Source organism: Mytilus galloprovincialis, chromosome 3 (assembly GCF_965363235.1).
Source record: "Mytilus galloprovincialis chromosome 3, xbMytGall1.hap1.1, whole genome shotgun sequence".
Lineage (NCBI taxonomy): Eukaryota > Metazoa > Mollusca > Bivalvia > Mytilida > Mytilidae > Mytilus > Mytilus galloprovincialis.
Genome location: NC_134840.1, coordinates 107,514,459 through 107,753,693, shown reverse-complemented (window position 1 = coordinate 107,753,693; position 239,235 = coordinate 107,514,459). Strand labels below are relative to the sequence as shown.

At 32.2% G+C, this 239,235-nt stretch overlaps 5 protein-coding genes and 2 long non-coding RNA genes across 8 annotated transcripts; 6 read left to right on the top strand and 1 right to left on the bottom strand.

Annotated features, from left to right (window-relative positions):
* The first annotated feature begins 38,080 nt into the window (after positions 1 to 38,080).
* On the top strand, positions 38,081 to 39,446 carry LOC143069731 (uncharacterized). The gene is made up of 3 exons (XR_012976470.1): positions 38,081 to 38,389; positions 38,839 to 38,913; positions 39,340 to 39,446. It is a non-coding gene; the product is annotated as an uncharacterized LOC143069731 (long non-coding RNA).
* A 7-nt stretch (positions 39,447 to 39,453) lies between these two features.
* On the top strand, positions 39,454 to 40,928 carry LOC143066699 (uncharacterized). The gene is made up of 3 exons (XR_012975751.1): positions 39,454 to 39,865; positions 40,315 to 40,389; positions 40,816 to 40,928. It is a non-coding gene; the product is annotated as an uncharacterized LOC143066699 (long non-coding RNA).
* A 537-nt stretch (positions 40,929 to 41,465) lies between these two features.
* On the top strand, positions 41,466 to 76,633 carry LOC143069734 (NAD-dependent protein deacetylase sirtuin-2-like). Of its 2 annotated transcripts, none has more exons than XM_076244502.1 (15): positions 41,466 to 41,621; positions 44,560 to 44,699; positions 45,662 to 45,680; positions 46,504 to 46,659; positions 48,008 to 48,114; positions 53,422 to 53,478; positions 54,737 to 54,805; positions 55,885 to 56,008; positions 56,655 to 56,720; positions 65,671 to 65,726; positions 66,445 to 66,521; positions 67,370 to 67,424; positions 72,189 to 72,256; positions 73,850 to 73,916; positions 74,809 to 76,633. In XM_076244502.1, the coding sequence occupies exons 1-15, from the start codon at positions 41,612 to 41,614 to the stop codon at positions 75,058 to 75,060; spliced, it is 1,323 nt and encodes a 440-aa protein (XP_076100617.1). In that variant the 5' UTR covers positions 41,466 to 41,611; the 3' UTR covers positions 75,061 to 76,633. The 2 variants fall into 2 exon arrangements, with proteins under 2 accessions (XP_076100617.1, XP_076100618.1); XM_076244503.1 differs by lacking the exon at positions 72,189 to 72,256 and adding an exon at positions 71,792 to 71,832.
* A 1,316-nt stretch (positions 76,634 to 77,949) lies between these two features.
* LOC143069729 (general transcription and DNA repair factor IIH helicase subunit XPD-like) lies at positions 77,950 to 132,094 on the bottom strand. Its single transcript, XM_076244500.1, has 25 exons — positions 132,009 to 132,094; positions 124,363 to 124,462; positions 123,606 to 123,683; positions 122,781 to 122,843; positions 122,491 to 122,601; positions 121,572 to 121,688; positions 120,853 to 120,906; positions 119,124 to 119,186; positions 118,345 to 118,468; positions 117,802 to 117,898; positions 116,964 to 117,073; positions 115,599 to 115,622; positions 114,296 to 114,464; positions 112,935 to 113,053; positions 110,904 to 111,043; positions 105,128 to 105,229; positions 103,427 to 103,490; positions 102,332 to 102,423; positions 98,479 to 98,508; positions 85,379 to 85,471; positions 84,791 to 84,863; positions 84,057 to 84,127; positions 83,404 to 83,547; positions 79,140 to 79,283; positions 77,950 to 78,240 (listed from the first exon to the last, which is right to left on the bottom strand). Exons 1-25 carry the CDS (start codon positions 132,011 to 132,013, stop codon positions 78,148 to 78,150), a joined length of 2,280 nt encoding a protein of 759 aa, XP_076100615.1. The 5' UTR covers positions 132,014 to 132,094; the 3' UTR covers positions 77,950 to 78,147.
* Positions 89,345 to 92,578, top strand: LOC143069726 (uncharacterized). Its single transcript, XM_076244497.1, has 2 exons — positions 89,345 to 89,612; positions 91,003 to 92,578. Exons 1-2 carry the CDS (start codon positions 89,441 to 89,443, stop codon positions 92,232 to 92,234), a joined length of 1,404 nt encoding a protein of 467 aa, XP_076100612.1. The 5' UTR covers positions 89,345 to 89,440; the 3' UTR covers positions 92,235 to 92,578.
* Positions 132,095 to 151,697: 19,603 nt separating the features above from the next.
* Positions 151,698 to 225,974, top strand: LOC143066872 (uncharacterized). The gene is made up of 6 exons (XM_076239683.1): positions 151,698 to 151,794; positions 171,189 to 172,168; positions 174,193 to 174,493; positions 216,312 to 216,338; positions 221,397 to 224,545; positions 225,963 to 225,974. Exons 2-6 carry the CDS (start codon positions 171,491 to 171,493, stop codon positions 225,972 to 225,974), a joined length of 4,167 nt encoding a protein of 1,388 aa, XP_076095798.1. The 5' UTR covers positions 151,698 to 151,794; positions 171,189 to 171,490.
* On the top strand, positions 180,259 to 195,847 carry LOC143069843 (uncharacterized). The gene is made up of 2 exons (XM_076244647.1): positions 180,259 to 183,827; positions 195,839 to 195,847. The coding sequence occupies exons 1-2, from the start codon at positions 180,291 to 180,293 to the stop codon at positions 195,845 to 195,847; spliced, it is 3,546 nt and encodes a 1,181-aa protein (XP_076100762.1). The 5' UTR covers positions 180,259 to 180,290.
* Positions 225,975 to 239,235: the final 13,261 nt, after the last annotated feature.

Below are 239,235 nucleotides of genomic sequence, written 5' to 3'. Positions count from 1 at the left end.
TACCAATCATGGGCCCTTAATTGTCGGGCAAGATACAAAAACATCATAATACAATGATTATTATGATAAACATTAGTGAAATACACAATAAGTAATACACACATAATTAAAAACCAATTGTTCAAAGAACAATTGAAGGTCTTTCAACTAATAAAGATCTATTTTGATATTAAAATATTAAAATTCAGTTAAAAATGTCAGTTCCTATGGCTTAATGATGTATAAATATGAATTTAAAGCAAAGGTCAAAATCTAGAACGTCCAATTAACCTTTGACCTTGACCTCAATTTCAAGGTCATAGACTAAACATCTCGAATCAAAAGACACTAGTTCCTTAATATGTATGGTTCATGAGTAATATCACTTTACGCATAATTCTAAATATAAGAGAGGCAAAAACTCCCATGTATTGTCTACGCACCCTTCCAATCAAAATTTATGAGTTACGACATGTCGCAACTAACAATTTAGTAAAAATAATTTGTCGAAATCTTATAAAGTTAGTGAAGTAAGTGAAAATAAGCCGAAATCAAAATTTAAAATTTGACCTTGACCTTTGACCTTGACCTAATTTTCATTTTTTTGGACCAAGGATCTTAAATCAAAAGACCCTAGGTCTCTATCACTTATGGTTTACCAGTTAGAAATGCAAATCACTTATATCATATATAAAAGGGGGGATATCTCTCATATGGAGTCTCCGGATAGCTTCAGTCCAAATGAAACAGAACATCCTGAGGATATAACGAGCAATTTGGAAAAATAAATTTGTCGGTTTCTTATACGGTTGCGAAGGAGTAGTGGCCACATGAAAAACAGTGTTCGGGGAGATAACTCTTACAAGGTAAAGTTTTTTGTTACGCAGTGTCAGTTTCAGAAGCGTATTAACTGTTTGATATCATTTACCTTATATCTAAGCGATATCTTGTGAAACAAAAAAACAGCGAAGGAAAAAAAAGTTGGCGGAAGAAAAAAAAAAAAAAAAATAATAATAATTAAAAACCAATTGTTCAAAGAACAATTGAAGGTCTTTCAACCAATAAGGATCTATTTTGATATGAAAATATTAGGATTCAGTTGAAAATGTCAGTTGCTATGGCTTTATGATATGAAAATATGAATTTCGAGCAAAGGTCAAAATCTAGAACGTCCAATTAACCTATTACCTTGACCCCAATTTCAAGATCATCAACCAAGGATCCCAAATCAAAAGACCCTAGGTCAGTAGAATGTATGGTTCATGAGTAATATCACTTTACGCATATTTCTAAATATAAGAGGGGCAAAAACTCCCGTTTATTGTCTACGCACCCTTCCAATCAAAAATTTTAAGTTACGACATGTCGCAACTAACAATTTAGTAAAAAGAATTTGTCGAAATCTTATAAAGTTAATGAGAATAAGTGAAAATAAGCCAAAATCAAAATTTAGAATTTGACCTTGACCTTTGACCTTGACCTAATTTTCATTTTTTTGGACCAAGGATCTTAAATCAAAAGACCCTAGGTCTCTATCACTTATAGTTTACCAGTTAGAAATGCATATCACTGATATCATATATAAAAGGGGGGATAACTCTCATATGGAGTCTCCGGATAGCTTCGGTTGAAATGAAACAGAACATCCTAAGGATATAACGAGCAATTTGGAAATAAAAATTTGTCGGTTTCTTATACGGTTGCGAAGGAGTAGTGGCCACAAGAAAAACAGTGTTCGGGGAGATAACTCTTACAAGGTCAAGTTTTTTGTTACGCGGTGTCAGTTTCAGAAGCGTATTAACTGTTCGATATCATTTACCTTATATCTAAGCGATATCTTGTGAAACAAAAAAACAGCGAAGGAAAAAAAAGTTGGCGGAAGAAAAAAAAAAAAAATAATAATAATAATAATTAAAAACCAATTGTTCAAAGAACAATTGAAGGTCTTTCAACCAATAAGGATCTATTTTGATATGAAAATATTAAGATTCAGTTGAAAATGTCAGTTGCTATGGCTTTATGATATGAAAATATGAATTTCGAGCAAAGGTCAAAATCTAGAACGTCCAATTAACCTATGACCTTGACCCTAATTTCAAGGTCATAAACCAAGGATCCCAAATCAAAAGACCCTAGGTCAGTAGTATGTATGGTTCATGAGTAATATCACTTTATGCATAATTCTACATATAAGAGGGGCAAAAACTCCCGTTTATTGTCTACGCACCCTTCCAATCAAAAATTTTAAGTTACGACATGTCGCAACTAACAATTTAGTAAAAAGAATTTGTCGAAATCTTATAAAGTTAATGAGAATAAGTGAAAATAAGCCAAAATCAAAATTTAGAATTTGACCTTGACCTTTGACCTTGACCTAATTTTCATTTTTTTGGACCAAGGATCTTAAATCAAAAGACCCTAGGTCTCTATCACTTATAGTTTACCAGTCAGAAATGCATATCACTGATATCATATATAAAAGGGGGGATAACTCTCATATGGAGTCTCCGGATAGCTTCGGTTGAAATGAAACAGAACATCCTAAGGATATAACGAGCAATTTGGAAAAATGAATTTGTCGGTTTCTTATACGGTTGCGAAGGAGTAGTGGCCACAAGAAAAACAGTGTTCGGGGAGATAACTCTTACAAGGTAAAGTTTTTTGTTACGCGGTGTCAGTTTCAGAAGCGTATTAACTGTTCGATATCATTTACCTTATATCTAAGCGATATCTTGTGAAACAAAAAAACAGCGAAGGAAAAAAAAGTTGGCGGAAGAAAAAAAAAAAAAATAATAATAATAATAATAATCAGAACAAACCCTATAGGTCTTTCACCTGAAAGGTTGAAAGACCTAATAATCAGAACAAACCCTATAGGTCTTTCACCTGAAAGGTTGAAAGACCTAATTAAAAACCAATTGTTCAAAGAACAATTGAAGGTCTTTCAACTAATACAGATCTATTTTGATATGAAAATATTAAAATTCAGTTAAAAATGTCAGTTCCTATGGCTTTATGATGTATAAATATGAATTTAAAGCAAAGGTCAAAATCTAGAACGTCCAATTAACCTTTGACCTTGACCTCAATTTCAAGGTCATAGACTAAACATCTCGAATCAAAAGACACTAGTTCCTTAATATGTATGGTTCATGAGTAATATCACTTTACGCATAATTCTAAATATAAGAGGGGCAAAAACTCCCATTTATGGTCTACGCACCCTTCCAATCAAAATTTATAAGTTACAACATGTCGCAACTAACAATTTGGTAGAAATAATTTGTTGAAATCTTATAAAGTTAATGAAAATAAGTGAAAATAAGCCAAAATCAAAATTTTTAATTTGACCTTGACCTTTGACCTTGACCTAATTTTCATTTTTTGGATCAAGGATCTTAAATCTAAAGACCCTAGGTCTCCATCACTTATGGTTTACCAGTTAGAAATGCATATCACTTATATCATATATAAAAGGGGGGATAACTCTCATATGGAGTCTCCGGATAGCTTCGGTCAAAATAAAACAGATCATCCTGAGGATATAACGAGCAATTTGGAAAAATAAATTTGTCGGTTTCTTTTACGGTTGCGAAGCCTTAGTGGCCACAAGAAAAACAGTGTTCGGGGAGATAACTCTTACAAGGTAAAGGTTTTTGTTACGCAGTGTCAGTTTCAGAAGCGCATTAACTGTTCGATATAATATACCAAATATCTAAGCGACATCTTGTGAAACAAAAAAACAGCGAAGGAAAAAAAAGTTGGCGGAAGAAAAAAAATAAAAATTAAAAACCAATTGTTCAAAGAACAATTGAAGGTCTTTCAACCAATAAGGATCTATTTAGATATGAAAATATTAAAATTCAGTTGAAAATGTCAGTTCCTATGGCTTAATGATGTATAAATATGAATTTTAAGCAAAGGTCAAAATCTAGAACGTCCAATTAACCTATGACCTTGACCTCAATTTCAAGGTCATAGACTAAACATATCAAATAAAAAGACACTAGTTCCTTAATATGTATGGTTCATGAATAAAATCACTTTACGCATAATTCTTAATATAAGAGGGGCGAAAACTCCCTTTTCTTGTTTACGCACCCTCGCAACCAAAATTTATAAGTTACGACATGTCGCAACTAACAATTTAGTAAAAAAAAATTGTCGATATCTTATAAGGTTAATGAAAAAAGGTGAAAATAAGCCAAAATCAAAATTAAGAATTTGACCTTGACCTTTGACCTTGACCTAATTTTCATTTTTTTGGACCAAGGATCTTAAATCAAAAGACCCTAGGTCTCTTTCACTTATAGTTTACCAGTTAGAAATGCATATCACTGATATCATATATAAAAGGGGGGATAACTCTCATATGGAGTCTCTGGATAGCTTCCAATGAAATGAAACAGAACATCCTAAGGATATAACAAGCAATTTGGAAAAATAAATTTGTCGGTTTCTTATACGGTTGCGAAGTAGTAGTGGCCACAAGAAAAACAGTGTTTGGGGAGATAACTCTTACAAGGTAAAGGTTTTTGTTACGCGGTGTCAGTTTCAGAAGCGCATTAACTGTTCGATATCATATACCAAATATCTAAGCGACATCTTGTGAAACAAAAAAACAGTGAAGGAAAAAAAAGTTGGCGGAAGAAAAAAAAAAAAAAATAATAATAATTAAAAACCAATTGTTCAAAGAACAATTGAAGGTCTTTCAACCAATAAGGATGTATTTTGATATGAAAATATAAAGAATCAGTTGAAAATGTCAGTTCCTATGGCTTTATGATGTATAAAAATGAATTTCGACCAAAGGTCAAAATCTAGAACGTCCAATTTACCTATGACCTTGACCTCAATTTCAAGGTCATAAACATAGGATCCCAAATCAAAAGACCCTAGGTCTGTATTATGTATGGTTAATGAGTAATATCACTTTACGCATAATTCTAAATATAAAAGGGGCGAAAACTCCCATTTAATGTCTACGCACCCTTGTAACCAAAATTTATAAGTAACGACATGTCGCAACTAACAATTTCGTAAAAATAATTTGTCGAAATCTTATTAAGTAATTGAAAATAAGTGAAAATAAGCAAAAATCAAAATTTAAAATTTGACCTTGACCTTTGACCTTGACCTAATTTTCATTTTTTTGGACCAAGGATCTAAAATCAAAAGACCCTAGGTCTCTATCACTTATGGTTTACCAGTTAGAAATGCATATCACTTATATCATATATAAAAGGGGGGATAACTCTCATATGGAGTCTCCGGATAGCTTCGGTCAAAATGAAACAGAACATCCTGAGGATATAACGAGCAATTTGGAAAAATAAATTTGTCGTTTTCTTATACGGTTGCGAAGCCTTAGTGGCCACAAGAAAAACAGTGTTCGGGGAGATAACTCTTACAAGGTAAAGGTTTTTGTTACGCGGTGTCAGTTTCAGAAGCGCATTAACTGTTCGATATAATATACCAAATATCTAAGCGACATCTTGTGAAACAAAAAAACAGCGAAGGAAAAAAAAGTTGGCGGAAGAAAAAAAATAAAAATAATAATAATAATAATAATAATTAAAAACCAATTGTTCAAAGAACAATTGAAGGTCTTTCAACCAATAAGGATCTATTTTGATATGAAAATATTAAGATTCAGTTGAAAATGTCAGTTGCTATGGCTTTATGATATAAAAATATGAATTTGGAGCAAAGGTCAAAATCTAGAACGTCCAATTAACCTATGACCTTGACCTCAATTTCAAGGTCATCAACCAAGATCCCAAAACAACAGACTCTAGGTTTGTATTATGTATGGTTCATGAGTAATATCACTTTACGCATAATTCTAAATATAAGAGGGGCAAAAACTCCCATTTTTTGTCTATGCACCCTTCCAATCAAAATTTTTAAGTTACGACATGTCGCAACTAACAATTTAGTAAAAATAATTTGTCGAAATCTTATAAAGTTAATGAAAATAAGTGAAAATAAGCCAAAATCAAAATTTAGAATTTGACCTTGACCTTTGACCTTGACCTTATTTTCATTTTTTTGGACCAAGGATCTTAAATCAAAAGACCCTAGGTCTCTATCACTTATGGTTTACCAGCTAGAAATGCATATCACTTATATCATATATAAAAGGGGGGATAACTCTCATATGGAGTCTCCGGATAGCTTCGGTCAAAATGAAACAGAACATCCTGAGGATATAACGAGCAATTTTGAAAAATAAATTTGTCGGTTTCTTATACGGTTGCGAAGCCTTAGAGGACACAAGAAAAACAGTGTTCGGGGAGATAACTCTTACAAGGTAAAGTTTTTTGTTACGCGGTGTCAGTTTCAGAAGCGTATTAACTGTTCGATATCATATACCTTATATATAAGCGACATCTTGTGAAACAAAAAAACAGCGAAGGAAAAAAAAGTTGGCGGAAGAAAAAAAATAAAAATAATAATAATAATAATAATAATAATCAGAACGAATACAATAGGTCTTTCACCTGAAAGGTTGAAAGACCTAATAATCAGAACGAATACAATAGGTCTTTCAACAGAAAGGTTGAAAGACCTAATAATAATAATTAAAAACCAATTGTTCAAAGAACAATTGAAGGTCTTTCAACCAATAAGGATCTATTTAGATATGAAAATATTAAAATTCAGTTGAAAATGTCAGTTCCTATGGCTTAATGATGTATAAATATGAATTTGGAGCAAAGGTCAAAATCTAGAACGTCCAATTAACCTATGACCTTGACCTCAATTTCAAGGTCATAGACTAAACATCTCAAATAAAAAGACACTAGTTCCTTAATATGTATGGTTGATGAGTAAAATCACTTTACGCATAATTCTTAATATGAGAGGGGCGAAAACTCCCTTTTATTGTTTACGCACCCTTGCAACCAAAATTTATAAGTTACGACATGTCGCAACTAACAATTTAGTAAAAAAAAATTGTCGATATCTTATAAGGTTAATGAAAAAAGGTGAAAATAAGCCAAAATCAAAATTTAGAATTTGACCTTGACCTTTGACCTTGACCTAATTTTCATTTTTTTGGACCAAGGATCTTAAATCAAAAGACCCTAGGTCTCTATCACTTATAGTTTACCAGTTAGAAATGCATATCACTGATATCATATATAAAAGGGGGGATAACTCTCATATGGAGTCTCTGGATAGCTTCGGTTGAAATGAAACAGAACATCCTAAGGATATAACGAGCAATTTGGAAAAATAAATTTGTCGGTTTCTTATACGGTTGCGAGGGAGTAGTGGCCACAAGAAAAACAGTGTTCGGGGAGATAACTCTTACAAGGTACAGTTTTTTGTTACGCGGTGTCAGTTTCAGAAGCGTATTAACTGTTCGATATCATTTACCTTAAATCTAAGCGATATCTTGTGAAACAAAAAAACAGTGAAGGAAAAAAAAGTTGGCGGAAGAAAAAAAAAAAAAATAATAATAATAATAATTAAAAACCAATTGTTCAGAGAACAATTGTAGGTCTTTCCACTAGAAAAGATCTTTTTTGATATTGAAATATTAAAAATCAGTTTAAAATGTTAGTTCCTATGGCTGTATGATGTATTATATGAATTTAAAGCAAAGGTCAAAATCTAGAACGTCATATTAACCTATGACCTTGACCTCAATTTCAAGTTCACAAACCAAGGACCTTAAATCAAAAGACCCAAGGTCTTTAATATGTTTGGTTTATTAGTAATATCACTTTACGCGTAATTCTAAATGTAAGATGGGCAAAAACTCCTATTTATTGTCTGCGCACCCTTTCAATCAAAATATACAAATAAGGACATGTCGCAACTAACAATTTATGAAAAATTATTTGTCGATATGTCATAAGGTATTTGAAAATAAATGAAAATAAGCCAAAATCAAAATTTAGAATATGACCTTGACCTTTGACCTTGACCTCATTTTTATTATTTTCGACCAAGGACCCCAAATCTAAAGACCCTATGTCTTTATCACTTATGGTTTACCATTTAGAAATGCATATCACTTAATTTAAGGGAAAAGTGGGAATAACTCTCATATGGAGTCTCCGTAAAGCTTCGGTCCAAATGAATATCCTAATCCTGAAGATGTAACGAGCAATTTGGTAAAATAAATTTGTCGTAATCTTTAACGGTTGCGAAGGAGTAGTGGCCACAAGAAAAACAGTGTTTGGGGAGATAACTCTTACAACGTAAAGTATTTTGTTACACAGTTGTAAATTTTTAAAGCGTATAAACTATACGATACCATATTCCAAATATCTAAGCGACATCTTTTGAAACATCAATAATACGCAAGAAAAAAAATTAGGCGGAAGAAAAAAAAAAAAAAAAATAATAATAATAATAATAATAATCAGAACAAATTCAATAGGTCTTTCCACGGAAAGGTGGAAAGACCTAATAATAATCAGAACAAACCCTATAGGTCTTTCAACTGAAAGGTTGAAAGACCTAATTAATTAAAAACCAATTGTTCAGAGAACAATTGAAGGTCTTTCAACCAATAAGGATCTATTTAGATATGAAAATATTAAAATTCAGTTGAAAATGTCAGTTCCTATGGCTTAATGATGTATAAATATGAATTTCAAGCAAAGGTCAAAATCTAGAACGTCCAATTAACCTATGACCTTGACCTCAATTTCAAGGTCATAGACTAAACATCTCAAATAAAAAGACACTAGTTCCTTAATATGTATGGTTCATGAGTAAAATCACTTTACGCATAATTCTTAATATAAGAGGGGCGAAAACTCCCTTTTATTGTTTACGCACCCTCGCAACCAAAATTTATAAGTTACGACATGTCGCAACTAACAATTGTGTAAAAAAAAATTGTCGATATCTTATAAGGTTAATGAAAAAAGGTGAAAATAAGCCAAAATCAAAATTAAGAATTTTACCTTGACCTTTGACCTTGACCTAATTTTCATTTTTTTGGACCAAGGATCTTAAATCAAAAGACCCTAGGTCTCTATCACTTATAGTTTACCAGTTAGAAATGCATATCACTGATATCATATATAAAAGGGGGGATAACTCTCATATGGAGTCTCCAGATAGCTTCCGTTGAAATGAAACAGAACATCCTAAGGATATAACGAACAATTTGGAAAAATAAATTTGTCGGTTTCTTATAAGGTTGCGAAGTAGTAGTGGCCACAAGAAAAACAGTGTTTGGGGAGATAACTCTTACAAGGTAAAGTTTTTTGTTACGCGGTGTCAGTTTCAGAAGCGCATTAACTGTTCGATATCATATACCTTATATCTAAGCGACATCTTGTGAAACAAAAAAACAGCGAAGGAAAAAAAAGTTGGCGGAAGAAAAAAAAAAAAAAAATAATAATAATAATCAGAACAAACCCTATAGGTCTTTCAACTGAAAGGTTGAAAGACCTAATAATCAGAACAAACCCTATAGGTCTTTCAACTGAAAGGTTGAAAGACCTAATAATAATAATAATAATTAAAAACCAATTGTTCAAAGAACAAACTGACATTTTCAACTGAATCTTAATATTTTCATATCAAAATACATCCTTATTGGTTGAAAGACCTTCAATTGTTCAAAGAACAATTGAAGGTCTTTCAACCAATAAGGATGTATTTTGATATGAAAATATTAAGATTCAGTTGAAAATGTCAGTTCCTATAGCTTTATGATGTATAAATATGAATTTCGAGCAAAGGCCAAAATCTAGAACGTCCAAATAACCTATGACCTTGACCTCAATTTCAAGGTCATAAACATAGAATCCCAAATCAAAAGACCCCAGATCTGTATTATGTATGGTTCATGAGTAATATCACTTTACGCATAATTCTAAATATAAGAGGGGCAAAAACTCCCATTTATTGTCTACGCACCCTTCCAATCAAAATTTATAAGTTACGTCATGTCGCAACTAACAATTTAGTAAAAATATTTTGTCGAAATCTTATAAAGTAATTGAAAATAAGTAAAAATAAGCCAAAATCAAAATTTAGAATTTGACCTTGACCTTTGACCTTGACCTAATTTTCATTTTTTTGGACCAAGGATCTTAAATCTAAAGACCCTAGGTCTCTATCACTAATGGTTTACCAGTTAGAAATGCAAATCACTTATATCATATATAAAAGGGGGGATAACTCTCATATGGAGTCTCCAGATAGCTTCGGTCAAAATAAAACAGATCATCCTGAGGATATAACGAGCAATTTGGAAAAATAAATTTGTCGCTTTCTTTTACGGTTGCGAAGCCTTAGTGGCCATAAGAAAAACAGTGTTCGGGGAGATAACTCTTACAAGGTAAAGGTTTTTGTTACGCGGTGTCAGTTTCAGAAGCGCATTAACTGTTCGATATCATATACCATATATCTAAGTGACATCTTGTGAAACAAAAAAACAGCGAAGGAAAAAAAAGTTGGCGGAAGAAAAAAAATAAAAATAATAATAATAATAATAATAATAATAATTAAAAACCAATTGTTCAAAGAACAATTGAAGGTCTTTCAACTAATAAAGATCTATTTTGATATTAAAATATTAAAATTCAGTTGAAAATGTCAGTTCCTATAGCTTTATGATGTATAAATATGAATTTAAAGCAAAGGTCAAAATCTAGAACGTCCAATTAACCTTTGACCTTGACCTCAATTTCAAGGTTATATACTAAACATCTCAAATCAAAAGACACTAGTTCCTTAATATGTATGGTTCAGGAGTAATATCACTTTACGCATAATTATAAATATAAGAGGGGCGAAAACTCCCATTTATTGTCTACGCACCCTTGCAATCAAAAATTTATAAGTTACAACATGTCGCAACTAACAATTTAGTAAAAAAAAATGTCGATGTCTTATAAGGTTAATGAAAAAAGGTGAATATAAGCCAAAATCAAAATTTAGAATTTGACCTTGACCTTTGACCTTGACCTAATTTTCATTTTTTTGGACCAAGGATCTTAAATCAAAAGACCCTAGGTCTCTATCACTTATAGTTTACCAGTTAGAAATGCATATCACTGATATCATATATAAAAGGGGGGATAACTCTCATATGGAGTCTCCAGATAGCTTCGGTTGAAATGAAACAGAACATCCTAAGGATATAACGAGCAATTTGGAAAAATAAATTTGTCGGTTTCTTATACGGTTGCGAAGGAGTAGTGGCCACAAGAAAAACAGTGTTTGGGGAGATAACTCTTACAAGGTACAGTTTTTTGTTACGCGGTGTCAGTTTCAGAAGCGTATTAACTGTTCGATATCATCTACCTTATATCTAAGCGATATCTTGTGAAAGAAAAAAACAGCGAAGGAAAAAAAAGTTGGCGGAAGAAAAAAAAAAAAAATAATAATAATAATAATCAGAACAAACCCTATAGGTCTTTCAACTGAAAGGTTGAAAGACCTAATAATCAGAACGAATACAATAGGTCTTTCACCTGAAAGGTTGAAAGACCTAATAATCAGAACAAACCCTATAGGTCTTTCAACTGAAAGGTTGAAAGACCTAATAATAATAATAATCAGAACAAACCCTATAGGTCTTTCACCTGAAAGGTTGAAAGACCTAATAATAATAATAATAATAATTAAAAACCAATTGTTCAAAGAACAATTGAAGGTCTTTCAACCAATAAGGATCTTTTTTGATATGAAAATATTAAGATTCAGTTGAAAATGTCAGTTCCTATGTCTTTATGATATAAAAATATGAATTTGGAGCAAAGGTCAAAATCTAGAACGTCCAATTAACCTATGACCTTGACCTCAATTTCAAGGTCATAAACCAAGGATCCCAAAACAACAGACCCTAGGTTTGTATTATGTATGGTTCATGAGTAATATCACTTTACGCATAATTCTAAATATAAGAGGGGCAAAAACTCCCATTTATGGTCTACGCACCCTTCCAATCAAAATGTATAAGTTACGACATGTCGCAACTAACAATTTGGTAAAATAAATTTGTCGAAATCTTATAAAGTTAATGAAAATAAGTGAAAATAAGCCAAAATCAAAATTTAGAATTTGACCTTGACCTTTGACCTTGACCTAATTTTCATTTTTTTGGACCAAGGATCTTAAATCTAAAGACCCTAGGTCTCTATCACTTATGGTTTACCAGTTAGAAATGCATATCACTTATATCATATATAAAAGGGGGGATAACTCTCATATGGAGTCTCCTGATAGCTTCGGTCAAAATAAAACAGATCATCCTGAGGATATAACGAGCAATTTGGAAAAATAAATTTGTCGGTTTCTTTTACGGTTGCGAAGCCTTAGTGGCCACAAGAAAAACAGTGTTCGGGGAGATAACTCTTACAAGGTAAAGGTTTTTGTTACGCGGTGTCAGTTTCAGAAGCGCATAAACTGTTCGATATCATATACCAAATATCTAAGCGACATCTTGTGTCACAAAAAAACAGCGAAGGAAAAAAAAGTTGGCGGAAGAAAAAAAATAAAAATAATAATAATAATAATAATAATTAAAAACCAATTGTTCAAAGAACAATTGAAGGTCTTTCAACCAATAAGGATCTATTTTGATATGAAAATATTAAGATTCAGTTGAAAATGTCAGTTGCTATGGCTTTGTGATATGAAAATATGAATTTCGAGCAAAGGTCAAAATCTAGAACGTCCAATTAACCTATGACCTTGACCCCAATTTCAAGGTCATAAACCAAGGATCCCAAATCAAAAGACCCTAGGTCAGTAGTATGTATGGTTCATGAGTAATATCACTTTATGCATAATTCTAAATATAAGAGGGGCAAAACCTCCCGTTTATTGTCTACGCACCCTTCCAATCAAAAATTATAAGTTACGACATGTCGCAACTAACAATTTAGTAAAAAGAATTTGTCGAAATCTTATAAAGTTAATGAGAATAAGTGAAAATAAGCCAAAATCAAAATTTAGAATTTGACCTTGACCTTTGACCTTGACCTAATTTTCATTTTTTTGGACCAAGGATCTTAAATCAAAAGACCCTAGGTCTCTATCACTTAAAGTTTACCAGTTAGAAATGCATATCACTGATATCATATATAAAAGGGGGGATAACTCTCATATGGAGTCTCCGGATAGCTTCGGTTGAAATGAAACAGAACATCCTAAGGATATAACGAGCAATTTGGAAAAAATTTTTTGTCGGTTTCTTATACGGTTGCGAAGGAGTAGTGGCCACAAGAAAAACAGTGTTCGGGGAGATAACTCTTACAAGGTCAAGTTTTTTGTTACGCGGTGTCAGTTTCAGAAGCGTATTAACTGTTCGATATCATTTACCTTATATCTAAGCGATATCTTGTGAAACAAAAAAACAGCGAAGGAAAAAAAAGTTGGCGGAAGAAAAAAAAAAAAAATAATAATAATAATAATAATCAGAACAAACCCTATAGGTCTTTCACCTGAAAGGTTGAAAGACCTAATTAAAAACCAATTGTTCAAAGAACAATTGAAGGTCTTTCAACCAATACGATACCATATGAGGATCTATTTTGATATGAAAATATTAAAATTCAGTTGAAAATGTCAGTTCCTATGGCTTAATGATGTATAAATATGAATTTTAAGCAAAGGTCAAAATCTAGAACGTCCAATTAACCTATGACCTTGACCTCAATTTCAAGGTCATAGACTAAACATCTCAAATAAAAAGACACTAGTTACTTAATATGTATGGTTCATGAGTAAAATCACTTTACGCATAATTCTTAATATAAGAGGGGCGAAAACTCCCTTTTATTGTTTACGCACCCTCGCAACCAAAATTTATAAGTTACGACATGTCGCAACTAACAATTTAGTAAAAAAAAATTGTCGATATCTTATAAGGTTAATGAAAAAAGGTGAAAATAAGCCAAAATCAAAATTAAGAATTTGACCTTGACCTTTGACCTTGACCTAATTTTCATTTTTTTGGACCAAGGATCTAAAATCAAAAGACCCTAGGTCTCTATCACTTATAGTTTACCAGTTAGAAATGCATATCACTGATATCATATATAAAAGGGGGGATAACTCTCATATGGAGTCTCCGGATAGCTTCCGTTGAAATGAAACAGAACATCCTTAGGATATAACGAGCAATTTGGAAAAATAAATTTGTCGGTTTCTTATACGGTTGCGAAGTAGTAGTGGCCACAAGAAAAACAGTGTTTGGGGAGATAACTCTTACAAGGTAAAGGTTTTTGTTACGCGGTGTCAGTTTCAGAAGCGCATTAACTGTTCGATATCATATACCAAATATCTAAGCGACATCTTGTGAAACAAAAAAACAGCGAAGGAAAAAAAAGTTGGCGGAAGAAAAAAAAAAAAAAAAATAATAATAATAATAATTAAAAACCAATTGTTCAAAGAACAATTGAAGGTCTTTCAACTAATAAGGGTCTATTTAGATATGAAAATATTAAAATTCAGTTGAAAATGTCAGTTCCTATGGCTTAATGATGTATAAATATGAATTTTAAGCAAAGGTCAAAATCTAGAACGTCCAATTTACCTATGACCTTGACCTCAATTTCAAGGTCATAGACTAAACATCTCAAAAAAAAAAGACACTAGTTCCTTAATATGTATGGTTCATGAGTAAAATCACTTTACGCATAATTCTTAATATAAGAGGGGCGAACACTCCCTTTTATTGTTTACACACCCTCGCAACCAAAATTTATAAGTTACGACATGTCGCAACTAACAATTTAGTAAAAAGAAATTGTCGATATCTTATAAGGTTAATGAAAAAAGGTGAAAATAAGCCAAAATCAAAATTAAGAATTTGACCTTGACCTTTGACCTTGACCTAATTTTCATTTTTTTGGACCATGGATCTTAAATCAAAAGACCCTAGGTCTCTATCACTTATAGTTTACCAGTTAGAAATGCATATCACTGATATCATATATAAAAGGGGGGATAACTCTCATATGGAGTCTCCGGATAGCTTCCGTTGAAATGAAACAGAACATCCTAAGGATATAATGAGCAATTTGGAAAAATAAATTTGTCGGTTTCTTATACGGTTGCGAAGTAGTAGTGGCCACAAGAAAAACAGTGTTTGGGGAGATAACTCTTACAAGGTAAAGGTTTTTGTTACGCGGTGTCAGTTTCAGAAGCGCATTAACTGTTCGATATCATATACCAAAAATCTAAGCGACATCTTGTGAAACAAAAAAACAGCGAAGGAAAAAAAAGTTGGCGGAAGAAAAAAAAAAAAAAAAATAATAATAAATATAAAGCAATTGTTTTGAAAACAATTGTTAGGCAGTCTTTCCCCTCTGATGAATGGATAATTGATTTTTTTTTTATTGATTGATTTGGAAAAAGGGGGGGGGGTATTTGTTTATTTGTTTGTTTGTTTGCTTTGGTATGGGGTCTATATTATTATGTTACCGGAGAAGTGTCATGTTTAGTTTGGAAAGTTTTTCTTTTATTTTAGATACAGCGCGCGCGCAAGATTGAGGAGACATCACGTGACGCGGGTTTATATTAAGAAAAACTTAGTCTTTTAATTTCTTTTTAGGTCGGGACCTTGAACAGACAACAAGTCTAGAGATGGAATGTACACAATGTAATTTCTTTTGTCATTGTAGGAAATTGACATTTTGATCACAGTTCACCAGCAGTGCATGTTTTGGATTTAATTGTTCCGGTGTAACTTTAATACACATTTAATGATTATTTTTTGATAATGTCCATTTTTCAGCACCTGTTTGTAACACAGATTAGTATTTCAATCTCGGAGCGGACATTTTATTGTAGGTTTTTACTGAGATTGACGGACCTAGCAAGCGATTTTTACGGCATTGCGATTTCTTTTTTCTAGGAAAAGTCTTGAGAGATATCTGCAAAAGGTTTTTTTATGAACCTTCAGTACATGTATGCCCTGCTGACTGCAAATTTTCAGGTCGATTGGACTTGTAGTTTCAGAGAATATGTGGATTTTTTTTCAGAAGAGACGTAAGAACAATAATAAAATAAAAATTTTCTTGAATAATTGAGAGTTTGTTCCTTCAATAAACTGTCATAAATAAACAGTCATACATATTGATTGATTGATTAGTTGGTTGATTGATTGGTTGGTTGGTTGGTTGGTTTGTTGGTTGGTTGATTAAACACGTTTGATAGGGTCACTTAGAACAAGGGGAAAAAGACCTCAAGAGACCTTGCATCCCGTATTAAACGCATGACACGGAAACATACATTAAGTGATTGATTGGTTGGTTGGTTGGTTGGTTGGTTAAATACATTGGTTAAACATGTTGGTTTAACACGTTGGTTAAACACGTTGGCTGGTTAAACACGTTTGATGGGCTCAATTTAAACAAGCGAAAAAAAAACATCTTGGATCCCGTATTTAACACATGAAACGGAAACATGCATTGATTGATTGATTGGTTGGTTGGTTGGTTAAACACGTTGGTTAAACACGTTGGTTAAACATATTGGTTTAACACCTTGGTTAAACATATTGGTTAAACACGTTGGCTGGTTAAACACGTTGGATAGGCTCAATTTAAACAAGCGAAAAAAAACATCTTGGATCCCGTATTTAACACATGAAACGGAAACATGCATTGATTGATTGATTGATTGATTGATTGGTTGGTTGGTTGGTTGGTTAAACACGTTGGTTAAACATGTCGGTTAAATACGTAGTTTAAACACGTTGGCTGGTTAAACACGTTTGATAGGCTCAATTTTAACAAACGAAAAAAAACCATCTCGGATCCCGTATTTAACACATGAAACGAAAACATGCATTGATTGATTGATTGGTTGGTTGGTTGGTTAAACACGTTGGTTAAACACGTTGGTTAAACATATTGGTTTAACACCTTGGTTAAACATATTGGTTAAACACGTTGGCTGGTTAAACACGTTGGATAGGCTCAATTTAAACAAGCGAAAAAAAACATCTTGGATCCCGTATTTAACACATGAAACGGAAACATGCATTGATTGATTGATTGATTGATTGATTGGTTGGTTGGTTGGTTAAACACGTTGGTTAAACATGTCGGTTAAACACGTAGTTTAAACACGTTGGCTGGTTAAACACGTTTGATAGGCTCAATTTTAACAAACGAAAAAAAAACATCTCGGATCCCGTATTTAACACATGAAACGGAAACATGCATTGATTGATTGATTGGTTGGTTGGTTGGTTAAACACGTTGGTTAAACACGTTGGTTAAACATATTGGTTTAACACCTTGGTTAAACACGTTGGTTAAACACGTTGGCTGGTTAAACACGTTAGATAGGCTCAATTTAAACGAGCGAAAAAAACCATCTTGGATCCCGTATTTAACACATGAAACGGAAACATGCATTGATTGATTGATTGATTGGTTGGGTGGTTGGTTGGTTAAACACGTTGGTTAAACACGTTGGTTAAACACGTTGGCTGGTTAAACACGTTAGATAGGCTCAATTTAAACGAGCGAAACAAAAACATCTTGGATCCCGTATTTAACACATGAAACGGAAACATGCATTGATTGATTGATTGATTGATTGGTTGGTTGGTTGGTTGGTTGGTTAAACACGTTGGTTAAACACCTTAGTTAAACATATTTGTTAAACATGTTGGTTAAACACGTTTGATAGGCTCAATTAAAACAAGCGAAAAAAAAAGAGACGTTGAATCCCGTATCAAACACATGAAACGGAAACATTGATTGATTGATTGATTGATTGGTTGGTTGGTTGGTTGGTTGGTTGGTTGGTTGGTTGGTTGGTTGGTTGGTTGGTTGGTTGGTTGGTTGGTTGGTTGGTTGGTTGATTGATTGGTTGGTTGGTTGGTTGAAATTCAAACACACATAAAACTGTTTAAATAGTGCCAAAACCACATAATTTGATGACCTTGACCTTTGACCTTGTGACCTTCGTCAAGGTCATTGCTCCACAAGGTCATTGCAAAAGACCCTATGGGTCAAGGACCTTTGTTTAAGAGTTTTGCCTAAATATGGCTTTTTAAAAACCATCGATGGGAGTTATGTCCCTTACATGATGGTAAAATCAATAGAGTCATAATGTAAAAAAGTTGCCCCTTGAAGTACTTAACATTTTTCACTGCTTAAATTTTCTGTATCTATAACCATTCAAGAATTATAGGGAAATCAAAGACATATGAAAATCTAAAATATGACCTTGACCTTTGACCTTGACCTAATTTTCTAAGTTAGGAATCAGGGGACTCAAATAAAAACATTCCAGGGTTATACGGTTAACGGTTTATGAGTTAAAAAAACATACCGACAAATTTATTCCGTAAAGATAGATAACTCCTATAAAATTTCATCGAATCGCTTCGATCCAAATTAGCCAAAATTTTCTGAGGATGTAACGAACAATTTGTAAAAAGAATTTTGTCGCTATCTTTTTTTGTTACGAAGGAGATGCACACACATGATAAACAGTGAATAGGGAGATAACTCTTACAGAGAAAATTGTTCGTCTTAGCAGGGTGAAATTTAAAAGCGCATAAACTATACGATACAATATGAGAAATATCTAAGCGACATATTGCGAAACAAACATTTATCGCAAGAACAAAAGTTGGCGGAAAAAAAAAAAAAATAATAATAATAATAATAATCAGAACAAATACAATAAGTCTTTCCACAGAAAAGTGGAAAGACTTAATAATAATCAGAACAAATACAATAGGTCTTTCAACAGAAAGGTTGAAAGACCTAATAATAATAATAATAATAATAATAATAATCAGAACAAACCCTATAGGTCTTTCACCTGAAAGGTTGAAAGACCTAATAATCAGAACAAATACAATAGGTCTTTCAACAGAAAGGTTGAAAGACCTAATAATCAGAACGAATACAATAGGTCTTTCAACAGAAAGGTTGAAAGACCTAATAAGTGAAAATAAGCCAAAATCAAAATTTAGAATTTGACCTTGACCTTTGACCTTGACCTAATTTTAATTTTTTTGGACCAAGGATCTTAAATCAAAAGACCCTAGGTCTCTATCACTTATAGTTTACCAGTTAGAAATGCATATCACTGATATCATATATAAAAGGGGGGATAACTCTCATATGGAGTCTCCGGATAGCTTTGGTTGAAATGAAACAGAACATCCTAAGGATATAACGAGGAATTTGGAAAAATAAATTTGTCGGTTTCTTATACGGTTGCGAAGGAGTAGTGGCCACAAGAAAAACAGTGTTCGGGGAGATAACTCTTACAAGGTAAAGTTTTTTGTTACGCGGTGTCAGTTTCAGAAGCGTATTAACTGTTTGATATCATTTACCTTATATCTAAGCGATATCTTGTGAAACAAAAAAACAGCGAAGGAAAAAAAAGTTGGCGGAAGAAAAAAAAAAAAAATAATAATAATTAAAAACCAATTGTTCAAAGAACAATTGAAGGTCTTTCAACCAATAAGGATCTATTTAGATATGAAAATATTAAAATTCAGTTGAAAATGTCAGTTCCTATGGCTTAATGATGTATAACTATGAATTTTAAGCAAAGGTCAAAATCTAGAACGTCCAATTAACCTATGACCTTGACCTCAATTTCAAGGTCATAGACTAAACATCTCAAATAAAAAGACACTAGTTCCTTAATATGTATGGTTCATGAGTAAAATCACTTTACGCATAATTCTTAATATAAGAGGGGCGAAAACTCCCTTTTATTGTTTACGCACCTTTGCAACCAAACTTTGTAAGTTACGGCATGTCACAACTAACAATTTAGTAAAAAAAAATTGTCGATATCTTATAAGGTTAATGAAAAAAGGTGAAAATAAGCCAAAATCAAAATTTAGAATTTGACCTTGACCTTTGACCTTGACCTAATTTTAATTTTTTTGGACCAAGGATCTTAAATCAAAAGACCCTAGGTCTCTATCACTTATAGTTTACCAGTTAGAAATGCATATCACTGATATCATATATAAAAGGGGGGATAACTCTCATATGGAGTCTCCGGATAGCTTCGGTTGAAATGAAACAGAACATCCTAAGGATATAACGAGCAATTTGGAAAAAAAAATTTGTCGGTTTCTTATACGGTTGCGAAGGAGTAGTGGCCACAAGAAAAACAGTGTTCGGGGAGATAACTCTTACAAGGTACAGTTTTTTGTTACGCGGTGTCAGTTTCAGAAGCGTATTAACTGTTCGATATCATTTACCTTATATCTAAGCGATATCTTGTGAAACAAAAAAACAGCGAAGGAAAAAAAAGTTGGCGGAAGAAAAAAAAAAAAAATAATAATAATAATAATCAGAACAAACCCTATAGGTCTTTCAACTGAAAGGTTGAAAGACCTAATAATCAGAACAAACCCTATAGGTCTTTCACCTGAAAGGTTGAAAGACCTAATAATCAGAACAAATACAATAGGTCTTTCAACAGAAAGGTTGAAAGACCTAATAATCAGAACAAACCCTATAGGTCTTTCAACTGAAAAGTTGAAAGACCTAATAAATTGATAATACATGTGTATGAGCAATGTAGGATATAATTATCGTAAGAGGCATTGAGTGTAATGAGGCCGATTTAATATTAAAAGAATATGATATAAAGTTCATTAACGGAAACAAAAAAAAGTAAAAATAGAACCAGGAATATAGTATCTCATTCTGCAGTAGTTCTCCTCATGACCAGTGCACAGCAGTGAGGGACTTTTACATCACAACAATGCAAAGGTCATCAAGGGGAGATCCTTCAGAACTACCTACAGATACATGAGATTACTCCAATAGTGATTCTTCTCATGATTAATGCACAGCAGCAAGGGTTGACATTGCTACTGGGCAATATTCATCAAGGGATGGTGCTCTAGAACTCACTATAGAGAAAATATAAAGTTCAAATTACAAGTTGTAGAGGGAGATAGATCCCATTAAAACTTTTCATATTTCTTAATGAACATGCATAATTCTGATTATAAATTCTCATCTTCATTATTCATTAACCATATCAGTTTTTGGTTAGGGTCAAGAATTTTAATATAAAGAAGATGTGGTATGATTGCCAATGAGACAGCTGTCCACAAGAGACCAAAATGACACATACATTAACAACTATAGGTCACCGTACGGCCTTCAAAATTGGGTAAAGCCCATACCGCATAGTCAGCTATAAAAGCCTCTGATTAAATGGTTATTACCTTAATAAATTAGGAAATAGTATTTGTATGCCTCCACTGTTAGGCAAAAGTGGCATTATGTGTTACCCTTGGCCGTCTGTCCTTCCATATATATATCAGTATTGCCCTACTCACCCAGTCTAATTATTTGCATTTATATAAGCTAGAAGCTAGCAATAAGTTCTGAATTTACAATACATTCTTATCAACAAGATGTATCTTTTGAAATCTAAGAGTATCATGTTCTTGTTAATGAATTTAAAACACCACCAGTCTACAATCCGAATTATCAAACTCCTAATAAACTTATAATCACAAAGCAAAAAATGGGTCTTACGCTTTGTCTGACCATGCTCTTGGGAAATGGCCCCCTTTTTTTCAATGTATATAAATAATTATCTTTTTTTTTAATTTGTAGACAGAAATGAAGGACATCAATTATGCATTACTGTTATTGAAAAATTGTATGGATACAAAACAGATATCCGATAACAAAGTAAAAAAAGTAAAATATATCAAAATGTTTACCAAAAAAAATAAAACATAAACAAATGATATATAGAGAAAGAGTATTCATTTCCTCAAGTGTCTGTATTTGTTTGCACTATTCCTTGCAAAAAAAACTTCCAGTTTTTAGAGAAAATGTGTCCCCATTTCAGACCCCATAATTAAAGATTGCTTGTTAACTGTCCAGTTGCAAATGTTTCATATATTCCCCATTTTCATTCTCAATTTTATGTTCAGAACGACCAGAAAAAAGAAAAAAAATATTACATATAATCATGATAATAGGAAAAAAAGTTAGTTTCTCATTGTCCAGTCATTTTGTTATCTAACAAATTTACATATATGGATTAAAAGCTTACTCTTTCTTAGTCCAAATAATAATGACGTCTTGAAAGGCTATTATATTTTTTTTCTTTGACGCCTTACATCGACGTAAGGCGTCAAAATAAAAAAAATATAATAAAATAAAATAATTTAATAATAAATACTTTATTTAAAGAGAGTAAAATCAGTTAGTACAATACTAATCTCCCCTGATGCCCTCTGAATAATTCAAAATATACAATAATATAATATATATACATTTACATACATACTTTTTATGCAAAACAAAAGGCTTAAATTAAAAATATGCGCAACAGATTCATAAATTATTGGAGCACTTATTTTTAGAATTTTAGGACCAACATCATCTAAACCTGTAGATTTATCAATTTTAACTTTTAATAGTTCATTAGAGACTTCTATTGGAGACAAACAGTAAAATTTAAAAAAGTTGTATCAACTTTTTCTTTAATAAACTCTTTTAACTTTAATAGGGATTTGAAATTTGATTTGGGGTTTAATAGGAATAATTGATTATGCCCCAGTACCAAAATGCTCATTGAAGTGTTCACAAACTTTTTCGGGTTCATTTAATTGACATTAGATCCTTGAAATGTTACACTTGTTATTGGGCATTTTGATTCTGTATTTTTAAAATCTTTTAGATGTTTCCAGATTTCGCTCGTTTTTGAATTTTCAAAACGTCATAATTATTTGAACTAACTCTTCCTCATCCATTTTCATCACATTTCATTAAAAAATTATTTGCAATTTTGAAACTCGGCTCTGGAACAATAAATGAATAATACGGCTATATACTGACCAACATACCATACATAGCAGAATCTCCAACTTGTTCATTTGTTGAATGAAACAAAGTAAGCCAGCTCTCTTTCAAATTCAATGGTAATAGTTTTGTTATTTTACTTTTACATGTTTTACTTTCACTTTCATTTTCGCTTTCACGTTTGAATAGTTCTCGTAAGTTCAAAATCAAATAAATATCAAAGGAAAGTATGAAATTTACTTATTCTATCAGATTTATATACAATTCGTACGGTTATGTATTAAAAGTACGTTGTTGGGTCACACCATGTGCAGCACGCATCTGAAAGTTTAGCATTTAGAAAAGCTTGTACTCTCTATGGCTATGGCAAGGTTTCATGTTAATTGTAAAGCTTCTTATAGGCACCAGTCTCACCAAATTATTTGACAAATATATATTTGTAATAAACTAACTAACTAACTAATGTTATTCAGTATAAAATCCCACAGGCGCTTGGGTGAATGATACAGATTTTTTTTTTTTGGATTTTTTTTTTTTTGCTGATTAAAATCAGAGACATATATACATATAAAACCAAGTTCAGGGGAGATGACTCTGTTATCCTATGCGACAATAGCAACTTGGCATACAAAGGACAAGTGATGAATAGATATATAGCTCAGGACCAATTTCATCTTACTCCTGATGGAACTGCTGTACTAGCTGCAAATATCCGTGACTGTATCGATAAAGCCCTTAATTTGCCTCCACGCAGTACACAGGGAAGAACTGGATATGGAAGAGGACGACCCTATAGAGGTAGAGGAGGCAGAGGCGGCAGACGTGGCTATGGACGTGGCCGTAGAGGATACCGATAGACTGTTAAAATTACCTATAGTATAAACCTCATTGATATCTTCTTTTTTAAACAAATTGTACTGAGCTGTGTTGTTATTTTGAATATTATATCAGCTAAATAATCCTCAGGTAGAGAGATTATTTCAATAAACATTTTTTAGTACTATTTTTTTTTTATATAACACATCGAGTAAATTCAATTTTTTGTGTACAACTAAAAATAGATCTAGATATACAACGTAATAGATATTCAAATATATTGTATAACCAAATACAGATATAAGAGATTTAAAAAAAAAAAGGCTAGTGTAGTGTGTACACATAAATATACATATACATATATACGTTATTATAAGATACAATATGAAAACTAGTCTAAATATATGCAGCTGGAATGTTGGGGGGTTGCTGTCAGAACATCATGATAAGTCAAATGATAAGAATTTTTTATCAGAATTAGCACAAAATGATTTAGTTTTATTAACTGAGACCCATGTTGGTTATGAAAATCATTTGAAATTTGATAACTTTTTGTACTATCCATTCTGCAGACCAAAATCTAAAAATAACAGATATTTTGGTGGTCTAGGGATTCTCATACGTAAAGAAATTCGTAAAGGTGTAAATTTTTTGAATAACGGGACCTCAGAATACCAATGGCTAAAATTGAAGAGAGAATTTTTCAATTTAAACAAAGATATATATTTGTGCTTGATATACTATGCTCCCAAAAGCCAAACAGACCTACTGGAGATAATAGAAAAGGATATAACTGATAGTTATGGGTCTATGGGGGACATCCTGTTAGTAGGGGATCTTAATGCCAGAACTGGGTCAGAAAAAGACTATATTGATGGTGACAGCACCTCCCATGTTCCTTTATTTGATGAAAATTATGATGTAGACTGTTTCACAGAGGAAAGGGTCAGTAAAGATTTAATAACTGATTCCAGAGGGAAAAACTTGCTAGAATTTTGTATAGGTAATCAGTTACGTATCTTGAATGGGCGTATGTGTGGTGATAGCACGGGTAAATTTACATGTTTCAAACCTAATGGATGCAGTGTAGTTGATTATGCTTTAGTTTCTCAAAGCCTACTCCAGCAAATTTTATATTTTAATGTATCAGATTTTAAGGCAAATTTTTCTGATTGCCATTGCAAAATCACTTTTAAGATTTTAGCATCTTTCCAATTGGAGAAAAATAAAAGTCATATGAAAGACTTTCCTTTGAGGTATAAATGGGACACAGAAAGTATTCAAAATTTCCAGGAATCATTTACACATCCTGTCATACAAAGTGAGCTAAAATATTTTTTAAATAACAAAATTATCTTAGACAAAAAGAATGTGAATGATGCCACATATAGTATTCATTCAATATACGAAAAAGTGTGCTGAGTATCACTAAAAAAGAAGAAGAAAAGGGTAAAAACATGTAATCATAAAAAATGGTTTGACCAAGATTTAAAAAGTTTGAAAAAACATGTTAATGATAAAGCTATATTAATGTCAAAATTTCCGAAAGATCCGATAGTGCGTGGCTCTTTTTTTAAACTTAATAAACAATTTGCCAAACTAAGGAGGAAAAAGAAAAGAGAATTTAGAGAAAATATTTTGGACCGTTTAAGCAATCTAGAATCAGAAAATCCAAAGGATTATTGGAACCTTGTCAATCAACTCCGTCTTGAAAATAATTCAGAAACTAAAAACAACATAGATGGTGACATTTGGTATAAATATTTCTCTGACTTGTCATCCATTCCTGAAAATGAACACATAAAGTCCAAGATAAAAGAGATAAAGAGTAAACTTGAACTATTAGAAAAGAAAAACTTTGGATTCAGTGAGATTGACTTTAAAATCACCCCTGGTGAACTCCAAAAAGCCCTGAGGCAATTAAAATCTGGGAAAAGTCCAGGTCTAGACACTATTACAAATGAAATGTTAAAAGTTTCACAGAGTTATATGCAAGATTGCTTACTAAAACTTTTTAATGCCATTCTTCTATCTGGCATTTATCCCAGTAATTGGTCTGAGAGCTACATTACTCCTATATTCAAATCTGATAACCCGCAGAACCCTGAAAATTACAGAGGTATTGCCATCAATAATAGTCTTGGCAAACTTTTCAATACCATTCTGTATAACAGACTTGATAAATTTTTATCTGATAATAATATCATAAACAAAACTCAAATTGGTTTTTCTAAGAAAGCTCGCACTTCGGATCACATTTTTGTACTAAAATGTCTCATAGAAAAATATGTTAAAAGAGGCAAAGGTAAATTGTATGTATGTTTTGTAGATTTTCGCAAGGCCTTTGACAAGGTTATTCATATTGGTATATTATACAAATTATTACAGCATACAAATAATGGTATTTTTTATAACATTTTGAAATCTATGTATAGTAACGACAAAGTGTGTGTTAAAGTAGAAGACAAAATAACTGATTTTTTTAGATATAATGTTGGTGTACGACAAGGTGACGTTTTGAGTCCCACATTGTTTAAACTGTTTATTAATGATTTGCCAGATATATTATCTAACAATTATGATGATGTCAATTTAAATGATGAAAAGATACCATGTCTACTTTATGCTGATGATCTTGTATTAATATCTGACTCAAAAGAAGGGCTTCAGAAGAGACTTGATACTTTGTGCACATTCTGCAAAGATTGGTGTATGGAAATAAATGTGAAGAAAACCAAGATTATAATATTCAATAGGAGTGGTAGACTCCTTAATGAAAATTTTAATGTAGGAAATAATTCTATTGAATGTGTTAAACAATACAAATATCTTGGCATAGTCATCCAAAATACTGGAAACTTTAATGAAGCCAGGAAACAATTATTCCAAAAAGGTCAAAAGGCCAGTTTTAAACTTTATAAAGATTTGAAATCATCTAATCCTCCTATTAAAACTCTTTTGCATTTATTTGATCACTGTATACAGCCAATTGTAACTTATGGTTGTGAAAATTGGGGTGTTATTAACATTACTTCTAAAAGGAAAAATTTGTCCCTTTATGACATATTTAAAGATTGGGAGTTTGAGAAGCTAAATTTAAAATTTTGTAAGTATATTATTGGTGTTACAAAGATGTGCACAAATGTAGCAGTCCTGTCTGAATTGGGTAGATATCCTCTTTATATAAATTTGCTAACACATATGTTTATGTATTGGCATAGACTAGAGAATTCTCCATCTGATTTATTGAAAAATGCTTATGCTGAGTTAAAAATGATAGAAAGTAAAGGTCAAACCAGTTCCAATAATTCATGGCTCTCTAATATCATTTTCTACAGTGAAAAATTGGGTATTGACCTAAATATATGTAAAAATCTAGGAAAAAATAAATTTAAAAACTTATTGAAAAAACAGCTCAAATCAAATTTTCAAAATGATTGGGAGAAAATGCGAGATTTTTATTTACAGAATCAAGGCAAATTGGACACTTATTTTTCATTCAAAAAGTCATTTGACTATGAAAATTATTTAGATTTAAAGCACCCACAAAAACATTTATTAACAAAATACAGACTTAGCAATCACTGTTTAAGAATAGAAACTGGCAGACATGAACGAATTACCAATGTATGTGGTAAATATGAAATATTACCTCGACATGAGAGGATATGTTTATATTGTAATACAAATTGTATTGAAAATGAAATGCACTTTCTTCTGGAATGCCCTATTTACAATAACCTCAGAAGAGATATCACTGATTATATAAAAAAATACCCCAGTTTAGATAGTTTAAATATAAATGATCTTTTTTCATGGATCATGATTAATGAAGATAGCAGATTTCTATCTATTTTATGTGCATACCTGGATAAAGGCCTGCAACTAAGAAAATCAGAAAATTAGTTAGATACTCTAAAATATATCAAAATTATCTCCACTTGACCACTGATCCTTTCTTCATGCATTTGAATTTCAATTATTATTTTATGTTTCTTCAATCACTCTGTAATGTTTATGTCATGTTGTAATTAATGTTATGCTCTTAATGGGCCCTTTAATTTGGAAAATAAAAATATTGTATTGTATTGTATTGTATTGTATATGTCTCTGTTAAAATATTCAATTTTCTATATTTATAATACATATCTATCACTTCTGTGCATGTGTCACCTAGTTTCGAGTGATTTAAACGACCCAGAGAAAATACCCAATTTTACTATCCATACTAAGAAACAAAAAGGCAACTAGTATGGATAGTAAAATTGGGTATTTTCTCTGGGTCGTTTAAATCACTCGAAACTAGGTGACACATGCACAGAAGTGATAGATATGTATTATAAATATAGAAAATTGAATATTTTAATCAGCAAAAAAAAAAAATCAAAAAAAAAAAAAAAAATATGTATCATTCACCCAAGCGCCTGTGTAAAATCCAGTACAAAAGGATCATCGCTGAAACACATGAACACATATAAAAACATATACAAAACAAAACAACAATAAAACATAACAGCCAACAATTTTTACACGTATAACAAGCAAGAGACAAAACTCACACTTCAATATTATGCAATTATTCCCACTAATGAATGTCTAATCAAAATACATTTGTCTATATATATGTAACACTCCCAAACGTGTCCTTCCCCCTAAACGTGTCCGATTCCCCCAAACGTGTCCTAAATATTCAATATTGCCCAAACGTGTCCAATTTCATAACCCCCAAACGTGCCCGATAATTGTTATTCGCCCAAACATGTCCACTTTTAAACGCCATAACGTCTCGCGTCTTTTCGCGCTAATACATGTGTGTCCCAAATTGACATCAATAACGTTCACGGCATTTCTGTTATCGGAGACATAGTTGATGAAGTGGTCATTAATTAGCATTAGTTTATTCAATGCTTGTTGTTACTGATTACCATAACTGAAAATTTAATCTGTAACATATAAATTAACTTTTGACTGAAATCGCTTGTTGTCCAGTTGCAAGTATTTCATTCTGATTTAGAGGGAACATACAAATAGTTCTAGTACAGATGAATTAATCGTTTACTATGTAAATTATATGTTATCAATAAACTCCGATCATTCCTTTTATTCAATTCAAATATTGCACGTCGGGCTTTCAGCAAAATTGAAAGCCGTACGGTGACCTATAGTTGTTAATGTTTGTCATTTTGGTCTCTTGTGGACAGTTGTCTCATTGGCAATCATACCACATCTTCTTTTTTATATTCACTTTTTTCAACAGGTCTGATATAGTAAAAGCTCTCCAAATCATTAACTGCGTAGAAATCAGGTTTTTGAATAATTTTTAGGTTTCCAGCATCAATAAAGACACGCGAACAAGAGACATACATCCAGTGACAAATATTTCATGCATTATTTGAACGACATCAGTAAATACTGATAGGTCATATTATCATATTATCATATTAAAATATACGTAATTTGGAATTGTGCCTAAATTTTTACGGTTACTCGGGATAAATACTAGTTGGGATTTTCATTTAAAAAATTGAACAGCGAGTAAAACGACCCGGCTTTTTAATGACTTCAGTAAGAAACTATTTAAGAAACTCCAATATGTAATCGACGCCGTTTTATATGAAAGTTGCGGAAATTTAAAACTAGCCGAACGGACGCCCCAACTTTACCAAGGTTATTCTGCCAGTTTAAAAAAAAATATATTTCTATTGTTTAATGAAATAGTAAAATGAGTATACGTTAATAAAAAAGTAATACCTAAATAACCAACGTATTTATGATATGATATGGACAAGAATGATAATTCCAGTAAAGAAAAAAATAAGCTTGATATAGACACGTTTGGGGAATTGGAATTATATAGAGGCCGTTTCAAATAAAAGTTGCGGGAAAAAATGTTGCCTTCCAAAATACAACTTATGGGACATTATAAAGACTGCAATGCTAAAAAATTTAAATGTGCAGAGAAAAAGAATTTAAGTAAATTATCTTTATCTTTTAATGAAAAAGTAAAAGATCGTAAAATCAAGGGGTACAATCAAAATCACGTGATGGATATACACACACCGGAAGTTACAGTCGAACTCGCCGCTTGAAAGGTTAGTAGTTGCATTTTCTTGTTTATATCTATTAAATTTTGATTAATAAGTTGGCACACCGAATGTCGGATAATATGTAGTTTTAAAATACACAATTGTTTTTGCTAGAAAGCGTGCAGTTATTGCAAACACTTCGACACAGTTATCTGGTGAAATTTTTGAACTGTGTCTAAGTGTTATCATTAACTGCACGCTTTCCAGCAAGGATAATTGTGTATTTCAAAACTAGATAGTATCCGACATACGGTGCACTACCTTATTTATCAAATTTTATTGATATAAACAAGTAAATACGACTACTTACCTTTCAAGCGGTGTGCTCGACTGTTACTTCCGGTGTGTGTATATCCATCACGTGATTTTGATTGTACCCCTTGAAAATGAGTATACAATAATAAAAAAAACCAAGAACCACAAATAACCTACGTTTTTATAAATGAACAAAAAGCTTGATATGGACATGTTTGGGGGATTGGACACGTTTGGGAGTTTATTTAAAATGGACACGTTTGGGCGTTTATACAAATGACACGCTTTGGCGCCCTTTTACAACTAGAGATGTTTTGCAGTTCAGTGACGTCGATGTGGACACGTTTGGGGAGATCAGACACGTTTGGGGGGAAGGACACGTTTCTGAGTGTTACATATATAAGAAATCTGGTGAGAACATCAGTCTCCGAACAGTTCATTAAATATTTAAATTTATCAAAATTATCTAAATTACAAAAACATGGTATAATATTAACAATGTCATCATAAAACGTTTCCCTCTCGTCTTGATAGAGGTTGCATTCATATATAAAATGAAACTCATCTTCAATTTTGTTATCAATACAATGTTTACATATTCTTTGATCCAAAGGCGTATTATTATATCTGCCCTTTTCAATGTGTAAATTGTGGTTAGAAATTCTTAATTTACATAATTGTCTAATATATTGTTTTGAGATATTTAACTTTTTATTTATAAGTCTCAGGTTTATATTCCTTTTTTACTTGTAATATGTGCATAGTTTGTTTTGCTTTTCACCTGACAAACATGAGAAAAAATAATTTCCATATCTTTCTTGTAACATCTTTTTCACGGCCGAGATATATAGATTCTTACACTGCAACAAGTGTATTACGATATTTCTCCACTCGAGACAGTTAAATTTTATTATTTAAAGCGCGAGGCTTGCCGAGCCCTTTAAATAATAAAATTTAACTGTCGAGAGTGGAGAAATATCGTAATACACGAGTTATAGTGTCGGAATCTGTTTCTCTAATGCTTTTTATCGGTCTTTTTCAAAGATTTTCAGAAAATTGTGCTCTTTATATGCGACGTCATCAGGCAAGGTCGCCTTTTTTCATGACGTCACAATAGGAAAATTGAGAAGAAAACAAAACATTTTGACGTCATAATCAAATTTCGACTAATCATTTGCCGAGAACAGATTTTTCACTAGTGAGGAGAAATATTTTTCTCACACCGGTCAGGAAATGTGAAAATAGCGCAAAAATTAGAGAAATGAGTTTTCCGTCTGACCAGGAACATATATATTAACTAGATATACTGTTCCCAGTTCTGACATAGTTCCTTTATTATTCCAAACATGGTTAAAACAAATGAATTTTAGAAACTGAAAAATGTGTTCATTGAAGGTACATGGAAAGGTACAATCAACATCTTCGATTGACTTATATGCTAATTTTGAAAAATGGGTCTTTATACAAATATAACCAGTATTTAAGAGACTGCAAAATAACAAATATAGATATTGGATAACAACCAAGTTCTGCCATACTGGCAATATTAGAAGCACATATTTACAATATCGAATGTGAACCTTTTCAGGTGCAAAATTTACAAAAAGTTTTTCTAAATCATCATTTGAACCTTGTGTTAATCGTTTGTCCAGGTTAAGAATGTACGAACCCCACAATTCACTACCATAGAGAAGGACTGGTTTAACACAGGAGTCAAAAAGTTTTAAAAGCAAAGGTGTATTATTATGTGTACAATGAAATTTACGTTTAATCACGAAAATTACTTTAAGTGCTTTCTTACTAAGATCTTCAACTGCAGTACGGAAAGAACCAGATGCTCTCATTACAATACCTAGGTATTCATACTCTTGAACACTTTTGATCAGATTTTGCTCAAAATAAAAATTACAGTCTTTCAATAATTAACCTGATTTGTTAAATACTATTATTTGAGTTTTTTCTATATTCAATGATAATTGCCATTTTTGACAATAAAGTTCCAATGAGGATAAACAATTTTGTAGCCCTTTTTTGGTTGGAGACATTAAGATTATGTCATCTGCATACATTAAACAATTTAAGCTTGTATTCCTATATCTACTGGATCACACTTCTTATCAAGATATCCTGGAAAGTGATCATTCATAAATAAATTGAAAAGAATGAAACGTGTATTCAATGGGATAGAATAGAAATAGATGGTTTCAAACATTAATATATTGGCACCTAATATACTATACTTGTCACGAATTCGCTTATTTCTTAGTCCCAAGAGGCGGATTTAGGCCCCCTCTTTTTTCAGGGAAAAATTTGGTTGCTTAAATAGGGAATCACTGAAGCATAGCCAGCGCGGGGCCTTCTCTTTGGCAGTCAGTGGGCCCCCTCTTATGGAGATTTCTGGGTCCGCCACTGGTCCCCATTCACCTTTGAAGAAGGAAGATAAATGCAAAGACATCAAATCATTTTTAAACTTGATCCCTTATGATAGACAGAAACTTCGTAACATAACCTTATGATAAAAATCTTGATTTATTTGCCACAAAGTCCTCTTTTTCTATTAAATGCAATGGAACAGTAAAAAATAATGCTTTGCATCAAGTTTCCCCTTGGAATATGTACAAAATGGCCTATCTCTATTATTCATAGTATCTGTAGTTTTGATACAATTGAAGTTTGAAAAGTTCGTGCAAAAATGGCTACAGAAGGGTACATAAACCTTAAGCCATTTCAATTTGATATACTATAGTGTGTCTTTCTTTGTTGTGATTTTACACTATTGTTTCAGGTAAGGGTAAATGTTGGTACCTGTTTTTAAAAACGTTTAAACCAGCTGCATTTTTTTTGCACCTGTCCCAAGTCAGGAACCTGATGCTCATTGGTTGTCATTTGTTGATGTGGTTCATAAGTGTTTCTCGTTTCTAGTTTATATAGAGATTTGACCGCGTTGGGTTTCCCGTTTGAATGGTTTTTATACACTATTAATTTTTTGATGTCCTTTATAGCTTCTTGTTCTGTGTGAGCCAAGGCTTCGTGTTGTAGACCGTACTTTGACCTATAATGGTTTACTTTTACAAATTTAGACTTGGATGGAGAGTTGTCTCATTGGCACTCATACCACATCGAAAATTCTTATATCTAACAACATGAGCAACACAAACATAATAAAACACATCGAGAGGTGAATGTTTGGTCTACAACAATAGACAGGTATTAAACAATGTACTCGTTCATGCAGATATGTGTTTAGCTGTAAATTGTTCCAGCAATTAGAATAATTTCACATAGACTATCAAAGACCTGCCATCAACGCAAACTCCTCCTCACGACAAACCCTCTCCGTTTATTTGATGAAACAAAAAAAAAAGTCATAAAAAATCAAAACGGACATCTTTAAGTGCAAGCAATATATAGAGTATGAAGTAAAAATATATTTTTCGGATTATGAATTTATAAGCACATTGAATAGGATATTGATTATGTTCAACCATATTCCAAGATAGTTCAGACGTTATGTATACTTTCAAGTAGCTAATCAGGCATTGGACCAAGCTCTGATTAATTAAACAGAAGAGCTGTTTAACCGACATTCATGATATATGATATCCAGTGTGTGCAGCCATAGTCGAATTTATTCTACAAGGCTTCAACAAGAAACTTAAATGAGCGCAACTGATTTGACCACAAAAAAGGAAAGAACATATTGAAAACACTAAACAAAAAACACAAAAGACACAGATCTGAGAGTACTCGCAGTTACCAAAAGTATAAAGACAATAACAGCTAATTAAAATAATCATATGTCGAAGACTAAAATATCAATCAGTATATATCTAACAGGTCATTAGATTAAGGAACTATCCCAAGTGTTCAATATTTCGTCTGCTTTTTAAGTTAGTCATGGTTTGTTGTTAAGTTGAATGATAAATACAAATACATTATACACGGCCGACACTCGGCTAACCGAGAGATTGGTCGGTTAATCTATATTGAGTATGCGGCTATATCGGCGGTTGGTCTGTTAATCGGGTTGGCTAAAGTCTGTTAATCAGGTGTTATCGAGAAAATCATTGAAAACTCAGCATATTTCATTGTATAACCTTTTAAATATATGTTTATCATAAAAAATATTTATGTCTAACAAAACTATTCAATGTACTGAATCCAGTGGTGTAATTATTATTTTTCTAGCTGCTATGTACGATCTATAAATTGAAAAGACAAGTTACTCCTCAATAAATTTATACACATTTTACACACACAAAATGTACACAAAATGACACTTGGGTTGAATTTACTTGCATGCAATATTTTGAATATCGAAAAAAGACAGGCATTATGTGTGTTAACCAAATTGATATCATTGTGTGAAAAATCTACACGAAAATCTGTATTTTGGTGACATAAATCAATTTATTTTATATAAAAGCTGGTCGGTTAATGGGTCGGATGTATAAAACCCGGTCTGTTAATTGGTCTGTTAAGAGTTATGAATGACAATAAAAGTATAATTTTATTACTTTACGGTGTGTTAATTTGGTAGGCTCAAGACGAGCGGCTAAAATATACGGAAACAACACTTGAGCAATGGAACATAAAATATATACGGAAACAAAACATGAGCAATGGAATATAAAATATACGTAAACAAAACACATGAACAATTAACAATTTAGGCAATGGATATTGAAAATTGTTAAAAATGGTTTCAAAAAGTGTTAAATTAAAGTGAAATTGATTTTATCCGAGAATGGTCGCATATGTCATGTGGATTCTGTTTAATTGGCATGAAGGACACCAATTTGTCATCTACATTGGTAACCAGTATATAAATCAGAGATTAACGTCGTAATGTAACTAAACATCAGAAAGTCAAATATATTGGGATGCCTAAATATAAAGAATAGAGAAAGAATAATGAGTAAGATAAATAAAATGTAGAGAAAAGTAACATAACAATTTAAAGAATATAGAACAAAACAACACCCCCAATCCGGACCCTCATGGTATACACGAGAATCTGGATGGAGTTACAGAATATAAATAAAAGATAAGGACAGTAGAGAGTGATGCATTGCTAAAAAAAGAGAGGGGAAAAACAATAATTGTTTAAGAATAAAGACATAATACTCCCCTGGGTGTTGAAACAGTAACGGATTGCGATGTACTCGTATTGGTGACAAATGCTTGAAGTTTACATGTGGACAACTGAAGTTCTCCTCTGACCATATGTAGAAAGGGAACTAAACGGAATAAAATGAATTAAAACTTAATACAACCAGATGTAGCTGCATTCGCTCCTTTCCATTTACTTTTTTTAGAATGATGTGTAAACATTAGATGATTAAGTAATAGAAGAAAAGAACCAATTGGATGATGCTAACGAATTAGTGTTAAACGTCCAGTGACAAATATCATGTGCATATGAGAACGACAACACGTTATATGTACCCTGTGTTGTATTAGAAAGACACGTTCAGTCGGATTTGAGAACATGCTACTTTGAGCAGACACAAAAATTAAGGCTGATTTAAATCGTTTATAAATGCATGCGTATTCCAGCGGCCAACCCGGATCACGCTATATTGAAGTGACAAATTTTCAATAAAATGCAAAGAAAGTCAAAATAAAAATGCTTTTACTGGAAGGATAGTGTTGCACCGTATTATCATTTTTTTTACTCAAGAACATCTCATTCTTAACTTTTTCAATGGGAACATATAAAGGTGGCAAAACTATTTTCGTGGCTAAATAACTCTTAACTGACACAATTTCAATTGTCCAACCCATTAACAGACTTTATTCCCATAATTTTCACTAAAACGTGGTATTACTCACGTTATATTACAATTATGAAATATTTACTAATGTCAATTTATATTTAAGAACCAAAGTAGTATTTTGTGTCTTTTAAATGATATCTAAAATTGTTTGTTCCGCCTTTTATTAAAAAAAATTGCTATGCGTGTAATCATAAATACTACATACTTACGCGACGCCTTTTACTTTTACTGAAAACTGCGCAGACTATGAAATGTTTTTAAAGGTGGAAAATGTTCTATGATAGATATCATTTTGTCAGACACTTCTTTTTTTGATTTGATTCTTATAATATGCCAAAAATCTGTATATTTGATAGAGTTTAACATTAAATTGTGCGTTTTACTCTTAACAGACGTATAGCCAACCCGATTAACAGACTAATCGCCCATATAGCCGCATACTCAATATAGATTAACCGACCAATCTATCGGTTAGCCGAGTGTCGGCCGTGTTATAAATGCAATTGGAGTATTGTAGAAATTATACAATTGGTGGCGATAGAACTTCAACTCGATGTTTTATTAGAATTATATAATTACTCGCCCCCCCCCCCACTTTCTCAAAGTGAAACTCTATGGTTAGACAGACCAGTAGCTTGGCCCGTATTGCCAGGGAATCTTTAAAGAGAGAGTCAATGCCTCTGTGATAATCCAAAGACAGTTATTCCGCTTGAGAGCGAATGGTTGAAGGCCGAAACCAGCGTCGCAATTTGGTTTTATGAATTTAAAAGATGAAAAATTTCACATTTTATTCATGTTTGATTAATTAATTGTTGTTTACTTCACTTCCAGTGGTAAACAAATTCTTCAGGCCTATATATGTATAGAAGCATGGCAGTAGTGTATTGGCAATATGTTGCATGAATTGCTTATAGCTGTATGAATGAGATGACATGATGTCTGCGTCAGAAGAATAAACGGGATGTGACATATTGGTGAATACAGGAGAATAATTGGTTTCCATAAGAATCACATCTGGCTGACTCGATCGCTAAAAAAACCCGCCATTTCATCAATATGCAAATTAAAGTGAAACATATTGTATGACGTTAGTATTAATTCTATACAAATCCTAGATGTTACTGATCATTTCAAGATATAATCAAAGTACTGAAGTACTGAAGATCGGATGACCGCAAGTTCTTGTGGATGGTCCAATTTAACAAGCACTTGTCTCAGAAAAAAAATCACATCTCTATACCTGAAAGTGAGGTTAATGTACAGATATCATTTTTTTCTGGGACAAGTTCGCATATCCAGAAATCAACGCCACTTTGCTTATTTGAATATTATACTAAAGAAATCGGATACGGGTCACGGAAATTACATTAAAATGATAGGGAATTTTGAAAAAATATCTGTTTTAATTTTAATTTAAGTGATAGACAGGTTGCCGGGGCGGAAAATGAATATACACAACAATATACACCATTTAAACGAAACATAATGACTGTTGTTGCAAAAATACAGGTTCCTGAGCTATTTTAAAAACCGAAGCGAGAGGCTTTTAACATTGCAGTGTAAAATAAAATGGCTGAAACGTCAAATTTGCAAACTTCGTGTTGAAAATTGGCTTACAAGGTCATTACAAAAACAGGTTGCCGGGGTGAAATATGAAACTTGAATTTCCAAAGAATAAGCATGTCCAAACCTTGTATGTGTAGTCGTTGAACTCTAGGTTCCCACGTAAAATTAAAATGTCACTATTTCAAGAAGAATAAACTCACGAAAGCACGAAAAATTCACTAAATTCGCGTTCATTGTTTTGATTTTGACCACCTGACAACTTTACGGAAATATCAAAGTGATTGTAAATAAGGAATGACGGGCAACTTATAATATCCGTGTTTTAAAGATTTTAATGATATCAAGCCTATCAAGCCAGACCAGTTCAAAGTACTATCACGTGGTACAATTCTCATTTACATATTATGAATATTAATTAGCAAAACCACTACTAATTTCTGGCTATGGTGCGTGGATGATAAATTAATGACAGGGAATTCAACCCCACCGTAATGACTATTATCATTGTGGTGATACAAATCAGTATACTCTGGTTTATTGTTATATATTGTATTAATACTTGTATATTACAGTTACATGTACATGTATATATAATTTTCATGCATTGTATATAATAGTGCAGTGCAAGTGAATGGTGGACACTCTTTTGTTATAATTCGATTTTTTTTTCTAATAGAATCGATTTGAGTAGGCATTCGTATTTTTCCGCATAAAATGTTTAATCATCCATGCAGAGTTATCGTTCCCTGAGATTGCAAAAGTTCTTGATATATTCTTCCGCATGCGTGTGCATAGATATTAATGATTTTTTTTTTAAATCATATGTGGTAGAGCTATATTTTTATGTTTTATGTTATTTAAGATTTTATGTTATTAGAATATATACTGGATATATTCTATTTACAGTTATTATAATTTGTAATATGCTAGTTTACTCAGGTAGAACATTTCTTATTGTTTATATCTTTTCTATTGGTCAGTATGATTTAGGCGGGAATCTTTTGTTTAACTATTCTTTGTTCTAGTCACTTGGCTAAAATATTTAGATGAAGTGGTAGCCATTTTCTTCAGCTCTATTGGAAGTTGTTATATCTTTAATTTGATATTGAAATAGTCTAGGACTTTCATATTCTTTTATAAGGTCAGTTTATTACTAATATATTCATTACAATAACATTCCAGTTTTAATGTCCAAGAGTGAGTGATATACAAGTGTATAATTGTATGAATAGGTGACCGTATTATGAAAGGTGTGTGCGATTGATTAAATAGTAAAGTTATGTGTAAACTATTCATAACTCATAAAGTAATAAAGATAAACTTGATAATATAGTTTTATTTGTAAGATTTAATAAACTATATAAATTCTACATAAAACTGGTAAAAGTATGATTTATACTTTAATTTCTAGTAACATTAATATATAATCTATTTTAACAGTTTGTATGAGTGAGCGTTAAATGATTTTATACTTCTTTAACGTTAATACAAGTAAATATTTGATTTACCAGATTTAAGGATAGATAACTCTGATTATTCTAATCTAGCAGTATAAATAAGGTTTCTATGATTTTAATATTTTGTCTTCAGGTTATATTATTGAAACAGAATGTAAACTGATTCAAATCAATCAGTTGGTGAAAAGACCTTTGCACTACATGTGAGGTACGTTTATATGTATACAGTTTGTATTGTTCATGTTACTTTTATGTTGCTTTGCTTAAATGTATTGTCTGCTTTGTGTAGCTGTTGCAAAACGGAATATCTTGTTTGCACTTACAATTGCGTGTTATAATTATGTTAAGCTAACTATTTTTGGTATGATACTACAAGCATAGCTAAGTATTAGCTGTGAACTTAGTCTGTCGTTGCATATTTCACAATGCACTAAATACAGAGAAATATAGAATGTACTTATTTAATACAGAATTCGGAATGGTGTAATATCGTTTTGTGTAGCTTGTACAAATATTATTTTAAAGAGCAAAGGAAATCTACAGTTTCTTCTATGCATATAGATATATTGATTTTATAGTAATTGATAATTACTACTTATTGAATTGTATAAGAAATATATTGTTATTATTTCAGGGTCATTTTTGTTAGAATATTAACATCAATTCTGATGAAATAAAGAACCTAAGACCTATCAACGTGTTTGTGTTTATTTAAATACATGGGAAGCACGACTACATTTTTCTCAGGATTACAACGAGAAGCAGCCTTAGCCATTCTAGATATAGTGAACCACCATTAGTTTGAGGAATGACGGGACGTCATTTTATAGCTGGGGGGAATGTGTGGTAGAGCTATATTTTTATGTTTTATGTTATTTAAGATTTTATGTTATTAGAATATATACTGGATATATTCTATTTACAGTTATTATAATTTGTAATATGCTAGTTTACTCAGGTAGAACATTTCTTATTGTTTATATCTTTTCTATTGGTCAGTATGATTTAGGCGGGAATCTTTTGTTTAACTATTCTTTGTTCTAGTCACTTGGCTAAAATATTTAGATGAAGTGGTAGCCATTTTCTTCAGCTCTATTGGAAGTTGTTATATCTTTAATTTGATATTGAAATAGTCTAGGACTTTCATATTCTTTTATAAGGTCAGTTTATTACTAATATATTCATTACAATAACATTCCAGTTTTAATGTCCAAGAGTGAGTGATATACAAGTGTATAATTGTATGAATAGGTGACCGTATTATGAAAGGTGTGTGCGATTGATTAAATAGTAAAGTTATGTGTAAACTATTCATAACTCATAAAGTAATAAAGATAAACTTGATAATATAGTTTTATTTGTAAGATTTAATAAACTATATAAATTCTACATAAAACTGGTAAAAGTATGATTTATACTTTAATTTCTAGTAACATTAATATATAATCTATTTTAACAGTTTGTATGAGTGAGCGTTAAATGATTTTATACTTCTTTAACGTTAATACAAGTAAATATTTGATTTACCAGATTTAAGGATAGATAACTCTGATTATTCTAATCTAGCAGTATAAATAAGGTTTCTATGATTTTAATATTTTGTCTTCAGGTTATATTATTGAAACAGAATGTAAACTGATTCAAATCAATCAGTTGGTGAAAAGACCTTTGCACTACATGTGAGGTACGTTTATATGTATACAGTTTGTATTGTTCATGTTACTTTTATGTTGCTTTGCTTAAATGTATTGTCTGCTTTGTGTAGCTGTTGCAAAACGGAATATCTTGTTTGCACTTACAATTGCGTGTTATAATTATGTTAAGCTAACTATTTTTGGTATGATACTACAAGCATAGCTAAGTATTAGCTGTGAACTTAGTCTGTCGTTGCATATTTCACAATGCACTAAATACAGAGAAATATAGAATGTACTTATTTAATACAGAATTCGGAATGGTGTAATATCGTTTTGTGTAGCTTGTACAAATATTATTTTAAAGAGCAAAGGAAATCTACAGTTTCTTCTATGCATATAGATATATTGATTTTATAGTAATTGATAATTACTACTTATTGAATTGTATAAGAAATATATTGTTATTATTTCAGGGTCATTTTTGTTAGAATATTAACATCAATTCTGATGAAATAAAGAACCTAAGACCTATCAACGTGTTTGTGTTTATTTAAATACATGGGAAGCACGACTACACATATGTATATACATACAACAAATTATTAATTTATCTTCTTTAAAAAGTATTTGATGAGTATTCATTGAAGAAATGAATGTAAAAGCGATACTGAAGGAATGTTAGTTTGCACTTGATCATGCGGATGTCTATGTATTCATCATGTTTATAGATCGGTTAAAAACCCAAAACGAAAGTTACGTAATGGAAATCTAGGCAATATAGCCTGGGGTCCTGGCTAATCTTGTCAGTCGACGCGCAGCTAGATGGGATGCCAGGCTAATAGCAATAAACCGGAATCCCCTCACGGTCATCCGTTGTAAAAAGTTTTTTTCCCTTCTTAAACTCGTTTTCTGTTATAATGATCCATTGACAGTTTCTTCGTTGTCTAATTTTTAAGGAAACTTATCATGTCGGTTTATATTAACCACCACTAAACTTCTTGGTACAACCAAAATACTTTTTAATTTTAATAAAAAATACACTGTTTAGCCCTTGTTTGCTTACTATTGATTTAAACTAATGTTTGGTTTTTAGTTTTATCAAACATTATAAAACCAAGACCGGTTCCGTGTGTGTAAACAAACAAACGTCAACAAATAGAAAATAATTTATGGTTGTATGACATGTGAAACTGAGTCGATTTGTCATTTACCAAAATATCATATGACCCAGAAGTAAATTACACGGTCAGAAAACTTCCCTTTGAAATCATGTCGTCAGGTAAAGAGTCGAAATGAGCCTTGTTTTAGCATGTAAATGTTTACAACACAATATTTATTGATGGAAAAGAAAAATCTGTGCACATGGAAATGTCTGTGGTCGTGATAGGAACTAAAATTGGTCCTCATTATACCCCAAAATCTGCTTTGAGTAGCCTACAATTTTTTTTAATTATCATTCTGACCTTCACTATCTGTATCATTAAAGGTGTAATACATGTACCAATATGTAAGAGATGTTGTAGTAATGAGGTCGAAGATGAACACATTTTCTTTTCAACTGTGATAGTTTATCAGACCAAAGGAAAGACATGATAACAATGAAAAATAATTGCTGCAAGAATTTTAAAAATCTTGACCCTAACCAAAAACTGATATGGTTAATGAATAATGAAGATGAGAATTTATTATCAGAATTATGCATGTTCATTAAGAAATATGAAAAGTTTTATGGGATTTATCTCCCTCTACTACTTGTAATTTAAACCTTATATTTTCTCTATAGTGAGTTTTAGAGCACCGTCCCTTGATGAATATTGCCCAGTAGCAATGTCAACCCTTGCTGCTGTGCATTAGTCATGAGGAGAATCACTATTGGAGTAATCTCATGTATCTGTAGCTAGTTCTGAAGGATCTCCCCTTGATGACCTTTGCATTGTTGTGATGTAAAAGTCCCTCACTGCTGTGCACTGGTCATGAGGAGAACTAAGTACTGCAGAATGAGATACTATATTCCCGGTTCTAATTTTACTTTTTTTACTTTTTTGTTTCCGTATTAATAAACTTTATATCATATTCTTTTAATATTAAATCGGCCTCATTACACTCAATGCCTCTTACCATAATTATATCCTTCATTGGTCATATTATCAATTTACATACCTGCCAACTTTTGAAAATGGCCATGGGGGTTTTTGTGCGCGGCCCCATTTTTGAGGGTAGAATTTTTCGCGGCATTTTGTCGTGTGATGATTTGGCTCCTAAAAGTGTCTGACATACTTCTTTTTTGAGGGGTGATAGTTGAAGATGCTATTATAACCTATCTTTTTTTTAAATTGTTTGATTGTTGTAATCTTTTTGTTGAGATAAACACCAGTCAGATGACTTTATGTTTGTCTGATACATTGTCAAGAAATAAAAAAAAAAGTCGTAATTTTAATAATTTAATAACATGAAAAACAACAATATATGAGGGTCTGGAAATGGGGGGGGGGGGGGGGGGGGGGGGGGGTCTGCTGTTCTGTAAACATTTAATTTTCACCACTTTTTCTCTAATCTTCAAAAAATTAACCTCTTTTTTCTCTAATCTTCAAAAAATTTGACCACGCATTTCTCCAATTTTCATTTTTTTTTTTTGCCCATTATTCTCTAATCTTCATTTTTTAAGGGCATTATATTCTTTAATCATTTAACCCCATCCAAACCCTCATATATTATATAGATCAATATCACAAGCAGTACTAGAATGTTTGGAGACCTCATTAAGGCCACCGTGGTCAACTTTAAAGTCTCTGTTGCAAACTTTACAAAAGGCATGTGACAATCCTAACGTTGATTTAACAACCAGCCCCAGTACTTGACATCATTCTCCCATTTCTCTAAGTATTTGCACGAAGCAACACGCTTTTTTTTCTTAGGCGGTGACAGAACTATTTTGCAAGTGATAACTCGCCCATCATGATTCCAATTTTTATAAATTTAACACTCAAGCTAAAAAAAACAACTCAAAATTTCGATTCTTTGATTGTTTACTATGCTGACATTAATCAACTGGTCAATGCGTGATCACTAAATTTTGATTGGATGAAATTTGTCAGACACGAATTGTCTCCCTTGGGAAAACTTTCAAAAGTTCAAAATCGGGAACAAAAATATTTTTCGTGTAAATTTTACTAAAATCGTGTTTTTTGGCTATTTTCACGATCACGATCGTGTAATCGGGACAGAGGGTCAAAATCGTGTAGTACACGCCTAAATCGTGAAAGTTGGCAGGTATGAATTTATTATTTGTGTATTACTTATTGTGTATTTCACTAATGTTTATATAATCATTGTATTATGATGTTTTTGTATCTTGCCCGACAAGGGCCCATGATTGGTATAATAAAATAATGTCTAATGTCTAATGTCTAAAATGTACCACGTACATGTACCATTGATTTTCTCATATTACAAAAATGTAGTCTATTATTTATTTTCACTTTTCAAAAAAATGTGTAGAATTTATCTTAGTTTCAAATAAAGAAATACTTGGCATGAGTAAAGTTTTATCCTGTCCAGTACTATAGAAAACAATTCACATAATGTTTCATTGCATATAAGAAAATAACCATCACTGGAAGTTAACCAATCAAATTTTCACCTTTCTTCCTGCGTACAAGCTTTAGTAACCATGTAACCTCAAGTTTCTAAAATATTCTATAGAAACACCAAATAAGAAAAAAATGGTGCTGTGAAACACCCAAGATTTATGTCTATGAAACAGATTTTTTTTACTGCAATGAAATGTAGGATATATTTCCTACAACTGTCAAATTAAAGGGAATATTTTCATCAACCTTTTTTTGTATGCACTGGATGTGACTATTATTAGGTGGTATTAACCTTCGCAAAAGTGGTGTGTCCGTAACCAAAGACATCTAGACAACACACACTATTTAACAATGTTTAAATGTAACTTGTCTACAATAAGTCAAGACTGAGATTACTGTGTTATAGTAATCTCAGGTCAAGATCATAAAATACCTCTAGTCTAGCTTAAGTTTAATTATACATTAAAAACTACATGTATCATATCTGCAATTATTGCCTAATATACTCTATATAAACAACAAAAAGCATTTTGATATGACTTGTCATGAAAAAAAAATGATACCCACTAAAATATATGAATCAACATGTACATGTGTGCTTTACAACTTTGTCTTTCATTTCTACAGGACAGGACACTAAAGGAGCTGAAGGGGGAGATAACTCCACTGATAAGAAAGAAGAAGGGTCAAGTAATATTCAAGGTGCTGCAGGGGGAGACAATCCAGATTCTAAAGAAGGAGGAGAAAATAAAAATACAGAGCAAAAAGTAAGTGGTTGGTCATGATTTATAAAGATATGAAGATATCTATTTTCAATGCAATGGTTCTTGGTTTACAGTAATACTGATTTTCATTTAGAATTTATTGTTTATTTTGCCAACAAATAGCTTCATGTATTCCAAGTCATAATTAGAATAACTCAGTACTTTTATTATTAAGGATGGATCAATTTTGATAAGATATCTATTCGTACATGTCATAAGGAAAAAAGATCATGCAAGAATTTGGATTGTTTCTAAGTGCATGTTAAACATATTACTTCCCTTTGTTCAGAAACAAAAAATTGAAAAGTATAATTTTTGCCAATACAAATGTAGTTTTACTGGACAATTATTATTTTTTTGAACTGTGGCGCCCCGTTCTGTTGGTAGGTAAAAAATAATTTTGTAAATCTAGGTACGACCATGCAAGATCATGGATGACATGGATGTATCATTTTTAAGTAATAGTCTCCAAATACAGCATATTTCAGAACGTTACATTGTCTACACAGGCAAATTTCACTCACATCAATTTCACGTGAATTTAAATTCATGTGAATCTCACGTGAAATTCACATCAATTTCACCTCAAACGAGCTTATACGTGAAACTCATGTGAAAACAATTTTTGTGAGTTTCATGTGATTCTTGTGTGAAACTCATGTGAATTTCACATGGAAATCACGTAAAATTTTTCATGTGAAATTGACATGAATTTTTAAAATAGAGTAATTCAAATAACATCTAAATTTTTAAATTTAATTAAAATCATGAAAAATATCAAATTTTTTTGTTGTAAATTTCACGTGAAATTCACATGAAAATTTTCACGTGAGTTTCATGTATAAACTCGATTGAGGTGAATCTTACGTGAGTTTCACGTGAGATCGATGTGAAATTCATGTGAGCAAATTTTGCCTGTGTAAGGGTAACACAGAATTCTGACATTTTTTTTATAATTATTTTAGGAAGAAGAGAAGAAATCTGGTATGTGTTTTTCTGTATATATGAGCTGATGTATATATCTTTAATGTAAAAAAAAATGGCTCATTATTTGTTGTTCAGTTGCCAATTGGTGGCATTGCTACTTTAACTTGTTTTTCATATAAAAGAAATGACATCAAGTTGATGTTTTTATTCTGCTCTTTGATTTTATAATTATTGCAGCACATAAATTTATACCACGGCTAATGAATATAACTTCAAACAAACAAAACCAATTTCAATATTTGGAAAGAACACCATATTGAATACATATCATGCAAAAATCATAAGAAAAACAGATTAATTTAAATAGAAATAAGAAGATGTGGTATGATTACCAATGAGACAACTCTCCACAAGAGACCAAATGACATAAAAATTAACAACAGTAGGTATTTTTTTTTTTTAAAGGAACACCAAACCCTCAGAGTTATCTGATTATGATTTTATTACTTTAGGTTATGGACAGTGTACGCATATCAGTGCTCAATGTAAGATGAATTATCGCTATTTTACAAAATTTTCCTTTGATCTTACTGCCTGATAATTTCCTTTCTCAGCGGAGTAGAGTGATATGAAAAATTATCGCTAGAAACTAAGGGCACACATGCCCGTTGTCAAATTAACAACATCGTCAGAGGTAAATAGCGATAAACTGATCATCATTGGTCATCTCAGTGTGATTGCTTTTCTCACTTTCCCTCTTCGGCTCAAGCGAGTAAATCAATCCTATTGAGATGATCAACCATGATTTATAAATATAGTACTGCTCAGATAGATGATAATAGATTACAGAATCGTCATTATTGAATTTCTTATTTTTCAGCTCTTTTTGATGCCTTTGCTGTTTCCCTTGGATTAAAGGATGAACCCAAGATAGAATCATTGTTAGATACAGTAGACTTTAATGGCATTGTCAAGTACATAAAAGATGGCAAAGCTAAAAACATCATCACAATGGCAGGAGCTGGCATCTCTACATGTGAGTTTAAAGAATGGAATTCCATAAGAAACCTGTAATAAGTTAACTTTTTCTCTTGCGGTTAATTCTAAATTGATTTTTGTTTTTTCGCCTCTCCCAAGTCAGGAGCCTCTGACCTTTGTAAGTCTTGTATGATTTTTATACGACTGCAAAATTTTGTTGTAGTCGTCCTGTAGTCCGCATTGTCCGAAGACAGTTGTTTTCCGAAGACAGTTGTTTTCCAAAAATAACTTTAGTATAAGTAAATAGAAATCCATGAACATACACAAGGTTTATAACCCCAAAAGGAAGGTTGGGATTGATTATGGGCGTTATGGTCCCAACAGTTTAGGCATAAGGGAGCCAAATAAGCAATCCAGACAATAACTTGTGTTTAAGTGTATGAATCTCGCTGAAATTATACCACAAGTTTCCATACCACAAAGGGATGGTTAGGATTAACTTTGGAGGGTTATGGCTCAAATCATTTAGGAATTTGGGGCAAAAAAGGGGGAAAACAAGGGTTTCCTGGTTATTGGACAATTTAGACAATTTTAAAGCAGTCTAAGGGAGGTAATCCAATCACATTTAAAGTACAATGGGTAATTATGGTTGCAAAGTCCATTATGAATTGAGATTATGACCATTTCTTGAGGGAAATAATTTTTTGCAGGAAAAGTTACTCCATTTCTATTCTCAATTTTATTAACAAGATTTGTCAAATAAAAAAGATCTGGTAAAACTGACCTGAATCGAGCTGTTTCAGATTAACAGTATTGCTTTGGTCTATCAGTTGTTTGAACTGATACAATGGATAGTTTTCAATATGATTTAATTAAGTTGGAGTTATTTCCCTTTGTCACCATGTTTGTGGTGAAACTAATTTTCTTGCTTAACCAAATTAGAACATGTGGTACAAGAAAGGTTGAAAAGAGATCCTTACTTGTGATACATTTTACAAGGCTTTAATATTTCAAGTCTAGTTGTCAGTATAACAAGTTGAATTTAGTTAAAGTATGAAGGAATTTATGCATGTTGACCTCAATCATTGCTGCAAAGGGAAATTCCTCATGCTCTAACATTGAAATTCACCTTCCCCTTCCCCTTAGAAAATATAGTCGCTTAGTGTCTGTGCTTTTAGAATATTATATACTTATTGTAGCTAAATAGTTCCTACAAAAGTTGTTATTCTAAGCCATTTATTGGATCCGAAATATCTTTGCAAAATAAGATTTAAAAAAAAAAATGATACAAAATGAATTCTATTTCAACAATAAAATAAGTACCTTGGGTAAATACTATAATTTCCTTGACTTCAACTTATTGTATTTTATTTTTGATTTAAGATTCAGGTAATTTCTTTTTTTAGCTGCAGGAATTCCAGATTTCAGATCCCCAGAGACAGGCTTGTATGATAATTTACAGAAGTATAATTTGCCAGAACCAACTGCAGTATTTTCAATTGATTATTTCAAAGTAAGTTGTATACTGTTTTAGGGGCCTTGGTATTGCAGGAGCCTTAGAAGTTCTGTTCATCTACAGTTATAACAAGCCTGTCAACAAAGAGATTTGGAGTTTGGATCCTATGCATGGAAAATGCCTTTGACTCCATTTAATTAACAATTTTCCTGCTGATCTCTGGTCAATGTCTTTCTCATCAATAAAAACTGGGCAAGTGTGCTGAAAATGGAGTTAAAACACCAACAATCAATCAGATATTGTTTTTATATCTTTATAAATAAGATGGATGGGCCAGGGAGACAACTCTCCATCCAAATCACAATGTATAAAAAATAAGCTATTAATAAATGTTAGGTATTCATTGATGAGTCAGCAAACATGTGACACAAACACCAAGTGACATCTAGAGGTCAATTTAAGGGGGTAGACCTTGGTTCAGGGAGATAACTCTTTAAATCAGTTAAGTGTTTGTAAAAGTCAAGTTCATCAATGTATTTTAAGCATTTACCTGAAGCAGATTGAAAATAATCTATGTAACCTAAAAGCTTAGAATATATTTTTGAAAATGGTTGACACAATCGTACTAATGATTTTAAGAGTTATTTCCCTTAACCTAGGTCTACCTCCTTAAGATGTCAGGCTATAAAACTGTGGATTCACTTGCTTTTTATACGACCGCAAAATTTTTTAATTTTTTGGTCGTATTGCTATCACGTTGGCGTCGTCGTCCTGCGTCGTCGTCGTTGTTGTCCGAATACAAAAGGTTGGGATTGATTTTGGGAGTTTTGGTCCCAATATTTTAGGAATTAGGGGCCAAAAAGGGCCCAAATAAGCATTTTCTTGGTTTTCGCACTATAACTTTAGTTTAAGTGAATAGAAATCTATGAAATTTTGACACAAGGTTTATGACCACAAAAGGACGGTTGGAATTGATTTTGGGAGTTTTGGTTCCAACAGTTTAGGAATTAAGGGCCAAAAAAGGGCCCAAATAAGCATTATTCTTGGTTTTCGCACAATAACTTTAGTATAAGTAAATAGAAATCAATGAAATTTAAACACAAGGTTTATGACCACAAAAGGAAGGTTGGGATTGATTTTTGGAGTTGAGGTCACAACAGTTTATGAATTAGGGGCCAAAAAGGGGCCCAAATAAGCATTATTTTTGGTTTTTGCACCATAACTTTAGTATAAGTAATAGAAATCTATGAAATTTAAACACAAGGTTTATGACCATAAAAGGAAGGTTGGGTTTGATTTTGGGAGTTTTGGTCCCAACAGTTTAGGAATAAGGGGCCCAAAGGGTCCAAAATTGAACTTTGTGTGATTTCATCAAAAATTGAATAATTGGGGTTCTTTGATATGCCGAATCTAACTATGTATGTATATTCTTAATTTTTGGTCCCGTTTTCAAATTGGTCTACATTAAGGTCCAAAGGGTCCAAAATTAAACTTAGTTTGATTTTAACAAAAATTGAATCTTTGGGGTTCTTTGATATGCCAAATCTAACTGTGTATGTAGATTCTTAATTTTTGGTCCAGTTTTCAAATTGGTCTACATTAAGGTCCAAAGGGTCCAAAATTAAACTAAGTTTGAATTTTACAAAATTAAATTCTTGGGCTTATTTGATATGCTTTATCTAAACATGTACTTTGATTTTTGATTATGGGCCCAGTTTTCAAGTTGGTCCAAATCAGGATTCCATATCAAGTATTGTGCAATAGCAAGAAATTTTCAATTGCACAGTATTGCACAATAGCAAGAAATATCTAATTGCACAATATTGTGCAATAGCAATTAATTTTCAATTGGAGTTATCTTTCTTTGTATAGAATAGTAGTTGATTATATATGTTGGAAATTTGCCAGACATGACTATGATGTCATTTTCTATTTTTATTTGCCAATAACTTTATGTAAATAACTTCATTGGAAATTTGCCAATATAAAATGTTGCTGATGAAGCTTTTTAGCTCACCTGGCCCAAAGGGCCAAGTGAGCTTTTCTCACCACTTGGCGTCCGTCGTCCGTCGTCGTCGTCCGTCGTCGTCTGTCGTCGTCGTTAACAATTTACATTTTGAACTTCTTCTAGAGAACCACTGAATGGAATGGAACCAAACATGGCATGAATGTTCCTTATGAGGTGCTGACCAAGTGTTGTTACTTTGTAGCCGATCCATCATCCAAGATGGCCGCCAGCGGGGGACTTAGTTTAACATAGGACCCTATGGGAAATGCATACAAATGACTTCTTTTAGAGAACCACTGAATGGAATGAAACCAAACATGGCATGAATGTTCCTTATGAGGTACTGACCAAGTGTTGTTACTTTGTTGCCGATCCATCATCCAAGATGGCTGCTAGCCGGGGACTTAGTTTAACATAGGACCCTATGGGAAATGCATACAAATGACTTCTTTTAGAGAACCACTGAATTGAATGAAACCAAACATGGCATGAATGTTCCTTATGAGGTGCTGACCAAGTGTTGTTACTTTGTTGCCGATCCATCATCCAAGATGGCCGCCAGCGGGGGACTTAGTTTAACATAGGACCCTATGGGAAATGCATACAAATGACTTCCTCTAGAGAACCACTGAATGGAATGAAACCAAACATGGCATGAATGTTCCTTATGAGGTGCTGACCAAGTGTTGTTACTTTGTTGCCGATCCATCATCCAAGATGGCCGCCAGCCGGGAACTTAGTTTAACATAGGACCGTAAGGGAAATGCATACAAATGACTTCTTTTAGAGAACCACTGAATGGAATAAAACCAAACATAGCATGAATGTTCCTTATGGGGTGCTGACCAAGTGTTGTTACTTTGTAGCCGATCCATCATCCAAGATGGCCGCCAGCGGGGGACTTAGTTTAACATAGGACCCTATGGGAAATGCATACAAATGACTTCTTCTAGAGAACCACTAAATGGAATGAAACCAAACATAGCATGAATGTTCCTTATGGAGTGCTGACCAAGTGTTGTTACTTTGTTGCCGATCCATCATCCAAGATGGCCACCAGCGGGGGACTTAGTTTAACATAGGACCCTATGGGAAATGCATACAAATGACTTCTTCTAGAGAACCACTAAATGGAATGAAACCAAACATAGCATGAATGTTCCTTATGGAGTGCTGACCAAGTGTTATTACTTTGTAGCCAATCCATCATCAAAGATGGCCGCCAGCGGGGGACTTAGTTTAACATAGGACCCTATGGGAAATGCATACAAATGACTTCTTTTAGAGAACCACTGAATGGAATGAAATCAAACATGGCATGAATGTTCCTAATGTGGTGCTGACCAAGTGTTGTTACTTTGTAGCCGATCCATTATCCAAGATGGACGCCAGCGGGGGACTTAGTTTAACATAGGACCCTATGGGAAATGCATACAAATGACTTCTTTTAGAGAACAACTGAATGGAATGAAACCAAACATTGCATGAATGTTCCTTATGCCGTGCTGACCATGTGTTGTTACTTTGTAGCCAATCCATCATCCAAGATGGCCGCCAGCATGGGACTTAGTTTAACATAGGACCCTATGGGAAATGCATACAAATGACTTCTTTTAGAGAACCACTGAATGGAATGAAATCAAACATGGCATGAATGTTCCTAATGTGGTGCTGACCAAGTGTTGTTACTTTGTAGCCGATCCATTATCCAAGATGGCCGCCAGCAGGGACTTAGTTTAACATAGGACCCTATTGGAAATGCATACAAATGACTTCTTTTAGAGAACCACTGAATGGAATAAAACTAAACATTGCATGAATGTTCCTTATGAGGTGCTGACCAAGTGTTGTTACTTGGTAGCAGATCCATCATCCAAGATGGCCGCCAGCAGGGGACTTAGTTTAACATAGGACCCTATGGGAAATGCATACAAATGACTTCTTTTAGAGAACCACTGAATGGAATAAAACCAAACATGGCATGAATGTTCCTTATGAGGTGCTGACCAAGTGTTGTTACTTTGTAGCCGATCCGCAATCCAAGATGGCCGCCAGTGGGGGACTTTTGAATGAAATTAAACATGTTCCTTTCCTTATCAAAGAGGTTGTGTTGTCACTTTTAGCCAAATTTTATATTTTTTCATATGATTTCAAAAACCCAAGTAGAATCAGGTGAGCGATACAGGCTCTTGAGAGCCTCTAGTTTTCCTTATCTTATCTAAAATGTTTTTAGATAATGTATGTTGGACATTTGCCAGACATGACTATGATGTCATTTTCTATTTTTATTTGCCAATAACTTTATGTAAATAATTTCATTGGAAATTTGCCAATATTAAATGTTGCTGATGAAGTTTTTTTTATTGTTTTATACAATAAACAATGTATATTCACTTTTACTACCAACCAATCTTTACCATTCAGTGATAACAAGCACTTTATTTTACATTTTAATATTTTATGATGTATTTAAAAGAGTAGTTATTGTTGCAAACTCCATTAGAAATTTGAATTGATATCAGTTTTGGAAAAAGGGAAACGGGGATGTGAAAAAAATGGGGGGCGGGGGGGTTTAAATTTTTCTCATTTCAGATTTCATAAATAAAAAGAAAATTTCTTCAAACAGTTTTTTTAGAGGATTAATATTCAACAGCATAGTGAATTGCTCAAAGGCAAAAAAAATTTGTTAAGTTCATTAGACCACATTCATTCTGTGTCAGAAACCTATGCTGTGTCAACTATTTAATTTTAGATTTAAATAAGTTTGAAGAAGAAATCTTTAATTGATTTGTAAAATCTTGACATTTGTTTTGTGTAAAAAAACCCATGTAATGTCAAAAATTTGATCACAATCCAAATTCAGAGCTGTATCACGCTTGAATGTTTTGTCCATACTTGCCCCAACTGTTCAGGGTTCGACCTCTGCGGTCGTATAAAGCTGTGCCCTGCGGAGCACCTGGTTGGATTGAATGTTTAAATTTGTTGTTGATGTATACCCACAAAATCCATAAAGATTGGTATCCCAAGAATAATTATGAATCTACAGTAGTCTAAAGTACAAAACATACCCAGCTGTATGGTTTGATTTTAAGGGTATCTCATGAGATAATATATTTACCAATAGAGGAAACTCAGAAGATTCTTTTGTGATGGACTGCTTGGATTGCAAAATTTTCATATTCACCCTATACAATTATTTGTAAACATATAACACATCCAATAAGTAAGATGTTATAAGAGATCTAAGTCAATACATATAAATACATTTAGTCTCTGTAAGAACTTAGGCTAATGTCATTTAATATGGGAGATTTCCTGTGCAAAACGATGTACTCAAACTCACGATTTCTTTACAGGAAAATCCAGAACCATTTTTTATGTTGGCAAGAGAATTATGGCCAGGTGTATTTAAGGTACCGTAATTTAAATTTACTGTGATCACTTTTTTATTAGCAGCAAATGTTTTTTATGTATGTGTTATTATTTTTTTAGCCGGAAATTTGATGTACAATCAAAGGAGTAGGTCCGGTAAGGACCGATTTTGGCCTCAAATTTCAGGTTCATCTGACGAAAGATTTTGACCACTTTTTAAACACTTAAGTGTCTATTTTATTTGAATTAATTAGTTTATGTAAAAGATTTTAACATATTTAGTCATTAAAAACGATCCGATTCAAGCTCAAATATGTAAAATCTACCTAATATGCAGAAAAATGTCACTTTTCAGATGGTTTTTGGTAAAAATGAAAGTGGCCGCATCCGTGTTTATCCTCAACCTTTATATATGTTATGTATTATCATAAAATACAACTTACATTTCAATATTAAGGATGAACACGAATGCGGCCACTTTCGTTTTACACGAAAACCATCTAAAATTTAACTAAAATGCTAGAATTATGAGGATTTCAGTAATTTAGCATGACTTAATGGTGCTAGTACCGGATATATGTGCATTGTATTGTCAAAAACAGCCCATATTTATGTAGCAGAAGCATTCTACTGTCCAATAAATAACTAAAGGTTTACATTTTAACAATTTTGTAAAACTGCTATATTTTGGGGCCAAAAAGGGGTCTTACTGAACCTACTCCTTACCCATAATACTTTTGTTTATGAAATTACAAATTGCTTATGTGACACATATGAATAGAATAGAATAGAATATTTTTATTCACCAAATTAGGGCCCAGGAGGGCATATAGCATATAAACAATAACATATATGCAATGCAATCTAGACAATAAATTTGTAATATGTGCAATATGATAATTACAAAATAAAAAAATGTTAAGGTTTTAAAACTTTTAAAAATACATGTTCATATTTATACAGCACAGGAACTTGTATGCCTTGAACAAAACATGTTATGATAAAAATCAGTTGATAGCTTTGAACATTAGCTGAAAATGACTTTTTGATACTTGACAGTAAAGGGCATTCCTACCCTGAAAATGGACATGTTTGAAATTTTGAATCAGTGCTTTCTGTGAAATACAGTGTCATACATTTTTACATCAATTACTTCCTGTTTATCAAATACTAGAAGCAGTCATCATTAGTAAACAATCGCCCACATTTCAATTAGTTTTTAATTTTTTGCGTACTTAACTTGCCACTATTTTGTCAGACATGTATGAATCTACAGTATATAAACATATTCTTTTTTAGCCTACAACTTGCCACTATTTTATCAGAATGCTTCAAGAAAAAGGACTTCTTTTGAGACACTTCACTCAGGTAAATCTACTTATTCAAGGCTGTGTGTACATGTACATGTATGATTGTAATAAAAAAACGAAGGACAGTGGTGTATTAATTCATGACATAATCCCTTAAACACACACACACACACATGACAAAACCAAACGAATTTTACAGCTATTCTTCATTTCAATGTCACATATGTGTGTGTCTGACTGCTACATGATATGAGGCAATACACCTAGTGAGGTAGCATACTGTTTGATTCCTTACTAAATGTGGGATTCCAATTTGTGTGTATTTCATAGGTACAGATGGACCACAAATTTAAATGTTTAACAAATTACAAATTTTCTATAGGCTTGAATGCAGACTTTTATAAAACCATGAAATGAAATTCTATGATATTGCAATATTTACGAAAATTGGTACCAATTAAAATAAGTTAATCCACAGAAGTAAGTCTGTTAACTATAAGCATATTGTTCAGATTTTATTCAACACATCACAAGTTTTCTAGAAAACCTCATTAGATTTTTTATCATTTTGAAAAAGGGGATAACTAGGGTGTAATCAAAAGCCATTATTGAAAAAGATAACAACATGGCTAAAACACACAATGGCCAAAAGAGGACCATCACAAAAAAATTTAGCTGCAGACCGCTGGTCTTTGCGATTCACCCAGGCAAATAATACTATACAGAAAAAACTGAAAATTGGATAACAGACACCCTTCGAAAAACCATGGTTATACCCATGTGCTTTGTAAGGGTTAGCAGGTTCTGCTCCAAAAGTGGTGACTGTCATGTTGACACATTTTATGTCATAAAAGAGCATGGAGTCTGGATTTTTGGCAACATAGAACATATTACTGGTAATCTATGACAAAATAGATATTCAAAAACAAAACACCATATCAAGCTATAAACAAAATATATGTATTAGAAAGGGCAGGGAAAAGGTTTTGATGGTTGAAAAAGACCGTAATGTGTTTCATATTTAAAACTCGAGGGATTAGATCCTTTATATAATTTTTTGATTTTTAAGATTCTTTGTACTAGGTCTTATAATTTCATAATGGAACATATTTTAAATGTTGTTTTAATCTATTGCAGAATATAGACACATTAGAGTCTGTTGCTGGTTTGGACCCTGAGGTGTGTGTTGAGGCCCATGGTCATTTCAGGACAGGGCATTGCATACAGTGTAGGGCAGAGTATACACAGGACTGGATGAAAGGTAATATATTTGCTGGTGCCACATTTACCTTGATATCATATCGGGTACAAGTAACCTGTAAATAAAACTAAATTAATAAACTAGTTGTACTGCAGATTTCTTTATTTTTGAAGGTACATGTACAAATTTTCATGGATTGAAAAAAAAAAGAATTTCATGGAAATTTAATTCTGTGGTTTTAACTGAACCATCCATACAAGCCTATACAAAGACGGTACTTTTCTAAACGGTAAAACTCTGGATAACCTTTGACTTTCAAAAAATCAGCAAATATATGTACCTAATCAATGATAAATCATCATAGGTAGCTAAAAATGAAAATTACTTCCCTTTTATTTTGATTCTGTCACCAGTAGGACCATTTGTATATAGTCTTATGTACCATACTACAATGCTTTCATATATAACTAGAAAGACTTGTGGAAATTAAGGAATCAGACATTACTTTAGTCTGTGAGTCAATAACAACCTCTAAATCACTGAAATGATCTCAGTTGAACCTAGTTTAAAAGGTAGCATATTGATATATGAATAGCAACATTATAACAAAAAGGGGAAAAGAACAATCACACGCACATACACACAAACTGTCTTACAAACAATGAAATGGTGAAAATTGAGCATTTATTTGATCTTTTAATTTTAGAGAGGATTATGAAACCAAGTATACCTAAATGTGAAGCAGAAGGGTGCGAGGGCGTTGTTAAACCTGGTGAGTTATCTCCCTTGTGGACCAAGAGGAAAATGTTTTGTTTTCAGTTAATTGAACGACCCTCATATTTCAAACTATTTTATTATGTTTTTTTGTCCTCCCTTCAACATGTTGCTGGGACATAGAAATACTGGCCATTAATCTAATCTTGTAAGGACAGTTCTTGTCACATTTTTTTTGGAAAGTTTGCTATAGCTTGCTATAGCAATACACTTTCTTAAGTCATCGGCCTCTAACCGGAAGTGACAGGTTTCTTACTTTAGGAAGTGTGTCCTACTTTTAGATAATGTAGTACTGGTGTTTGAAAACTAATAATAAAAAAAAGCTTTTGAAATTTAGAGCTTTCCTATTTTGATAGCTTGAATTAAAACCTGAATTTTTATCGATAAATCAAATAATTCAACTTCATTTTGAAAATGGCGAACAAACTATAGGGATAGCAAGGTATCAAAATTTTCTTAGACAAGTCATTTTTCTCCATTTCATAATAATAAAAAACAAGTATTTTCTTATTGTTTTGTTCATTTTTACTAGTTAAATTTAGAATATAAAGAAAGATTATGAATAGCAGATTTAAATTCTGTATAACATGATTCATATTATTTGTTGTAAAGCAATAAAATTTCTTCCTAATAAAACATGAGCCGGAAGAAATAGCGCAAATGACGTTTATTTTGACTGCCGACGTCGCCAGTATTTTTATCATGTCTGGAAAGAATGCAAAACTGGGATAGGTGGTAGGGTACTAGGTATTTCAACAAAGTATGAAAACGAAAGTAGAGATTCAAAATTTTCATGTTATATAGGTTTCCAGAAATAGATCGTATTAAAAGTGTATTTTATTCAAAATCAAACTTTTCAAACAAAATTTTACTAATTTTTTCTTGAAGCTCTTAAATTGAAACCGGCATCATCGTAAAATTCAAAACATTTACCTAATAGCACTATCATGTCTTAATCTCTCTTTCGTCTACCACCTACCCCGAAAACATCACAAAGATTGCAAAGAAGACATCAAAAGGGATTTTCGAAAACGTTGAGAACGTCGCCGGCTGGAGTATCAGTGTCATTGACACTTTGCTTCTTTGCAACACGCTTCCTGGTAATTATTATAAATTATATGCATATTCCGCACATTTAAACAATAACCAATTAATCTTTGCACAATATTCGCGTAGAATACTGAGTTGAAAAAATGTTTGAAATAATATTTTTTAAAAAGTAGCACGTACACCTGGGGTTAATTTCTAGAACGTAAAGTGCGATAAAAATAGATTAGTTAGATTTTCTAAAAATCAACAGATGCTCTAAAATTAAATCATCTGAAATAAAAGCATGGAAAATAACAAACAGATATAACTTACACGGTAACATAATAGTTGTCGACAAGAGAAGAATATACGGCAAAACAATGATAAAATTTACAATAAACCATGAACATATTCTTACGTTACATCGTTCAGATGGGTTTTACAGAATAAAGAATAATGTTAGATGGGTTTTGGTAATAATATGGTGTTGAAATATAAAGAATACTGGGCAAAACTTATAAAGTCATTTAAAGAATTGAAAAAAAAACGCTAAACAAATTAAGAAAAGGAAATTTAAGTCCACCCCCTCATCGAGACCCTTGTGATAGACACGTCAAAAAAAAAAAAAAAAAAAAAAACAAAAAACAAGAAAGAAGAAGAAGTCACACGTGGCAGAAATCCAACACACAATAACATTTTTAAAATCAATATTCATGATGAGAAAGTTCTCTAATTTCAATGATGAAAAAGAATATATACTATAATATATGAACTAAATCGAATCTAAGACATGTCAATTTCCATATGAATAAAAAATAATATCCAAAGAGCAACACATTACATGAGGGGGTAAGAGGGATCCTTATCCCGAAATCCCTGGCTTAAAAACACGATATCCCGAGGTCCGGAATTTAAATAAATTTAAATCCCGACATCCCGAAATTCGAAAAAAGAATTCCCGGATCCCGAAATCCCGAGCTTAAAAACACCCGATCCCGGAGTCCCGATAAAGGTCCTTACCCCCCCCCTCATTACAACTATCCAGCAAAACAAAATTATAGAAATAATAAAAAAAATAACGTGTCCTATCAGTATGTCCTTGTCAATATTCAAATATTCAGGCATCCTAGAAATCTGAAAACCTAGATGAGTTGTTATATAGCGATTTTTATGCTAGCAACTCGATCCCCACACTTTGATTTATTTTTAGCTACAAATCTGAAGGCTATTCAAATGCATGGTAAAAAAAGTGGAACCAGTTTCATTCTATGTTAAATCTAGGGAAAAAAATGAAACTTCTGCACGCACCTTCTTAATGGCGAAATAAAATATTCTGCGATAGAATACAGTAAAATCTACTTTGTAAATAATGAATACCGTATTACACAATTATTAACTAAGTAAAAATGAAAAACCTGTTCACGCTATTTATAGTAAATAATCAGAGGCATTATTGCTTGTAGTCATACAGAAATAAAAAAAATCAAAAAAAAATCAGTGTTAATAATAAATGGCAGTAATCCAAGACCAAAAGAGTGAGACATCTACTATATTTGATCATTGACGATCAAAGTAACTAGAACATTGTAATTTTTTTCTTAGGTCTATTGGTATATTGTGCATACATGTACAAATACTCAATGACATACTACAAACAAAAATGTGTACATAGTACATGGATGCCCCTTCCGCACAATCATTTTCTATGCTTAGCAGACCGTGAAATTAGGGTTAAATCTCTAATTTGACATAAAAATAAGAGAGATCATATCAGAGGAAACATGTGTACTAAGTTTCAAGTTGATTGAACTTCAACTTCATCGAAAACTACAAGGACGAGAAACTTTCAACTTGAAGACAAAAAAAACTGTAACCTAAAGTAGGACAGACGAACAGAGAGACGGACCGACAGACTAACAGATTCACAGACTGAAAAAACATTATGTCCTAAGTGGGACTTTCTTGTCCATGTTCATGTTATGTCCAAGCACTATACTATAATGGAATTTTACAAGCACATTTTACCTCACTTCAAACTTGAGTTTCCCCCTTTACAAGCACATTTGACCTCACTTCAAACTTGAAGATTTAGAATTAGCCTAGGATTGGAAATACAAAATATAGACTCACAATCTGATAAAAAATATTTTTCTGCACTTACTCTTGTGGTTTATATATCACAAACCACATATAAATTTTAAAGAACGAGTAGCAAGTGCGGAGAACTAATTTTAATAAGATTTATGGTATCAGGATTTGGAAATTTAAACTCATGAAATCATGCGCGACATATAAACAAAATGACTCGAAACAATATCAACTGATATACCCACTAAAAAGTTTCCGCTAGAAAAAGGAACATTGCTTGTTTGACAGAACAGGTATTTTTTTTTCTTGGTGAAAAATTTCAATTGATAAATTTTCGGATGTGAAGTATCTTCCAGCTGTCCGTCAAATTGTTCAAGACTTGCATTCTTTTGTGTAAGAGTTAAGAATATCGGTCAAACTATTCACTCAGTACTAAAGCATTTCTGATGAATTAAAATTATTTCTGATTTCGAAAAATTATTTTGAATTATAACTTACTCTCAAAATGCAAATTTGATAAATATTGTTACACAGTCAAACATCAAACACACTACATTTGGATGCAACACTTTCTGGGTTTTCAAATTTCAACTTACTATGAAAACTTCTCATTATCTTTGAATGAAATCATACGAGGTGACACAGTTAAGGACAATTTTATGAAGATAGTGAAATTTAGTTTCACAATCATATATAGATCTCAACTAAAATTAGGCCAAATTAATGATCAGTATTAAAAAATTGAAATTGGATCTACAGATTGTTTAAACACTAAATCATGAAAACAATATGCTATTAGCTTGTAATGCTAACAATGAACTTAGTATCCAATGAAAGAAGTATACAATTTCTTATAGAGAAGCAAGAAAATATGTTTTTGATCAAAAGAAAACTGTTGAGAGTTGAAAGTGGTTTTGAAGAAGAATATCTTTTAAATGATTAAATGCGTCTCTCTGCCAAACTTATATGAATGAATCTTTATTTGCAAAACAGACAAAAACCAATTTTGGTTATGGCAAATACATTGACAAAACAAACATGATCAAACATAATGAAAACTCGACAATATTATAAGAGATATGATAAAAACAGTTAATGTTCTTCTTTCCTCAGTTCTAACGACTCTTTAATAAAAGAAACAACTGCTTTTACATCATTTGGTGTTGATGGATTTAGTATAATCACCAGTTTATCAGTAAAATTAAGTGTATTAAAATTTACATATTTTTGTATATAATATTTTAGAAAGATTTCTCTTTTATTTTTATTTATTTTACAGTTAAAGAAAAAATGGAATTCATCGTCTAAGATATTACATATTTTACATATATAATACATTTATTTTCTGTAACCTATAAAATAAGGAGATGTGGTAGTTTTCCCAATGAGAAAGATTACAAGAAACTTAAGGAGCATGTCAGATTTATATTATAGGTGTTATCAACATTCATAGATACTAGTATCGACTGCTTATATAAAGCCATAACATCTTTATCTATTGTAACAAACTCAATAATAAATTATTGCATTTTCATGCCCCTGTGAAAAATGTATGTCCCTGTGACAAAATGTCTCTGTGCATATCAATTTACCCCTGTCTGTCCGTCCGTCCGTCTGTCCATATTTAGATACATAGATTTCCTCTTCCTACAGTTTTGGAAGTACAACTTTAATATTTTGTAGGATGATCATACACATCATGAAGGTGTGCAAGATCACAGGATTTTGTTTTCTTTCAAATATTCTAAATAAGACAGGCAGCTTTTTTTGTACAAGATGTATAAAGAGATCGTTGATTTTCCGGCTATCTCATCCTACAGTGTTTGACATACAGCTTAAACATTTTGCAGGATGTTCAAACACATAGTTGAGGTGTGCATGGCCTGGTGTTTGGACTTTGACATTTTTAGTTTGTTAGACGGGGCATCATGTGTGTCTCACAGACAGCTTAAGGTGTTACCTAACACTTTCACTAAAATCAATTGGGCTCGTTTAATTTTCATAAAATTTTTACAAAGTATTTACTTTGACCCTTTGACAAAAATATAAAAACCAACCATTTTATCAGAAAAAATACACTGGTTATATAGCAGTTTGACAAACACTAGTTTTGATCATTGAGAAGCTTAATATTCTCTTAACAACGCAACGTAATTAAAACGTTTAGCTGATTTTACAGAGTTATCTCCCTGTAGTGTTAGGTACCACCTTAACAATTTCAATTTGTATGCCAACATCACTGTTTGTCAAATCTAAAACATGTGTAACTATACTCATGTAATGGCAGAACAGAAAAAAGGTGCATTGTCCTTATCTATAGTTTTTCACTGGTATTTCTGTTTTCTTTAATAAGTTTTTATTGGCTTATTGAAAGACAATTATATCAACTTCCATCGTGATTCCTGCTACTATTGATACCCTTGTAACCTGCTTTGTTCTTTCTTTCTGAATTTGAGTCACCCAATACAGCCGAGTCAACGTGTCATATGTATCTTAATACTTGTAGAACATTAATAAACAAATATGGTTTGTTCCGGGAAAATATGCATTTTCAATTATTATTTTAAAATTTTGCATTAAATTGGTTGCCATGGTAACACAAAAACATGATTTTAATAATTTTTTTCAATTCTATATTCATTTAGTATTCACAACATATTGGAAATAATATCATATGAAACATTAATTACTAAAAAAAAAAATTTGAAAAAAAAAAAAAAAAATTTTTCTGTAAAAATGGCAATTTTTATACAATTTTTAGTGATAAATCACAAAAAAAAAAAAAATTTTCAATAATATTTTGGAATCGAGACTAAATTTTTCACTTCAAATAAAAGCAATACTTGAAATGATGCCGGTTTTATATACTTTGATGCAAAAGAAATCATGTACTAAAGGGTTGTATGCCAAAAAATGGCAATTTCGCATGTCTAAAAGTGCATATTTTTGGCAAAAAAACAGAAAAGTTCAACTTTTGAGACTTCAGATTTAATTCACCATAAATCTTTCATCCAAGAAACTTCAGAATATCGGTTATCTATCTAACTAGTTGCAAAAACAGTAAAAATTTCCTATATTTGACCTATGATTGAAGAATGGCATACTAGTAAAATGTCCTAAAATTGGATATCTGTAAAATTGCCCATATGATCCCAAAATACCTTTACTTTTATCATCTAAAAATAACTGTGTATTTTTTATTTTTTGTCCGAATTGAACAATCTAAAGTGATTTTTTTATGGAAAAGTAATCTCTCTAACTAAATGCCGATAATCTATTGTTTTAACTGTATATAATTATTTCCTTACTATCCCTACAAACTATACTACGCAGATCTGCGCTTCGTGGAAAGTCAAATCAATACACACTCGAGACAGCAGTTTCTACGTTATGCTTTTATCGGTATTCTCCAGACATGCCTCAGATCCATATATGTGTGCCTCCAGACGGGAGTACTATTATTCCGGTTTCAAAGGTTTCCTACCTTCCTCCGGTTGAAGAGAAAATTAATACCGTGTTTAAAATATTTCATGAATGTACATTTTTCGACGCCGACTACGATTTTTACAAATGTTTATTCAATATGTATAAGCCCGAGAGTATCAAAAGTATCATGGTATCTTATTTAATCTCGGCCCACAACAAACTCGGACTATAATAAACTCTGCCTTTTACATATTCGGCATTAGAAAATCGGACTATAACAAATTTTGTAATTATACTACTTGCTATTAAGGCTCATAAACAAAGTTGTTGCTGAGTTCTTATTATTGTTCTTCTTGGGGTCTATTTATGTGTATTTTGAGGGGCCAACAGAAGGTAGTAAATTACTATAGAATCCTATGGGATTTAAAAAAAAAAATTCAAATGACTATAACTTGAAAACAGTAAGTGATGGACACACATGGTTTTCAGTAATGATCACAGAACCATAAAATAAATCAAATTAAATTCGGTTGAGTCCATGGGGTCACCAAACCCAACCCCTCATGTTTGAGACCTTAAAAACAGTCAAGATCCCCACCCCTAAACCATATATATTCTTATACGGTACAATAAAACAAATCAAATGAAATAAAAGGAGAGTCCCCTGGGGTCACCCCCACCCCCTTGTTGTTTGAGAACTTGTAAACGGTTGAGATCCCCTCCCATAAACCATAAATATTTTTGTATGTGGCAACAAAACAAATCAAATGTTATTTTTGGGTCAGCCCCACCCCCTCATGTTTGAGAACTTGGAAACTGTCCAGATCCCCACCCCTAAACCATATATATTTTTGTATGGGGCATCAAAACAAATCAATTCAAATAAAGTGGGAGTCCCTTTGGGTCAGCCCCACCCCCTCTTATTTGAGAACTTGGAAATGGTCAAGATCCCCATCCCTTAACCATATATATTCTTGTTCTGGACAATAAAACAAATCATATGAAATAGAAGGCAAGTCCCCAGGGGTCACCCCCACCCCCTTGTTGTTTGAAAACTTGTAAATGGTTGAGATCCCCACCCATAAACCATATATATTTTTGTATGGGATAATAAAATAAATCAAATGAAATATAGAAGAAGTCCACAGTGGTGACCCCACCCCCTTCTTTTTGAAAACTTGTAAACGGTCGAAATCCCCACCCCTAAACCATATATATTCTTTTATGGGGCAACAAAACAAATCAAATGAAATATAGTGGGAGTCTGTCTGGGTCATCCCCACCCCTCATGTTTTAGAACTTTTAAACGGTTGAGATCCCCACCCCTTCACCATATATATTCTTGCATTGGACAATAAAACGAATAAAATGAAATATAAGGAGAGTCCCTCAGTGTCATCCCACCCAATCCTGTTTTGAGAACTTGTAAACAGTCCAGATCCACCCCCTTCTTTTTCGAAAACTAAAAATTGTCAAAATCCCCACACGGAAACCACATATATTCTTGTACGGAATAATAAAACAAATCAGATGAAATAAAAGTCTAGTCCCTTAGGGTCACTCTTATCCCTACCTCCTGCCTCTTTGAGAACTTGTTAACTGTCTAGATCCCTAAATCATGAATATTACTGTACATGATTTCAAGAAGATTTGAATGACATCCGTCCGTCTTCAACATGTACAGAACTAAAAAATGCTTTAACTAATTTGCATGAAACTTTAGTAAATTATTTATATCTATTGACGTGTGCTCCCTTTCGTTTTTTTTATAAAATTTAGATTTTAAGTTTCCAAGTTATGGGGGTTTTGTCTCGCCTTGATGCAGTCAAAAAGCAAGAAATAGGTATGCTGTTTTCGGCGTCAGCAGCGACTGCGACAACAGCATCAACAATGTATTAGTTTGTGATTAGGTCTAGTTGATGGTGAACCACTAGTGGTAGGTCAATGATATTTGGTATGCAGTTATATAATTAAGCATTGGCACATCTCATTACCATGGAGATTATTTGGCCCCGCCCCCTCAGTCAAGGTCTATTGACTTTGAAACTTTTCATAGTTTACATGTATTAGTTTGTGATTAGATCAGTTTATGGGGAACCACTTGTGGTAGGTCAATGATATTTGGTATGCAGTTGTATAAGCATATTATTATTCATTGGATACCAATTTTCGTGGATTTCGTGGGTACAGGGAAATCACAAATTTAAATGTTCAACATTTTGCAAAATTGCTTTATGATTATATGCAATCTTTTGGAAAACTACGAAATCAGATATGAGAAAATGCAAGTTTTCCTCAATCCACGAAAATTGGTACCCACGAAAATAAATGAATACACAGAACTTTGATTATGATAAATAATTGTGATGATGTGACCTACTTTTATCTTTTGATGTTTATTGCAGATATTGTTTTCTTTGGTGAAAGTCTTCCACATCGTTTTCTGCAATGTATGTCAGAGGTAAGAATTAATTCTATTTTTAGGTTTTTATGATAATTTGAAGTACCGGTAATTACAGATAACACTTTAATAATGGAAATATAGATTTTTTTTGTCAAATCTAAGTAACACAGTCCTGCATGACATTTCACACATTAAAAGTGAGAGATTTCCTTTTTTTTTTAACATTTTTCTGAAATTTCATAATATTTCATTGTACATTTTCAAATGGATCCAATTGTAAAATAAAATTCTTAATTAAATAAATAACTAAACATCATGTCATTAGTTAGAAAACTTTGTTTATGTTGAAAGGTATGATACCACACATTATTGTTTGTAAAATCAAGCATTTTAAAAAGAATTATTACCGGTTTACCTTTATTTCAAACTAAGTCACATGCTGTTTGCAAGAACTCCAACCCATTCTTATACCCCTGTTAAAGATTAACACAACAATTAATGCAAATGTAGTAATTTTAGGTTTATTGTTAATTAACTTCATTCCGATGAAACTGCTTATGCTGGCATTATTTTTGGGGTATAACTCTTGAATAAACCTTGTTTTATCATAATTTATTAATTTTTAACATATTTGTAAAACATATTTATTTGGTTAAAAAGGGGAGAAATTAAGATTTAGGATGTCCTTAGAAAAAGAATAAGAAAAAAATAAAAATACCAAGTTCTCATTCATTGTCATTTGCACAGTTGACAAATTGTTTTTTGTTTTTTTCAGGATTTTGGTAAATGTGATTTGCTAATTATAATGGGAACATCGTTATTGGTTCAGCCATTTGCTTCATTAGTCAACAGGTAATTAATGTATAAACATTATACTTAACATTACATACATTTTAAACTTGAATGTACTTTAAGATTATCCATGATATTTCGATTGAGACAAGTTTAAAAGACCATTGAGTATTTGTTCATGATTGCTGTTTTGAAGACTCTTAAAGTCATGAATTTTCTTTCTTCTAGACTTGAAAAAACATATTGTATGAGTAGCTTGATATGGAAAATTATCGTAAAAGAAAATCAATGGAAAATTAGAGAAACTAGGGATAAAGTAACTTCACATCTAGTGGCTGTACTGCAACTAGTCTTAGTTTGATGCCATTTGACTTAGTGATCCTTATGTTTTGTGTTGTTCATCTACAATGATTACTGTAAACCAACTTATTTTCAGGAATACTTTATATCCCAATTCAAAGCAATTTAATTTCGTGATTTTCAAATTTAATTGATATAGTTAGACAAGGAATGATTAAAGTTTTTCTCAGCAATTTATATTCACGTTATTATTCTTCTGGCTAAAGTAAAGAAAATAAGTTGGTTCAAAGTATTAGCCTTTTTTTCTGCTCTCGGTATGTGTGTTTGAATTTTACAAGTGACTGGTATTCATAAGTGTATGCTGTACAATTCATGTATTCTATGAATTGGATATATTTTTAGAAAAAAATCTATTTTACTCTACTCTTAGTATATGTTTAAGAACATGAGAAATGAAAACAATGACAGGGCCAAGTGGTTGTATAAAAATTTGCACATGCAACTTCTTTTCAATTACCCTTAAGCAATATCCACAGAGATGTTACTTGAAATATGCAAAAAATGAAATGAACTTTAAAGTATGATGAATATTAGTTTATTATTTGCAGAACAAAGGAAAATGTACCAAGAATGTATATCAACTTAGAAAACAGTTGTCCTCCTGTAAGTTAAACAAAATCTGCACACTTCATGTCTATGGTTTTTTAAAGCAATTGCTTTTATGCTATCGCGTATGGCCATCTTTGTGACCCAGATCAGAGACTCCGCCCATATCAAGCCATAGTATTTTGTTAAACAGGCTCCTGGTCTGTCATTCTTTAACACCTATGTATGTTTTCTAATGCAATACATAGCTTGAAACTTTAAAAAAACGTTAGTGGATTTAAGAAGTTTCAGAATATGTTTTTGTAGATGTATTTTTGTATTTAAAGGGTCAACCGTTTGACTATCAAATAACATAGAAGTCCGAGTGAAAAAAAGTACATTTTTATAACTGCGATTCCGTTTTCCGCCGTTCGTACGATGTTTCAACAAAATATGGATTCATTTCAGTTGTTGATTTAGTATTGAAAATTTAACTGAATTATCTCCTATTAAATACGGTTTTATATGTTTAATTTGTGTTTCTTTAAGAGGTCAGGTGCTCTTGTTCATTCATAAAATTATCGTCCATTCATACATTTATCGTAAAATCAAAATCACTACACAGGTTAATGCGTAGTGTCAAATGATTACCTGTAATCTAAAAATAGACAAACTTTGTTTGCGCAAATAATTTAGCGGAACGAAACCCTTGTTGAAAACACATAACAATAAGTTCGTTTTCCTTTTCTGTCAAACTCCGTAATATTTATCGATCACCTTACTAATGAAATGGACCCGTCCAAACGTAGTAGATGCCAAGTCGGTCCAGATGAAGAGATATTTCCTCCGATATTTCAATTTGGATTTTCTAGTTACATAGATTGAAAAAAAGTACGTCTTTTTAAATATCATGATCAAAACTGGGAATGCATAACAAATGTCAGATGAAACCATTATCCTCGTCTTTTCAGTGAACAAGTCTACTACGTTTGTTGACACTCGACGGTCCACCGTGTTAGCAATTTTATTTCACATGTTTTCGAAATATTGAAATCATTTTTCGCAATGTTTCCTGAAAATTGATAAATGTCAAAGCAACGTAGAGCTGTTTGTTCTTGTTCGTATAATAAAATTGAGAATGGAAATGGGGAATGTGTCAAAGAGACAACAACCCGACCATAGAAAAACATACAACAGCAGAAGGTCACCAACAGGTCTTCAATGCAGCGAAAAATTCCCGCACCCGGAGGCGTCCTTCAACTGGCCCTAAACAATACATCAGTGATAACGATTTAATGTCATGTTTGTCTGTGATGAACCCCCCCCCCCTTTTCGGGATTGCATGAGAATTATAGTTATCTCGTACCCACATGCACTTGTTTCTATCCATAGGAAGGTTGGCTATCCATATAAAACTATTTTGGATAGAAACAAGTGCCTGTGCTCGTACCGCATCAGAAGGACATACATGTATATCAACTGAGCAATAATGTTTGGAACTTAGTTTTAAAAATGATGACAAAGTACCATTATGAAAATATTTTTATTAAGCTGAAATATATATTTATTCTTTACATGTTTATGTCTTGTAAGATATTTTATTTCTTTCCCGTTTTTTAACATTTGCGTCTGGAAAGTTGAAATGTTTTAACTTAATCATTTGTGTTAATGGTTAAATATAAATTAATAATGAAAATTGTTAAAATTAAATCAATAAAGGAAATTATTGCCCAGTTACAAACACTACCAGGGGATAATCCATGATGATTTCTTTTTGAGTTATATGTTTCAGCACATGTATATTTGACCCCAACTTTAGCCTGGTAAACGTGTTGTCTCCTTGTGAAATATAAAACATAATAAAAATGACTTTCTGCTAAAGTCTTTTATTTATATAAAGTTAAAACCTTCTTACTTCTAACTAGACAACACTCATGTCAGGTTTAATTATTATATATATGTGGATGAAAAATAAAAGTCCCCAAACATTAACATGACAGCAATTGCTTTTACAGCCTTTAAGGCTTTGATTTTTATGCCCCACCTACGATAGTAGAGGGGCATTATGTTTTCTGGTCTGTGCCTCAATTCGTCCTTCCATTCGTTCGTTCGTCCCGTTTCAGGTTAAAGTTTTTGGTCAAGGTAGTTTTTGATGAAGCTGAAGTCCAATCAACTTCAAACTTAGTACACATGTTCCCTATGATATGATCTTTCTAATTTAATTGCCAAATTAGAGTTTTGACCCCAATTTCACTGTCTACAGTACTGAACATAGAAAATGATAATGCGAGTGGGGCATCCGTGTACTATGGACACATTCTTGGTTTTTTTTATAAATGACTATATGGTATTGGGTTTGCTCATTATTGAAGGTTGTATTGTGACCTATAATTGCTTGCAATCTTAAGTGATTAAGTGTTGCATTTGCAAGCATACCCCATCTTTTAATTTTATATTGATTTTTTTTTAAACGTCTATCATCTGTACTTTGTCTTTAAAATATATTTAAAAATAAGCAAAGCAATGATATTCACTATTTGGTCAAGGTCTCTGCATTGCGATGACATAAAAAAATGAAAACTGCAGACTTGAAATGTGACAATGTATGGTTAGCAGCAATTACAAAATTTTGTACAGGACAAAAGATCCAACAACCCACTAACAATCCACTCCTCCAGAAAAAAAATATTAGAGAATACAGAAGATCAGAACCAACCACCAACAATCAACATCCTCCATAGAAAAAGTATTGGAAATACCAAAGATCACACAAGCAACAAAAGCCTGACTACTCAGAAAAAAAAATAATATTCAATTAAGGAAAAATAAACAACACATGGTCCAGACAGCCTGACTTGGTACACACAATTTGGACAGATTTAGCCTGCTTAACATGTGCACATATTCTTTGCAATTCAGAGTTACATGTTGTCAAAGTAAAACAAAGTAAAAAAAAAAAGCATGGTGCAGCAACCAAAAGGGGGACCACTTATTTGAACAAGGGAAAAAGAGATGGCACATAATTTGGAAAGGAGGGTCATTTTGATTCCTGCTACAACAAAGATCTAGTTAGAATGTTAATCTTATATTTATTTTTACATTTTTACAGTGACTTGACTGTTAGTGTTGCTATCCACCACTTGCAACTCATTCAAAATTTTGACCAAATTGCAATTTGTTTTATAAAATCAAATTGTTCAACTGGTCAGAATATTGAACAAATTGTTCAGTCAAAATGTGAAAGTGCAAGGTGATAAAATAAAATATACTTACAATCCTATAAGACTTTAACTCCACTTTATTGATGGTATTACTAAATCAGTGTATCAATCTGTATAGTTATATTATAGCCATTACCATACTAAAGGTGGACTGTTTTATTTTTAATTGCTATAAAAATGTCCAAACTAAGCTTTTATATAGTTTTTCTTTCGAAAAGTATTCTATATTCATAAGAATCACACATTATGTGAATAAAAACATTTCATATTCAGTAAAATATTTGTGAAATTGCAATATGTTTGTAGGAAGGGGAGATAATCTTTTTTGGTTTCAAAAAATCTTTATTCAAAAGAATAGTATTTTAGGTTATCTCCACAAGGAAACTTATCAATAGCATATTGTTATTTCACACATATTTTACTGAATATATGATGTATTATTTTAAATGATATATGATTCTTATAAATATAAAATCCTTTTCAAAAGAAAAACTATATAAAAGCTTAGTTTGGACATTTTTATAGCAATTAAAAATAAAAAGGATTTTATATTTATAAGAATCATATATCATTTAACATATTGCAATTTCACAAATATTTTACTGAATATGAAATGTTTTTATTCACATAATGTGTGATTCTTATGAATATAGAATACTTTTCGAAAGAAAAACTATATAAAAGCTTAGTTTGGACATTTTTATAGCAATTAAAAATAAAACAGTTCACCTTTAGTATGGTAATGGCTATAATATAGCTATACAGATTGATAGACTGATTTAAAAATACCATCAATAAAGTGGAGTTAAAGTCTTATAGGATTGTAAGTATATTTTATTTTATCACCTTGCACTTTCAGTCTTGACTGTGGTTTTCTACAGCAGTTGGTTCAAATTTCTGACCAGTTGAACAATTTGGTTTCATAAAACAAATTGCAATTTGGTCAAAATTTTGAATGAATTGAAATTGGTGGATAGCAACACTTACAGTCAAGTCACTGTAAAATAATTTATGAATATAGCCTTTTCAAATATTTAGTCATGAGCATTCCTGATCATGGTAAATCCAGAAAAGGGCTTGAGACTCATGAAATTTGTAGTGTTGTTTTAATTTTTAAAAAGGTTGAGTTTAAGCTTTTCTTTAACTTTCATACATGTTATTAGAGTAACTAAAAGATTTGAAATATCCCTTTTGAATATATTCTTTGTCATTTTAATGCTACAGAGGAAGGATAAAACTGGACCATATTCCAAGGCCAATAACAGGTAAAGTAAAGGGACCGTCTGATAGTTAGGCCATTCCAAATTGTTTAGATGTTCTTTGGACACTGGCTACTAGCAAATTTCATTGAAAAATGACACTTTTGGAATATAAAATTTGGCTTTATTTGAATAGTGAGGGAAAAGATAATACAAAAAAAATGAAACATCTTTCAAAGAGAAAAAACAAAGAGATGATAAAAAACTGCATTCTGATCCAAAGAGCAGTCTATCAATATGGAATGGCAATCTGAGAAATCCTTATTTTGAATTTGGTGTACAATATGCTTGTTTTTATTTTAAAATTTAGACCCAGTCACTGCTGTTTTGCTTTTTTATCATTTTTGTTTTTATTTATTCAGAAACTGGATCCAATTATGACTGTGATATTTGGCAGTGGTTTTGATTTTGACGGTGAAAATAATTACAGGTTGGTTTGATGTATGACATGTAAAGAAGACCAAGTGCCTGTCTGGTGTACAAAATTATTGCTTCGCATCAAGTTGCAAAGCTTTTATTATGCCCCACCTATGATAGTAGAGGGGCATTATGTTTTCTGGTCTGTGCCTCCGTTCGTCCGTCCGTCTGTGCGTCCGTCCGTTCGCTTCAGGTTAAAGTTTTTGGTCAAGGTAGTTTTTGAAGAAGTTGAAGTCCAATCAACTTGAAACTTAGTACACATGTTCCCCATGATATGATCTTTCTAATTTTAATTCCGTATTATAGTTTTGACCCCAATTTCATGGTCCACTGAACATAGAAAATGATAGTGCGAAGTTCAGGTTAAAGTTTTTGGTCAAGGTAGTTTTTGATGAAGTTAAAGTTACATCAACTTGAAACTTAGTACACATGTTCCCTGTGATATGATCTTTCTAATTATAATTCCAAATTATAATTTTGACCCCAATTTCACAGTCCACTGAACATAGAAAATGATAGTGCGAGTGGGGCATCCATGTACTATGTTTTCATTCTATTGTCATGCCATTTACATACTGTGGATTAATTTATTTTTGTGGATAAAGGAAAGCATGCCTTTTCGTGGATATTTGATTTCATTGTTTTGCAAAAGTCTGCACACATCCTTACTTACAGAAAATTTGTTATTTGCTGAACACTTAACCTATACCAATGAAATTCACAAAAACTTGGTATTTAATGAATGAGGGGGATAGGACCTTTATCAGGACTTCCGGGATCGGGTCTTTTTAAGCCCAGGATTTCGGGATTGACTCTTTCGTGATCCGGGAATCCTTTTTTTCGGATTTTGGGACCTCAGGATTTACTTTATTTAAATTGGGACCTAGGGATTCGTTTTTTTAAGTTCAGGATTTCGGGATCAGGACCCCTTCTATCCCCTCTCATGAATAATAATGAATCCATAGTAACAAATATATGGATTGTGGTTGGTTGCTCTATGATGTTGCTATGGTACTATTGGCTAAAATGAGATATAGAATTAGGAACATGTCCCAGGCGTTGAGAAGATATCAAATAAGAATGACAGTATGGATATTCAAAGAAAATATCAATAATAATTGCTTTATGTTGACGTAATTTATGATCTTCGCCATGATACTGCGATGCATCAAGTATCTTTTTAGAAAGGTTAAATTTGTAAGTGGTATCTTTGGTTTATTTTTATGACTACTTGGTTGATGTCACTGCTAGTGAAGGTTTTGTCCTCAAGGGTATGACCAGCCCAATGGTCAGCATTTCTTTGTCAACTTGAAATCTTACTGATATGTTTTTTTTTTGTTAATAAAACTTCAAAATTCTTGCCAATTTCAAGAAGAAACTATCAAGTAATGTGAATGAAAGATTGTGAATGGAAATAGGTCAGAATTGATACTGCAACAATGAATAAATGTTTATTAATCTAGAAATCTAAAGCTGTAAGCTCAATTTTGTAAGTTCGATTAATTTTTCCAAAAAAATGACTTTTCAAGGAAACTGGAATTCTTTTTTAATGTTAACTGAGAATGATTAATTTTGTTTGTTAAATTCTGAATTTGATTTTTTTCAGAGATATATTTTGGCAGGGAACCTGTGATGATGGTTGTATGGCATTAGCTGAAGCATTAGGATGGGGTGTAAGTTTAGTGATTTGTTTTTCCTTCTTCCAAAATGCATTTGGTTTGAGTAGTGCAATTTCAGAAATTATTGCAATTTTTGAAGAATTAACAAAAAAGAGCAAGTTTAGTCATTGTAATTTTTGGAAAAGCTACTTAAGGATGTTTGCTTGTTATGTTTTGGAATTTTTGTCAGATTTTCAAAATCCTCTGGTTTTATCCATTTGAATGCCTTAAGAAATAATTGCCCATGAACCCCCATTTTTCTTTCTATAAATCTTTTACATGTATAATTATAAGCCATTTGCAAAAGTCTTATAAAATCTTATTTATTTTTTAATAGTTTTTGAGAACTTTATCTGGTCAATGATAAAGCTATAAAAAGTCAAGAGAGAACATTTTCCCGCCAAAATTCCAATGGCTAATATCTCGAAAAAAAGCACATTGACCCCATTTTTTTTTTGCTTTTATGATTCCTCAGTTAATCCCCTTTCAATATATACTAGTTTTATGGAAATTTATTTATTTTGAAACTGAGCAGCAAACATCCTTAAGGATGTATATGTATTTGATATCAGAATGTGAGTTCTTATTATTGCGATACTCAAGTTGTAGCATTATTCACATTATTAAAATCCTTGCAATCATTTCTGTATTTACAGTATTTAAATTAGGTTTATGAATTTGAAGTAGGATTAATTTTGAAACATCTTACTAGTAAGTCATATAAAAAATTAGAATATGATTATGAAAAAGAAATTATGGTATTGAATTCATTTCAATAGATTTAATTAAAAGTCAGGTTATCATTTAAAAAAAAAAAATGTTTTCATACCATAGTAAATGCTACCAACATAAAAATGTGAACTAATTTGATGATTTGGCAGTACAAAAAATTGCTTGTTTTTTTCAGGACGAACTGAAAAATTTGGTCACAACAGAGCATGCAAAGATAGATGCTGCAAATCCTAATAAAAGTACAACATCTACAAAGACAGCTGACAAAACACCAAAGAAAGCTGACGCTACACCCAAGAAAACTGAAAATAAACCAAAGAAATGTGAGACTCCCAAAACTTCAGATAAAACTCCCCTAAAACCAGAAGCAGCTACTCCAAAGGTGACTCCTGGAAGTGGGTCAAAGAAGACACCTCCAAAAAAGTGAAAAAGCAACTTAACAAAATAATTCCTTGCAGTTTGAAGACAAACCAACAAACAGTCATTCCTCTGAAGAAAATCGATCTTTTCCCAGCCCATATGTCATATGTATGTGTCTGTCCCAAGTCAGGAGCCTGTAATTCAGTGGTTGTCATTTGTTTATGTGTTACATATTTGTTTTTCGTTCTTTTTGGTCTTTTGTGGAAAGTTGTCTCATTGGCAATCATATCACATCTTTTTTATATACATACTGGTAATTAACATTTCAGACTGTACCAGAATTAAGCACATTGACTGTGAAAGAATACGTGTAATGTAATTCAGAAATTTTGAAGGCATTTATGTATTTACATCTATTGGTGTACAATGGACAAAAATACAAAAATAGTTATCATGATTTCAGGAAATACTGCATTCATTTAATGCTATCAAAATTCAAATTGGTTATTGTCTTTTTTGGTCAATTTTCACAATTAATAATAAAAGCAAACATTTCTGAAACTAATTTATTATATTGCGCATATTGTAAAGATGTAGGTAACATTTTGAAATAGAATAGTGATCGAGTCTTATGTCTTATGCGTTATAAATATATTTCTTCAGATATTCTATGCTGTTTAAAACTTACAGCCATTAAAAAAATTAAGAATCTGAAACCAATTTGAAATTTATATGAATGGTAGGGAATAAATATTTTTGTGTCTTCCACATTTATGGACATCATTTATAGTCTTTAAGAAATTAAGAATTTAATGCAGCTACTGTGGCCATAATTTCAAAAGACATTTAATATATATTAGAGATTATATCTTTTGATCTTGTTGTTCATATTTTTGTTTTTGTTGTGTGTATGAAAGTATTATATTTAAACTGTTATATAACTGCTTGACTGTGATAAAAAAAATTTGCTTTACTAATATTTTCTATTCTTTTGTTCCATTTTAATTATGTTAATTATTTGCAATATATGAATAAACATTTTATTTATTTTGGACGTCTAAATGTTGTGATTGGTTGTTTGTGTATTTTTAAAAAAAAATATTATCCAATGAATTTATTTGATTATGAAAAATATTTTAAGACTAGTGTTCAAATTATGATGTTTAGTGTTAGTCATGAAAAAGTGCATTCTGTTTAAGCTACACCCTGCCTTCCCAACTGAAACCCTATCTATACTTTAATCTCGTAACTTTCCTATAATTGGCCCCGCCTTAAATGAAAATCTTTATTTTCTGAATCTTGCCTTAACTGAACACATATCTAGTAATAGGAAATACTATTTTTATCTGTAATTTATGTGTAGCATACATTCTATTGAAAATATTACTTTGAATTTATCAGCAAAAATTCCTAACTTTAAATTCATTATATATATACTCATTTTATTTTATTTATGGGTCTATAAAGGTTTCACTGCATTTTCATCATTTTAAAAGTTTGATCAACTAGATCTTCACATTTTACATTTAAATGATGTGTTCCTAATTGTATAACTATGTTTAATTTATTTACACAACTTAACTTATTGACGTGTAAAATCTGTATAATTTTAATTTAAAATAAAGAAATCTATAAAGCTGTTTTATTTTATTGACTCACCTCGATGGCAGCACGTATGTATCAATTTACAATGTCTAAAGCGGAGATTTAGTGTTTTCATTGGTTTAGATAAATAATGTTAGTTTTTTCATAGATTTTGTTGTTTTAATTATTCCTTTAGTTTTCTCTATATGAATTGTTTCACATTTTTCTTGTCAGGGCCTTCAGTAGCAGACTATATGGCATGGGTTTGGGTCATTGTTGAAGGTTTTGCAATTACCTACAATTGCTTAGATCCACTTTAGTTGAAGTCTGGTAGATAGTTAGTCTCATTGGCAATCAAACTTCATCTCCTTATTTTCACATTAACAACCAACCATGTACTTTTATATAATATGAGGGTACATGATGACCTTTATTGATTTTTGATATTGGACTATAATAGGTAAATTTATAATTTTTTTTAATTTCATTAGACCACATTTATTCTGTGTCCAAAACCTATGCTGTGTCAACTATTTAATCGCAATCCAAATTCAGAGCTTTATCAAGCTTGAATGTTGTGTCCATACTGGTCCCAATTGTACAGACTTCGACCTCTGCTGTTGTATCAGGCTGTGCCTTGCAGAGCATTTTATTAATTCTTGTACCCTATTTATGAATTATTCCATAACTTAAACTAGTGTATCAAATAATTAATTTACAATAAACTGTTAACACAGATATATGTCTCATCTGTATGTAATTTTGTTACCATAGTAGAATGCAAATTTTGAAATTAAAACAAGAATGTGTCCCTAGTACACGGATGCCCCATCCGCACTATCATTTCTATGTTCAGTGGACCGTGAAAATGGGATAAAATCTCTTATTTGGCATTAAAATTAGAAAGATCATATCAAAGGGAACATGTTTACTAAGTTTCAGTTTAATTGGACTACCTCGACCAAAAATTTTAACCTGAACTGGGACGAAAGGATGAACGGAGTAATGGACAAACAGACAGATGGACGGATGGACCAACGGACGCACAGACCAGAAAACATGATGCCCATAAATGGGGCATAACTACAATAATTAAACATTTAACCTAGGCAAAGCTTTTAAAATCAATGAAACATGACTGGCAGTGCAGAGCAAAATAATCTCCATTGAAATGATATATACCAATGCTGATTCAACTGCATACTAAATTTCCTTAATCTAATCACAAGGGTTCCCATGAAATTCTCTTCATCACAAACTTTTAACATTTCAATTAAGCAACATTTAAAGCAAATAGTGAATGAGTGAGTAGGACCAAATCTGGGAAGTTAAATAACAATAATTGATCCTGTGAAAATAAATACATCTAAAGTAATACAAAAAACTTTTATTTCAAAAATAGAGGTAACTTTTATTTTTTTCTTCAAATTCCCAAAATCTTGACAGTCATAGTCAAGGCAACTTGCAATTCCTAGTGTTATACAACAAAGTCACAATCATTTATACAAAAATCCAAGATTTCCTATCCTTTGTCCATCTTCCTGAACTAGTTATTGATTTTCCTCAGATCTCAGACATGCTGCATTTTTTGTTCTAATTTTTTCTTTGTTTCCTCAGACTGTAGTTGTTCAACTGTGAGTAATGAAACTCCTAACTGATCTTCCTAAAAATACAGAAAGATACTTTCAAATGAAATACCAATAAAATTCATAAGTTTCTTTTAAATATAAGCAGCAAATCAGACTTTTAATTTATTGTATGTTACTTAACGTGAAATAGCAAATAGTGGAAAGCATGTTCAAATTACATGTAAATAAGTTTTGAAAATATCGAAAAGACTCACATGTGACCTTAATTATTCATTTATATGTTTTGGAGTTTAGCATGACATCCATTTTCACACATTTTTATTTAGGGTCCAGCTGAGGCCCACCTCTGAGTGAGTGATTTTTTTTGATGTGTTGAAAACCTATTGGTGGCCTTCAGTTGTTATCTCCTCATTGGTCAGGTTATTGTCTCTTTGCCATATTCCATATTTCCTTCTCAATTTAATAAATGATAACCAAGTCAAACATGTCAAATTTATACTTCATCTACTCCTACCTCCAAGATTGGCACTCGTCATGTTTCTAAAAGCAGATAATGATCTAATAGTAAGTCTTTTTCAATTATGGTTCAAAATTAGTCACATCAAAAAGCAATCCTCTTAATGCTTCTTAAAATCCTATTCAATAGGTAAAGGAAGATGTGGTATGAGTGCCAATGAGACAACTCTCCATCCAAATAACAATTTATAAAAGTAAACAATTATAGGTCAAGATACGACCTTCAACACGGAGCCTTGGCTCACAACAAACAACAAGCTATAAAGGGCCCCAAAATTACAAGTGTTAAACCATTTAAACGGGAAAACCAACGGTCTAATCTGTATAAAAAAAGGAGAAAGCCAGAATATCTCCTGTTGTTAAAACGTCAGGAACGTCACACATTTCTGATATTGTAACGTAACATGCATCATTTTCTTACTTAATTCATGTATTCCTGACATCTCCCCTAACTTACCCTTGTAAAAGGCTGTGCCATCCTCCTCAGAAACCTCTTGGACACTTGTATAGCCTCATCCACAGAAAGATTACATAGTTCATCTTTCAGATGTTCCTGTATCCATCTTGGAAGTTTTCCACGTTTATCTGCCCTGGCAAATCTCTATAAAAGAAATCACAGGAAAGTTTAGATTTATGCTGCAACACCCAATCTATTACTCGTGGAAAAAGAGGAGAAAATAAAACAATCTTATTCTACATCAGTGTAAATACAACTACATTTTGTACTAGCCTTTGCTGATATATTTTGTATATATCTTTACAAGGAAATCATCAATATAGCAGTTTGACAAACATTGATTTTAATCATTGAGAAGCTTAGTTTTAGAACATGAGTATAGGTTGCACTTTGTAAATACAGCTGTTTCTGAAACATAGAATATTCATAGATAATTAATTTTGTTCACAAACTGGTTCCCAGTTATGATCTCTATGTTTCATCTCATAGAGACATAACTTGGGAATGTTGCCAGTCAATATACATAATCATATTGTTTATATTGAAATCTGTGGTAATCCTACAGTTAAGGTTGGGGCAGTTAAGAAATTTAGTGTAATTTAAACTCTTAGAAGTTTGGGGCATATACAAATTGAAAATATACCACACAGCTCTATATTTTGACCTTTGAAAAAAAGTAGTGCATATGAACTTTCCATTCTAGGATAATATTGTTTTCCAAACCTTCATAGTAAAAATTGAAGTTTTAGCCGTAAAAGGAGTTCCTAAGGGAAATTGCATTGTCAATATTTACAGAAATGCAACCTAAAACATTCAGCTGATTTTTACACAGTTATCTCCCTGTAGTGTTATAAACCACCTTAACTAAAAAACTTTAATAGACAACTATCAACTAGAGACTCTCAAGAGCCTGTGTTGCTCATCTTGGTCTATGTGCATATTAACAATGGACACAGATGAATTCATGACAAAATTGTGTTTTGGTGATAGTGATGTGTTTGTAGATCTTACTTTACTGAACATTCTTGTTGCCACAATTACTCTATCTATAATGAACTTGGCCCAGTAATAACAGTGGAAAATATTTTGTAAAAATTTACAAATAATTTATGACAAGAGTGCACACACTGAAATGTCTCGCCTTCTTTACTAATCATTGATATTATGTTGATAGTCCTAAGTATAAAGCTTTATTACAACTGTCACATAAACTTAACATTAACCAGGATAGCTAAACAAAAACCAATGAACCATGAAAATGAGGTCAAGGTCAGATGAACCATGCCAGGCAGACATGTACAGCTAACAAAGCTTCCATACAACAAATATAGTTGACCTATTACTTATAGTTTAAGAAAAATAGACCAAAACACAAAAACTTAACACTGTGCAATGAACCGTGCAATTGAGGTCATGGTCAAATAAACCTGCGGGACTGACATATAGATCATAATATATTTCCATACACCAAATATAGATGACCTTTGGCATATAAAATTAGATAAAAAGACCAAAACTTAAAAACTTAACTTTGACCACTGAACCATGAAAATGAGGTCAAGGTCAGATGACATCTGCCCGCTAGACATGTACACCTTACAATCATTCCATACAACAAATATAGTAGACCTATTGCATAAAGTATGAGAAAAACTGACCAAAACACAAAAACTTAACTATAACCACTGAACCATGAAAATGAGGTCAAGGTCAGATGACACCTGCCAGTTGGACATGTACACCTTCCAGTCCTTCCATACACCAAATATACTAGCCCTATTGCTTATAGTATCTGAGATATGGACTTGACCACCAAAACTTAACCTTGTTCACTGATCCATGAAATGAGGTCGAGGTCAAGTGAAAACTGTCTGACGGGCATGAGGACCTTGCAAGGTACGCACATACCAAATATAGTTATCCTATTACTTATAATAGGAGAGAATTCAACATTACAAACTTTCTGAACTTTTTTTTCAAGTGGTCACTGAACCATGAAAATGAGGTCAAGGACATTGGACATGTGACTGACGGAAACTTCGTAACATCCCTATGTCGAGCTTTCTGCAACAAAAGTTGCAGGCTCGACAAAAATTGTTAAAAATTGACTATAAAGGGCAATACCCCTTAAGGGGTCAATTGACAATTTTGGTCTTACTTTGCTGAACATTATTGCTGTTTATAGTTTATTGTCGAGCCTGCAACTTTTGTTGCAGAAAGCTCGACATAGGGATAGTGATCCGGCGGCGGCGGCGGCGTTAGCTAACTTCTTAAAAAGGTTTATATTTTAGAAGGTGAAAGATTGGGATGCTTCATACTTTGTATATAGATGCCTCATGTTACGAAGTTTCCTTCAGTCACATGTCCAATGTCCTTGACCTCATTTTCATGGTTCAGTGACCACTTGAAAAAAAAGTTCAGAATTTTTGTAATGTTGAATTCTCTCTTATTATAAGTAATATGATAACTATATTTGGTATGTGCGTACCTTGCAAGGTCCTCATGCCCGTCAGACAGTTTTCACTTGACCTCGACCTCATTTCATGGATCAGTGAACAAGGTTAAGTTTTGGTGGTCAAGTCCATATCTCAGATACTCTAAGCAATAGGGCTAGTATATTTGGTGTATGGAAGGACTGGAAGGTGTACATGTCCAACTGGCAGGTGTCATCTGACCTTGACCTCATTTTCATGGTTCAGTGGTTATAGTTAAGTTTTTGTGTTTTGGTCTGTTTTTCTCATACTTTATGCAATAGGTCTACTATATTTGTTGTATGGAATGATTGTAAGGTGTACATGTCTAGCGGGCAGATGTCATCTGACCTTGACCTCATTTTCATGGTTCAGTGGTCAAAGTTAAGTTTTTAAGTTTTGGTCTTTTTATCTAATTTTATATGCCAAAGGTCAGCTATATTTGGTGTATGGAAATATATTATGATCTATATGTCAGTCCCGCAGGTTTATTTGACCATGACCTCAATTGCACGGTTCATTGCACAGTGTTAAGTTTTTGTGTTTTGGTCTATTTTTCTTAAACTATAAGTAATAGGTCAACTATATTTGTTGTATGGAACTTTTGTTAGCTGTACATGTCTGCCTGGCATGGTTCATCTGACCTTGACCTCATTTTCATGGTTCATTGGTCTTTGTTTAGCTATCTTGGTTAATGTTAAGTTTATGTGACAGTTGTAATAAAGCTTTATACTTAGGACTATCAACATAATATCAATGACTAGTAAAGAAGGCGAGACATTTCAGTGTGTGCACTCTTGTCTCTATCTATAATAATATTCAAGATAATAACCAAAATCTGCAAAAAATCCTTAAATTACTAATTCGGGGGATGCAACCCAACAACTGGTTGTCCGATTTGTCTTAAAATTTCAGGGCAGATAGATCTTCACCTGATAAACAATTTTACCCCACATCAGATTTGCTCTCAATAGTTTGGTTTCAGAAAATTGAATATAAAGGGCAATAACTCCTTAAGGGGTCATTTGACAGTTTTGGTTATGTTGAACAATTTGTAGATCTTACTTTGCTGAACATTATTGCTGTTTACAGTTAATCTCTATTTATAATAATATTCAAGATAATAACCAAAAACTGCAAAATTTCCTTAAAATTACTAATTCAGGGGCAGCAACCAAACAGCAGGTTGTCCGATTTGTCTAGGAGTTTCAGGGCAGACAGATCTTGACCTAATAAACAATTCTACCCCTTGTCAGATTTGCTATAAATGCTTTGGTTTCAGAGAATATAAGCCAAATTCTACATTTTACCCCTATGTTTTATTTTTAGTCATGGCGGCCATCTTGGTTGGTAGGCTCGGTCATCAGACACATTTTTTTAAACTAGATACCCGAATGATGATTGTGGCCAAGTTTTGTTAATTTGGCCAAGTCGTTTCAGAGGAGAAGATTTTTGTAAAAGATTAAGGACGACGGACGCCAAGTGATGAGAAAAGCTCACTTGACCTTTCAGGTCAGGTGTGCTAAAAATCACTTAAATATCCCAAATTTACCTCACCACACAACAACAACTTCAGGGTGTTGGTTTACTTTACACATTAAAACTTTTAATAATGACACATTATAGGAACAAGAATGTTAATCTCAAGTTTCCGTCATTTTATTATTTCTGTTTACCTGTAGGTCTGTTTAAAAATGATTTCTTTTGTTTCGTTTTTTGCACTTGTATACCATGTTAAAAAATTTAGTTTCACAGTTATCTATGCTGTCTGTTAAATTGGAATTGTTATCTACCTTATCAGCAAATGCCATAATACCATAGTCTGTTTTCCCCCTGATAGCTCTTCCTACACACTGAGCTGCATGTCTCATGGCGTCGAATGTGAGAAAATCATTCTCTCTGATCTGGAACTGGTCTCTTAGGTACTCTAATCGGGCCTGAAATTAGAGAATAAGTACTTGAGTTAACTTTGAATCATATTTTTAGACTTCTCACAATGTTTTGGCATAAAATAATTTGTGTGTGGTAAGCATAAGGTAAAATGAACTGAATCCATGCTAATAAAAGTTAAGCATTTGGTAAAATACACTAATAATTATGTTGAAAAGAAATGATCATATGCTTAAAACTTAGTCTACATTAAATAAGTTGAGTATATGCTAAAAAAGCTCAGAATATGCATAAAAATACATTTATTGAGCCAATGCTTAAATAGATTGAGCAAAACGTAAAATATATTGAGCATATGCTGAAACAAAACTGTTGATGCTTAAATAGACTCGGAGCATTTTCAACTTAATCTATGCATACATGTACATAAACTGAGAATATTCCACAATATACTTAGTTCTACAACAAAGTTCTATCAAGTAAAAATATCATTTGGTTCGGCATTAAAAGAATTCAGTATACAGGTACTAGTTTGTATTTCATTAATTGTCCCTACCTTCAGTATCCTGCTCTGTGTATAAACATAGGGTATACCCAACATGAGTACTGCTCTCCCAAAGTGGTGATCTATGTAATAATAAAGATGAATAAATGAAACACATATCCATATTCAATCATTGTTATTATGTATATGTGCAACCCAACTTGAAATAAAGATTTACTTTACTTTACTTTATGATGTATCTACGTATTTATGTATTTAACAAGAGTTATCTCCCATATCACAATTACAAAAAAAACTCAAATCAGAATTCTTATCACTTTTCCTAAGTTATCTAAACAGCTTGGTTAATTTGAATGTATTCTTATGTCAGTTTTTTCAAGGTTAATATTTTATAATAACAATTGCTGTCACACTCAGCTAAAACTATCTTATTTGAGCTGAACACACTGTGAAAACAGGAGTTGTCTCACATGACAGCAGACAACAAAACTATAATCTAAAGTACCCCAAAAAATTAATAAAGTTATTTTTCATTGGTGTTCAATCTAACTAATTTTTACAAGGATTTTCTGATAAATTTTTGTTTTGAAAAAGCTATATACTTTGTTTTTAAATCGAAGTGTATCTGGTACAAACAAGACAAACATATTCAAAGTGTATTTTCCATTACAAAATAACATCATAAAATTCATTTTAACTTTGACTTTGTACATCAGCTACTTAACCTACAAGCTGCAATCTTTTAATGTTTTGTTTAAAATATATCAGTCCTCAAACAGACTCACCAAAATCTATTCCCTCTGATACTTTCCCTCTTGCTACTGACAACAGCACTGCCCCTCTGCCATTCTCACATGCCTTTAATAGTAAAATGAAATAAACTGTGACATTCAGGTCATTTCAGCAGATGAGAAAAGCTACATATATAGTAATGCATAGACTCTATACAAGTATCACTGATAATGTTGCCTATGTGGTCCCCCTTTTTTAAAATCCTGGTTCAACATCTGTAAATAACCGTAAATGAGACTTATTTCCAACAGATCTAAAAAGATTTGGTATGAGTGCCAATCAGACAACTCTCCATCCAAGTCGCAATGCATTAAAAACTCATTCAATATTCCAAATCTTTATATGAGAATAACTCAATTTTGGTATAACATGTCTTTCTAAAAATTTCCAAAAGATGGTAAAATAATACTCCAATAATCATTGAAAATAACTTGAAAGGTAATATATGGGAAATATGAGGATCTTTTTTCTTATCAACAAGACGACATCAACCAATTAAATTAGAATTATTCATGTAAAGATTTCTCATTTAAATAATAAATTTGCAGGATGACAAGCAAAATCATGATTACATAACATACCTTCTGATAATTATACAAAGCCAGTGTTGTTTCTGCACCATCTTGTGTCTCAATGAACAATAATTTGTGCTTCAATATTTGGTCAATAATACCCTGGAATGAGAAAATTTTAAGTTTAAAAAAAGTATAATGAAATGATTTATTTTTAAACGATTGATTGCTTGTTGTTGTTAATTACCATTTTAAGCATGTTGGTTCAGTTGTCTGTCAAATTTGTTTTTTGTAAATTATAAAGTTATAAACATCACTTTTGTTTGATCTCTGGTGGATGGTTGTCTTGGCAATCATACCACATCTCATTATTATCAGCTACATCATGGTGGCCAGTTTTAATTGTTGGAGGAAGCTGTGACCGAGGAGAGAATCATGACCTTTGACAGGAAATCTAGTTGAGCAAGATTGGGATCAAAAGCATCTCACCACAAGCCAAGTTCAAACTTAAAAATTTTATGGAACAAAATTTATGTAAAATAAAGATGGTTCAAATCAATTGCAGAATTCTCAAAATCCTGTTACAGTTTCATTGAAATGAATATTAATTATAATAAAAATAAAATAATAAATTGAAGTATTTATATAAGTTGTTTCCAGATTGAGAAAGTAAATTTTTTTATAGGTTGTTTTGTTAGGCTTTTGATTCATGTATACTGTCTGTTCAAGAATTAAGTAAAATTAAAAATTTAGTGAAAAATTCTGCTTTTTTATAGATATATCATATTTAATAATCACATTTTAAAATTCTGCAAAAAAAAAACATATCAACAAAAAATAAACCCATGCAAAATGACTTCACAAACTGGAAACCACTTAAAAAAATCCTAATAATTATAAAAAAAAAACATTGTTGTCTGACACTGGAATATGTCAATAGAAACTCACACTTACTGCTTAATCAAACGAAACAAAAAGTACATATAAATACTTCAAAAATCCTTGTTTTAATTGTTGTTGTTTTTTTAAAATTTCAGTAGACAGTTTAATATTAAAATAAGAATTTTTTCCCTAGTACATGGATGACCACATCACACTATCATTTTCTATGTTAAGTGGAGAATGAAATTGGCATCATAACTCTGATTTGGCATTAAAATCAAAATTAGAAAAATAATATCATAGAGAACATGCGTACTAAGTTTCAAGATGATTGGCTTTCAACTTCATAAAAACCTATCTCACACAAAAACTTCAACCTCGAGTGGGAAAGATGGACAAACTGAAGAATGGACAAATGGACAGACGTAGGGACGGATGAACAAACTAACGAACGAATGAACACACAGACTACAAAACATAATGCCCCTTGGTGGAGCATAAAAAAAATAATGAATAGTAATAAAAAAAGTAAATGTTGTCTAGATAAGTCTATACATTTAGATCTTCGATAACATTTCTCCGTATCATAGAACTTGGTTAGTAAATATGATATCAATTAAAACTCACACTTATTGCCAAATTAAAAACAAAAATTGCACAAACATTCAAAAAAATCTGTTTTATTTTCTTTTATTTGAAGCTTACAATTTGATATCCTCCCAAAGATATCTGACTCCATTGTTAAATGGGGATAAATTCAAATCACGACAAGATTATGATTAACTCAATCCCCTTACTCATTCTGTTGATTAATTGTCAACAGTGATCAACATCAAGCTGAGATTTTACTCTTTTCTTGACTGATTATTTTGTTAAACTTTGATTAATTCCAAGCTGGGATTTTACTCTTTTTTGACTGATTATTTTGTTAAACTTTGATTAACTCCAAGTTGAGATTTGACTCTTTTTTGACTGATTATTTTGTTAAACTTTGATTAATTCCAAGCTGAGATTTGTAAATAGCTTGGTCATTATCTATCAATTGATCAATTTGAAAACTAACTATTTATGAATTATTTCTTTGAGTCATACAAAAAATGCTGATATATTCTATTTTTAGCAAAATAAATCTTGCATTCTATACAATTAAAAAAAAAGTCAAACCGTGTGTGTGTTTTTGCAAATTTCATCTTCTGGTAAAAAATGGTGACAGCATTAGCATCACGTTAATTTAATCCTGCATTATAAGTTTTGATTGTATTATTGGCTTGCAGTACCTTGTAGTAATTTTTAAAAGAAGACAGAGTTATCTCCCTTAGAAAATTGAGAAATTAATTTAGGACAATTTTGTGATTGACTCATCATCGTTTCAGTTTCTATTGATTGGTCTGTCAAACACTGGAATTTCACTCTTTTTAACTGAACGATTTGTTTAACTTTGATTAACTTGATCTAAGTTTAGGCTTGACTAGCTTAAGATTAATCAGATTAATCAAGACTTGGATTAAGTGATTAATCAATTTATAATCAAGTAACTGATTTTATTTCTGACACCTTTTCTATGATTCCTAGCATGATGTTAATTTTATTTCTCATGTGTATAAGAATTTTGGGTAAATAAGTATGTTTCCTTTGGCAAACTAAATATATTTGTGTGGCAAATTTTTTTGATATGTATATGAATTATGCAAAAAAATGAAGAAAGAGGTTATGTGCAAATGAACCAACACAACACAAAATAAAACATCATAAATAGCACTGTTTTAAAACAATCCTATTTCAGCATAACCTGTAAAGAAAGATATTAATTTTAATGTTCAAATTACTTCCCCTTAATTCTGAGTGCTATTTTAGAATTTAAAAATTCATGAAAAAAAACAGCAATAGTTTTATAATTGAAATAAAAAAGGTTTGATTTTTTTTTTTATGAAAATGAAAACAAAATCTAATTATTAAAAATTCCTATTTTACCTAAAATAATTACATGCATTTTCAAGATTGTGATTTAAAAAAAAAAGAAATCAAAATGTAGAATTATGCATACTAAATTGATAAGTATTTTTTTAAGCACAATTTAATAGTTATATCAAGGATTTGTACAATCAAATCCTTGGTTATATCTTTTTTTAATTGAAACAAAATAAGATGCAATTTCTTTAAATAACACAACAATAACTTCTATGCTCACCTCTACAATTACTGCGGTTAATTTTTTAAAATGTTTTTTGGAATCTTTACACTTTACAAACCATTTGTCAGCATACCATTGTCATAGGTTGTATTTATACTTGAATGCTGGAACATCTACATGTATGTCACTACTTCAGAATTTATAATTACCCATCCCCTGTTTTTCATGGACATAATCCACTTCCCACCAGGAACATATATATTGACACTAAGATTGGCATCACCTGACTGCATGCATCCCATTATTGACATAAAGACCAAGATCAAAATCATGCTTAACATGTTACATAGAATTGAAATCTGTAACATCCCATTTAAATGTTACATCTATAAAAATTTATATTTCTACAATTGAAAAAAAACAGTCTTTTTTAATCAATTTTAAAAAGATTTTAGTTTTTTTCTTGATTAAATTTCTTTCTAAATAATTAGCAATACTTTTCTTATGAAATGAATTCAGTTTCCGTTCAATTTTGTTTTAAATGATATAAATATCTTTAAATACATTATCAAATTCCTTCTTGTCTTAGCCAAATTAATTAAAGTACACAAAACTTTTTACTTGCTAAACTTTTTTTTTCTTCTTTGGAATGGCTAGTGGATTTTTTTTTAATTTAGATTATTTCAATTTTCAATTTTATTGTTTTTCAATATTTCTTAAACGATTCTATTATAAAAGTCCATTTTCCCTGCTGATAAACTATTGAAACTGAAATGAATTATCAAATCAAAACAATCAATTTCAGTGACACAATCCAATCATTTCCAAACAAACTTTGACAGTTGTGCACTCTTAGCTTGTGATGCATGAGTAAACATTGTCATTACACACACGCTTCCTTGTAAAACTCAATCAAAACATGGGCTTGGGAGTACCTCAGACCCAATATGCAAATGACATCTGACATTTATCCAATCAGAATAGCGTATTCCCGAAAATGAACTTTTCACCTGGAAGTGTATATATACCCACCTGTAACATTTTGCCACCATTCCTTTGAAAAAACCCGACAAGAAAAAATCAGTTCTGTGGTTCAGATTATTTTTGAGAATTCTAAAATGGAGGATGAAAAAGAATTTCAACAACCAAGAGAGTGCAGCAAGACACAAGAAATTGATGATCTATATCAATCAGTTGCTGAATTGTACAGTGAAACCCCAGAAAGTTCACCTGAACCACAGAAATCTACATCTTTACCTTCATGGAGCTTCTCACCTATACCAAATACAGGTAACTATTTGTTTATAATCCTAACAGTATCATCTATTTAATGCAGTATTTGCATAAACTTTATGCAAAGCGTATTAAAAATGAAATTATATTTTTTTTGGTCAAGCACTTAGTTCAGGTGCACCCTCTCATCAAAGGACATTGACCTTTAATAATCTAACTGGTACATATTGAGTACGCTTGTAAATACACAAAACTTTATATAAACAATGCCCATTTATTTAGGGTGACAGTTTCCAATGTGAAGCAAGCATCTTGGCAAATCATTTGGTAAAATATTGACAGATAGGTACAAATCAAGTGCACCTCATTTGTTGACAGTTTGCACAATATTGAACATTTGGAATATTACCTGTCTGGAATAAAGGGTCCAGATATTGAATTAGTGAAATTTGAATTATGGATCAGAAAAACAGCAAAACAATCAAAAGTATAAATTAACAAAATAAAGTAACAGATTTAGAAAAAAAGGGGGAAGGCAAAACAAAAATTGTCTTGTTCCAAGTACCATTAATATAATCATTTATAGGATTTATTCATCTATGAAAGATTTAACACATCACCAGCAACCAAATAAGGAAAAGTTTTCTAAATTTCAGTTAGCTTGTACTTATTGCTTGAAATCACAAGCACAAGAGTCTTATTTCTTTTTTAACACATTTAACATCTCCTTATTTGATAAATAAATATTAATTTAAAGAGCTATTTGGGCTCTAAATAAATAATTCAGTTCTTGAATGTCTCACCGCCATACAGCCTTTTGCACTAAGGGGAAGTTTTTTTTTGTAAATATCAACCTGTTTTAATCATCATTTTCAAGGAGAACTCAGAAAGTCATTAATTAAATACTGCTGATTAAGTAACTATTGCAATAATCTCAAAAATATTAAGTGATACAAATAAATATGCTTACAAATAACAATATTGCTATCTGAATGTTGAATTAGTTTTGCTATGGGGAAAAACAAAATTTGGTGTAAGGCAATAATACTACATACAAATAACACTATTTTAAAGGAATGTAAAATAAACATATCATGTATCTTCTATCACAGTACTTGCATTAGATACATCTACAAAATTTCTTAACAGGATTATTCAAAATAATTATTTCCCTTAAAAAAAGGAAATATGTGGTATACGGCAGTGAGACAGCAATCCAACAACCACAATAACTAAAACTATGCATGTTTAGGGTGTTTTGATAAACTTAGGAAGGAAATCAATTATTTAAGCTGAACAAGAATAGGATAAAAATGGTAAACTCATCATTCTTCCGATTTTTAAGCCTTGCAGGAAGAGAGTTAATACTCAAAGACTATGTAGTTTATCCATAGTATTATACAAAATGTCTACAATTTTTTTTAAATATTTGGTTTCAATTTTACAGGAATCCATCTCTGTCAGCCAAGATCTACAACCCCTAACGAGTACAGCTACAATTACTCCGATATCAGTAACCATAGCAATGCTGAATCATGGCCGTATCCCATGTATAACTGGTATTATGCTGCTAACTACATGCACAGCAGAAGTGTGGCTGAACAACAACAGCAGCAGCAACAACAACAGCCACAACCAGAAAGTGTCAAACCAGAACCAGGAGCGGTTGCAGTGTATAACATGCCTACATATAACGTAGAACTCTCCCGATGCTCCACACCAGAACTTATCTCTGTGCTAGCCAATTTACCAGCCGACAAACAAGATCATAGATCCACTTCTACTAGCTCGTCGGAAAAAGTACCATCAAATTCTCGCCATCATTATTATTATTCTCAAAGTTCATCGATGTGTGCGTCCCAGAATTCTTCACACATGTATCTACAAATGGCTGGTGGTTACCAAGACAGTGGTTATAACTCTGATTTAAACATGTCCCCTGTGTATCCATATCAACAAAAATCTGGTAACAATTCTCAGTACTATAATGTTAAATCAACCGAGAGTGCAGTTAAAAGTGCTGAAAGTTCCGATGAAGATAACAAAGAAAACGATATTCCGCAAATAAATGAAATTCCGTATGATCAATACGACAGAAATGATATGACACCAGAAATGACAAGTTCAGTGCTAAATCTTGCCAACTATTCCAATGAGTTATCAACGTTAGAAAGACAGATTCAATCTAGTGACATTTCTTCCAGTGAATATCCTGCAACATGTCTCACAAGATTGCCAAAACTGCCAGAAAGTAGTTTACGTATTCCATGCAAAATGCCGTCTAGTGCCGTCGCTAAGCGTAAACTGTCCGAGACCACAACTAATATCAACTTATCAAGCAAGAGACAGCGACATAATCAGCCACTCAATAATGATGCAATCAAGGTCATGATGACATGGTACGAGACACATCGAGACAGCCCATATCCAAACAAAGCTGAAAAAGATCAAATGGCCAAAGACGGAGGTATCAGTGTCACTCAAGTCAAGTCCTGGTTCGCAAATAAACGTAATCGTAATAATAACACTCGACCAAAGGTACAGAAAAGACAAATGGAGGAACGTTTAATGGATATTTGTCACCAGCTAGCTCGAGATGCTAAACATCCGTCCATGAACAATGCCGATCTCATTCAACAGTTGTCGTCAATTATTACCATCCCAAGCAATGACATTTAAACTCTTTGAATGGATTATATGGGTGTTAAGTCATGTGATCTCTAAACGGAGAACTGTTATTGTTGTGAAAAGCAAAAAGTATTGCATTGTGGCTGTGAATTGATAATGTGAATTGTGTTTTGACAATCTGTGTATTCTGTTGTTTTAAAATGTTGCACAGTATAGTGCTTGTATGTATTTGTGCTGAACCTTTAGTGTTCTATAAAACTGTGATTATTTGACAATGTGTTGCCAAACTATTTATTTTCCGTCCCCTTTAAGACAAAAGATTTTTAACCTAAGTAGGGCTTTCCGTATAAATATGTTCTGTTTTGTTACAAATAAATCAAATTGCATGTGTTGTATTTTTCTGAGTTGATAAATCATCTTCCTTCAATTACATCATGAGTGATATTACTAATTTCACTATAGCAGTTTAGTTTTCATCTGTCAACTCAAACATGCCTGCGTCGCAATAGCTCTGTCTGTGCAAAGACTTGGAAATGTGGTAAATGCTGCTTTTCTTCAGAACACGTCATTAGAAGCAAGAGCGAAGTCTGGTTAGCTCAATGTGAGATTGGTGTGTACATGTCTTTTTGCGGACAATTGTCTTGTGTATAAGCACATTTAAAATGAGGCTCAGTACATTGTATAGTACAAAGCAGGGTTCATATTCATATCAGATGTTCTTGTCCTGATTATGAAGGTTAATTGTAAAAAAATACATACCAAGAGAAATCCTAAAACAATGCACAATTAAAACATTTGGTTTATTACTTGTGAATTATTAAGTCAAATCCCCAACAGTAGTAAGAGTTATTAAAAAGATGCTGATACTCTATGAAGAAATTTGATTCCGATTGTCATGTGATTAGCATTAAATGCACATTTAACCAGTTAAAAAAAGGAAGATTAAAAATTAGTCCCGCCACTTTTTTTTTGTGCCTGTCACAAGTCTGGAACCTTGTCAGTGGTTTTCTTGATGTATCTTGTCAATTGGGGAAATGTGTCAACAACAAATCTGTAGTCTCCATTTATTTATTTTATTGTTGGAAAATTTACAGCTTGATTTTCGTGCAGATACTGTTTATTGTTGTAGACTGTACATTTGTATGTTGATCTTTGTGTTTTTTGGTTGCCATCTCTTTAACCAATCACAAATCAACTCTTTGATTCAAATTATTCACCCAAATTATTCACCCAAATTATTCACCCACACTTATTCACCCACACTTATTTTACAAGTCATTACATTTGTTTTGTTCTTGTAATCAACTATATCCAACTGACTTTTGTGCTTTGTTCATGTGTTGTGATTTTAAACTACTGTCCTAGGTTAAGTGTTGAGCGCACACATTAATTTATCCTAGATACATTCTTTATGTGCAACGTTAAGTTTTCTGATTAGTATGAAGTTAAGAAATTTTGGTATGATAGCCAATGAGATATACAGAGGCAGATTTGGAGGGTTTTTTAGGGGACCTGGGCCCTCCCTTTTCTGGGAGAAAATTGGTTGATTATAAAGGGAATCACTGAAGCATGACAGAAGCAGGTCCCCTCTTAGGCAGCCAGTGCCCATTTATGAAAATGTCTGGATCTGCCACTGATATATATTCACCAGAGTCAAACTTTCACTCAAAGTAATGTGGATTTAACAACTATTTATAAAAATAAGATGTGGTATAATTGCCAATGATATAACTCTCCACCAGATAGGTCACTACAGCCTTCAGTAATGAGCAACAACTATACTGGATAGTAAGCTAGAAAAGGACAACAGGCCTTGAATGCATAAAACTTTGCTCAGTGGTCAGAGCACAAAAATCATGCTCAAAGCATGAAATGCAGCATTTTGATTGGTTAATTTTTTATGAGTACTAAAAACAAACTTAAAATTTTTATGACTTCAAGACCTGGAATTACCAAATGTATTTGGCAGCATATAGGACCAAACCAACACCAGAATTTCTTAAAAGCAAACATACATGAATAAACAGTATACACTCAACATAACCTGAACTGTTACAGGCACAAAATCTTTGGTGGGATTTAACCATTTCCAGGTGGACACCTCTTAAGTTTAGTGTGTGAATAACGTTAATCTTGAATACATTTCAAAGATCTTAATTGGAAAAGAAATTACACAAGATAAAAATCTGGTAAAAGACTATCCATTTCTCATTTTTGTGTCTGGTCTACTGTAAAGCTGTATTTCTGCCCCTGTCCTATTTATCCTCTTCAAGTAGCAATTAAAATAATCCTTCCTTTAGCCAAACTATCCACTTTGCAGAAATTATTTACTTGAATGTGAAGCAATCAAAATTACACGAAATACTAGAAAAAAAACATCAATATCAATATCTCAGTACTTTTATTGCTGTTCTTCATCTAATCAGTCACCAAAGATTGATGTTGTTCCATCTATATATATATTATAAACTTTCATAAATACATTTGCAGTTTTTGGTAAAACTATGTAGTTGTCAATTTGGCGGTTTTTGATTTTTTTCTTTTGACAACTTTGCAAACCATCAGTTTCCATTTACAAACACTGGACCAACACAAATTGTTGTAGGCATTGGTTCCAGTCGGTATATATAAAATGTAAAGTGTACAAAACTATTCAGACGCACACAGATCTCCACGACTTGTTTTATGATGGTTCACCACCAAATGATCTTCCACCATTGTCAATTGGTATCAGCCATTGCTTAATCTTCCGCCATTGTCAAATGATTCCAGCCATTGCTTAATCTTCCGCCGTCGTCAAATGTTATACAGCTCAATAATAAATTGATATAGTTTACACTGGGTACCTTTTTTCACTAGTCATGTTTTAGTTCTGTTCCAATGTCAGAGATACTTATATCATGAAACATGCTTTTTTCTGTATGTTGATCTCAATAACAAAACATGCAAATCTATTTTATACAAATGTAATTGATCCCAGAAAAATTAAATTTTGGGGCAAAAAATTAAAAGCCAACCATGACTGAACATTTGTTTTGCTCATCTCCAAATGAGAAATTCATACAAACAACTTTAACTGTTTCACCTCAAATGAATATTATGAATAAATGATTAAACCTTGGAGTATCATATTTTTAAAAATGCCTTGTTGGTCTTGGGGTAGTGCTAGCCTTGAAGATGATCTCTTTCTGAGTAAAACACAAAGACTTAAATTTTGAATTTGATGCTAAGCACATGGCATTTATGAATAAAAGCAAGGATTGGTTGGCTTGAAGTCAATGTCTATCTTTGTGCTAGCATGCTAAAAATAAAACTCTGTATGTCAATCCAAATAAGGAGATAAGGTATGATTGAGGGTAGTAATGCCCTTTACTGTCAGGCGTCATACGACCATTTTCGTCTACTGTTGGCGGTAAATTGATTAAAATGTTACTGTGATTCGTCAAAATATCCTTATTGTGATTTGTCAGAGCTCTCAAATGATTATCGTTACTGTTATTTTTGGAAAAACATTCGTGATTCGTCAAAATCAATCGGGTTTTTTTATCGTATAAAAGAAAGTGCACATTTTATCGTCATGCACCAAAAATTACTGTTAATGTCATTTGGCAAGAATTTTTACTGTTATTTGTCATGAAGGTACCCCCATTACCACCCTCATGATTGCCAATAAGACAACAATCCAACAGAGTCCAAATAAAAAATAAGTCAAAGAATCGTTTTCAACAATAAGCAGCACCTATACCAAATAATCAGCTTAAAATTCGAAATGACAAATTGTGAGACAATTTACACAAAATAACAACTTAGTATAGTTCAAAGCATTCCAATATGGATAAATGTATATTACATTTACCGTATGAGATATTATCTTAAATATGCATGTAATACTTGTATTTAAGTTTTTAAAAGCAGTCATGAATTAAATATCAATTTCTCCTCCATAAAACACTTAACAGTTATTCTTTAAACTTGTGATACCCTTCATTATGTTTACAGGATTAAAGATCATTGTTTTGCAAGATTTTCTAAATCTTTAACATTCTTCTTCTGTTCTTATGTACTGTCAACGTATCCACCTCCTATTGCTGTTCTGTTCATGTTGTTTGCCAAACAAGATTCCTGTGAGAATCTATGTAAGTTGTTCTGTTTAACATCAACCATCATGAGAAAGGGTGTACATGTATCAACCACTTAATTACATCTGCAGTTATGTTTCAAATCTCTTCAGCATTTTCATTCTATTATCAATATAAATGGATCCAATAAGACATCAACCCAACATACCAAAGGAAAACACAATCTAAAAGTTATGGCAAACAATGAGTCTTGTCTAGGCAGCTACTAAGTACAGTGGCGATAAAAGAACAACTTTTTATCTTCCACCATCTTGCTTTTTGAAGTAGCAGATCACAATTGGTCTAGATATTTAATTAAATGTGCACATTTTGAGAGTAGTATGTAATTCATGCGTAAGATTTTTCAATAATAACCAAATTATGTATTTTATCATATTTATGGCTGTGTTTTTGTTTGATTCATTTCGTAATTTGAAAAAAAAAAAGTTAAAAAAACAGGAGGTCTGCCTATCTAAATGTCTGTACAGGGTTCATTTTCTGTACAAGTATAAAATATAAAAAAGATGTGGTATGATTGCCAATGAGACAACTGTCCACAAGAGACCAAAATAACAAAGAAAATATAGGTCACTGTACGGCCTTCAACAATGAGCAAAGCCCATACCGCATAGTCAGCTATAAAAGGCCCTGATATGACAATGTAAAACAATTCAAACGAGAAAAATAATGGCCTTATTTGTACAAGGTTCATTTTCTGTACAGGTTATCCGCATAAAAATCAAATCTGGTTACAAATAGTTTTATTTACTGGAATAACTTGCACATAAATTTTCATAAATTCAGGATTCACCTCAAACTTTTTTTTTTTAATATTTACAATTCATGTAATATTTAAAACATGTATGATTACAAAAATGTAGGTTTTTTAAAACTTTTAACTGATTTTATTATTTTGGGATGTTTCTGGGCCGCCAGCTGCCAAACAGTGTCCTGCAGGGCGTAGCTTTATACGACTGCAGAGGTCGAACCCTGAACAGTTGTGGCAAGTATGGACACAACATTTAAGCTAGATACAGCTCTGAATTTTGATTGTGATTAAATAGTTGACACAACATAGGTTTCTGACACAGAATGAATGTGGTCTAAGAACTTAAACTTAAAAACTTTTAAATTGGACATTTACCTATTATGGTCCAATATCCAAAATCTAAATACATGGTTAGATTCAGCATATCATAGAACCTCAAGAATTCAATTTTTGATGAAATCAAATAATGTTAAATTTTAGACCCTTAAGACCTCAATGTGGACCAATTTGATAACCGGGCACAAATATTAAAAATCTAAATACCTGGTTTAGATTCAGCATATTGAAGAACCCCATGTGTTCAATTCTTGTTGAAATCAAACAAAGTTTTATTTTGGACCCTTTGGACCTTAATGTAGACCAATTTGAAAACAGAACCAAAAATTAAGAATCTAAATACACGGTTAGATTTGGCATATAAAAGAACCCCTATAATTTATTTTTTGATGAAATCAAACAAAGTTTAATTTTGGACCTTTTTTTGGCCCCTTATTCCTAAACTGTTGGGACCAAAACTCTCAAAATCAATCCCAACCTTCCTTTAATGGTCATAAACCTTGTGTTTAAATTTCATAGATTTCTGTTTACTTATACTAAAGTCATTGTGCAAAAACCAAGAAAAATGCTTATTTGGGCCCTTTTTGGCCCCTAATTCCTAAACTGTTGGGACCAAAACTCCAAAAATCATTCCCAACCTTCCTTTAATGGTCATAAACCTTGTGTTTAAATTTCATAGATTTATTTTATCTTATACTAAAGTTATAGTGCAAAAATCAAATGTCTTCGAACGACGACGACGAGGCTAACGCCAATGTCATACTAGTATACGACCAAAAAATTTTCCATTTTTGCGGTCGTATAAAAATGAATCCACAGTAAACTGCTCTAGCTTGTGCTAGGGGGTGGGGTAGTCAGGAGATAAATGAACTTGTAATGAGTAGAGATCCTAGGCATAACAGTGAATTTGAGTTAAAGAACAGAAATTAATGAAGCCAAACATTCAATTTTCTTTAACTCAAACATTAAATTTACCCTTCCCCTTAAAAAGGTGAAAGGGAATGCCTCTGTGGTGGCTTTTATAAAAATATTAGCCAATTTTATAAGCCTAAAGGTTTTGATTTTTACCTACCTGTTCGTACCAACTGGCTATTGTTGTTTCCTGAAAATTATAAAGAAAATTAGTAATACTGTGGTTTCATTATTAATCGTTGGATACCAATTTTCGTGGGGAACCACAAATTTAAATGTTCAGCGAAATACAGATTTTCTAAAGGAATGTATGCAGAATTTGCCAAAACAACGAATTTATATCAATCCACAAAAATTGGTATCCTTGATATAAATGAATCTACAGTAATCAGTAAAATTCTATAATGACCTTTTGTTCATTCATATTGTGAATCAGGTTAACATCAACCATAATATTAAAATAATTGCAGAATATAAAAAGCATTGTGAACAATCAAATCCTAATTAAGAATGTACTTAGGTGATCTAAGGTAAAATTCAATAAATCAAGAATTCAAAATTGGTATTTTAAACTGGAAGAATATTAGTTAAGGATCAAAATAAGCTAAAATTTTAGATAGGTCATGGAGCTCCTTTTCGAGATATTTGATTTATAAAATATGGCGGGAAAAGGCTGACTCAGACTTTTACCTTATATTTGCATTGGTACTATTTGGGTCTCAAATCAAAAGGAAGAAAATCAAGAATCTGCTTAAATTTTGTCAAATGATCTTTTATGAGCTATTCAGTCTTATGTTAAAAGATAAATAGTTGTTATGGGGCAAAGTATTATACTTTGTACTGTATGGAAAAACACCAAGGAGTCCGAACATTTTACACTTATTCCAAAACCTCAACTTAGTACATCCTTAAGAATCAATGAAACCAGAAAATTTCTAAAAGACATATATAATCAAAGTGCTTGAAAGCACTAAACGGTAAAGATTGCTTCAATTTATCAGTCGGAAGTAATTATTAAATATGGCATTGGTTGTAGTTGATATAACAGCTATTCTCGACAAAGGAAGATAACTCCTATTTAATAATGACATAATTTATATTTTGAGATTAGATATTAGATTCCTGCACCTTGCAAAAGTTATGTAATTTTCTCACCAAGTCTAACATCATTTTGTGCCTTGAATATCTGAGCATATATTACATGGATAAATTTCTGGAAATGTTCATGGATAGGATGTATAGAATATTATGATCAATGCACTATATTTTGTGTATCAAAAAAGGTAGTAATAAGCCTTGGAACATTTAGATATCAAGTCAGTCCCATAAGGTTTTGATTGGCTTACATTTTATACAATCTTTACCTAAAAACTAAATCTAACCAAAAGTTTCAATATTAATATGCAGAAAGTTAACATCACAGTATTTCTGTATTCCATAGTAATTTACTGAAATATGAGTTTATTTTCATTAAAATTTCTCATGTTAAATACAGTGTAGTTGTTATTCCACCAATAAAGGGAACACTAGATGGAAACACAAACTTGATCTGTTATAATTGCCATCATCATACACTTATGATCCAAAAATCAAATCAATATGTGCAGACTGTGATGTCAAGGTCCCAACATCAATTTGATTCCAAATTACAGATCAAAGAACATGGTTAATATTTATACATGCATCAAAATGGCGGAATCTAGTATTTAAATTTAAGGAAAATAAAAGCAAAAATTTTCTGTAGTCAAGATTTGGTGATACAAATCCTTATGTTGAAATAATGAAAATTTCTCTCCTTTATCTATACAAAAAAAGTAAAATCACAAAAATACTGAACTCAGAGGAAAATCAATTCGGAAAGTCCATAATCACATGGCAAAATCAAATAACAAAACGCATCAAAAATGAATGGACAAGAACTGTCATATTCCTGACTTGGTACAGGCATTTTCAAATGTAGAAAATGGTGGATTGAACCTGGTTTTATAGCTAGCTAAACCTCTCACTTGTATGACAGTCGCATCAAATTCCATTATATTGTAACCGATGCGTGAACAAAACAAACAGACACAATAGGTAAAAATGTCAAAAATAGGGGTACAGCAGTCAACATTGTGTTATCATCTTAATCACTATAAAAACAACAAATGTAACGAAGAAGCACAAAAAGGCATACATCAAATTAACATCCTCATTTTGATTATATTATACGATTTTATTTGTCTATGTAAAATGCACCCATCAAGGAAGGAGGGTTTTGAGTACTGGTGAAAATTGCGCGTTTGAAATTCGCACAGGTAGACATGAAATAATTTTGTAGTTCAAAGTATGACGGGATGCATAAATACAGTCACGCAAAATAGATATAACAAAAACTGGCTTAACAGTTAAAGTAATAATAATAAATAAAATAATAGTGCGGTTCAAAGTATGACGGGATACATAAGTACAGAGGCACGTCAAATGTATATCACAAAAACAGTGGGTTAACAGTAAAAGTAATATTAATAAATAAAATAATTTTGTCATTCAAGGTATGACAAGATACATAGGTACAGAGTCACATCATGAAATAATTTTGTCGTTCAAAGTATGATGGGATACATCAGCACAGAGTTACGTCAAAAGGATATCTAAAAAAACAGACTTAACAGTAAAAGTTATATTAATAAAGACAAATAAAAGAATAATATAACACGTTATTAAGATGATAAACAACGTCAGTACGCAAAATCTATACTTCAAGACCATCGTGTATTATTTGTGAAGTTGATACGGAATATTTATCAACAAGTTCTGGGTACCTTCCGATGAACTTTTTTAGAAAAAGGACGAGACGTTCTTTGACATACCCCTGGTTCATCAACTTTCTGCTCAGACACTGGTGACGTTTTACAAAGTCTGAGTAGGAGCTGCAAGCTCTAGAATACCGAATAAGTTGGGAAATGTATATTCCATATGCAGGTGAAGTTGGTATATTGCTACTAAGGTGGGGGAAATTGATAATTTCAAAATCAAAATCGTCTCGTTTGTCATAGATTCTGGTACTAAGATGACTGTGTATGTCAAATTCGAGGTATAAGTCTAAAAATGAGGCGGAGGAAGCCGTGTCTGTTGTCTCTTTAATTTCTAGTTCTGGTGGATATATTAATGGAACCCAATCAGAAAAGTTCGGATTGTTAATGGAAAGAACATCATCAATATATCTGAAAGTGAAATTAAATAACCTGGCTTCTTTGATCTTCTTGTTTTTGACAAGTGTCTGAAGGAACTCAGATTCATATGAAAACAAGAAGAGGTCAGCAAGGAGAGGCGCGCAGTTCGTTCCCATAGGAATGCCGACAATTTGTTGAAAAAGTCTACCTCCAAACTCAACAAATATGTTGTCGATAAGAAACTCCAGCATACTGACCACTTGTTCTTTTGTGTAGCATGTTTTACCTTTTTGTTTGTCACTATTAACGAAATATGCCTTATGAAATCCCAAAGTAATAAATTTATAGCGTATGCTACCATTTTTATGTTGAAAGGCATTGTGGATAATTTCTTTTAGGCGATTTTTCAATTTCACATGGGGAATGGTGGTATACAGGGTTGAAAAATCAAAAGTTTTGATAGAACTAATTTCAGAAATAGACCGAGATTTAAAATTGTCTAGAAGTTCTTTAGAATTTTTAAGAATCCACATATGGTTAATACCACTACGCGAGTAAACAGTTTCACAGTATTTCTGAAGACCCTCTTTCACTGCGGATAAAATTTTAGTCAATCTAATGGACAATTCTTTAGTGGAACATGAAGATGAGCCAGCAATATACCGTTGTTTGTACGGAATTTTATGAAGCTTTGGTATCCAATACAAACAAGGTAAGTCCTCCGATTTGGTGTTCAATGTAATGTTTATTGAAGCCATGAAGGACTTATGATTTGCTAAAATCTCATCCTTGTCAAATGATATGTCTTTGTATGTGGGATTACCTGAGTGCTCATTTATACCCAATTCTTTTACATACCATATAAACATAACTTGTAAAGAAACAAACTACTCCATCTGGAACAATGGTGGCCATCTCTACTAACAGGTTACCATAGTTACGTACTACAGCTGAAAAGGTAACAATAGAATGGTTATTTCGTAGTGCATTTCTTTTAGACAATAAATTCAAATTAAAAAAATCGCACCTGCTCTTTCTCAAAAAGATTTTTTTACAGTGTAGTGTACTACCAGTGAAACAAATAATATCAAAATTATAGAAACTTCTACCAGCTCTAACTCAAAATATTGTCAATTCTGTGTTAAGGGGGTGTAAAATTCAGTTTGACAGCTTGAACCATGATAAAATTTGACCTTTTTGAACTGGACCAAATCACTACTTAACATAAAGATTCAGCACCCAAATTTTGTTGACATGTAATTACATCCTCCTACTTAATATTTCATGCATTTGATATCAAGAAATAAATTGGGAAAGTGTATCAAATAAAACATGCAAGTTATACACTGTTTACACTAGGGACTATATTCGTAGACAACGAAAACCAAAGGACGATAACTGTGTCCTTGGACCAACAGGTAAACATAGTTACGTACAACAGCTGAAATTCAAATAAGTAACAATGCACAATTTTAACCATATTTGGAATCCTCCCACATTCTAAATTGTCACATACTTGCAGATTCACACTGTAAATAGTTCACTCCAAAATCATGCAAAAAGGGAGATAATTATCAAAAAATATAAATCAAATTAACTTCTTGTATAACACATAGCTGATGAAGGTTATTTTATATTCCAAAGCATCTTTCATACCAATAGAATCAGTATCATTTTATTGATTTGTGTTACACTTTGCCTGGTTATGACCTGTTAAGTATTACCTCCCCTTAGACCTTTAACATAACAGAAAACCATTTTTAAGCTTTGGGCATTTGTTCGTCTGCTTTTTTTCTATAAAAGGAAACATTTGAATTTTTATATGTCAATTCATATTTAACTGTTAACAAAAGCAGGAGGGATGACAAAAAAAATATAATATTGTTTTCAGTTTTAAAACATAAATACTAAAAGATTATTTTTACTATATTGTTTTTTTGTAGATCTACATACCTACATCTTCCCTGGAATCAAATCTGGATGTCATGGCAACCTGGTCATTACCTTTGCTTATAATCTACAATATGTGTATGATTTGAGTTAAACTATTATACAAAGCAAATGTTTCTTAAACATACCAAAGGACATCAATTTTCTGCTTAAGAATCTAATTGATAGTAAATAATTCACTGTTTTAACAAGTATGCAAATAAGATTAGCATGTCATGGTTTTAGTCGATTAAAGGGTGTACATTTAAAGTTATTACTAACTACAATCCATTTAATAAAACAGAACTGAATCTTTTTAAACTATAAATCACAATTCATTAGTTGAAGTAGTAAATTTGTGTCCAACATTCAAAATTAATTTATAAACTTTTGTTTATAATACATTATTTTTTTCTAAAAAACAAATTAGTTCCTTATACTTCCTAATAATATTTTATCTTTTTCACTAGAATTTTTTTCTTCTTCAAAACAGAAAAAATAGGCCCTAGAAAAATTTCTGCTAGATCAAAGTTTAGATATCTGTTAGTTTCAGAAGAGGGCATATCATATAGGTAGTTAAAAAGTAACAACTATAAATAATAGCAAGGTCTTATTAAACCATGGTTAGGCCAGTTAAAATTAATTGATAAATTTTCCTCCCCGCCCGCCCCTATGAAATTGGCCCGCCCCGAATTTTTTATTTTATAAAATTTACAATTTCTGGATTTTGTTCATTTTCGTTACCGGTAACCGTTTAAATTTCGTTTCATTCGAAGCTTCCTGTTTCAAATTTCGGTTTTGTACCTCGAGTAAATCTAACCAAAATGATTAAGTCGACATATTCTGCTGCTCTCATGATGACAACATCATCTTCCGAGAGTAAATATTGATTACAAGAATGACGTGAAATATTCGTGTTACGAGAAACATTCTGTTTCCAAGACCGCAAATCGGGGTATGTCACAAATTTCTGTGATTAGAAAACTGTGGATTTTTTTATTTATGCAATGACTTTGTGTCAGGAAATCTAAACTGTGAATGATATCCAAAGGAAACCATTGATACACAAAACATGACTGGATAAAAGATATTGAAACACAAGCATGAACTTGTTAGATTTATGACAGTATTTTGAATTTAAAAAGTCGACAAACATATGCATTTTATTTTTATGTTGACAAACAGCAAATGTCCCAATACACACAAAAGAGTCATTAAACAATACCTTTTTTTTTTTATTAAGTTCATGTTTTACATGATAATTATAATTTCAGCTTGCATAAGTACCAACCCTATTATTTCAACACTATTCGAGTTTTCATTTTATTATGTACTTATAATAGATAATAAATGTATTGCATACCATTGCATTTGCTTCATTTTAAGGGAATACAAACCATCGTTTAGAAACCCAAAAACATTTTGTGAAGGTAGTCCAACTGAAGAGAGCATTTCTCACACATTTTTGTTGTTTAGTTTTTAAAGCCGCAATTAGATAGTATAATTTATTTATGGATTTGAAAAATTATGTAAGATTCCTCATACTTGAGTATACGTGATATTAGCTTATCATTACACTTGCATATATAAATAACTCGTCACAAAAGGGTTTCATATGAAATGAAATTTAAAAAATAAAATCCTCCCACCCGCCCATTATTTTTTTAAAAATTGGATGAAAATCTACTAATTAATTTTAGTTGGCCTTAGATAATTTCAGCTTACCATTGGGCATAAACATGTCCTTGCCAAGGTCATTGTGAAGGTTGCCATGGTTACTGGTCTAAAATCTAATATCTTAGGATACATGTCTAAAGGTGAGAGTGTCTAAAAAATAAAGCAAACACGATTAATTGATAAAATTTTCTTTAATATATTGCTTTGGTGTTTATTTCAATCTCAAGCTACTGGAACGAGACATTTTTCTCAGTCCAGTCGACTAGGAACACAATGACATCATAAGCCACGGTTCTTGATGTTACTTATGAAAATCGCAATAAAACGATTATCTAGGGTCTTTCACTTCAAGAAATTAGAACGTTTTCTTACAGTCTACAAGAGTGAGAAGACAGTAACATCAAAATTCAAGGTCATTTGCATTTCCTAGAAACAATAATATAAACAGATTATTCAGGGTCTTTCAGATAAAGGAATTTTCAAGGCTTCATCTCATTTCACTGTTCTATTATTTATAAATAATAATTGTTTGATAGTTTTGTAGATATACACTAGTATGGGAATAGGGAAGTAACTTGTAATAAATAGTAAATCTAGCAAAGAACAAGTAATAGTTAATAGGATCCATCTTAATTGTAATTATTAGTGTTTTGTCATACAACTCAATTGTAATTATTGATGTACAGTCATACAACTTATTTGTAATTATTGGTGTACAGTCATACAACTCAATTGTAATTATTGGTGTAGTCATACAACTCAATTGTAATTATTGGTGTACAGTCATACAACTTGGTGTACAGTCATACAACTTATTTGTAATTATTGGTGTAGTCATACAACTCAATTGTAATTATTGGTGTACAGTCATACAACTTATTTGTAATTATTGGTGTAGTCATACAACTCAATTGTAATTATTGGTGTACAGTCATACAACTTATTTGTAATTATTGGTGTACAGTCATACAACTTATTTGTAATTATTGGTGTAGTCATACAACTCAATTGTAATTATTGGTGTACAGTCATACAACTTATTTGTAATTATTGGTGTACAGTCATACAACTCAATTGTAATTATTGGTGTAGTCATACAACTCAATTGTAATTATTGGTGTACAGTCATACAACTTAATTGTAATTATTGGTGTACAGTCATACAACTCAATTGTAATTATTGGCGTACAGTCATACAACTTATTTGTAATTATTGGTGTAGTCATACAACTTATTTGTAATTATTGGTGTACAGTCATACAACTTATTTGTAATTATTGGTGTAGTCATACAACTCAATTGTAATTATTGGTGTACAGTCATACAACTCAATTGTAATTATTGGTGTAGTCATACAACTCAATTGTAATCATTGATGTACAGTCATACAACTCAATTGTAATTATTGGTGTAGTCATACAACTCAATTGTAATTATTGGTGTACAGTCATACAACTTATTTGTAATTATTGGTGTACAGTCATACAACTTATTTGTAATTATTGGTGTAGTCATACAACTCAATTGTAATTATTGGTGTAGTCATACAACTCAATTGTTATTATTGGTGTACAGTCATACAACTCAATTGTAATTATTGGTGTACAGTCATACAACTTATTTGTAATTATTGGTGTAGTCATACAACTCAATTGTAATTATTGGTGTAGTCATACAACTCAATTGTTATTATTGGTGTACAGTCATACAACTCAATTGTAATTATTGGTGTAGTCATACAACTCAATTGTTATTATTGGTGTACAGTCATACAACTCAATTGTAATTATTGGTGTAGTCATACAACTCAATTGTAATCATTGATGTACAGTCATACAACTCAATTGTAATTATTGGTGTAGTCATACAACTCAATTGTAATTATTGGTGTACAGTCATACAACTTATTTGTAATTATTAGTGTACAGTCATACAACTTATTTGTAATTATTGGTCTAGTCATACAACTCAATTGTAATTATTGGTGTAGTCATACAACTCAATTGTTATTATTGGTGTACAGTCATACAACTCAATTGTAATTATTGGTGTAGTCATACAACTCAATTGTAATTATTGGTGTACAGTCATACAACTTATTTGTAATTATTGGTGTAGTCATACAACTCAATTGTAATTATTGGTGTACAGTCATACAACTCAATTGTAATTATTGGCGTACAGTCATACAACTTATTTGTAATTATTGGTGTAGTCATACAACTCAATTGTAATTATTGGTGTACAGTCATACAACTTATTTGTAATTATTGGTGTAGTCATACAACTCAATTGTAATTATTGGTGTAGTCATACAACTCAATTGTAATTATTGGTGTACAGTCATACAACTCAATTGTATTTATTGGTGTACAGTCATACAACTTATTTGTAATTATTGGTGTAGTCATACAACTCAATTGTTATTATTGGTGTAGACATACAACTCAATTGTAATTATTGGTGTAGTCATACAACTCAATTGTTATTATTGGTGTAGTCTTACAACTTAATTTTAATTATTGGTGTTTTGTCATACAACTTAATTGTAATCATTGGTGTACCATCATTTAAGAGGTTAAAAATTAGAACAAATGTCACATGACTTACCCCTGATGTTATGACAACCGACTGGAATCTATTAAAGACAGGTTTTATAGCAATAGAAATGTATTTTATTTCGTTTGAAATAGGGTTTTTCCCGTTTGCTATTTGTAGTTAATATTTACAGATGGGAACTAGTATAACTAGTTTGGATACTGGTTTTGTAACAGTATGTACTATTTATAAGTTTGATGTTAGGTGCAGGAGGCACGAGGAAAGTTTTGGCGGTTTTTATGGGTGGGGTTTAAAGGTACTATATAAAGTTTGGGATTTAAATGTATTAGTATCGAAGGTGCTCGCAGTTACGTCGGATTGAAGTTGGTCACATAGGTATATGTGCAGTTGCTGCTATGTTTATTGTACGTACAGGCGTTGGAGGCATTAGCCGGGGGAAAAGAAACGATGCGAAAGAGGAACATGTTTTCACATGACGGAGTTGAGTATAATGTTGACTTTATTTACATTCTGAAATCATGCCTGGAACGTATTATTAAGTTAGAAGCGAAAATCAATATATTTGTGTTCTTTTAAAAACCGTTTTACAGGTTTATGATTTTATTTTAAAATACTACAGAATTTGGTTATATATTTCCATTCAATACTGAACCATGTGAACCATGTTGAGTTCATTAATATGAAAAACAAATCAGCTTTTAAGCATGCAACTTTTATTTAAAAGTTGATAGATGAAATGCTCACTAAATATTACAGTGTCCACCTTTTGTATAAATCTGATTACTGTTTCAGTACAAAGTTCAGGTAAAGAATTTGTAAGACTTGTACTAGATTTGAGACATGGAAACAACATATGTTTAAATCTTCTCGCAGTGAGATGATTTTGTCATACGAGTTACAGATGAGTTTGAAATGGTATGTATGAAATTTATTTTATTAGATCGCTGGGAGCGATGTGATTGGTTGCACAGTGTAGTGCACCATGGAATGTTGTCGCTGGGAGCGATGTGATTGGTTGCACAGTGTAGTGCACCATGGAATGTTGTCGCTGGGAGTGATGTGATTGGTTGCACAATGCACCATGGGATGTTGTATAGTTTAATTAATATACAGAAAACAAAAGATTAAATATGAAGGCATTAACTTTTTGTACATTATTAAATATATGTATACAATTGATTTGAAGATGAGACTTGTAATAATCATCATGTGAACCATGTTGAGTTCATTAATATGAAAAACAAATCAGCTTTTAAGCATGCAACTTTTATTTAAAAGTTGATAGATGAAATGCTCACTAAATATTACAGTGTCCACCTTTTGTATAAAATCTGATTACTGTTTCAGTACAAAGTTCAGGTAAAGACTTTGTAAGACTAGTACTAGATGAGACTTGTAATAATCATCAATTTTATATGTTTTTTCATTAAATACCACAATTTTGATTTTATTTTATCAGCAGGTCACATTTATTATAAAATAATCAGAGTTTTAGTACCATATTGGAGACCTTATGTATGTGCTAATTATTTCCTGGATGCCACAAATATGCAGGTGTAGGTATAAAAAGTAGCCCGTTTTTATGTGAGATAAATCGGACAGTACCAAGAGTTCAACTTGAAGAGATTTTAAAACGGTAAGCAGTAATATTTTACAGTCAGTTCACATGGTACATAACATATTGAGTGGAAAACTTTTTTAATTTAAAATCGATAATAAAAATATAACAAAGATAATAAGAAACCTTGTACAAAGTCAGAGCTTCAGACATAGCTGTAGACTTTGTTTTTTGTTGTTGATATAATAGATATATATATATATATATATATGTTTAGATTTTTATGAATGTAACAATAGGATCACACAGTGTGATATGAAGTTGATGTGTGTAGATCTGAGATGCATATATGTTTAGACTTTCATGAGCTATGTTGCGCAGTGTGACATAAAGGATCACAGTGTGATTAGAAGTTGATGTATGTAGATCTGAGTTGCATATATGTTTAGACTTTCATGAGCTATGTTGCGCAGTGTGACATAAAGGATCACAGTGTGATTAGAAGTTGATGTATGTAGATCTGAGTTGCATATATGTTTAGACTTTCATGAGCTATGTTGCAGTGTGTAACATAAAGAATCACATAGTATGATTAGAAGTTGATGTATATAGATATGAAATATGTATATATCTATAGAGTTTAATATTTATCTGATTAAGATACAAGTACATGTATGTATGAAGTTTTGATTGTGTTCTTCTTTTTACAGAATCAAGGAAAACAGTTTGAGAAATTATCCATCGATTCAAGATTTGCAAAACATTTGTCTGCATAACCATCTATTGCGGAAGCTTCCGGTTCAATATGTCGTATTTGACGTTCCGATTGTCGACTTGAAACTGATATTGGTCCAGTTTAGTGGTTGAAGATTTATCTTCAATTAGCAATATCTCAAAAGACTTTTTATATCAGCATCTTATTCTGAACTGTTTCATTTCCTTTGTTTCGATGTTACTGCGAGCAACTAATCCTATATCTGTGTTTGTCTTGTTTATAGCCTATTGAATTAGTAATTAAATGCTTTAAATTCGGTCGAGCAGGGCGAGGGAGAATTTAAATTTATTTTATTTCGTTTGAAATAGGGTTTTTCCCGTTTGCTATTTGTAGTTAATATTTACAGATGGGAACTAGTATAACTAGTTTGGATACTGGTTTTGTAACAGTATGTACTATTTATAAGTTTGATGTTAGGTGCAGGAGGCACGAGGAAAGTTTTGGCGGTTTTTATGGGTGGGGTTTAAAGGTACTATATAAAGTTTGGGATTTAAATGTATTAGTATCGAAGGTGCTCGCAGTTACGTCGGATTGAAGTTGGTCACATAGGTATATGTGCAGTTGCTGCTATGTTTATTGTACGTACAGGCGTTGGAGGCATTAGCCGGGGGAAAAGAAACGATGCGAAAGAGGAACAATGTTATATGTCATGTGTTTATATAATGTTTCGATTGAAGAAATATGTACAATTCAGTAAAATAAAATATTGTATCGCAAGAGAAAATAAGATGTTACTGCGAGCAACTAATCCTATATCTGTGTTTGTCTTGTTTATAGCCTATTGAATTAGTAATTAAATGCTTTAAATTCGGACAAGCAGGGCGAGGGAGAATTTAAGCATCCATACAACTGAAGTGTAGCACAGGGTTAGATATAGTTGGTGTTCTGTCATCAAAGGGTTCAATAACTAGGACAAATGTCACATGACTTACCCCTGATGTTATAACAACTGACTGGAATCTATTAAAGACAGGTTTTATAGCAATGGAAGCATCCATACAACTGAAGTGTAGCACAGGGTTAGATATAGTTGGAGTTCTGTCGTCAAAGGGTTCAATAATTATGACAAAACCTGAAAATAAAGGACCAAATCACTATTGTAAATTCAGAAATAGTTGTGTGCATTTATTATTGTGATTTGGTCATTTTTAGACTAAACTGTGTTATTAATTTTTGCATTATTGATAATAATCCTGTTTAATTCATATAAAAAATTTCAGTATGCATGTTTTATTATTGCGTTTATAACCCTGTCACATTTTTTTCCGCAATAATTTCTGAATTTACAGTATATCAATTTTCAAGGAAATGAAAGAATTGCTGTTTCATTGATGTAACCCAATTGCCCCTTCAAACTATATGCTTCAATGTTTTCTGTGATTTGTAGTGATAGAGATCTTTGATGGCAGCATAATTTTATACATGATTTTATTGTTTGTGCAATAATGCAGAGCATAAAAAGAAAAAAATCTTACAAAAAGAAATTGTTTTGCAATCTTCATTAGGTCAGATAGTGCAAAACCATAAGATCAACAAAAAATCATGGATCTCAAATTCGAATACATCATGTCAAAGACTAATTAGTTGTTTTAGAATCTAATGCATTCTGAGTAATGTTTTCAACAGCGTTCACCAAAACTATCTGTTCAAAACATCCAAAACAATTGAATTTCAACCAATGATGTAAAGTTTATTTTCCTTTTTGGAGTACCATCAATAAAATTACCCATGGTCCTTAAGACTCTGAAACAGCAACTTGAGAACATTTTTCTTTCAAAAAACATTTTCCTATTTCACATGAAATTGTTCTGTATATCATTCATTGAATGCATATGAATAGAAAGGATAATTCAATATTTCTTACAATGCCATTATGATTTTGCCAGAGAATATTAAAACCCTGCAACAAGGCTTCCAAAAAATATTTGAGCCAGCCGGACATTTCATATCTGATCCCAATCCCTTAAGACTTAGTCACAAAAGGCAATAGTATGGTAATCAGACGGCCATTCCAATGATTGACATTATATTAAAAAAAAAAAATTTAAACTTTACTTTGATATGATATGAATTTGATGTTCGGATGTAACTGTTAAATTGGCAGTGCATCATTCAAAGTGTGCACATCAGCGTTCTCCTATCTGCCTTAGACTTTTTATTTGTGCAAAATGACATTGTCAAAAACTTTACTTTCGTTTCAACCGGATGTTGACTTGACAATGGTAAAACATGGACCATAAACGGATACGTAAAATCCGTGTACGTTTACAAAGCACGACTGAGAGAAGAAGCTCTTTCCACATTGTTTCTCAACAAAATACTTGAATTGAACGTTAGATACAGATATCAATGATAATTTTAGCATTTTTAAAGAAATGTAGGATGCATTATTGAATTTCCCACCTGTGCACATGCACACACGTGTTCTAGTTCATACGACGTAGTTCTGACGATTTTTTATTTAAAACCTTTTTATAAAATCATGTTGATAAACTAATTTCTAATAATTTTAATCTTTTGGACTAAATCAATTAGATACAAACCGCTGAAATGTAAGAAAATAATTGTGAATAAACCGATCAATTTATACGATGTCCGGTACTGAACATAGTTCACCTGTCACCTGAACAGGTAGATTCCAGCTGTCCTACTACTAATTAGCCTTGCATAAATTAGAAGGTATTGAAGTAGGTGTTGTTTTGATAGTAATTAATCATCATGTCACATTTTTGACCGGAAATGTGTTGATGTTAAAGGCAAAAAGTTGGGTCAAAAAGATCGTGAATTATGTAAAAATGACCGAAAAAGCCTTGAAAACTAAAAAGTATATGACCGTTTCATGCTTTGCCCAGCCGGACTTTTACCGGACATTATACAAATGACCGGAATATATGACCGTTTTGGAAGCCTTGCCCTGCAAACTATATCATTAATGTGTATACACACTTATGTACATAATTTACCTTTTGTATATGTACTGACTAGTGTGGCAAAGTTTGATATGAGTGTGAGTGCTGAAAAGTCATGAATATCTGTTAATTCTAGTGTCCTCATTAATGAACTCAATCTTTCTGCACAAAATCTGAAAATAACAAACATACCATAAACTATCTTTAATAAAATTATATAGAGTATATCTAAATAATCTAAATAAAAAGATTGTAAGGAGGATGATAAAATGCTCAACAATTACAAAAAATCAGAAAGGTATGGACCAAAGAACATGAAAAACAAGTCAATCAGAAATCTGAAATTTATGTGCACTGGTTTATAACATATTTTTTTCAATTCTCAATAATAAAAAAGAGTAGATCAGACAGAAATATATTTATATTTTATTTCAGTTTTTTTTATGAACATAACGTTCTTCCCATCACACCATTTGAAAACTTTATGATCTCTGATGATAATTACTTAGTCATGTATTCCTTCCAGATAAAGTCATGAAGTTTTCCAAATGCGTCTTAAATCAGAAAGTTTTAGAACTGACGAATAGATTTTTGACAAACTTGGTTATATATATTAGATAATTTAAACAAGTATCAATTATTCTTTTTTGATAAAATATTTGTGAATATAAATAATCATATTACATGCATCAATACTTTTCATTGGCTGACAACAACCAAGATGCATTATATTTACTAGACAATATTTCATTACCCAATAAAATGCAACCTTGATGATAGCATGTGCTTCCTGTGTAACAATGCATCATGGGAAAACAAAAGAAAAAAATGATATAACTCGTATTTTCATCTTTGTAGCATGAAAATGTAATACTGAAAATCGAACGCATCTTTTTGTAATCTAATTGGATTATTCAATCCTTGATTGTGTACAGCGTTTTAATATGAAGGGAATGAGTATTGGTAAACGTTTTATCTCTCAACATAATTATAAGCAATTACATTCAATTCTTTTATAAATGCAGATCCTAGAGGTTAAACAGTAGAAAATGTACATCTACAGTTAAGACCAGTTGAAGCCAGCCTCCTTGTGCAGATTTTCTCTCTGTGTTGAAGACCCTATTGGTGGCTTTGGGCTGTTTTCTGCTCTTTTGTACAGTTGTTGTCTCTTTGACATATTCCCCATTTCCATTCTGAATTTAATCATATTCAACAATAGGCAATTGCCTGCACATTATCACAAACACTAAATCACCCAGAGTTTAAAACAGATTTTTCATTGATGGTTAATCAGACTTTATCAGTATAAGATATACGTTAAAGGTTTTCTTTCAATGCATACTTTTTACCTTAAAGGTTTTCTTTCAATGCAGACTTTTTACCTTAAAGGTTTTCTTTCAATGCAGACTTTTTACCTTAAAGGTTTTCTTTCAATGCAGACTTTTTGGACACAGTCTTTGAGGAAGGAGGGAGGACTTTCTGACACAACATGTTGTACTCTAAATCTAATTTTTAAATATTCTAAAAATCTTTTCATAAATGCTGCAAAATGTTCCGCTGTTCTTATATTACCAGGTACATTCTCTAAAATATAACGTTCAAAATATCATTTACTTGGTACATTCTCTAAAATATAATGTTCAAGATTACAATCACTAGGTATTTTCTCAGAAATATAATATTCAAGATTATAATTGCTTGGTACATTCTCTAAAATATAATGTTAAAGATTACAATTACTTGGTACATTCTATAAAATATAATGTTCAAGATTACAATTACTAGGTATTTTCTCAGAAATATAATATTCAAGATTATAATTGCTTGAGACATTCTCTAAAATATAATGTTAAAGATTACAATTACTTGGTACATTCTATAAAATATAATGTTCAAGATTACAATTTCTAGGTATTTTCTCAGAAATATAACATTAAAGATAACAATAACTAGTTACATTCTCTGAAATATAATGTTCAAGATTACAATTATTAGGTATTTTCTAGAAATATAACATTCGAGATAACAATTACTAGGTACATTCTCTAAAATACAATGTTCAAGATTACAATTTCTAGGTATTTACTCAAAAATATAATGTTCAAGATCACAATTAATTAATACATTCTCTAAATTATTAAGTTCAAGATTACGATTGATTGTAGTTTACAAATTTTTATAATATGATATAATCACAACCTAACAATAGCAAAGGGAAATGAAGGGTATACTTTAATTAGAAAGCACCCAAATGACCAAAAAGACCGAAAAATAAATGTTATCAGCATACCATATTCAACTATTGACAAGTGTCAATGTAATATTCCAAGTTCTGAATTGTCCACTGTATAGGGAATTGTGAAAACACTGTCTTCTTAGTGTTGTGTATAGCCTTTTTAATAAATATTCGTGCAGAACATTCTGTACAACCTAAATAATTAGTACACTTGGAAAGACATGTAATCAGCATACATTTATATATCTATCATAAGTATTGGACAGCATAATAGACAATAAATACTATAACTGCTAAAACATACAGTAAAAGAGGTATTTCTAAACTCAAAAATATGTGAATGAAGCTATGCAGAATCAATTCTTCATAGCAAACTTCAAATACTTGAATTTGTGAATGGAAATGGGGAATGTGTTAAAGAGACAAAAACCTGACCAAAGAGGAGAAAACAGTCTAAGGCCCCCAATGAGCAAAGCACTTACCTTGAAGTACTTCATCCGGTAAAACTGAAATGAAAATAAACAATATCAAACTGCAGTTGAGATTGGTTTTTAGTTGACTGTTTTCAAACAAAATGATAATCCATAAGTACAAGACCTTCCACACACATTTATAAACCAATAGGCCAAAACAATTATTGATCCAATGACTGAATTACCGTAGAAAGGTGTGTATAGTCCGTGGTTTTTTACCCTGGGAATGAAATTGATGGAAGGGGTGCAGACTATGAAGTACTATAGGATTTCAAGTAGATTGTGTTTTTTTCAAAAATACAATTTTTGGGGTAAAAAAAGTATATATTATACACAACAAAATATGGTAGCTTACATATCTTTCAATTTATGTCAACTCCTTTCATACACAAGTTCTATATACTGTTAGGACACTAGTCAACTTTGTAAATGAGGGAGGAAAGATACCAGAGGGACAATCAAACTGATAGATCGAAAATAAACTGACAACGCCATGGCTAAAAATGAAAAAGACAAACAGACAAACAATAGTACACATGACACAACATAGAAAACTAAAGAATAAACAACACTAACCCCATAACATGAAGATGTATATAAATGTCTAAAGTTATAAAAAAAAAATAACAACTTTTGTTGCACAGATGCTTTAGTAGCTGTTTTTTTAATTCAAACAAACTAAATTTTATATCTTCTTGAGTTTGTGGAGTCGAATAAAAGAGAAGAAGTAAAATTTGTAATCGCAATCTGGATTCTAAGTAATCAATTTTAAAAGCAATAAGAACAAAAATTTCCAAAAGGAAGATTTTTATTTAGCAGTTTGAACTTTGCGATTGCTTTTTGATTTTGTTTCTTTTTAGATGTTTTGAAATAAACAAGGGATAACTTAAAAAAAATACAATTCTTGAAAAATTACTTGAAATTATTAATTCATATTTGTATAAAATAACCATGTCAATTTCATGTAAACCATTAAAAGATATACTTAGGTGAAATAAAAAAATCAAGAATTTAAAATTGATACTATAAGTCAGAAGAGCATTATAGTTGAAGAACAAAATAAGCTCAAAATATTGATGGGTTATGGAACTCTTTTTCAAGATATTTATTTTTTATTAAAATGGCAGGAAAAGGCTGACTCATGGTCAGACATTTACCTTATATTTGCATTGGTATTATTTTGGTCTCAAATCAAAAGAAATGAAATCTAGAATCCGCTTAAATTTTGGTAGACCTTTTATGAGCTATTGAAGTCTTATATGAAAAGCAAAATGGGTGTTAAGGGTATTTCTTTTAACCTGTATCGTAGGAAAAGACCAAATCTGACCAAAATTCTTAAACCTGACCTAGGTACATCCTAAATATATAGAATACCTGGATTAGCAAGTACTTGGTCTGTTTCCCTGGCTAAATTTTTATCCCTAAGTCCTTGTACCAGTTTTAAATATTCATCATTTAACCTTTCAGCATTTGATTCTTTTATCCTGAAAATTAAATCTCCATACATTAATAACACAATACATAAACAAGAATGTGTCATAGTACACAGATGCCCCACTCTCACTTTTATTTTCTATGTTCAGTGGACCGTGAAATTGGGGTCAAAACTCTAATTTGGCATTTAAATTAGAAAGATTATATCATAGGGAACATGTGTACTATGTTTCAAGTTGATTGAATTTTAACTTCATCAAAAACTACCTTGTCCAAAAACTTTAACCTGAAGCGGGACAGACGGACGAACGGATGGACATTTGAACGGACGGATCTACTAATGTAGGTGGGGCATAAAAATGTGCAAAACAAACTAAAACTTGGTAAATCCTCACAACATATGTCCTCTTACATTGCCAGTTAATGATTTTACTTTTCAATTTAAAACTATATTTTTTAGATATATCTTGTACAGTTCATAACATATAAAAAGAAAAGAATTATGTATGGAAATTATCATTTTCATCTTTTGCATTTGTAATGAAAGTAACTTACGTGACTTAAGTGTACACAATTGCAAGATTCATTAATGCCATTTTAAAATAAGATCTAAATGTAAATTATGAGGTCTAGTAGATGCCATAGTCCTATTGAATAATTAGATCATTACAAACTTTTCTTAATTTTCATCAATAAATTACAAATGCTTGTTTTGCTTTATCTGATTTAAAAAAAAGATGATTTAAAAATAAAAAAATGATTTTTATGCATTTTTTACCTTCTAATATGTTCACTTAGTTTTTCTAGATTCTGTTGACATTTTTCTAGGGTCCGTTTAGAGATTTTTACACTCATAGATTCTATACATACGTTGTCTGAAAATAAACATACCATGTATATGTAAATTTAACATGCTGATGAAAACAAATATACATGTATATATAAATTTAACATGCTAATGAAAATAAATATACATGTATATATAAATTTAACATGACAATAAATAAAATAAATATAAATCTATCGCTTAACTTTGTGTGACTTTCTTTTGAATTTTTGGGATAATTTTACTTAACATGCTACTAGCTTGAGAAAACAAATATTGCTTTTGTGTCATTATTTATGCATATGTGTAATTGTAAATGTAAATATCAACACCGTCTTAAGCAAAATAGTTGAAATCAGATTTCTTAGGTCTTTCAAACTCAAGGATGTTTCTTGGCCACATCACATTATTAAGCAATTCCCATACACAACTTGTGAGATGTTTTGGAAAATAGAAAAAAAAATGCTTTCTGCATATAATGTAATCAATGCATACCTATGTTATGGGCCTCATCAAATACAACGACAGCTTTTTTAGAAAGTTCACTGGATACAAGTTCTGAGATTTTAGGATCTAATAAATAATAATAACTGTACACAACTATATTGGCATGATTTATCTGAAATGTAAAATAAACAAATAATTATGGAATCCTATCTAAAAATCCTGTGCATACTGACTGCATGTAAGACTTCAAAACATATCTAACCATTGACTGCCTGATGGCTGATTAACATCCCAACATCATATGTATGTGCCTGTTCAATGTCTGAAACTTCTTCAGGGATGATGTATGTCATACATTATGCAGAGTTCACACATAGCCTATTACAGCTCCTTTTTGAGATCAGACAGTGCTACAACCAGAAAAAGTCGAATAACTACCGGTATCCTCAATAATCTGTAATGTCCTTTCATTGTCTGAAGAAGAGAGTCTTATATTAATGGATTAGGATTGGTCTGAAGAGGTTGTCCAAGCACTCCCCACAGAAAGTGCGGCCAGTAACATTCAGAAAACTCAGCTGATTTTGTCTAGTCGTATTACATGAAACCACTGAGACAGTGTTGTTTCTATTAAAGTATCATTTTAAAATGTCATAAAATCAATTTCACAATTAAGGGGAACTTAAATAAAACAAAACTGGTATCATAAGGACAATCAAACATGTTTATTAAGGTCTCCTTGGGGCAGGGGAAAACTGACCTATAAACTTTGTAGAATTTTGCATATTGCTTCTAAACATCTAATTTTTATCAAATCAATATCAACTTACGGCATATCTTGCTAAAAAATAGGGACAAAATCCTCGATCTTTTCCATAGTCTTTTAATTCATCCTGAAATACAAACATTCAGATCCGTCAGAATTCCGTTAAAATCTACATAGACATAGGAAGATGTGGTATGAGTGCCAATTAGACAACTCTCCATCCAAGTAACAATCTATTAAAGTAAACCATTATAAGTAAAGGTACATCCTTCAACACGGAATCATGGCTCACACTGAACAGCAAGCTATAATATAAGGGCACAATAAATTGCTAGTGTAAAACCATTCAAACGGTCTAATCTATATAAAAACTAAAAATGAGAAGTATGTTTATTTAAGGTGTTTTGGGAGTCTAAAATAAAAATGATAGAATTTGTTCATACTTTGCCAAAATGTAGTATCTATTGATACATGTTCAAAAATATTATAAAAATGATAGGTCACCGCGCATTTTCTCAAGTTACAGGTTGTGACAAAATGACACATTTTGTATGGATTATACAGGAAAAAACACAATTTTGTGAATAGAAACATAACAAAATGATAGAATTGTAAAATAAATTAGGAAAAGATTGCTTTCAGACAATGCTTTGAAAATATCAAAAGAAAAGTTAGGGTCACCATACGTTTTTTCCGGCTTAAAGAAATAGGAAAATTCCATGTATATTCCTTCAGGAAATGCACTGTTTTAGAGTAACCTCCCCTTAAAATGCAAATTTGAAAATATTTTAAAACAACTAAATATAATCAATATTTGTAAAATTATTAATATAATATAAGTTACATTCTTATAAATTTGTACTTTTAAATGAAAATTCACATTAAATAACTGCATTCCTACATCAAATTTTGCTAACTTGATAGAAAATATGGACCTTAGATTCTCTGTTTTTTACAATCCAAGATGGCGAAAGACACCCATACCACTTTAAGTAAAATTGTGATACAAATTGGGGTTTTTATACTAAATCATTAACATTTACTCAATATGGTTAAAATTTCATACTCAAAATGTTGAACCTTTGTTATGGCAGACTAAACAAAGTCTAAACGATTATTTTTCCAAAATTAGACTTCACGATACAAAATTAATCTATAAAGTGATGTAAATCCCTAGTTTTAATGATTTTGTGCAAAACATGTTTACTTTTTTTTTTATACATTTGAATAAACAACTGAAATAATGTACTTCCACACATCCTTTTTGTACCTGTAACAACTCACCAAACCTATAATCTAGTGGTTGTCTTTGATTGCTGTCTTGTCATTTCATATTGTTTTAGTACAGGTCAGACTGCTGATCCTCTCATTTGAATGTCATGTTTTGTTGATGATGTAATAAAATGGCCTATGATAGTTTACTGTACAATATTGCTTTTGCTCATTGTTGAAATCTGTACAATGACTACAAATGTTTACAGCCTTGTCCTCTGGTGTATGGTCACTTGGGTGGGAAGTTGTTTTTATGGCAATTATACCAAATCTGATTATTTTATTTATGGCAATCATACCATATCTTATTATTTTAAGTATTTTTTTCACTTTAGTTTTTAGTACCAATATATAATTCTGTAAACATCTATCTGAATCAACACTTGAAAAATTTATTTCATGTAGTTATTATTCAAATTGCATCAGGAAAGTGGTTTTAATTTCTATTTCCTCAAAACACCTGTTCTATGTTTGTCTGCAATATATTAAAAGAAATAACTAATTTCAAAATAAGTACTTACTAAACCATATATTCCTGTTGGTAGAGGAGTTTGCCTTCCTACTTTATCAAATTTCTGGAAAAGAAAAGATATACTTATTAGAATTAGAAGTGCATTGTAATAATGTACAGTAAAATTCAGACATCTTTTTGAATTTTTATTCTTTTGACAACTATGAAGGAGATAGATTTAAAAAAAAAACGGGAATTTCAAATTCTGATACCATTGATTCATGAAGTATTTTTTTCTGAAGTTCTCTAATATTTGTATCCATAGAAGTTTAACAATTGTAGTTGTAAATGTACTAACAAATTTCTGAATTTACAGTACATGGTTACAATCAATTTGGCAGCATGATAAAACATTTCTGTTTTATTCAGCATAATTTGTGGATATCAGAAATGTGCAGTATGCATTTTTCTTGGACGCTAGATAATTACATTTGATACAATTTTCTTTGAAAATTTGTAGAAAACTGCTCAATGGAGGATATATAAAAATATCTGTACAAAATTTATGAAAACATATTTGGTCTTGTAAAAAAAAGTATGGCTACTAAACCTTGGCATCAGGGAAGTAAACTTATTCTCATGACAAAGGAGAGACCCAGACTAACAAAGAGTTACTTTTAATTTGATTTTATTGAATTTCTTAGCAAGCAACACCAACATAAATATCCATTTTGATCTCAACAGTGTTTAAATAAATAATCATATTTTTTTATTTTAGTGCAAACTTACTTCGTAGAAATCACAAACTGGAACTGTAGGATCACTCTTGCGTTTGACCCTGATGAAAGATGACGTCATTTTATGACAAAGTCCATCCATACTTTTCCCTTCTCTCTCCTGGCTCACCTGTTTATGAAAATAAGAGTATAGTTCAATCTCACAACACTAACAGTAACAAAACAAAATTGTAAACTGCATAAATAAATGTAAGTGTAAAAAGATAGATTTGTTGTGTTTCAATATTGTAAAAGCATTTGTAATTAATGAATTCAAGGAACACTTGCATTACATTAGGTAAAAGTTTAAAATACAGGCAAAGGCATTTTTAGTCATCAATATTGTTTAAAATATAATTTCACTAATTTGATATTTTGAGAACTATGTTATCAACTACAAACATGAAAATCTTGAATTCACAGAATATCTGTGTATTAAATGTAAAATGCAGCTCAATCTTAAGTTCTTCTATGCTTAGTTGAGTAGACTTTTGTTTGATGCTTCTTTTTTGCAGGTCGTAATGTTGGCTTTATTTCAGAAAAAAAATAAATAAAAAGCATAAAAAGATTTATTTAAAGTCAGTTATACATATACATGTAGCTTATGTTGTATTGTTATATGTATAACCGACTTTAAATAAATCTTTTTATTTTCAACTAAACATTTCTTGAAATATGATTGGATTATCTCCCTTGGCATTATATCCTACTTTTTAACAAATTGACTGAGTGCTAGCTTTAATACATAAAACTTCAATGAATGTTTATAACTTTGTGAAATGATCTATATTTATTAAAATTCTTCAATAATCTAAAATCATCGTGTTTACATAATGTTTAATCAATAATTAGATTTAATAAATTTAATTTTGATTTCTGTTCTCAACAAAATTTCTTAGAATTTTATGTCATTCTTTGACATTTTAACAAACCTCAGGATGAATACACAGATTTTTCCTGGAGCTTAGAGCTAATCCTACGATTTGTAGTTTCTCTTCAGATTCTTCATAAAACTTTACCAAGTTCTTTAATTCTTCAACAACCTGTAATATATAAATGAAAATATCAATGAAACAGGAGCACTTTCTGTGACAAAAATTAGATAATATTTGTACTGTAAATGGTGGTGATTTTTAAACATTCACTCTGAAATACATCTGGCAGTTGTCTATTAAATTTACTCATATGTATCATTAAAATGTAAGATAAACTTCCACATTACCTTCTCTAACTCAGAGACTGTTCTAGAACAATATATCAACTTTGTTACTTCTAAAGGGTTGGCCTATAACATAAAATAGTAAAAGTCGTAATCCAAACACACATCAATAAAAGTCACAATCCAAACACACAATATCAAAAGTCATAATCCAAACATGCAATAAATATCTTATTTACCAGTTTATTTCAGGTTTAAGGTGGTACCTAACACTACAGGGAGATAACTCTGTAAAGTCAGCTAAACGTTTTAATTACGTTGTGTTGTAAAAGGAATATTAAGTTTCTCAATGATCAAAATTGGGGGTTGTCAAATTGCTATATAACCAGTGTAATTTTTCTGACAAAATAGTTGATTCAATTTTTAATTTTTTTTTATATTTTTGTTTTAAAAAGTGTCAAAGTAAATACTTTCACAAAATTTTATGAAAATTAAACGCGCCAAATTAATTTTAGTGAAAGTGTTGGGTACCACCTTAAACAATAATAACAGAAAACCTTGAACAGTCTATAGGGGAAATGTCTTACTTGATTGACAAATGAACAGAAGATTTTTTATTCAATATTTTCACATTTTTGCATGCAAAATGTTTTATCAGTACATGTACTTAATTTCTATTTCAAAATTTCAGCTTATTTTTCTGTGAAATTAATTTAAACATGTTTTCCTTAAATTTTGTATTGATACATTCAGAAATTATTTAGTAAATGCAAAACCCCATAGGTTAAGTTACACTTGAATGATGATTCAGGTTTACTGAAATTATTTTCAAATAGGCTATAATTATATGTACTTCTTTAAAAGTCGGGAATCTATTACTATTATTACCTGCATATAAGCAACAATAAGAGATAGAAGTGATACTGTCTTCCCTGTACCCGAGGGCATCTCCAATGCACAGTGTCCCTGTCAATAATGAATGACAAATATTAAGCATTTACCCAAAAAACGTTTGTACAATCCTCCTTTTCGTGCTCACGATCATAGGATTAGCCAAAAAATTACAAAACTTGATTGACCAGTTAATTAATTATTTGTGGCTCTCATGCAAAACAAATCTAAGGAAATGTTCCTTTATCTAAAAGTTTATTTTCTGTGCAGCAAGTTGCTATGAAGATACTTTTATTGCACTAAAACTAGAGGATTTTGAATATCTGATAAAAAAAAAGTCAAAAACAAGAGTAGCCAAGATTCTTATCATATGATCAAAATCTTTACTTTGAATTCATTTATTTTCATAGATCATGGCAGGCAATTTTCATGTGGCTTGAGGTAAACCTACAAGTCTATTTTATGATATTTCATTTGGTTGATTTGCCAAAGTCTGTAAACAATTCATTAAAATGTGTACATTAATTAACATTGAAATTCATTGTTTACCTATACCCATGAAATCTAAAAAAAAAGATATCCCTTGAAAAATTGGTATCCTACGAAAAAATAATAAATCCATAGTATAAAGGTCATTGTAGGTTAATCACAAACGAGTTGTAAATAAGACAAGATTTCAATTTTCTTTTATATCCAGGATTTGCAGAGTTACATATCGATTAGTCAAGACTGATAAGTCAAAAGTAATAAATACCTTTGCATCTAGTGTTCTTTTTAGCTCTACCATGTACATATACTGCTCTGGGTAGATGTAGTCATAAGGGAAGAGAACAAGCAAGCCATCTACATTTATCCTGTTAAAACAACAAAACAAAATATTATTATGTGCACTGTGAAATTTGTTAAATAAGACACAGGTTTTTTCCTACATGTATGTCTTTGTTCCTGCGTCTTATACTCAGGTGTGCTTTATGTTAGTATTTTTTCGGTGCTTCAGGGCATGTGTGAAAAAAAATATGTGGATTTTCTATGGAAACTCATTTTTATACAGGTAAAAATGATGATCAACATATTTTTTAACATATGAAATCAAATAGACCTAGAAAAATCTTGTTGCATGTGTATGCTATCTATTTATATCTATATATATGTTTATATTGCATTATATGACTATGATGACTGTCTGAAGTCATTGTAGGAAGTCATCATATAATCCTTGATGGTAAATTCGATGGCGTCTAGACTAAAATACTGACAAAATGCTGATACATATTATCCATGTATCGTGAGTTGTTTATTTTAGTCTATCTATAATTAGGAAATAAGAATTTTGGTATGTCAAACAGAAATATGTAAGAATTTACAGTTTGTGAGTCAAATCATTGAACATGAATTTGACAGCTAATGCCCCTTCAAAAATCATAATATCAAAAAGACACAGTCATGACAGTCACACATACTACATCTTTGTAAAATAAATAAAACAAATTTGATATCTAAGAAGTCAAGTTGAAAAAAAAGTTCCTTTCATGTCTTTGTACATTATTTTTTCACTCATTCCAAGATAAAATTGAGAAAGGAAAGGAGGAATGTGTCAAAGCAACAAACAACTCCACCAAAGAGCAGACAACAGCTGATTAGATGACTAGTTTCAAAAAAATTTGTTTTTATAAATCCATCCAAATAAATAGACAATTTATAAAACAATTTTTACCATCAAGATCAAAGACATCATTATTATACCTGATCAACTTTTTAAATTACAATCAACACTCATCAACAATTGTCAACAGTAATTCTAATTTCTAAACAAAATGAATTCGGAAAGTGTCCATGGAACACAGATGATGTCCCCACTTTCATATAGCTTTATAAAGGGACATAATTAAAGAACTGTAAAAGTGATGCTACCTAAATTTAAACTTGATTTGAGTTTTGTGGTAATAAACATGGTTTATATATAAGTTTCGTAACATTTGGTTGAGGCAAACTAAAGTTAGAGAAAGGAAACTGAAAATTCAGCAATTTTTTCTTTTGTAAAAGGCATGTTTAACCCTGCCACATTATTTATGTATGTTCCTGTCCCAAGTCAGGAGCCTGTAATTCAGTGGTTGTCATTTGTTTATGTGTTACATATTTGTTTTTTGTTAATTTTTTATATAAATAAGGCCGTTAGTTTTCTCGTTTGAATTGTTTTACGATTGTTATATCGGGGCCTTTTATAGCCGACTATGCCGTATGGGCTTTGCTCATTGTTGAAGGATGTACAGTGACCTATAGTTGTTAATATTTGTGTCATTTTGGTCTCTTGTGGACAGTTGTCTCATTGGCAATCAAACCACATCTCATTTTTTATAACTCCAGACCAGTTAAAGTGACACCACCACAGGGGCTGATCTTGCTTCCAGAAAAATCGCCAGCTCCTATATTTTGTTGCCAGTTTTGAAAACTTGGAGCAAACTTTAGAATCAGCTAGAGTCCTTATTTCTTCTACTAAAATTTAAACGATGTTCAATTTACATTTCTCATGCACTCAGCCTGCACTTTACATCATTTAACATGTAATACTGAGTAAGTTATTGCATAGGGTTTTATATGCATACATCAAAACAACATGTGTAGTTTATTTTCTTAGAAGAATATAAATGAGCTTATGGTCTGTATATTCTACAGAATAGAGAAAATGTCTTCAAAATCAATATAAAGTATTTTAAACTAGAGGCTCTAAAGAGCCTGTGTCGCTCACCTTGGTCTATGTGAATATTAAACAAAGGAAGCAGATTGAAAATTGACTACAAAGGTCAATAACTCCTACAGGGGTCAATTGACCATTTCGTTCATGTTGACTTATTTGTAGATCTTACTTTGCTGAAAATTATTGCTGTTTATAGTTTACCTATATCTATAATAATATTCAATATAATAACCAAAAACAGCAAAATGTCCTTAAAATTACCAATTCAGGGGCCGCAACCCAAAAACAGGTTGTTCAATTCATCTGAAAATTTCAGGGCAGATAGATCTTGACCTGATTAACAATTTTACTTCATGTCAAATTTTCTCTAAATTATTTGGTTTTTGAGTTATAAGCCAAAAACTGCATTTTACCCCTATGTTCTATTTTTAGCCGTGGCGGCCATCTTGGTTTGATGGCCAGGTCACCGGACACATTTTTTAAACAAGAAACCCCAAAGATGATTGTGGCCAAGTTTGGATCAATTTGGCACAGCAGTTTCAGAGAAGAAGATTTTAGTAAAAGATATATAAAATTTACGAAAAATGGTTAAAAATTGACTTTAAAGGGCAATAACTCCAAAAGAGGTCAACTGACCATTTTGGTCATGTTGACTTATTTGTAAATCTGACCTTGCTGAACATTATTGCTGTTTACAGTTTACCTATATCTATAATAATATTCAATATAATAACCAAAAACAGCAAAATTTCCTTAAAATTACCAATTCAGGGGCCGCAACCCAAAAACAGGTTGTTCAATTCATCTGAAAATTTCAGGGCAGATAGATCTTGACCTGATTAACAATTCTACTTCATGTCAAATTTTCTCTAAATTATTTGGTTTTTGAGTTATAAGCCAAAAACTGCATTTTACCCCTATGTTCTATTTTTAGCCGTGGCGGCCATCTTGGTTTGATGGCCAGGTCACCGGACACATTTTTTAAACAAGAAACCCCAAAGATGATTGTGGCCAAGTTTGGATCAATTTGGCACAGCAGTTTCAGAGAAGAAGATTTTAGTAAAAGATATATAAAATTTACGAAAAATGGTTAAAAATTGACTTTAAAGGGCAATAACTCCAAAAGAGGTCAACTGACCATTTTGGTCATGTTGACTTATTTGTAAATCTGACCTTGATGAACATTATTGCTGTTTACAGTTTACCTATATCTATAATAATATTCAATATAATAACCAAAAACAGCAAAATTTCCTTAAAATTACCAATTCAGGGGCCGCAACCCAAAAACAGGTTGTCCAATTCATCTGAAAATTTCAGGGCAGATAGATCTTCACCTGATTAACAATTTTACCCATGTCAGATTTGCTCTAAATGCTTTGGTTTTTGAGTTATAAGCCAAAAACTGCATTTTACCCCTATGTTCTATTTATAGCCATGGCGTTCATCTTGGTTAGTTGGCGGGGTCACCGGACACAATTTTTAAACTAGATACCCAAATGATGATTGTGGCCAAGTTTCAAATAATTTGGCCCAGCAGTTTCAGAGGAGAAGATTTTTCTAAAAGATTACTAAGATTTACGAAAAATGGTTAAAAATTGACTATAAAGGGCAATAACTCCTAAAGTGGTCAACTGATCATTTTGGTCATGTTGACTTATTTGTAGATCTTACTTTGCTGAACATTATTGCTTTTTACAGTTTATCTCTATCTAAAATAATATTCAAGATAATAACCAAAAACAACAAAATTTCCTTAAAATTACCAATTCAGGGGCAGCAACCTAACAACGGAATGTCAGATTCATCTGAAAATTTCAGAGCAGATAGATCTTAACCTGATTAACAATATTACCCCATGTCAGATTTGCCCTAAATGCTTTGGTTTTTGAGTTATAAGCCAAAAACTGCATTTTACCCCTATGTTCTATTTATAGCCATGGCGGCCATCTTGGTTAGTTGGCGGGGTCACCGGACACAATTTTTAAACTAGATACCCCAATGATGATTGTGGCCAAGTTTGGTTACATTTGGCCTAGTAGTTTCAGAGGAGAAGATTTTTGTAAAAGTTAACGCCGGACGCAGGACGACGACGGACGACGACGACGACGGACGCCGGACGCCAAGTGATGAGAAAAGCTCACTTGGCCCTTTGGGCCAGGTGAGCTAAAAATGGGTCAATTGAATGAAGAAAATAAATTAAGAGGTGTTCAAATTTACCATGTTAACAGAATAGTGAAAATCTGTATTAATTAAAATAAAAAACAGAATAAGATGACAAAAGGCATCCTACCCAACTGTTACTAAGACCCTCTTTAACTCTTCCCATAACTAAAAAGACCTTAACATAAAAATTCTAAAGCTAGAATTATGTAGAAATATCTTAGACATGTCTAAAGTAGGTATCTTAACACTAATGATTAGAAAAAGTAAAATTGAGTTATCTTAGTTTATTCGGGTGTGCTCCTTCTTTGGAGGATTATAAACAGTATGTAGAACAAGTAACAAGGTGAACAATGGTGGTTGTTTTTGTTATTTTTGTATCATAACTGAGGGCAATAAATTTCAAAGACAAATTTGTCTGAATTTGCTATTTTTTAATGGGAAACAAGTAATACAATGTTTTTTAACAAGTTGATTACTGTTTTTGACTTCCTGTCAATTACGCTTTCTTCGTACAACTATGGGACATCGGTAAACATTGCAAATTGTGTTATCGTATGGCCATTTCTTCAAAGACAAAATGCTGACTGACCAATTCTATTTGAATTAATTAATGTTGATCATTAATGACGGTTTACTCCTGGTTTGCCCACTTTTAATTCTACCAATTATCTATTAGTTAAGAAAACAAAAAAGACAAAAGGTTTAATGAGCGTACAATTGTATAGTCTGTTCCAACCTAGGTATATAGTTTGCAAGTGTTTTCTAAATATTCAGGTTGTTTTTTTGTATAGAAAAATAATTAAAAAAAAAACAAATTCAATCAATTAATTCTAAGTAAAAAATGATATTCAGTTATAAAAGTGTCTTAGTTTATGTTCATTAGTTTCTGCATGATAGAAATATTTTTATACACTGAGTTCTCTTTTTTGCCAACTTTATTATATAAATTAATCAATTTTATAAATGCATTGCATAAGGAAATCAATTAAGCACAAACAAGTAATAAGGGTACTTTATGTAAAATGATGAGAAATACAATCTTTTATATATACATCAAAAGTAACAAAACATTTAATTTATTTACAAAGTCACAATTAACATTAATTCACTTCATTGTTCAGTTCAAATGGAGAAGATGGGATGTCGCGTCAGAGTAATCTACCACGTTGATGGGGTCCTTGTTTGTATCTGTATATGAGTCTGGTGTCTATTACTCTGTATCGTCGTCTTTAAGGTGGGCGGGTTCCTCCTGCTGCATACTGGACAATTTTGCATTCTGTTAGTGCCTTTGTCTTCTTCTGTAGCTCAATGATTTCGTAGATGTTTTGTTGGGCGTGTTTGTGTCGTTTCTTAAGTTTGTTGTGCCATCCTTCCAGGTGATTTGTGCATGGTGCGGGGTGCTTCTGTGTAATAGTGGTTCCGTAGAAAGCGGTAGTTTTCAACCCAAAACTCTGTCACGTAATCTGTAAATGAAGTTGTGGCGGGTATGTTTTCAGTTTCTCCAATGTCTTCTAAAGTGTTTAGCCAAACATTGTCAACAAGGTTATGTCTTCATTTTCTTTATAATAGGGCTGTAGTCCATATTTCTGTGCCTTTCGCCATGTACACTGGGTGACGTGGAAGAAGCAGCCTTTCACGGTTACCCCTGGACATACTGTCTGTGTTGCGTTGTTGGTTGCTGTCTCGATGTCAATAGATAGTGTTTCTGGTTGAAGTTGTAACTAGTGTTGCTGATCAATGGCTACTGAACAGTTGCATTTATATTCTAGTTGTTAAATTTAATTGGATAATTTTATATTTTACTAAATTTTGAAACAGTGTATTGTATTAAAATTTAAAAAAAATGAAGTTGAATAAATTAAAAGATATTCAAATGAGATTTATTCTATTAAATCTTTAGTTTCATTATTTTACTTTTCGCCTTTTTTTCAGAATGTACCAATAATTAATATTTGTTGATAAATTGAAATATTTATTCATTTTCATTTTAGTACACATTTTTTCCTATTTTTTTTTTTTAATAAAATACATTATCTTGCCAAATATATATAAAATATAGAAACTTTTTGCACATTTTCCTTGATTTAATAGCAGAATATAATATTCTTTTTTAATTTTACAGGTAAAATAAAAGGTAAAAAATATGACCATAATTCAGAAATAAACTATAATTGTTAAAACAACAATTCCCTCTATGTTTACATATACTTGTAATTAAAAGTGGGCAAACCAGGATGACACCATTAATGACCCATCCGATGAATGGATTACCTGTAACAACAGATTATGGCACCTGTTGTAACCGTTGATTAGCTTGGGGTCGTAAACAAAGTCATAAAGTTGTAGCCAGGTAAAAAAATTTGCAACTTATTTTTTTACCTTTTACCGTAAACAGACATATATTTATTTTTAGCCTTAGTATAAGTTTCATAATGCTTGGTTGAGGCAAAGTTAGAGGACGGAAACCAATATTAGGATATAGGTAGGAACGTACAGACAGACAAGGATAAAATTAAATGCACCTTAAGCTACAACATAAATATATGTAACCTTAGAGCAAATTAAAACTTTAAAAAAAGCCAGCAATTTCCTTGGTTTTTTTTATGCCTGAAAAATATATTTTTTCTTTAATATTTACCATATAATTAAGTTAAGAAAACCTTTTAACAACATTAGTAGTGCACATGAAAAAAGGGCAAACCAACCCAGGGCAAACCAACCCAGGGCAAATGGGTGCTGTTACAAATGTATATGTACCTCATAAATTGTTTTTAATTGTTCATGTAATTTTAACCTACTTAGGGTGTTCTATTGTACAACACTAGGGAGAAAACCCTAGACTTGATAAACAGGTTGGGGACAACCCACCAAATGGGGAACTATTCCCCAAATGAGTAACAATCCCTCATTTGAGTAATTATTTCATAATGCTAAAAACTAAATTTTCTAAAAATAAAAAAAATGGGAAAATGGCACTAATTTATAGAAAATGGAACAACTTCTCCCAAAGAACTATATTTTTATTATGCCCGTTATGGGTTTTAAAAAAGTTAGAAGCCTAGAAAATATTAAAATGTTCTGATTTTTCATAGACTTGTATATTCTCAGTAAATCAAGATAAGGATAATCATCTTTTATTCATGAATATAACCAACCTGATTCCACATGCATGGGTTGCCATGGTAACGGGGATTGCATGTGTGTAACCAGTGTAACCAATGTAACCATTAGGTGAATGAAAGTTACAAATGGACTAGAGAATTTGTGAATGATTTATGATAGTTCATACGTGTGTAACCAATGTAACCATTATGTCAATGGGGGTTACAAAACAAGATACCTATATTCAGGTGCACATTTTGTGCCTTATATGAAAAATGTAGTCCAGACGTCATAATTAAAATTTTGGACTACTTCTTTACTAGTTTTCCTTTTTTGAGTATTATCTAAATTTGGCACTCATGTTTATCTATATTTGATTAGATAAATACTATTTTTCTACCAAGGTTTTTTTTGATAATTAAGATGTAAAGAATTACTTCATGATTCAACTTTTGAAACAAATGATGCTGATCATGCCGATTTGTTTTCACCGGAAGTTCTTTTCGGAATCCCTCGAACTTACGATAGAATTAACTACCGACAAATCACTTGTTAACTATATAAGACTACTGCTGTCACTGAGTGTTTTCAGCGACGTCCGCGTTGTCATGGCCTTTGCTGTATTCGATTGTAGTACTTTTCAGTATAGATCAGTATATGTAATCACATTTATAAGTTTGTTGTGTTTAATTCATAAAATTAGTGTCACATTACAGAGAAAAATAATAAGCAAACAGTTTTATTTTTGTAAAAGGGGAATTCCATTTTCAAAACGAAGCCGGATTGAGTCGATTCTATAAATATCTTCAGGGGAAATGGTACATTGTTTTCTGAATCTCTGAGTTATTTTTCAAAACGTCAATATTTTAAGACACTTAAATGGGAATGCATGGCCATTAAATTTAAGGTAACATTAATATATTTCTAGATTTTAATTAGTATCCAAAAATGAAGTTTCGTTTCTTGCCATATCGATTTAGACATAGATAGGTGCACTGAGTGGGTCGATCAAAAGGAACGACTGGGACAACAGTCACAGGACAACTTTGACTGCCACTGACAAATGAGGTATTTTGTTTACACCAGTAAATGTATAAAAATGTGCTTATTAAAACTGTCCAATTTACTTAAATTAATTTAAATATGCGGAAGTAAGTCATGAGATTCACTTTTTGTCGAGTATCGAGTTGCGAGATATCAAAGTCGAGTTGTGAGTTACGAAAGTCGAGTTGCGAGTTACGAATGTCGAGTTGCGAGTTAAGAAAGTCGAGTTGCGAGTTACAAAAATCGAGTTGCGAGTTAAGACAGTCGAGGTGCGAGTTACAAAAGTCGAGTTGCGAGTTAAGAAAGTCGAGTTGCGAGTTACAAAAGTCGAGTTGCGAGTTACAAAAGTCGAGTTGCGAGTTACAAAAATCTAGTTGCGAGTTACAAAAGTCGAGTTGCGAGTTAAGAAGGTCGAGTTGACAGTTAAGAAAGTCGGGTTGCGAGTTACAAAAGTCGAATTGCGTAAAAATGTGGAAGCGAAACTATTTAAACTTTTTGGTGTAACTTTTTAACATTTTGGAATGATGATTGCTTATAGAATTATATACAGTATTGTTTATTTGTTTTGTTGTTTGGACTTCATCTAAGTCTCTTGTAAAAGTAAAATGGATTGCTTACATAATCACTACGTATAGTATTTTCTGAAGATGCAGATAGCCTTTTGAAATACAGCGGATGGCTTGCAAGTTTATTATTATTAAATTTCGTAGCTGGCACCGTCATATCAAACGTAAAGGTAGATAGCAAACAAACTATAGTACATGTAAAAGACCGGGCCCCTTCTGCAGATTTCGTTTATATTGATTTTTTTGGGGGCAGCTGCAGAGCCGGGCAATATTCGCTAGGGACCGCAAAATTAATTCTTTGGCAGTGACACTCAAAATTATGTACGTTAAAATCATATATGGGTACATTGGCTTGAGATGAAGGGGAAATGATGGGCGTGCATAAAACCAGTTTAAACCCGCCACATCTTGTCTGACCTAAACAAGGAACCTTTAGCCTTTGTTGCATGCTCTTGTATTTTTTTCAATTTTGGTTCATCTTCATATTTAGGAGCATATAATGGCGTCCATATTCTTGATCTAATGAACGTTGTGTATCGGGGCCTTATCGGGGATCCATCTAGGTGTATGATTTCTCGCTGAGTTGAAGACCCAATGACCTTTGGTTGAATTGTATATTTTGGTTAGGTTGCTGTCTCTTTGACTCATTCTTCGTTTTTAATTCTTTAGTCTATACATGTAGCTGTCAAAGATACTATTGTAAAAACTACATTTGCACCATTTTATAGTTAAGATTTAATTGGAAAGTTTTAAAAGTTTATTGTTACATCGTGAATAAGATTTGTTTTAAGTATTCCTCCTGGGTATTAAGTATTAGTAACTTATATATTCATACTTATAAGTAAGATATAAAACTGAGTCACTTAGGTTTTAAAATTATATAGTGTTCACATGTTTAAGATTGCCAATTATGGGTTTTTAAAATGTTAGTCTTTAAAGAATCCAATTTGTATTGTTTCACATTTTTCATGTTTGGGCCGTTTATAGCAGACTACAAAGAATGGATTTTGAAGGCCATACGGTTGTCTATGGTGGCTTTTATCCACTTCAGTTGAGCTTGATGGTGCCTCATTGCCAATCATACCACATCTCCTTATTTTTATATAGAGGAAATGATTCTGTAGCAATCTAGGACCACACATCAGTATAGTCAGTTATCCAGTGTAAATTAGTATGTCCGACGTGTTGCCTTCAAATCTTGTGTTAGAACAAACTTTTGGTTTTAACTATAGTGTATAGCGCTTTCTTTTAGTTTTTATGATGTCGTAAATTTATAACAGAACTGAGCTTATCATTATTAGTGGTTACTAGTACTATAACCGATTCTGGAAATCAACAGCGATGTAATTAGGAATATCTCCAGAAATAGTTTTATGAAAAAACAATAATTTGTTTTTCTGACGTCTTTTCTGGAGGGAATCCCAACCTATTCCTTGTACACAGTTCCATTTCGAAGCCCAGTTACAATTCTAGCAGCAGCTTGTTGTACTGACTCAATGAGATCTGATTCTTCTTTTGTGCAGTTATCCCAAATTATGTTCCCATATTTCAAAATAGGCCTTATAAATGCAATATAAAGTCTTTTCAGAGACTGTCTATCAATCTTATGTTTTAAATATCTAATAATATTAAGACGTCTACAAGCTTTTGAATAAATATCCTGTAAGTGACTTGCCCATCTGTCAATAGATGATAGGGTTATACTTAGATGTTTATGTTCTGAGATATTTACTAGTATCATCAGCAAACAGTTTTATTTTGTTTGTAACTACATCTACAATGTCAGTCACAAACAATAAAAGCAGAAAAGGGCCCAAGATGGACCCTTGAGGGACTCCTGCCTTGACAGTATTCCAATTAAAAAAAAAAACATTTACTCCAACCCTTTGTCAGATATCTTTCAGAAAGATAAATTTCGAACCAGTTAAACAAATTAGCCTTTGTTCCATATTTTCTTAATTTATACAGAAGTCCCATGTGCCAAACGCGATAAAATGCCTTTGACACATCACAAAAAATAAATCTGACATCTTTCCCTTTGTCAAGATTTTTTCAATTTCATCATATAATAAAAGTAACTGATTTATAGTAGAATCCTTGATACGGAACCCTGACTGTTGATCAGTTAATAGTGCATGATCGTGCATGTAGTTATGTAAAGACTTGAAAATTTTTCTAAAACAATTTGTAACAGAGATAGTAGTCTGTAGTTTGAAATACTGTCCTGATCTTCTTTGTTAATATTGAAAATTTGGAAATGTTCATTCACTTCCTGGTCTGTTATCATTATGTCAGACAGCTCATAGGGTGCAAACGGTGGGACAATAGGCAGTTGCGGTTCTTTATCAAATCTTGATATTGAGAAAAAATAATCAATTCATTAATAGCTGTGACTTTTTCAACGGGGTGAATAAGAATCTCTCCATTTACCTTAATGGGAGAATTTTGACTCTCTTTATTTTTAAATTTGCAAACCCTCTTAGCTATTCTACACCACTTTCTGGGGAGGGGATTTATCGAATAGGGAATCAGTGTGCAAATTAATCAGGTACTAACGGTTTGGCTCTCTTACTGGATCAATCACTTCATTTCTAAGTTCTTTATTTTTTTTCCAATCTGAAACTTAATTTCTTGATTTAGCTTTTTTGTAATCACGGTTACGCTTTCGCATTTTAGCTTTGTTACAGGTTGTGATCCAAGGTTTGTCCCTGAGTATATAACCAGTTCTTTTCTTTTTTTAATATATGAGTCCATGACATGATGAACTTCTTGGTTAAAATTTGACCAATTATTTTATTCGTGCACGGAAGATTTTTAAAACATTCATTCCAATTGTTTCCTTGTAAAGACATATTTGCTGATGCATAATCCCCGCTCTCATAACCAAAGACTACTTTTGAATAAGCCTTTTGTCTAGCAGTGGAAAAATTTATCTCAATAAGTGTTAGACAGTGATCGCTACAGAAACTTGGTAGTATCATACTATTTCTTAGTATACTCGTAAGATTATTCATATATATAGGTCTAATAGTGCTGCAGTTGAGAAGGTTATTCGAGTAGGTTCCTTAACATTTTCTATGTCATATCTTTCACGGATTCTTGATTTCCTACTAGTCGGACTTCCTTTTAGTAAATCTATGTTCAGTCACCAAGCATTATTACATTTTTATCAGTATCTATTACAATATCTAATAAATTTTCAAAATGGTCAAGATTTAATTTGTTTAATGACTTGTGATGCATATGAACCAAAAAAAATGATTAGTATTCCAATGAGCAAACTTTTGCAGTGTGTTATATAGTCCGCGCGAGATGCAGAATTTCCTTTACTATTCTATTTTTAGGATTATTTGTTTACGAAATATAAGGTGATAAGGTAATTTGGGGAGCGTAACTATAATCCGACACCCCTAAATTCCGACAGTCCAGTAGTCCGATAGTCCGATAGTCAGACGGTTCGATAATCCGACAGTTCTTCTGCTTCAAAGAATATGGATATCGTACTATATATATAAGCTCAGTGGCGGATCCAGCCATTTTAAAAGGGGGCTTCCAACCCCCGGAACCCCCCCCCCCCCCCCCCCCCCCCCCGGATCCGCCACTGTAAGCTTATTAATATACTATTGAAACGCAAGCAGTTTGTAAAATTTAAAAAATGGAATCAAGGGCAGTTTAATTGGATAAAATTTAAATTTAAATTAAAAAAATTATATCCTATACTGTTTGAACAAATTGATTATGTCATTGATATAAAATTCCACTAGAACACACCCGCGAAATCGCGGGCATTCAGAGCGTAGTTTAAAGTATGTAAAGTGTTGTTGGAAGAATTTTGTAAAATACAGAATGACTGGAGAATTTCAGCAAAAGTATCATAATTCATAGGTTATTGGGGACAGGAAAATGTTTTTTTACCCTCCACCTTTATTTCCAAAGTTCCCAATTTTTGGTTTTCTATCAATTTCAATATGAGCATACATTTAGTATGTTATGAACATTTATCTAAGTAAGGAGCCTGTAATTCAGTGGTTGTCGTTTGTTTATGTGTTACATATTTGTTTTTCGTTCCTTTTTTGTGCATAAATAAGGCCGCTAGTTTTCTCGTTTGCATTGTTTTACTTTGTCATTTCGGGCCTTTTGAAGCTGAGTATGCGGTATGGGCTTTGCTCTTTGTTGAAGGCCGTACGGTAACCTATAGTTGTTAATATCTGTGTCATTTTGGTCTCTTGTGGAGAGTTGTCTTAACATGGCAATCATACCACATCTTCTTTTTTTTATGTAATCAATGAATTTTGTAAAAGATTTAATGATTTAATGACTGGAGAATTTCAGAAAAAGTATCAAAAGTTCACATGAATAATTTTAGCGCTGGTATCTGTATATTATGAACATTCATTACTATATAAATAAAGCGTATTTACTTTCAATTCTAAGTTTACTAATCGATCCATGGTGATCATTGATATAGTATACAGACCCTCTCTATTTAATAAACTCTGTGACCGCCGTGGATAGTAAACTTGAAAATGATAGCAAATAAAATTCTGAAAATACACTTTATTCGTAGTATATGTATGTTCAAAGTATACAGAAAAACGCAAACCGGAAGTCTAATCTGACTTAAAATTTCGTACAATGACGGGACAATATCCGGATGCCTTTTTTCTCGTTTTTCTCCTAAAATAACTCAATCTGAATAATCATATGAATGGATGACAAATGCGACTATGCACTGTACCTATAGGACACAGAGGCGTGTTGATTAATTTATTCTGGAAAGAAGAGAAGCGACACCAAAAATGAGGTCTTCTCGTTTAATAGTATAGATTCCTGTTCATCTATCTAATCTAGTTTGTTTTCACGCATGCGCTTGTATGTAAAGTATGAGGATGTCACATGTATTATTTTGATCTACATTCACTTTCATGACTATTCCTAATAAGAATATTAATGTGTATATAAAAGTTTGGTGTGAATAAATGTAAGTGAAAATAGTTTCTTTCTTAGCCTTCCCCATAACATTCATATAGTTACACCCAGTATGGCACCCGTCAATCAGGGCTTTACATTGCAACATAATCGTTTTCACGTCATCAACGTCACCTGTAAAATCCTACATTTATGATCATTTATGAACATCGCAAATATGTTCCTCTGTCGTTTGATTACTCACACTGGCTTTAACGGATTTTCGTTAATATTGATGTAAATAAAATCCCTTCATATTAATCATTTAACTGACTTTTTACTGTTTTAGTCCGATTAGTTAAAACTCGGTCGATCCCGTTCAACGTCTAATGATTTTAGCGGATTTACCCGAGTATTGCCGATTGAATTAAGCTGTTGTGTTCATTTTTTATCCATCATAAGTTTTAAACATGACAAGACAGAGAAAGGCCCTTTTTTAAAAAACACGTTGGGTTTTGTTTATTATGAAACAATGATTTTAAAAATTGAATGCTTCTTTTTGTAACTTCATTGGGGTTTGACGTACATATTGTATGAAGCGCAGAATCTCCGTAATCATCCCATATTGCATTTACTGACCCTATATATCTCGTATAAGGTCAATAACACAACATGTAACTAATATTGATGCAGAGACACCCTTATATGTCTGGTGGATGTTTTGACGATCTAGACTGCCTATACTACAACTCATGCACGGTCGGTAAAATGCTCTTACTTATATATATGAAGTTCTAATCGGCCTTGTCTGGCTATACAGCCCTTACACGATCGGTTTCCAATATTCAATAAGTAGAAGTTTTTGCCGACCTTGACTGGCTATGTAGGATGATATTTGATTATAATAAACAAGAATGTGCCCCCAGTACATTGATGCCCCACTCGCACTATTATTTTCTATGTTCAGTGAACCGTGAAATTAGGGTCAGAACTCTAATTTGGCATGAAAATTAGAAAGATCATATCATAAGGAACATGTATACTAAGTTTCAGGTTGATTGGACTCAGTCAACTTCATCAAAAACTACCTTGACCAAAAACTTTAACCTGAAGCAGGACAGACGAACGAACGGACGGACGAACAGACGGTACAACAGACGAAAGCATTCACTGACCAGAAAACATAATGCCCCTCTACTATCGTAGGTGGGGCATATAAATACAGTTAAATAAGTAAAGGAGGTATAGACGAGAAAAGTAATTTTCAAATATCTTTATTTGTTAATTGTTCTAAGCCCACGGTAGAAAAACAGTAAAAGTATTATTATGCCCCATTCATGGGCATTATGTTTTATGGTCGGTGTGACCGTTCGTTCGTCTGTCCGTTCCTCCGACCGGCTTCAGGTTAAAGTTTTGGTTAAAGTTTTTAGTCGGGGTAGTTTTTGATGAACCTGAAGTCCAATCAACTTGAAACTTGTAAAACATGAAAATTGTTCTTTATGATATGATCTTTCTAAATTTAACGTCAAATTAGGGATTTTAACCCATTATTACGGTCTAAAGAACAGACTGAGAAAATGATAGTGCGGATAGGGCATCCGTGTACTTGGGACACATCCTTGTTCTGATAGGTTTTTGCATACAATTTATTCTAGATTTAATCTTTTTAAAATTAAAATGAAACAACAAACGCTGAAGGAGTACATTGTGAAAGGTGAAAAATGGTGAAATAACTCAAATTATTATTTTAAAACAACTTTGAAAGACAAAATTAATTTAAAACGACATAAATCTTAGGTAATGACTTTTAATCAACAGTGTGTTTGACGGGCGAACAAGTTGTCAAGTGAAGCCATGCACTGAAAGTGAAAGGGCAGAATCAATTTGCGCCAATTGCAGTTTTGAAAAGGTATTAATTGCGCCACTGTCTTTTATTTTGATGGTATTAATTGCGCCAATAAATGAAATGAAATTGCGCCAGATTTACCTGTAAATATTTTTACCTATATCATACATGTACATGTTTTACCAATATCATACATGTATTATAATTAACCTTTCCACTTAAGATTTAACTGAACACTTATCAAATTTAAGAAAACTCACCAAAAAATAAATTGTTTAGTAAAAGAATATTTTTTCACGAGTCAAGATGTCTGATATACCATTCAAAGACTAGAGTCTGATAGAGGAAAACCGGTCATCATTGTTGAAGAACACAAATTCCGTCAGGCATTTGTAAAGAACTAATGAGTAGAGAAGTAACTGCAGAAAGGAATATGTGTCTATTCTCAACTACAAATACCAGCCTTTAATTCAATGATGAACAGAGACATTTTATATGGTTTTAACTGTATATATACGGGTGAACGTTTTAATTCAGCATACATTTCGTTTTTAAATGACTTTAACTCCGCCAGTCGGTAAACTTCCGGAGGACCCAAGCCCAAAAATAGGAGGATGGAAGTCAATCATTTAGTTGTTATATATAAATAAAAATAAATAAAATTGGCGCAATATTTCATTGGCGCAAATGATACCTATAGTTTTGAAAATTATGTGGCGCAAAAGAAGTATTGGCGCAATTAAGTTGTGGCGCAAATGAGTTACTTTTTGGCGCAAAAAGATATCGCCCAAGTGAAATGGGTCAGTTAATTTGAGTTTACACAGCTATAGTAGAACTTCTTGTCCAAGGAGAAAATACGAATTTACCGGTATTGCAATCGCTTATGATATCAGTTTGAAGGCTTTGAATCCAGGTGAAAACGGTTCATTTTCAAAATTCCCGGGTTATCTATTTTTCTCATGTTACACCCGCAGGATACGGGTCAGTTTAACAGGTATGAAGACGTCATACTGATCGATTTAACACATGATTATTTGTGAGAAAAAAAAATTACAATCGTTCCGTGTCTTTATTCACAGACAAGTGACTGTGTGTCGGACTATCGGTCTGTCGGATTATAGGACTGTCGGACTACAGTACTGTCGGATTATGGGACTGTCGGATATAGGTCTGACCCCGGTAATTTTTGGTCAGACCTGTTCTTTTTATGTTGTAGTGTAAACGCACTGGATCAAATAAGATCGATCTCGTCCTTTAATGATACAAAATTTTTAGTAGTATTAGACTTAAAAAATAAGTCTCACATATTATAACTCTTTCAAATCCCGCAATCACGGAAATAACTAAGTTCGGGTAGTAAATGCATGCTTTCTCAAAAATTATTTTTGTAACTCGCAACTCGACTTTTGTAACTCGCAACTCGACTTTCTTAACTCGCAACTCGACTTTCGTAACTCGCAACTCGACTTCTTAACTCGCAACTCGACTTTCTTAACTCGCAACTCGACTTTTGTAACTCGCAACTCGACTTTCGTAACTCGCAACTCGACTTTCTTAACTCGCAACTCGACTTTTGTTACTCGCAACTCGACTTTTGTAACTCGCAACTCGACTTTCATAACTCTCAACTCGACTTTTATAACTCGCAACTCGACTTTCGTAACTCGCAACTCGACTTTCTTAACTCGCAACTTGCAACTCGACGATAAGAAACCCTCAATAAGCAAAGACCTATCGAAACAACATCTGATAAACAAATTAAATAATACTTTTAGATATTTGGATGATATTTTGGCTCTCAATAATGACGACTTCAGTATGTATTATAATATACTAAAGAAATTTATCCTGTTGAACTTACTTTAAATAAAGCTAATACTAACAATGACCACTGCCCTTGGCTTGATCTTGATACATGTATCTATATCACTAACGGAAAGCTGAATACTAAAATTTATGATAAAAGAGATGATTTTTCATTTCCTATCGTTAATTATCCAATTTTAGATAGTGACGTTCCCTTGTCACCATCTTAGTTATGGTGTTTATATTTATCTCAACTTGTACGATTCGCTCGTGTATGTAACAACGTTTTAGATTTTAACGAGAGAAATTAATGTATTACTGAAAAATTATTACACCAGGGTTTTCGATATCACAAACTAGTCAAAACATTTACTAAAGTTTATCATCGGTATAAGGACATCATTCGTAAATATAGCTCAACATGCAGACTTCTTATACGTTCAGGTATTTCACATCCAACTTTTTATGGAAATATTCTTCATAAAGCACATAGGTGTCAGTATTCACCTCAGAAACCTTTGAATATACTTATTAAGAAGGGATATAGTTGCGATACTGTTGTCAGGTCATTAAAGATTGCATATTTTGGCGTTAATATTGATTCACTTATAGGGTCTTTGCATCGGAACTAAACACATTTATTCAAAAACCAGTTGTTGGCATGACACGGGTTATGTTCTTCTCATATATGTTATGATGTATGATACTTAACCCCTAACGGGAAGGATTGTATACATATTTATTGAACATTTTGATATATTTTTTATATACATATACTATTACGTTTACAGATTTCTTCATATATTTTTGTTAGATAAAATGATGACATTTGATCTTTAAGTGGGGAGGAATGTGGCAATATTGGAATTAAGAGTTATTTATTAGCTCCCTTTTTAGCTTGAGCATATTTACATTGTTATATAATTACTATTGTTTACATGGAAACTTTCACCTGTGTGTATGTACACAATAACTTTACTCATTTTCTAAACCGGTTATTAAAAGTTAAAGGTAAGATGGTGTTGCTTAAATTGCATATCTTATTTCAAGAAAGTACCATTTGTTAAGTCATTTAGTTATTAATTATATACTGAATTCACATTTTATACAGTGTCCAGAATTCATACTTTCCTCGAAGGTAACTATCAGTATTCATTACAGCCATGCTGTTTACTATTACTGTTCTGGACCAATTCGTCTCTTAAATGTTTTGGCTTCATTTTGGGTTTAAATGATACAGTTTAAAATCCCTACTTAAAGTAAGACATTTCCCCACTTTATTTAACGTCTGTATTGTTGTACAACTAACTGCCATAATATTAGAATATCTACTGTGTATTTTGGTATGAAATAAATATGATTATTGAGGTATTATTTCTTTAAGACTTCCTTTCCTAGAATGCTGGCTTATACTTGCCCAAATCATTATCCGGTCAAGTATTAGCTTTGTCCTCCCAGAGAATTGTCCGTTATGTCGGTTGTTGTAGACACTTGTCCCCTAGTGTGACAAGGTGTCCAGGGCAGAACTGGTCTTCATTGTTTATGTAAAGAACCTGGGTTTATTTGGTATTTCGTGGCTGCGCTAGCATTAAATAAAAAGGTATCCGGAAAACGTTACTTTTACTTGAATGTTAGATCAGTCCGTTCACAATATTGATTCACTTATAGGGTCTTTGCATCGGAACTAAACACATTTATTCAAAAACCAGTTGTTGGCATGACACGGGTTATGTTCTTCTCATATATGTTATGATGTATGATACTTAACCCCTAACGGGAAGGATTGTGCCTGATGTTCATATGATGAAATCATAATTTTTCAGTCAGTTTAATTGAAGTCTGGAGCTGGCATGTCAGTTAACTGCTAGTAGTCTGTTGTTATTTATGTATTATTGTCATTTTGTTTATTTTCTTTGGTTACATCTTCTGACAACAGACTCGGACTTCTCTTGAACTAAATTTTAATGTGCGTATTGTTACGCGTTTACTTTTCTACATTGGCTAGAGGTATAGGGGGAGGGTTGAGATCTCACAAACATGTTTAACCCCGCCGCATTTTTGCGCCTGTCCCAAGTCAGGAGCCTCTGGCCTTTGTTAGTCTTGTATTATTTTAATTTCAGTTTCTTGTGTACAATTTGGAAATTAGTATGGTGTTCATTATCACTGAACTAGTATATATTTGTTTAGGGGCCAGTTGAAGGACGCCTCCGGGTGCGGGAATTTCTCGCTACATTGAAGACCTGTTGGTGACCTTCTGCTGTTGTTTTTTATATGGTCGGGTTGTTGTCTCTTTGACACATTCCCCATTTCCATTCTCAATTTTATATAAAAAAGACAAAGTAAACTACTGTTTTTCATCCACCATATCCACGACGGAAGGTTCACACAAAAGTTTGGAACCTGGATTGATTACACTAGTGATTTCAAAGAACCAGGAATTATTAATTAAACTAGTGATTTTGTATCTGGAATGATTGCACTGGTTACTTTGAAGCGGGATTCATTACACAAGTAATAGATTCATACATTGGTGAAGTGTTTTAGTACTCACTGAACATATGATTACACAATATACATGTTATGCCTTATTTAAGAATTAAATTTAAAAAAAAACTTCTAATCAAACCCATCAGTCCATAAATTGTCACGAATTGTAATATTCATATAAACTGGATTGCCGAAGTTTTTCTGTGCATTTGCGTTTTGGTCTAGACTTTGATATACAAATCATATCTTCTATGTATTAATTAGTTTGATGTATTAATCAAACTGGTTCTTTGAAAACTAATCTAATTCTAACCTATAAATGTATGTAAACAATAAACGGGTGTAATATAAACAAAACAATGATATCGGGATCAACGCTTTCGCACTATTTTCAGCCAATATTCTCTAATAAATAAATTTGGTGTATTTCCTGTCTTCTGATTGGTTTAAAGTATTTCTTTTATTTTCAATGTTGTCAATTTTTATGATGAAACACCCAGTCTGACGTTATGTATTCATACGCCAACATGTGTGTACGTTGTGATTGTTAATATAAATAATATTAAAAGATCCGTATGAACCTTAATTTGGATAGAAATTTATTTATAATGAATGGCAATTACTTATTTTGTATTTATTGAACCATAAAATTAATTTTTGATTCTTCACATTTTCATAATCCGCTTCTCGGATTGTTCAATGTGAAGAGTCAAAAATTAATTTTATAGTTCAATAAACTGAAAATAAATAATAGCCATTCATTAAGAGAAAATCAGTTACCCGGAATAAAAACGGTGGAGTTAATGAAATTACGCTTATACTTATCCAAAAAGGCATGGCCCCCATTTGTGGGAAACATTTGGTTGATATATATATATATATACAGAATCACTGAAGCATGACTCAGGCGGTCCATTAGGTCAGTCAGCAACCCCCTAAACCAAGTTCTGGATCCGCCATTGTAAGTAAACAAACTATTCATTTTGACCATATTGATAAATGTTGATGTAAGAACGTTTGCTTGGTCGTGTCCAATATCCTTAGCTTTACTGTACGCTATATGGGCGTTTTTCAATAAAAACGTATTTTCTTGTCCCAGCCACTTTAAAAAAAAGTGTGTTTGATCTTTGCAAGTAATTTTTTGTGCAGTCAGTACATTGAATTAGATTTAACATTTTTAAGCAAAGAAACAGTTTATTTTTAGAGGGATTGATAAGATATTGATTCCTGAATGGTCCAAAACAACCAAAATGGCATGTCCCTAGACCGCCAGTGGCGTAGCCAGGGTTCATATGATGTGGATGCGAAACTGTAGCAAAAAAATGTTTGGACTATTTTATGCAGAACATATTTTTTTGACATTTTCCCTGTATGCATGTGTACGTCCCTACATTCCGACACTGGCTAGATTTTTGTTTAATTTCAAAATACCCACCAATATATATGTTTCTCGAAGGATCCGAATTGACTCCCTTTTGTTGGAATTCGGGCCTCCAAATGAGGTTTTTGATTACTTTTCTTAACGCGTTGCAGGTGACATGGAAATATCGGACGTCCGTCCGTCCGGACTTGTTAGCCCTGTCATGTGTACAATTCTTGCCATATTTTTGTGATATTTATATCATCAGCAATTTTTTTGACTCTTGCGATAAGACCTGATCGAATATTTTTAACCAATTAATACCTTTGAAATATAAATTATAACGGAAATCCCACTGCATTTGGCCTGAAGCTTTTATTTCTCTCAAGATATTATTAATAAAAAAAAATAAAAAAAAACCTTTTTTGTTATTTCACTTGTTTTTGCTAGAGGGGTTAAACAGGGAGACACACTAAGTCCCACTTTATTTAATGTCTTTATAAATGATATTGTAAAAAATTTTGAGGGAAATGATTCAAGTCCCCTTAAGCTTATAAATAGTAAGGTAGGATGCCTTCTTTTTGCGGATGATCTTTTAATCCTGTCAGAATCAAAAGAGGGTCTACAAAACAGTTTAAATAACGTTAAATTATATTGTAACAAATGGCAACTCTCTTCGAATACAAACAAAACTAAATCCATGATTTTTAGTCAGTCAAAACATAAAAGTGAAACATCACATATTTACTATGAGAATAAAGCCATAAAGAGTGTAACAGAATATTCATTTTTGGGAATGTTGATAAAATGTAATGGAAATTTATCACAAAGTACTTTAGAGCTGACAAAAAAAGCAAAAAAAGTATTTTTTGCAATAAAATCATATACTAAATCATTGAATAATCTACCTATAAAAGTAGCAAATAATCTTTTTGATTCTTTAGTAAAACCAATTATGACCTATAATTCAGAAGTAATATATTTGGATACATATATTTCTTTTCATCGAGCCAAAAGCAGAGCTTTAACTTCAGGAAAAGAAATTAATCAACTTGATTTTATAGACAAAACCCCCATAGAAACTATGCATCTTAAATTTTGTAAATCTACTCTAGGGATAAGAAAAAATGCATCCAATTTAGGAGCAAGAGTTGAATTAGGAAGATTGCCTATAGAATGCTTTATTAAAACACAAACCCTTTTATATTTAGCTAGACTATATAATAATAATATTAATCCATTGTTAAAGGAAGCTTTTTCTCTAGCACAGTCTCTAGATTTGACAGGAACTTACTCATGGTATACATATGCTAAAAATATTGTTAAAGAGACTAACGTTGACCTTAATATTCTTTCTACTTGTAAGGACATAAAAGATGTAAATAAAATAAAAAACGATATAAAGTTAAAAATGAAAAATAGATATGAAGATTTAATTCAAAATAAATTTCAAAACATCGATGATAAAAGTATTTTTTTTCTCTATAAAAAACTTAAAAAAGATTACAAACTAGAATATTATCTAAATACATCTAATTTTCAGATAAGGAGATTAATCACTAAATTTAGAATAAGTGATCACTCCCTCTTGATTGAAAAGGGGAGATATTTTAAAATCCCAAGAGAGGAACGTCTTTGCCATAAATGTAAAATACTAGAGGATGAGAAACATTTTTTACTATATTGTGAGTATAATAAAACTCTAAGAAATGACTTTTTTCATCACATATGTACAGAAAATAATAACTTTAATAATTTAAATGAAGAAGAAAAAATTCATTATTTACTAAATCCATCATCACCTTTACAAACAAATAAGTTAGGATCCTTCTTGAAAAAGTCATTAGAACTGAGGGCAGGGGACTCTTAACAACTTGTTTGTTGTTATAAATTTTAATGCTGTTGATATTTTGTATGTTTAATATGTATGTATTTATGTTTATTGTGTTTATTGTATTAATATATGTTGGTCACAAACTGTAAAGTTTATATGACAATAAAATATTTGATTTGATTTGATAAAATATGAACAATTGGAGGACATTTATCGTTCTTTTAATGAAAATAAAATTAATATTTGTACCTAGATGGAAAAGGGAATTTATAAGTCCAGGAATTATCAAACTCCGTTATCAAATACTAGTCGTGTTTCATGTCCCAGGAAACGATATTAGGATATGATTGATTAGTTGTTAACTAATAACGTTGTTATGTCATCGCTCTGCTTGGTTCAATTTCAGACCAAACATATTCGCAGATCTGCGTATCATCATCTTCTGCACTTGCCGTAGCCGACGATGCGCTACGATGTAGACTTTTAACGAAAAAGTTGACAGCACTTTTCAGTGATTTATCCATAAACTAAAAGAGGGACGAAAGATACCAAAGGGACAGTCAAACTCATAAATCTAAAAGAAACTGAAAACGCCATGGCTAAAAATGAAAAAATACAAACAAACAATGAGCCTAAAGGAAAGACCACGTATACTGCTTCGGAAAAAGTTAAACGCTATTCTCATATCCTCACTACTGTTACGTTTAGATACTTGTACATCTGTGTGTTTCTGCTGCGTAAACATGCAACTTTTTAAATTGTTATTTGTATGGAGAGTTGTCTCATTGGCACTCACACCACATCTTCCTATATCTAATTATACATTTATCTATCTATATATTTTTTTTTTTTTTTTTGTCAAAATGATGTGGATGCTTGAGCATCTGAGCATACATGCAAGCTACGCCACTGACCGCCTGTTCAACATTCATACTCTAAAATATCGTAAAAAAATGAAGAAATAAATGTTATTTTTACTTTACATAAATTCTTTAATAATTCAAAAGTATGTTCAGAGCCAACATATTTTAATAAACAGCTTTCAATATAGGATTTTTTTATTTCAGAAGGTGTGTCCCTCATAAAATGTCACTACGAAACGAAGTTATTAAAATTTGCCAGTAAACAGTTTTATAAAATCAATGTAATTTTTGTTTGTAAGAGATATAAACATTAGGGTCTTACAAAAGAATTGATGCTTTTATAACGGCAATTAAATTGTTGGTAAGAAAAATTGAGCACATCAAATAGACCAGAGTGATACCGTATTTTTGTTAATGTCCACTACGAAACGGGTAAAATCTCCTTCAGTATCTGGTTTTAAAATTATGAAAAAAATATCAGTGTACAGCTTAATAAATGCTTTGATGAATACAACCAGTCTTGTTACTATTGCAATATAGGGATTGTGAGGGGGAAAATAAAGCATGCGAATATGTCCCCTACGAAACGGTCCCCTACGAAACAAGTATGGGAGAAAAACGTTTCGTAGTGGACTCTACCGCTACCATGCAGTCTTCTTTTAATCTTTTTTCAATTATATTCGTGCAAAACAAATAACAAGGGTTAGTTTCATGTAATTTTTATTATGTTTTTATAAACATATAATAGGGTTGATGTCAACTACGAAACTTTTTGTCCACTACGAAACGGTTTTGTCCACTACGAAACGCATCAAAATGTCCACTACGTAACATGAGTTGTACCTTCATATGTGAAGTACTGTCTAGTCTTTATCGATAAAAATGGTTTTCCAATTCAGAAAAAAATGAGAGCTAGTATTTAAAGTAAACAAACTGGAATGTCTATAGGAAACATTTAAAATTGCAAAAAATATGTGTGTTTAGAAGAAGTTTCGTTTTTGTCCCCTACGAAACAGTACACAAATTATGAAAATAATATCATTTTAAAGAATATTTAAGATTGCACTTTTTGTTTACAAACAGGTCTATAATAGAGGTATTCAAAATAACTCTTGAAATTAAATTTTAGACAAGTTGATTTTCTTTTTTTTTAGGTCTGAAAGTTACGCTTTTATTGAAAAACGCCCATATAGATGATGTTCTCTCACTATATAGTTCAACATTTGGTGACTACGTTCAACGCATCTCATATTACTTATTATACCATTAAAAAAAGGATACAACAAATACTGTTAAAAGTCTGTCTCATATCTTGACTTGCATCTAGAAATTGACAACGAGTTTTTTTTTAACAAAACTTTACGACAAAAGAGATGATTTCAGCTTCCCAATTGTGAATTTCCATTTCCATTTCTATGTTTTAACAATCCAGTGGCGACTGCATACACCTAGTACATATTTTCTATCATGATTTCCTCGATAGAGGGTTGTCGTTCACAAGGAGGAAATTAAACCAAGACTTCCATGTGGTTCAGATGAAATCATCCCTTCGTAAGTTTTACGGACGCCATCGCAAGTTAGTTGACCGTTATGGAATACTCTTTTCACAGATGATAACGGATATGTTCACAATGTCGTAACTGCAATCCCGCCCACTTTTCCCTAATGTGACATACCGAATAAGAATTACTACCGAGATTGCACTAAAATGAGCAACACGACGGGTGCCCGTGACATGTGAAACCCTTCCGGAGCACATGAGATAACACCAAGTTTTTTGCGGGATTCCTGTTGCTGTCTTTGGTGTTCTATGTTGTGCGTTGTGTACTATTGTTTGTCTGTTAATATTTTACTATTTTAAGCTCACCTTTCCTAAAAGGAAATGTGAGCTTTTGCCATCACTTGGCGTCCGTCGTCGTCGTCGTAAACTATTTCAAAAACCTTCTCCTCTGAAACTACTGAACCAATTACAACCAAACTTTAGCTGAATGATCCTTAGGGTATCTTGAATAAAGATTGTGTTTTTTTTTCCATTTTGTGAAAAAAAACATGGCCGCCATGGCTAAAAATAGAACATGGGGGTAAAATCAGTTTTTGGCTTATATCTCAAAAACGAAAGCATTTAGAGCAAATCTGACATGGAGTAAAAATGTTGATTAGGTCAAGATCTATCAGCCCTGAAATTGTCAGATGAATCAAACAACCCATTGTTGGGTTGCTGCCACTTAATTGGTAATTTTAAGGAAATTTTGCAGTTTTTGGTCATTATCTTGAATATTATTATAGATAAAGATAAACTGTAAACAGCAAAAATGATCAGCAAAGTAAGATCTACAAATAAGTTTATATGACCAAAATTGTCAATTGACCACTTAAGGGGTTATTGTCCTTTAATGACAATTTTTCACAATTTGTTCATCATATTTGCTAACTTTAAAAAATCTTCTCCTCTAAAACTACTCAACCAAATTCAACCAAACTTCAACTGAATGATAAGTAGGGTGTATAAAAATAAAGTTTGTGTTTTATTTTCTATTTCGTCAAAAAACATGGCCGTCATGGCTAAAAATAGAACACAGGGTAAAATGCAGTTTTTTGCTTATATCTCAAAAACTCCAGCATTTAGAGCAAATAAGACAAGAAGTTAAAGTATTTATTAGGTCAAGGTCTACCTGTCCTGAAATTTTCAGCCGAATTGGGTAACTGGTTTTTCAGGTATAATGCCCCTGAATTGATGATTTTAAAGAACTTTGCAGTTTTTGGTTATTATCTTGAATATTATTATAGATACAGATAAACTGTTAATAGCAAAAATGTTAAGCAAAGTAAGATCTACAAATAAGTCAATTTGACCAAAATTGTCAATTGACCCCTTAAGGAGTTATTGCCCTTTAAAGACTTTTTTCACAATTTGTTCATCATGTTGACTTACTTTAAAAAATCTTCTCCTTTGAAACTGCTGTATCAATTTCAGCAAAACTTAACAAAATGATTTTCAGAGTATCTAGTATAAATTTTATATTTTATTTCCTTGTATGTCAAGAAACATAGCTCCTATGGCTAAAATAGAACATAGGAGAAAATGATTTTTTTTTGCTTTTGAAGAAAATAGGACGATTCAAAGAACATTTAAATAAATCGAAAAGCCAAAATAATCATTGATGAGAGATTTAACCAAAAAAATTAAGGTGAGTGATTCAGGCTCTTGAGAGCCTCTTGTTATCTATGGCATTGTCAGTTTGTTTTCGACTGACGAGTTTAAATATCCCTCCTTTATCTTTCGCCTCTCATTTTAACATAATTCAAACCTTATACCTAACTATGCATTGACTGCTCTAATTGTTTGTACAGAAACTGAAATAATAAATCAAATAAATATACACTCTTGTGACGTTTATGCTCTCTGTTTTAGGAAATGCCAGAACTTTCACGTTGACATATGACCAATGTTACCTAAGCCTGCAACTCTCATTCCAAAAATGTCATACAAATAACTACCGTGAGTAAAAGTAAGTAAACTTTGTTGTTATTTATAATTCATATTATATCTAGATAATTTCAATAAAAGCATAAAATAAACCAAGTCAATCTTAATTACCTATAAATATGATGTATTCACAGAAATAAATGAACTGTGAGGTATATATAAACGTCAATGAGACAAAACTAACTACGAAATTAATTACCAACAGTTTTCCCAAAAGTAAAATTCTTATTTGGAAAAGGATTCTACGACATGAGAAGCACAGTACATGTTTTGTTATCCCAGTAATAGATTACCTTAGCCGTATTTGACACAACTTTTTGGAATTTTGGATCCTCAATGCTCTACAACTTGTTTGGCTTTATAAATGTTTTGATATGAGCGTCACTGATGAGTCTTATGTAGACGAAACGCGTGTCTGGCGTTCTAAATCATAATCCTGGTACCTTTGATAACTATTGTTATAGTTTTTGAGATAAACTTTACCAGGCTTTATTATCATTTTGATGAAGACCAACTGTGCTCCTTTTATCACAGATTGTTCCTTTGCTGATATAAATGACTTTTTAATTTTCGAGGTTAAGCTTTGTCAAGTAATATTTGTTCCGCATAACAGAAATTCACCTGGAAACTTAAACAATGCCATTTTATCTGTTACGCTTAGAACAAATAGCCTATGTCATTTTAGCTCACCTAGAATAAAAGACTAAGTGATCTCTTCTCATTACTTGGCGCCTGGCGTCCTTTGTCAACCGTCGATCTTCGACCGTCTTCAACTGTCGTCTTGTACTTCATCCGTCGTCTGCTAACTTTTATAGAAATATTCCCTGAAACTATTGGAATATATTTAATAAACTTAACCCCCATCATCACTTGGGTATATAGTTTTGAATAAACAGCTGCGCCATGAACGCATGATAGCCCGTTGTCTTGTGTGAAAGTTTTATGCAATAATCATGAATAGTTTCTGAGAAAGTTTTGAGCAATAACCATATATTGTTTTGGGGAATTACAGGGCATGTGACCCCCCTCTTTTTTTTTTATACAAAAAACTAAATATCACTAAAATGAAATTTTGAATAAAAACCAAAAAGTATGCAGATCTTTAGATTAATATAACAGAGAAGTGTGTAAAGTTTTAAGCAATAGTCATCAATTGTTTTTGAGATACGGCGTGACATAAAAAAACCTCCCCTTTTTTACAAAATACTCAATAACTCAAAAATAAAATTTTGAATCATAACCAAAAAGTATACGGATATTAAGATTAATATAACAAAGAAGTGTGTAAAGTTTTAAGCAATAATCATAAATCGGTTTTGAGATACGGTGCGACATGTGAAAAAAAAACTAACCCCTGTTTTAGTTACAAAGTGCCGTAACTCAAAAAGTTTAAATCTTACTTTCACTAAAAAGTATACAGATCATTTGACCATCATAAGAAACAACTATATTAAGTTTCATTGAATTTGAATAACTCGTTATAAGTTACGGTGCGACATGTTTACGCCGGACAGACAGACGCACGGACAGACAGACTGACTGACGGACGGACGGACGGACACCAGACATTTGTATACCATAATACTTCCCGTCAAAATTTTGACGGACGTATAAAAATGTGTCGTATGATATTGCCTTCCAACCAAAATGGCCGACATGACTAGAAATAGAAATAGGTGTAAAATGAAATTTTTAACTTTTGACTCGGTACAGTTTTTTTTCTCATGTAGGAAGTGGTGGATTAAACTTGTTTTTAAAGCTTTAAAACTTTACCAGTTTACAAATATGCGAAATAAACTACATAGCAAAACAGTTACGGAAATTATATGCAGTTAATTATTCGCCCACCGACGAAGTCGAAGAGGACTTTAGGTTTGCACTTTGTCTGTCTGTCTGTCCGTCATTCCGGCAAATCAGTTTTCTTCTTCATGCTTGAAGATATTGATTTGTTATTTGGTTAAGTGTTTTCTCATGGCAAGTCACAGATCAAGTTCGAATTTTGTTACGGTCTGATGATTTTGTGCAGAGTTATGGTCCTTGGACCGTTAGAAAATTCACTCAAATAATCAGTTTTCCTCATATTTTTTTCGTTATGCTTGAAGGTATTGATTTGAAAATTGATATAGTTTTATCATGAAAAGTTGCAGATCAAGTTTGAAATTGTGTCCTTGTCTGATGATTTAGTGCAGATTTATGGTCCTTGGAAAAATAGTTTCCAACACTGTTTTTGTGATGCTTGAACATATTGACTTGATATCTGTTATCTGTTATCCATGATAAGTTATAGATCATGTTAGAATTTTTAACCGGTAGGCCATGCAATACTCACAAAATGCTTGTTTTATTCAGATTTCACCAATACGATCCCTTATTAAGGTCTTTCCTCTCCGCGAGGAAAGACCTTATTGTTTTTCTGTTTTTTTTTCTTTTTTTTTTTCCTTCCAGCATTTGTTTGGCACGCCCTCCTACCGCTTCTATTGGAATTATCAATACCAAATTTGAACCATCGATAGACCTCATCATGAATTTTTACCAGATGAACTTTTGTAGGATTTCATCATCCCCTTTAGAAGTTATCTCCCTTTTATTGATTTTTTCAACATGGCCCCCCCCTTAAATGTTTTAAAAGATATCATGACCTTATTTGGACAATAGTTAGATCTCATCATGATGTATTACCATATGAGGCTGCTAAGGATTTCATCATTCCCTATGAGAGTTATGTCCCCTTGAAGCAATTTCTTTCTTTTGCATTTTTCTTCAAAATCATTCCAGATAGAATCGATTTGAAAATGGCAGCATGTACAAATACAGAAGGGAATGTTTATCAACATAACAATTAATTTGTTACTAAGCCTTATAAGGAGTTATTCCCCTTGAAAAATTGTGTTCAATTTTAGAAACGTTGTATTTCAAGAACCGGAAGTCATAGAGACTTGGGACCTTCACCAATAATCTTTATTTCATGTGACCTTTAATATGCAGTCAAGGTCAAAGGTCACAGAGTGCAAAATAAAATTACGCCGCAATTTCAAGCTTACATATTAGGAAAACGATAAGACTTTGCTGCATACATACAGCGTATAAAATGTTCCTCTCGACGAGCTCTATATTTTATATAATAAGCCCAAAAATGTCCGACCGTCTGTTCAAAAGTTACAACGGGATGATTCTTTAAAGTATATCATTTTGTGTATATCTTTTTAAAGGTAACATATATCAACCTACTATAAACTGCAAAGATGATCAGTAGTTCAAGACCTTCAATTTGAGGTCAATGTCAGGTCATGATGAAATTTCCCCTTGACCTTCACATTATACTATGACCTTGACCTTGTGATATTTGAAAGGTCAAGTGGTCCTGAGTTGAATGGTGATAGTCCCATGTCTCTACGACTTCCGGTTCTTAAGTTTGGTATTGCATCATATATTTGATGATTAATTATGACCTTGGTGAACTTTAAAATTGTCCCAATTCTTTTTCTATAATGTTGTCCTTCAACTGTAGATCATTTATCATTTAACAGATTTGAGATATCTATTGTCGTTTTAGAGATAATGCATTTTGAAATTTTGCGAGCGGGGGCATGTATTTCTGAATCAAGAAGAGCTTACCACTTAAAATGTTTTAGAAATTGAAGAGGTTAACATAGTTATATGTTTGCCCAAATACCAAAAACATTCCATGGAAAAAAAACCACCAAAAAATCAATTTGAAATTTTCAAGTTTTGCATTGACTTTGTAAGTTTCATAACTTCTATTTATATAGTTGATATTGCATCATTATTTGCACTTTGTCAAATGGGGTCATCTGATATATCAAATTGAAGGACTTAATAAACTCTACTTACAAATGAAAATTTTAAACCCCCTTTTCATCCAAGGGGGACGGGTTGGGTGATTTAGTGCAAACATTTTAATTTCTCAGATGGTAAGGTTGTCGCATATCAAATGAAAGAACATAAAGCGTACATTTCAAATTTCAAATTGACGTCTCCCAAAAATGGGCTCGATGGGGTCATTTAGTGCAAAAAATAAATTTTCTTTTAAGATAGGGTTGTTGTATATCAAATGAAAGGTCATGATGTGTACATTTGAAATATCAAATTCCCGACCTCCAAAAATTAATTGGATAGGGTTATTAAGTGCAAAAATCAAACTTTCTAGAACATGGCGTTGTTCCATATCAAATGAAAGCTCATCTACTCTATGTTACATATATCATAATTCCAATCTCAAAAATGTAGGCGGATGAGGTCATTAAGTGTTAAAAGCAAAATTTCAGAAGGTATGCTTGTCGTATATCAAACGAAATGTCGTACAAAGTACATTACGAAAACATCACTTTTACAAGAAAGACCTTTCAATTGTTTTACAAACAATTGAGATACTAGTTAGATGTGTTTGTTTTTTGGTTTTTTTTTTATTAAAGAACAAATTATTTCTTTAACTTACCCATCATTAATTTATTCATGTCTTTATTCTACTAAAAACTTGTTTTATTTTTTGAAAGGGCGAATTTGCAATTAAAAGTTCAATAAAACATCGACCATTGATCTTTTGTGCGGGAGTATTTTTATACAACAATAAACAAAATTTGCGTTCGTATATGGTATCATGTCGTCGTCGTTGTCGTTAGCATCGTTCTAAGACACTTAGTTTCCAGACAATAACTTACGTTTACGTGAATGGATCTTTCTGAAATCGTACCACAAGGTTCCATTCCAAAATAAGGGAGGTTTTAAATGATTTTGGGGGTAATGGCCTAAACTGTTTAGGAATTAGAGGCAAAAAGGGGCTTAAAACAATATTTTTCTAATACTTTGTATAAATTACATATTTCTTGACCAATTTCAATGGAGTTTTATTCTTGAATTCTTGTGGTTCTTAAATATGCCGAATCTAACTGTGTTTTAAGTTTTTGAAATTTGGTCCCCGTTTTAAAATTTGTCCACATGAGGTCCAAATGGTCCAAAATTAAACTTTGTTTGATTTCATCAAAAATTGAATTATTGAAGTTCTTTGATATGCTGAATCTAACTGTGTTTTAAGTTTTTGAAATTTGGTCCCCGTTTTAAAATTTGTCCACATGAGGTCCAAATGGTCCAAAATTAAACTTTGTTTGATTTCATCAAAAATTAAATTATTGAAGTTCTTTGATATGCTGAATCTTAAAATGTATTTAGATTTTTGATTATGGGCCCAATTTTCAAGTTGGTCCAAATTGGGGTCCAAAATCAAACTGTGTTGATTTCAACAAAAAATGTATACATCATCATGCTCTTTAGAACTTATTGTTTCCATAAGGAACAAGTACTAAGATAATTGTTGCATTTGAAATAATAATTACAGTATAGAGGAAAAAACTAAAACTGATAGATTGTACACATCAATGAAAAAAGAACAACAATATTTCACATTTTGACAAGAATTTTTTTTTATTTTGCCCCCAATTTGGACCAACTAAGAAAACCGGACCCACATTCAAAAATCTATAACCCTGTTGAATTGTACATATAAAAGAGTACCAATAATTATTTTTTTTAGTAAATCAGACAAAGTTCAAATTTGTACCATTGGGACAACACGTCAATGTGCACCAATTTGAAGACAGGCCCATAATTGAAAATATAAAAGCGATTTATATTCAACATATCAAATACTAATAACAACAATAATTGATTTTTTGGTGAAATCAAACAAAGTCCAATTTTGGACTCTTCAGACCTTAATATGGATTCGCATTGTAATTGGTGAATAAAATCAGCTATTTATATACAAACTTTTGCAAAAGTTTTGCTTTTGGTCTCTTTTTCCTAAACCGTAACGGTCAAAACCTTTAAATCAATGACAACCTTCCTTGCTAGGTGTAAAAGCTCTTGGCTCAACTAAATAGAGATTAATAGACTTCTACTTTAAGGGGCACATACTACGAGATAAAGAAAAAAATAAAATATTATTTCCAACCGGCTTTTCGACGAAAAGGTCTGTTATTGATTTGGGAATGTACGGCGGGAGACGTGCGGTCGGTCGCACGGCTGACAGCAAAATGTTGTCCGTGCATTTTCTCTTGAACTGTTCAACTTAAGCTTTTAAGATTTTCATATGTTGTTACTGACAACAAAATGAAGGTGAAGTTTAATAATGGCGATTTTAACTTTTATTGTTCAGGAGTTATGGTTCTTGAAAGATGGAAAAATGGCGTTTCCAGTCGTGTCCGTTCATTTACACATGAACTGTTCAACCAAAGCTTTTAAAATTTTAGTTTTGTGTTACTGAAGACAAAATGGAGGTCAAGTTGAATAATGACGATTTTGACTTTTACCGTTCAGGAGTTATGGTTCTTGAAAGATTGAAAAATGTTGTTTCCAGTCATGTCGGTGCATTTACTCTTGTATCATTCAATCAAATGTTTTAAAATTTTAATATGTTGTTACTGATGACAAAATAGAGGTCATATTTGATATTGACGATTTTCACTTTCACCGTTCAGGAGTTATGGTTCGTGTGATGTTGAAAAATTCTAGGACACAAATAAATGTTAATAAGTTTGCTGACTGTCGCTCTGACAGCCTCTTGTTGTTTGTTCAATTATTAATGAAAGTAAAAAAAAAGAAGGGAAAATTCGTTTTTAGCAGTCAGTTTGGTTAAGTTTTGTCAAAATAAGCAAACAAACAGTGCTAATGAATTATTCACTTGCAAGTACTTAATTCGATCTCATTTAAATTCAGATTCATATGAACTTCAATTGAACCTGTTAGCTAGAGATGGGCTACGCATGAACTAGGCGTGATTAGCTAAAGGAAAATTAAGTCAACATTCAAAGTGAAACAAGGGTTAACCATTTGATTGACTGATTCGATCTACAAAAAACCCTCATTCTTATACGGGTGAAAACGTGTATTAACATATTGTTTTAACCTACAATATTAAATTAAATCGACCTAGAAAATTTAATTGCACGAGTTCAATATCTATTTCTATCGATGTTTATGTTTACAACGGGTATATACCGTCTGCATTCTTCGAAAGGTCACCTCGACGTTAATTTAAAATTAGATGGCGTATAGAATAAAATACACACTAAATGCTGATACATAATTTCGAAATTATGCATCGTAAATGTTTATTTTGACTTGTTTTTTAATTTAGATATACATTTTAGTGTGTTAAAAGTCGAATATGAAAATTTCAGTCAAATCGGTGAACATAGATTTGACAGATACTGCCCCTTTTAAGTTATTGAGCAGAAACCAGTAAACCCTGTTTTGGCCTTTATTCAACCCCTCATTTCAAAACAATTTGGGTCATGAACCTCCCCCCCCCCAAAAAAAAACCAAGATAAAAAAAACCTTCCTTTAAAGGTTTAGAACCTTGTGGCAAAACTTCAAACAGATCCATCCACACACTGTGAATTCGCATTACTATAAGACGTGTTACGGTACTTGTATATCCCAAATTCATGTATTTAGTTTAAATGTTTAATGTTATATTTGTAATTCTCATCGGATTTTGTCAAATGTGTTGACGTCTTTTCTATTATATTTATATGTTATGGTAAAGAAAATTAATCACCGCATTCATTTATTAGATTTTATTTTGTTTAACGTAATCGGTACGATATTTTACGTTTCAAGTTAGATTCAAAACAAACCGAACATAGCTTTAAAATATAGTTAATTGCTACCTTAGTTTTCTATTAATAAATATTAAAATGTGCATTGTTATTAAATGCAATATCAGTATTTAGTTCAAATATAATCTTAAATCAATCCTAATTCTATCTTATTCATTCAAATGTGACGTCATTTTTCATTTTTTAATGATCTGTTTTACAAATTCAAATGACGTCATTTTTTTGTCATTTTTTACAATTTCAAATATGTCGTCACTTGGCTTTGAGGTTTATACTTATTCCGATGTGTCTACATTTTGTGTTGCAAATGTCTGGTTATGTAATGTATTTCAGTTGTTTCCTGTAATGACATTGTAAATTTCTTCAAATTGTTGGGGGTTAATAATATTCAGCAGCATAGTGTACTGCACAAACGCAAAAAAACAAACACCCGGGGTATTTCTTTTTTTAGTGGGGGGGGGGGGGGGTCAATTTGCAACAGCATAGTGTATTGCACAAAAGCAAAACATTGAATATAGATTCAAATCATATAACCAATTTGAAGTTCTTTGACTACAGTTATTCTGTGTCAGAAACCAAACCTATTATGTGTCAAAATTTAAAGTACAATCAAAATTTAGACCTGTATCAATCATGAATATTGTGTCCATTTTTGCACCAACTTTTCAGGTTTTTATATGACCGCAAAAATTTTTGGTCGTATATTGGTATCACGTTGGCGTCGTCGTCGTCGTCGTCATCTGAAGACTTTTGGTTTTCGCAATATACCTTTGGTATAAGTAAATAGAAATATATGAAATTTAAACACAAGGTTTATGACCTTAAAAGGAAGGTTGGGATTGATTTTGGAAGTTTTGGTCCCAACAATTTAGGAATAAGGGGCCAAAAAGGGCCCAAATAATAATTTTCTTGGTTTTCGCACTATAACTTTAGTTCAAGTTAATAGAAATCTATGAAATTTTGACACAAGGTTTATGACCACAAAAGAAAGGTTGGGATTGATTTTGGGAGTTTTGGTCCCAACAGTTTAGGAATTAAGGGCAAAAAAAAAATGCTCAAATAAGCATTATTCTTGGTTTTCGCACACTAACTTTAGTATAAGTAAATAGAAATCAATGAAATTTAAACACAAGGTTTATGATCACAAAATGAAGGTTATGATTGATTTTGGGAGTTGAGGTCCCAACAGTTTAGGAATTAGGGACCAAAAAAGGGCTCAAATAAGCATTATTCTTGATTTTCGCACCATAACTTTAGTATAAGTAAATAGAAATCTATGAAATTTAAACACAAGGTTTATGACCATAAAAGGAATGTTGGGATTGATTTTCGGAGTTTTGGTCCCAACAGGTTAGGAATAAGGGGCCCAAAATTAAACTTTGTTTGATTTCATCAAAAATTGAATAATTGGTGTTCTTTGATATGCCGAATCTAACTGTGTATGTAGATTTTTAATTTTTGGTCCCGTTTTCAAATTGGTCTACATTAAGGTCCAAAGGGTCCAAAATTAAACTAAGTTTGATTTTAACAAAAATTGAATCCTTGGGGTTCTTTGATATGCTGAATCTAAACATGTACTAAGTATTTTGATTTTGGGCCCAGTTTTCAAGTTGGTCCAAATCGGGGTCCAAAATTAAACTTTAATTGATTTCAACAAAAATTGAATTTATGGGGTTTTTTGATATGCTGAATCTAAACATGTCCTTAGATTTTTTATTATGGGCCCAGTTTTCAAGTTGGTCCAAATCGTGGTCCAAAATTAAACTTTGTTTGATTTTAACAAAAATTGAATCTTTGGGGTTCTTTGATATCCTGAATCTAAACATGTCCTTAGATTTTTTATTATGGGCCCAGTTTTCAAGTTTGTTCAAATCGTGGTTCAAAATTTAACTTTGTTTGATATCAACAAAAATTGAATCCTTGGGGTTCTTTGATATGCTGAATCTAAACATGCATTTAGATTCTTGATTATAGTCCCAGTTTTCAAGTTTGTCCAAATTGGGGTCCAAAATTTAACTTTGTTTGATTTCAACAAAAATTGTATATATGGGGTTCTTTGATATATGCGTAATCTAACCATGTATTTAATTTTTTATGTTTGGGCCCGGTTATCAAATTTGGTCCACTTTGAGGTCTAAAGGGTCCAAAATTGAACTTCACTTTGATTTCATTAAAAATTTAATTCTTGGGGTTCTTTGATATGCTTAATCTAACCATGTATTTTGATTTTGGATACTGGACTATAATAGGTAATGTCCAATTTGAAATTTAAAGTTTTTAAGTTTACGTTCTTAGACCACATTCATTATGTGCCAGAAACCTGTGTTGTGTCAATTATTTAATCACAATCCAAATTCAGAGCTGTATCAAGCTTGAATGTTGTGTCCATACTTGGCCCAATGTTCAGGGTTCGAACTCTGCGGTCGTATAAAGCTGCGCCTTGTGGAGCATCTGGTTACATCTGCGGTCGTATCCAGCTGCGCTCAGCGAAGCAATTTGTTTGTTTATTTATTAATGATACCCGTGTTGAAGAATCTTAATAAATCATGCGTTGTGTTTTTCTATACGTTTAATCGTCGTGATAGCTAATGCATATAATATAACGTCACAGAGTAAAGCGGTATGGTAACAACTGTTTGTACTTCGCGTATTTTCCGACATTCTGGGGGCCGACAAAAGTGCAATATGTAACGAAAATAAAAAAATGTAAATTCACAATATAGATGAATAAATTTAAAATTAATGTCCATCTCAAATAAAATAATCAAATTCCTTAACCTTGACTTAACACAATTAAAGTTTATCTCTCAGTCCATTCGTGGATTTTTCTTCTGGCACACACGGCGGCTTCAGGCTAAGCTGTAATTTTCTTTACGTTATAAGTTTCTGTCCTGTATCTATGTGGCTTCTTGACTCCACCAGTTGAGGGTGTGTTCGTTCGAGCGGTCTTGGTAGATAGTCACTTCCTTGGATGTTTTCCTCAAATGGGTTTATGTGCGATCTTCTTTGAACGAGCCATTGCGATGTGTTTTCTGGTCTTCGTTTGGCAACGATCATACCTGAAGGTATATCATCTTGATAGTCATGTTTCTGTGGCAACTTTGCCGTGGACTTTCCTGTTTTGTTATCAATAGCTGTGTTCTTGTGTGAAATATCGTTTACAAGAACTGCTGACGACTGGTTGATGTGTTTATTGATTTGTCCTGATAATAAATATCCAATCTTTGACTGTACAGCGGTGGGTCCTTTTCCTCTGATAACTTTGCCCTCGATAATGTCCCAATAGTGGTCGGCGCCTATGAGTAAGTCGATTTCAAAACGTTCTGTACTTTGCACAGAATGTGCAAGTTTAAGTTCTCTTAAGTGAGGCAAGCTCCTTGTAGACTGGGAAATATTGTTCTTAATCGGGACGGCAATTTCTGGAACAATGAGTGTGTTAATACGCACATTTTCTCCTGTGTCGGTCTGTAACTGTATTGTTGCAGTGTCTAAGTTGCGAACTTTCTGAGATAAATCTCCGAACGCAGACAGTTGAATGCTTACGTTTTCTGTGGGTTTTATTTCTAATTGATTAGCTAGTTTCTGAGTTATAAAAGAACGCTGTGCTCCCTCGTCAAATAAGATGTTACATTCTACTTCTTGGTCGTTATATACAACTGGTGCAATTGCTGTTTTCAGGAGAATGTTGTGATTCTGTTGTGATGAATACATTACTCTAGTCTCGTTTAGTGTTTCATCTTCGTTTATTTCTGACTGTTGTATTGTAGGCTCCGGTGTCGTATCTGGAATGACCTCTTTACCTTTACAAATGCTTGTATGATGCATTCCGTTACACTTTTTGCATCGTTTAATAGACTTGCATGCGACCACTCGGTGTGACCCTAAACAGTTAAAGCATAACTGTTTCTGTTTTACAATTTGATTTCTAGCGTTTGCGTCTGTTACCTCAGAGCACTCCGTCGGATAATGCTCACCTGAACAGAAAATACATGTACGTGTATTTTTCTTCTGATGTGTGTCTGTGAATTTGCTCTTGTATGAATGTGATTGCGTACCCATAAAAAATGCAGTCGCGTACAATCTGTCCGATTCCATGACTTCCTGTCCTGCCTCAAGTATTTCAATCTCTTTAGTTATAGATTTGCGTAAATTATCCAATATCAAATTATCTCTTCCGTGTTCTCGTGCAATATTCTTTCTTATGTCAATCGGTAACTTGTCCAAAACTACAGGTACCAAAAGCGAACCATACATCTCTGGTGTTTGACCAAGTGACTCTAATCCTCGCACATATGATTCAAGTTTGTCTCCGTAAGACCTCAAGCTAAATGCATCATTTGTCGGTGTGGGTAAGTTCATGAGTGCTTTCATGTAAGCATGTATCAGTTTGCTAGGTTGTCCAAACCTATCTCTGAGAAGATTGACTGCGGTTTCGTAGTTACAATTAGTCAAAGCGAATCCCTCTACTGTTTGCGCGGCGCTTCCCTCAAGCTGGGCTTTAAGATAGTTAAACTTTTGGATTGGCGTTAATGTGTCGTTGTAGTGTATAGATGACTCGAAACAATCCCAAAATGTCTGCCACTTGAGAATATCTCCATTAAAATAGGGTAAGTCTAACTTTGGAAGCCTATGGTAATTAGTTTTTGAAGATCTCGGTTCTGACGGGACTCGAAACATGACATTCTCTGACGGACTGGTATGCACTGCAGGGGCGTTAAATGAATACTGCTGGTTCATAGAATCTATTGCACATCTGTTCATATCAACTCTAGCTTCGGGTGTGTAATTATATGCGTCTGGGTTAAGTCTGCTCGTTGAAGGACCACCAGTATCATGCGAAATTATAGTATTTGTTTCAAAGGACTTAATAAATTTCCGAATTTGTCTAATTTTACAATCAAGTTCGTACATATACTCATCTGAGTCGGTGATTTCCTGCTCCAGATTTTCCTCCGATGTCTGTTCCAAAAGTCTGTTATTCAGGTCAATCAATGTTTTCTGTTTCTGCGTGACGGCATCATCAAGGGCTTTCACTTCGTCAACTTCTGTGTCTGTTTTTGACTTTAACTCGTCGAATTTCACCAGTAGCTTCGTGACGGCTCCTTTGTGTCCAGCACGAACTGACTTCAGCTTTGAATCCATATATATCCAAAGGTTACGGCACCATTAAATGTTGAAGAATCTTAATAAATCATGCGTTGTGTTTTTCTATACGTTTAATCGTCGTGATAGCTAATGCATATAATATAACGTCACAGAGTAAAGCGGTATGGTAACAACGTTACCATAACGTAATGTTTGTACTTCGCGTATTTTCCGACAACCCGAACAACATGCACAACTTTTTCATAATTGATATGAATGCCCTACTTAGGGGCATTATGTTTTTCAGTCTGCGCCTCCGTTCGCCCGTCTGTACCACTGCTTCATGTTAAGATTTTTAGTGAAGGGAGTTTTTGATTAAGTTGAAGTCCAACCAAATCGAAACTTAATACACGAGATCCCTATGCTATGATCTTTTTAATTTTAATGACAGATTAGAGTTTTGACCCACGGCCCACTAAACATAGAAAATGATAGGTGTGAATGGCGAGTCCGTGCATTATGGACACATTCATTTTTTTTGTATATATATATACAACTCGTCTAAACATCAACCCAACAATGTTATATCTGTAAATTTGCTTTTGCAAATTTTTGGTTCTTCCCTCGCCGGGATTCGAACCCATGCTACTGTGATATCGTGACACCAAATCGCCTGCACTGCAGCCGTCCCGCTAGACTACACGACCACCTGGGCTCTCTCTCTCTCTCTCTCTCTCTCTCTCTCTCTCTCTCTCTCTCTCTATATATATATATATAATAAAAACTATGACACAAATTACCATACTTTTCGGCCATTGGAATAAATTACAACATTGAAACAACAATTCCATCGCTTAGATACATTACGTTATAATAACTTCTATGACGTTCATTTGCCGCGTTTTTCGCTTTTTTAATATTAATATTTGTATTCATCGTTCATACATTGTGTTGAGTCCTTCAGGTTCTAAAGTTTTTAATTTCTTTATCCAAAAGGCTTCTTTAGTTTTTCTGTAAATTTCTGTCCCAAATACTCTTTCTATGGCGGTAACTTTTAAATTTGTCATCGAATGATTGTGCTGAATGAAATGGTTGGCTACTGGATCTTCTGTTTTCTTTGTTCGTATTTTTGAAATTCTAATAGCATCCGTTGAAATAGTGTATCACCCGTTTGTCCTACATATATAACTTTTTCACATTTTGTACAATTAATTGCATATGCTACGTCTACGGTTTTACAATTTATTTGTCCCTGAATGGTATATTCTTTGCCGGTGTTGTCACAAAATACCTTGGTTTCATTTATATGTGAGCATAATGCACAATGTTTACCACATGGTCCACATCCATTAGTTTGTTTATAAAATAGTAAATTGTGCTTTTTGTGCACTAAGATGTCTTTTATGTTGTTATCACGTTTAAATGCTACGATTGGTGGATCGGGGGAATATTTTCTTTAGCCTGTTGGATTGATGGAGAATATTAAGATTTTTCCTAAGAATTGAATGTACATTTGGAAAACCCTGTGTTTATCTTTCTTCGGTTTGTACTGTAATAGATCTTCTCGGTTTAAATTGTCGACTTTTTTCAATTGAACTTCAGTGGACGAGTTATTGTATCCACGTTTTCTTAGGTGCGTTTTTATTATACGACCGCAAAAATTTTAATTTTTTGGTCGTATATTGCTATCACGTTGGCGTCGTCGTCTGCGTCGTCGTCGTCGTCGTCGTCGTCGTCGTCCGAATACTTTTAGTTTTCGCACTCTAACTTTAGTAAAAGTGAATAGAAATCAATGAAATTTTAACACAAGGTTTATGACCACAAAAGGAAGGTTGGGATTGATTTTGGGAGTTTTGGTTCCAACATTTTAGGAATTAGGGGCCAAAAAGGGCCCAAATAAGCATTTTCTTGGTTTTCGCACTATAACTTTAGTTTAAGTGAATAAAAATCTATGAAATTTTGACACAAGTATTAGGACCACAAAAGGAAGGTTGGGATTGATTTTGGGAGTTTTGGTTCCATCAGTTTAGGAATTAAGGGCCAAAAAAGGGCCCAAATAAGCATTATAACTTTAGTATAAGTAAATAGAAATCTATGAAATTTAAACACAAGGTTTATGACCATAAAAGGAAGGTTGGGTTTGATTTTGGGAGTTTTGGTCCTAACAGTTTAGGAATAAGGGGCCCAAAGGGTCCAAAATTGAACTTTGTGTGATTTCATCAAAAATTGAATAATTGGGGTTCTTTGATATGCCGAATCTAACTATGTATGTAGATTCTTAATTTTTGGTCCCGTTTTCAAATTGGTCTACATTAAGGTCCAAAGGGTCCAAAATTAAACTTAGTTTGATTTTAACAAAAATTGAATCCTTGGGGTTCTTTTATATGCTGAATTTAAAAATGTACTTAGATTTTTAATTATTGGCCTAGTTTTCAAGTTGGTCCAAATGGGGGTCCAAAATTAAACTTTGTTTGATTTCATCAAAAATTTAATAAATGGGTTCTTTGATATGCCAAATCTAACTGTGTATGTAGATTTTTAATTTTTGGTTCAGTTTTCAAAATGGTCTACATTAAGGTCCAAAGGGTCCAAAATTAAACTAAGTTTGATTTTAACAAAAATTAAATTCTTGGGCTTATTTGATATGCTTTATCTAAATATGTACTTTGATTTTTGATTATGGGCCCAGTTTTCAAGTTGGTCCAAATCAAGATTCCATACCAAGTTGTGCAATAGCAAGAAATTTTCAATTGCACAGTATTGCACAATAGCAAGAAATATCTAATTGCACAATATTGTGCAATAGCAATTAATTTTCAATTGGAGTTATCTTTCTTTGTATAGAATAGTAGTTGATAATATATGTTTGAAATTTGCCAGACATGACTATGATGTCATTTTTTATTTGTATTTGCCAATAACTTTATGTAAATAACTTCATTGGAAATTTGCCAATATAAAATGTTGCTGATGAAGCTTTTTTTCCTTATCTTATCTAAATGTTTTTAGATAATGTATGTTGGACATTTGCCAAACATGACTATGATGTCATTTTCTATTTTTATTTGCCAATAACTTTATGTAAATAACTTCATTGGAAATTTGCCAATATAAAATGTTGCTGATGAAGTTTTTTTATTGTTTTCTACAATAAACAATGTATATTCACTTTTACTACCAACCAATCTTTACCATTCAGTGATAACAAGCACTTTATTTTACATTTTAATATTTTATGATGTATTTAAAAGAGTAGTTATTGTTGCAAACTCCATTAGAAATTTGAATTGATATCAGTTTTGGAAAAAGGGAAACGGGGATGTGAAAAAAAAGGGGGGGGGTTAAATTTTTCTCATTTCAGATTTCATTAATAAAAAGAAAATTTCTTCAAACATTTTTTTTGAGAGGATTAATATTCAACAGCATAGTGAATTGCTCAAAGGCAAAAAAAAACACTTTTAAGTTCATTAGACCACATTCATTCTGTGTCAGAAACCTATGCTGTGTCAACTACATGTATTTAATTTTAGATTTAAAAAGTTTGAAGAAGAAATCTTTAATTGATTTGTAAAATCTTGACATTTGTTTTGTGTAAAAAAAAACCATGTAATGTCAAAAATTGATCACAATCCAAATTCAGAGCTGTATCACGCTTGAATGTTTTGTCAATACTTGCCCCAACTGTTCAGGGTTCAACCTCTGCGGTCGTATAAAGCTGCGCCCTGCGGAGCACCTGGTTTCTTCTCTTCTTGTTTTGTAATTTTCTTCTGTTGAGCAAATTCTTTTGACACGAATACCGAGTTCATATGGAAAAGCGTTTTTTTTACAGAATTTGGATGGCTTGACGACACATGTAAGTACTGGTGTTTATCTGTTGATTTTGTATAAAGATCTGTTTTAAGTTGTCCGTTTTCTATGTGTACATACACATCAAGGGATTCAATTTTTTTTTAAGTTGAGTAACGCATTTCTGTTTTAATGCGCGGATGCAAACTGTTTGACATTTCGTGAATTTTTTTTAATTCATCTAAACCATGTTCCCATATCCCCCAGATGTCATCAACATATCTCAAATATGAAAACGGGCGTAAATTGCTGTTTTGAAATACATTTTCTTCCCATTGTCCGAGGTAGGTGCAAGCATAATTCATGGCAAGATGGGAACCAATAGCTGTTCCTTCTGTTTGTAAAAAAGAGGTTTCCGTTGAAGCTAAAATTATTGTCTTCGATGACTTAGTCCATCATTTTAAGAACAGCTTCAGTTGGGATGATGTGTGAGTTCGATTTTCTAGTGGTGTTTTGCATATTTTTTGCGCTTCTTTTTTTGGTATGCTTGGATACAATTTAGTTACATCTAAACAAAACATTATTGCGTTGTCTGGTAATGGCTGTTCTATTTCATTTAGTTTGTTTAAAAAATCTGTTGTGTCTTTGATATAGGTGGGCAAATTTCGAACATTTTCCGAAAGCTCGTGTTCGACTATTTCCGCGATTTTATCTGTTGGATGGTTCCGCCCATTAATAATCATTCTAACTTTATGATTTTTTATGTGTAATTTTGGATTATATAAATATAAGTATGTCTGTAATAATAACATCTCCATGCCTTATATATCATGTACTGTAATACGACGCTAGATTAAAACTGACGTGGAAAGGAAACACCCGGCCACTGAAAGCTTCATTTTATGAAGCCCAGGTGGTCGTGTGGTCTAGCGCGCCGGTTACAGTGCAGGCGATTTGGTGTCACGATATCTCAGTAGCATGGGTTCGAATCCCGGCATGGGAAGAACAAAAAATGTGCGAAATCAAATATACAGATCTAACATTGTTGGGTTGATGTTTAGACGAGTTGTATATATATATAAGTCTGAAAATTACACCAAACAGTGTTAGAGTAAGATTTTCTGCTGACAAATTTTTGTCCGTCCCTCAGCGGGATACAAACTCATACCTTTAATACACTACATCATCATTCGCTTAGCCTCATGTCCAGCGCTCTAGACACCTCGACCACAACTGCTATAAAATAACACCAATAGTCGTAGTGTTACCCTGTCAAGGAAGCAGAATCTAGAGATAGACATAAGACACGTGTTTGTAAGCACGTGTAGATGTTGTAGCATTATTTATACACAATGTGTTTTTTTATTTGTCAGCAATCAAACTCCACAATTTTTATATAGCATATGGGGTCATGATTCAATTCATTGAACAGTCACTAGAAATAAGTATATCATACAAACAAGTCTAAACAAGTATATAAATTTTATTATTCCAAATTGAAATCAAACGGTAAGGGTTAAGTGTTCAAACATATTGATTGCCTCCAGAGAACCTGGTTTTATCTGATTCTTAGATATTGATCATTTTGCAAATTTTACGCCGTACTTCCTTTCATTTTGGTCGTGGAATGAGTGATCTTTTAATTACTAGTATGAATATCGATTGAAATCATCTCCTCACAATGTTTGCTGTATTGTAATGGTATAACCCAAAAAGTGACAATAAACAAGCATTTTCTTGTTTCAGGACAATCGCTTGTGTATAAGTGTATGGATCTTCATAAAATTGTACCACAAGGTTTCATTCATAAACAAAAAAATTTGGGAGTTATTGTGAATTAGGACCAAAAAAGGACCAAAACAAGACTTTTTCTCGTTACCAGACAATAACTTATATATATATGTAAAGATCTCTATGAAATTGTACCACAAGGTTTCACACCTCAAAAGAAATATTGGAGTTGATTTAGGGGGTTATTCTTTGTACTGTTTAGTAATTAGGGGCCAAAGTGGGGCCAACATTTTAGCATTTTTCTTGTTATAGTACAATAAATGTGTATTAGTGTCTGGGGGTTATGGCCCTTATCGGTTTAGGAAAACGTGTCAAAAACAAATTATTTTCTAGTACCTTGCATACATCGCTTATTTTGAAAAAAATCTCATTGAGGTTTTCTTTGAAGTCTTGAATTCTTTGTGATCTATTATATGACGAATCACACCGTGTATTTAGATTTTGAATTTTTTTTGGGCCCCATTTTTAAATTGGTGAATAATTGGGATTCTTTGATATGACGAACTAATCATAAATTAGAAATGGAACTTGGGTCCCGTTCCAAATTGGTCATTATAAAGGTAAGAACGGACCAAAAATTAAACTTTGTTTCATTTCAACGAAAATTGAAATTATTTGGTTCTTCGATATGCTGAATATATAATTCGTGTATTTATTCATTTCTTATTTTGGCCCCGTTATCAAATTGATCCACAATGATATCCAAAGGGTTCAAAAATAAAAAGTAAAAATATTTGAATTCATCAAACATTGAATTCTAGGGGTTTATTAGTATGCTGAATGTAATAATATGTTTTGATTTTAGATATTAGATATTCAAAAAGTCGACAAAGGTCCTATTTCAAACTTTTAAGTTTTTAAACCTCATTCAGTCTTTGTCAGAAACCTATGCTTTGTCAAATATTTAATTACAATCAAAATGTAGGAGCTGTATCAAGCTTGAATATTGTGTCAATACCTGCTCGAATTGTTCATGGTTGAATCTCTGCAGTCGTATCAATTCAAGCTTCGCCCTGCTGCTGAGTATTTTATCTTTTATTAATCCAGGTCGTTTAATAAAATACACATAAGAGGAATACCATATGACTACATAATATATATATATGTTATTTTGCAGTATAGTTAAGATGTTATTCAGTCCATGATTTCATCTGGATCTAACGCAACTTGACAACCTCTAGCGCTGTATGACATTAAATTAATCCGCGAATCCAATATCTTGTGACGACTTATATCGCCAAATGACAGTTAAACTTGAACCATGAATCCATCACCTTGTGACAACTTTTGCCGCTATTACATATAGATTTAACCATGCCTTTATCAGCACGTGATAATTTATTCCGCTATGACATTAGTTGTAACCATGGATTCAACACCACGTGATAATTTCTACCGCTTATGAAATAAATTTCAACCATGAACCCATCACCACGTGACAACTTCTACCGCTGTATGACATTAATTGTCGATAATGGCAACGAAGCAGCTTGGGATTTGCTGGATTATTATTTATCCAACCAAGGTACCTCGTTGAAAGATTTCATAGAAAACAACCAACATGAGATTTATCATTTATGCTATAATTATGGTGGTTGCTGTCGTTGTCAGTATGGAACCGTAAATAAACCTAAAAGTAGAATACTCTATCAATCACAGCTAGATATTCTGCTAGATACAAAAGGAAGCAACATTCCATGTACCGTACACATACGTGCAAAACCAACGTGTTCACATACGGTTAATGACCATTTTGCGAATCCAAATATTGTTACTAAGCAGTTAGACTTAACGCTTTGTAGGTGCTTATTATTCAATTTTACAAATATACTCCCACAAGGATCAGTTGAGAGGAATGCATTTGAAGATCTGATTAATATGCGAAACAAGTGCTGCCATGCAGCTAAAGGTGAAATTTCAAGCAAAGATTACCAGACTTATAAAGCACAGATTGAAAGATGTCTTATGGCATTAGCTCAAGTATATGGGAAAACCCACGACATGCAACTTAAAATTAAAGATGCGGAGAAACGACCATTGGATGAAAGTATTTGCAAACAACTGCAGCAAACTATTTTGCAAGAACAAGTATTACAGGTAACTTTTGATTAATTTACAATTTCTATCGATTATGACTTTCCTTTTAATTCCGACACAATCACGGTTACTTGTTCCCAACTAAACCCTAACACCAACGAGTAAAACATGTTCGAAAATTGAATATATAATTCCCATCAAATTGATCTAATACTTTAATCAAATTATTTACTGGCTTAATGGTCAAACACCTCTGATTCAAATTACTCACTTTGGACGAAATGACAGTTTAAAAGTTGTTTATACAGTCCATATGTTTTGGTGGCCGAAATTACAACCTAAAATTACCATACCATTATACAGATCTGATTGTGCAACGTCATAAATTAACTGTTTGCAAAAGTAAGAATTATTCGAAATACTAAGGATTTTATTTTATCCCTGACATAGATTTCCTTAGCCGTATTTGGCACAACGTTTTGGAATTTAGGGTCCTCAATGTTCTTCAATTTTATACTTGTTTGACGTTTTAACTATTTTGATCTGAGCTTCACTGATGAGTCTTATGCCGGCGTCACACATTGGCATATAGACCGACGTGATCAAGACATACAGAGAAAATTGACTAAATCCGTATATGTAAGGTGCAGGCAAGAGAAACGCTAAGAAATTGCTAGACGCGCGTTGCATAAGTTTGAAGTACGTCGAAACGTTTGGTGAACGCTTGAACCCAATGAATTTTTTATGCAGCATAAACATTTTCATCTAGCTGTATCGTTTGTCAAGCGTTTACCTCTTCGCTACACGCACGTACTATATACGTTACAAACGCTACAGATATGTTTGAGACACGTTTAGGGCACGTGGTAGGCGTCTCAAGATCGTTCGACATTTACTTAGACTTTTACTTCGACGTATGCGAGGCGTGTTTGTAACATACACCTGGAGTAGTTTCAGTGCTCTGTGAACGTATAAAACGCACCTCTGGCGTATCAAACACGTATTCTAGTGTAATACCACCATTAATGTCCCCCTTATTAGTCTTTGTTAAATTTGCACTGTTCAAATAATTGTGCAGAATTTATCTTTGTTTGAAATAAAGAAATACTTGGCTTGAATAAAGTTTTATCCTGTCAAGTACTATAGAAAAAGAAATCATAACATTTCATTGCATATAAGATATTAACCATCCCTGGAAGTTAACCAATGATATCAAATTTGTACCTCTTTTTTTTTTATCTGTGTACAAGCTTTGATAACCATGTAACCTCAAGTTTCAAAAAAATATTCTATTGAAACCACAAATAAAAAAATAACGGTGCATTGAAATACTCAAGATATATGTTTATGACCAAGAAATGTGTTACTGCAATGAAATGTAGGAGACTTACCTACAACTGTCAAATTGCACGGAATATTTTTTTCGTGCACGACTGGCATGCGTCTCAAAAAACGTTCAAGGGACATTTTTCCTTCGTAGCAAGCATTTCATCTGCGTTAGAAAAACGCAAGTTATACGCAAATGTGCGTTACACCCAATAAACGCTAATATGTAGTTCTCGTAGGCCCTAAACACGTAGTGCACACGATACAGATAAGATTGACAAGTTTACTGCGTCAAAAATTACAGTGTATTGGAAGCGTACATGATTTTGGACACGCTCGGCGTACGTCGGTGCTATACGCTGATGTAGACGAAACGCGTGCGTCTGGTGTATCAAAATTATAAGCCTGTTAATTTGGTAAATATTATAACGAATCTAAGTTTTGACGAAATCTTATAACTGTCATATCTGAGTATACATATACGAAAAAAATAGAATTGATGTGGCTGTTATGAAAACAAAAATGAACTAAACAGTTGTATCAGCTATGCTAAGTGGTTAAAATTTGTGTTCAATAAAAAAAATGCAAAATGTTTCTTTTTATCGTACAACAATCGATTTCCACTGGTGATTCAAGTATAAGATATTGAATCTAGAAACTTGCGGTTTGAATCTTGAAATTTATTGTGTGCATATGTAAATTTCGATTCGAATTATTTCTTTGCTATTTTAAACCAGTATTATATTTTCTATCGTCAGGGTGTATCAGGATTGCATAAACATATAAAATCCAGTCAGAAAGCAGAAAAGCGTACGACCATTGAAATACAGAAAATGGGTAAAAGTATAGAGAGAACCTTACAAGCAGTAAAGTTAAGTACGAAATCAGCAGGACATATTGCTTCAAAAATTAAAAAAATCGAAGAAAGTACAAATACAACATTAATGGTTGTAAAGTCAAGTAAAAGATCATTTTTGCATGCCATTGATTCAAGTCGAGAAGCAGAAGAAAGTACGGCCAGTAAGATTCAAAAGCTTGACGAACGTCTGTCAAAATGTGGTAGGTGATCATACACTTTCATATTAGTGCATGGGTTTATGAGAGGATATCATTTTACTAGTGTTCCTAGTTGTAAAATAAAAGTCACTCAATTAGAAGTTTTACGAATGGCCCTAATGGTTAACCAATAAAATATTGCTCGTAAAAATATCGACAAAATGAAAACACAATAGAAGACCACTTTGACGTATATATAGGTTTCGATTAACACAATTTTAGTCTTTTTACCATGTTTACGGGACTAAGTGCGCGAATTCCTTGTTATATTGACTGCTAAACTTGAAAAATAAAGGTTTTTTTAACGTTATTTATTGTCTCGACTCCGACGAAAATTCGCAAAAATTGAGACAAAGGAATCCGGTGACAACGACGCTGGCGGTGGTCGATACAGTGGTTGGTGTAAAACAATTCAAACAAGACAACCAACGGTCTATTTATATAAAAAATAACGATAATCACTTATGAACCACATCTACAAACGACAACCCTAATCTGAAACAATCGTATATGAGTATTTAAAGGGGCTCTAGCTGTCACCTATATGACTAAAGTTCTCATATTAGATTTATGACAATGTAAAACATTTATCAAAATTATAAAAAGTCAAAAATAAATTAGTCACAGGTCATGGTGCAGATAATATGTAGGTTCGTTTCGTGTGCGACACAAACATAAATATAAAAGATAAATGGACCTCGTGCAAATGGAATTTCTATGTCTGTTCGATTTCAATTTTTAGGTTAAAAATAAGTTCATTTTCGATTGTACCTGTATAAGAATGAATTATTTTTGTGGATCGAATCAGTCAATCAAATTATTTACCTTGTTTCACTTTTAATGTTGACATTTTTAAAATGTTCTTTCAATAACCTAACACGCACCAATCATGCATTATACATATCTAGCTGAGGGTTTAAATTGAAGTTCACATGAACACGGGGCCAATGTGGTCTTATTATGTACTTGCAAGTGAATAATTTATCAATGATGTTTCTTATCTTATTTCAACCAAAGTGAACCATACTGGTTGCTAATAGCGAAATATAGTTTCACTATTTGAATTTTCACTTTCATTAATGGTAAAAAAAGAAAGAAAATATAGTTTTTTTATGTATCTCATAGCTAGTGTCCCTTCCATACATATACAGTCGTTTTGTCCTAAAAAACCAGTAAAGTTTCTATTTTATTGGCAGGCATTTGAAATGTTTGTTAGTAAAAGGTTTTGCACTATAGGTTGCATTTCTGTAAATATTGACAATGCATTTTCCCATAGGTACTCCGTTTACGGCTACCACTTTTACTATGAATGGAAAGTTCATATGCACTACAGTAACTTTCATTTTCATAGGTCAAACTATAGGGCTGTGCGTCATATTTTCAACGTTTATATGACCCGAACTTCTAAGAGTTTAAACTGACACTGAATTTCATAAATAACCCTACCTCTACTGTAGGGTTACCACAGATTTCAATATAAACAATATCCACACGACACATGTAAATTTACTGGTTACATTTTGAGACGCAATCTACAGACCAGAACTGGGAACCAGTATGTTAACAAAATTAATTATCTGTGAATATTCTAAATCTCCCCAAAACAGACGTTTTACTGGGGTTCATGTTGCTTAGTCTTTAGTTTTCTATGTTGTGTCTTCTGTACTATTATTTGTCTGTTTGTCTATTTTTTTAGCCATGGCGTTGTCATATCTATGGGTTTGACTCTCCCTTTGGTATCTTTCGTCCCTCCTTGAGAAACAGCTGTATTTACAAAGTGCATCCTTAACTTACATGTTTCAAGAACTAGTTGATATTCACTGAGGCTTATGGCGGCATGAACATTTAAAATGTAGATAAAATCTCGTTGTGAGGTCATTAACCGGAAATGTCGACATATGTGGTGTCATTCAAGTAGTTATCAAGTTGGTTCCAAGATTATAATTTAGTACGCCAGACGCGCGTTTTGTCTACATAAGACTCATCAGTGACGCTCAATTAAAATTAGTTATTCAAAGCCAAACAAATACAAAATTGAAGAGCATTGAGGACCCAAAATTCCAGGTTGTGTCAAATACGGCTAAGGTTATCAATTTCTGGGATAAGAAAAAATCGAAAAGGTTTTCGAAAAATTCGAAGTTTTGTAACAGGAAATTTATAAAAATGACCATATAATTGATATTTTTGTTCGATGATGGAATCACTGCTCCTTTTTTTCTGGAAATGAGTGACTCAAAAGTTTCCCCGTCATTTTATGTTCGGTGAACCTTGGATTGGTAGATTTATTAAGATGTATGTATGATTTTTTATCAAAATGTTTTCTTTGACTTCTGGTGCAATAGAATTCTATTTCATATGTGTGGTTTCTGCGTTGTTATGCACAGGTCTGAACTGATCACTTAATCTTCTGAAAATAAATGCTTCCTAAATGATCTGCTATCATATATTCGGTTAGTAATTTAAACGCATAATTTCAAATCCTGACCTAGGTGAGATCTTTCGTTTTTCTCAATTCGAGTTATGGAACGGAATGGTTTAAATTCTGATAGTTGGTTCTTTGGGATGCAGTGTTTCGGCTATAGAAAAATTAGGGTACAATACTGTATATATAGTATTTTCTCGGAGTTAAGCGTTTTCAAGAATACACGAATTTATCGCTTGTTTAAATGATAAGATCAGGAACAGTTTGAATGATATATTCACCCCTAGATTCTAGTGGGGTTCGTGTTGCTTATTCTGTAGGTTTTTATGTTGTGTCATATGTGTTCTCTTGTTTGTCTTTTTGTCTTTTTCAATTTTTAACCAGGCGTTGTCAGTTTATTTTCGATTTATGAGTTTTGTATCTTTCGTCCCTCTTTTCTTGTAGTTTAATTTGTTTAAATGTTACTTAATACATTTTTCATTTAATTTTTTTTTTCAATTTTCGATTATCACAAGGTTGCATACGACGAAAGGAATCAATATCGTGTTAGTTGTCCGAACTATATAGGAATTAGGAACAAACAAATGGTTAAAAAAATAAGTATCTTCTTGTTTAATGACAATAACTTGTGTATTAATGTATGGTTCTCTATAAAATTGTACCATGATATTTTATACCCCAAAAGGAATTGGGATCGATTTTGGGTGTCATAGCCCAAATCGTTTAGGAATAAGGGCGAAAAAGGATAAAATACAAGGATTTCCTGCCGGTTTCTAGACAAAAACACGAGTATAAGACTATGGATATCTAAGAATTTATACCACAAATTCCATACCATTAAAAGAAGGTTTGGATCTATTTTGGTGGTTTATGACTTAAACTGTTAAAGTTTAAAGAATTCTTTAGGTTCTCGGATACGCTCAATAAATAGTTATCAAAGGTACCAGGATTATAATTTATAAGCCAGACGCGCGTTTCGTCGATAAGACTTATCAGTGACGCTCATATCTAAATATTTAAAAAGCGAAACAATTACAAAGTTGAAGAGCATTGAAGATCCAATAAAAAATATGTACTCATATTGTGATTTTCGGTGCAGTTTTCAAGTTGGTCCAAATTGGGATCCAAAACTGATTTTGTATAACATATCAAAAGGAAAATATGTTGCAAAATGAATCAAACCTTGTGTATAAATTTTTAAGTTTGGGTCCCGTTATCAAATTAGTGTACATTGAGGTTAAAAAGGACCAAATTATTTGGGTTCATTGAAATACTGAATTTAATCAAGTATTTTGAATTTGAATATTTAATCATAAAAGGTGAATGTCCAATTTCAATTGTTTAAGTTCTTAGTCAACATTCTTTCTGTTTCAGAATCATATGCTGTGTCATATATTTAACAGCAATCCAAATTCAGAGCTGTATCAAGCTTGAATATTGTGTGCATACTTGCCCTTACTCTTCATGGTTCGATGTCAGCAATTGTATAAACCTATGCCAATTTGATTCTACTTAATTAAGCATACTATTTTCATTTTTAGAGACATCCAAAAGGAGTCAACTTCTAGGTAAGATATTTTTAAACTGAATTTTAGACAATTCCTAATCTGCATATTAGTATAGAAGCATTCAAAAATTACCTTTAATCCGTTTGAGACTAACAGGTCTCTGTACTGAAATGATATATTGACATTTCAGTGTGTGAACTCTTGTTTACCTGTAAAATGCCGTCTATCTACTCTTTATTATTTCGTAGTAAGGTCATTTTCTTCACTTATGTTCAAAGAATCATGGCTTCCAAGTATTAACACAATATTTTTCCAGCTTTAAATCGTACTGAGTCTAATAATGATATATATGTTTAAAATTTCATCACGACGTGCGTTTTGTCCACATAAGACACCGTAAACTCAGTCGAACACATTATTCTTATTCAACAATTCGACAAGTTTGTGCCGTCCTCTATATAATTATACGTACTTAGCGGAGAAATAATAACAAAACGACGATATCATATCGATATCGATTTTAACTTAATCACTATTTATTTAGTACACCAATTGTCCTGGTTCATCATTATGCGTCGATATCAACGATATCGATACTGTTCACGGATTTACTATTTACTATATGACAAATGTAATTTGTGATTGTTCATCTGAGCAAAACCAATACCGCATGGTAAACAATGAAAGCCATGAAATAACTAATATCATGTAAAACAACGTGATAACAAACAGCCCAATTCATGTTTAAAACCATTAACATAAACAAACAACAATCACTAAATCGCAGGCTCCTGACTTGGTACAAACACGTACAAAATGCGACGGGGTAAATTATGTTTCCCGGCGCAGCCCATCCCCTTTTCCTCCAAAAAGGGTGATCAGTGGTGTTTCAGTACGACATGTATACGATCAAATAAAAAGGGCTTACTCATCCAATTAATACGAAGTATATAAACACATTAAAAGTTTAAACGCAAAAGTAACAAGGTACAGATCTGTTAGTAGAAGCAGTTTCTGCAGGCTAGACCAAAGCCATTACATTTGATAATTGATTTGTCTCAGGTTAATGGCTCTTTCCTATTGTAATCAATATCATAATTAAAAGAACTGTCTTTTTCTTCCTTCAATAAACATTGTAAGGGGGAGTAAAACTTATATCATTTCTTTTATAAAACATTGGATCAAATAATCTATTTAGTAACATATCATTTTCTGTTTGTCAATCAAATAGTTTAATTTCGTGTCAAGTATTCATATGATTGTCTTTAAATATAAAACAAATTCAATGTACAAATGATAATGTTTGTTATCGATCTCCACCCCTAAAAACTATCATTTAAACTGTTTTCTGTTTATTTGAAGAGCACAAAATATTTCCATATTCTCCGTAGCGTCCCGTTTTTTTAATGTAAACTCCATATCAATGTCCATTGTAACATTCGACATATCAGTTTTTTGAAAACGACTGTCATCATGCCTCCGACAGCTGGTATGTCTGGGTTCGTCATAGATGTCATAAGCAAAAAATGATATCGATTCGATATCGTGCCGACATTGTTGATATCGACGATATCGCCATCTCTTATGCTTTGGTGTGTTATGGATGTTTGAAGAAAACCTTGATATCAATTCGATATCGTGTCGACATTACCGATATCGGCGATATCGACATGTGGGTACATCTTGAACATGATTAAATACATACAGACCAAATTTTCAGCGAAAAAACATGCATCCATACAAGAAGAATTGAAAGATTATAAAATTCAGTTTTCAAAATTAAAATTTTCTAAAAAATTCAAGGAATTGAACCATAATTTTGTTTATCTATATTCTAGGACTAACACAAACAGAAATTGAAGGACATTTAATGGAAGGTACTTTTGTGGAAACAGCTGCTGTACAGGCTTGTATCAAACTTCTAGAAACGAACTCACTTATTGTGCTAACAGGGGCAGCTGGTACAGGAAAAAGTAGAAACAGCTTAGAAATACTACACCAGTTCCGGGTCAAACATCCGGAATATGACACAGTTAAACTTACAAACTTGCATGATTTTGCTGATGTTGTTACGGCAAAGGAAAAGCTGGTCATATTGTTTGAAGATATTTTTGGTAGAACTAATACAAAGTTTACGGAGAATACAGATGTTCAAATTATCGATAGACTATATGCATCCACTATTAAGGGTAATGTTAAGGTTATCTTAACTGTACGAAATACAATTAGAACGTCTTGCCAATGGGTTTTTATCTCACACAAAATATTCCATGGTACGTGTGAAGTTGATCTTAGTTCACAAAAATTTAAAATGACCGCAACTGAAAAGAAATCGCTACTTTCAAAATATTTTGTTGTAAATAATTTTCGTCTTCTTGAAGTTGAAGATCAAGAAAACTATTTTGAAGAAACAATATTGGATCCTCAAATAGCTGTCACTATAAATCGTGAAACATTAAACACAATTGTTGAAACAGAACCATTTTTGGGTTTCCCTGAAGCTTGTTCTTTATTTACGGGCAACAGAAAACTCACTCGTCTTGGTTTAAGTTTTTTCAAACACCCATCCAAATATTTATTTGAAGAAATTGAGAAGCTTAGGATTAATGGAGCTGACAAGCATCAGGACAGAATGTCTTATATTACATTGGTTTACATATTTTTAAACGACGATATTCTTGATCCAGAAGATATAAACAGTGAAAGATGTCTTGAAATATCAGAGTCATGCTATGGGATCTCATATAAAAAATTTCCAACATGCCATATTAGAGATGCTGCAAATTGGATGATAGGCAAATATCTTACATTGCGATGTAATAAAGATACATATCACTTCCAGCATCAAACAATATTAGAAAGTATCTTAATATCATATAGTAGAATCGATCAGAATCTAATCTTGTCAAGGCTAAGCTTTGATTTTATAAGAGAGTTGGTACGACTTCAAAATTATTTGTTGAAAGAAGGTGAGATCGTGATGAAAATATCTCCAAAATATTATCAAAAACTTGCTGACCGAATCATAAAAATAGTACAATCGGAATATTTTAACAATTCATTGTCAATAACTATTCAGTTGTTGTGTGATTCAGAAATAATAAGAGAAAATGATGAACGTTTTGTCAAATGTTTGATTGACAAAGCACATGATGTTTATTTTCAGCCAGACTATGCTTTACAGTCATATACAACAAACAACGGTGAATTCAGACTTTGCAAACTTTATTTACCTGCACTTTTTCTGGGGCGTATTGTGCAGCAAAGAGAAATGAATAAAACTATTACTCTGTTGCTTGATCATCTCAAGTTCATCTTGACGTCTGATAGTGGAGAGGATATTAAATTTGTTTGTAATTCATCCCTTTCAGAAGCATTTTTACATGTTTGTGAATTAGAAAGCAATGAAAAGATTTTAGACAATGTATGGGAATCTGTTATGAATTTGAATATGTTCAAAATGATAGAAAACATGCATAGCATTATCAGTACAGTGTGTTCAAGATGTCCAGTAACAACGATGAAATGGATGTTGAACAACATTGACCGAAGTACATTTGAAATGAACCATTTAATAAATAGGGCATGTGAATTCAAAAGACTTGATGTTGTACAGTTGATATGCGCATCTGTAAACCATGACCAGCTTGACTTCACATCAGCATTTCTTGTGGCATTAAATAATGTCAGAAACGACCCAGATGAGCTAGTTTCAAAATGGTTGATAAAGAACATTGGTCATCAATTATTTGATATGAAAAAAATAACAAGTCAAGTTCTTGTAGTTGGTTGTGTCGACGATTTAAATTTTTTATTGCAAAATGTTGATAACAACATTTTAGACATGGAATTAGTGTTCACTCAAGTGTGTAAAAAGAATAGGCACATCGTAGAAAGTTTTTTGAAATGGATGGTAACGAATGTACAAAAGAAAATGTTGAACACACATGAAATGCTGATTTTGGCATGTATTGCTCAGGAGATTGCTGTGGTTAAGTACTTGATTAATAATGTCGATCATAATCTCTTGGATTTAACGTCTGTGCTAATGTCTGCGGTGAGTAGTTATTGGCGAGGAAGCAACATAGATTTAATAAAATGGCTTTTTTTACATGTTGATTTGAAACATATCGACATGTTGGACATTATAAATAAAGCTTTTCAAGAAGTAAGATATGAAGAGATTAAAACGTTAATAACATGTAGTAAAGACAATTTTGTTAATATTAACCACATTTTGAAAAATGCATGTGAAAACACGCAAATGGAACTTATCAAAGTTGTGTTGTCTGTTGTTGATCATCTCAGACTAAACATCAGAGACGCTGTTAGATCAGTATGTGTATTGCCGAAAATGGATTTATTAGAATTTTTCTTGCATAATGTAGATCAAAGTTTATATAACGCAAACTACGTAATAGAAATATCATGTAGGTTTGGATGGGTCCATATTCTGAAATGGTTGTTAGACAATGTGGAATACTCATCGTCAGTTATTCATGAAGCAATAACTATTGTGTTACATGGACAGTTTAGGGAATCTAATAAAACGTTGGTGTTGATGTTGAAAAAGATTGATACAAATCAAGTAGATATTAAAGCAGTCATGAATACAGCTTGTAGTCGAAGTCATTTTGATGTGGTCCAATGGTTGTTATCTAATGTAGACAATTACTTATTTGACATGCCAACTGCATTTGATAAAGCCATACATGCATACCGTCCTGATTTAACTGTTTCTCTGATACAACTTTTGATAGACAATATAGATTATAAATTAATTGACATGGCAAGCATGTTGAAGATAGAAAATAAAGATTGTTTGTTTGATATTGTTGAATGTGTCTTACGAGGTGTAGATCATAAAGTATATGATGTACAAAAAGCCTTTAACACTATATACGCCGGATTGATGTCAGACGAAATCTCCAATGACGATGACAATGATAATAATAACAAGAAGGAAAAGTACCTAACGTTAATCAAACTGATACTTGATAAGGTAAATCATGAATCATTGGACTTGAAGAACGTTTTGAATCAGGCATGTCGTGATTGTTCCTCAGATGTTGTTAAACTGTTGTTAGAAAATACCGATCATAAAATGTTAGATGTAAAAAAAGCAATGAACATAGTATACAACTTATGGGTGGGCAACAAGAGAGAAAAGGGCGAGAGGGTAAAGGGACAGGATATAGAGAAACAATACAGTAATGAGGAAGAACAGGAAGAGAGTAAGATAGGGGAATATGAGAATGATGAAAAGAATGAACAGGAGATAGAAGAGCAGGAAGCAGAGAAGGAAGAAAATAAAGGTGGGGACAAAGAAGACGAAGACAGAGAAGGGGAAAATATCAATAAAACAAAAAACAAATACAAACATTTGGTTATGCTGATTCTCAAGCAAGTAAATCATGACTCACTTGACTTAAAAAGAGTATTTAATCAAGCATGTCAGTATGGGTGTTTGGATGTTGTCACTTTAGTGTTAGAAAACAACAATCATAACAAGTTAGATATCATGGAAGCAGTAAACATAGTTTACAGCTCAGTAAAGGACAACTTCGACGATATTAGATACGAACCTTTGATTAAATTGATTCTCGGGAAAGTAAAAAAATACTCTTTTGATTTTAAAGAGATAATGAGCAAAGCATGTCGGTATTGTTTTTTAGACGTTTTGGCATTTGTGTTAGAAAATATCGATCATGAAAAATTAGAAATAATGGAAGCAGTCAACATAGTTTACAGTTCAATAAGGGACGATGACGATGCTATTAGTGATAAAGGCAAAAAGTACGAACCTTTGATCAAACTCATTCTTGGGAAAGTAAATCATGACTTACTTGACATTAAAGAGATAACGACCAAAGCATGTTCCTATGGATGTGTAGATGTTGTCACGTTTATATTCGACCAAATCTATCTCAAAGAGTGTGATATGATTGAAAGTATAAACATAGTAAGCAACCCACCATGTCTCAACAACATGAATCATGACTCAATTGTATTAAAGATAATGTACACAGCATGTTGTTATGGATATTTAGATGTTGTTACGTTTGTGTTGGAAAATACTGATCATAAAAAAATAGATATAATGGAAGCAGTAGACATTGTATACATCTCAATCAGTGAATTTTACGAGGATGACATTTACGAGGAAATAGAAAAGAGGGAATCTATAATCAAACTGATTCTCGAAAAAGTGGATCATGACTTACTTGACTTGAAAGAGATAATGAACGAAGCATGTCGTTTTGATTGTCTAGATGTTGTCACGTTTTTGTTAGAAAATACCGATCATGAAAAGTTGCATATAATGAAAGCAGTAAACATTGCATACAGCTCAATCAGTGACGAAGATGACGACGATGATGATATTTATGAGAAAAGAGAAAAGAAGAAACCAGTAATCAAACTGATTCTCGAAAAAGTGGATCATGACTTACTTGACTTGAAAGAGATAATGAGCAAAGCATGTCGTTATGATTGTCTAGATGTTGTCACTTTTTTGTTGGAAAATACCGATCATGAAAAGTTGCATATAATGAAAGCAGTAAACATTGCATACAGCTCAATCAGTGACGAAGATGACGACGATGATGATATTTATGAGAAAAGAGAAAAGAAGGAACAATTATTTAAACTGATTCTCGAAAAAGTGGATCATGACTTACTTGACTTGAAAGAGATAATGAGCAAAGCATGTCGTTATGATTGTCTAGATGTTGTCACTTTTTTGTTGGAAAATACCGATCATGAAAAGTTGCATATAATGAAAGCAGTAAACATTGCATACAGCTCAATCAGTGACGAAGATGACGACGATGATGATATTTATGAGAAAAGAGAAAAGAAGAAACCAGTAATCAAACTGATTCTCGAAAAAGTGGATCATGACTTACTTGACTTGAAAGAGATAATGAGCAAAGCATGTCGTTATGATTGTCTAGATGTTGTCACTTTTTTGTTGGAAAATACCGATCATGAAAAGTTGCATATAATGAAAGCAGTAAACATTGCATACAGCTCAATCAGTGGCGAAGATGACGACGATGATGATATTTATGAGAAAAGAGAAAAGAAGGAACAATTATTTAAACTGATTCTCGAAAAAGTGGATCATGACTTACTTGACATTAAAGAGATAACGACCAAAGCATGTTCCTATGGATGTGTAGATGTTGTCACGTTTATATTCGACCAAATCTATCTCAAAGAGTGTGATATGATTGAAAGTATAAACATAGTTAGCAATCCACCATGTCTCAACAACATGAATCATGACTCAATTGTATTAAGGATAATGTACACAGCATGTAGTTATGGATATTTAGATGTTGTTACGTTTGTGTTGGAAAATACTGATCATAAAACAATATATATAATGGATGCAGTAGACATTGCATACTTCTCAATCAGTGAATTTTACGAGGATGACATTTACGAGGAAATAGAAAAGAGGGAATCTATAATCAAACTGATTCTCGAAAAAGTGGATCATGACTTACTTGACTTGAAAGAGATAATGAACAAAGCATGTCGTTATGATTGTCTAGATGTTGTCACTTTTTTGTTGGAAAATACAGATCATGAAAAGTTGCATATAATGAAAGCAGTAAACATTGCATACAGCTCAATCAGTGACGAAGATGACGACGATGATGATATTTGTGAGAAAAGAGAAAAGAAGGAACAATTATTTAAACTGATTCTCGAAAAAGTGGATCATGACTTACTTGACTTGAAAGAGATAATGAACAAAGCATGTCATAATGGTCATCAAGATGTTGTCACGTTTTTGTTAGAAAATTCCGATCATGAAAAGTTGCATATAATGGGAGCAGTGAACAACGCAGGCAACCTATCGATAGATAGATGTAATGAAAAACTTATAGAAATATTATTACAGAAAGTAAAAACTGACTTATTTGATATGGAGATACTAATGAACGTAACCTGTAGAAACGGTTGGTTAAATATTGTCAGATGGTTAGTTGAAAATATTGATCATTCTATGTTTGATGTAGACACTGCATTCAGTCTTTTCATTCCTCATGATGGCGAAGAAACTTTTGACATTTTCAAGTTACTCTTACAAATCATAAGTCCAAATTTGTTTAATATAGGAACTGTTATCGAACAAGCTTCTCGTCTGAACCACACTGAAAAAGTTTTGTGGTTATTACAAAATAAGGATGGTTCATTATTTGAAATGAAATATGTGATGAATGAGGCTTGCCGAAATAGTAATCTACAGGTAATGAAATATGTCATGGAAAATATGGACAGAAATTGTGTCGATTTTAGGTCTGCAATGAACAAAGCATGTCGCAGTTCAAAAACAAATTCTCTAGAAGCAGTTAAATGGCTTTTTGAAAATATTCCACAGAAAATGTTGGATTTGAAAAATGCAATGAATAATGCATGTCGATATGACAATGTTCTTGTTGTTGAATGGTTCTGGAATAATCTAGATAGAACATTATTCAATGTAACATCCGCATGGAACAATGCATGTTATAACTGTAACGAGGCATTACTATCATACCTACTCAACAACATGGACGAAAACATGTTGGATAAATCCAAGGCATTGTCTCAGGCTTGTAAGAGTATTCAGGAAGGATATAAGATAATTTCATTGCTTTTTAAAGAACCAAACATGAATACACCAGAAAACTGTAAACTAGTACTGACAAAAGCATGCGTTCACTGTAACAGAAACGTAGTAAAGTGGTTGATGTCACATACTGATATTCAACCATTAGTGTATAAAGAAACGCTGATAGACACTATTAAAGCTACAGTGAATATGACAAATAACAGGGACACATTTGATCGTGTATCAATTGTTCAGTTCATGCTTGAACATGATAGCATAAGAAAATTTAGAAAAAATGATATGTCAGAAGTAATGGGAGCTGTTAGTAGTTTAGGACAGTTAGACATGGTTCAAAGGCTTTGGCACAACACTGAACAAAGCATGTTTGATATGAGAGTTATCGTTAACACGGCTTGTGAATCCGGACAATTGGAAATCGTTGACTGGTTACTGCAAAACATTGAATTAAAAAACATTGACGTGCAAACAGTGATGGTAGAATCGTGTGGCTATGGTTGGTTAAAAATTGTTAAATTGTTATGGTCAAAATTTGATATAAAAAATTTTGATATGAGGACTTCAATGAACGACGCTTGCTCATATGGTCGATATGAGGTTGTAAAATTTCTTCTTGAAAATGTCGATTCTAATTTTCTCGATACTGATTTTGTATTAGAGAAAGCGTGTGGATACGGATGGAAAGATATTATCCATTGGTTGTTTGACAATATTGATAATATATCTCTTGATACAAAAGAATGCATGTTCGAAGCGTGTGCCCAAGGAAGACTTGAAATAGTTGAACTGTTTTGTTCAAAATATGGTAGAAATAATTTTGATGTGGACACATTGATCGGTATATCATGTAAGAACAGTTGCAACAGAGGTGTCGTAAAGTTTTTAATCGAAAATTTTGACCTAACACAATCACATATAGATATCATTATGATAAATGCATGCAAATATAGTTGGACGGAAATCGTATCATCGTTTTCAGATAGTTGCAAACATGACAAAAATTTCATGGAAGAAGCCTTGAAAAATGCTTGTAATAGTGGCGAAACTGAAATTGTTGAAATAATTCTCGAGAAAGTTGACGTCAGCTTCATAGATATGAAACATGCCATGTTAATCTCATGCCAGAAAGGCTGGGACGAAATAGTTTCAATGCTGTTAGAACGAGTTGACCATTCTCTGTTTGATCTTACTGTTTCAATGAACGAGGCATGTCACTTTGGAGAAGCAGACGTTGTTGAGTTATTGATTCAGAAGGTTGATCACAAATTCTTTAACTTCGAGAATGCGATAAAGGAAGCATGTCAAAGTCATTTGAATGAGAACTTAGTACTAGTTTTGCTTAAATATATAAACTATTCAACATGGGATATAGAAGGAATGTCTAAAAAAGCACGCGAAAACGGATGGCGTAAAGTGAGTTCCCGTTTGAAAAGGATGAGTTACAATGAAAACTAATTTTTTTTTTATAACCACCTACTTAATTTTCGTAGATGCTAATTTGCCGAAAGAAGAATGCACAACAACAATGATCAGTGAACTGTCAATTTGGATTCACAATTGAAATTAACTTTAAATTAAAAAAAAAATGTGCGAGCAGGCAGATGAAGTGTTCAATCAATTGTGACAACAACTGCATGGTTAACTCCCTTTTCCTAAACTTTGACCTGAGAAAGTAATGATTTCACACTATTACCTTTCTATGTTCATCCAACCATGAAGCAGGCTCCAAAACAGTAATTTGGTATATAATTCCTAAAACTCACATTTTAAAGAACATACGAACTAGTTTCATCTTGATGTCACCACTTATTAATGGGAAACTATCTTAGCCGAAAACTGAAATCGGGACTAGGAACGTATGTAAAAAACGGAAAATATTAAAGTGTATAAAATATAATGGCCCTACTACCGTAGACGCAGTAAATCAAATTAAAGGTTTTCATTAATAAGACATTACATTGTTGAAAAATCGCAAACAAATTAGCTTTTCAAATGAAAGCATAGCTTGAATGCGATCTTGAATAAGTGAGTACAAATTGCAGCAGGGAAAACAATAACAGTCAAAGAAGAAACGGTTTGCAAAAAAAGAAATCTATCAATCATAAGTCATTGTTTAGTATAACTTTAGTATATGAACACCAAGATAAAAAAAGAAAAGAAAAGTCAATGAATACAGTACCAAATGTTATTTAATAATACCCTTTCCTTCAGTTGCCCTTTAGTACAGATATTCATATCTTTTACTTGATTTGTATATATATATATATTTAGAGTAGGAACATTTATATCTCATGGTATATTAAAAATATACTTATTTTTAGTATGATATTTAGTAATTTCTTTTTTTGGTAAATGCTATCAATAATTTATAAAGTTAATGATGAACTATATTGCAGTGTGTGAAATCATTAAGTTTTGTATTTATTATGTCATTAGTGCTTGAAAGGCACAAAAAAGAGGATGTTAGTCCTAATTAAATCAGATAAATTTGTGTAACACAATCATCTATATTAACCAAACTAGTTAATCAAAAACGTAACCTCTGAAGTTGTACATATGCATATTTTCAGTATAATATTGTTTTTTTAAATTATTTTTTTAATGTATTTATATATGTGTTTATTTTCATATTTGTCTTTATGATTATTTTTTCTTTTGGCAAGGCGGCGTAATGGACGTTATCACCATACTTAACAAATTCTTGAGACACTCAGCTATTACCATTCGAAATTTTAGTTCTTCAACTTTGTACTTGTTTGGGTTTATAAATCTTTTTGATTTGAGCGTCACTGATGAGTCTTATGTAGACGAAACGCGCGTCTGGCGTACTAAATTATAATCCTGGTACCTTTGATAGCTAATTAGAAATATATAAAATGTCATCACTATTTGTTATTAAATTTTCACTCATCCTCTACGAATTTCTATCGATGAACTATCAAATTTTATTGAAAAAATCATTCTGACACAAATTAAACATCAACACTTTTTGGCTTCCGCACACCTACACGAAACCATCGTTTCATTCTCTTTTATTTTGAATCATCTTTCCAATTTGATTTGAAATCGTTAAGTCGGTGGTCTCTTTTTTTTACACTGTTTGTTTTGCTCAGGTTTTGTATTTTCGACCTTTTGCATCACCGAAAAGACATTAATTTTTTGAAACGTGCATCTTTTGCCGTAAAATTGGTAACGTTGATGTTATTTTAGTACGCACATAGCTATTGGTTAGGCATTTAGCACACTTTATAGTAAAGATGATCTCTTAAGAGCCAAATTAACTGATAATTTGTGTTTTACTTAAACTAAGATACCATTCTTACTGCAAGATTGAATTTTGGTGGCTTCACTTTAAACGTTTTAAAGTTATGCCCAATTACAAATGGAAAAATTGTTGAATTTTTCGTTTCCATTCTCTTACTTTAGTTTGTCTCAACTAAATGTTATGAAACGTACACACAATCCTTATTACCACAAAATACCGATCTAATTTGAATATAGGTTATGTCACTTTTACTGTTCTAGAGTTATGCCCTTTACAAATGGAAAAATTGCTATTTTTTTTGTTTCCGTTTTATAACTTAAGTTTGCCTCAACCAAATGTTATGAAACAATACACAATACTTATTACAACAAAACTCAGATCAAGTACAAATTTGGGTAGCGTCACTTTTACCGTTCTACAGTTATATCCCTGTATAACTTAAATATGATATACAAATACTTTGTATGTTGAAAAAAGACGTCGAATGCATAAAAGATTCAAGTTACAGAATTAAAAAAACATAAAGATAGTGTTAATCGGTAGTAATATCATCAGAAATGCCATTGTTAAGGTAGCACAATACAAAGAATTTATACGTCCAATTCCCGTTTTAAAATACTGTAACTTTCTTTATACTGCTTGAAAATTTATAAAAGTGGTATCTATGGATAGCTAACATATTACTCTTTCATATTAATTCAATGTTAGTATTATACAACAATTATGTAATTAATTATAATGATAACTGTGTCTACAACATTTTACAAGAAATTTTCACTTTCAATTAAAATTAGCTTTTTCATGGATTTTATTATATGTTGTTCCTAGAGACATTACTTACAAAAGTATGTCTCAGATTTTGGATAGAATGTATAGATGAAATTTTACACCTAATCTTACATTATCTACTTTTATGTGGTAAGGATGTTTACACTAATTACCAATTTATGAGAGAATGGAATACGATAGCGATAATTTAAGACACCTTTTTGTAGCTCCTGCTGTGATGATGAAGATAACGTTGAAATTTCTTGTGTAGCTATATAGAAGAAAGAGCTAAATTCATTCAAAAGAACTGACCAAGATTTTGCCCTCAATTGCATAACAATTGATTACATAATGATTGCATAACAAAAATATTGCATCCATTTAAAAGATTAATCATTTATCTATCTATAATTTAATTTAGAATGTAACGCGGCTTCTGATTGAATGACGTTATTTTGTTATCACCCCTTAGACATAATTTAGTCATGTGGTCGTGACGTCATCAACGTTTTTTCGTGGTTTTCTACGGTTTAAAATGGAATTTAGAATTCGAAATAACATAAAAAAAAATGTGGTGCACACTGTTAAATAACCCGCTACGCGCGTTTTTCAGTGTGCACCAACTTTTTTATGTTATTTCTTCATAGACAGAAAAAATATTACAGTCATTCCTTAAATATCCACCTCTTTTATTAATTTATATGCAGTTTTAAGAAAGTTACAGCATTTCAAAGGTTGGAGATTGGAAGTAAAAAAATCTTTGAATGTGCTACCTTAATGTGTATGTATTCATAAATATCATTATCATTAATAGAAGTAGTAGTATCATTATTATTGATCTTGTTTTGCTATTCTTTGGAATGAGAATACAACTTAATCTATAATAGATAGTGTCTCTATATTATTACAATGCCTTATTTGAGTTTTACTGGCGAGTCTTATGTAGACAAAACCTGTAATTTCAGTTTTTAAAATTTACTCCGAGAATTTTTAAGTTGTAAATAGTATCAAAATTGTGCTGTATTTTAAAAAAAAATTTTTGTTCATGTTTAATCTTTAATGTATAGCCATGTATTTTTAGTTGATATCGTCTCTGGTACACATAAGATTACGCTCAAAATGTATCTGTTATGATTGTTTTGTACATTTAAATGCATAAGGTGAGGTGTAAATAAAATATTGAAGTTGTTTCAATTGCATCTGAAATAACAAATCATAAGCTTATATCTTTGATGATCTATTTTTAATATTAATTTTTTGATTTTAAGGAATTATCATATTTTATTGGCATTACTTTTTTAGCTCACCTGGCCCGAAGGGCCAAGTGAGCTTTTCTCACCACTTGGCGTCCGTCGTCGTCGTCCGTCGTCGTCCGTCGTCGTCGTCGTCGTCGTCGTCGTTAACAATTTACATTTTGAACTTCTTCTAGAGAACCACTGAATGGAATGGAACCAAACATGGCATGAATGTTCCTTATGAGGTGCTGACCAAGTGTTGTTACTTTGTAGCCGATCCATCATCCAAGATGGCCGCCAGCGGGGGACTTAGTTTAACATAGGACGCTATGGGAAATGCATACAAATGACTTCTTTTAGAGAACCATTGAATGGAATGAAACCAAACATGGCATGAATGTTCCTTATGAGGTGCTGACCAAGTGTTGTTACTTTGTTGCCGATCCATCATCCAAGATGGCCGCCAGCCGGGGACTTAGTTTAACATAGGACCCTATGGGAAATGCATACAAATGACTTCTTTTAGAGAACCACTGAATGGAATAAAACCAAACATAGCACGAATTATCCTTATGGGGTGCTGACCAAGTGTTGTTACTTTGTAGCCGATCCATCATCCAAGATGGCCGCCAGCGGGGGACTTAGTTTAACATAGGACCCTATGGGAAATGCATACAAATGACTTCTTCTAGAGAACCACTGAATGGAATGAAACCAAACATAGCATGAATGTTCCTTATGGAGTGCTGACCAAGTGTTGTTACTTTGTAGCCGATCCATTATCCAAGATGGCCACCAGCGGGGACTTAGTTTAACATAGGACCCTATTGGAAATGCATACAAATGACTTCTTCTAGTGAACCACTGAATGGAATGAAACCAAACATGGCATGAATGTTCCTTATGGAGTGCTGACCAAGTGTTGTTACTTTGTAGCCGATCCATCATCCAAGATGGCCGCCAGCCGGGGACTTAGTTTAACATAGGACCCTATGGGAAATGCATACAAATGACTTCTTTTAGAGAACCACTGAATGGAATAAAACCAAACGTAGCATGAATGTTCCTTATGGGATGCTGACCAAGTGTTGTTACTTTGTAGGCGATCCATCATCCAAGATGGCCGCCAGCGGGGGACTTAGTTTAACATAGGACCCTATGGGAAATGCATACAAATGACTTCTTATAGAGAACCACTAAATGGAATGAAACCAAACATAGCATGAATGTTCCTTATGGAGTGCTGACCAATTGTTGTTACTTTGTAGCTGATCCATTATCCAAGAAGGCCGCCAGCGGGGGACTTAGTTTAACATAGGACCCTATGGGAAATGCATACAAATGACTTCTTCTAGTGAACCACTGAATGGAATGAAACCAAACATGGCATGAATGTTCCTTATGAGGTGCTGACCAAGTGTTGTTACTTTGTAGCCGATCCATTATCCAAGATGGTCGCCAGCAGGGGACTTAGGTTAACATACGACCCTATTGGAAATGCATACAAATGACTTCTTTTAGAGAACCACTGAATGGAATGAAATCAAACATGGCATGAATGTTCCTAATGTGGTGCTGACCAAGTATTGTTACTTTGTAGCTGATCCATTATCCAAGATGGCCGCCAGCGGGGGACTTAGTTTAACATAGGACCCTATGGGAAATGCATACAAATGACTTCTTTTAGAGAACCACTGAATGGAATAAGACCAAACATTGCATGAATGTTCCTTATGAGGTGCTGACCAAGTGTTGTTACTTTGTAGCCGATCCATTATCCAAGATGGCCGCCAGCAGGGGACTTAGGTTAACATAGGACCCTATTGGAAATACATACAAATGACTTCTTTTAGAGAACCACTGAATGGAATAAAACCAAACATGGCATGAATGTTCCTTATGAGGTGCTGACCAAGTGTTGTTACTTTGTAGCCGATCCGTCATCCAAGATGGCCGCCAGTGGGGGACTTTTCAATGAAATTAAACATGTTCCTTTCCTTATAAATGAGGTTGTGTTGTCACTTTTTGCCAAATTTTATATTTTTTTATATGATTTCAAAAACCCAAGTAGAATCAGGTGAGCGATACAGGCTCTTGAGAGCCTCTAGTTTCATTTCTCACAATTTATATTTAAGTTTTACAAGAAAAGGGCATGCTGATACGTTCCTTAAGTGTATGCGACAATGAGACAGCAACGTATCGACACAAAAAAACATGTAAGTTAAAAAATGCGTTCGGTAACAGATAGTCTTTATGAACTATTTACATCTCTCAATCATCATGACAAAAAAGTTATTGTTATTAAAGAAACCATCAAAGTTCCGTAATCATCAAATTCCTCATATAAGAGGGACATTATGATAATTCCTACACTGGACAGAATCGAAGTGAAATTCTAAATCTTTATTTAAAGCACTGTAAATATAAACACTTTTTCCATAAATTTCTTTTTGTTTGTGGTATATTTCATTGGACTTGTTGTTATATAGTTTTATAAGATGCATTTCTAATAAGACATATTTTTTTCATATTTATATGTACTACTCTTTGTTTTAAGTTTTTATGCCTCAGTATGTTGTTGACATTATCATAAAAAAAAATCTTCTACGATTTTCAAATAAATTGTATATAGCGAATTGTTTATTATTTTGTGATTGTATTGCGCATTGTGATGTCAAAGTCTGTACGACAATTTTTATTTATGTTATCTATTTTTTCTAATTAAAATGTTATTATGATATGTGACTCGATCTTTCCCGTCTGACAATTTTACATATTACATGTTACATTTCTAATACTGTCATTGTAAAAGAATAATAAGAAAATGTGGTATGATTGCCATCGAGACTACTATCTTCTAAAGTATAAATGACAAATATGACATAATGTTGGCAGCATAAGGTCACCGTTCGGCATTTAACGACAAGCAAAGCCCACATTGTTGTAGTCAGCTATTGATATGATAATAAATGCAACAATTTAAACAAGTAAAATTTGCTATTTCTTCTGAGAGGTTAATATCTAAATTATTCATTGATTTATTGTTACAGAGATTGAGTAATTAAACAAGTTCGGTTATATTACCATCTTTCGAATGTGTCGAGCTTGCAACTTTAGACGCAGAACGTTCGAAATAGGGATAGTGATCCGGCGGCTGCGGCTACGGCGGCGGCGTTAGCTAACTTCTTAAAAGCTTTATATCTCAAAAGGTGGAAGACCTGGATGCTTCATACTTTGAATTTATATGCCTTATGTTACAAAGCTGTCACAATTTCTTGACCTAATTATCATGGTTCAGTGATTACTTGAAAAAAATCAAGATTTTTGTAATGTTAATCTCTCTCTTGTTATGAGTAATGGGATCAATATATTTGGTATGTTTGTACCTTGCGAGGTTCTCATGCCCGTCAGACAGTTTTTACTTGACCTCGACCTCAATTCACGGATCAGTGAAAAATGTTAACATTTGATAGTCAAGTCTATATCTCTAAGTTCAGTATTTTTGTGATTTTACTTTTTTTCAGATACTATAAACAATAGGTCTAGTGTATTGGGGGTATTAAAGGTGTACATATCCAACTGGCAGGTGTCATCTGACCTTGAACTCATTTTCATGGTTTAGTGGTTATATTTAAGTGTATGTGTTTTGGTGCGTTTTTCTTATACTGTATGCAATAGGTCTACTATATTTGGTGTATGGTATGATTGTAAGGTGTATATGTCTAGCTGGGATGTGTCATCTGATCAAATGTATCAAAGAGACAACAACCCGACCATAGAAAAAACAACAGCAGAAGGTCACCAACAGGTCTTCAATGTAACGAGAAATTCCCGCACCCGGAGGCGTCCTTCAGCTGGCCCCTAAACAAATATATACTAGCTCAGTGATAATGAACGCCATACTAATTTCCAAATTGTACACAAGAAACTAAAATTAAAATAATACAAGACTAACAAAGACCAGAGGCTCCTGACTTGGGACAGGCGCAAAAATGCGGCGGGGTTAAACATGTTTATGATCTCAACCCTCCCCCTATACCTCTAGCCAATGTAGAAAAGTAAACGCATAACAATACGTACATTTAAAATTCAATTCAAGAGAAGTTCGAGTCTGATGTCAGAAGATGTAACCAAAGAAAATAAACAAAATGACAATTATACATAAATAGCAACAGACTACTAGCAGTTAACTGACATGCCAGCTCCAGACTTCAATTAAACTGATTGAAAGATTTCATCATATGAATATCAGGCATGTCTGCCTGGCTTGGTTCATATAACCTTGACCTCATTTTCAAAGTTCATTTGGTACTGTTTAGTTTTCTTTATTAAGTCTGTTTCTAAGAAACTATAAGCAATAAGTCCACTATATTTAGTGTATTTTGAGACATGTCCATTAAAATGAGTATAACACTGTTTTCTCATATCTTTAATCGACATTAGACACGATGGAGATCTAAAACAATTAATCATTTAATTGATTACAATAATAAGGATATTCCTCTACTTGCAATAAAGAAAAATATCAACAAAAAATATGAATGGATGATGGGTTCATAATACCCATATGAAACATGGCATCGTCCTTTTATCCTGAAGGTATTGACCAATGGACGTTGCAAACTTCAACCACCAAATTTGTATATAATCTTGAACTTTCATATTGGTCTTATGAACTCCGAGTTACTGTTGTAACACCTCTTTTACCCATTTACCATTCTGATTTTTAAAATGTGGCAACCATTGTTCAGAAGCATTGGGAAATTATAGAAAATGGCTGTAATTTAAAAAAAACATTTTCCTCACCACCAGTCATGGCCTTCAAAATTATACTATCTACTTAAATTCCAACTGGTAAACGGAGAATTTATTTAACATATAGTGACATTATTCAGTATGTGGGAGAAACAAATATAAATGGATAAATTCGGCTCAATAACCATCATTCATGGTCCACACAAACAAAAACTGTCCTCTCACAAGACATCTTCGCTCAAAGTAAAATCCTTTTGATAATATTACTTTCCAAATTATAGAAGTCAACGCCGAGTGAGACACCAGAGCGGGAAGGAGAAGAGAAAACTTTTGCATCCACCAGCTCCACACTTTAGAACCTGATGGTCTTAGCAAAAATAAATAAAGTATGAAGTTGAAGAGCATTGGTGATAAAAAAATATCCTGAAGTTTTGACAAATACAAATAAAGTAATCTATTTCTGAGGTAGTAAAGCCTTAGTATTTCAAAGATTCAAATTTTTGTAAACTGTTAATTTATTATTATGACCATATCAATGATACACTGTCATATTCTTGACTTGATACAGACATTTTCTTATTCGGAAAATGGTGGATTAAACCAGTTTTTAAAGCTAGTTAAACCTCTCACTTGTATGAAAGTTACATAAAATGCCATTATATTGACTACGATGTGTAATAAAACAAACAGACATAATAGGTAAAAATGTCGAAAATAGGGATACAGTAGACAACGTTGCGTCATAATCTTAGTCGCTATGAAAACGAACCAACCATCTTTACAAAGAAAAAGGCATATAGACAAAGATTTTTGTATTTCATATTAACTTGCACATGTACAAATGGTGTATGTATTTTCAGAAAATATATCCATGTATAAAACACTTATAATATATTTGTTTTAATTGAAATTTATAACTCAAAATAATAATGGAAAACAAATATCAAATAAAACAATTCAATGATCATGAATTGTCTAATATTTATAGTAAAAAAATCAGTAAATGAATCATCTCACAAGGGGGAGAAAAGTTAATATTTTTTTAGAACCAAAACACCATTGATAACAAATGTGAATAATTTAATACACAAAACCCAAAAAATTGTTTTAATTAAATCAATTTAATAATGCATATGAACAATTGATTACTATGTACATGATGTTCAATAACTTTTTTGTTTATTCTATAGATATAGGAAGATGTGGTATGATTGCCAATGAGACAACTCTCCATTCAAGGAACAACTTACAAACACATTCATGTACTTGGTTTTGATGTTGTATTTGTTATTCACATGAGATTTTGTCTAATACTTAGTCCGTTTCTGTGTGTGTGTGTTACATTTTAATGTTGTGTCGTTGTTCTCCTTTTATATTTAATGCGTTTCCCTCAGTTTAAGTTTGTTACCCCGATTTGTTTTTTGTCCATGGATTTGTGAGTTTTCAACAGCGGTATACTACTGTTGCCTTTTTTTACATAAGTTAACCATTATAGGTCAATGTACGGCCTTCAACACGGTGCTTTGGCTCACACCGAACAGCAAGCTATAAAGGGCCCCAAAAATTGATAGCGTAAAACCATTCAAATGGGAAAACCAACATATATATGGTTTTAACTAGTACATGAAGCCAGTAAAGTAAAACTTTTAATAAATCATTTTGACAGATAGTTTTGATGTTTGCTAATTAATCATTCTTCTTTTTTTTAGAAGTTTTAAAAGTACAAAATCACCTTACTTCCCATGTCATAAATAGCATTATGAAATATTCAAATGCATTTTCTAAAATATAAATACTTGACACTGCTTGAATAAAGGAATAAATTTGCATCCCATAAAAATAGAGGATGATGAAATAAGTATTATTTTTACCAAAAACATTATCCCATTGTTACCTATCATGTACTAGAAGATGATTTCTAAAGTTTTGAAATGATTAAAAAATGTATTTCAATCTTTCAACAAAGCTTATTGACATGTAAGTCATTGAAAAGGAACAAGAACAATTTTCCTGAACAGGTAAGCTTTTGTTGCAGGATGTCATTTAAACAATAGATGAAACCAGTGCATCTCTCCAAGTATCCTACTTAGACTGTCCACCAGCTAATGGTTTATGACACCAATAGATGACCAACATCCAAGGTTTTATGACCCCGAATATATGGTCACTATTTGATGTTGAACATAGCAGATGTTGACCATTACGTCTGGAGAAACAAATTATTAGCCTGGTATTTTCGAATTTTACAAACCCATAAGCAAAATACTTCTTTTTGTCATTTTCCTTCAAGTTTTGTCTGTATTTTAATCATAAAATATAAAACTAGTCAGTTGCAGCCGGTTTGTCATCTTGAGGACATAACTCGCTCCTTTTCGAGTTCATGCGATTCCCCCAGTTAAACGATTTACGAGTTTTTAACATATGAAAACTATTGTGACCTTTATCTAAATGCAGAATTGTAGTCATAATCCGTAAAATAACTTTTTGTGGGATATTAGAAAACGCAGAATAACAAAAATACCGAACTCCAAATAAAATTCAAATCGGAAAGTCCCTTATCAAATGGCAAAATTAAAAGCTCAAAAACATGAAACGAATGAACAACAACTGTCATATTCCTGACTTTGTAACGACATTTCCTTAAATAGACAATGGTTGATAAAACCTAGTTTTATAGCTAGCTAAACCTCTCACTTGTATGACAGTCGCATATAATTCATTATATTGACAACAATGTGTGAACAAAGAAACAGGCACAATAGGAAAAAATGTTAAAAAAAGGGTTCAGCAGTAAACATTGTGTTATAATTTTAAAAGTAAAGTCCGCGTGTTGAATAATATCGCAGTTGTACTTTGTTTTCGACGATAGAGATGAGGGTTATATCAAATTTAGCATTAGCTTCATAATATTATAATTCATACAACCTTGGAATAAATACAAGACAACCGAAATATGAATTTTATTGTAATGAAGCATGAATTTCGGATAGGCCCTGTTAAGAATATTACAACTGAAGTTCACTTTGTACTAATTAAAAATCTGGTAATAAATTGTTCAAATAAGGCCTTTGAAAATAGTGGAATTGATTACATTTTTACTTTGGGAATGTCAAAAATTCGTTGAAAGTACTTGATAAATTGAATGCTCGTATTGATGATTTCGAATCCTTTTGTCAAAGTTTTGGATTTCCTACCCTATATACCACTTTACTTATAATCTCATTTAGAACAAAAACCACACACCTAATAAAATGGGCATTTCAATAGTCAGAATGCGATTGTATCTGTTCAAACTCTTTTAGGTCATTTTTTTTTAGTAAAACAAACAAAAGAAGTATGTCATTTAGACCAGCTTTGATACGATAACTGCACTTGAATTTTTACAAGATAGCATTTATGTTCGCTATAATGGAGATTCTATTTTCGTCAAGTTATCGGAATTCCAATGGGGACTAACTGCATTTCACTTATTGCGGACCTGTTTCTGTATTTTTACGAATTACACTTGATGACTGAAATCAGCAAAGAACAATCGAAACAACATCTGATACAAATATTTAATAAACCCAATAATGACGACTTCAGTATGTACACTAAAGAGATTTATCCTGCTGAACTGACTTTAAATAAAACTAATAATAACAATGAACACTGACCTTTCCTGAATCGTGATATCTATATCTTTAAGGGGAAGCTTAATTCCAAAATTTACGATAAAAGAAATGATTTATTGTTAGATGGTGACTTTCTCTTGTCATCATTTTATGGTGTTTATATATCTCAACTTGTACGATTCGCTCGTGTATTAAACAAAGTTTTTGATTTTAACGATAGAAATCTCTGTGTTACTGCAAAATTATTACGCCAGCGTTTTCGATATCACAAACTTGTCAAAATATTCACTAAATTTCGTAAACGGTTAAGGACATCAATCGTGAATATAAATCAATGTGCAAGACAACTTATACGTTCAGGTATTCCACATTGAGTCTTTTATTGTTATATTCTATAATATGCACAGTATTGTCGTCATTCACATTAAAAGCTAACCAAGCATTGAAACAGATTCATTCAGAGAGGATATAGTTATCATACTGTTGTCATGTCAATAAAGGTGGCTTTTTTGGAAATAATATTGATTCACTCATAGGATGTTTGAGTCGAAAACACATTTATTCTAAAACCAGTTGTTGGCATGATACGGGTTATGTTCTTCTCATAAAGGAGTAGGTTCAGTAAGACCCCTTTTTGGCCCCAAAACATAGCAGTTTTACAAAATTGTGAAAATGTAATCTTTAAGCTATATTTTGGAAGGTAAAATGCTTCTGCTAAATAAATATGAGTTGTTTTTGACAATACAATGCATTCATATCGCGTACTAGCATCATTAAGTCATGCTTAATTACTGAAATCTTCAAAATTTAAGCATTTGGTTAATTTTTAGACGGTTTCCGTCTGAAATGAAAGTGGCCGCATTCGTGTTCATTCATAATATTGAAATGTAAGTTGTATTTGATGATAATACAAAACATATATAAAGGTTGAGGTTGAACACGGATGCGGTCACTTTCATTTTTGATAAAAACCATCTGAAAAGTGACTTTTTTTGCATATTTGATATATTTCATATTTAAGCTTGAATCAGAGCGTTTTTAATGACTAAATCAGTTAAAATCTTTCACATAAACTAATCGAATTAATTGAAATAGACACTTAAGTGTTTAAACAGTATCCCAAAACTTTCGTTAGATGAACCTGAAATTTGAGGCCAAAATCGGCCCTTACCGGACCTACTCCTTTTATGATTGTATGATACTATCCCCTAACAAGAAGGATTGTGCTTGATTTTCATATGATGAAGACATAATCTTTCAATTAGTTTAATTGAGGTCTGCTGCTGGCATATCAGTAAATACTAGTAGTCCTTGTTAATTTATGTATCAGTGTGATTTTGCTTACTTTTTTCATTTATCAATCATAACATCGGCTCTGATTTCTATTAAACTGAGTTTTACTGTGTATTGCTGTGTTTTTGTTTATTTCACATTGGCTAGAGGTAAAGGGGGAGGGTTGAAATCTCACAAAACATGTTTAACAACGCCGCAGATTTGCATATGCACAAGTCAGGAACATCTGGCGTTTTAAAGTCCACTATGTTTTTTTTTAAATTTTGGTTCATATATGTTTCGAAGTTTAGTGTGACGTCCACTGTCGTTGAACTAGTACACATTTTTAAGGGGCCAGTTGAAATCGGCTTCCCGGTGCAGAATTTTCTCGCTGTGTTGATGACCCATTGGTGGCCTTAGAAAGTGTTCTGCTCTTTGGTAGGGTTGTTATCTCTTTGACACATTCTCCGTTTCCTTTCTGAACTTTAAGATCTACAAAAGTTCCAAACAACTGAAACAATTGGATAATATAATAAGAAATCATAGCAGTAATCGGCGATTCTTTTTTCTCATTTTCTTGTCCATCGTGTACTTTTTAAGGATAATTTACTCTGTAACTTCTAAACCAATTTCAACTCAACATAGATTGAATGATCCTCAAAGCACATCAAGAATATAAAGTTGTTGGTTTTTTCTCCTCAGTCAGACAACAAATTTCTTACATTTAGTAAGGAGTATAATTCATAATTTGTGTTATAAATTGAAAATAACAATAGATACTAAAAATCTGAAAGGGGCAAACATGTTAAAAATACCAATATCCCGGGCCCTTACTTTCTAATCACTATAATTATCAGATGACTCCTTAGTAAATAATTGGTTCCTGTTGTTTTTTTTTAATTATTCCGAAAATGATTGAAACTGATAACGCCACAAATTATCACCAATACAGGACCTACAAAAATGTTTTTGACTTACCCAAACCATTGGATGAACTGTCGTTTAAAGGCCGACTTTTGACGACTTTTTGTGATTTTGGAACTTATATTTAGAACTACAATATATAGACGACGACTGTATACAGCTAAAATAATCAGCAAAAAGGATATAGAAAGACGCCAATATGACCGAACCAATTTAATGAGTCGTTGGAGAAGTGGTTTCCGTTAAAACAATTTATTTGATGACCAATTCTATAATTGTACAAATTTACAAGACTGTCATAGAAAGATAAAAATTGTAAATAACAAACATTATCAGTTATACAAGAGCTCCAACATACATAATGGCTGAAACCCCATAATGACTTTTAAATGTGTAATTGCCCTTAAATGAAATTGTATGAAAGTTCCAGTGGTTTTAAATAATCTTTAAAACTATGTAAGACAGGTATATAATAAAGATATGTGGCATGATTACCAAAGAGACAGTTGTATACCAGAGACAAAATTTCTATTTTGAAATCAATAGATATATACTTAATTAAAGCAGTTTAGTTTTGTCCAAACTCTAAATATAATTCTAAATCGAAGTTCAACTCGAATTCGCTCTCGAAGTAATTTGACTCCAATTTTCAGGGTAAGTCGAATGAAGCTCAAAATGTATCTCGAATCGCAACTTTAACTTCATCATCAAAACATAACTGGACTTTGAACTCAAACTGATACTCGAACTTCTAACCGAACTCGAACTATAATTCGTAATATTACTCGAATTATCTATTTATTATGAAACAAGCCTTAAAACGACACTACATCACAGTGGTTATATATGATATAAGATTCATAGTTATAAGCAAGAGATAGGTTGATAACGAATAAAACGAGATATTTTTGTCACGGGAAAGATGAATACCTATATTTATATATGATTTCATTACAAAATAAAACAAACACATCACCTTTAATGCAAAGTAAACATATATTATCTCTAATCAGATTAAATCTTACATATGAAATAATTACTGCTTATTGACTTTATCGTAAAGATTGTAATAAACGATTAATTTCCCCATAGGCAACATAATGATAACCTTTTTGAAGATACATACTTTATAAAGTTGATTTTTTTTTTAACGAAACCTTGCTAGAAATAAAGAAAAATTATTCGGACAGTAATTTTTATTCCAAACAATATGGGTTCCCGTGGCTTTTCCTAATGTAAGTTCTACTCATCTCCCATGCCTATTAATGTTGCATTTAAAAATACGTGTCTCGTCCTAGCGTTGAAAAGACATCTCAGTTCCGATAGGGCTAAGGCAAATGATTTATTTGTCCTGGTATAATGCAGAGTGCACGAAGCCTTATAATAGAAAATGATGGGCGCACATATCGACCAATCAAGATAAGCCATACTCTAAATTCTGAATACCATGTTATCATTTAAAAAATTGCTGTGCCCATAACATCTAATGATTTATTGTAACCTAAAAGGGACTGTTAAGGTATGTTAAATCTAAAGTATGATTTTACCGCCTGGTACTCCCCTTTTACCCGATAACAAAATTACATAATTTTGTTTAATTAACATTTCAACTATCTTCTTATCTGTCATGTGTCTATAGAGGATATGTGCGTTCAGTTACATAGATCATGTATATATAAATACAATGAGAAGCTATGAGTGTATTCTAAAAATATCATATCAAGCTGATAATAGGGTACGAAGTTGCCTATTTATCTAGACGACGTGGAAAAGAGAAGCAGCTAGTTCATATAAAATATTGAAAAACCACACGTAAGAGTTAATTATTTTATTTAAAATTTAATTAAAACATTGTAAAAGGTATTGAGTGAAAGTATTTTTTTCATACTGTGGTAAAGTGAGAACAAGTGAATAGTAACTCGTCTTGCGAAACCAGTGACAACACCAATAGTGTGTTTACGTAAAAAGGAAAGATACCAAATGGAAATTCAAACTCACAAGTCCTAAACATAGGTACAGTAAAGACTAGCAACTGCACACAACTCACAACTTTGAAAACTAAGGACTGAGCAACACGAACCCCCTAAAAACGGGGGTGATCTCAAGTGATGCAGGTACCGCTCTACATTTTGATTCCGTCGTTTTACTCTTGTGAGTACACACATGGTTATAAATCTAATTTCGTAGGGCACTTCTGGAAAAAGAGGAAGACATTGTTACTTTTCTAATAAAAAATCATTTCAAAAACTCAATCGTAGATGTCAAGTAATATCTATTGAAAATATGTAGTGTTTTCTCTATCACACAAAAAGGGCATGGTAACTTAATTGAAAAAAAGCATCCAGAGCGCGCAAAAATCATAAAAAAAGACACCTACAGCGCTAGAGTGTATGAAAAATTAACAAAAGGGCACCTGTAGTATGCTGCAGAAAACAAAAAAGTATAAGGTATTATACCAGTTTAGTAATCACTATATGGAACATACATGTAAGTTGTATTTTAACCTTATTTTAACCATATGTAGAAATTATTGAACATGTTTTTGATGTTGGCTGAAAGTTATTTAGTTTCATTTAAATATTAAGTGCACACCAAAGTGCTTCTAAGTATATTTTAAAAAAATCTAACAGGTGGAACAGGAGATGATATATTGATGCAATAATACATTGCAGAGGTTATTAACAGTTGTTGGTTTGAAGCTATTTAGTCTCATTTAAAAAGTTGTACAAAAAGAGTTTTTTTTTAGTGCACACCAAAGTGTTCCTAAGTAAGGAGTTTAAAAACTAGGTAGAACAGGAGATGATATATTGATGCAATAATACATTGCATACATTGCAGAAGGTATTAAGTTGATAACAGTTACTTTTTTCCTCCATAATTGCTAAAAATAAAGGCATTTGTTAAGTGCCTCTATTTAGGAGGATTATAAATACAAGAAGGAAAACAGGAAGTGTCTATGTTCAAATACGAATGTCTTTAAAATTTCCTACTGACCATATTCCGATGAAACAAAACACTTTTTTTTTACTAATTTAGTCAAAAACTATATATGTATACCTTTAAAATTGTTTCACAATTTATTTTAATTTTATGCCTACTTAAATAAAGTTTTTCAGGTGTACGTACTGTACATAATCAAATGGATAACACGTGGACATTTTCATTCTGTATATGATATCTAGTGTTTGTTTAATTATCTTAAATCTCCTAATTAGCAGAGGTGATAAAACTGCCAAAGGCAAGGTACTCAACTGTATCCAATTGTCAGTTAATTAGAGAGTTACACATTCAGGTAACAATTTCAACTGAAATGCCAATGGGCATGACATTTTATTTATTTAAAGGCTTCTATTTAGGGAGGTTTCGAGATAATGGCTTCATCAAAAGAAGTAAAAAAAAGGGCTTGGCTTCATTTATTAAGACACAAAAGGGGCATTGCGTCATTTAAAAATGGCATGGCGTCTATCCATGTTTAACATGCTTGGTGGAAAACACTAAATATGCGAATGAATATTGTCATATTTTCTGTTTGTCGAGAGAATTATGTAAGAAACATGTTTCATTTGTATTAAAACAATTGTAGATATTTGCTACACATGTAGCAATTTCTTTGCATTCACCAGTTTTTAGAACCTGTAGAATGTTTCACAAAGATGTATTTTGCACAAATAAGGTTTGCAAATCTGTATCGAATTTCAATATTAAGATATAACCTTTGTGTTAAGATGATACTGTTATTTTTGTTTATGTTCAAATATTATAAAGACAATATTTTAACGCGATTATGGTTTCCTTTAAGTAGTACACTATTTGCAATAGATTGTTTAGATTTTGCTCAAATATTTGTAACCTTATCTTTATAATATAGCAAAAGAGGGACGAAAGATACCAAAGGGACAGTCAAACTCATAAATCTAAAACAAACTGACAACGCCATGGCTAAAAATGAAAAAGACAAACAGAAAAACAATAGTACACATGACACAACATAGAAAACTAAAGAATAAACAACACGAACCCCACCAAAAACTAGCAAAGTGCTCTCGACCAATGAAATTGTAGGATTTGGTGTCTCTTAATTGTGAAGAATAAATGTAAATCATGTTCTTAGTATATGTAAGAGAATGATAATCCCTTTCTTATAGGTTAGACAATACTTGGTCATGTTTTATGAAGATTTAAGCCCAAGGCGAAGCCGAGGGCTTAAATCTCCATAAAACATGACTAAGTATTATCTGACCAATTTAGAACATATTCACACTTTCGTGTGACCTTACAAAATTATCCTTTCCCATTGTAATAGTCAAACCTTAATTAGAGTTCACTTTTTATAATGAGTGAATGTAAAACATAGGTAATGATCGTTTCAATGGATTGAATGAAATAGCACTGAAATAGTCAGTGAGGACCAAAGCTTAAGGTAAAATTTAATACTTATATACTATGTGATTTTTTTATTTAAAAAAAAACACATAATTTATATCAATCCCTTTTTTTGGATTTTGATTTTTTTTATATTAATAAAACTCATGATGCTCATTGTATAAATGTTTTAATTCAGACCATTAAATATTAGATGCTTACTTTTCATTAAAAAATTTACATGTGTTGTGTTTTTTTTAAAGAAATACTTTGTTTTATATATCATCAGTCTAGCAAAATCACCTTTTATGTACGATATATAAATTAAATTAATATCATTTTACCTGCATAGTTACCCCAATTTCATTTTTTTGTTTATTATTTATAAGTGTATGACTAGAAAAGGTTTGAAAATTTGCAAAATTAAATACGTTGTATATTTAATCTTTTCTTTAATCAGTAGTATTTTCCCAAGTAAATGCCTCAGGGAATTGTACACTTCGTTAGTGCAGTTATTTAGAGTTAACTTTCATAATTAATTTACAATGAAAAGTCATTCATGTAAAGCATTTCATAGTGCATGGAAAGACATGTACTATGAAAATTAGAGGGGGAAAATCTGACTTTTCATTGGACGAGACGGGGTGAGTATGTTCTAATTCATAGTCAAGTACGAGCGTAAGCGAGTACTTATCATGAAGAAAGGGATTTTCATTCTCTTACAAACTTAGAATATAGTGAAGTGCTCAAGGATAAAATGATATCTTGATTGGTTCTATTTAAAAATTAGTTCGATTGTCAGTGCAATGTTTGCAATTAATGCATGACTTCCTTTATTAGCTATTTCATTTATGGATAAGTTTTAGTGATGTAAGGACTTTTTTTTAATTTTGGAAAATATTAAAGATTGTGATTTAGACATTAGATGACACAACAGTACAATGAACTTGTAAGAAAAGTTTCTTGATTGTGAGTATGAATGTAAATCATATAAAATTTTAGCGAGGAATTTTTTTTTTTATTTTAAAGTCTTTGTTAGAACAATTCTATGGATAAGATTTAAGAAAGCAAGACACCGCCCCTCTTTTATTGGAAACTTTTGGTTGATAATTTAGGGATTCACTGAAGCATAGATGCAGCAGGCCACCCTCATTCTATAGTCAATGCACTTCCCCCTTTTCTAAAAAAATGTTGATCCGCTACTGCAGTTACTACTATTTTTTGTCAGGAAACTTTTAGAATCCAACGCTTTTGAATTATTTTAGCTAATTTCCTTTTTCGAATTATCTGAAATTTTAAAATAGTATATTTAGCTAAAAAGATAAATATTTTTTGTCTTGCATTGTTTAAAAAAGTTGTTTTGTTTCAGTATTAATTTGAAGCTATTTTAAATATTCTCAAATACGTTAAAACTTCATATTAATTTAATTTAATTGTTTAATTGTTTTAAAATTAAACTTTAAATCTGAATTCATCACAAATCCTTTAAAGCTGATAAATGTGCTTTGGGGCATTTGTAACTCATTCATATAAACTATTTGGTGTGTGCTGTAAAAAGGCCTAAACCTAAGGTTAATCCTATTCTACTAACATGATTTCATTCATTCTTCACAATTAAGAAACACAGAATCCTACAATTTCATTGGACGAGAGAACTTTGCTATATTCTAAGCTATCGATTATCCTACTATTTGGGTCTAATTATAGTTCAAAACAAAAAGTTCCTATAACTGCATCGAAGCACATTTACTAGATTAAAAGGATTTAACATAGTGGTTAAAACTAACTAAAAGTTGAATTAGAATAAGTTTATTGCAAATTGTGAAACAAACAAAAAAAAATCAAAACAAATTGAAGTTAACTGGTGCAGTAAAATTTGTACCTCTAAAGTTATTATGAAAATATAAATTCAAATTACTTATAAAAGAAAATAAACAAAAAAAAAAGAAATAATATTTTCAATATTCTAGGAATTTTATTTTAGTTTTGAATATTTTATAAACTTTTAAATGCATTTATTTAGAACATTTTCCTGGCATAATGAAATGGAATTTGATTTAAAAAGCCGGACCGAAATATTGGATTTGAACTAAAATCTATTGTAACTCAAATGTATTTATTGATTGAAACTGTAATCGAAAAAAAAGACAATATCCCGCTATTTTTTTACTTGATTTACACTCATACTCACCATCAGGAAACATTTCCAATTTCTACCTTTTCTTTAAACTGCAATGTCACCTAACATCTTGTCTATAACACACTTTTTAAAAATTTTCCCAAATTTTATGAAAGTCCTGAAATCACTAAAACAAGACCATAAATGAAATGCTGCAAAAGAAGTCATGCATCAATTATAAACATTTCATATACACTGACAATGGAACTAATTCTTGAATACAACCAACCAAGAGATCATTTGAGCGATGAGCACTTTTCATTATTCTAAGTTTGTAAGAGAATGATAATTCCTTACATTATGATAAGTACTCGCTAACGCTCGCACTTAATCATTACGGTCGGTCTTTCATTTAATCAATCCTGACACTCCTCGGTTCCTCGGTGTGTTCTACGACAAGTAAAACCTTAAAATATGCATGATCTATAACATAATTGGATAATTAGACTATAAGAGAACAGTTTAATAGAAAGAAACTCTCAAGCACGAAGGGCGAACAAGACAATAGATTGGTAAAAATATTTCAAAATCACAATTTTTTGATAATTCATATTGAAGTAAAACTATGATGTTTATGATTATTTTACATATTGTAAAGTATTGACGATTAACATTTTACCACAATGTATAGAAATAATTGTCTAATGTCATTGATTGTTTGTTATCAATTTAATTTGTTAGTTTCTCGAGACGTTGCCCTGTATATGATAGCTTTGTGCGCTGATATGTTGAAGATAATAATTGTCGCTGCATTTATATAAGATTCTAATTAAACTGTTTTTAAACACTTGTTTTCGGAGCGTTCACCTTTGTTCGAAGCATGAAGTAAAAACGATTCTAAAAATCTTCACATTTTAAAATAATGTCCATTCAGAATTCAGAATTACTAAACTTTGAGAGATTAATGTTTATCAACATTAAATCAGTCGTATCATTCAAACCTTCTTGTGAGTTCTTATCGTCAAAAAACATATACAACACGACTAATATTCCTCATGTTATGAACACTTCTCCGTCGAGACAAAAGGAAGACTACTGGATTTGGAAACATGGAACATTTACTCTTAATACTTGCATGACTTGGTGCGTTCAAGATTTAATTTGATTTACCTTTATCAAGAACCCAGAAACAAATTAATTTGAAAGCCAAAGATACATATTAATTTCGATACGATTAGAACGATAACCAAAATGGATTTATAACGAATACCAAATACTTACAAGAATAAGTTTTTTTCTGGAATCTTTTATACATATGTGTAACTATTTATGTCTATGGATGTGTTTGTCTGTTTGACATTTAGTTATTGCTCTTCGGGTTTTTTTTTTATTGAAAGACAGAATGGATTTGTTATGAAAGTTCATGATAATTTTTAACGGTACTTACTTTTCATTTAGGTTGTATGCTGTAATCCAAGATATATAGATCATTGTCAATCTCCATGCATAGGCTCGTATTAAGTCTATGTTATCAACTAAAGTATCTGCAATAAATTTAAGTTTGCTAGCCGCCAAATATAAAAGAAACCAATTGTACTAACAAGACCTTAACAGAAGAGCCGAATTATTCTCTGATAAGATTGAAATTTACCAACCTTACTTTTACTTTTGAGGTATGTTGTGTTTCCAATTCTGTATATAAAAGAACAGAATTCCATATGTAAAAGAAAGTCAGCAGATAATTGAATAAGGATTTGTTTTGTTTTGCTGATACATTGTTGTCAATACAAAGGTGCAAACAATTGCAGCGGGTTTAAACGTTTTGATTGTACAAAACCATAACCCTTATTTGAAACAATAGTGTAACATCACAACATAGCAAAATAAACTATAAAATACCAATTGAAATAGTTTAACTCAATCAAAAGACATATTAACATAAGTGAAAAAACACTGAACAAATAATAAAAATTCAACATCAATAAAATAAAATAAAATAAGGGATGAATAATAAAATAAACAGTATTATACTACTGAAAAATGTTAGACAATTTCAGAAAAATGACAATAACTTTGTAAATATTATGCCAGTTACAATAATATTATACACCGTTAACTGAAAATAATTTTGTTGCTAGGTATATACTGTTTAAATAGAGAATTATTTTTTTTACAAAATTAATATTTTGATATTCATAGCACAAAGAAGTGAAAATAAAAAATTATGCATCAGATACTAACTTAATGCCTTTTTGTGGATATTGTGGCAATACTTGCTCGAGCTGTTTAAAACTCTGAGGTCGTATCAAGCTCTGCAGAGTATTTTATTTTTTAGGGGGAGTCATAAAATACATAAAATACATATTTAAGGAATAAACAGATTAATTCATTACTTTATAATGTCATTTTGCAGTTTGGTTGAGATGTTATTCAGACCATGATTTCATCCGAACATGGTAGCTTCTAACGCTCTATATAAATAAACCACGAATCCAACGCAACGTGTCAACTTCTACAGCTGTCTGCAATTCGTTTTAATCATCAATCCATCTAACATGGCAGTTTCTAATGCTGTATGACATTAATTTATTACAAAAATGCAATGCCACGCGACACCTTCTTCCGCTATGACATTAATTTTATCTTTGGTTCCAGCACCACGTGCCAATTATAACGCTTTATTAATTGATTTACACGATGAATCCATCACCACGTGACAATTTTTATCGTTGTATGACATTAATTGTCGATAATGGCAACGAAGCAGCTTGGGATTTGTTGGATTATTATTTATCCAAACAAGGTACCACGTTAAAAGATTTCATACAAAACAACCAACATGAGATTTATCATTTATGCTACAATTATGGTGGTTGCTGTCGGTGTCAGTATGGAACTGTAAATAAACCTAAAAGTAGAATACTCTATCAATCACAGCTGGGCATTCTGCTAGATACAAAAGGACGGAACATTCCATGCAACGTACACGTGCGTTCAAAACCAACGTGTTCACATACGATAAATGACCATTTTGCGAATCCAAATATTGCTACTAAGCAGTTAGACTTGACGCTTTGTAGGTGCTTATTATTCAATTTTACAAACATTCTCCCGCAAGGATCAATTGAGAGGAATGCATTTGAAGATCTGATTAATATGCGAAACAAGTGCTGCCATGCAGCTAAAGGTGAAATTTCAAGCAAAGATTACCAGACTTATAAAGCACAGATTGAAAAATGTCTTTTGGCATTAGCTCAAGTATATGGGAAAACCCATGACATGCAACTTAAAATTAAAGATGCGGAGAAACGACCATTGGATGAAAGTATTTGCAAACAGCTGCAGCAAACTGTTTTGCAAGAACAAGTATTACAGGTAACTTTTGATTGATTTACAATTTCTATCAATTGTGACTTTCCTTTTAATTCCGAAACGTTACAATCACGGTTACTTGTCCCCTACTAAACCCTTACACCAACGAGTAAAACATGTTCGAAAATTGAATATGAAATTCCCATCAAATTGATCTCATAACTTTAATCAAATAATTCACTGGCTTAATGGCCAAGCACCTCTGATTACAATTACTCACTTTGAACGAAATGACAGTTTAAAAATTGTTTATACAGTCCATATGTTTTTGGTGGCCAAAAATTACAACCTAAAATACCATAGTTTATTATACAGATCTGTTTGTGCAACGTTATAAATTAACTGTTTGCAAAAGTAGGAATTATTCGAAATACTAAATGTTTTTATTCCCAGGCATATATTTCTTTAGCCATATTTGGCACAGCTTTTTGGAATTTTTGGATCCTCAATTCTCTTCAACTTTATACTCGTTTGACTTTTTAACTATTTTAACCTGAGCGTCACTGATGAGTCGTATACCGGCGTCACACATTGGCGTATAGACCGACGTGCACCAGACATACAGAGAAAATTGACTAAATCCGTATACGTAAGGTGTACGCAAGGGAAACGCTTAGAAATCGCTAGACGCACGTTGCACAAGTTTGAAGTACGTCGAAATGCAGAGGTATACGCTTGGTAACCGCTATAACTCAAGGAAATGTTATGCAGCATCAACATTTTCTTCTAGCTGTAGCGTTTGACGTACTATATGTTGTTGGTAAGACACGGTGACCTAAAGACATTTAACGAAAATTGCTCTGACATTTAAAATAGCATATGTAAAATTGAGAATGGAAATGAGGAATGTGTCAAAGAGACAACAACCCGACCAAATAAAAAACAACAGCAGAGGGTCACCATAATAAAGGAGCAAAGATTGGCGTCCAGAATATGTGCGTGAATTTACAAGAGCAAGTGTATCTAGGAGTAGTTCAAACTAGTGAAACAATCAATAATTACACATCCAAAGCACGCCGAAAGCACTCATCCCATGCACGACTGGCATGCGTCTCAAAAACGTTTGAGTGACTTTTTTCCCTCGTAGCAACAATTTCATCTGCGTTAGACAAACACCAGACATACGCCAATATACGTTACAATACTTCATACCCGATAAACGCTTATATGCGCTTCTCGTAGGCCCTAAACTAGTTATGCACACGATACAGATATGATTGACAAGTTGCATGCGCAAAAATTACTAGTGTATAGGAAGCGTACATGATTTTTGAACACGCTCGGCGTACGTCGGTGCTATACGCTGATGTAGACGAAACACGCGTCTGGCTTATCAAAATTTTAAGCCTGTTACATTTGATAAATATTATAACGAATCTAAGTTTTGACGAATTCTTATAACTGTCAGATAAAAGTATAGGAAAAAAAATTAAATTGATGTGGCTTTTATAGGAAAATGAACTAAACAGTTATATCAGCTATGCTTCAGTGGTTAAAATTAAGTGTTAAATAAAACTAAAATGCAAAATATTTCTTTTTAAGGTACAACATTTGATTTACAATGGTCTTTCAAGTATAAGATATTGAATCTAGAAATTTGCGGTTTGAATCTTGAAATATATTGTGTGCATACGTAAATTTCGATTCGAATTGTTTCTTTGCGTTTTAAACCGGTATTATATTTTCTATTGTCAGGGTGTATCAGGATTGCATAAACATATAGAATCCAGTCAGAAAGCAGAAGAGCGTACGACCATCGAAATACAGAAAATCGGTAAAAGTACAAAGAGAACATTACGAGCAATAAATTCAAGTACGAAATCAGCAGGACATACTGCTTCAAAAATTAAAAAAATTGAAGAAAGTACAAAGAGAACATTAATGGCTGTAAAGTCAAGTAAAAGATCAGTAGAAAGAAAGTTGAAAGTAAATACAGAGAGAACAATGCATGCCATTGATTCAAGTCGAGAAGCAGAAGGAAGGACGGCCACTAAGATTCAAAAGCTTGACGAACGTATGTCCAAATGTGGTAGGTGATCATCCATGTTCATATTTGTGCATGGGTTTATGTGAGTAGGCGCGTAGTTATGTTTACGTCAAAACGCCGGTGCGTACACTTGAATTTTGGTGAAAAAATATTTAAATCTCGATAAATTAAAAAGATCTTGTTTGAAGCACATCAGTCTTGTAAATCTTTCTTCAAAACCTTGTAATTGCGAACAAAAATGACGAAATTGATTTTCGATCAAATGGTACCGTATTATATATTTGTTCATTTTCTGTCAGTCAAAGTCTAAATCTCTCGGGAATTCTTTTAACTTTCTATCTATTTAAAACAATTCATAATCAGCTAAGATTTGATATGTGCTTTGAATTTTGGCCGAGACTGCGACAACTATGACGAAAAAAGAAAAAGAAAAAGCGAACTAAGATTTCATCGGCGGCGTCAACTTTTAGGTTCAATATATGGTTAAACGTTTTTTGAATATCAATAATTTTGTCAAACCTTGTGAAATTTTACGAAAGTTGGACAGAAGCTATTAATTCTCAGGAATATCCAACAAACGTTGTTTTTTTTGCAGGCATTTACAATGTTTGTAAGCAAACATTATTTTTCTCAATAATCAAACACTAAACTTGTATAGAAAGAACACAAAAGATAAATATCAAAGTACGGGAGACACTTATGAACAACATTAACAAACAACATTCACTGAACAGCAGGTTCCTGACTTAAACGTTTCAACTGACGCCAACCTTCACAGAACCCGGAACAGTAGTTTTAACATAACAACATAGAAAGACACACTATAAATATTAATTTAAATGGTTTAACTCAATGAAAAAAACATTCAAATTAGTCCAAATCGGGATTCAAAATTAATCTTTGTAAAGCTTTTGAAAATTGAAAATATGGTGATCTTTAATATAATGAATCAAGCCTTTTGTATAAATTTTGGAGTTTGGATCCCGTTATCGAGCCAGTCGACATTGAAGTCCAAACTGTCCCGAATTTTCGGTTTCATTGATATGCTGAATCTAATCATGTATTTTGTTTTGGAATATTGGATCATAATACAATGTAGGTATATTTCCAATCTCAATTATTTAAGTTCTTAGACCACATTCATTCTGTTTCAGAAACTTATGCTGTATGAAATATTTTAATAATAATAAAAAAAAAATTAAAGCAGTACCAAGCTTGAATATTATTAGTTACATTGTGTGCTAGTGACCTAATACGATATATACGGGGTCAGTAAATTCCATATTGGATGAGAGCGTCACTATCACACTATGTTGCGAATTTATTTTACCGACTATCTTAATTTGTTGAATAAGACTAGAGTTGTCTCCTTTGCAATCATACCACATCTTCTTGTTTTTGTATTAAAGTCTTATATGGAATATACACGGTCTTCACGCGTTTGCTTTTAACCAATCATATTCCTAGAAATGTAGAGACGGTAAGATAATGTGTATATACTTACCCTAATTGTTGAGTGTTCGACCTCAGCAGTTTAATCAAGCTGAGCCAATTTTATTCTTCTACATTAGACACATCATTTTCTTTTTTAGAGACATCCAAGAGGAGTCGACTTCTTGGTAAGATATTTTAAACGCAATGTTAGACAATTCATAATCTGCATGAGACATGACTATAGTAGCATTCAGTATATCATTTTGGTACAGAGAACTGTTGGTCAAGTACAGATAAAGAGTCATTGTCTTTTAAGGTTTGATGATGTTCAAAATTGTTAAACTTGATTAAACGGACTTAGAAATAAATACACTCAATGTAATAAATTATCTCATATTTTACTATGGTAAAAAGCATGGATTCACGTGTCAGTTGGATTTTAAAAACCGTTAAAAAAGGGTTGTTTATGTGTATGTTCTACTCATGTTTTCATTAAAGCAGCATGTAGCGTAAAATAATTATAAGGATGGTGTAAGACATTTCAAAATAATATCAAAATGACTTTTAAAGTGCCAAGATATTTTTACTATCGCAGAAGATTGCAAAACAATTACTTTGCTCCATTGAATACAAGCAATGACATATGATTTGATTGATAGGTTTGAAATAAATGTATTACAGATGACCACATATTTGTATTAATTGCCATATCCTCAACCCATAACTTTTTCTCGATTGTGCTCTCACCGAGTTGGATTTTACACCTAGTCTGTCCTTACATTGATCAATATGTCAGGTGCCACATATGGAAAATGTTCTGCTTAACCCTCTTGAGGACTTTATGTTTTTGTTTGGGTTCGTGTTACTCAGTCTATTGCTACCTATGAAAGGCGTTCTTGTGAAAAAGGGCTAACATTCTAAACCAATAAGTCGAAATAATATTAATGCCTGAAAGTAGAAAAACCCTTTGTTTTTTTAATGATTTCTTTATTTTATGAAAAGTACATTTATATAGAAAATAAAATAATGATCTCATCAATGATACTTCATGTCTCATTGGGTACTGAATACTTGACAGGGATACTGGATCCTTTGTTTAAAAACTCTAGTCGGACACATTATTTTAATTCAACAATTCTACAAGTTTTTGCCGTCTCCTAAATTATTCTACGTACTAAACAGAAAAACAACAAAAAACAATTTCCAAGTGTGGATCAAAACACGATTTGAATTAATCCTTGATTCGTTTGAAAATGACATCATCGAAACTTTATCTTTATTAAAAGACAATTATAATAAGTATAATTTGTTGCTGTCTTTAATTGATTTATATCTTGCAATGTGTCACAAAAAAAATAAGTGTACAAGTATTCGACAAAAAACTGTTAGAATATTATAAGATGGCCTTACATACCTTGGTCAGATTTGCGTGATAATTCACACGGACCAACAAAACAATCATTGAGACAAGTAATGATAAAATGTGAAAGAAAATAATTTCAATGGTAGAATGACATATTTTTTTAAACTAATATCTTACAAAATGACTTATCTTCAGAACTATAAACGACCGAGTACCTATTTAACATATGATTTTATTAAGAAGTCTGACAGACGTGTTTGTAATCATATGATTTTGGTATGATATAGTGGGATTGTTGGACATGTATCAGAATGCGAACTCATATGAAATGAAATCATTTTCTACCAAACGAATATGTCTGTGTAAAAATAAAATGGACATGAAGGCAATTTCAGATTTTTATTCCCACGCTGTAGCAGAGGGAGCATTAAGTTTTACTCCTGGTTAGTCCGTCCGTACGTCCCGTACGTCCAAAATTAATTTCCGTTCTCTAACTTAAGGAAGCTGGCTTGTCATGATTTGGATGTTTTGTCAGATTTTCGGAATCCTCTGGTTTTATCCATTTGAATGCCTTGAAAAAAAAATGCCCGGTGACCCCCATTTTTCTTGTTGAAATTCTTTAACATGTATAATGATAAGCCATCTGTAAAAGTCTTATAAAATTTTAATTACTTTTTACCAGTTTTTAAGAACTTAACTTGTAAATGATAAAGCTATGAAAAGTCAAGAGAGAATATTTTCCCGCCAAAATTTCAATGGCTTATATCTCGAAAACAAGCACGGTGACCTATATATTTTTTTTGCTCTTTGGATTCCTTTATTAATTCCTTATCAATATAAACTAGTGTTTTGAAAAGTTAATTACTTTGAAACTGAGAAGCGAACTCCCTTAAGTTTGCCTCAACCAAATATTATGAAACTTAAACAAAATGCTTATTACCACAAAACACAGATCAAGTTTGAATTTTGGTTGCGTCACCTTTACCGCTCAAATACCTCTTTACAAATGGAAAAAAGGCTGCATTGTTCGTTTACGTTCTTTAAGTTACTTAAGTTTGCCTAGACCGCTCTAGAGTAATGCCTCTTTACAAATGGAAAAATGGATAAATTTTTCGTTTCCGTTCTCTAACTTTAGTTTGACTCAACCAAAAGTGATTTAACTTATCGTAATGCAAAATACAAATCAAGTATAAGTTTGAGTTTTGGTGGCATCACTTTAACCGTTGTAGAGTTATGCCCCTTTACAAATGGAAAAATGACTGCATTTTTTCATTTTCATTCTCTGACTTAAGTTTGCCTCAACCAAATTTTATGAAATTTACCTACAATCTTCTCGCTCCTGGTGGAGCATACGGTCGCCGAAAGATTTCGCCATCCAGATCTGTCTTTAGCCCTTGTTTCGGCTTCTCCCCAGCTCATGTCAAGCTTCTTCAGTTCTGCCTCAAATGAACGTCGCCAGGTGGTATTTGGTCTTCCTCTTGGTCTCTTCCCCTGGGGTGTCCATCTAAGAGATGTCCTGGTTATATTGGATACAGGCATCTTGAGAACATGCCCCAGCCATCTGAAGCGCCTCTATTGTTTTTCTTTGAGGATACACGTGGACTTGGTCATTTTAAGGAGATGTTCATTTGAAATACGGCCAAAAGATTTTACAGATTCGCCTCAGAAAACTGTGATGGAAACTTGAGAGCGATCTCATATCTAGTTTTGTTACTCTTCAGCATTCACTTCCATTCAGAAGGACTGATTTAAAATTACTGTTATATAGCCTTATCTTTGTTTTTTCTGCTATTTTGGTTGGATTGCAGTCTTTGAAATGCAGATCTTGCCTTGGCTAGTCTACTTTTAATAACTTTTGTCGTTGGATCTTCTGTATTAATGACAGTTCATAGATAAGTAAATTTATCTACTTGTTGGATTTCTGTGCCCTCAACTTTTAGTCTTTAGTTTGATGTTGTGTTTAGTCGCAGTTCTTGAGACTTTTTTTAGTTCAATTCTAGTCCCATTGGATTGCAAAATGTCCTATCCTGCATATTGTCTTGTTTTGATGACAAGAGTGCTAAATCATCAGCAAAGTCAAGGTCCTTTAGGGTTGTAAACATTGACCATGTGATGCCTCTTTTCTTGACACTTGGGGTCAACCGCATCACCCAGTCAATGGCAACCAGGAATAAGATTGGTAAGATGAATCATCCCTGTCGTACTCCAGATTTTACTTCATACCAGTCAGTTTCCTTGTTGTTTAGTATCACATCACATTCAAAGTTGGTATAAAAGCATTTAATCATTGTGACGGTCTTTTGTAGTACTCCGTTTGATAAATGGATTTTCTAAAGAGTCTCTCTGTGTAATCTGTTGAATTCCTTCTTGAAATTGATAAAGTTGATATATAGAGGTGTCTTCCATTATATACTTATCAGTCTTTATACTGATCAATGATGTTCTTAAGAGCAAATATCTGATCAATGCATTCTTTCTCTTTTCTAAACCCAGCTTGTTCATGTCTCAACATGTCATCCAGTTTGGAGTCTATCTTGTGTAACAGTATTCTGCAAAACACTTTACTTGCGGTTGAGAGTAATGTTATCCCTCTCCAGTACACAATACTTATTACCATAAAGTAAAGATCAAGGTGGAATTTTGTGGTGTCACTTTTACGGTTCTAGAGTTACAGATATGTATTACCCTTTACAAATGGAAAAATTGCTGAATAATTTGTTTGCGTTTTCTAACTTAAGATTGTCTTAACTGAATGTTATGAAACTTATACAATACCTTTTACCCTAAACACAGATCAAGTATAAATTTAGGTAGCGTCACTTTTACCGTTCTTCAGTAATGTCCAAGTATAACTTTAAATGATATACAAGCGGAGGCATCATCTGTGTCCCATGGACACATTCCCCATATATTTGTATTCTATGCAAGTGTTGTTTGTAATATCTTTCATTTTGCTGGTGTGTTTTGAACGTGTGACTTTTTGTGTTTCTTTGGCACATATGACGTGGCTCTATACTTTTAAAGATCCCGCAATTATGTTATTGTTCTATTCTAATGCCATTATGTTATTGTTATATTCTAATGCCATTTTGTTATTATTCTTTTATAATTTTGAAAACACTTTGAACGACAAAATTTTTTTAACTCGCGTAGTGGCATTAACCATTTGTGGATTCTTAAATCTCGGTCTTTTTCTGTAATTAGTTCTAACGAAACTTTTGATTCTTCAACCCTGTATAACACCATTCCCCCTGTGAAATTATAATTTTGAAAATACTTTGAACGACACAAACACGCGAATCTACACTGGCTTCTGCTTCTCTGAGTTGATGTGAATGCAGTCACAGGGCTTCACATATTTTAATCCTTTATAGGTTGATTTAAAATACATATATAAGAATGCTATGAATGTGGTTGTTACATTTGATAGATGCTTTTTGTAATTTTTGTTAAATATTTGTTTGTTTTTGTTCTAATTGATAGAGTGACACTGTGATGACTGCTGTACCCCTATTTTGACAATTTTACCTATAATGTCTGTTTTGTTCACGCATCGTTGTAAATATAATGGAATTTGATGCGACTGTCATACAAGTGAGTTTGGCGCTATAAAACCAGGTTCAATCCACCATTTTCTACATTTAAAAATGCCTGTAAAAGTCAGGTATATGACAATTGTTGTCCATTCGTTTGATGTGTTTTATCATTTGATTTTGCCATTTGATTAGGGACCTTCCGTTTTGAATTTTCCTCGGATTTCAGTATTTTTGTGATTTTACTTTTTGGTATGTATATTTTAAACAGTTTTCAAAATGTAACTTACTAAAAGATGACCAAATTCAAGGAAATGAAATAATAATTGTCTGTATCTATATTCTAGGTTTAACAAAAACAGAAATTGATGGACACTTGAAGGAATGTACCTTTGTGGAGACACCTGCTGTACAGGCATGTATCAAACTACTTGAAACGAACTCACTTCTTGTGTTAACAGGGGCAGCCGGTACCGGAAAAAGTAGAAACAGTTTAGAAATACTCTTACAGTTCCAAGTCAAAAATCCTGAATTCAAAACAATTAAACTTACAGAGTTACATGATTTCACAGATGTTGTGACTGAAGAAGAAAAGCTAGTCATATTGTTTGAAGATATTTTTGGTAGAACGAATACAAGGTTTGCAGAAAATACTGATGTTCAAATTATTGATAGAATACATGCATGTACTATTAAAGGCAACATTAAGGTGATCTTAACTGTAAGAGATACTATTAGAATGTCTTGTCAATGGATTTTAAATTCACACAAAATTTTTCATGGTAAATGCGAAGTTGATCTAAGTTCAGAAACATTCAAAATGAAAAAAAATGAAAAAGAATCGCTCCTTTTAAAATATTTTGCTGCCCATAACTTTCAGCTTCTTGAATATAATGATCCTGAAAATTATTTTAAAGAAGTAATATTAGATCCTTTAATTACTGCCACTGTCAATCGGGTAACATTCCACAACATAGTTGAATCAGAACCGCTTTTAGGATTCCCCGAAGCCTGCTCACTATTTACGGGTAACAGAAAATTAACTCGACTTGGTTTAAGTTTTTTTAAACACCCATCAAAGTATTTATTTGAAGAAATCGAAAAGCTAAGAAAGAATGGCAAATACAACGAGCAGGATCGAATGTCTTATGTGACGTTAGTGTACATCCTTTTAAAAGAAGATGTCCTTGATCCAGATGATATAGAACTGAATATTTGTAATGAGATCTTAGAGTCGTGTTATGGGATTTCCAATAAAAAGCTACCAGTATGCCATATCACAGATGCCGCAAGTGAAATGATAGGAAGATATCTGATTTTTCAGTGTGATGATTGCGCATATCACCTTCAGCATCAAACCATATTTGAGAGTATTCTAATATCATACAATAGAGTAGATCCGGGATTAATTTTGTCAAGGCTAAGCTTTGATTTTATCAGAGAGATGGTGCGACTCCAAAAGTATAAACCGAGAGAAGGGGAGATAGTAATGGAAATAACCCAAAAATATTATTCAATGCTCGCAAATCGAATAATAGAAATAATACAGTCAGAATATTTTAATAAATCACTTCCATTAAATTTTCAGTTGTTGTGCGAATCACAGATAATCAAAGAAAACGATGAGGTGTTTTTAAAACATTTGATTGAAAAAGCACACCATGCTTACTTTCTGCCAGAATACGATTTGCAAACCTTTGTTACATATGGTGGGAAGTGCAAATTCTGTCAGCTGTATATTCCAGCACTTCTTTTAGAGCGCATTACACAGCAAAACAAAATGAATAAAAGTATCACTCTATTGATTGATCACATAACGTCAACACTGGACTCTGAAAGTGAAGAAGAAATTGAGTTTGTCTGTAAATCATCTTTGTTTGAAGCTTTTTTACATGTATGCGAATTAGAAAATAATGAAAATATTCTAAATATTATCTGGGTATCAATAAAGAGTTTGGATATGTCTGGAATGAAAGAAAACATCCGAAGCAGTATCAACACACTTTGTTCCCGGTGTCCGATAACAACGATCAAATGGATTGTTAACAATATTGACAGAAGTACTTTCGATATGAACCATATATTAAATACGGACTGTGAATTTAAAAGACTTGATGTTGTGAAGTTTCTTTGTACAACTTTATTAGCAGAGAACGGACATGGCGTATCAATTCATAAAAATGTTTTCTTGCATGAACTTGACAAAAGCAAAAACAAAGGAACAGCTGTAAATCAGCTTGACTTTACAGTGGCATTTATTGCAGCAATAAAAAATGTTTGGAATGACAGAGACGAACCTGTCTCAAAATGGTTAATAAAGAACGTTCCCCATCAATTATTTGATATGCAATTAATTACAAAGAACGTTTTAGATATGAAATGTATGGAAGATTTGAGGTTTTTAATAACAAATGTTGATAACTGCATGCTAGACATGAAATTAGTGTATACGAACCAATACAAAGAAGGAAGAAAGAGCATCGAAAAGCTGTTGAAATGGATGGGAGCAAATGTGGAACAACAAAAAGTAAACATACTTGAATTGAATAATCTGCCATGCATGGTTCAGGACACCGAAGTGGTAAAGTACTTATTCAAAAACTTTGATCACAGTTTATTGGATTGTACGTCCTTGTTACTGTCCGCGATTAACAGTGATTGGCGAGGTAGAAGTAAAGATTTAGTTGATTGGCTTGTTTTAAACATTGATCTAAAATATTTCAATTTTATCAAAGTTATCAAGGAAGTTGATGAAACAAAAGAAGATGTTACTAAAAAGCTGCTGGAAAAAGTAAACCATACCTCACTCGACATGAAACAAATATTGAATCAAGCTTGTCACTTCGGCTGGTTAGACGTTGTCACGTGGACGTTACACAATATTGATCATGCAATACTAGATATCAAGGAAGCAATGAACAAAGTGCCTGACTTATATTGCCTGATGAATGTTCAAGAGGTTAAAGAAGACAAATATAGAGCTTTGTTTAAATTATTTCTTGTGAAAGTCAACCATGGATTACTTGATATGAAAGAAGTAATAAATCGAGCATGTCGTTATTATTGGTTAGATGTTGTTACATTAGTTTTAGATACAAAAGAAAATCATGCTATGTTTGATGTGAGAGAAATAATTAACATTCTATTCAATGAATGTGACCAAGAATATGTTAAGAATATAAACAACAAAAACAACGATGACGTCAACAACATAAGAAACAAATGCAAACAATTATTAAATCTATTTCTTGAAAAAGTAAACCAAAATTTAATGGACATGGAAAAAACACTGAACCAAGCATGTCGCTATGGTTGGTTAGATGTTGCTAAATGGGTTTTAGAAAATATCGAGCATAAAAAGTTAGATATGAAGGAAGCCATGTACATTGTGCACAGCTCAATGTACGCTATCTTCGAAAACGACGAGGCGGAGGATGAAAGTAAAAAGGATAGAAGAGATCAGTATGAATCTGTGATCAAACTGATTCTAGAGAAAGTTAGTCATGCCTTACTTGATTTGCAGGACGTATTAAACCAAGCATGTCGTTATTGTTCAGTAGATGTTGTCACGTTACTATTAGAAAAAAGCGATCATAAAAAGTTAGATATGGAGAAGGCAATTAATAGTGTATATATTGCATGGAAGTACGACAACGACGACGAGGATATGAATGATAGTATAGATAAATATGAACCTTTGTTTAAACGTATTCTAGAGAAAGTGAATCATGACTCACTTGACTTCAAGGAAATATTGCACCAAGCATGTCGTTATGGTTTATTAGGTGTTGTCAAGTTAATGTTAGAAAACGCCGAACATAAAAAGTTAGATATAATGGTAGCAGTGAACATAGTTTACAGCTCAATAATAGACGACTACGATGAGAATGACATAAATAATTCAAGAGGAAAGTACGAACCTTTGATCAGACAGATTCTCAAGAAAGTAAATCATGACTTACTTGACTTGAAAACAGTATTTTATCAAGCATTTTTCAAAAGGTGTTTAGAGGTTGTCTCGTTTCTGTTGGAAAATACCGATCAAGATACATTAGATGTAAAGGGAGCAATGAACACAGAAATGAACACAAAATTTGTCGTAAACTTCTTTTCCTTATCGATGAGAAAAGATAATAAAAGAAAAATGGCTGAACCTTTAATCAAACTGATTCTTGAAAAAGTGAATCATGGCTCCCTTCCATTAAAAGAGATAATGAACTATGGATGCTGTAACTGTTGTTTAAATGTTGTCAGGTATTTGTTAGAAAATATCGATCATAATCAATTAGATGTAAAGGGAGCAGTTAACGATGTATACCGCTGTGTATGTGACATTGACTACTATGACGAGGATATGAATAACATAAGAGAAAAGTACGAACCTTTGTTTAGACATATACTTGAGAAAGTTAATCATAACTTACTTGACTTGAAAACTATATTTCATCTAGCATGTAGGATAGGGTGTGTAGAGGTTGTCACGTATTTGTTGGAAAATATCGATCATGATCAGTTAGATGTAAAGGAAGCAGTTTACGATGTATTCCGCTTCGTATTATGTAAATTCGACTACTATAACGATGGTATTATTAACCTAAGAGAAAAGATCGAACCTTTGATCCTACATATACTTGAGAAAGTTAATCATGACTCACTTGACTTGAAAACTATATTTCATCTAGCATGTAGGATAAGGTGTGTAGAGGTTGTCACGTATTTGTTGGAAAATATCGATCATGATCAGTTAGATGTAAAGGAAGCAGTTTACGATGTATTCCGCTTCGTATTATGTAACGTCGACTACTATAACGATGGTATTATTAACCTAAGAGAAAAGATCGAACCTTTGATCCTACATATACTTGAGAAAGTTAATCATGACTTACTTGACTTGAAAACTATATTTAATCTAGCATGTAGGATAGGGTGTGTAGAGGTTGTCACGTATTTGTTAGAAAATACCAATCATGATCAGTTAGATGTAAAGAAAGCAGTTAACGATTTATACCGCTCAGTAGGTGACGTCGACTACAATTACGATTTTATGAATAAACTAAGAGAAACATACGACCCTTTGATCAGACATATACTTGAGAAAGTTAATCATGACTTACTTGACTTGAAAACAATATTTCATCTAGCATGTAGGATAGGGTGTGTAGAGGTTGTCACGTATTTGTTGGAAAATATCGATCATGATCAGTTAGATGTAAAGGAAGCAGTTAACGATGTATTCCGCGTCGTATTATGTAAAGTCGACTGCTATAACAATAGTATTATTAACCTAAGAGAAAAGTTCGAACCTTTGATCCGACATATACTTGAGAAAGTTAATCATGACTTACTTGACTTAAAAACTATATTTAATCTAGCATGTAGGATAGGGTGTGTAGAGGTTGTCACGTATTTGTTCGAAAAAAAAAACCAATCATGATCAGTTAGATGTAAAGGAAGCAGTTAACGATGTATTCCGCGTCGTATTATGTAAAGTCGACTGCTATAACGATAGTAATATTAACCTAAGAGAAAAGTACGAAACTTTGATCCGACATATACTTGAGAAAGTTAATCATGACTTACTTGACTTGAAAACTATATTTTATCTAGCATGTAGAATATGGTGTTTAGAGGTTGTCACGTATTTGTTGGAAAAAAAAGACCATACAACGTTAGATTTAATGGGAGCAGTAAAAAAACTATGCTATCCATCGCAAAATGAGAACACGGACGACGAATTTTGGTACGTGTATAGTAATGAAGCAGTTACAAAGCTTCTACTACCGAAAGTCAAGGTTGACACACTCGATGTGGAAGTTCTATTAAATGTAGCTTGTAGAAATGAATGGTTGGATATAGTCAAATGGTTAGTTGAAAATGTTGCTCACTCTATGTTTGATATAGATACTTCAATGAATGTTTTAATGCTACATAGTACTAAAAAGAATCTTGCCATCTTTAAATTACTTTTAGAAAACATCAGTCAAACTTTATTTAATATAAGAAGTGTCATTGAGCAAGCTTTACGCATAAATCACACAGAAAAAGTTTTGTTGCTATTACAAACTCAGAACAATACATTATTTGACCTAAAATATGTGATGAACGAAGCTTGTCGAAATAGTAATCTACTGGTAATAAAATATGTCATGGAAAATATCGACAAAAAATATTTTGATGTCAGGTCTGCAATGAATAAAGCATGTCGCAGTGCAAAACCAAATTCTCTAGAAGTAGTTAAATTGCTTTTGGAAAATATTCCACATAATATGTTAAATTTGGAAAGCGCAATGAATAATGCATGCCGATATGACAATGTTGATGTGGTTCGATGGTTCTGGGACAATCTAGATAGAAAATTATTCAATGAAAAATCGTCGTGGAACAACGCATTTTATAATTGTAACGAGAAAATGATTTCATATCTGCTCAACAATATGGACGAAAACATGTTGGATAAATCCAAGGCATTGTCTAAAGCTTGCCAGGATATTAGAGAAGGAGATAAGATAATGGCATTGCTTTTTAAACAACCAAACATGAAAACACCAGAAAACTGTAAACAAGTGATGACAGAAGCATGCGTTCACTGTAACAGAAACGTAGTAAAGTGGTTGATGTCACATACTGATATTCAACCATTAGTGTATAAAGAAACGCTGATAGACACTATCAAAGCTACAATTAATATGACAAATAACAGGGGTAAATCTGACCGTATATCAATTGTTCAGTTCATGCTTGAACATGACAGCATTAAAAAACTTGGACAAAATGACATGTCAGAAGTTATGGAAGCTGTTAGTAGTATAGGACATTTAGACATGGTACAACGGCTTTGGCACAACACTGAACAAAGCATGTTTAATATGCGAGCTATAGTTAACACGGCTTGTGAATCTGGACAATTTGAAATCGTTGACTGGTTTCTACGGAACAATGAATTAAAACAACACATTGACGTGCAAACAGTGATGTTGGAATCATGTGGTTATGGTTGGTTAAAAATCGTTATGATGTTATTGTTTAAATTTGGTATAGAACATTTTGATATGAGGACTTCAATGAACGAGGCTTGTTCATATGGTCGATATGAAATTGTAAAATTTCTTCTTGAAAATGTCGATTCTAATTTGCTTGATACTAGATTAGTATTGGAGAAAGCGTGTGGATACGGATGGAAAGATATTATCTATTGGTTGTTTGACCATATTGATAATATATATTTTGATTCAAAAGAATGCATATTCGAAGCGTGTGCTCAAGGTAGACTTGAAATAGTTGAACTATTTTGGTCAAAATTTGGTACAAATAACTTAGATGTGGACATATTGATTGATATATCATGTAAAAATAGCGCCAATGCAGGTGTTATGACATTTTTAATCGAGAACTTTGAGCTAACACAATCCCATAAAGATATCATTATAAGATATGCATGCAAATATAGTTGGATAGAAATCGTGAAATCGCTTATAGACGTGTGCAAACATAACAAAAACCTCATGGAAGAAGCAATGAAAACTTCTTGTATAAGTGGCGAAACTGAAATTGTTGAAATATTCCTTGATAAAATTGATATAAGTTTCCTAGGAGTAAATACTAATATGAATATATCATGCCAGAAAGGCTGGGACGAAATTGTTTCTTTACTGTTAGAAAGAGTTGATCATTCCCTGTTTGATTTTACTGTTGCGATGAATGAGGCTTGTCGGTGTGGAGAAGCAGACGTTGTTGAGTTACTGATTCAGAAGGTTAATCGCGAGAATTTTAACTTCAATACTGCGATAGTAGAAGCATGTAAAAGTCATTTAAATGAAAACTTGGTAATCAGTTTGCTTAAATATATTAATCGTTCAACAAGTGATATAGAGACAGTGTCGGGAAAAGCTTATGACTATGGATGGCAAAAAGTAAGTTCGCAGTTGAAAAGGATGATCTACAATGATATTAGTAAATGATATTTTGGTTATTAAAAAATTTTCTGAGAGGATATTTCGACCACTACCTGTGTTTGCCAAACAAACATAAAACGAATGCACAGTTGATCACGTAAGGAAAAAAAATAAAAGCCGAATACATCCGTATAAGATAATTTTCGGAACGTAGGGAATAAAAATAGGTTTCTTTATTATGCCGATTTAAGAATGTTCGCTCCTTTTGTTTTTGAATGTTTGCCAGACTTCCGGAATTACTTTGGTTTTATTTATGTAGTTCCTGCGAAAATGCTGCCCACTTTTTTCTACTTTTCTTTTCATAAATTTATTGCATAAAGTTTAAAAGCCATATTAAATCCTATAATATTATTGTTATTTATTCATAGTTTTTTTTATAAGAAAAAGGTTCCAAAGAAAAATGAATACAAGTCTAGAGAGAATCATCTCCCGCCACTAAATTCCCCATATCTCGAAAACAAGCACACGGACTTTTAGTTTGTCCTGCTTTTTCAGTTCCTTCTTTTTCTATACCATCAATTCATATCAGTCTAGTAACCTTGAACTGCTGCAAGATTTGGTTATCCGACATTAATTTTTACATATATCTATATGGGTCAATCAATTTTTCCCAAATTAAGTTAAGTGGGTGGGGGGTCAGTGAAAGAACTATGTGAATTAAGTGTTTTATCCTTCATTGAACTTTTGATGTCGTCCTTAATGTTCACACTTATATTTTTCTTGTATTTTACAAATGATCAAAAGAAAAATCACAAAAATACTGAACTCCAAGGAAAATTCAAAACGGAAAGTTCTTCATCAAATGACAAAATCAAAAGCTCAAACTCATCAAACAAATGGATAACAATTCACTGTCATATTGTTGACTTGGTACAGGCATTTTATTATATAGACAATAGTGGATTAACCCTGATTTTAAAGCTAGCTAAACCTCTGATTTGTAAGACAACCTTTTTCACACTTCATTGCACAGCTTTTTACTTATAGTTTCCAAATAATGAAATTAATGTTCACAAATTACTGTATTGTAATTTACTTGTATTCCCCCCCCCCCCAAAAAAAAAAACAAACTAAATGTTCACACTTTAGTGTACTATTATAATTTACTTGGTTTTTTTTCCAAATGATCAAAATAATGGTCACCTTGTTCTGTATCATATTTGACTTTTTTTCTTTTCTTCAAAGGATCAACTTAAAGTTAACTATACACATGGAAAAAAGTATTGCAACACCTTGATTTTTTAAAACTTGAAAAATCAGCCACTTTTTTTGGATAAAATATAATAAAATATTTGTATAATATTATTGAAACATAGTTTATGATAACATTGGCATTTAAACGAACAAAAAATGTTTGAAAAAAAATGATTTATATATCCACATTTTTAATAACAAAATGAAGTGTTTTTTATACAAAAAAAATGCATTTCACAACTTTTACTGTAGTCGAACTTTACAATGTCAGACATTTCAAAATTAATCTTCAGATGACTGTTCATATCATGGGTGATCGTTATACGCCAAAGAATTAGTACTTTGTGCGCCACCTCCATTCAAACGGATAACCGCATCATAACGTCTCCTGAATCCTGCCATAAGGCAACAACCATTTTCTTATCTGGGAGGGGGGGGGGGTGGGGGGGGGGGGGGGCTGGGATTTTTATTGTGTTCATAATTTTTTTTTCCGAACCTTCCTCCGATAATTTTTTTTTTCTTATGAGAAGGAAAGTAAAAAAAAATTTCCTATAATGTGGAACAGAAATACATTTTTTTTTCTCAAAACCATAAAATTTACATAAAATTCATTTTAATTTTTTAATTGATGTAAAATGTAAAGTGCATGGCTCTGTCTATATCCTGGCATTGGCTGTTGTCTCTGAGTTTTTTTTTAGCCCACTTTCTACATTATGATATTCTCTTGAGTCCGTCATACAGGTACCACAGTCCTTGAATTTTAATACTGCAATTGAAGTGGCCACCATTGCCGTATGTAATGGCAAAGAGTAAGTAGCTCCAAGTTATAAAATCCACTGTTTCCATCTATGATAATTGACATTTCATTGAAAAAAGAGGTATAAAGAATGATACAGAATGATACAAAGGAAAATACTACCGGTATACAAGTATGTGTCATACAAATTCAGGGCTTCTTTAAAAGACTGTTTATGATACCATATCTATCCCTGTTATAAAATGACCATTTCATGTTTATAATAGTTGCAGTTTTAAGTATGTCTTAATGTAGTAGCATACATGCGACAGATTTGGAATGCTTTTAAATATTTCTGGATCAAACACTATTACAGGAAAATACAAAAAGTAATAAGGTATAAATAGAAATCTTAGCGTAATCTGTAGACTGGACAGATGTTTATATTAATCTGCTGTTTCACTGTTTCACTGTCTCAACTGTTGTTATTTTCACTATTCTCAAATTCAGCAGTGCAAAAAAAATTTTCTAGCAGGTGACCGCATAAATTTTTTTCCAGCTACAGTGCAAAACATAATTTTTTTTTCTGTCAGCTAGGCCATCAAAATATTTTTTTTTCAAAAAAATGCCAGCCCCCCCCCCCCCTCCAAGATAAGAAAATGCTTGTTGCCTAAATCGACTAATTTGTTGCTAAGGTAGCAGCAACCATTTCTGATGAAGGGCATTATTTATTTCATGATATGTTCGAACTGGGGTGTCCTTTCGCGCACTTTCCGCCCAATAGTGTCCCATATATGCTCGATATGGTTCAAATCAGGGCTACGATCGGGCCAAGGAAGATGAACCGAATTCTATTGGAACAATGGATCTTCCGTCACGATGCTAATTTTCAACTTTAGCGAGCTGTGCACTACATTGGATACGGAAAACTGTGTGTCTGTTCGTAAGCAAAGGTCTCCGAAATGGTGTTATCGTATGTCGAACAGTTCTTGTTAAAAGGCTTCTGTATACCCACCACTCTCTTTTTAGGATTGAATTGTATGCAGTGGGTTTCCTTCTGACCAACCTTCATTACGCTTGATTTTCCCTAGCAAATAGTATAGGTGGTCTTTATTATCTCAGAAGGTCTTTAACATCGTGTATTACCTGATTTTTATTCTCAAAACAACTTATAGAGGAATGGTGATGACCAACAATACGTGCAGTTGTTACAGCGACAACCCTGCTTCTCTCATGCTGATAATCTGCCATCTTGATGCAGGTAAGAGTTGTCGAGGACCAATTACAAGGTGTCAATCACATAACTTTAAAAACTTGATTATTTAAAGTGTTGAAAACAATGAGGATAAAAACATCTGTTTTGCCGTTTACGGATACAGTAGCTGCATGTGCAGATAAGAAGTTATCGAGTCGATATTTATTTATTAAACTCAGGTGATACTTAAATAATGTTTAACTTATTCTATTTTACCAAATTACATTACAAAAAAATAAAGAGTGTTTTTTTAATTTCAATTTCAATTTGGTGTTGCAATACTTTTTTTCCAGGTGTATATTTACTTATCATATTTTATTTGTATAATCAAAATGATCATAATGTTTTGTACTATGGTTTACTCGTATTTTCTAAATGATATGTTTAATATTCCCTCATTACTGCATTACATTTTACTTGTATTATCCAAATGATCAAATTTCTTTTGACACTTCACTCATTATGTTTTACTTGTAGTTTTTTCAAATGATCAACTAAATATTTACTCTTTACTGCATTACATTTTACTTGTATTATGCAAAGATCTTTTTTTTTTAATTATCACACTGAATGTTACTGCTTGTATTTGCCAAATGAATAACTGAATGTTTACAATTAACTGTATCATATTTCACTTGGTTTTATTTGGAATGATCAACTTACTAATGTCAAGTAAAAGTCAGACCAATTCAGACTGGTCGAGTAAAAATCAGTACAGTCGATAACAGATATAGGCCATTTCAGACTTTAATGGTGTGTAGTGTAAAGAATTGAATTGTATTATATTTTACTTGTATTTTCCAAATAATCATCAAAATCTTCATACTTGATTGTATTATAATTCACTTGATTTATCCAAATGATCAACTAACATTTCACACTTGATTGTATTAAATTTTACTTGTATTGTCCAAATAATCAACTAACATTTGACACTTGATTGTATTATATTTTACTTGTATTATCCAAATGATCAACTCACATTTTACACTTGATTGTATCATATTTTACTTGTATTATCCAAATGATCAACTTACATCATACACTTGATTGTATTATATTTTACTTGTATTATTCAAATGATCAACTAACATTTCACACTTGATTGTATTATATTTTACCAGTATTTTCCAAATGATCAATTTTAAAAATGATTACACTTGATTTTATTATGTTTTACTTGTATCATCCCAATGACCAACCTAATGTGCACACTGTATTATACTAGTTATTTGTTTCCATTCATTACCTACATTACTGTATTGATAATTTTATATTAAAATATTAAATGTTGTATCTGATCTTAATATTTTGGTAGCCTTTTCGCTATTGCGGGAGGTCAAAGGCTTGATCTCCATTTTGGTTTAACCACGTCAAAATTAGTATTTGCTGTTTATCAACTAAACACGCGTCCTTTTGGAGCAAAGAACAAGCTCTAGACGATTAAATCTAGGACATAGGTTTCCATTCCTATAGTTATCAAAAGTACCAGGATCATAATTTAGTACGCCAGACGCGCGTTTCGTCTACATAAGACTCATCAGTGACGCTCAAATCGAAATATTGATAAAGCCAAACATGTACAAAGTTGAAGAGCATTGAGGATCCAAAATTCCACAAAGTTGTGCCATATACGGCTAAGGTAATCTATGCCTGGAATAAGAACATCCTTAGTTTTTCGAAAAATTCAAAGCTTTGTAAACAGGAAATTTATAAAAATGACTACATTATTGATATTCATGTCAACACCGAAATGGTGATACCCTCGGGGACGAACCGTCCACCAGCAGTTGCATCGACCCAGTGGTTTAAATAGTTATCAAAAGTACCAGGCTCATTATTTAGTACGCCAGACGCGCGTTTCGTCTACATAAGACTCATCAGTGACGCTCAAATCGAAATATTGATAAAGCCAAACATGTACAAAGTTGAAGAGCATTGAGGATCCAAAATTCCAAAAAGTTGTGCCAAATACGGCTAAGGTAATCTATGCCTGGAATAAGAAAATCCTTAGTTTTTCGAAAAATTCAAAGCTTTGTAAACAGGAAATTTATAAAAATGACCACATTATTGATATTCATGTCAACACCGAAATGTTGACTACTGGGCTGGTGATACCCTCGGGGACGAACCGTCCACCAGCAGTGGCATCGACCCAGTGGTTTAAATATCACATTAATCCTGATCTGCATGTTATATATATGTTCTCTAAACATCAATAAAACAAAAAATATGGTCTTTTCAACAACAAAACAAAAGCCTAAAACATCTATACTTGTATATAAAAACAAAAAAATAGAGAATGTTTTACTTGATGTATACGCCGGGCTTTAGCGGTGCCATAACAGCTAACGAACTGTAAATAAACTCATCATAGATACCAGGACTAAATTTTATATATACGCCAGACGCACGTTTTGTCTACAAAAGACTCATCAGTGACGCTCGAATCCAAAAAAGTTAAAAAGGCCAAATGAAGTACGGAGTTGAAGATCATTGAGGACCAAAATTCCTAAAAGTTTTGCCAAATACAGCTAAGGTAATCTATACCTGAGGTAGAAAAGCCTCACTCAGTTCAAATGAAGTTTTAGTCTGATTTCAGAATAGGTACACTGTAAATAAAAGTGTTAAGAATCTGAACACGTTTTGAATGCCGTTTTGTAACACTTCTGGAACATGTAAAAGTGTTCTTAATATTAACATTAGTGTTCCAATATTTAACATCATGCATGCAAATCTTGAACGCTATGTGTGTACTTCTGGAACAGATACTGTGAATATTTAAACACATAGTGTTCAATCTGGAACAGATAGTGTGAATCTCTTTGAACATGTAGTGTTCAATTCTGGAACACATCGTGTTAATCCCATTAACACTAAGATTCTGGAACATGTCAGTGTGAGCAAAATTGTACGCCCTTACATGTTCCAAGCCTCGTTACACTTCTGGAACGCTCGGACTGTGTTCCAGAAATATGTGTTAGTATCATGAACACATGTGTACTACTGGAACACTGTTTTATGTGTTTCAGAAAAATGTTCTAGAAAAAGTGTTAAATTTTTAAAACTTTTTGGAGGTCTGAAAAAATAAATGATAATTAACAAATTAAATTATTTTTTTCGATAACAATGTAAGCATGGTAGTACAATATTTTCAGATACAGTCAACTTCATAATTACAAGACAGTTAGCAAATTTGCATTTGATAAGCAGAAATTCTGATAAGATTTACCTCCACTATAAAAAATGTTAGAGAGTGCTGATTCTCTACCTCCCAAGAGGGTACCAAAAATTCATCAAAAATTTTAAACATTTTTATTTTCATTATTAATTTTATTTCTTACATTAGTAGTTGTAACTATGATATATTACTAAAATCAACCAAAAAAATCAATTTGTGTTGGCCCTAGATGACTTTGAAAATGTTCATATCATTAAAAAAGCTCCAAATCATCTCCTTTTGGTAAATATTGTCTTTTTTTGCATTAACCCTTTCCTCCATAATGACGCCTTTTGACGCCTCCCACTTTACTCCATAATGACGCCTTTTGACGCCTCATTTACTATCTCAGATGAAACGCATTTTTCTCGAGTAATCCGTGTCAGATTTTACCAAAGTTGTATCCAAAATAAGAAGTATAAATTCGTTAATAAATGGTGTTAATTGTGTTGATGAAATAATTGTTTATCAACGTGAATTATAATTTTAAACTTGTTTTCTTTTTTTAGAACGCTGTCGCCATTTTGTTTCACTTTTTGTTGACAACTTTTCAAAGCAGCCGAAATCGAATTAAATAAGATTTTTGTCATGAGTTATTAATAAAACTGTCAATTAAATGCACTATCTTCATTTTGTACGATATAGTTTGAAGTGAATTGAGTGCTGGTAAGATTTTTTGAATTTCTAAAATGATGAAGATCAAGTCGATGTGAGTCCAAGTTAAAAGCAACAAGAAAATTGCAATCGAATGCTCTATAAAACGTAATTGTGCTTAAAATAACATTTGGAATATCCGGAATTCATTTAAGAAATGAAAGATATGCAGACGATGTCATACCGTTCTGTTTTCCGACACATTTTGGACAAGAAGTTGATACCGTGTAAAATGTAAACATGTGAATTCTTTGGGGAATCCCTTTTCAGACTTCCGGCGATTACGCATCAACGAGTCATACAGTGGGCCGGAACATATAACTATTATCAACCAGAAAAAATAAACCTTTCATTGCATTTTTATGATATATCTTATGAATTGAATCATTTAAGCCTAAAAAAAAAATTCTTGAAAGATTTAACGTAAATAACCAGTTTTTCAACTTTTTCTTCTCTGACTTCAAAATCCCGCCCACAACTCGGAATCAACAAAGTAGTACCCCACTTGCACCGCTGTTTTTGCATAAAAAAGACGAAATCCTTTTATTCTCATACTCTTCATACAGTATTCCACGAACTTCTATGTTCATGATATATCATTTTGCCTAAAAAAATACACAGCTTTTACTTTTGTGTACTTGGAGATTCATTTTGGGTAATAAAACATAGCCGACTGAAGAAATAGATATTTTCCTTTCTTCCCAATCCTCGCAATTTTCGGGATTCGGATTATCAGATTTGGAGGACGAAAGTGAAAGTCCGAGTTCTGTTAGCCCACCTAGTTCAGTGAGAACTTCAGACTTATCATTTGATGAAGAATCTGATGGAGCTTCAGATCTTTCTTACAGAAACCCTGATCCCGATATTGAGGAGACAATGATGAATTGCCGGACAGTGATGGCGAGTTCGATTCACATCTAAGTGAAATACTTAGCAGCCAACTCACTAGTACATCTGATGAGGACTTTTGGTCAGAACAGCTGGAGGATATAGATATCCCAGATTTTAGTGAAATGACAGGTCATGTGCACATGTTGCCATTGAACGCACAAGCTGTTGACTTTTTTCAGTTGTTTTTAGAGAATCGATTCTTTCAACATCTAGCAGAGCAAACAAACCTGTATGCACAACAAACTTCCGAAAATGACCAGCATTGGGAAGAGGTAAACAAAATTTTATCATATAATCAAATATTAAGATTGGTGTATGATTCATGTCTTATAAATGAAACTGTCCCCCATCAATCTCGTCGTTTTCTTTAAAATCTTCTATGAACCTGGGAAAAAGGGATGTTTGGGAGTCAAGAAGATATCTTTTCTATAAGTAGAGTTTAATAGATGGTTATGTTGATAATTTTTGAGGCAGAAGCTGGTATTATAAGGGGTAAAATAATGTACTCGTATCTAAGACCAGGGGCGGATCTAGCCATTTATAAAATTCAGATTCAGATATATTAATCATCACACCAAAAAATTAAAGGGTTTTGCTTTTCCAGGAATGAGTTCAGTATTTAATACTTTTATATGGCAAATATATTCTAAATGCGCACCATATTACACATTCACTACATGTTCTTTTTCTTATCTACTCTGTATCAATTAAATCCAGTCCATGTATAATACTTCTCATAATTTTTTATTCATGACTTTCAGTTTTGTAATTAAAATACTGAATACAAGGACAAACAAAGGTTATTTCAAATAAAACATACATATTAAATCCATTCAATATCTAAATACCACAACTCTTTATTACAATAAATCTGAGTATTAATTATAATTTTAAAGGTTACTACTGCAGAAATTAAAGCATTCATTGGAATCAATATTTTGATGGGAGTGATGCAGCTGTCATCATACAGACTGTACTGGAGTTTAGATCCCTTCTTAGGAAACACTGGCATAAGAAGTGTTATGACCGAAAACAGATTCTCAAAACTATATCAATATATACATGCCAATAACAATCAAACAGCAGTACCAAGGGACAGTGAAGGTTTCGACAAACTACATAAAGTAAGACCAATGATCAACATGGTAGACCATACTTTCAAAGACCATTACAAACCAAAACAGAATCAAACAGTGGATGAAGCAATGGTTAAATACAAGGGATGATTCTCAATTAAACAGTACATGCCAGGTAATATATTATTTGTACATAATTAAATTATCTCCTTATTGTGCTTTTAACTTTGTATGCGGTATAGTTTTGCTTATTGTTGAATGCAGTTTGGTGACGTATAGTTGTCAACACCTTTGTCACTTAGTCCAAGGTGGAGAATTGTCTCATTGGTAACTATACCACATTTTGATTAAACATATTTTCTTTTTGACCTGGTAAAAAATACAAATAGAATGTAAAATGACAAAAGATGAGTTTTCTTATTAGGAAAACCAATCAAAAGAGGCTAGAAGTCTGAATGAGGTCTGACTCTACATCTGGATATTGTCATCAATTCAACGTATACATGGGCAATGAGGATCCAAACAAAGGGCCAAAACTAGGGGGAAAGTGGTGAAACTGCTATGCAAGGATCTTAAATGGAAAGGACACCATATATATATGGATAGGTAATTACATAATTACATTAAAATAAGAAAAACAAAAATAAATCTAAAGTGTACATTATTACCTTGTAATACATATAATATGCCAAAATAAAACAACAGAATATTGACCATGTGATGTTTTATACATCAATTGTTGAAAACAATTAATGAAATATGAATAGATTGAAAATAAACAAGGCCATAAACATGGACTTAAAATACAATTATTAATGATTGACCTGATTTTTTCGGGAAAATTAATATTTTCAGATACTTTACATCAGTACCATTGTTGAGATGTTTGGAAAGAAATGGCATTTATGGATGTGGTACATTAAAATGCACATCAATTGGTCTTCCAGATGACATAACAGATCCTCCGAGGATGGCGCGAGGGGAGAGCATTGCCCGCCAGAATAGAAATTTGGTAGCAACTGTGTGGCAAGATAAGAAAAAAAGTTAGTTAGCGGAATATAGTATTTACAAATGTACTTGTTTTATTGACATATGAGGAAAATTTATCAGTATATATTTAAAATAAGATAAGAATTCATTTCAATCTAACTAAAAAATTAATCATAAAGAAAATTTTAAAATTTGTTTTTAAGTTTCCTATCTATTTG

Bases quoted from the DNA above. Each gene is read 5' to 3' on its own strand.
- LOC143069734 (XM_076244502.1), top strand. The intron at 53,479-54,736 runs GTACCGTAATTT...ATTCTTTTTTAG, and splicing joins TATGGCCAGGTGTATTTAAG to CCTACAACTTGCCACTATTT. The intron at 67,425-72,188 runs GTAAGTTAAACA...TTATTTATTCAG, and splicing joins TAGAAAACAGTTGTCCTCCT to AAACTGGATCCAATTATGAC.
- LOC143069726 (XM_076244497.1), top strand. From the start codon at position 89,441: ATGGAGGATGAAAAAGAATTTCAACAACCAAGAGAGTGCAGCAAGACA. The intron at 89,613-91,002 runs GTAACTATTTGT...TCAATTTTACAG, and splicing joins CTCACCTATACCAAATACAG to GAATCCATCTCTGTCAGCCA.
- LOC143069729 (XM_076244500.1), bottom strand. The intron at 105,230-110,903 runs GTAAGTCATGTG...TTTATTTTTTAG, and splicing joins CAGTTGTTATAACATCAGGG to ACACTCTCACCTTTAGACAT. The intron at 98,509-102,331 runs GTATGTAAAAGA...TATAATTTTCAG, and splicing joins TTACAAGTTATGTTTATATG to GAAACAACAATAGCCAGTTG.
- LOC143066872 (XM_076239683.1), top strand. From the start codon at position 171,491: ATGAACCCATCACCACGTGACAACTTCTACCGCTGTATGACATTAATT. The intron at 174,494-216,311 runs GTAGGTGATCAT...TTTCTTTTTTAG, and splicing joins CGAACGTCTGTCAAAATGTG to AGACATCCAAGAGGAGTCGA. The intron at 216,339-221,396 runs GTAAGATATTTT...TCTATATTCTAG, and splicing joins CAAGAGGAGTCGACTTCTTG to GTTTAACAAAAACAGAAATT.
- LOC143069843 (XM_076244647.1), top strand. From the start codon at position 180,291: ATGGAAGGTACTTTTGTGGAAACAGCTGCTGTACAGGCTTGTATCAAA.